General features: G+C 58.1%; 20 protein-coding genes, 1 non-coding gene and 1 pseudogene across 107 annotated transcripts; 8 read left to right on the top strand and 14 right to left on the bottom strand.

The window, feature by feature from the left end:
• Positions 1 to 1,765: 1,765 nt before the first annotated feature.
• On the top strand, positions 1,766 to 16,682 carry ADCK5 (aarF domain containing kinase 5). 14 transcript variants are annotated; one of them, XM_043879663.1, is made up of 15 exons: positions 1,766 to 1,874; positions 8,578 to 8,681; positions 9,084 to 9,233; positions 12,868 to 12,943; positions 13,052 to 13,252; positions 13,333 to 13,473; positions 13,548 to 13,661; positions 13,733 to 13,864; positions 15,260 to 15,343; positions 15,450 to 15,531; positions 15,613 to 15,691; positions 15,782 to 15,873; positions 15,935 to 16,187; positions 16,256 to 16,372; positions 16,456 to 16,682. In XM_043879663.1, the coding sequence occupies exons 1-15, from the start codon at positions 1,863 to 1,865 to the stop codon at positions 16,559 to 16,561; spliced, it is 1,743 nt and encodes a 580-aa protein (XP_043735598.1). In that variant the 5' UTR covers positions 1,766 to 1,862; the 3' UTR covers positions 16,562 to 16,682. The 14 variants fall into 14 exon arrangements, with proteins under 14 accessions (XP_043735598.1, XP_043735601.1, XP_043735600.1 ...); XM_043879666.1 differs by having other exon boundaries at positions 13,536 to 13,661; positions 15,260 to 15,295; positions 15,486 to 15,531; XM_043879665.1 differs by having other exon boundaries at positions 13,536 to 13,661; positions 15,260 to 15,295.
• CPSF1 (cleavage and polyadenylation specific factor 1) lies at positions 16,672 to 30,775 on the bottom strand. Of its 3 annotated transcripts, none has more exons than XM_043879573.1 (38): positions 30,669 to 30,775; positions 30,445 to 30,603; positions 24,376 to 24,403; positions 24,143 to 24,285; positions 23,984 to 24,064; positions 23,755 to 23,906; positions 23,527 to 23,673; positions 23,298 to 23,437; positions 23,117 to 23,227; positions 22,944 to 23,037; positions 22,774 to 22,861; positions 22,575 to 22,697; positions 22,445 to 22,496; positions 22,256 to 22,350; positions 22,112 to 22,186; positions 21,947 to 22,027; positions 21,787 to 21,876; positions 21,508 to 21,618; positions 21,298 to 21,439; positions 21,036 to 21,214; positions 20,817 to 20,953; positions 20,561 to 20,735; positions 20,280 to 20,486; positions 20,119 to 20,208; positions 19,896 to 20,039; positions 19,655 to 19,807; positions 18,815 to 18,931; positions 18,651 to 18,741; positions 18,495 to 18,579; positions 18,283 to 18,424; positions 18,058 to 18,210; positions 17,797 to 17,973; positions 17,636 to 17,702; positions 17,517 to 17,564; positions 17,280 to 17,435; positions 17,080 to 17,209; positions 16,863 to 17,001; positions 16,672 to 16,787 (listed from the first exon to the last, which is right to left on the bottom strand). In XM_043879573.1, exons 2-38 carry the CDS (start codon positions 30,586 to 30,588, stop codon positions 16,740 to 16,742), a joined length of 4,335 nt encoding a protein of 1,444 aa, XP_043735508.1. In that variant the 5' UTR covers positions 30,589 to 30,603; positions 30,669 to 30,775; the 3' UTR covers positions 16,672 to 16,739. The 3 variants fall into 3 exon arrangements, with proteins under 3 accessions (XP_043735508.1, XP_043735509.1, XP_043735510.1); XM_043879574.1 differs by having other exon boundaries at positions 30,698 to 30,718; XM_043879575.1 differs by having other exon boundaries at positions 20,817 to 20,950; positions 30,445 to 30,691.
• Positions 30,587 to 31,661, top strand: LOC122679653 (splicing factor, proline- and glutamine-rich-like). Its single transcript, XM_043880531.1, has 3 exons — positions 30,587 to 30,623; positions 30,727 to 31,477; positions 31,605 to 31,661. The coding sequence occupies exons 1-2, from the start codon at positions 30,587 to 30,589 to the stop codon at positions 31,323 to 31,325; spliced, it is 636 nt and encodes a 211-aa protein (XP_043736466.1). The 3' UTR covers positions 31,326 to 31,477; positions 31,605 to 31,661.
• A 2,434-nt stretch (positions 31,662 to 34,095) lies between these two features.
• Positions 34,096 to 39,106, bottom strand: SLC39A4 (solute carrier family 39 member 4). The gene is made up of 12 exons (XM_043879621.1): positions 38,282 to 39,106; positions 37,567 to 37,851; positions 36,995 to 37,190; positions 36,742 to 36,884; positions 36,478 to 36,649; positions 35,950 to 36,122; positions 35,706 to 35,843; positions 35,499 to 35,627; positions 35,264 to 35,318; positions 34,994 to 35,146; positions 34,449 to 34,636; positions 34,096 to 34,364 (listed from the first exon to the last, which is right to left on the bottom strand). The coding sequence occupies exons 1-12, from the start codon at positions 38,663 to 38,665 to the stop codon at positions 34,236 to 34,238; spliced, it is 2,145 nt and encodes a 714-aa protein (XP_043735556.1). The 5' UTR covers positions 38,666 to 39,106; the 3' UTR covers positions 34,096 to 34,235.
• A 7,381-nt stretch (positions 39,107 to 46,487) lies between these two features.
• On the bottom strand, positions 46,488 to 50,877 carry VPS28 (VPS28 subunit of ESCRT-I). Of its 6 annotated transcripts, none has more exons than XM_043879788.1 (11): positions 50,750 to 50,847; positions 49,784 to 49,958; positions 49,495 to 49,596; positions 48,979 to 49,007; positions 48,823 to 48,860; positions 48,526 to 48,615; positions 47,796 to 47,901; positions 47,592 to 47,693; positions 47,237 to 47,290; positions 47,063 to 47,172; positions 46,488 to 46,736 (listed from the first exon to the last, which is right to left on the bottom strand). In XM_043879788.1, the coding sequence occupies exons 3-11, from the start codon at positions 49,529 to 49,531 to the stop codon at positions 46,619 to 46,621; spliced, it is 684 nt and encodes a 227-aa protein (XP_043735723.1). In that variant the 5' UTR covers positions 49,532 to 49,596; positions 49,784 to 49,958; positions 50,750 to 50,847; the 3' UTR covers positions 46,488 to 46,618. The 6 variants fall into 6 exon arrangements, with proteins under 6 accessions (XP_043735723.1, XP_043735724.1, XP_043735726.1 ...); XM_043879789.1 differs by having other exon boundaries at positions 49,791 to 49,958; XM_043879791.1 differs by having other exon boundaries at positions 47,063 to 47,154; positions 49,791 to 49,958; positions 50,750 to 50,845.
• A 1,051-nt stretch (positions 50,878 to 51,928) lies between these two features.
• On the bottom strand, positions 51,929 to 62,879 carry TONSL (tonsoku like, DNA repair protein). 2 transcript variants are annotated; one of them, XM_043879578.1, is made up of 26 exons: positions 62,797 to 62,879; positions 62,601 to 62,696; positions 62,318 to 62,460; positions 61,602 to 61,785; positions 61,145 to 61,274; positions 60,752 to 60,923; positions 60,565 to 60,679; positions 59,901 to 60,046; positions 59,660 to 59,812; positions 59,376 to 59,501; positions 59,085 to 59,262; positions 58,639 to 58,718; positions 58,452 to 58,541; positions 58,147 to 58,219; positions 57,887 to 58,050; positions 57,682 to 57,805; positions 56,806 to 57,566; positions 56,624 to 56,700; positions 56,156 to 56,306; positions 55,995 to 56,073; positions 55,343 to 55,644; positions 55,026 to 55,197; positions 54,233 to 54,408; positions 53,759 to 53,832; positions 53,355 to 53,488; positions 51,929 to 52,191 (listed from the first exon to the last, which is right to left on the bottom strand). In XM_043879578.1, the coding sequence occupies exons 1-26, from the start codon at positions 62,819 to 62,821 to the stop codon at positions 51,998 to 52,000; spliced, it is 4,119 nt and encodes a 1,372-aa protein (XP_043735513.1). In that variant the 5' UTR covers positions 62,822 to 62,879; the 3' UTR covers positions 51,929 to 51,997. The 2 variants fall into 2 exon arrangements, with proteins under 2 accessions (XP_043735513.1, XP_043735514.1); XM_043879579.1 differs by lacking the exon at positions 51,929 to 52,191 and having other exon boundaries at positions 53,759 to 53,828.
• A 3,477-nt stretch (positions 62,880 to 66,356) lies between these two features.
• Positions 66,357 to 77,883, bottom strand: LOC122679251 (cysteine and histidine-rich protein 1). Its single transcript, XM_043879748.1, has 4 exons — positions 77,283 to 77,883; positions 69,376 to 69,614; positions 68,616 to 68,827; positions 66,357 to 67,109 (listed from the first exon to the last, which is right to left on the bottom strand). Exons 1-4 carry the CDS (start codon positions 77,658 to 77,660, stop codon positions 66,718 to 66,720), a joined length of 1,221 nt encoding a protein of 406 aa, XP_043735683.1. The 5' UTR covers positions 77,661 to 77,883; the 3' UTR covers positions 66,357 to 66,717.
• An 838-nt stretch (positions 77,884 to 78,721) lies between these two features.
• Positions 78,722 to 79,791, bottom strand: LOC122679274 (cysteine and histidine-rich protein 1-like). Its single transcript, XM_043879801.1, has 2 exons — positions 79,625 to 79,791; positions 78,722 to 79,459 (listed from the first exon to the last, which is right to left on the bottom strand). Exons 1-2 carry the CDS (start codon positions 79,715 to 79,717, stop codon positions 78,971 to 78,973), a joined length of 582 nt encoding a protein of 193 aa, XP_043735736.1. The 5' UTR covers positions 79,718 to 79,791; the 3' UTR covers positions 78,722 to 78,970.
• Positions 79,792 to 80,044: 253 nt separating this feature from the next.
• On the top strand, positions 80,045 to 88,072 carry KIFC2 (kinesin family member C2). Of its 15 annotated transcripts, none has more exons than XM_043879600.1 (19): positions 80,045 to 80,271; positions 80,869 to 80,926; positions 81,145 to 81,226; positions 81,354 to 81,505; positions 81,631 to 81,769; positions 81,906 to 82,030; positions 82,137 to 82,202; positions 82,288 to 82,416; positions 82,967 to 83,044; positions 83,160 to 83,274; positions 83,348 to 83,457; positions 83,861 to 83,969; positions 84,080 to 84,237; positions 85,934 to 86,038; positions 86,118 to 86,239; positions 86,354 to 86,460; positions 86,566 to 86,695; positions 86,779 to 87,035; positions 87,119 to 88,072. In XM_043879600.1, the coding sequence occupies exons 1-19, from the start codon at positions 80,045 to 80,047 to the stop codon at positions 87,670 to 87,672; spliced, it is 2,823 nt and encodes a 940-aa protein (XP_043735535.1). In that variant the 3' UTR covers positions 87,673 to 88,072. The 15 variants fall into 15 exon arrangements, with proteins under 15 accessions (XP_043735535.1, XP_043735538.1, XP_043735534.1 ...); XM_043879603.1 differs by having other exon boundaries at positions 86,337 to 86,460; positions 87,119 to 87,941; XM_043879599.1 differs by having other exon boundaries at positions 86,354 to 86,695.
• Positions 87,669 to 92,525, bottom strand: FOXH1 (forkhead box H1). Of its 15 annotated transcripts, none has more exons than XM_043879765.1 (4): positions 92,307 to 92,525; positions 89,476 to 90,170; positions 89,085 to 89,189; positions 87,669 to 88,981 (listed from the first exon to the last, which is right to left on the bottom strand). In XM_043879765.1, exons 2-4 carry the CDS (start codon positions 89,647 to 89,649, stop codon positions 88,178 to 88,180), a joined length of 1,083 nt encoding a protein of 360 aa, XP_043735700.1. In that variant the 5' UTR covers positions 89,650 to 90,170; positions 92,307 to 92,525; the 3' UTR covers positions 87,669 to 88,177. The 15 variants fall into 15 exon arrangements, 12 of the variants coding, with proteins under 12 accessions (XP_043735700.1, XP_043735701.1, XP_043735691.1 ...); XM_043879766.1 differs by having other exon boundaries at positions 89,476 to 90,159; XM_043879756.1 differs by lacking the exon at positions 92,307 to 92,525 and having other exon boundaries at positions 89,476 to 89,876; positions 90,021 to 91,873.
• PPP1R16A (protein phosphatase 1 regulatory subunit 16A) lies at positions 91,948 to 116,136 on the top strand. 11 transcript variants are annotated; one of them, XM_043879725.1, is made up of 15 exons: positions 91,950 to 92,084; positions 103,424 to 103,560; positions 108,141 to 108,261; positions 108,433 to 108,558; positions 109,010 to 109,140; positions 110,948 to 111,961; positions 113,015 to 113,085; positions 113,162 to 113,307; positions 114,194 to 114,297; positions 114,374 to 114,498; positions 114,582 to 114,707; positions 114,786 to 114,861; positions 114,933 to 115,062; positions 115,222 to 115,387; positions 115,570 to 116,136. In XM_043879725.1, exons 6-15 carry the CDS (start codon positions 111,718 to 111,720, stop codon positions 115,942 to 115,944), a joined length of 1,563 nt encoding a protein of 520 aa, XP_043735660.1. In that variant the 5' UTR covers positions 91,950 to 92,084; positions 103,424 to 103,560; positions 108,141 to 108,261; positions 108,433 to 108,558; positions 109,010 to 109,140; positions 110,948 to 111,717; the 3' UTR covers positions 115,945 to 116,136. The 11 variants fall into 11 exon arrangements, with proteins under 11 accessions (XP_043735658.1, XP_043735664.1, XP_043735660.1 ...); XM_043879721.1 differs by lacking the exon at positions 91,950 to 92,084 and adding an exon at positions 92,094 to 92,286; XM_043879723.1 differs by lacking the exon at positions 103,424 to 103,560 and having other exon boundaries at positions 91,948 to 92,084.
• On the bottom strand, positions 106,750 to 106,856 carry LOC122679740. Its single transcript, XR_006336525.1, has one exon. It is a non-coding gene; the product is annotated as a U6 spliceosomal RNA (small nuclear RNA).
• A 151-nt stretch (positions 116,137 to 116,287) lies between the features above and the next one.
• On the top strand, positions 116,288 to 121,058 carry GPT (glutamic--pyruvic transaminase). 4 transcript variants are annotated; one of them, XM_043879641.1, is made up of 13 exons: positions 116,288 to 117,064; positions 117,605 to 117,716; positions 118,179 to 118,344; positions 118,575 to 118,664; positions 118,793 to 118,847; positions 119,034 to 119,167; positions 119,256 to 119,499; positions 119,655 to 119,734; positions 119,824 to 119,960; positions 120,076 to 120,250; positions 120,326 to 120,481; positions 120,576 to 120,688; positions 120,759 to 121,058. In XM_043879641.1, exons 1-13 carry the CDS (start codon positions 116,731 to 116,733, stop codon positions 120,847 to 120,849), a joined length of 1,887 nt encoding a protein of 628 aa, XP_043735576.1. In that variant the 5' UTR covers positions 116,288 to 116,730; the 3' UTR covers positions 120,850 to 121,058. The 4 variants fall into 4 exon arrangements, with proteins under 4 accessions (XP_043735576.1, XP_043735575.1, XP_043735577.1 ...); XM_043879640.1 differs by having other exon boundaries at positions 118,739 to 118,847; XM_043879642.1 differs by lacking the exon at positions 118,575 to 118,664 and having other exon boundaries at positions 118,703 to 118,847.
• A 1,172-nt stretch (positions 121,059 to 122,230) lies between these two features.
• On the top strand, positions 122,231 to 124,476 carry MFSD3 (major facilitator superfamily domain containing 3). 2 transcript variants are annotated; one of them, XM_043879733.1, is made up of 5 exons: positions 122,233 to 123,327; positions 123,644 to 123,791; positions 123,875 to 123,999; positions 124,064 to 124,173; positions 124,258 to 124,476. In XM_043879733.1, the coding sequence occupies exons 1-5, from the start codon at positions 122,352 to 122,354 to the stop codon at positions 124,429 to 124,431; spliced, it is 1,533 nt and encodes a 510-aa protein (XP_043735668.1). In that variant the 5' UTR covers positions 122,233 to 122,351; the 3' UTR covers positions 124,432 to 124,476. The 2 variants fall into 2 exon arrangements, with proteins under 2 accessions (XP_043735669.1, XP_043735668.1); XM_043879734.1 differs by lacking the exon at positions 123,875 to 123,999 and having other exon boundaries at positions 122,231 to 123,327.
• A 57-nt stretch (positions 124,477 to 124,533) lies between these two features.
• RECQL4 (RecQ like helicase 4) lies at positions 124,534 to 131,112 on the bottom strand. Of its 5 annotated transcripts, none has more exons than XM_043879584.1 (23): positions 130,976 to 131,112; positions 130,878 to 130,911; positions 130,656 to 130,777; positions 130,297 to 130,437; positions 129,404 to 130,005; positions 129,212 to 129,311; positions 129,016 to 129,142; positions 128,794 to 128,907; positions 128,564 to 128,695; positions 128,388 to 128,480; positions 128,174 to 128,310; positions 127,699 to 127,782; positions 127,441 to 127,614; positions 127,087 to 127,266; positions 126,874 to 127,015; positions 126,533 to 126,795; positions 126,168 to 126,453; positions 125,965 to 126,094; positions 125,720 to 125,886; positions 125,466 to 125,646; positions 125,231 to 125,384; positions 124,980 to 125,088; positions 124,534 to 124,889 (listed from the first exon to the last, which is right to left on the bottom strand). In XM_043879584.1, the coding sequence occupies exons 1-23, from the start codon at positions 131,057 to 131,059 to the stop codon at positions 124,765 to 124,767; spliced, it is 3,681 nt and encodes a 1,226-aa protein (XP_043735519.1). In that variant the 5' UTR covers positions 131,060 to 131,112; the 3' UTR covers positions 124,534 to 124,764. The 5 variants fall into 5 exon arrangements, with proteins under 5 accessions (XP_043735519.1, XP_043735521.1, XP_043735517.1 ...); XM_043879586.1 differs by having other exon boundaries at positions 130,656 to 130,756; positions 130,976 to 131,111; XM_043879582.1 differs by having other exon boundaries at positions 129,016 to 129,311.
• Positions 131,113 to 131,232: 120 nt separating this feature from the next.
• On the top strand, positions 131,233 to 135,342 carry LRRC14 (leucine rich repeat containing 14). 4 transcript variants are annotated; one of them, XM_043879718.1, is made up of 5 exons: positions 131,233 to 131,309; positions 131,731 to 131,862; positions 133,040 to 133,393; positions 133,577 to 134,161; positions 134,258 to 135,342. In XM_043879718.1, exons 2-5 carry the CDS (start codon positions 131,858 to 131,860, stop codon positions 134,823 to 134,825), a joined length of 1,512 nt encoding a protein of 503 aa, XP_043735653.1. In that variant the 5' UTR covers positions 131,233 to 131,309; positions 131,731 to 131,857; the 3' UTR covers positions 134,826 to 135,342. The 4 variants fall into 4 exon arrangements, with proteins under 4 accessions (XP_043735653.1, XP_043735655.1, XP_043735654.1 ...); XM_043879720.1 differs by having other exon boundaries at positions 131,241 to 131,309; positions 131,731 to 131,761; XM_043879719.1 differs by having other exon boundaries at positions 131,282 to 131,383.
• Positions 135,343 to 135,714: 372 nt separating this feature from the next.
• Positions 135,715 to 140,535, bottom strand: LRRC24 (leucine rich repeat containing 24). 3 transcript variants are annotated; one of them, XM_043879653.1, is made up of 5 exons: positions 140,405 to 140,535; positions 138,166 to 138,416; positions 137,735 to 138,013; positions 137,402 to 137,570; positions 135,715 to 136,727 (listed from the first exon to the last, which is right to left on the bottom strand). In XM_043879653.1, the coding sequence occupies exons 2-5, from the start codon at positions 138,331 to 138,333 to the stop codon at positions 135,811 to 135,813; spliced, it is 1,533 nt and encodes a 510-aa protein (XP_043735588.1). In that variant the 5' UTR covers positions 138,334 to 138,416; positions 140,405 to 140,535; the 3' UTR covers positions 135,715 to 135,810. The 3 variants fall into 3 exon arrangements, with proteins under 3 accessions (XP_043735588.1, XP_043735589.1, XP_043735587.1); XM_043879654.1 differs by having other exon boundaries at positions 138,166 to 138,443; positions 140,405 to 140,531; XM_043879652.1 differs by lacking the exon at positions 140,405 to 140,535 and adding an exon at positions 140,126 to 140,372.
• Positions 139,764 to 142,269, bottom strand: C21H8orf82 (chromosome 21 C8orf82 homolog). Its single transcript, XM_043879797.1, has 3 exons — positions 142,096 to 142,269; positions 141,518 to 141,566; positions 139,764 to 141,238 (listed from the first exon to the last, which is right to left on the bottom strand). The coding sequence occupies exons 1-3, from the start codon at positions 142,255 to 142,257 to the stop codon at positions 140,793 to 140,795; spliced, it is 657 nt and encodes a 218-aa protein (XP_043735732.1). The 5' UTR covers positions 142,258 to 142,269; the 3' UTR covers positions 139,764 to 140,792.
• Positions 142,270 to 143,005: 736 nt separating this feature from the next.
• Positions 143,006 to 198,505, bottom strand: ARHGAP39 (Rho GTPase activating protein 39). 5 transcript variants are annotated; one of them, XM_043879589.1, is made up of 12 exons: positions 198,323 to 198,505; positions 179,388 to 179,551; positions 175,091 to 175,525; positions 169,760 to 169,843; positions 160,690 to 162,046; positions 158,299 to 158,860; positions 149,540 to 149,632; positions 146,492 to 146,565; positions 145,938 to 146,137; positions 145,230 to 145,321; positions 144,657 to 144,826; positions 143,006 to 144,578 (listed from the first exon to the last, which is right to left on the bottom strand). In XM_043879589.1, exons 1-12 carry the CDS (start codon positions 198,350 to 198,352, stop codon positions 144,384 to 144,386), a joined length of 3,456 nt encoding a protein of 1,151 aa, XP_043735524.1. In that variant the 5' UTR covers positions 198,353 to 198,505; the 3' UTR covers positions 143,006 to 144,383. The 5 variants fall into 5 exon arrangements, with proteins under 5 accessions (XP_043735524.1, XP_043735523.1, XP_043735526.1 ...); XM_043879588.1 differs by lacking the exon at positions 198,323 to 198,505 and adding an exon at positions 187,541 to 187,707; XM_043879591.1 differs by lacking the exon at positions 198,323 to 198,505 and adding an exon at positions 184,614 to 184,736.
• On the bottom strand, positions 150,199 to 152,990 carry LOC122679338 (annotated as a pseudogene). Its single transcript, XR_006336368.1, has 2 exons — positions 152,968 to 152,990; positions 150,199 to 152,621 (listed from the first exon to the last, which is right to left on the bottom strand). The product of XR_006336368.1 is annotated as a nascent polypeptide-associated complex subunit alpha-like (transcript).
• Positions 198,506 to 207,161: 8,656 nt separating the features above from the next.
• On the top strand, positions 207,162 to 209,266 carry COMMD5 (COMM domain containing 5). Of its 2 annotated transcripts, none has more exons than XM_043879794.1 (2): positions 207,162 to 207,280; positions 208,336 to 209,266. In XM_043879794.1, exon 2 carries the CDS (start codon positions 208,388 to 208,390, stop codon positions 209,060 to 209,062), a length of 675 nt encoding a protein of 224 aa, XP_043735729.1. In that variant the 5' UTR covers positions 207,162 to 207,280; positions 208,336 to 208,387; the 3' UTR covers positions 209,063 to 209,266. The 2 variants fall into 2 exon arrangements, with proteins under 2 accessions (XP_043735729.1, XP_043735731.1); XM_043879796.1 differs by lacking the exon at positions 207,162 to 207,280 and adding an exon at positions 207,467 to 207,603.
• An 896-nt stretch (positions 209,267 to 210,162) lies between these two features.
• Positions 210,163 to 223,497, bottom strand: ZNF7 (zinc finger protein 7). Of its 9 annotated transcripts, XM_043879626.1 has the most exons (6): positions 223,331 to 223,426; positions 222,804 to 222,856; positions 221,911 to 222,143; positions 221,306 to 221,459; positions 219,898 to 220,014; positions 210,163 to 218,617 (listed from the first exon to the last, which is right to left on the bottom strand). In XM_043879626.1, exons 3-6 carry the CDS (start codon positions 221,911 to 221,913, stop codon positions 216,834 to 216,836), a joined length of 2,058 nt encoding a protein of 685 aa, XP_043735561.1. In that variant the 5' UTR covers positions 221,914 to 222,143; positions 222,804 to 222,856; positions 223,331 to 223,426; the 3' UTR covers positions 210,163 to 216,833. The 9 variants fall into 9 exon arrangements, with proteins under 9 accessions (XP_043735561.1, XP_043735562.1, XP_043735560.1 ...); XM_043879627.1 differs by lacking the exon at positions 222,804 to 222,856 and having other exon boundaries at positions 223,331 to 223,463; XM_043879625.1 differs by lacking the exon at positions 222,804 to 222,856 and having other exon boundaries at positions 221,911 to 222,596; positions 223,331 to 223,451.
• Positions 223,498 to 236,849: the final 13,352 nt, after the last annotated feature.

Genomic DNA, 236,849 nt, shown 5'->3' with positions numbered 1-236,849 from the left:
AAAAGGTAAGTGTTAATACTAGGGATATAATGTATAACATGATTAATTAACTGCTGAATGTTACATATGAAAGTTTGTCAGAGTAAATCCTAAGAGATCTCAACATAAGGAAAAATTTTTTTAATCTTTTATTTTGTGTTTATACAAGATGATGGATGTTCAGTAAATGTATTGTAGTGACCATTTCATGATGCATGTGAGTCTAATCATGCTGCACACCTTAAACTTACACAGTGCAGCATCAGTTACATCTCAATAAAATTGGAAGGAAAAAAAGCATTTATATATATGTGTGTGTGTGTGTGTGTGTGTGTGTGTGTATACATATGGGCTTCCCTGGTGGCTAAGACAGTAAAGAATATGCCTGCAATGCAGGAGACGGGGGCTTGATCCCTTGGTCGGGATTTACAAGATAATGTAAAAATACATAGTCATATATTTCACATAAAATATATATAGATGCAATAAAATTTTAAAAGCACTAAAAAAAAAAAAAAAGGAATAAAGTTGCAGGAATCTCTCACACTTCCCAATTACAAAACTTACTACAAAGTTATACTAGCAGAGCCTTCCTTGATGGCCCAGTGGTTAACACTGTACTTCCAAGCAAGGGGCAGGTTCGACCCCTGGCTGGGGAACTAAGATCCCACATGCCACAGGGCAATGGGAACACTCCGGCTGCAATGAAGACCCGACTTGGCCAAAAAAATGGAATCAATCGATAAATAACACTTGCTTCTCACCAACTCACCTCCCTGATTCTGATACTGAGACTTTTACTGAGTCTCACTCTTCGCAACAGCATAGATATTTGCACAACTTCAGTTAGAGTCAATCTTCCTTTTTACCAAGACAGAATTGGAGAAATTTGCTGTGTGCTGGAAGCCTTGTAAATGGCCACACCGAGAGGGTGGCTCATTAACAGGTGTGAACCACTTCTGGGGAACGTGGGTCGACCTCCTGGAGTGAATGCCTACAGAACACTCCCAGGGTTTCACACTCCATGCCTTACAGGCAGTCGGGAAGGCCTCTTCCTAGCAGGCTCACAAACAGAAATTCCCTCATATGATATACATTATGTTTCTCACCTGGGATAACAAATAACAGAGGCCTTTGAAAGTCCAATCTGAGAGTTTTTATAATAACTTCTAGCAAAGCAAACTTAAGGTGGCCTGCGTGGTATCTTAGCACCCTTAACTTGTGAGCCAGGACCTCATTTTGCAGCAAGAAAAGCGAGACTTGAGCAGTCAGTCACCCTAATCCATCGCATGGAAATGCTGGGCTGGAAAGGCTGCCCCTTCCCCGCCCTGGGTTCCGCTCCAGCTGTCGGCGCTGACCCCCTAGTGGGGTCTCTTCTCCCTCCCGGCTTCTGCCCTTGCTGTGAAGTCCTGGGGGAACAGGTGAGCTGACCTTCCCAAGCCTCAGCTTCCACTGGGGGTGGGAAAAGACCCCAGCAGCAGAGTCTGGGGACGACAGAGGAGGAGATGGTTGATGGCATCACCAACTCGATGGACGTGAGTTTGAGCAAGCTCCGGGAGTTGGAGATGGACAGGGAAGCCTGGCGTGCTGCAGTCCATGCGGTCGTAAAGACTCGGACACGACTGAGCGACGGAACTGAACCCAGCGGTGTCTGACCGCGTGCCTTGACGGAGCGCCGGTCCTGGCCCTAAACCTAGTGGGCCGGGAGCCGCCAGGGGGCGCCGCTCCACTGCGGCAGCGGGACTACTAGGGGCGTGGCCTCCAGTCCCCGCCCGCCCGTCGGGACGGCGCGCGCGTGCGCACTGCACCCCTCCCGCAGGGCCTGCTGGGCTGGCGGCGGGTGTACGGCGTGTGTCGAGCGGGAGCCGAGCGGCGGACAGAAAATGTGGAGACCTGTGAGACCCCGCGCGCTCGCGCCCCTGCCGCGGCTCGGGTTGCCCGGCCGGGACCCGCAGGGCCCGAGACTCTCTCCCCCGGGATCCTCCCGCCTGGCCGGCACCCACAGGGCTCTAGGAGGAGCCCGTCACAGCCCTCAGGCAGCCTGTCCTCGGGTTCCCGCTTCAGCCCCCAGGCCCTGTGGGGGGGACGTCGGGCCTTCCCCGCCGCACGCCGCAGCTCCGCTTCTCAGAGGCTGCTTCTTGGTGCGGGAGTCTTGTCTCAGAGGCGGCTCTCCAAAGCCTCCTTCCCCGCGAGGGACGACCCTCTCGTCCCTTACGGATGCCCCTCCCCAGGGAGACGCCCTTTCCCGAGGCGGCTGTCTGGCGCCCTTCGCCTCCGCCTGCCCCGTGTCTGCCTCAGACCCCTCGCCGCTGCAGGCTCTGCCCTAATCGCAGAGCGGATCCCCCGCCCTTTCTTCACCTGCTCCCTTGGGCACCCTTTTTCCCTTGTCACCAACCCAGCCCGGGTCATCCCGGACTGACCGCTGCCCCCCGCCTCTGGGGAGACAGGACTTGCGGGGGCGGCAGGTGGGCTGACAGCTGCTGCGGCCCGGCTCTGTCTCGGGGTCACCCCTCCTCCCGCCCTGTCTCAGAAAGCCCCTCCTCTCAGGCCTTCCTAGGTTTCTGTTTGGCCGTGGGCTGCCCTCCTAACTCAGCTTCTTTTGATCCTGAACATGGCACCTGCCTTTCCAGTCCCCGCCCCCTCCTCCCCCGACCTCCCGTTTTATTGCCTCTCCTACGTTTGAATTAGTACCTTTCAAACTGGGTGTCATAGTGGTTGACCCTGGTCTTAGCCACTCTCTCTCCAAAAACCTAGCCGTTTTCTTGTGTGGTTGGTTTAGAGGTGAGGAGACTGAGTGGGGCTCATCACCATTTTCAACGGAATATTCTGTAGACCTCGTAGTTTTCTAATAAGCCTAGCCTTGTGGGTTTAGGTGTTAGTACAAATGAATGTCCATTAGCTTCTGTGGCTTGTAGAGCGGCTCCATTACACAGGGGTGTTTTGTGGGTGAGATGATGAAGCAGTGTTAGTCTGAGAGTCAGGCAGAGACAGTGAGTTGGTCTTTTATAGTTTATAAAGCTGCTTCACTCATTCAGGTCACTCAGTCCTCTAGGCAGCCCTCGGGAGTGGGCAGGCAGGCTTTGGCTCTTGAGCAGGAAATGCTCATGACCAGTAAGTAGAGCAAGGCCCAGTAGACTTCTGAGTCCTGACTGGTGCTGAGAGGGTCAGAGACCCTAGAAAAGCAAAGGACAGGGTGTTCAAGGTCATCTCCACTACGTTTCCTGGGCCCAGATGCCCAGTCTCTCTTCCTAACCTTGAGAACAATTCAGGCCCAGTGCTTTGGTTTACTCTCCTGCTATGTGCGCAGGGCTGTTGACCTACCTGCCGTTACATCGCTCAGATTCTTGTCACCTCTTTGTAGTTTCAGGTCTCATGAGATTCAGCAATTGCTTCTTTCTCCTGGGGCCTGGCTTATCTGCAGTGACTTTTCAAATCTGCTGTGTCTAATCTACAGGGTGTTAGGAAAACCAACAGCTCAGCTTGTGCCTAAAATGTGAGTGCAGGTGCTCGTGGTTCTGAGTTGATGTGCACACAGAGTTTGTGAGCTCTGTAGTGTCTGTCTGAGTGACACTGCTTGATAGATTGTTAGCTGAGTTCCAGATGAGCACAGTGCACCCGGGCTGAGAAAAGTCCCCCGTCATCTTGTCCCAAAGCGGGAGGCTTCAGGAGTGAGAGGACCACCCCAGGAGGGCCGCGCGTGTGCTCCTGCTGCCGAGGAGGCAGCCTCTCTGTACCTGTTTGCTGGGTGTGGTGCGGGTCACGTGTGATGCGTAGGTATTGCCCTGGACTGGGTCCTGGAAGGTCTGGCTGCTGGCTCTGCCGCATTTATAGCTCTGTGACCCACGGGTGTCTCCTGGGTGGTGGGGATATTTGGGGAGTTGCTGGCATGAGCCAGCACGCTGGGCCCTGTGAGGGCTTTGGTGTCGTCAGCAGAGGCCTCCTTCTCTCTCCTGACCGTGGCCTTCCACCTGTCGCTCAGCAGCATGATGGCCTGGGCCATGTGGGGTTCTGGCTTTTTCTCCACTTAGCCACCATTTATCTCAGTTCAATAAGTGTTTGTGATAAAGAATTTCTGCTGTATCTTGGAGATGATTAAGAGATGGCCCTGCCCAGCCTGATGGAGAGAAAGCTTGCAGGCTAACCCGGGCTCCTGTGATAAGGACAGTGGGGTGGGGTGGGGTGGGGTGGGGTGGGGTGGGGTGGGGTGGGGTGGGGTGGGGTGGGGTGGGGTGGGGTGGGGTGGGGGAGCAAGGAACCCTGAGAATGGGGGGGGGGGGACAGTTCAGGCAGAACAGCGGCCTGGAGAGTAGGCCTGGGCCAGGCTCCTCGCGGCTGTGCAGGGTCTGCCAGAGGGATGTTCGTCCCAGGCGATTGAGTGAGGGGTCAGGGCTGGGAATGAGGCAGTGCGGCCAGAGCACCTGCTGCGGTGCTGACTCCTCAGAAAACGACAGCTGCTCTGGGGGCCGTGGTCAGGGGCCGTTACTTTTCTGGCCGTGCCCCCTTGGCATCGGCCATGTGTCCGGAGGCTATGGACACTGGTCTTCAGCTTCCCTTCCAGCCCCAGCCAGTGGACAGTGGTCAGGAGGCTGTGGGAGCAGCCAGGGCCCTGAGCTTTAGAGTCAGTGATTCAGGTTCGGCATTCTCCTGTGAAGAGAACTGTGTGTTTAATACGAACATGATGTGTAAACTTACTTGTTAGGTGACTTGCCTTTTTCTCACTGGACTCTCCCACTAATGGCTCCGGGGACAGTGTGCTCCGCCCGATGGCTGGTTTGGGGATAGGAAGGGTGCGGGCTGGGGAAGCGGTTCGGTTTCCCAGCCTCTGGCTTCTCTGCTGTGCTGTGGGCCATGTGAGGAAACAAGCCCCGCCATCAGAAGTGTCTGTCTTTTGTTGAGCACCTGTTAGGTGCCAGGGCCTGAGCAAGGCACTTTATTTCTGCCATCTTTCACCTTTCCAGCTTGGCAGGGGTCAGCAGGGAGTCGCCCCCCAGGCACCGAGTGAGGTCGGTGAGGCAGGTGGACAGGCCCGTGTTGTGGTGCAGGGTTCAGCCCTCAGGGACTCGGCCCCGCTCTGCGGCACCTGTCGACCCAGGGGTGCCGTCCCCCTGGAGAAGGACCGACTAGGGCTGCACATGCTTCTCCTTTGGCAGTGTCCTCGCCGTGTGACCCGCTGAGTCTCCCTGATGGACTCTGGGCCTTCCTCAGGTGCAGGCCTTGATGGCAGTGCCCTCTCGGGGCACCCTCCTCGCTCGCAGTCTCCTGCTGCCCCTGAAACACACCCGGAGCCCATGTGTGGGGTCCCTGGCGGAGGAGGTGTGACGCTGGGCTCAGCTGTGGTCTTGGAGCCGCTGTGCCTGCCCTCTGGTGTGGCAGCCCCTTTGGGCCTCACCTCAGCCTTGGACCTGCAGGTCGTTGGCATGCTGGCTAGAATAACTTGTGGATCTGTCCTTTCCTTCTCTCTGAATGGTAGCGTCTCCGGGTAATCGTTAGCAGTCAGCTTTGGCCGTTTTCCTTCACTGTCTCGGGTGTGTCCCCACTGGGACTTGGCAGTGGCCATCCGCTCCAGAGCTGAGGGTTTCTTTATCTGCGTATGTAATCTGCTCCATGCTTTCTACATGTTGATCCCTGACTCATGATGGTGTGGAAGTGATACATGTTCAGTAGAAAGTCTACATCCAGCTTTGAGTCTGACCTTTTTCTGGACCAGCGGCAGGAGGTGGATGCTCTCTTTGATGTTGGGCTGCGGCTGCAGCAGCTCCCCGTCAGCCTGCAATCGCCAGGGTGCCCTGGCAGTGTCCTATATTCACTGTTAGTGCCATGTGCAGTCAGTTACAGAAGATGGTCCACGCCTCAGTGTAAACAGGCTTTGTGCTAGATTGTTTTGCCCACTTGTGAGTGTTCCGAGCAGGTTTCAGAAAGACCAGGCTAAACTTCGGTAGGTTCAGTGTATTAAATGCATTTTCGACTTCTGACATTCTCAACTTACGATGGGTTTCACCCTAACCCCATCATAAATAAAGAAGATCTGTAGTCTGTTTTCTCAGTTTAGTTCAACCCAGCAAATAAGTCCTTGTTTATGTTAGGGGTGGCCTGCGGAGCTGGGAGGGCAGGGTCGCGGGGAGGAGGGTCCCCAGGAGGGCACTGGGGACCAGCGGGCAGTTTGGTGCAGTGAGGAGCACCTGGAAGGGCCTGCCCGCTCCTTGACCACAGGCTGGCCTTGGCGGTGCTTCACCTGCCCCCACACTGGGCACTGCCCAAGGGCTTTCCAGACGTTAGTTCATTCACCCGCACTGCAGCAATGCTGTGGTCCCAACCCTGCAGACAGGGAAACTGAGGCACAGGGGGAAGGAACTTACCCACACGGCATGGCTGGCAAGTGCTGGAGCCCAGATTCAAAGTCTGCCCCAGCCGGCTGGCTCTGCCCCCGGCCTAGGCCTCAGCTCAGCCTGAGTCTCTGGGGAGCCCATGCGGTGGCTGGTGGCGAGCGGTCCCCTCGATGCCGGGAGCGCCTCCGCCCCGGGTTGTGGCCACTCAGCGTCTCCGGGTGTTTCCAGGTCTGCCTGGACCCACTCCAGCTGCCTCGCCTTCCCGGTAGGGCTGGAGAGTGCGGCAGATGCACTATCCCTGCGACTGCGAAAATGGTCAAGCGTAGGGTCCCCCAGAGTTACTTACCCAGGTGCTACTGCCTCGGTCTACCAGTGTTAGCATCTGGCTCCAACTGATCTGGGTCTGTTTGAAGCCATACGTATTTTGTTGTCGTTGCACCATTTGAAAGTAAGTCACAGACCTTGACGCATAATCTCGACACTTCATGCACCCCTAAAGGAGGAGGGTATCCTCTGACGTAACCACAGAAGCCATCTCACCTCAAAATCCTGACTGTGGCTCTCTGCTGTCTGTGGTCCCACAGGTGTTTCATAGGCGTTTTCTTTCAGACTGAGGTTCAGTCAGGGTTCTTGCTTTGTATGCAGTGCAAGTCCACCCAGGTTTTTTCTTGCGACTCTTTTTAAACTTCTAGTGAAAAACAGGCAGTATTTACAGGAAGGAGAGAGAATTGACAAGGGCCTGTACTGGGTACCTGTAGTTCTCAACGCGTGGACCTGAGCAGCTTTCCGGAGAGGCCGGAGTGCTGTGTGAAGAGTGCCCCATGCTCAGGAATTCTCCGGGTCACAGAAGCCCCAGGGCTGCAGGCTGTCGTCATTTCTTTTTCTGTGGGTTTATAGTCTCTTTGAGAAGACCGAGCCGCAGCAGACCGCTCCCTGGCCGGAGGCGCAGCTGGCTGGTGTGAGGGGAGTGGCGGCCTCTCGACTTGGGCACCGGCCTCGGCCCACATGCTGGCTCCTCATGCCGCCCCCCTGAGCGCCCCCGAGCTCTGCCTTGGGCTGCAGCCGGTCTTGCTGGGCATCTGGCCCTGCCTGCTCCTGCGCCCTCCCTGCACGAAACCCCTGGGTTCCCTTGGGACACCCCACCTGGCTGCAGCTCCAGTGTCCCAGGACTAGGCTTCATGGCCGGGCCAGCACAACACACGTGGGGCACGCGCCTCCTGCTGCGGGACAGCGGTGGTGAGAGGGCCTGGAGGAGCCTGCAGCCAGTGTGTCTCCACTGGACCCGGTGCAGAGGGTACTGCTGGGGAGGACACGGGCTTGTGTTGTCAGCCGGCTGCGGGGAGGGCTAGGAAAGGGTGGGCCCCGTCTGTGGCGGCTGGCCCTCACTGCCCATCTGCCCGAGGCTGCCTCTGTGGCCCCTGCGGGGTTTTCCTTGAGGATCTACACTCACTGCGGGTGGCCTTGGGGAACAGAGCTCTCTGTCAACCCCTGGTCTCCTCTGAGGACAGTGGGTCATGGACCTTTTCCTTTGACTTTGGTGTTGTTTTGTATCCTTGAAATTGTCTCCAGGGCTGTGTGCTTTGGCCAGAAAGTGATTGGAAAGTCAGTTCCTTGTTTGGCTCAGATTTCGTAAGAATAATGTTAACATCTGTGCTCTGGGCTATGATTTAGTTTGCGAAATCTTTTTTTGTCCCCAAAACTGAGACTGTCTACAGTTGAGGAACCTGAGGTTGAGAACCCTTCAGGTCTTACTCCAGTAAGATCGGGAGACCGAGGCTGACCGTGGGCTTGGCAGTGCCGTGGTTTCTTCTGTGCCCCTCAGCCAGGGCAGCTCATGGGGCCTTGACTTCTCTGCCTGCCCCTGGCTGTGCCCCACCCCAGCCCCCCACCCCAGGTCTCACCATGGCGGCTCAGAGACACATGTTCTTGTGTCTGTTTACTTGCCCAGTGCCAGCCCCCGAGGCCCTGCTTCCTTTCTGATCGTGACTCTTCCCTGGGAAGCTGCTGGTCTCAGAAAGGGAAATAGGCAGTGAGGGCGCCCAGGACCCTGCAGGGAGCCGAGGGCAGGGCCTGTGGGGGGCGGCCTCCTGGTGCGGACACGGCCTTGCTTCCCTCATGCGACGCCTGGCCCTCGCCCGCGCTCTGAACCTGGAGCCATCGCTGCTCCCGAGTCAGACGCACGGGCCCAAGAAGCACTGATGCTCTGCAGGGATGGGTCGCAGGGGGCAGGGCGGGTTCCTGCCGCCAGCCCTGTGCCCTCTGCTCTTTGCAGGCACAGCTCTGCCACTTCCACTCGGCCCTGCTGCAGGGCAGGCCCAAGCCCTGGCCGTCCCCTGCCACCTTCTTTAGGAGGAACCTTGCAGCCCCGCCAGCAAGGTAGGGAGCTCGCCACAGGCACCCTCTGGCACGTGCCCCTCACCATACAGGGCGCCCTCCGTTGGGGGTCGTGAGGCTGGACCTTCTCTGTGCGCCTCCCCATGACGGGCTGTGCCGGCCCCCCACCGCCAGGGCCCCGGTCTGGGGCCTGACGGGGGCTGTGGGCTGAGGGTGGTGGGGGGCATGCCTGTTGGAGACCTGGGGGCAGCGAGGGTGCAGGCGGGAGGGTCCAAGACCCGGGTGGACAGTGGGCAGGATGGAGCCCACGTGGGGTCCAGGCGTCTGTGGGGCTCGGTGGGGTGACCTGGACCTGAAGTCGGTGCCGCCTGCCGAGGTCCTAGTGCAGCCGTGGTGCTGGGGATGGGGCCACCCCGTGACTGGACCTCACCCGTGTCCCTGCAGGCCCCGGAGGCCCCAGCCGCTGTGGAGGAAGGTGCTGTCAGCCGCGGCCCTGGGGGCGCCCCTGCTGCTCGGGGCAAGGTACCTGACAGCGGGAGCCCAGGAGAGGAGGCGGATGCGGCTGGTGGTGGACGGCGTCGGGCGCTTCAGCAGGTAGGGCGGGTGCGGCTGCGTCGGGGGCTGGGGCTGCAGGGTTCTGCCGGGAGCTCTGACGCTGCACGGGGTGTGGCCCCCACAGACCCACCTCTGGCCACTGCCTTGTCTCCCTTCTGACCGCCCCTGCGGAGAGCTCGGCGTGCGGGGGGCTTCCTCCTCGCCTCCACTAGCAGTGGCCTGGACCAGCACCACGCCCTGCTGGTCAGTGGAGCCCGGGCTCCTTAAACTGAAGGCTGCCTCACGCTCCTGCATCTCCCAGGCAGGATTCTGGGGGCGGCGCGGGCGGTCTTCCTTCTGAGAGGCCTGGCCAGGCGTCCTGCTCCTGTCAGGTCCAAGACTCCTGCCCACAGAGGCCTGAGAGCCAGCTCCCGTAGTGGGAGACCTCAGCCCACCCATCCCTGCCCAGGGGCTGGGAGGTGATGGCCCAAGGCGGCTCTTGGGCAGCCTGGGTTGGTGCCCAGTGGAGGATTAGGATGCCTAGGAAGTGGGGCGTTTGGTTGCCACTTCGTTGAGATTTACCCCAGCGGCAGCTACAGGTGGGCGGACAGACAAGCACCTCACCTTCTTCCACCTGTGGGTTTGCCTGGAGCTCCTGGTCGCCCTTCTGGGCAGGTTCCAGGCAGCGGCCTCTGTGTCTTCCCATGTTTCCCAGTCTCCACAGCCCAGAGGTGGGTGGGGCCAGCTCTCCCCTGAGTGGCCCGCAGGATGACGGGGGCCGTCCCCGCAGCCTCAGTGGGTCCGGGCCGTTTCTCCTTCCAGTTCCTGTGCTGCTGTCCCCCGCGTTGGCTGTAGGCTTGGCGCACTCACCCACTCCTCCTCCCTCCCTCAGGGGGTTTTCACAGCCAGTTTTCAGAAGCCGAGCTGGGACTGAGTGGCGGGGTGCTAGAGCAGTTACCTTCCCGACCAGCTGCGCGGCCTCCTCAGCCCTGACAGTTGCCAGAACGGGCGGGCCTGGCCGAGCCCTGGTGGGTGCAGGGCAGCCACGGGGCCCCTGGAGAGCTGGGAGCCTGCAGTGTGCTGGCAGGAGCCCAGGATGTCGGGCCCAGCTCGCCCGAGGGTGGTGGGCTTGTCCTGCTGTGGCAGGGAGACTGGGATGCAGCGCACACACCAGGCCTGCTCACGGGGCCGGGATGCCTGAGGGTGGTTTCTGACCCCACCTCTTCCTTGATTTTAACTTCACAAATCCTGTGGGGTTTTGGTTTTGGTTTTTTTGGACACAGTTTTAAAAATCCAAAGAAGTTAGACTAATAATACAACTTTTTTCTTTTTGAAACATGGACAAGTATGTTGTCAGCGTGCTCCATTATTCCTGAAACCTTGAGTATTTCCTAAACAAGGACGTTCTCCTCCACAGCCACAGTCAGGGAGCTGACAGGCACATTGTGACCCTCTAGCCCTCAGACCCTGTTCTGTGTCATCAGGCCTTCCAGTAACAGCCTTTTCCACATGAGAATCTGTCTGGACCCATGTCTAGCCTCCTCCAGCCTGGAACAGCCCTGAGTCTCCACGGCTCTCGTGGCTAAACTCAGGCTCAGGGCACAGTCCCCAGACCCCGCCTTGCCCAGGGCATCTGGCGGCCGCTGAGTCCCAGCGTCCCCATGGGTTCCCTCCCCTCAAACCACAGGCTACACATGGGGCGATCCCCACCCTCGCTCAGTTTTGATAGTTTTCCTAGGATGGCTCAGAAAATGCCATATTGATTTTGGTGTTTTTACTGCAAAAAGGTGAAGTTAGACTCCACAAGAACGAGGTGCCCCGAAGGGGTCTGGGCGGCCCCGCCTCAGAGCTTCCGCACTCTTGCCTCTGGCCCCCGACTGTGGTGTCCAGAGTCTCTGCCGGGGCTGCGTTCCATAGGCCTGACTGAGCGAAGACCCCGAGTTCTATGCCGCGGTTGTCCTTTCTGGCCAGCATCAACTGCCTCACTCAGGAAACCTCTGGGTTTATAGGAACGGGGTCATGTTAATTCTGCATCGTATGATGACCTTGACCTGTCTACGGGCCATCAGGCCTTACGACACCCTGGCCCTGTGCCATATACACGGTCCGAGGTGCTGCCTGCTCTGTAGAGTGAGCTCCTTGGAGGACAGCCCCGCCCCCTCCCCTGCTGAGGCTGCCCTCCGAGGCCCAGTGTTTGCTGTCTGACCTTTCCAAGAAAAGCTTTGCTGAGCCCCGACGTGCGTGTGTCTGATGTGTGCTCATGGTTTGTCTCACATTTGGCCTTTGGCTTCCCTCGTGCTTTGACGCGGGTGCCCTGCCCCCTCCTGTGGCTGCTGCTTTAGGGCCTTCCCTTCTGGTGCTTCTCCAGTGAGCTCGTCCTCCCCGTTCAGCCGTCCCGTCCACCCCCAGGGGCTGTTCTGCCATCAGGGAGCTCTGTCCTCCCGTGTCCCCCCAACCCTGTCACACCAGCCTGGACTGGACGCATGGTGTCACTGCCGGCTCGTTGCTGTGACTCTTCAGGCTTGGTCCCTAGGAGCCCTGCACCTGACTTGTGACCCTCTATTTTAATCTCTACAATTTTATTGTAAATAATTCAAATGTACAGCATTTTATCTCTGACATTTCTGAATCCTTCCGACGTGATCCATCCTTTGAGCATTTTACTCCCGCTGGTGCCACAGTCACTCCAGGCTCAGCCTTGCAACCATCCACCCTCAGGACGGGCAGGGACCCTGGTGTGGCGCCAGTGTGTTTGCTGCTCTGGGCTGCGTGTGCACTCCAGCTGTTTGCTTCTGTAGCCTGTTGTCAGTGGTCAACGTGCTGTTCCATTTTCAACACAAGTCCTCCGGGTTTCTGCTCTTTCTTGTCTGTAACCTCTTCTCTACCTGGGAGACACCCGGCTGCCCTTGTCCCTAAAGTAGTGACTTATTAGGTCACCTCCCTGAGTGTAGACCTCACCCCACCGCCCGCACCACACCATCAGCCCCTGTGCAGACCTTGCGTTAGCTTTTGGACAGAGTACTCAGGAAGGAGGGCAGCTCCCTCAGGTCCCGGGAACTCAGAGAAACCTGTGTCCTTGCTCACCCTGCTGTGTTCAGACAGTCCTTTTTGCTGGAGTGGCTGGGTGGACCTGGTTTGTGGTGCTCAGTGAGGGTCTGGAGCCTGGTTTCGGATCTTCCCCTCTCCAGATCTGGGGCTTCCGTGTCCACAGCCTGGGTTGCAGAAGGGAGCGATGATCCCAGCCTGCACCAGAAGGCTGGGGTCTGTGGGACTGCTTGGGGTGGGCCCGCGGCTCTGGGGCTTGACCCAGGGCTCCAGTCCATAGAGCGCAGCTAAGTGCCGAGGAGTCCGGGCTGTTGTGCAAGGGCTGAGTCAGCGTGTTCACAGATGGAGCGGCTTTGCTCAGCGGTGGGCTTTCCAGTGTAACAAGTGCTATCAAAGAATGAAGGAATGTGCCTGCTCATTAGGGTCCACACCCCCCTGCTGTCCTGGGCCCTCCTCATCTGTGTGCAGGGACCGGGGGGTGGCGTGCGTGCAGGCTGCCCAGTGTCCAGCCCAGGAGCTGAGACAGACCTGCTGGCTACGCAATCCCGAGAACCCCATGGCACCCCCCAGGTGCTCACAGCCGTCCGAGGTGCTGGTGGGGTGCCTGCTACGTGGGCCAGCTGGGGCTGAGGGCATCGTCTGCCTGCAGGTCTCTGCGGGTCGGCCTGCAGATCTCGCTGGACTACTGGTGGTGCACGAACGTCATCCTGCATGGGGTGGAGGAGGTTTGTGCCTGCGTCCTGGCCAGCCCATCCTGTGCCTGCGGGGTGGGCATGCCTGGGGGCAGCAGGGGCCTGCCTGCCCCCATCCCTGCCCTCTCTACCTGTGGTCAGAACAGCCCGAGGTACTTGGAAGTGATGTCTGCGTGTCATCAGCGGGCAGCTGACGCCCTGGTGGCGGGGGCCATCAGCAATGGGGGCCTGTATGTGAAGCTGGGCCAGGGGCTCTGCTCCTTCAACCACCTGCTGCCCCCCGAGTACATCAGGACGCTGCGGGTGCTGGAGGACAGGGCCCTCACGCGGGGCTTCCGGGAGGTGAGCCCACCCCCCTGGGCGCGAGGCGGGCAGTGTGGCCCCATGGCTTCCCACATGCTGCTCAAGGCCCGTGCCTCCAGGTGGACCAGCTGTTCCTCGAAGACTTCCAGGCCCCGCCCCATGAGCTTTTCCAGGAGTTTGACTACCAGCCCATTGCCGCAGCGAGCCTGGCCCAGGTGCACCGTGCCAGGCTGCACGATGGTACTGCGGTGGCCGTGAAGGTACGAGGGGTCCCTGGGGCATGTGGGGGGCGTGGGGTGCCGGCGGCCGGCCCTCCCTGAAGCCTCCCGTGCAGGTGCAGTACATCGATCTGCGGGACCGCTTTGACAGCGACATCCACACCCTGGAGCTCTTGCTGCACCTCGTGGAGCTCATGCACCCCAGCTTCGGCTTCAGCTGGGTCCTCCAGGTACTGTGGGGCAGGGGGCTGGGATGGGCTGGCTCCCAGGCTGGAACCCCAACTGCCCATATGGTCCCCAGGACCTCAAGGGGACCCTGGCCCAGGAGCTGGACTTTGAGAACGAGGGCCGCAACGCTGAGCGCTGTGCACGGGAGCTGCAACACTTTCGCCATGTGGTGGTGCCCCGCGTGCACTGGGGCACGTCCAGCAAGGTGGGCCGGGCCCCGCGTGCACTGGGGCACGTCCAGCAAGGTGGGCCGGGCCCCGCGTGCCCTGGGGCACGTCCAGTAAGGTGGGCCGGGCCCCGCCTGCCCTGGGGCACGTCCAGTAAGGTGGGCCGGGCCCCCACGTGCCCTGGGGCACGTCCAGTAAGGTGGGCCGGGCCCCGCGTGCACTGGGGCACGTCCAGCAAGGTGGGCCGGGCCCCGCGTGCCCTGGGGCACGTCCAGTAAGGTGGGCCGGGCCCCGCGTGCACTGGGGCACGTCCAGTAAGGTGGGCCGGGCCCCGCGTGCACTGGGGCACGTCCAGTAAGGTGGGCCGGGCCCCCGCGTGCACTGGGGCACGTCCAGTAAGGTGGGCCGGGCCCCGCGTGCCCTGGGGCACGTCCAGTAAGGTGGGCCGGGCCCCGCGTGCACTGGGGCACGTCCAGTAAGGTGGGCCGGGCCCCGCGTGCCCTGGGGCACGTCCAGTAAGGTGGGCCGGGCCCCGCGTGCCCTGGGGCACGTCCAGTAAGGTGGGCCGGGCCCCGCGTGCCCTGGGGCACGTCCAGTAAGGTGGGCCGGGCCCCCGCGTGCACTGGGGCACGTCCAGTAAGGTGGGCCGGGCCCCCGCGTGCACTGGGGCACGTCCAGTAAGGTGGGCCGGGCCCCCGCGTGCCCTGGGGCACGTCCAGTAAGGTGGGCCGGGCCCCGCGTGCCCTGGGGCACGTCCAGTAAGGTGGGCCGGGCCCCGCGTGCCCTGGGGCACGTCCAGTAAGGTGGGCTGGGCCCCCGCCTGCCCTGGGGCACGTCCAGTAAGGTGGGCTGGGCCCCGCGTGCCCTGGGGCACGTCCAGTAAGGTGGGCTGGGCCCCCGCCTGCCCTGGGGCACGTCCAGTAAGGTGGGCTGGGCCCCGCCTGCCCTGGGGCACGTCCAGTAAGGTGGGCTGGGCCCCGCCTGCCCTGGGGCACGTCCAGTAAGGTGGGCTGGGCCCCCACGTGCCCTGGGGCACGTCCAGTAAGGTGGGCTGGGCCCCCGCCTGCCCTGGGGCACGTCCAGTAAGGTGGGCTGGGCCCCCGCCTGCCCTGGGGCACGTCCAGTAAGGTGGGCTGGGCCCCCGCCTGCCCTGGGGCACGTCCAGTAAGGTGGGCTGGGCCCCGCCTGCCCTGGGGCACGTCCAGTAAGGTGGGCTGGGCCCCCACGTGCCCTGGGGCACGTCCAGTAAGGTGGGCTGGGCCCCGCCTGCCCTGGGGCACGTCCAGTAAGGTGGGCTGGGCCCCGCCTGCCCTGGGGCACGTCCAGTAAGGTGGGCTGGGCCCCGCGTGCCCTGGGGCACGTCCATAAGGTGGGCTGGGCCCCCCTGGGTAGGGGTGTGGAGGCCCACGGAGCTGACAGCTGATCTCTCCCAGCGCGTGCTGACGGCAGAGTTCTATGAGGGCTGCAAGGTCAGTGACGTGGAGGCCATCAAGAGCATGGGGCTGGCGGTGCAGGACGTGAGTGCTGTGTCCCGGGCTGTGGGGCTGGACTGAGCGTGTGGCCCGAGTCGGGTGATGGCGTGTGGTCTGACCCCATCCCCACCCCGACCTGTCCTCGGCCCAGATTGCAGAGAAGCTGATCAAGGCTTTTGCCGAACAGATCTTTTACACGGGTTTCATCCACTCTGACCCCCACCCCGGCAATGGTAAGGAGAGCCCCAGGGCTGGGGGTGGGGCGCTGGGGGCTGCACCCCAGAAACAGGGAACTAGAGCCCACCCGTCCCCAGTTCTGGTGCGGAAAGGCCCAGACGGGAAGGCTCAGCTGGTGCTGCTGGACCATGGGCTCTACCAGTTCCTGGACGAGAAGTAAGCTGGGTCTGTGGGCTGGGTGGACACCCCCCCCCCCCGACTGCCCCCCCACCCCCACCCCTGCCCCGCTCACTGCTGGGCCCGCAGGGACCGGCTCGCCCTGTGCCAGCTGTGGCGGGCCATCATCCTGAGGGACGAGGCGGCCATGAAGGTGCACGCGGCCAAGCTGGGAGTGCAAGGTGAGGCCGGGGGGTGGGTGTGTGGCCCGGAGGGGGCACAGCCTGGCTCAGGCCCCCCCAGACTACCTCCTGTTCTCCGAGGTGCTCATGCAGCGGCCCGTGCGCCTGGGGCAGCTGTGGCGCTCGCGCCTGCTGAGCCGTGAGGAGGCGGCCTACATGCAGGACATGGCCCGTGAGCACTTCGAGGAGGTCATGGCCGTGCTCAAGGCCCTGCCGCGCTCCATGCTGCTTGTGCTGCGCAACGTCAACACCGTGCGCGCCATCAACAACGCCCTGGGTGCCCCGGTGGACCGCTACTTCCTCATGGCCAAGAGGTAGGGCCGCGCAGCCCGGGGCGGGGGGGCGGGTGGCTGTGCTGACCTCACGCGTGGTCTCCACGCAGCGCGGTCCGGGGCTGGAGCCGCCTGGCGGGTGCCATGTATCAGAGCGTCTACGGCGCCAGCATCCTGCGCCATGTCAGGGTCGTCTGGGAGACGGTCAAGTTTGAAGTGGCCCTGAGGTGAGCTGGCATGTGGGGGCCGGAGGACGGGAGGCCAGGGCCCACTCCACACATACCTGCCCCCCCCGACCCCCCCCCCACAGGCTGGAGACCCTGTCGATGCGGCTCACTGCCCTCCTGGTTCGAGTTCTGGTCTACCTGGGCATCATGCCTGACACCGAGGGGCTGTCAAAGTACCTGGAGACCTAGGGCATCCCGGGCAGGACCACAGAGCTCGTCCCACCATGTGCCCGGCCAGGGCCAAGTGACTGATTTGTTGGAGTACGGGATGCCCTGGGGCCCCGAAATAATCACAACGCTCTTCTGAAAACAAGTGTTATTATTTTGTACAAAAAGGGGGTGGGGGGGAGTGGCGGTATCCAGAGGTCTAGAAATGGGCAGTGACTCGGTCCGTCTCCAACAGGTCGTCCAGGATCTGCAGAGAGAGAACTGGGTGAGGGCGGGAGGCCGGCTGGGGGCAGGCGGGGGCAGGCGGGTGGGGGTGGCTCACGATGTCGGGCGTGGTGCCGATCTTCTTGGCCAGCTCCCCGCGCTCCATGGTGCTCAAGTACAGGTAGCGGTTGAGCAGCTCCCCGTCCAGCACGTTGCGCACGGCATTCTGTAGGACGCGCCTGTCCACGTGCAGCATCCTGGGGGGCGCGGAGGGCACAGGCCATGAGGGGTCTGGGCTGACCCGGGCGGCCTGGTCAGGTTGGGGATGCGCTCACCGGAAGGCGCGGGGGTTGAGGCCAGCATGGTGGGGCAGCATGGTGGTCAGGGCATTCTGCAGCATCAGCAGCCGCCGGTAGGTCTTCTCCTGCATGGGCAGCAGCAGCCCGATGCCACCGTCCAGTGTGGCTGAGGAGACAGGGAATGAGCCCAGTGCCCCCACCACGGCCCACTGCCCCCACCCCGGCCCCACGCTCACCGAACCACGTGATGTGCTTGTTCTCCCACACGACAGACTTTTTGCTGGGTCCCTCAGCGGCCCCCCGGCACGGGGTCCTCCAGAACGTGTTCACGTGGGCACCCACGTGGAAGTCCGCCCGGCGCAGCAGTCGCATGCCCCCAAAGCTCTCCTTGGCTGGGCCACAGGGGACCTCAGGTCACTGCCTGCCTGGCCCCCGCCTGACCCCGCCCGGCAGAGGAGGGAGGGAGCACTCACCTTCCGGCAGGTACATGTAGACCATGAGGTTGCGGTCACGGTCAGACACTGGGGAATCAGAGCCAAGTCAGCCCCTGTGCACACCCAGGGGTCTCAGGCACCCCAGCTCCCAAACTCACCCAGGAAGCCCAGCTGCGCATTGTCCACCATGAAGTCCACACTGTACACTTCCAGGGGCTTGGCATCCTGAGGACAGGAGGGCCGGGGAAGGCGGCCATCAGGACGGCCTGGGCCTGGGCCAGCCCCCAGCCCCTAGGGCGCGCCACGGCCCCCTCCGCACCCGGGAAACGAGGCTCAGCGTCTTGCTCTCCTCCTGGTAGCGAAGCAGCGAGATGCTCTTCATGACATCCGCAGCCAGGATGAAGTTCTTGACGCTGATCATCTGGTGGATGTAGAGCTGTGTGTCGATGAAGGCCATGCCTGTCAGCTCGCTGGCCCGCAGGCTCCACAGGAAGATCTGGGGGGGGGGGCGGGGGGGGAGTGAGTAGCTGGGGGGTGCCTGGGGGGGGCAGCGGCGAGGGGGGTGCTGGGGGGCGCACACCTTCTGACCAATGGCCGACACCAGATGGCCGTTGCAGTGGCACAGGGCGGTCACGGGGCCCTTCTGCTCCTTCTCGTACAGGACCTTAAACTTGTTCTTGGTCAGGGGCTGGCCGGGCTCAGGCACCACCTCGATCACATCCATGATCAGGATCTGCCGGGGAGGTGGGTGGCTGAGTCAGGGTGCCAGGCACTGCCCACCTCAAAAGCCCCGCTGGCCACTTACCCGCCCTCGACACGTGACCTCCTCCCCTTGCATGAGGCAGGTCCCGGCGGCCACGTAGCCCTTGAGGCCCGACACGGTCTCCTCGCTGCGCAAAGACACAGTCTTCATGCAGGTCACGTGCTCCCACTCCTCCAGCTCGATCCTGCAGGCAGAGCCCCGGTCAGGGGCAGCCCCGGCCCGCCCTGCCCCGCCCCTCCCGGGCATAGCCTCACCTGGCGTTGGGGATGGCCTCCCAGCTGACCGGGGAGATGAGCTGGATGCAGAAGGCCTCCTGCTGAGGGTGGACGTACCGCTCGTCTGTGAGGACAGAGGGGGACCATCAGGGAGGAGCGGCCCCCAGGACAGGCCCAGCCTGGGGCCCCACGCACCTCTCTCGATGGTCTCAAACTCCTTCTCCTCGCCCGTCATGCGTGGCACGCGTGTGCAGGGTGTGCTGGTGCTGGTGGCGACGGCGTACACCTTGGGGAGAGCAGGGCGTCAAGAGCCAGGGCCCACCCCAGCCCCAAGGGTCCCTGGCCGAGTGGGGGCAGACCTTGGACTCCACATGGTAAGCCACGTAGTGGGCGGTGCAGCGCAGCGGGATCTTCCGAACAGGCCACGGGGCGTCGTAGGACAAGTAGGCAGGCAGAACACTGATCCTCAGCTCGCCCTGGGTGGGCACACGGGTGAGGGAGGCCTGGCACCCACTGAAGGCCGAGCCGGTGAACCCAGGCCTCCGAGGGCTCCCAGCTCAGCCCGCAGCTCCGCTGGCACAGGGGCGGCGACAGAGGCTACGGCCTGCTGTCCTGTGCTTCATGGGCTTCCTGTGCGTTCACCCAGGTTTGCCCAGGGCTGGCCACGGGTGTGGCTGAGGCTGGGCTAAGGGGGCGCTGGAGGCTGCAGGCACAGGGTGGGACACACGCACGCCACGCCAGCGTCTGCACACAGGGCCCGCCCAGCAGCTCCCCTCCAGCCCGCTCCTAAGTGCACCGGCGCCTGCCAAGTCCTCGGCGGTCCACAAGGGCCACGGCTGTCATCTTTGTGACATGAGGAGGCTCAGGGTACGTGAGCACCCTGGACGGTCACCCGCCGCCTCGGGCAGAGCTGGGTGCCCAGTGGGCAGACCAGTGACTGAGCCCGGCTGCAGCCCTCATGGGCCACACCCTGCACTGCCGACCTCCCTGTCCTCCAAGCTTCTCCAGTGTTCAGCCCCATGTCACCTCCTTGATCTTGGCTCCCACCACCCACTGGACACCCCGACTCTCCATGCCAGGGCGCCCCCATTCCCAGCCATGGGTTGAGGGCCTCTTTCTTGGGCCCCAGCACCTGGTCCTGCCCAGTTGTCCTCAGAGGGGGTTGGCATGCCTGGCCGGGCCTCGTGGGGCCTCCCTACCTGTCTGTTGAAGTACAGGAACCCTCGGGGGCAGTTGACGTTGTGGAACGGGGCAAAGGAGTCGATGGGGCCATCGATGCCCATGGGGTGCAGCCGCAGGGCCCCCCGGCCAGTCACCAGCAGCCAGTGGGGCGAGGGACCGCAGATGAACACCTGGGGGCGGACAGCGTGAGGAAGCCCCTCACGCTGTGGGGGGAGGTGCCATGCTCACCAACCCTGCCCCGCAGTGCAGCCAGCCTACCCCAGAGTAGCCGTAAATGTCCTCAAAGTAGCGGAATCGCGCCACGCGGCCGCGGGGCCCTGTCCCCTCCTCCATGCTACCCCCTTCCACCTTCTTCTTGGACGGCTTTGGCTTCTTCTCCCGGAAGTTGATGTTGTGGGGGACCTGGGGGATGCTGCAGTAAGGGCCGGGGCCCCCAGCCTTGCCTCACCACCCCCACACCCAGCCCTGCCAGTCACTGCACCTTCTTGAAGCGAACTTTGAGGTTTCCCTGGCCGAGCTGTGAGTCGTGGGGGAAGGCCTCGTAAATGAGGAGCTCCTGGTCCACATGCACCTGGGGACAGGGGATGTCAGGAAGCAGGGCCCGTGGGCAGGCCAGGGCCGGGGGGTGGGGGGATGACTCACCAGCAAGTAGGGCCGGCGCTGGCGACTCCCCAGCGCCACCAGCAGCACCTCCTTGACCAGGGGCAGCTCGCCCTGGCGCGTGGCCTCCTCCTTCCGGGCTTCACCCTGGGTGGTGGGCTGGCCAAAGGAGCTGTCCACCAGGACGCGCTGGCCCACAGGGAAGTTCTTCACCAGGAACACGAGCCGCCAGTCGGGGAGCTGGTAGATCTGTGGGGCGGTGCAGTCAGTTGGGGGCAGGCGCCGGGCAGGCCTGGGGGGCATGGGCGCAGGGCACCACCCACCTCCATGGCACCGTTCTCCCGCACCAGCAGGCACCAGTGCGTGGGCTCAGCCCGGAAGGGCGCAGGGTCGCGGTCAGCGGGCGGCTGGCTGCTCCTGCGCGCCTCTTCCTTGCTGGGGCTGAAGAGGGAGCCCGAGTCCCCGTAGAGCATCTCCTCCTCATCGTCCACTGTGGGGCTGTGGTGGTGGGCATCACAGGTCACAGCTCACAGGCGCATGGCCCACCCGCCCCACCCCCGCCCCGCCGCCTTCACACACCTGGTCTCCGCACCCTGGCCCTCAGCCTCAGGGCCACCGCGGCCCCCCAGCTCGTCGCGGACTCCACCCAGGCGGCTCTCGGTGGTAAACATGCCACTGACATCCCGGTACAGGCACAGTGTGATCACCTTGGACTGCTGTGGGGAGGGAGGGCGCTCAGCCGGGGAGGGGGCGCATGGGCAGGGGTCAGCAGGCCCCGGGACAGAGCAGGGCGCCTACATGGTGCAGGGATGGCTTGTGCAGCGCCAGGCGGTGATGCCGGCCCCCGTATGAGTCACTCTTGAGCAGGAACATGGTGACGTGGCCCTCGGCGCTCATGATGACCACGTAGGGGTCGGCCACAGCACACTGCACGATGGGGGAGCCCAGGTCCACCGGGATGAAGTGCAGCTGGTTCACTGCAGACACAGGCCAGTCAGCACAGGGCAGGGAGCACGCATCAGCCCCGGGCCTGGGCCTGCCTGCCCGAGCCCTGGCCCACCTCCTTCCAACAGGCGGATGCCGAGCGGCGACACCTGCACGATGTAGCGATTGTCCCCAATGTTGCCAGCAAAGACTGTGGGGCCCTGCGTGGCGAAGCCACTGGTGTCCAGCTCCATGATCTCCTGCCCCGTCTGGAGGATCTGTGGGCAGCAGTGGGTGAGGGGCACTGCTCACAGCATGGCCCCAGCCCGGGCTCCGGGAGCCTCACCATGGTAGAGTCTTCCCGGCTGAGAATGAGGAACCCGTGTCTCCGCCCGTCATCCTCGGCTTCGGGGGCACCAGGCTCTGGCTCCGTGCCCTCCCCCTTGAGGGTCTCCTCCTGTGAGGGCAGAAGAGGGCAGGGATTCCCAGCCCAGCCCACGACACCTGAGCATCAGGGCTGAGCAGCACAGAGCCGGGTCCCAGGCCCCGCAGCTGTGGGCGCCTGCCATAGGCCAGGTGCAGGCCAGCACCGCCGGCTGGAAGTCGCCAACCTGGGCGCACTCACCTGCTCTTTCCGTACGGGGGCGATGACGGTCCACATGTCATAGCAGCCAGGGAGCTCAAAGGTCGTCACCACCTGGGGCCGGATGCTCTTCTGGAAGGACAGGCAGGGGTCAGCAGCCCGCCCAGGCCCCGCCAGGAGGCACCCCCTGACCGCCCCTCACCTGCAGCACCGACAGGGCCCCGTTCTTGCCGTAGCCGGAGCACACCACGATCTCCAGGTCTGGCTCCGGACTGTTTTGAAACTGCGCGGGGCGGGGGCAGGGGTGAGGGCCGGACCTCTGCCGTGCAGCCCACCCCGCCCGCCCCCTCCCCCGCCCCGTGGGCACCTCTTCAGAGAGGAAGGCGGGCTCGCCCATGGCAGCGTTGGCACAGGGTCCAATGTTCAGAATGCTGTCGCACACCTGTGGGCACGGCAGCGGTCAGGTGGCAGGCTGGCCAGGACCGGGTGACCACTCTAAGCCCCACCTCACCTCGAAGGAGTACGTGGCCAGCTGTGTGCCTGACTGCGCCTCGCTGCCATACACTTCAATCTCGTCCACCTCATCCTGCGGCACTGACTTGCCCCCTGGAGCATGACGAGAGCCCACCTGAGCCCACCTGCTGGCCTGCACCTGATGTTCAGCCCTCACCCGACCAGCCTGCACCTGACCAGCCCGCACCTGACCAGCCCACAGCGGCGTCCACACGCTTCTTCTTGGAGGGAGGCTCTTCCTGTGAAGTAGGAGGGGCAGGGGGTGAGTACCCCGGAGGCTGCCTGCAGGGGCCATGTCCCCACGGGCCCACGCCCACCTTGTCGGCAGCCTCGCGGGCGGTGCCAGCCGGGGGCTCCTGCAGCTTCTCCGTGTACTTGAGGAGCAGCGAGTTGCCGAGACGAGAGCCGAGGAACAGGTACCCGGGCTCCATGGTGACCATCTGGGGGCGGGACAGGTAAGGGTGAGGCCGGCCCAGCCCGGCCCGGGCCCGGGGCCACCCCCGAGACCCCACTCACGCTGCTGGTGAGGACGCTGGCGGCAGCCTTGTCGAAGTGGAAGGCCCGGACACTGCGCATGCCGTCCGTGATGAGCGTCAGCACGTAGCTGTGGGGGGGACACTCAGCTGGGGCGCGGGGACCACCCCCCACCCCCGCCCGGGAGGACGGGGCCCAGAGCGGGGACTCACATCTCACCGCCCTTGAGGGAGATGACCATCTTGTCATAGGAGATGAAGGCCGCCTGAGCACAGTCCAGGGTGATCCGCACACCTTCCTGGGTGCCTGTGGGCAGGGGTGGTCAGCCAGGCCCAGCAGCAGCCCCTGCCACCCCAGGCCCCCTCCCTCCCTCCCCAGCACTCACGCAGGGGGAAGGCAGTGGTGCCGGTGGTGAGGCTGTTGAGAGCCACGCCGTAGGGAGGGACACTCTGGTTCAGGTACAGCAGCGAGTTGACCGCGAAGACCACCACCCCGCCTGGAACAGACATGCTGGTGGCAGGGCCCAGCACACTCCACACCCCACCCCCGGCCCAGGCCCCTCTCACCTATGGGCTTGGGCACCGCCAGGGCCTGGGTGCAGTCGAAGGGCAGGCTGGTGAGGGACCAGATGACGGGGTGCACCTTCTGCGTGATGTTCAGGGAGATGGCCACAATGGAGCACGTGTCCTGCCGCACGGCCACCCGCCTGGGGGCCAACAGGGGTCAGTGTGGGGCTGGCACAGCGGGCCCGCCCCTGGAGACCAGCCGGGCTCCTCCCCCGCGGCGGGCCCTCACCCAGGCCACGTCTGGTTGGGCTCAAACAGGATGAGCAGGGTGGGCTCGTAGTAGCCATGCAAGAACTGCAGGTCGACGATGTTGAGAAGCTTCTCGTCCAGGGCCCGCACATCGATGATGTAGCTGGGCAGGAAGCTGGACCTCTGCCTGGGGGCAGCAGGTGTCAGCGGGGGCAGCGTAGGGCAGACCTGGGCTCCGCAGGGCCCCCTGCCCTGCCCCCACACTCACCCCTCCCCCACGAGCCCCTCGTGCTCCTCGGCCAGGCTCTCCCTGCGGAAGGGCAGGACCACCAGCCGCGTGCCGTAGATGAGCATGGCCGCACAGCGCCCGTCAGGGTCCACACGCACCCGTGGCGTGTGCACATTCTGCACGAAGCCGTCCTGCGGGAGAGGGGCGTCAGGCAGGAGCCCCCCCCAGAGGCATGGGGCTGGGTTGGGGGTGGGGAGGCGAGCCCTACCCGCAGCTCAGGCTCCTCGAAGTAGTGCAGAGACAGGGTCTTGAGGTCGTGGGTGCCCGGGTCGTACTCCACCACCGAGAGCTGGGGGCGGCAGGTCAGAACGCGGCCCTCCCCTCACACCCCCCAGACCCCACCCCTGCCCACCCCTGCCCACCCCACCTTGGCATCCTTGAAGCTCAGGAGCAGGGCATCCCTCTTGGCGCCCGCCAGCTGCACGCTGGCCATGGACATGACGTTGCCGAAGAAGGAGAAGGAAGCCACCAGCTCCAGCTTTTCCCGGTGCTCCCGGTGGGCCTTGCCCTCTGCAGCGAGAAAGTGGACAGGGGTCTGGGGCCCACGCCCAGTCCCCACCCCCCAGGTTCACGCTGGGCAGCCACCCTGTGCTCACTCACCTGTGCTCCTGTCATTTTTGGTCGGCGCCTGGAGGAGGGAGGAAGAAGGAAAAAACTGAAGGGCCCACCTTACCCAGGACCCGCCCTGTGGCCACGAGCCCTCAACGGGGAGCAGGCGACCAGGCACTCCTGGAGATGGCCGGGCCCCCAGACTGCAGGAAGCGCTCCCAGCTCTCCTGACGCTCTCAGGGTCAAAGGCTGGACAGCACTGTATGTGCCCCTCCAAACCACTCAGACTCACCCTGGGCCAGCCAGTGATGACGCGTGCTTGCTGGGAAGAAGGAACCCCAGCTCTGCTGAGCCTAACTGGGTGTGACAGTGGCCCTACAGGGGCCAGGCCTCACCCCATCTGCGTTGTCCAGGTGGGCCTGGGGCCCAGGACCCTGGTGAGGGGAGGTGGCCACACCACCACTGAGCTGCATCCCGGGAACGCCCCCCAGTACAACCCACCACTCTCAAGATAGAGAAAAACCATCTATTGTTTTCACTGACTATGTCAAGCACTTGTAACAGACGAGACCCATTAATGACAGAAATCCTTGCTAACCCCAGAACACAACTTCCTTAATCCAGTCAAAGTCATCCCCAGCAGGTCTCTAGCAGGGACGCAATCGGACTAAGCATGAAAGTCACCCTCGGCGGTGGGTCCAGCCCAGGACACCGTCTCCCTTGGCCAGACACAAGGTCCAGATGCAGACCACCTGCCACTCTGTGCAGTAACAAGACACAGAGGGAAAACAGAACACATTTTAAGACACACGTGGACGTAATTAGTCTAACACACCACTAGCAATTTAGAAGGCAGAGGTAGGAAAAGGACAGAACCTCTAACTGAAGACATAACCAAAATATCCTGATGAGAAGCATCGGCCTACAGATTCAAGGTCAGCAAGTCCCAAAACAGGACAAAAAAACAAAACTACAGCCAAGCACATCGCAGTTGAAAGAAAATCAAAGACAAAGACAAGTATCATAAAAGTAGTCAGAGGAGAACAGAGATGCCACCTTCACATTAAAACTGACTATAGGAGCCAGAGACAGTCTTTATTTATTTTTTTTCAGAGAAGGTCTTTAAAGTGATGAAAGAAAACAGTCAACTTAGAATTGTAAACCCAATGAAAATATCCTTCAAAAAGGAATTTGAAATAAAAAACGTTTTCAGACAGACAAAAGTTGACCAAGATCATCAACATCAGAAACACTCTTCAACAATTACCAAAGGAAGGTCTTCAGGCTGAAGACCCCAGATGACAAAAAAAAGACTACAGCCTCCTGTGCAGAGTGTGAACTGCTGAATGTGTGATAATATATGAAGGAAGGACTAGGAGGAGGGAGGGAGGTGCACCCGCAGGTGGGGAGAGGGTGAGCGAGATGCGCCCCAGCCGCCCCGCCGCCGTCCCACAGACGCCAAGCGCAGAGGAAGGTCTGAGCTCGGACGGCACCTTCCACCTCAGTCCGCGTCACAGTGGGGAGGCTGGCTGGCCACCCACCTCTCCAAGCCACCGACACCGGCGCCCAGGACCACACCAAGGATCTGACCAGGCTTGGACTCGCATGGGCCTGTGGTCCCAGCAGGGACTGTAGTGTTGCCTGGATGCACAGATGTGCTGACCTCTGGGAAAAGCCAAGGGGATCCTCCAGGTCCAGGGAAAAAGACAGAGATACGCCAACACGTTCAGGACTGTAGATGAGGGTATGCAGGAAATTCTGGTGCTTATCAGCTTTTCTGAGAGTCTGAATTTATGTAAAACCAAAATGCTAACAACAGTGTAATGTTCTGCAGGAGCAAGCCTGTGGCAACAGGACGCAGTGAGCGGGGAAAGAGGGTGAAGAGTTACAAGGATTCTAGGCTGTCTGGGGAGGTTCCCTTGAGCCAGAGACTGCTGTGACCTCGAATGTGACTCATTAGAGAGTAAGACAAAATGCACAACCAGAAGTCAACAGAAAAGATGAAATGAGGGACTCCCCTGGTGGCCCTGTAAGTAGCTAAGACCCCATGCCAGAGGGCCAGATTTGATCCTGGTCCCACATGCCACAACTAAGACCCAGCATAGCCAAATAAAATAAAAATAAGTGAACAAATAAAATATTTCTTAAAGAGATAAAATGAAATAAAATAGCTGATCAATCCAAAACAACAAATAAAAGAATAGCAAGATGCCAGACGCTGATTCAAACCCAACTACACAAGAAATTACCTCAAATAACAGACCAAACCAGACCCATTCATGACAGAATAAATAAATAAACCAAACACTCAGGCCAGAAGACAACAAAAACCGTCAGAATAATAAACAACATCCAACTATTTGCTATTGATTCACAGATTTTTAAAAGATATTCTATGCAAGGACTTAAACAAACAAACAAAAAAAACTGCGGTAGCCTACTACTAGACAAAGTAGATCTTAAGGCAAAGAGTATTAAAGAGGGACATTTCACGACAAAACGGTCAATTCATAAGTAACTTTTCTGGCCACATAGCATGTGGAGATCGTTCCCCAACTAGGGGTGGAACCTGCACTCTCTGCAGTGGAACCACCATGGAAGTCCCCAAAAGTGACTTTTAAATTTGTCTTTCTGTACCTAATCATTCAGCTTACACAGTTACACACACACACATACACACGATTCCTGACAATCCTATGGGGCAAGTGCTCCATCTTGTTCATCTTTAAAATTATACATTCCTGATTTTTGGCTCCTCCATGTAAGTCTGAGAATGAAGATGAATAAACCTATTAAGAAACTTTATTGCAACTTTGAGAAAAAGGACACAATTTTGGATTAATTTGGGGGGGGTGACATCTCTACAATATTGAGACTTCCCGTCCATGATACCTTTTCTATTTACTTGGGACTGTCATTAATTTTAGGGAACTGACCTACATTTCCTACATTTCTTTTCCTCTCCAAGGTCACAGCTGCCCCAGGCCAGCACTCACCCGCCTCCAACACACAGCTTACATGCTCCGGCTGCTGTCCGGTGTCTGCCGGCCCAGGACCTGAGCCAGGCGCACACCCAGTGCCAGGCCCACCACCTGCTCGGGACCCTCTCCCCTCCTTGCCGCCACTCTGCAGGCCCTGCCCGTGCACCTGGCCCCCTGGCGGAGACTGAAAACGGCCCCGCAGGGCTCACCATCCTGTCTTCATCCCAGCTGGGGGCTGCTCTGAAGGACAGGAGCCTCAAAAGGGAGGCCATGCCCTGTGGGTGGTCTGGCCCCAGACTGGTCTCAGCGCCCAGGAGGCTCAGCCACCACGAGGCCACTGGTCAGACACCAGGCTAGCCCCGTGGATACAGAAGGAGACAGGCCCTTCCCATCACCCAGACCGGGCCCAGGCCTCACCAAGCAGAGGCTGGGCGTGCGTCCACATGGTCCCTGTGGTGCCATCCTGGCTCCTGGCTGCCCTCAGGGCTGTGCCACCCTGGTGACCGCGTGTCTGGGGCTCCAGGCAGGCTGTCCTGCAGCAGGGACTAGGCTGGTCCCCAACAGGCTCAGCCACTGAGGGCTCCACCCAGGCGCCACGCCACCTCCTGCCACTACACTCTGCGCTCCGCCGGGAGCTGGAAGCCGCCCTGCACTGATAGGCTGTGGAGCAACACCTGCTCAGGCCCAGCAGTGCGTCCGGTCTGCTGAGGGTCTTCTGTGGAGTTCTTCACAGCTCTTGAAAGGTGTGCAAAGCCTCTGAGGGTCTCGGTGGGCACACAGGGGGGCCCAGTGCTCCTTCCTTTCAGAGCATCAATGCGCCCTCACTCACCTCACAAAACCCTGCTTTTCCTACCAGTTCCTGCTCCATCCCTTCCCTTCCCTTCGTGTAGATCTCCCCCACAGAGTTGTTTCTGTCCACTGGTGCTAACTTTCCTGCTCTGGGTTCCTGGCCTCACCAGGCCACATCCCGCCTGATGCCAGGCTTCCTCATCAGGGTCGCCAAGTCCGTCCAGGTCTCAAGACCCATCTGAGGCTCAGAAACACAGGGCCCAGGATCCAGATTAGGTCATGAAAGACTCCACGGCTTCCAGTCTGATGGGTCTCTCAGCCCTTGCCCTGGGGGAGGCCACAACGCAAGGACAGATACTTTCTGCAGTAGCTGCATGCATGCGTCCAGAGATGGCAGAAACCATACCCCAGTGGGGCCTGCAGACGGTGGAGCTCCCGGCTTCCTGACCACAGACAACGAGGCACAGGCAGCTGCTTCAAGCTGCTAACAGCAACACATACTCCAACAACGTCCAAGGTGCACTCCTGCCCCCACGCCCCCCGTCCCGCAACCATCTCCTCCGCAGGTGCCAGCAACTTCACCTGCAGGGTTAGTCTGGCCTGAAACCCAACCCTGGCAAAGCCTCTGCACGGCCCATGGCTCCGCTCCCTTGCCCGCCCCACATCCCATCTATCCTGCCTGCTTGCCCCACCAACGACCACCCAGCCCAATCGCCTTCTACTGTCGCAGCCACAGCGACCCCAGGAGACAAGGGTCAGGGTCAGATCAGCTCACTCCTCTACCCAAACCTTAACTCACCATCGGCCTTGGGTCAACACTCAGCTCCCAAGACTGCCCTCAAGGCTGCCCTGCTGATGCCCCAACCCAGCCTCACGAGCCCCCTGACCAGCCACTCTTCCCTCCCTCCTGCCCTGGCACCTTTGCTCCGCCTCAAAGCTCTTCTCCCCACACCTACAAGGCTCTCCCCATCAGCTCCTCCTCACCCACTCAAATCTCACATTTCCAAGGAGGTGAGCTTTAGACCTTGCCTGGCTCCCCACTCCCCATCCTGTCCTGGTGGTGTGCACCGGCACTCTGGCCTCCGGTGTGTGCTGCACTTGCAGCGTGTGGCCCCCCACACCCAGGAAGGCAGCTCACCAACCCCTCCCAAGATGCCCACACAAAACAGGCTCTTAACAGATGACTCCTAGAAAGACAAGTGAGTGACTGCTAAGGGGCTGTGAACCCATGTGTAAGACATATACAGATGTAAAAACATTCACTTTGTCCCTGAAAGTTGACTGAAAACCAGTGTCAGATATAGTATATACAGCAAAGATGCTCTCATTCAATGTAGAGCCATATGTATTTATTTGCAAAAATCCATTTTCAGTTTTGACTGAAATGTTGACAAAAGCCAAATACTGATCTCAAAACTGCTGTAGCGCAAAAGCTTAAACTAAGATTATTTACTGACACAAACAGTCACTAACCTCTTATACATTCTTCTGTATTTTGCTTGCTTCGTCATGTGTGGATTAGTACAGCAATACACACATTTAACACAAAACAAACACTAGTGTCCTGAAGTAAGTGCCTGGGAAGGCGGCCTCCTCCCTGCTGCCCCAGCCCTTACTCAGAACCCTGCCCTGCGGAGGACAACCCTTCCTGCCCCACTTCCACTCTGCACCCCAGTCCAACCCTGCCTGCCCTCAGATGCTTCTGGCCAGCACACTGGCCTTGCATCTGCCTGGAACCCACCCCTCGCCATCCTTGAATCTGGCTCTTACTCCCCTTTCAAGAACAGATGCGAAGATGTCTCTTGCAAGAAGCCACCCCCCACCAAAACCCTCACACCTCGGGCAATCAGAGCACCCCTGGTGTTTTCCCCACCGAGGGATTCATCACACTTTACTGACCTCCAAACCACAACCTGCCCCCACCCTACACCCAGCCTTGTTCCCTTTGCCAAGAATGTTCTTCCCCCAACGAATTCCTACTCTGCCTAAAGGAGGCTCCTCTGATCCCTCAGCCCTCATCTATTTCCTTCGCTGTCCCTGCAGGGTGTCCACAGGTGTGTGTTCTCACGCGTGTATTTAGTCAGTAGGTGTCCTCCTGCTCCGAGTTTGTGCAGGTTTTGTTCTCTACCGTATCGCTAAAACCGAGCACACAGTACATGTTCACGTGATTTGTTGAAAAAACGAAAGAGCAAATGAGACGCCCAGGGTAGGCCGCCGAGCCCAACAGAGAGTGAGGAGGTTGAGGAACCTGGTTGCTAGACACCACCAAGCGCGGCGCCGTCGGCCCGCTCCTCCTCGGTCCCGGGCACCCCTCGCCGCGGGGCGCGGCGGCCCCAGCGGGCCTGCCTACCTCGGAGTCCCGGTTGAGGCGGTACACGTAGAGCTGCGAGGTCCCGGCCACCACGAGGTTGCGCTCGCTGTTGTTAAAGAAGTTGCAGTACATGGAGAACTCGAGGCCGGTGGGCGGATGCGCCTGCTTGTACACGGCGTACATGGCGCCGCGCTCGGGCTGCACAGGAAAGGGACAGGGTGAGTAGAACTCCCGCGCGCAACCCCCGGGCCGCCCGCACCCACCTGGCAGTTGGAGCCGGCTGACGGGGGACCTGTACGGCGCCGAACACGGTCCGCCCAGACGCGGAAGCCGCGCGCCGAGGTTCCGGGTCCTGCGCCTGCGCAGTTCCACCGAAGCGCGGCGGCGGCGGCGGGGAACTCAGCGGCCCCTGGCGGCCGGGGGCAGCCTCACGGCTCCGCTCCTGGGCTCCGCATACAGCGCCACGAAAACCCCCTCGTGGGAGATCCAGGGTCTCACTGCGGAGGACGCAGAGCCAGCTGGAAGCCGGACAGTGGCTGGGCGGCTCAGGGCTGGCTGGTCAGGACCTGCCCGTCCCCCGGATCCCAGAATGGGGTCACTGCCGAGGGTCTCTCCCGCAAGAAGAGGCGAGGTCTCAGGCGCCCTGCCAGATGCTGGCAGCAGTGTGGAGGCCGGGGGAGCAGAGACCCCCCCAGGCGCAAACACGCCCCGAATTAGGCCCTGGCGGCTGCCGCAAGCGTGGCGGAGCCCGACTAGCACAGGAGTCAGGAGAGCTTCCTGGAGGCGTCTTGTCCTGTCCCTGCTCAGCAATGCCCCCGCAGGACGACCCCCCGCCCCCGCGCCCCGCCCCGACACCAGCACCAGAAGGCGAGCCCACGACGCGGGGCCCTGGCGTGCCCCTCTACGAGCCCCTCCCCTGAGGACACCTTTTCACCCGTCTTGCCCACTGCTCCCTCCCCAGGCTTGGTAGTTGCCCGCTTCAAGGGCCCTGGAGCCAGGACCACTACGGGCAGCTAGGCAGACCTCTCTTCACTTGGCTCTGCAGGGACGCGCCCCAGGTACCCTCCAACAGGTATGGGATTTACTTATTTATTTATTTATTTTTGGTATGGGATTTAGAAAGGGAAAAAAGAACAACTCCCCACCCACCCCCCCTTTTGGCTGCCCCGTGACTTGCAGGATCTTATTTCCCTGCCTAGGGATGGAATAGAGAAAGCTGAGCGTGGAAGAATTGATGCTTCTGAACTGTGGTATTGGAGAAGACTCTTGAGAGTCTCTTGGACTGCAAGATCAAACCAGTCTATCCTAAAGGAAATCAGTCTTAAATATTCATCGGAAGGACTGACTCTGAAGCCAAAACTCCGATACTTTGGCCACCTGATGCGAAGAACTGACTCATTTGAAAAGATCCTGATGCTGGGAAAGATTGAAGGCAGGAGGAGAAGGGAACGACAGAGGATGAGATGGTTGGATGGCATCACCGACTTGAGGGACATGAGTTCGAGCAAGCTCTGGGAGTTAGTGACGGACAGGGAAGCCAGGCGTGCTGCAGTCCACTGGGATGCAAAGAGTGGGACACGACTGACTGACTGAACTGAATGAAGGGATGGAATCTGTGCCCTCTGCAGTGAAGAGGGGAAGCTCGGAGCCCTAACCACTGGACTGTCAGGGAATTTCCAAGAAATGGAATCTTAAGAAATAAAACAAGTAAGAAAATATAGGCAAAGCCAAGAAAATAGCAAAGTATGTGTTTGTTGCATCCAGACCTGCCCACTTAGTCATGTCAGCGACAAGACTTGAGCTGTGGACCAAGGGGTCACTTGGGTGCCTGGGACCACACCAGTGCCTTTAAAAGTCATAACAAAATTGAACCCTGAAGAGAGGTGTGGACAGGGGCAGGGCTTATCATGGGCCTGGGAGAACACAAGCAGCCCTTCCTAGAATTACTGAGGCCTTTAATCGTGTCCACATGTCAGCAGGCCCTCCGTGGGGAGCCTGCCTCCCAGATTCACTATTGTATGTCATGCATTTACAGGTATTTTTTTGTGACAGAAGTCGTGGGGGAGTGGGGAGTAGCTGCTACTCTCCCCACTCAAGCCCCTTCTCTTGTAGGAAAATAAGCCCCCCTCCCCTTCAGCCCTATATGGCCCCCTGGAGGGCTGTATCTGAAGGGGCTGCTTTAAAGTAGTTTGGGTATTGGGGTCAGACAGCAATGAAGAGTCACGACTTATCTTGCTTCCTTGTAAAACAGCATCTGAGTTTCATCCCTGTGTCATTATCCCTCACTTTTTGAGAAACTGGTCCTTTTTGTCATTTGTCATGTTCTCCTCCCTCCAAATCTTGATCTGGGAGTAGCAGAGGTATATCCCCTGCCCCTCACCCAACATAAAAGCGGCACTGGTTTGTCTCCATATGGATCTGGGGCTCCTGCTTCTAGTGCGGTCTTGTCCTCAGAGACTTGCCTTTTTCTGGTGGAAAAGTTTTTAAGTATTTTTAAAAATATTTGTTAAATATTTAAAATAATCTGAATTTGTGTCCAGAGATACTCAGCCAGTCATCTCCCCATTTAAAACTCAGAGGTATTTTCATCCCAGTGAGAGCACATCTCCAACCCAAGGCTTCTCTGTCTTGCTTGTGCTGAACCAGGTGGGCGACTGTCTCAGAGGTTTTCTCTCGCTTTTGCCCAAACTCCACCTAACAAAGTTCTGAGAGCTTGAAAAAAAGGCATTAAAAAAAAAAAAAAAAACAAAACTGGAGCCAGGGCTTCCCTGGTGGCTCAGTGGCAAAGAATCTGCCTGCCAATGCAGGAGACATGGGTTGGATCCCAGATCCAGGAAGATCCTACATGCTGCAGAGCTACTAAGCCTGTGCGCCACAACTATTTAGCCTGGGAGCCACAAAGGCTGAGCCCACGTGCTGCAAATACTGAAGCCCAAGTGTCCTAGAGTCCATACTTCTCAACAAGAGAATCCACCACAATGAGAAGCACACACACAGCAACTGGAGAGCGGCCCATGATCCCCACAACTGGAGAAAAGCCTGAGCAGCAACGAAGGATGGAGCTTCGCTGTGACAAAGACCCAGTACAGCCAAAACTATACAAACCAAAAAAAATCAACTAGCCATAGCCACCCCGAGGATGTGCTAGAGGAGGGAGTGGGCAAAGCTGGGGCCGTGGCCAGGACACTAGCCCTCCTTGTCCGAGTCAGACGGGCAGTCATGGCACTCATGTCACAGGGCAACTGTGACGGCTAAACAGCTCAGCGACCACAGAACCCTCAGACTCAGCCTGGCACATGGTACACGCCCTCACAATGTGCCATGTGTCTGTGGGAGAATGGGGCCCAGGGTGGAGAGAGCCAGAGGCACTGAAGCAGCTCCATCTTGGGAAGAGCTGCAGCAGGCGGGCAGGAAGCGAGGAGGAGGGTCGGGGGCGGGAGGTTGCAGTCCTGAGTGGACACCAGGTCCTACCTGGTGCCCGAGCCCTGGACCCACTTCTCTGGGCTTCACTTCACATACATCACAGACGCGGGTCTGAGGCTGGTTTCTTGGAGGGCCCTGAGCTCAACTGTCCTGACTCCCCCTCAGGCACCAGGCACTGCTGTGGGGAGAGGCCGCCCCCCCTGTCGACCTTTCTTGGTGGGAAACCCTCCTCTCCTGGGGAGGCGAGATGAGGCGAGCAGACTGGGCTCCAAGGACAAGAGCATTTATTGAAGCTGTGAACTGGGGCGCAGGGGAGGGTCTGGGGCGATCCGGAAGATATCCCATCTGAAGGGCTGCTAGAGCCCAGGGTCAGGAGGCAGAGCCAAGGGCCGAGGGGGCAGAAGCTCTCAGAAGGCGATGTTATCCTCATAAAGCGACAGCAGCAGCAGGACGGTCCAGCCGCCCAGCAGGCCAACGTTGTGGAGCAAGAAGAGGAGCCAGGGCCGCTGGTCGCGCAGGTTCAGCATGGCCGGGAGCTAAGGACGGGGCCTGGGTCAGGGCCGGCTCAGAGCGCCCGCCTAGCGCCCGCCCGGGGCAGCCCCAGACCGCCCGGCTCTGACCATGTCGCAGAGCGCCACGTAGAGGAAGAGGCCGGCGGCCACCGCCAGGATCCAGGTCTCGCCGTCTTCGCCTACGCCGGCCGCGAGCGCAACGTAGAGGCCGATGAAGGCCGTGACCGCCGAGGCCAAGTTCAGGAGCAGCGCGCGGCGCACCGACAGCCCCGCGTGCAGCAGGGCTGCGAAGTCCCCTGGGGCGGACGGTGGGGGTGGTTTAGTCTCTCCGTCGTGTCCGATTCTTGAGACCCCATGGACCGTAGCCCCCCAGGCCCCTCTGTTCATGGGATTCTCCAGGCAAGAGTACTGGAGTGGATTGCCATTCCCTTCTCCAGGGGATCTTCCCGACCCAGGGATAGAACCCGGGTATCCTGCACGGCAGGCGGATTCTTTACTGTCTGAGCCAAGAGGCGCGGGCGGGGCTGGGGTCAGGTCGAGGGCCGCGCCCACTCCCCGACAGTCCCGCCCAACTGCGCTGCCGACCTGCCACACCCAGACCCCCGCTGCGGGCAGGCGCCGCCCCCGGCCGGCGGGAACTCCGCAAGGCTCACCCAACTCGTGGGGCACCTCGTGGCAGAACACGGCCAGCGAGGTGGCCAGCCCCGTCTTCCAGGAGGACAGAAAGGCGGCTCCCACTGCCAGCCCGTCGGCGAAGTTGTGCACCGCGTCGCCCAGCGTGATCACGTAGGGCAGCAGTCTCAGCTCTGCGGGCGCGGCGGGCGTGGGTGAGCGTCTACCCTGGTCCGCTCCTCCGCCCCCGTGCCTGCGCCGCGAACCGAGACTCTGACCCCCAACGGTCCGGGGCCTCCCTCAGGGCTCACCTGGGCTCAGTCTCCGGGGCTCCGGGCTCAGCAGCTCGGGGCTCTCCTCCTCCACCTGGAGGGGAGACCGGGTCGGGGGGCGGGCCGTGTAGATTAGGCTCAGGGCGGGAAGGTGGAGGAGGCACGCGCGGAGCCAAGTCCCCAGATCAGGCCAGGGGCGGAAGCCCTGGAGGGGTGACTGGAAGCACAGTCAGGGCTCCGCCGCGGGGGGAGACGCAGGGCAGGGCGGGCTCACCAGGTCTGCGCGAGAGCCCTCGTGGAGCTGCTTCGGCTGCCGGAGGTTGCTGGGCGCCAGCTGCAGGGACATGCCATGGCTGTGGCCGCCGTGACTGTGGCCATGACTGCAGGCCCCATCCTTTGGGTCCTGCGGGGACAGCGGCTCAGGATCCACCGAGCCTCCCTCACCCCTCCCCGCACCACGTCCAGCCCCCAAGCACCTGACCTCAGGGTCCAGGGGCAGCAAGAGGTTGAAGAGGCTCTCGAACAGGAAGAAGGCATAGAGCCCACCCAGCACAGCTAGGAGGTGCCAGGTGGGCTGGAAACCAGGGTCCTCCCCGTCATGGGCGTGCAGCCCCAGCACCTGGTGGGGGGGTGGGCAGAGGACACTGGACCCGGTGCCTTGGGACCTCCTCCTCCCAGAGAGGCGGGTAGAGGGGTCAGGGAGGGCCCTGGCGGGCTGGGGCAACCTTAGGCATCAAGTGCAGGAGGGCGTCACCGGTGAGCGCGCCCACAGCCATGCTCAGGAAGACCTGGATGACGTAGTGGGACGTGGTGCTACATCTGGCACAGCTGAGGAGCACGAGCCCGAAGAGGGAGCACAGGCAGGTCAGCAGCGTGGCCAGGGAGCCGTACAGGTACCCTGGACAGGGAGGACAGTAAGCGCCTCCCTCCCAACCGTGGCCCCTTGCTTTCCTGGGAGGGGCGTCCAGATCGAGTCTGGGAGGAGCAGGAGCCCCCTTCCAAGGTTGCAGCCGGTCGGGTGCAGTCCTGGCCTTGGCTTCCTACTGGCCCCTGGCCTCAAGCCCCCATCCTCTTCCCTTGCAGTACCCCCTTCTCTGTTGCCCCTCCATCCCACTGCCTGGTCTGCCAGCCCTGGCCCCGGCTCGCTGCAGCCCAGCGGCTAATTTCTCCTCCCTTTTTGGTTCCATCTCCATGCTGCCAGCCCCTTGTGCACTGCTGTGCAGGCGCAGCTAGGGAGTAGGGTGAACACTCACTCTCGGCCTGGTTGAGCCGGTCCTGGGTGGGGAGCGTGGGCTGAGGGGCGCAGGCCCCGCTGAGTTGCTGCTGGAGCAGAGCCGGGCTCAGTCGGGCCCAGTCGTCCGGCGTCACCCCGGCCTGCTCAGACATTCCGTACACAGCCATGACGTCTCGAGCACTCAGGCACAGCTAGGGCGGGGGTAACAGATCTGGTGTTCAGGGCCCTGAGTGGTCCATGGGCCCCCACCTCTCTCCAGGACTCGGGCACATGGATGGCTCACCGTGTCCCATGCGCTGGCACTGCTGTTGGGGGCGGCAAGGAGCACAGGGCCCTGGCCCTTTCCCAGAGGACTGTCTTCGCTGTGGCTGTCGTGGGTATCCGTCGCTCCGCCCAGCCCTAGGCGCTCCATCAAGGCCGCCAGCTCTGGTAGGAGGTGAAAATCCGAGTTTGTGGGCTCCAGCCTTGCACTCCCCAGGGGCGCGCATGCTGGGGTTCAGGGTGCTCCCTGGCCTGTAGCCCAGCTCAGGCCTCACCGTCCAGGGTGATGTTGGGGTTCTCGCTGCTGTGCTGCCGGAACACGAAGTCCACGAAGTACTGGGGAGTTGGCAGGGCATGGAAGCAGGCGCCGCTCCTGACATGGTCCAGCAGGGCAGCCAGCACCGGGCCGGGGCTGCCGGGAGCCCCCACCCCTGCCGCCTCCGCCAGCAGCTGAGGCAGGTCCACACAGGCCTGGGGAGGAGCCGGCCTCAGTGTCTCGAGCAGCGCAGCCACACTGGCCTCTCGCTCCGCTGTGCCTCTGGTGCCCCCGGACTCTGCTGAACCCCGGGCACCACAGCCATCCCCTTCCTGGCCCCGCCTCGTCTGGGCTCTTCCTTGGAGCCCCAGGAGCTTTCTCAGCCCCGTCGAGGATCAGGACCCTCTCGGGGTGCCCGCAGCCCTGCCTGGCTCAGTGGTGAGCTTCCACTTGTGACCCCCCAGCCCAGGGTCCCCCGAGCACCCAGAAAGGTGCTGAGGCCCAGCGCCACCCGAGTGGTCCCCCTTCTCTCAGGCCCTCTTGGGGACCCTCTTCCCCCAGTGCCTCTGGGCAGCTGGCCCAGGCGCCCACCTGCTGAGGAGCGGGCTGGCCAGCAGCGTGGGCCTGGATCCGCTGCAGCAGCCTGGTCAGGGCCGGGCTCAGGGCTTGAGGGCTCTCGAGCAGGACCAGGAGCTGATCGGCGCGGGCAGCCAAGCGGCCAGCCTGGACCTCGGTGCAGGTGCCTGCCGGGTCGCTGAGGTAGAGGGTAGCGGCGGCACTGAGGCGGGCGATGTGCCTGGGCTCCAGGGCTGGGCCCGAGGGGGCCCCGGGCTGCTCAGGCCTGCCCAGAGCCAGGGCGTCGTCCACAGACAGGCACTGTTGGCACAGGCGGGAGGGCGGGGGCCACACACGAGGGCTGCCACCTTCCTGTCCACCGTCCGCTCGCTCACAGGCCCCCACACTCCCCCATGACAGGCGGGCATACCCACAGGGGGTCGCCCCATCCCAGGGAGGTTTCTGCCTGGAGCCATTGCCAGTTTTGGGCTGGGGAGAAGGGGGCGCTGACAGGGTGGGGGCAGCCGTGGGATCCCAGAGCTGTACCACCCCTCCCCAGGGAGGGCAAGGGGCTCTGAAAGGGAGAAGAGGAAGGTGGGCTTGGGCCTGGGGGCAGGGCCCGGCGTCAGGCCACTGTGCGGCCCGCCTCCTGGAGTTTGCCCGGGCCCTTTGCAGCCAGCCTCGGCCTCGGGGTGGAGCGGCGGGCTTGGGCTGGGGCCGGACCGGAGGACCCGTTGGTTGGGGGTGTTACCTTTCCACACGGCCCGTCGGCACAGTGCACACGGTCCGCCAGTGTATTTAACAGGCCGCCCAGCGCCACACGGTCCAGAGCGCCCTGGCCCGAGGACAGCAGGGTCAGCAGACGAGCAGGGGGGGTCGCTGTCCCCGACGCCACCAGCGCGGCCAGCACAGCCAGCAGCAGACCCAGCCCGGGCTGGCCCAGGAGTGCCATGCTGCAGCTGCCCGGTGCCCTGAGCTCAGGGTAGGCCGTGCTCGCCTGGGTGGCTGCGGGCCGCAGGAGCTGCCTGATGTGGGACTGGGGCTGGGCCGGGACGGCCCGCCTGGCAAGGCTCTCCAGGCATTTCCTGTGGGGCCCTGTGATTGGCTGGCAGAGGTGTTGCTGTGGGTTAACCATTCCAGTGGCAGGTCCTCCCTGAGCCCAGGGCTATTGCCCAGGGGAGTGAGGTGGGGTCCCTGGGTGGACGGGCCTGGCTCACCCCTCAGCTCCTTCAAGGGTCTTGTTACTGAATGCAAGTCTGTGTGCATGACACATGGTGAGGTTGAAGCTTGCAGCAGAGGAAGGTTTATTGTGGTGCCGAGCAAGAACAGGTGACTCCTGTCCAAAATCCCTTAAATCTCTGGATGGCTTTGGGGGGAGTCTGCAATAGGCAGAATTTGGGGAGAGGGCTTTCTCATAATTGGTTGGTGGAGAGGTAGCGGTATTGCCCTGGGCTCCCTTGTTAGGCTGGGACCTTAGTCCTGGCAGAAAAGCTCCTGAGACCCTGCCCCAAGGCTGTAGTTTCTAAACCACCCTCCTTGGTTTCTGTGTCCCGCCCTTCCCAGATTAGCAGCTATTTGAACCTGACCTTTGGAATTCAGGAGAGGTCTTAGGGGACTGAAGGAAGCCTGTCTTCTGCAAGGAGAAATGGAGGACCTGGAAAGGATTTTACTGGGAAGGGCCCTACAAGGTGGAGTTCAGTTTCCATCCCCGCCCCCCCCTTTTTTAACTTCTCAATCTTGAGAACAGGTGTTGGACAAAAAAGGGAATAACATTTTGGGTAGAGAGCTTAAGCATAGACTTGGCAGAGGAACTTGGTTTTACGGGGACTCGGTTTCTGTCCAGGGTTGCTTCCGGTGGCCCTCTTGCTAGGGGCTGTCCCCAGGCCAAAGGCATCTGGGCCAGAGGTTCCAGGAGACCACTGGGCCTGTCCCCCACCCCACTGGAGAGCTCCTTGTTGGGAACTGATTCCTGTTGGACCCGCTGGCGTAATAAACTGTATTCCACTCTCTTGAGTGACCTCCGAGGTGTGTTTTTGACTCCAGATTCCACAACAGAATCAGAGGGAACTGAGATAAGGTACTGAGTCACTCTCCCTCTGTGGCCTCCAGGGAAAATCCCCAGGAAATGGCCAAAGCCCCACATAAACAGACAGGAACAGGAGCCAGGCCTCTGCCCCAGGCACTGGGCACTCCACCCCAGAAGGGGCTCCGGGGTGGGGAGAAGTGTGGCTCCCAGCCCTGCCCCTCCCTGCGGGCTCCCACTCTGGCCTTTGAACCCCTAGGCCTTATCTCTGCCTAGTTGGCAATCTGGGGAAAGGGGCAGACCCCAGGGAGCCAGTCGCCTCTGCCCAGGCAGGTCTCGGGGCAGCCTTGCCTTCTAGAGGGAGTGTTAGGTGGCCCCTTCCATACCTGATTGGACAGACCCCTGACTGACCCTGTGGGGTGTGGTTGGGGTGGGGGAGGAGAAGCTCCAAGGGAGCTGGGAGCCCAGGCCTCGGGACTCTGTCCCAGCGTTCCATGCCGCCCCGGCCAGGGCACCTGGCCAAGCAGGAGCCATGGGCGCAGTCCTGCCCCTCCAACACCGCAGGGTGACCTTGGTGGGCTCTGAGGGGGTATGGGGAAGTGGTGGGCTTGGGAAGAGCCTGAGGGTTCCTGGACCTCCGGTTCAATGAGGAAGGAAGCTGGAAAGATTCGAGTCCCCCTCACACAGTTGTGAAGTCCATGGGCTCAAAGTATCCCTTTTCCTACCCCACCTTGCCACGGCCATTGGGCCGGCTGGAGCTGAGCCCACCTCATCCTGCACTCTTCAGGCCTGGATAGCTTCAGGGAAAAGGTCTCAGCTCAGACATCTGGTCAGCCCCCCAGGTCCCATGTGCAGGCCTGACCCCACCAGCAGGCCCCCGGACCTCAGCGCCCGTCTGTGCGGGCCCACATTTCTCTGCTTCATGTCTGCCCCAGCCCCTCCTTCCTAGCCCAGGGCTGCCAGAGCTTGTCAGCAGCTTCCCTGCATACCTGCCTATCCCCGCCCCGCCCCCAGTGCTGGGCAGACCCCCAGGTCCCTCCTGCATCAGCCCATCCAGCAAGCACCAGACGCCTTTGTTCACTGCATGATATTCACAGCAGCCCTAGAGCCCATCCCTGGGTGGAGATAAAATGTGCTCTAGACATTTTTTAAATATGGTCTGGATCATCATTCTCCGTCTTTGGCTGCAAAGAATATAATCAATCAGATTTCGGTGTTGACCATCTGGTGATGTCCATGTGTAGTTTTCTCTTGTGTTGTTGGAAGAGGGTGTTTGCTATGACCAGTGTGTTCTCTTGGCAAAAGTCTATTAGCCTTTGCCCTGCTTCTTTCTGTACTCCAAGGCCAAAATGTGCCTGTTACTCCAGGTGTTTCTTGACTTTCTACTGTTGCATTCCAGTCCCCTATAATGAAAAGGATATCTTTTTTTGAGTGTTAGTTCTATAGGGTCTTGTAGGTCTTCATAGAACTGTTCAACTTCAGCTTCTTCAGCATTATTGGTTGGGGCATAGGCTTGAATTACTGTAATATTGAATGGTTTGCCTTGGAAATGAACAGAGAGCATTCTGTCATTTTTGAGATTGCATCCAAGTACTGCATTTTGGACTCTAGTTGACTATGAGGGCTACTCCATTTCTTCTAAGGGATTCTTGCCCACAGTAGTAGATACAATGGTCATCTGAGTTAAATTCACACATTCCAGTCCATTTTAGTTCACTGATTCCTAAAATGTCAACGTTCACTCTTGCCATTTCCTGTTTGACCACTTCCAATTTGCCTTGATTCATGGACCTAACATTCCAGGTTCACAAGACCAGGAGCTGACTGTGGCTCAGATCAAGAACTCCTTATTGCCAAATTCAGACTTAAAAATGAAGAAAGTAGGGAAAACCACTAGACAATTCAGGTATGACCTAAATCAAATCCCTTACGATTATACAGTGGAAGTGAGAAGTAGATTTAAGGGACTAGATCTGATAGAGAAAGTGCCTGATGAACTATGGATGGAGGTTCGTGACATTATACAGGAGACAGGGATCAAGACCATCCCCAAGAAATGGGGGGCAAAATGGTTGTTTGAGGAGGCCTTACAAATAGCTGTGAAAAGAAAAGAAGCAAAAAGCAAAGGAGAAAAGGAAAGATAAACCCATTTGAATGCAGAGTTCCAAAGAACAGCAAGGAGAAATAAGAAAGCCTTCCTCAGTGATCAGTACAAAGAAATAGAGGAAAACAATAGAATGGGAAAGACTAGAGAGCTCTTCAAGAAAATTAGAGATACCAAGGGGACATTTCATGCAAAGATGGACAGAAATGCTATGGACCTAACAGTAGCAGAAGATATTAAGAAGAGGTAGCAAGAATACACAAAAGAAGTACCCCAAAAAATCTTCATGACCCAGAAAGTCATGATGGTGTGATCATTTGCCGGGGTCCAACCTCAGCAGGATCCAGGGGATACCCTCAGGATGAACAGCATCGGGGAGAGAGCGAGCGAGCGAGAGAGAGAGAGAGAGAGAGAGAGAGAGAGAGAGAGAGATAGACGAAACCAGGGTGTTCTCTGCATACTTCTTTGTTTATGAGGGTCTTGTACATTATCGTCTGGCCTTGGGGCCTATTAACATTTTATGCAAGTCAGGTGAATGTAAACCTATTTTCTGTTTCTCTGGTGACCTTAACTGAAAAATAGCAGTCTCATAGGGCAACAGTACAGAGTAGAAGGATAACCTTGTTAACACAAAAATTAATCCTTCTGCAGAAGTTGTCAGTTGCATTTATCTAAGAAGTTTACCCCACACAGACTCTGCGGCTTCAGTGAGGCAGCCTCTGCCTAGCATTCCTGGCTGACAATTAGCAACCATCTCATTGTTACCACACTAGGGCTAAGTTCTTATTTCTCTAGATCTTTAACTATATTAACAATGGTTTCTATAACACAACCATAGCACATTAAAAGCAAAAACACAGCGAGCAAAACACAGCAAGCAAACGTCAACCCAATAACCACCTTTAGAATAATTTTTCTTATGTTTTCTAATAGGACTCCTTCACCCCTCAAAAATGCTCTATGTCTATTAGGGCTTTTATATAATCAGGTTCTTTATGCTATTTTATGATTAGGATATTATAAGCAATCATGTGTATTAGTACCAAGGGCATAAATGCATTTGGCTAACAAACTACCAGCAAAGGAGTTTAAATTAAAACATTCCTTTCACCCTGGATAATCTCATAAAATACCACCACCTGGGAAACTTATTGATTAAAGTTCTAAATTGATTCTTATTTGGGAAGAGATCGGGAAAGGCCTTCTGCCTGTGTCACAGAAATTAGGGAGTATTCTATTGAGGCAGGCATCAGAAAGACAGATATCATCTTTAAGGTGAGCGACGGGGGCAGCTTTTCGAAATCCCTGAAAACCTGATCCGCCTTGCCTGTCAGGCTTTCTCCTCGTGACCTTGTCATGGGTGGGATCTCGTGAGCTGGCCTTTTCGAAACCCCTGAAAACCTGACTCGCCTTGCCCGTCAGGTTTTCTCCCTCATGGCCTTGTCATGGGTAGGGTCTCGTGTGTTGGCTCCCGGCAATCATTCACCTAGAGCCAGACATCCTGGAATGTGAAGTCTAGTGGGAGGCCCACTACGAACAAAGCTAGCGGAGGTGATGGAATTCCAATTCAGCTATTTCAAATCCTAAAAGATGATGCTGTGAAAGTGCTGCACTCAATATGTCAGCAAATTTGGAAAACTCAGCAGTGGCCACAGGGCTGGAAAGGGTCAGTTTTCATTCCAATCCCAAAGAAAGGTAATGCCAAAGAATGCTCAAGTGAGCTAGTGAGTGAAAGTCACTCAGTCGTGTCTGACTCTTTGCAACCCAATGGACTATACAGTCCATGGAATTCTCCAGGCCAGAATACTGGAGTGGGTTGCCTTTTCCTTCTTCAAAGAGTGCTCAAACTACTCAATTGCACTCATCTCACACCCTAGTAAAGTAATGCTCAAAATTCTCCAAGTCAGGCTTCAACAATACGTGACCGTGAACTTCCAGATGTTCAAGCTGGATTTAGAAAAGACAGAGGAACCAGAGATCAGATTGCCAACATCTGTTGAATCATTGAAAAAGCAAGAGAGTTCCAGAAAAACATCTACTTCTGCTTTATTGACTATGCCAAAGCCTTTGACTGTGTGGAGCACAACAAACTGGAAAATTCTGAAAGAGATGGGAATTCCAGACCACCTGTCCTGCCTCTTGAGAAACCTGTATGCAGGTCAGGAAGCAACAGTTAGAACTGGACATGGAACAATAGACTGGTTCCAAATAGGAAAAGGAGTATGCCAAGGCTGTATATTGTCACCCTGCTTATTTAACTTATATGGAGTACATCATGAGAAACGTTGGGCTGGATGAAGCACAAGCTGGAATCACGACTGCCGGGAGAAATATCAATAACCTCAGATATGCAGATGACACCACCCTTATGGCAGAAAGTGGAAGAACTAAAGAGCCTCTTGATGAAAGTGAAACAGGATAGTGAAAAAGTTGGCTTAATGCTCAACATTGAGAAAAGTAAGATCATAGCATCCGTTCCCATCTCTTCATGGCAAATAGATGGGGAAACAGTGACAGATTTTATTTCAGCGGCAGACTTTATTTTTCTGGACTCCAAAATCACTGCAGATGGTGACTGCAGCCATGAAATTAAAAGACACTTACTCCTCGGAAAAGTTATGACCAAACTAGGCAGGATATTAAAAAGCAGAGACATTACTTTGCCAAAAAAGGTCAAGGCCATGGTTTTTCCAGTGGTCATGTATGGATGTCCGAGTTGGGACTACAAAGAAAGCTGAGCGCTGAATTGATGCTTTTGAACTGTGGTGTTGAAGACTCTTGAGTGTCCCTTGGAGTGCAAAGAGATCCAACCGGTCCATCCTAAAGGAGATCAGTCCTGAATATTCATTGGAAGGACTGATGCTGAAATTCCAATACTTTGGCCACCTGATGTGAACTGACTCATTGGAAAAGACCCTGATGCTGGGAAAGATTGAAGGCAGGAGGAGAAGGGGATGACAGAGGATGAGATGGTTAGACGTCATCACCAACTCAATGGACATGGGTTTGAGTAAACTCTGGGAGTTGGTGATAGACAGGGAGGCCTGGAGTGCTGCAGTCTGTTGACTAAAAAAAAAAAAAAGATGTACAACTTGAGAGTTGCGAGTTAAGTTTTATTTGGGGTAAAACGAGGACTGCACCCCAGGAGGCAGCATCTCAGCTCTGAGAAACTGCTCCAAAGTGGCAGTGGGAGAAAGTCAATAAATAAGGTTTTGGTGAAGGGGGAGTTCAATACCATGAAGCACTCACTTTACAAAACGTTTTTTGTTCGTCATGAGGATCTGATGTCACCATGAAGGGGTTTATTTAGTGCTTCTCTAGATGTGAGGAGATGCAAGGATTGAGATCATAAAATCTGTTTCTAAAAACATCTAACTATCTAAAGAGCTGTCCCACCAGATTCCCTGGAGCTCAGAGTGCCTCACTCCACCCTGAATTCCTTCAGGGGTTGTTGAAGGTCAACAGCTATAGCAGCATGGGGTTCAATCTCTGTAGAGGCAGATGGCAAAGGCCTTTGTTGTTCAGTCGTTGGCAAGGCTCTTGGTAAGCACCAATTTGTAGTTAACAAGTCCAGGGGGTCGCAAAGAGTTGGACAAGACTGAGCGACCAAACTGAACTGATTCTTCATACTTAGAGGTCTCTAGAGTTTTCAGAATCCAGAATGGTAGGTGGAGGCGGCGAGAGCAGTGGGGGCCCATGAGAAGGGTTCTGGAGATGGGTGGAGGCAATGAAACCCCAAGGACCCTCCCTGGCCCTCTGCCCCTTGGGCTCCCTGGATAGCAGGGCTTTGGGGCTCAGCCCCACCCACTCTCCCAAGGTCACTGGGAGGAGCCCTGAGGGCCAAAGGAGCCTCGGGCCTCCCTAAGCTCAAGCCTGAATGCAATTCCTGAGTTCTCTGGACCAGCGGCCGAGACTGTGGGCACCACACACAGCACAGTCCACACTCACAAGGTCAGCCACCAGCGGCCACCCTGCTCTCACACACAGACACACGGACACACACGCGTGAGCTCTGCTCCCTCCAACACACACACACACAGCTCTGAGAGCCTCGCTGGCATCCAGGACTGCTGGGTTCAATCCTAAGCCCTCACCAGCCAGTCCCCACCCCCGCCCGTCTTCCTGCACCCCTCTCCTCCTTTTCCAGCAGCCCCGCTCATTCCCCTCATCCTCTGTTCATGCTGAGTCCACAGGTAGCGCACCCCCTCACTGCCCCCTTGAAACACCACACTTTACCTTGTTGCCTTTAGAAGGCAGATATGAAGAACCACTAAGAAAATGTTACAGTGAAACTCTGGCTTGCCCCTCGTCCCAACACCGTAGCTGCTGAGACTAACCCACCTTGGCACCCAGAACCTTGGTCTCTGGTTTGCTGCTGTCTGCCTGAAGGGCACGGATGTGAACAGCACGGGCTTGAGGCCCTGGAACGGGCACAGGAAGCAGGGGGTGCTTCCCCACCAGGCGTTGGGCAAGGCCAGGCCAGGGGTTCCGAGCTGTCCACTGGCTCTGCTGCTGGGTGAGGACCACCCTTGGCGGCTATCAGCTGGGTCTCCAGGGAGGCCTGTGCGAGGACGGGCCCTGCTGCAAAGGCATAAGCCTGCCCCAGCTGCCCGTCTCCAGGGCCGAGAGATGCTGCTGGGGCTGTGGCCACAGTGCCAAGCCCAGGCAGCACAGCCTCCTGCTCTCAACTGGGGGTGGCTGTGGCTGGCAGATTTAGTCACCGCTGCCTGTTTGTCAGACTGTGCCCACCAGGGAGGCCAATGCCTGCTCCCAGGGCCCAGAGGACAGACAGGGAAGGGCTGGAGGGGGAGGAGTGCCCTCAGCAGCAGAGAGATCAGAAAACAGCTTTATTGGGAAGAGGGGACTCCAGACGCATGAACAGACACAGACGGGTGGTCGTGGGCAGCAGGTGTCCGGAGAAGTGGGAACCAAGGTGGAAGGTGGGTCTGGGGGGCCAGGGCTCAGGCGTGCAGGAAGCGGTTGAAGGCGTTATAGGCTGATTCCAGGTCGAAGAGCATCTGGCGCACCTGGGAGTCGTCCAGCTCATCTGAGGCCGACATGCCGCTCAGGGTCTGCAGCCTGCAGGGCACAGGGTGTAGTGTCTGTGTGTGTGTGGTGCTGGAGGGTGCAGGCTATGGGGCTGGGGTGTGTGTGTGTGTAGGGCCTGGGGTGTGTGTGTGTGTAGGGCCTGGAGTGTGTGTGTTTATGTATATATGTGTGTGTGGAGGGCTATAGGCCTCAGGTGTGTGTGTGGGGGGAGGGCCTATGGGGCCAGAGCATGCGTGCATGCGTGTATGTGTGTGTGTGTATAGCTATAGACCCAGGGGGTGTGTGCGCAGGAGAGGGGGCTGGGGCTAGAGTGTGGGGGGGTGGAGCTGGGGGGCTGGCAGGCGACAGGCACTCACCACTGGCTGACCGTCTGGCGGCCCTCAAAGTCAGGGGGCAGGTGGCTCATGCGGTGCATGGTCTCCATCAGCTCCCGCAGGTCAGGCTGGATCTGAAGGAACAGCGCCCACTGGGACCCGCTCCCCTGAGCCTGGCTCCTTGGACCTCCCCCTTCCCCCTGCCCAGGGCCGCACCTCATCCATGGCTCGGATCTCCAGGCGCAGCTTGTCCATCACCGTGATAAAGAGCTGGGAGCAAGTGTGTGTGCGTGTGATGACCTCGACCGCCGGCTGAGACCCCCGACACCCTGGTTCCTCTGCAGAGAGAGGCCTGGGGCCGCCCCACCCCACCCCTTGCCTGCCTCAGCTGAAGGGTCACGTGGCCCTCCCCCCCGCCCCCGCACCCATTCCTGCAGCCAGAGGGCTACTGGGTGGGAATGCAGGACACGTCCCACGTGGGCCTGGGATGGGGTGGGGCCTCGGGGTGGCCCCCCAGCCCCCATGCCGGAGACCCCCGCTGCAGTTCGGCACACGCGCACAGGGCCCGCACCGAGACCACGTCGGCGATGCAGCGGTTCAGGTTGCCTTTGTCATCCTTGATGGTGATGGGCCGGTCCTCCTTGATCCTCTCCATGGCCAGCGGGCAGTCCAGCTGAGGGGGGGATCACGGCTGGGCCTCACAGGGCAGCCCGGCCGCAGCTGTGGGCCCCCATGCCTGCCCTTGTCCCTCGGGGTGAAGGAGTTGCTCACTCACGCGAAACTTGCGGCAGAATTCATCAATGGAGCTGATTTCTGAGCCCTGGACCTGCCGGAAGGCCGCCTTATACTGGACCAGGAGTCGGGAGCAGGCTGCAGTGTACCTGGGGGAAGAGGCCAGGCTGTTGCCCGCAGTGCCAGGCCAGCGCCTCCGGGTCCCTCCTGCTTATCCTCCACCCTTCCAGACATGGGGCAGCTCGCATGGACAAGATGTGAAGGGCCAGAGACCAGCCATCGGGGGGAGGCTTCCTGATGAAGCTTTGAAAAGTGCAGGAGGTGGGGTGGGGGGGGTAATGCCCCAAATATGGCTGCCACAGAGGACCAGCCTGGATTATGCAAGTTGGCACCCAGCGCAGCACCCCGCAGGTCCCAGAGCCTGTTTCCTGGGCTGTATTGGCTGTGCCCCCACATGGACAGGTCACAGTGCTGCTGGGGGGCACAACCGCACTAGACAAAGGCCCCACATACCTCCGAGCTGCCAGGCCTGGCCAGCAGCTCCCCACAGACTGACTGCCTGAGCCCTCAGCTCCCCTTCAAAGCGTTCTCACTGATGAAGCTCCGGGGAGCGGGGTGGGGGCAAAACCCTGGAGAGAGCTGGGCTCAGCCCTGCCCGCACGTGGGCACTGCCCCCGGACTGCCCGGCCTCCCTCCCCACTGAGCACCTGGCCCTAGAGGCCAGAGACGAGCTTCCGAGGGTGGGCCAGTGGTGTGGGGAAGTGGGCTCTCACTCATTAGGGGTGACGCAGTCCTTGATATATGCCTTCTCCAGGGCCTGCATTGTCTTCACAACTGCAAACAGCTCTGCCATGTTGTCGTACCTGAGGGGGCGCAGACTTCAGGCGCGGCTGCCCAGGCAGGAAGCCGAGGGCCCGAGCACACCTGCCAGCCCTGCCTGGGTGCCACTGAGGCAGAACTCCTGGTCTGGCCGCCTCCTCACCCCACCCTGAACAGAGGCTTCTGGGGATCTGTTTCCCTGGGCAGACCCCCAGGATGGGGGAGGCAGGCAGCCTGGGGGCCGGACTCACTTCTCCCGCTCACGGGCATTCTTGTACAGCTTCACTTCCTGTCAGGAGACCAGGAGGAGGATCAGCCAGCAGCACAAAGGAGGCCGCGGGGCCCCAGTGAGGACCACGCAGACGAGAATCACAGCTGATGTGACCAGGAGGGTGCCCACTACTCACCTCATACAGCTCCGGCTTGTTTCCAGGGGCTGTGACAGAACAGGCAGAGTGGAAGGTCACCCCAGCGAGCCTGGCCACCACCCTGGCCCCAGGAACTTCAGTCCCAGCCCCCCTCAGTTTGTGGGGGACCCAAGCAGAGGACAGGCCTCTGGGTCCAGGGGCTGCACGCCAGGCCTGGTGCTCCATTCCACCCCTGTTGCTCAGCTACTGCCCCTACAGCTGAGTGACCACAACTTGCTTATGATGTAGTTGTGGGCACACAATGTCTGTCACATGCTTTGCAACCATCCCCTTGACTTGGGGACTCCGGGATACTTGAGACACCCTGAAGTCCAGCCACACTACAGCTGTCATCTCTACGTCCAGCTGACCCCACTTGGAAGAGGTCTTTGGGCCCCTGGCTACCCCCTCGGACCTTGCCATGTCGGACCTTATAGCCTGCCAGCAACCCCTGGCCTCCGGAGGTTGAAAGCTTTGGCCCTCTGGGTCCCTGGGCCCGGCATGCACCACACTCACCTCCCATGCCAGGAGTGGCTGGGATCCCGTGAAACATCCTACCGGCTCTGAGTCAGGTGACCGGGAGAGAGAGGAAGATGCTGCAGCCACTGGAGGAGTCACCTGGGGAAGAGAACATACAACACAACCTCTTAAAAAACAACCCCGAGCATGTCTTCACACAGGAATAAATTTGGAGGAACAGACCAACGGGCCTTGGGGTGAACTTTCTGAGTGAGGACAGTCCAGGGGATGAGGACAGAGGCAGAGGGGGATGTGTGTGGGGGTGGTGGTTTGTCAAAGGACGCACCACTCACAGGCCAAGAGGAGTCTGGACTTATCCTGGCACAGCGAGCTGAAGTCACTGGAAGATTGGCGACAAGTCCTCGGGGATCCAGATGGGCAGTGAGCTGAGCAGACAGTGGAAGCAGGAGCCCTGCCCACTTGAGAAGCTGATGCAGTGGCTGGGGCCAGTTTGAGACGTGCTTTGGAGATGGACCCACCAGGTGCAATGGAGAATTTAAAAATGGGTAAAAAAACGACACCCTTATTTTCGGACCAAAGGCACCATGACCGTGAGATGAGATGACACGAAGAAGGTGAACAGAGTAGGTGTGGAGAGTAGGTGGGTGTACTACGGCTTGGACGTGTGGGCTTTGGGAGGCTCCTTAGGCTCCAAGGATGCTGCAGAGGCGCGTGGTCAGGGGAGAAGCCCAGACGGGCAGGCTGAGCCAGTGGCACTGAGCGGGTGGGTGGCGCCCCACAGGAAATGGCTGAGGGTGAACCAAGGTAGCGGGAAGGTAGCCCGTGCTGAGCCCCGAGACCGGCGCGGAGGCAGTGCAGCGGAAAGGCGGGATGAGGCCTGCGGGACGAGGCTGTGAGTTCAGCAGGGCGCGGCGGGGGCGGGGTAGGGACACGGAGACCGCTCAGCAACCGTGAGGCCGTGGGACGGCCAGGAGCAATCAGGGACTCGGCTGTGGCCCTACAGCGGGACCCCAAGCAGCCACGAAAGGGGAGGCCCGCGGCCACACGCTGAGCATCGTCACCCTGCACGAGCAGGGCGGCGAGCTCCCAGAGAAAGCCCAGCAAGCGCCGGGCGCGCAGGCCCGGGAGACGGCCCCAGAGCCCCGGGCGGAGCCAGGAGACCCGGGGGCCCGGGACACAGAACTCTAAGACGCGGACCGAGGAGCAGGGGCGCAGAGGACCCTCCGCGGCGTGGCGAAGACCGCGGGTTTTAGTCAGACCGCCTTTTCCGCCCGTCCCTGGCCCGGAGTACCTGGACCGCCTCGCAGGTCCCAGCGACGGCGCGGGGGCGGGGCGCGTCAGACGTCTACTCCCGCGCCTGCGCGCCAGGCCCCGCCGTCTGCGCCTGCGCGCGCTACTCCTACGTCAGGCCCCGCTGTGTGCGCCTGCGCGCTAGCTACGCCCCGCCTCTTGAGAGCTCAGCCGTCGGGTGAGTCTGTCTTTGGGAGAGGGAAGGAAGCTGCAGAGTTGGCTTTGCGTTCCCCTGGAGGACCTCTAAGCGGCCAGCTCTTCCCTTGAAACTGCCCCGCAGGGTTAACAGAAACCTTAGAGCTTGTCTTACCGCTTGTTAAGAACCCCGCGGTAAACAAGGACCTACTGTATAGCGTGGGGAATTATATTCAGTCTCTTGTAATAACCTATAATGGAAAAGAATCTGAAAATGAATGTGCACACACACATATATGAAACTGAAGTAACAATGCAAGTAAACTGTGTGAAGGTTTGCCGCCTCACGGACTATATACAGCCCACGGGATTCTCCAGGCCAGAATACTGGAGTGGGTAGCCCTTCCCTCAGGCCCTCCATTTGTAACCTGTCTTCACGAATCGAGCTTGCTTTAATTGTTGATACAAAAGCTTGCATGTCTGACGCTAAAACTGGCCCTGCTCCTGGGTCCAGTGAATGACCTCTTGCCTTCAGAGCCTCACCCCATCATGTGCCACCATTTTTAATGTGTCCCATGAAGAAGCAAGTAATTCAGATGTGCCTCTGCAGAACAGATGACCTCACCTCTTCCCTGCCTCCAAGGTTCTCTCCCCACACCTAAGACCATCCTGCTTTTTTGGAGTGGGGTGGTGGTGGTGGTTACTGAGGCTTGTAGGATCGAACCTAGGCCATTGGCAGTGAAAGTGCGGAGTCCTAATCACTGGACCACCAGGGAATTCCAACCGGCTTCTTTATACTGTAATGTCACAAGCCCCTCGCCTTTGAGGAAGCAAATATGAAACCTGTCCTCTCATCACCTCACTTGGCTGCCTTGTGAATAAATCCTTCCTCTGCTGCAAACCTTGGTGTCTCTGGGTTTTGGCTCTCTGTTTGCTGGGCAGAGGAACCTGCTCCAGTAACATCGTCAGTTCCAGAGAGCTCTAAGCTTCACAACCCTGCCTTCCACCTCCCACTTGCTTTCCAAGGAGCAGCAGCAGAGATGGGTGGAGGCAGCATTGGCTTTTTTATTAGAGGCCTGGGTGGGTGGGGAGGGCACACCATGGGGCTGGCCAGTCAGAGGCGCCTGAAGAAGAGCTTGGGGCCCTGGTCCAGGGTGCACACTCTGGGGCCCAGCTGGCTGGGCAGCAGCTGATGCAGGGCATCCCGGTCCTCAGCAGAGAGATGTCTGGTGCACAGCTGCAGCTCTTGCAGCTGCGCCACAACCTTGTCCCAGAGGTCCAGGCCCAGGGGGCCCTGGACAGCACAGCCTGCAGAGGGGAGGCAGGAGTCAGCCTTGGGGAGCTGCTCCCGGCAGGATGCAGTTTCTCGGGTCTCAGAGGACTTTTCTCTTTACTAGCCTGGCCCTAGGGACGATACGCACTTCCCCTGAGGCCCCGAGGGCTGCAGTGAGGGGCACGAGCAAAGCCCAGGAGAGGCCAGATCATTCTCGAGGATGGAGGGTGCTCTCCCAGAGGCTGCCTAGGACCGCAGACCCCTCCCACAGCCAGTGGTCAGGCAAGAGGGAGGTCGGCTGTAGGAGACACTGCATTCACATCTGTGCCTCTGACACTGATGATGTCTCGGTCCTTAAGATGGACCCAGCGTGATTTCTTGGGAGTCTCAGGACACTGAATTGCCAATGCTCAATCCTCAGAGACCACAGAGTACCCAGCAGGGGGCTTGGTGAGAACATGCAGGTGCCAGGAAGCCAGATGTGTGAGGAGCAGCCCCACATCTGAGTGACGGTAGATCGCCTACCAGCCTGCCTTCAGGAGGGCCTTCCTGGAGGAGCCAGCCTGGCCCTGTGGGGCAGGGGGCGAGAAGCAGGAAGAACCCAGGGGTCCCCAGTGTGCACACCCACTCCCAGCCCTGGTTCTCCTGGAGGGTCCAGTCTGGCCTGCCCTGCCCGCAGCCCCAGCAGGACGTGCCAGTTCACCAAATGCACCTCCCTGGGGTCGTTCTCAAGACGGGGTCCTGCACCACGTGTGGCCAGAGAACCACCTAAGTCAGGCCACAGGCCTAGACGGTACAGTCAGGGCGCCCTGGCCAGAAGTGGGAGGGGCCCTCAGAGGCAGGTATCCACTCTAGGCTGACCTCCACTCCCTCCCTCCCTCTGGACAACAGGAACGAAAAAGTCCCTGCGGCAGTGGGTCCCCCAGCCATGGTCTTGAGGGTCAGGCTGACCAGGCTGGAGGCAGAGGCCCATGCTCCTCCTGCCCTGTGGTTTGAGGGGTGAGGCTCGCACCTGCATCTGGGCACGCTGGGCACTGTCCTCCACTCGAGCACCCAGGGGCCCAGCTCCACCCTGAAGCCTGGCTAGTGGCAGGACGGCCCCTTCAGAGGAGGCACCTGGGCCTCAGGCAGGTCCCCGAGCAGGGGCTGTGTCACCAGCTCCAGTTGGGCAGGTGTGGCTGCCACACCCAGAGCTCACCTGACAGGCCCAGGAAGCTGAGGCCTTGGGGCCGCTTTTGGAGGGTAGCCAGGAGCTCCTCCAGGCCAGCACCGCTGACCTCAGGGTTGGCAGACAGGTCCAGCGAGACCAGTGAGGGGCAGAGAGGGAGACATCTGAGACAGGGCAGAAGCCTGGGGGTCAGTTTCCGCCATGAGGGGAAGCTGCCCCAAGTGACCCCACGGCTCAGGATACACCAGACACTCCTAAGAGCCACTGAAGCTGGAGGCCATGGAGCAGTGGCCCTGGCATGGGCCGTGGCACACGGGTGACAGGAGAGGACCCAGCAGAGGGACGTGAGAGCCCGAGGGAGGCAGGTCGTGAGGCCCCAGCCTCCCCAGGTGCCCAGGTATGAGACCAGATCCGCAGGGTAGTAGTGGCGTCACCTGCTCAGAGCTCTCACGTCTGTGTCGCCCAGGTGGTTTGCCGACAGGCTCAGGTGCTCCAGGACGCAGCCTTCCTAGACAACGGAGGGGGACACACCTGCCCTCCCTGCCTCCCAGTAGAGGCCCTGCACCCAGGGCACCAGACACCACCCCCATCCCTTGAGAATGATGGAGTGAAGCCTGCCCAGCCCCCGAAGCCAGAGGGGGTGGCATCTCCCCAAGTCTGCAGGTCAGAAGAACATGCTTCTACCCAGAGGAGTGGGTCATACTTGGCACATCACGAAGTGATCTCAGGAGACCCGCCCCACCCAGGTACCTTTCCTGCTGGCCAGGACCTCAGAGCCCCAGGCAAGCAGGTCTATAGAAAGCGTTCCCCACCCCTGTTCTCTGCCAACTTGCACCCTCTCCCAGCTCCCCCACCCCCAGTCCTGGGGGTCGAGGTGCCTCTGGCTCAGTGCCCCCTTGAATGCATACCTGGCTCAGGTAGCGAACCACGGGCTCCGTGAGACCTAGGCCACTCTTGCCGGTGGCCACAGAGCTCAGCTCCAGGCGCAGGAGGCTGTGAGCCGGCAGGCTCCCCAGGACCTGGGCCAGGGCAGTGGGGCCCAGGCCATTGTAGGACAGGGACAGTGTCTTCAGGCGCTTGGTGTCTATATGGAGGCCAGAACCTCCATCAGGTTCCTCCCTGCCCCCAGGCCTGGGCCCAGAGCCCCCGTAACCCTCGGGAGGCCGTCACTGTCCCGAGGGTCTGTGCGCTGGGAGACGGGGGTCTCCGGCCCGGGGCCTCCGCGGGGGAGGGGCAGCACAGGCTCATGAGCTCAGTCTCCTCCCGCCACTCTGGGGACCCAGCCTGTCCCTGATTGTGACAGAGCGGCCCGAAGACTGGGACACTCAGCATGGTAGGGCAGGGGTGGGTGGGGGCACTCCGTCTACCAGCCAAGTCCCAGCCCCTCCTCCCCTCTGCTGCACTCCCAGCTCTGAGCCCCACTTCCTAGCTCAGGCCTCTGTGGAAAACCCCCTGGAGGATGCCCAGTTTCCTGTCTCTCGGTGCTGGGACTATGGGTAGAATCGTCTCCCACAAACAGAATGCTGAGCTGGGGAGCCACAGGGCTGGACCTGCAGTGTAGCTGGGACTGGGTCTGGGTCCTGCCCAGGCCAGGCAAGCCACACCCATGTCCACCCACGTGCTCCCGAGAGCCAAGCTGGTGCCCTGGTTCAAGGCTCTCTGAACCCCTGGGGCCGGGAAGTGGACGTGCCGGCAGCTCACCTTGGAAGGCGCTGCCCACAGCCGCCTGATGGCTCAGGAAGAAGCTGGGGCCAAAGCCACAGGCCCGGAGGTGCAGGGTGCAAAGCACGGGACAAGCCCGCAGGATGGAGGCCAGGGCCTGGCCACAGCCATCCCCGAGGGGGTTCATGCTCAAGTTCAGCTCTTCTAAGTTCTGTGGGAGACACAGGGCCCCCAGAGGATCTCGTGTTCGCCACCTGGACCTGGGTGCCGGCCAATGCTCTCAACCACACCTCCCCACCAGGGATGGGTTGGATGTGGACACTCAGATGCTGCCCGCTGTCCCCCACGCCTCTTACCTGCAAGGTGGTCTGCCCCAGGAGGCCCGCAGCAAGCTGGCGCAGGCCTTCAGGGCCCAGGTGGTTAGAGGACAGGTCAAGGAGGGTCAGGGCGGGCACAGTGTCCAAGGTGGCCAGCAACTCAGCAACACACCCATCCCCCAGCCGGTTCCCGGCCAGGCGAAGCTCCCGGAGCGCTGAATGCAGCTTCAGGGCCCGCAGCAGCGGCGTGAGCTGGGCTTGGCACAGTGCCAGGGAGCAGGCGCTGAATGCGGGGGCTGAGCCCTGGTGCTCCACGGCCTGCAGCACCTGCTGGTGCTCCCCTGGGGAGGAACATGGTGTCACCAGGACAGGTTCCGCCTGTCCCGCCCTGGGAGTCAGCGGTGGCCAGTCAGGCAGCACTCCGCCCCCCCACTCCAGCATGAGCTCCAGGGCAGCTCCTGGGGCCCCGAGGCATGCTGCAGAGCCAGGGTGGGTGGTGCTGACCCCCCTCCAGATGGGGCCACCTCCTGCCCCCACTGCCCACACACTAGGGGGCTGCTAGGTAGGGAAGGAAACCCTGAGGCCAGGTGTGGTGGGGGGACCCTGGTCAATGCCTGGGGTCCTGGGACTGAAGGCTGTGGGCCTGGCCTAGTTCTCTGCCCAGGCCTCGTAGGGCCGTCTGGACCCTTACCTTGCTCCAGGCTCTGGCAGGCCCGGCGGTAACGGTCCCTCAGTGGGGGGAGGTCCCACGAAGTCACCTCAGCCAACACCTGGTGAGCAGCAGCGGTGAGCAGCCCTGACCCCAGTCCTGGAGGACACCCCCAGCTCAGGGCCCTGGCTCTGGTCACTCACCTCCTCGTTGCTCTGCAGCACGTCGGGGATAGGGTCCTGAGGGGCCAGCAGGGCCCCCTCTTTTTGAAGGGAGAGCCGAGGCAGCAGCCCGGAGGCCTGGTAGTGACGCTGGGCGGCCTGCTCAGCCAGCCAGGCCACGGAGTGGGCCTCCCTGTGTGGGCACGGGCACGAGCTGAGTACTGGACCCAGCCAGGTTCCTGCCCTGCCACCTGGGGCTGTGCAGCCTTCCCTGTCCTCCTGCCCGCCTGCAACGTGCACACCGGAGCACCTCCGGGCCACTCCCAGGGACCCCAGGGCCTGCCGGCACCTCCTCACGAGCAGTCCCCCAGGGGCGAGGGATAGGGCCAGGCGGGCTCTCATCACACGTCTCATCGCGACAACGAGGGCCCTCTACTGCCCCCGGGCACCACCCCTAGCACCGAGCCCACAGAGGCACAGCGAGCCAGGCGCCAGGAGGAGACACCTTACCGGTGTGGAACGGGAATGAGGAAGAGGTTATCCTGGACTCGAACTCGGACTCGGATGGGAGGGGGCAGGGCCTGGCCCTAGGGGTGGGGGCAGGGAAGAAGGGGCTGAGCTGGGACAGACAGGCCCTTGCCTGTCCTCTCCCGCAGCCTGGGTGGCACTCTGCCCCAGGCGTGAGCACTCACCGAGAGCTGGCCTGCTGTGGGGTTTTCTCCAGAGGGCGCCACAGCCCTGGGGACGTCGGGGCTCCGTGCGGGCTCTGTGGCCGGGCTGTCGGCTCTGTCTGCTCTGACTGGCGTGCTCCAGCTCTTGAGACAGGGCAGTCGGCTCTGCCAGGCCCGAACCCGGGCCCGGGGCCTGCGTGCCATGTCACTGCCTGGGCCAGAGGCATGGTGTCTGCCGCCATCTCCACCGCTCTGGGGGCGGGCTGGACGGCGGCCCCGGTGACCGGGGCTCATCGGGAAGTCTTCCTCCAGCCAGTCCCCAGCCAAACACTCCTCCTTAGGGATGAGTGCTGCTTGGGGGATGGGGGCCTCGCTGGGCCCTCGCAGTGGACTGGGGCCCAGGCGGCAGGTCTGGGCACTGCCCACTCCGCGGATGGCCGCCCGGTAGGCTGCCCAGCTGGCACTTGTGGCTGCCTCCCTATCGCTGGCGGGCCTGGCCATCGGGGCCTTGGTCTGCGGTGATGGGCCTGTGTGCCGGGCCCTCTTCTGGGTGGGCTGGGACGGGCCGGCGCTGTCCTCGCCTTCTGAGCTGCTACTGCTGGCCAATTTGTGCCTGCTCCTCCGTGGTCTGGCCACAGTGGACACTGCCAGCCCCTGGGACACCCTGGGGCTGGCTTCACAGACCTCTGGGGTTCCTGGGCAAGGACTTGAGGGAGGAGAGGTCTCAGGGTCAAACAGATGGTTACTTGGGAGGGTCTGCGGAGCCCAGGAGCTGTGGGGAGCTGCAGAAAGAGCAATCTCTTGTGAGACAGTGCCTGGCACATGACCGCCACACAGGGCCCAAGACTCTCAGGCTAAGGAGCGGAATCGCCAGGGGCAGAGGAGGCCCCCGCTTACCTTGACCCAAGGAGGCTGCTTGGAGCAGCCTCCCCATGGCAGCCGCCTTTTCCCGCGTCTCACTGTCCAGATCCTTGCCGTACAGCTTCACCCACTGCTGCAGTGTCTCCAGTGGGCTGTGGCCCTGGGGGTACCAGTTGGGCAGGGCTGGCGGCAGCAGCTTCACCCACCGCCGCCCATGCCCACCTGGCTTGCGTACACTCACTTTCCTGGTGCGGAGGGTGACAGATGCTCCTCGCTCGATGAGCAGCTCAGCCACCTCAAAGTGGCCACAGTTGAGGGCATCATGCAGGGGCGTGATGCCGTCACAGCCCTGGCCGCCTGGGTCATCCACCGCAGCCCCGTGGTCCAGCAGGAAACGGACGATGTCTGCGGACAGGCGCATGAGCTGGCTTCCAGGCCCTCTCTCGGGAGGGACCCATCCCCTCTCCCCATCACAGGCCAGAAACCCCGTCCCATGCTCACCCAGATGCCCGTAGTTGCAGGCCTCGTGCAGGGGTGTCCAGCCACAGTAGTCCCGAGGGTTTAGAGGGTGGCCCTATGACCAAGAATGGGAAGGAGCCTGGCCCCGAGTGCCCGCACCAGCCTGGCCTTTCCCTGGCACTGAAGCCTGCGGAGGGCCCCACGGGCGCACCCCTCAGCCTGGCCTGGCCCAGATCACAGCAGTGAGATGCTCCCCACCAGGAGGGACAGGATCCCCAGTTCTGGCTCTGGCCCTCAAACCCTGCCCTCTTCCTTGGGGAGACAGCCCAGCCTGCGGGGACGCCTACCTGCCTCACCAGGTCTTGGACACGGCCCAGCCGGCCCTCGATGCAGGCTCGGTGCAGCGCTGTCTCTCCCACGTCGTTGCGCCGGCTCCACTGTGGGCACAGCCCAGGGTGCGGGCAGGGGCGTGAGGGGCCGGACGGCACTAGTGACCACAGGAGGGCGTCGCCGCTGTCCCTGGCCCATCCTCACCTTGTTCACCCTCTGCTGGCCCAGGCAGCCTCGTAGCTCCTCGTCCTCCTCCAGCGGTGGGCCTGTGTCGGCCTCATCCTCTGCAGCAGAGCCAAGCCCGCCGCCCCACGTGAGCCGGTCCCCGTGCCGAGGCTGCTCTGTGGGTCAGTCTCCCCCAGCCCCAGACCTCCGCTCTTTCCCGGGTCCTGCCCTTGGTGAGAGCAGCTGGCCTGGGGCTCAGGTGTCCTCCACTGCACGACGCACGCCTGCGCCCGCCCAGCCCCATTGCCTCCGGGGCACCCACCCTCCCAGCACCTGCTTCTCCACCGTGGGTTCCTCTCACCCAACTACCTAGTGGACAGTGTCCCTCTTTCCCCTGCCGGGTGCCCAATGTTCCCTCCTCAGGAGTCAGAAGCCTGTGAGCTGGCCCCAGCCACCCCAAACAGGCACCAGGGAGCGAGCCTCACCACTCTCGGAGAGCTCCAGCTCCACAGCCTCCAAAGCATCATCGTCCTCCTCGCCCTCCCCGTCCCCCTCATCCTCGTCTCCAGCCACTCGCAGCTCCTGCAGCCTGGCTTCGGTGCTGGGGGCCTCCTGGGGCTGCAGCCGCAGCTGCACAGCATGGAAGTGCCGCAAGATCTGCCTCTGAGGAGAGGGGGCACCCAGCTCAGGGCCACCGGCAAGACAGGGCCGCGGACAGTCGGGCTCCAGGGAAGCTGTGTGCGGGATCCCAGCGCGGGCGGGCGGGCGCTCCCCACCTGCAGCTGGGGCTGCCCGGCCAGCTGGGCGCAGCCAAGAGCCTCCTGGAAGCACGGCGCCAGCACCTCGTAGGCGTCGCCTGCCTCCTCACGCGACAGCGCAATGTTCAACCAGGTCTTGGCCTCCTGGAGGAGAAGCACGAACTTGATGGCTGCAGCCCCCTCTCCCAAACACGAGATGGAAGGTGGCCCCCCTGGGAGGGGCAAGGCACCCCGGTGCCCCACCCCCGAGAGTGGCGGTCCTGCAATGGAGCCTCGGGCAGGATGGGGCCGTGACCGCTCACCTCCAGGGGGTTGCCCTCCTGCAGCCTCAGTTCTGCTTCGTAGTGGTGCACTGCCTGGCGGTGGTCCTTCATGTCCCCCAGGGTGGCAGCCAGGGACACGTGGATGACAGCCAGCTCGGGCCCCGGCCTGCTGAGCAGCTCCGCAAAGCGCAGCTGCGGGGCAGCCGCCGTGAGGTCACGGCCGTGCCCCCCCCCCGCCCCCCGTAGCCCCCGCCATCTGCCACGCCCGCTTGGCACACACCTGCTTCTGGTAGGCTGCAGCGGCCTTGGGGAAGTCGCCTGCCTTGGAGAACAGGTCCCCCAGCTGCTCACAGATGCCCATGGCGACCTCGGGGTCACTCTCCTCGGACTCCTCCAGCCGCTGCTGCAGCTGGACCACCGCCAGCACTGCCGGAAAGAGCCTTATGCAGGCATGGCCGGCCCGGGCCTGACCCAGCTCCACCACCCACCAGACCCAGCCTCCGCTCACCCCCAATAAGGGGGTGGTAGGAGGGGCTACCTCGTGGGGTCGCAGCAAGAGAACCAACTAAGGTCAGCACAGGGTAGGGACTGGCCTGTGGCACAGACATGGGCAGGGGCCCTGTGACCATTACTTATCAATGGAGAACACCAGGTCATACTCCCGCCATTAAGCAGGATGGCTTTTGTCTCGGGTCTGCCAGTGAAGATGCTGGTTTATGAGCAGACACTAGCCTCCTGACCACCCAGCGTGCCTCCTACACTCCTTGCTGAATGGAAGTTCAGAGAACAGTGAGACCCCTCCCAACAGGAAGTGGGGGGGGATGGGCCCCTCCCGATGGTGCCCCCTCCCCAAGGACGCATGCCCAGGCCTCCTCTGCTGAAGGAAGAAGCCCTCCCTACACTGTCTTGGGGGATCGAGCCCCCGGGGCCCCTCCTAGGCTCACCATACTTCAGGGTCCGGCAGACCGAAGCTTTCTGCAAAGGCTTCTGAGAGCCGAGCCGATAGGCCTTCTTCAAGGCTCTCTTGGCAGCCAGGAAGTCCCCGAGGTCTAGGAGGACCTGGGGGCAAGGAAAGGTAAGCCCGCACGCCCCAGAAGGCCCAAGCCCACCCGAGGGCTGAGCCCAGGGCACCTGCGAGAGCAGCAGGCAGCACTCGCTCTCCAGGAAGCCCTGCTTCAGGACGCGCGCGCACTCCCGTGCCCCCTCCAGACAGCGCATGGCCTGCGAGTGCTGCCCCCGCCGCCAGTGGATGGCCCCCAGGTTGTAGCGGGCTCGAAACAGGTCTTCATACAGGTGGTTCTGCCTGTGGGGGGACAGGGCTGTCGGTGCCCAGGGCTCCTGCGCAGGGACAGCAGAGCAGGCACCCATCGACCCCACCGAAGGCTCCAGCCCACAAAGCCAAGCCAAGCCTCTGCTCCCAGGAGACTGATGGGGCACAGGGGTGAGCCAGCTGGCTACCCTCGCCTTGGCCACTTCCTCCAGGGGCAGGAACCCAGCTCCCTCTGGGGCCTGGTGGGGCCTTACTCAGCCAGGAAGATGCTTTTCTTGAAGTAGGCACTGCACAGGGCCACCTGCTGCAGGCTCTCGCAGGTGAGGCCCAGGTTGAGGTAGATTCGGGTCCTCATCTCACTCAGCTCTCGCTTGGGCAGTGAACCTGGAAGACACCCCTGCAGACACTCAGTGTCCCACCCCCATTCCAGGTCTCTGGCCTCTCCCTGTAGGTGCCAGGGATTCTGCTGCAGATAGAGTGGCGGGAATAGAGCAAAGGCAGCCAGATCTGAGGTCAGGAGTCAGGAGGAGCACGGGCTCTGCAGGGTCACAAAGTGGGGGGGTGTGGGGGGGTTCTGAGAGCCAGGCTCAGCCTCACAAAGAGAGGAAGCTAGACAGGGGACCTGCCACATGGGCAGTGAGGCTGTAGCCTCTTCTCCCTGCAGAGCACAGGAGGCCAAAGTCAGGGAGGGCCAGGCCCAAGGGCAGTCACCCTGCAGCTTCTCATCCAGGATAGCCAAGCTTTTCTCGAAGGCATCCTGTGCCTGCTGCAAGGTGTCCTGGGACTGGTCGTGGTCATAGATGTCCAGGTGGGTGCGGCCAATGGTGGCCCAGGCCCTCTGCTGCTCAACGTGGTTGGAGAGGGCACATGCCAGCTCCAGGTAGCGGTGCTGGTGCTGGGGGCAAAGAAGTATGGCCGCTGTGAGCCAACCCCCACCGCAAGCAAGCCCCCATGTCCCCCAAGCCCCCAGGTGCAGGCCGAAGCCAGGCTGCACACACACTGTTTCCTCTATGCCAAGCGCTGCCTGCGGGGACGGTGGCACCACATGCTAACCAGCCAATCATGCGAGGAGAAACTGACTGGGAGTCATTGGTGCTGCGGGAACACAGAAGCCAGGGCAGCTCTGTGTGGATAAAGGGTCTGGAATCCCACCCAGCCAGCCCCCAGTGATTTCAGCTCCAGTAACATATTCATCAGTGGTTTCTGGAGCCACATTCCCAGGAGAGGCTGTGGTGCGTGCATCCAAGGACCAGGTGACCACTGCTGATGCAGGGCTCTCTGAAGCTGAAGCCTCATCGCACCATTTCCCACTCTTCCCTCCAGCCAGAGGCCTGGACGGCAGAGACCGGGCAGGCTCTGCCCCAAGGAGATGCGAGCCTGGGAGAGTAGACTGTAGCTAGCGTTGGGGTGGGCCGGTCTCCGCCCACCTGCAGGGCAGCCGAGTAGTCCTCCATCTCCGCCAGCCGTTCTCCGATCTTGCGGTGGGCCACGGCGCAGCCCAGGGGGTCGTCGGTGGTCTCCAGGAGCTGCAGCTCGTGCTGGTGCTCTCGCAAGGCCTCCGCGTAGCAGCCTGGGTGGGCGGGACAGGTTTCCGTCCGACTGGGCAGTGGGCCAGGGGCAGCAAGGCCAATGGGGTGGCGGCCGGCCGGTACTCAGGAAGCCCCTGCCCCCGGTCCCATGCCCCTACGGCCCCTACTCCACCCCACGCACCATGGCTGGCCAGGAGCTCCCCTAGCTGGTGGCAGACGGAGGCCTCCTCCCGCAGCCGCCCGCTCCTCTGGGCCTTAGCTTTGGCCTTGCTCAGCTCTGCAGAGAGAGAGACGAGGCCTGAGCGCTGAGCCTCTCCGCCCGGGAGGGCCAGGGCCGTCTCCAGCCCCCGAGCTCGGGCGCTTTTCCCTGGACTCACGGCGAAGCTCGCGCTCCAGGTTCATCCTGCACTCGGGGTTCCGGACTTCGCGCGCTCTATGCTGGCGCGGCGGCCCCACCCTCCCCGGCCCCGCGCGCAGGCCCGGTCCTGCCGCGGAGCATCTCGGGAAGTGTAGTCCAGGTGCCCAAAGCATCCTGGGAGTTGTAGTAGGGCTGCTCTGGGGCCCGAAGCGCGGAGCCCGGGCCCCGCCCCACCAACGCAGCCGCCCTTGGGGTGAGGTCTCCCGGGCTCCCGCCGCTTGCTGCCGCTGTTCTGGACACCCGCGCGACCTGCCCTGAGGAACGCACTGCCCTCGCAGGGGAGGAGAGGAAGGCCTCGGGGACCACGGGCACTTGGGCGCTCGGATCTGTGTCCCCGCAGAACCTGCATCAGCCGCGAACGCGCCGCAGTCCTCACACGCGGGGACTCCGACCCCCAGTCCTGCCGGCGGGAGGGGGGTGTTGAGTTCCAAAATGAATTGAACTTCTCGGTGTGCTCGACGGTTGTATTCCTGGAAAACTCAGCGTGCGCTCGATAAAACTGCAAAACCGTCATGTGCTGAGAGGTAAAGGGGGCAGGATTCGAGCCTGGAGCGCTGTGGCCTCAGAGCCGGGAGATCCGGGGCGTGGGGAGCCCTGGCGGCCTCTACGTGCCCGTCCTCTACCCACGCCTGGAGAACCAAACACCTGCTAGGCCGTGTGGCTCTGTCCCCGCTGCCACTGCGGGCCCCTGGGCCCTAGGTGCCAGGGCTGACGCCCCAAAGGCCCTAGAGGAGGCCTGGAAGGACTGGGAGGCAAATGTAATGAAATGGGGCTTCCCTGAGACCATAAGGAATCTGCCTGCAATGCAGGAGAACTGAGTTTGATCCCTGGGTCAGGAAGATCCCCTGGAGAAGGGAATGCCTATCCACTCCAGTATTCTTGCCTGAAGAATCCCATAGACAGAGGAGCCTGGCGGGCTCCCCAAAGAATCAGAAATGGAATCACACCCAATGGGGTAAAACTCTCAGCCAGTGGATGGGCAGCAAGGCCTGTTGGGGAGGGAGCTGTTTGGAGGGCAGCTGGTCTGCAGGTCCAGGGAAGGTTGCCCAGGGCCAGTGGGTGGCTACAGGGCTGGGTTGAGGCTGAGCTTGAGGAGCTGCAGGAGGGCCTCCTCTCAGCCTCCTCTAAGGGTGTGCTGCTCTTCCCTGCCCCCCACCCTCCCCAACGTGGATCCCAGGGGGGCAGGAAACCAAGGTGGCTGCTTGGCAGGTGGGCTGTGAGGTTCCAGGGGCACAGTGAGATGCAGGATGGGGATGGGGGGAGTCAAGCCGTGGGAACAGACTGTCCCAGCTGAACAGACCCCTCTGTGCCTCCAGCCCTGCAGCACCAGCATCCTCAGGGCAGCTCAGGTTCTGGGCCTGATCCCATTTGAGAGAGGACCCAGCTTCTCTAGCCTTGGCCTTCCCCACCCATCAGACAGGGATGCGCATCCAAGGCACTGCCAGCAAGAGCTGGGGGCCTGGGGTGGGGAGACTGAGGGCTGGGGCCAGCCTCAGCCCCTGGCTGGGAGGCCCATTGGTGAGGCTGTCTTGTAAGGAAATACAAACAAAACTTGGCTTGGAACTTTTTAAAAACTATAGATACAGACAGAAAACATCGAAAGAGATTATAGACCACAAAAGCAACATAGTATGTTGTAAAAACACCTCTTGACTCCTCTTTTTAAAAAATTATTTTTTATTATTTTTGTAAATGTCTTACTTTGGGCTGAGAAATGTAGTGTTTAAAAGGAAGTGGGGTGAGAGGGGGAAGTGGGGCTTGACCTGTGCCCCCAGGCCTGCCCCCACATCTGCTGAGGTTGCACCCCCACTCTCACCAGCTCAGGATACTAAGATGGACTGGGATCCTGGAGACAAGACCGCTGGTGCCTTCTCCTTTCTAACAACATGACTCGGATACCCTCCAGTAAACCAGTGACTCCGGGCGAGATGCCACAAGCAGGCACCAGCCTCTGTCGGTGGCCAAGAACACACTACAGTGTCCCAGGGTGCCCTGCTCCATAGGCTGTAAGGCTCAGCTGCTGAGGTGACTGTCACAGGTTGGGGCCGTGGGGTAGATTAGTAGTCTCGGGCATTCCCAGACACCCCTACAGGGAGGGCCTTGCCTGGGCACCAGCCCCCCACCAGTGCTGGCTCTCAGGCCGCTGGAGCTCCTGGGCTGTGCCCCTCTGTGCACAGCTGACCTGCGGCGGCAGAGTGCCGCTCCTCCCGGCCCTCTCCACATACGCAGCACGGCTCGCCCGGCCCTGGTTTCGCCTCCCAGTCACACACCTTCACCTGCCCACCCAGGAGAGCTGCCAGGCGGCCTGACCCTCTGCTGCCTCAGCTTCACACAGGCACCCAAACACACACGGACCAGGTAAGCCCGCCCTGTCCTCCCCCCACTCCCCATATGGTCACTTTGGAACCCACAGAGAGGGTGTTTGGCCCCAAAAGACCTGATATGGTGTCACGGCACCATTCCACACACAGGAGACGCAGCCTGCATAGACCTGAATGTCCTCGCCTGTGCCCACTGGCAGGTGGGGTCCGGCCCTGGAGGGCAGTGGGACCACAGCAGGGTGTGACTGGGGTGGAGTATTTCTTTGTGGAGGGGAGGCAAGGCTGAGTTGGCCTTGCAGGAGTCGTCTCCTGCCAGCACCATGCCCTGGGTGGGGAACAGGGGAGCCCTGGGTCTGGGAGAGCTGCCTCAGCCACTAGGAACTGGGCTCAAGCTGTATGCCACAGCTCCTTCACCCCTCTGCTCAGCTCCCACCAGAGGGCCAGGAGAGAGCAGCCCCCAGAGACAGGCCAGGGCAGCCCTGCCCACCAAGCCTGCAGCGGGGGCCAGGCCAGCAGGCTCTGCTCCAGGCCCGGGTGGGCTGGCCTGGGGGGAGGGAACCAGCTCTTTGGTACTGAAGCCACGAGTGCGGGGAGCCTGGTCTCAGCAGGGCCCGCACCCCCTTCACAAACAGGTCTCGGGGTCTCAGGCAGGGTTCCTCCCTCCGAGAGGGCCAAAGGCCTGCGCCCCAGGGGACCACCTCCCTGGGGGAGGGACCACCCTGCCCAGCACTGACTTCCACTGGACGCAGGACCAGCGGATGGTCCCTGAGAGCAGCCTGGGGGCAGCTGGACCACTCAGACCTTCAGCCAGCCAGGCTTGCTCGCTGCCAGCACACCCCAAAACTCTCTTCATGGCCTGGAGACACTGAGTCCTTGAGACTGAATACAGAAGATAGATTCTCTTTTGCTAAATTTGTGTAATTTAGACAAGAACCCATAAAGGGTTTATTTTCCTGGGAAGAGACAGAAAATCACCCTGCAATCCGAAGAGCCTGCTGAGCCCTGTGGCTAAGTCTTGCCTCCCTGGAGCAGCTGGGGGTGGGTGTGCTGGGGAAACTGACTGCTCACTCCCCAAGCCTATGACAGAGCAGTCAGTGACTCCAAGTCTCTCCTGGGGGGTGGGCTCTGACCCTGGCCAAACTGAAGACCCCGTCCTGTCCAACTATAGCCACGCCTTCCTCTTGAACAAAACAGAAAGTAGGAAACAAGGGTGCCTTTTTAATTGCAATCAAATACGCTGTCTGTGGTCAGCGCCCCCGAGCCCGGCCCAGGAGCTGTGGGTGGCCTGCCGTGCAGCCCAGAGCAGGCGTGGGGCCCACTGCACGCTGGGGGCTGGGGCCAGGCAGCTGAGCCATGCCACACCCCTTGGGTCCCCGAGCAGTGTCTCCTCTTCAGGGGCCCAGCCTCCGGCGCCCAGGACAGAGGAGGTGGGGCAGAGGGCGAGGGGGCTCCCACCTTCGCACACGCATGCAGACGTCCCAGGGTTCGCTTCCATCCCTTCTCCACTGAGATGGGCAATGGTGCGGTGCAGCCACGGCAGTGGGCGTGGGCAGGGCCGCCTACTTCTGAATCTGGAACAGGAAGAGCCGCAGGTTGATGTTCTTGGCGGCCAGCAGCTTGTTGCACTCCACAGAGTCGACGATGGGCAGCGGTACGTAGTCCGTCTCGTTGCTCTCGTTGGTGAACACGAAGTGGTAGATGACGGGGCTGATCTTCACATCGTCGTATGGGCCCTTGAGCAGCAGAAAGGAGCACTCCAGGGGCGCGGTGACCTTGCTCTTGAGCAGGAGCTGGAAGGAGAGGGTGCGCTTGCACGAAAGGTTGGGGTTGCGCTCCGAATCGTTCACGCGTGCCTTCAGGACCCACGTCTGGTTCAGCACCGTGAACCGAGGCGTCTCATAGTACAGACGCGTGATGAAGTCGTCCGTGCGGTATGGCCGGAACTGGACCTCTGTGGAGACAGACAGGCCGGGGGCCGGCGGTCAGAGGGGGCAGGGCCAGGGTGGCGCCTTCCCGGCCGGCCGAGAAGGGCTCGGCCAGGGAGGAAGGCAACTTACCCAGACACAGCAGCTCTACTTGTCACAAGGCAAATCAAACCCATTAGGGCAAACGAAGGCGCACGCAAGCTTTGGGGGAACAACTACAAACAGAAGTGACACTCGTTAGCGGCAGGGAGCCCAGAGGCTGCGAGGGGAGAGTGGCCGACGTGGCCGGACCCCCACTGGCCCCTCCTTTCCTCCCCGGGGCCCCGCAGGGGGAGCGGCCCCACCCAGGGGGCTGGGGTAAGCAGACACACAGACAAAGGATGCAGTTCTGTGAAAAAGTGTACTTTATTGGTTCCGATACAGAGCTGCCAGAAAAGCCAGCGGCCGGGCTGGCACATGGCCCCCAAGCCCATGCTGGGCCTCCAGGCGCAGCCCCGTGGCGGGCCCAGTCCTGGCTCCGCCAGCTGGCCGCAGGGCACCCGGTCGGCGGTGACCGCCGCCACAGTCCTCATGGCAGAGCCCGCGGCCGGCAAGTCCCTTTGCAGAGGCGGCCAGTCCTCCCTTCCCGGCCACGCCGCAGTCACGCCACCTCGGTCCACAGCGACTCTCCAGGCCTGGCCTGGGTGGTCTGGGACACGGTGCCCACCACGGCAGCCGAGGCTATGACTAACCAGGACCACAGCCTTCTGCTGCTGAGGCCAGGCCCTTGGCTCCCTGGGCCTCCGCAGGCCCGCACAGAGGCAGGCCCGGCCCAGGCAGCGCGGTCTGACTGCTGCCTGACTGCCCTTGACGTGGAGCTGGCCGCCTGGCGTGAGCTCCAGCAAGCACAGGCTTCCTGCCATCCTCTGTCTAGAGCGAGCTCTGGCCTGACTCCTGCTCCCCAGAGTGTCCAAACGCAGTGGTGGTGACCGGGAGAGCCCAGGAAATCCAGCCGGCCTGGGCGCAGTCCAGCCTGCCCATCCCTGGGCGTCCACTCCCGGCTCTGCGGTTTGAGTTGGGCCCCCTCAGCTCGCTCTGGAGCCTTGGCCCTGCCCATCTTCTCACTGGCCTCAGGAAGCCTGCGGCCATTGCAGTAACTGCCTGTCGGCAGGACCCGATGTGACGACTGCTCTTCTTGCCCCTGGCTCCGCAGGGCAGGCCCTTAGCTCCCAGAGCCACCCAGACACACCCACCTTCCAGTGAGACCCCACCTGTCCCAAGGCCGTGCAGCCCCCCTCAGTGAGGACACCACTTTGCCGGGGTCATGGGACCAGGGTGGGGACGCCAGGGAGAGGGACCTCTGCAGAGCCATGCAAGGGCCCCTGGGGTCCTGCCCAGCCCCCCTGCTCGGCCTCCAGCCCTCTTCCCCAAGGCATCCTCCCACGCGCCAGGAGCTCGTCCAGAGCCTGGCCACCGGGTGCATCTGCCCCGGCTCCTGGCTGCCGGCCCTGCCCCAGCCCGTGTGGGGTGCAGCGGGTGGCGGGGCGCCTCACCTGTATAGCCGATCTTTTCGAAGCTGAGCAGGCTGAAGATGCTGTTGTAGAGCTGCATCTCCTTGCGGTGGCTTTGGTCCATCTCATCCAGGATCTCCATCAGCTCGTTGCCTGTCTTGGTTGGGTGGGCACAGGCGGCCTCGTGCACCGTCAGCTCGTGAAAAGGGCCATGCCACGGGCAGCCGATGCGCTTGTACTTGCACTGCGTCACCCTGGGGAGGCGGTGAGCACGGTGGTCACACCCTGCCCACGCAAGGTGGCCATCCCAGGGGGCACCTCCACCCAGCCCTGCTCACGCAAACTGGTCCCTGGACAAATACCCTGTGTGCCGGCCCCGAGAAGGGGTCAGAGCTCAGGAGTGCCTGGGAAGGAGCAGGGCATGTGTGAATTGTGGGTGTGCATACCACCTACACCCACCGGGGTGGGCCCCCCACGGTGGTCCTGAGCCCTGCATTGCTCCGCTCCAGGGAGGCTCAGTGGCCTGGCCCCCTAGGGGACTGGGGAACCAGTGCCCCCTCACGCCAATCCAGAGCCCTTGGGCTGGCCACACTCTACTGGCCCAGGAACACCAAGGACAGGCTCCAAGGAAGAAGTCACCACACGGCCATGAGGAACCCTGGAGGACCAGGGTGACTCCAGAGGCTGCCGGATGCAGATCTAAGCCCCGTCTGTGGGGCCTCCTGCCTGTCCCAGCAGCTTCCCACTGACCCCGCCCTGCCAGGGCCTGGAGGCGGGCAGGCCAGCCCGTCCAGATGCTCACCTGTCCTGGCACTCCTCTTTCTGGTGCCTCTCCAGGATGGAGCGGGGGAACTGGCACAGGCAGAAGCCACACTCAGAGGGCAGCTCGCTCACGGCCTTCTCCACGGCCAGGTTGCGGCAGCAGAGGCTCTTACTGATCTCGCAACGACAGTTGGGGCACGTGGCCTGCTCCTCCTTCAGCCGGGCATCTGCTAGTAGGTGGATAAAACAGCCAGCGCACATCAAGTGACCGTTAGTACACTGCGGAGAAGGAAAGGGAGATGAAGCTCACGGACCTGCGGGACCAGGCAGAGGCACACCCGCCCCACGGCCGGCCCCTCCCGGGGCTGCACCTGCAGGGGCTGCGGGCAGGCAGCGGTTTGACAAGCACAGGGCTGGCCTCTGGAGCCCACGCAGCCCCGTGGGGAGGGCGGGTCTCGAGGTGGCCTTTGCCGCCAGCAGAGCCTGACTTGGGGACGCCTTGAGAGCACGTGCTCTCAGCGAGCTTCCCACCCTCAGCAGGTATGCCGTCACCCAGGCCCCGCCACACTGGCCTCCTGGGCCAGCACAGGTGGCAAGGCAGTTGCCGCCCCCTCGAGGGGCTGGCTCCTGCCAGCGGCTTTCTTGATGGCTGGCAGCACAGCCTGGGCAGATGGGGAGGCCCTCAGTCTGGGCTAGGCACAAGGGCAGCACGTCTGCAGGGGCTTGCTGGCTTTCGGCCTTGGAGCTGGCCCCGCCCTTTCTGAGCCTGTGGATCCAAGGCCCAAACGCTGCGGTTGTCCACCTCCCCTCCAGCCTGGGGGCCTGGTGTGTGGACAGCGGGCTGCGGCTCAGCTCCCTCACTGAGGGAGGGTGCTCCACACATCCCCAGAGCACCCACTTGGTGCCGCTGACACACACAGGCTGTGGGCTCGGGTCTGCAGGGATTCACAGGGTTGGGGTAGAAGAGGCCCACAAGGGAACCAGAGGTGCAGGAGCAGACAAGCCATGTCCTCTGGGGCACACTGGGTGGTCGCTGAGCCTGGGAGGGAGTGTGGTGCCCCCGCCACCGCGCACCCACCTCCCCTGCGAGATGCCCAGGGCAGAGGATGAGCAGGTGGACAGTGTGCCCACCAGCTCCCCTGGGGCCCAGGACCCTTCTCCAAGTGGGATGCAACGCAGTTGAGACAACTGGGGCTACTGCCAGGCCAGGCCCACAAAAGATGGGCCTTCAGTGAACACCAGCCTCCATCCCACCGCTCCAGGGTCCAGGCACGGAGCTGAGGCCTGCAGGAGGCTGAATGAGCTCTCAGCACCCGCAGGCCATGTTTGGGGTCTAGTGGGTGAGGGGACTATGTGCTGAGGGCTGACAGAGGGCCAGGGACAAAGGCCTCAGACACAGAACTCAGGTCCACACAAGTGCCGTAGATCAGCCGCACTCAAATCTCAATTTCTAAGTCAGGTGAAAGGTTAAAGTGTGTGAGATGAGGGGGGAGCCTGGCAGGGTCTGCTCTGGATATGCGGACTGGCTGAGGGTAGGGGTGAGGCTGGTGCCAAGAACAGACAAGGCAGAAAAGGAATCTGTTCCGTCCACCCCCGAGTCGTGGAGAAGCCAGAGAGATCTGAGTGGAGAGGACAGTGGGGTCCGGGCACCATAGGCTGTTGCCGCCAGCCCAGGTCGGGAGTGTTCTCCACGCCCCCGCGCGGGTGGGCCCAAAGGCCTGGCTGCACCGAGCCACATCCACACAGACAGTCGCTGTGGCCTCCAGAGGCAGAGAGGCGAACAGGACCTGCTAACCTGACCACTGACTCACGGGAGGAAGTGCCAGGCAAGGCAGCACACACCTGCCCAGCACCTCAGGGAGGGAGCCAGACCAGCTGCTGAGACCCCAGGGCCTGGGTCCCCACAATCCTTTGTGTGGCCAACGTTAGTTGTAGATGCCCTGAGGCAGAGCCCAAGGGTCTGAGTGGAGAGCAACAGCTGCTGCTAGGCCCGGCCCAGCTGACTTTTCTGGTCTCTGGTGGTCCAGCCAGGGCGTGGGCCTGAGGGCAAGAGACTCGGGATGGGGTCCAGGGATCTCGTGAGGGACGCAAGGCTGCCCAGTGTGTGACCGCTCACTCCCGGCCCTGCCCTGAAAGCCCACTGCTCGGGAGCAGACGGGGTGACCTGCAGGCCTCCCCTTAGAACCCGGGGGTTACAGGAGCAACCCTGTTCCAGGCCAGCTCCCGTCCGGCCCCCAGGAGCCTCCAGACCTAACACAGGCACCAGGCCTCTCCTGGCCTCTGGGGAGACAGGGTGACGGCCCCTCCAGCCCTAAGAGCTCAGCTCTCAGATGGAACACAGCACACCAGCGCTGCTGGCCTGGCTGAGGAAGAAGCACACACCCACAGGTAGTCCCTTACCGGCCACCCGAGGGACACTCTCTGGGGGGACAACGGGTGACCTGCCTGCTGGTCTGTCTGCAGTTACCACACTTGAGCCCTCCCCACATCCAGGACCCCCTGGACCCCCGAGCAAGACCCGACTCTGCACACAGGCCTGGCCGAGGCAGCGGGCCTCTTGCCCAGCCAGAAGCTGGGCTTCAGAGGGCTCAGCCCAGCACTGGCTGTGTGCCAAGCCTCTGATGGACAGCACCAGCCAGGGCAGGCTGGAGTGCCCCACACAACTGCCAGGGCCAAGCCCCGGAGAGCCTGGGCCCGCCACAGAGCAGCTCCTGCCGCACCCAGCCTGGGCTGCTTGCCCACCACCTGCCAGGAAGACTTGAGAGACAGGAAGGGTTGGGGAGGGGGCTCCAGGCTGGCCAGACCCCACAGGCCACCGGCAGGACGACCATAGACTGGTCACCTCCCTTTCTGGGCCTCAATTTTCTCAAGCACATAAGGCAAAGGAACTTCCCTGGAGATCCAGTGGTTAAGACTGTGCTTCCACTGCAGGGGGCACAGGTTTGACCCCCGATCGGGGAACTAGATCCCATAAGCTTGTGCCACCCGCCCCACCGCAAAAAAAAACTGCAATGAGGAACAAGCTGGTCTTACCATGTGCAGCAGAGGTATGACAAGACCACACGAGGGCACAGAACTAACTCTGCCACCACCAGCAGGCCTCTGCACACCCCTGCCCAGGAGCCTCAGGAAGGGCTCCAGGCACAAGCCTGCCTCAACAAAGGCCCTCTCTCCCGCTGGGTTCTCCAGCCAAGTTCCTCTGCAACAGCCCTGAAGGGGGGGCGTTAGCACCTGCCCCCTAGGTCATCACCTGGCCAGTGCACCCAGGCCGTGTAGGGCAGGCCTCTGCTTGAACCACTTTTCCCTGGGGGAGCTGGAGGCAGTGTCTGCACTCCTGAGGAAAAGCCCTGGGCCCTGGGCCTTGGGACAAAAGCAGGTCTTACAAAGTGCCCTCAGTACTTGATCAAGTCCTTGATCAGTAACCCTTATAGCCTGGAATGCACGGTCCCCTCAAACCCTTGGATGCCCCCTAAACGCCACTGCTTACCAGTAAAGGCAGGCTCAGAACCCAGACTCACGAGACCAGCCCACCCTCCAAGCAGTGGAGGCATCAACCATCTAAGTGCCCCTCAGCTCAGCTAGAGCCTCACCACTGCCCCGCCCCCGTCACCTGGCCCAGTAGGGCCTAATGGCACCTCACACCCCTGCATACTCCATCCAAGGTCTCCTCGACCTCTCTCATCAAAAAACACAGAAGGCCCCTTCTCAGGGCAAGCCAGGACTCCAACCTTCCCCCAGGTTTCGGGGCTGAAGCTCTGGGCCAGCAGACCCTGGACCCCCACCCCGAGGCTCGGGGACCTGGGCGGGGACCAGGAGTGCTGCCTGGACCAAATGGTAACTCAAGTGACAGCCAGCTCAAGCAAGCACAACTTCTTGTGTCCACAGACTGGCTCTTCCCCTGGCGTGGACGGCTAAGCAGATAGGTTCTCAAAGTGGGAGCTAGCACAGTTTCGGCACTGGGCAAGAGGACCCCCAGCCACGTGGGTGGGCAGCCCCGTTGGGAGACCCCTTCAACATCACCACGAACAGAGTCTGTGGCACCGGGCAGGTCAACAGGCGCCGAGGCAAGGCACTCACAAGATCCCCAAGGCAGGTACCCATGCTGGCCAGGACCCGGGCAGAGATGGAGCCACCCCTGCCTGACAGGCCTTTCACCCACACAACTGCCCACCAGGTGGCTGAGGCCCTGGGCTGACCTGAGGCCTGCTGGGGACAGAAGGCACAGCAGCACGGCCTCAGCCCTCCCCCGGGGCAGATGGTGCCACTGGCCGGGCAGGTGGGGCGGGAGAGGCATCCCGCAGCAGGGAGAGGATGGCCTCGGCCCGGGGTGCTGCCTCAGCAGGGCCCACAGGAGCAGGAGGGGAAGGACCAGAGAGGGCCCCAGGCAGAAGGGGCGCCAGAGGAAAGGACTGGAGGGAACTCAGGCCGGAGGTAGTGGACTAGGCACCAGGCCAGCTGGCGCCACAGCCCGTGACAGAGGCCCCAACTCCTCCACCCTGACAGGGGCACAGGTGTTCTCCTGGCTGAGAACTGAGTCAGGGTGGCAGAGCCTCTTGGGCCCATCCTCCAGAGGCCGGTCTGTGGCTCAGGGCCTTCGCTGACATCAGTGGGGTCAGGGACAAGTCTGCCTTGCATGAAGGGCTGGGGAGAGCCGGGATGGGGGTCAGGGGTCAGCTGTGGGGGCAGCACCCCAGGCCCACCTGCTGAAGCTATGTTTCCCCTGAAGATGGCAGAGGAGCCGGGTCACAGCGCCCTGGGGTCCCAGAACTGCACGCAGAGCAGGCGCAGCACCGCTGCCCACCGCACCCAGCGCAGAGCTCCTGTCCTGTCCCAGCTGCACCCCAGGCCTCCTACCCCCACCTGGCTGCCCGCTGCTGTGCCTACCCAACAGCCTGGAAAGCGGCTGGCACGCCTTGTCAGGATGCATCTAACACCCACATAAGAACAGCAAAGCCAGCACCTGCCATACCTGCTGTAATCCTGACCTGACGCCACCTAACAAAGGCCATGGTGAGAACAAGTTGCCTGAGCGCCCTGGTCTGACTCCAGAGCAAGATTCCCAAGCCAGGTGGTGTGGCGGGCTGGGTGTGAGCAAGGGGCTCCCATCAGGGACAGGTGACCAGGCCCACGCATGCCACCGTGTCTATTCTCCGCACTACCCAGGCTTCCCCAGAAACACGGAGGTAGGAGCTGGCGGCCAGAGAGCATGCTCTCGAGTTCCTGTTTGCCCAGCCACATCCAGAGGCCTATGGAGACACAGTCACTCCAGCACTGGGCACTGCACGAGGGCTCAGCACGGTCACTGGCTCTTCTCCTCACCCCCAGAACTGGGCACCAACTGCAACAGCCCTCAGATGCATGGCACGGCTGGTGCCGGCCCCAAGGCATGTATCCTGGTGAGGTCAGGCTAAATGTTGCCTGTAGGAACAGAGAGCAAAATATACCACAAGACCAGAGGTGAGCGCACCAGACAGCCCATCAATGTAACTCACCAAGCCAGCCAGCAGAAGTGGAGAGGCTGAGCCCAGGCCAGGAAGACATGGCAAGCAGTGGGCCCCAACCAGGGACACACAGAGAGCTCTGCGTCCACTCATTTCAAGGTAGTACATGCAGGACCCATGCCATCCTTGCCCAGATCCTCCCAGGAGAAAATGGCACAGGGCTCCAGGTCCATTTCAACCTCTCCCCCATCAATGACCCCATCCAGGGTGGCTGTGAAGGTGACCTGGAACACTGCTCGCAGCAAGGAGCGATCAAGAAACCTTATCTTAGGGACCCACTCACCCCAGGCTCCAGTGTGGGCACAGCTGGGCATCCACACCAGGGGCCCCCATCCCACAGCAAGTCTTCGAGGAGCCAAAGTGAGTTCTGATCTGTTGCAGGGCTCTGGTCAACTCTTCCATAGCCAGTGGCTCTCCCACTGACCACATGCTCTAAAGCTTTCTCAAGCCTCTAGAGATGAAAGGAAATTCACTCCCTGCCAAGGCCTGGTGTCACTGGGGAAGGATGGAGGTGGGGCAGAGGGCCAGCGCCGGCACCATCCGTGGCTCTCCTCGCTCAGCAGGCCCATTCCTGGGGAAGCACTGAGCAGAGCCCACGAGGTCATGGGTAAGGCCACCGCCCACAAGGCCGCAGTGCCTTCACCCTGCATCAGAGCTGCTCAGCCGCCTGCCTCCAGCCGGGCCAGGACAGACCTCAGCTCCCGGCACAGTGTGGGCCGGTTTGAACCGGCCAGGCTCAGAGGCCTGGTCACCAGCAGCTCTGGCCAGAGGCAGAAATACAGCTCTCTACACTGAGGGGACCAAGAGCCAGCACCGCATGGTCTGCTCTCACACCAGGTCCAGCTCCAGCCACTCACATGACAAGAGACGATGCACCCCCAAACTCCCCTGGGACTCTGCACCATTGACTTGGCTTCCCAGTGTCTCACTCAAGGCCCAGGGAAGAGTCCTTCTGGAAGAATCAAAAGGTCATGGGCAAACAAAAAGGGTAAGAGAAAGGACAGGTCCTCAGGTGCACCCCGAAGCCTGAGGGGGTTATGAGAAGCACTACCCCCATTTGTACTTAGCCAGGAGGCCTGTGGTACCCGTGAGCTAGGACCTCTGGCCAGGAGCTTCCCAAAGCCCAGGAAGGTGAGTGGAAAACCAGTGTCCTCTCCCAAGGAACTCAATCCACTTCCCCACCAATGCCTCCTCTTTTCTCTCTCCATGATCCGGGCACACTGGGGTCATCCCAAGCAGCCACCTGCCAGAGCAAGAAGGAGCTGGAGATCCAGAGGCTGGGAAATGACAATCCACACTAGCCCTGCACTATTTTAGCACAAAAATGGCCTTCTCACCACAGCCCCCAATTTGAGCGCAAGCAGGGGGCAAGGCCTCATCAGTCATGTCCAGCTCCTGTAAATGCAAACAAAGGTGACAAGAGTTCCTCAAAGCAGTTGTGGGAGGGAAATCAGAGATGGGGGTTGGAGTGTGGAAAAGACAGACAGCGGAGAGAGCAGGACACTGCACAGTGACCCTGGGACCAGAGTGTGACCCTGTTGCTGCGTGTTGCATGAATAGGATCCCCCTGGGACAAGGACCCTCTCTGGTAGGCTTGAGCTGGTTAAGGATTCTGAGTCCAGCCACTAGGCTGCCTCTTCAGATGATATAAAGAAAGTCAACAGACCTCCTGGAGCGCCCGTAGCCTAGGAAGCCAGGCATGTTGTGGGTGAGGAGGGACCGGGCAGGAGCCCAGTCTGAGGCAAAGAAGGTCCAGAAGGCGCTGGGCTGGGCTGGGGAAGAGGCCCAGGCTGTGGGGCTTGAGGTAGGCAGTTCATCCATATCAGGAGTGAGGGTAGGGGTGGGCGAAGGCAAGGACGTGAGCCCTTCCCTTCTCAAAGTTTTTCCAGAAATAAATGACAAGGGGAAGGGGATTTTTCCACTGCAAAGGGTAAAGGGATACAAGGCGAGCATGAGGACAAGTTTGTGGGCGGGCGGGGGGGGGGGGGGGGGGGGCGGTGGTGTCTGCAAAGAAAGTGACAAGAAATCTTGAGGAAGAGCCAAGACCAGGGGCTCCTGGAGCCTACGAAACTCAGGGCTGCGGGGAGCAGGCCGGGAAGTGGGGAGGAGCCCGCATCTGTCGCCAGCTTTCTCTGGGGTCAGTGTGAAGGTGGGCTGGGGAGTGCTGAAGAGAACAGGGGAAGCGGGAAAGAGAAGGGGCGTCTAAGTCGGAGACAGGAGGTTCCCATCAAGGTATAAGGGCAGTCACAGCAAGGAGAAAAAAACGGGTTCTGAGCAGGAAACAAAAAAGTTGCCAGAGGACAAGAAAGGACCTTCCGAACAGGCGCCAGAGTCCCACCTCTGGGCCCCAGGGCTCCAACCTGGCCTCCTAGGAGACGCGGTGCCGGGGGGCCGGCCGCGGCGGGGCTGGAGCCGAGCCGGGTCGGGGTCGGGCCGGCGGCCCTACCTGGTACACGGAGGCCTTGGGCAGGTCCAGGCAGACCGTGCAGCACAGAACCGAGTAGAGCCGCTCCTCCAGCTTCCCGCTGCCCGCCGCCGCCGCCGCCGCCGCCGCCTCGGCTGCCTCGGCCGCCCGTAGCCGCTTCTTGGGCGGCGCGTCGGGGTCGCCCGCCGCCTCCTGCAGCTGCCGGGCGCCGGCTAGGCCCGCCTCGTCTGGGAGCCCGGGCCCCGCCGCCTCACCCAGCGCCGCCGCCGCCGCCGGCCCCGCGGCCGCCCCGGGCCCGGCCCCGACCCCGACCCCGGCCCCGGCCCCGACCCCGGCCGGCACGGAGCCGGCTGGCCCCGCGGCCGGGCCGCCTCCGCCAGCCTCCTCGGCGCCGGACATCGCGGCCGGCCGGCCCGGCGGGCGGGTGCCGGCGCGCTCCCGCGGCTGAAGGTTAGGGGCGCCGCGCGCTCCCTCTGCCCTCTCGCCGCCGCCGCCGCCGCCGAGACCCCGCAGCCCCGCTCCCTGCGCCGCCGCCTCAGTGGGTCTGGCCCGCGCGTAGCACCGCAGCCGCCGCGGCCACCGACCCCGGCGCGGTCGCCATCTTTGTTTTCGCTGCGCTCTCCCCCACCTTCCTCCACCGCCTACGCCCCCTCGTTCTCCCAGTCACGTGAGCTGCGTGAGACCAATGGGAAGGCCTCTCGGGCGAGACAGCGAGTCGTCCAGAGCCAATAGGCGCGCGAGGACCCGCCCCTGCAGAAAGTGGGCGGGGTCTCGGGCGACGAGCGTAGGGGTGCTCACCAGGGCGGGGAAGTCCTGGCGTCAAGTACCGGGTGAACAAGGTACTTCCCGCCACTCCAGGTCTGGACCACACGCCTTGGGTGCCCGGGCACGGAAGGCAACCTTGGACTCCCACGTCTACATGTCTCTGCGCCTTTGTCCCCAGACAGCCAGGCTTGCGTGCGCCGGGCTCTAGCCTAGCTCACCGGAGTGAGAAACTGCCGGCCACCTCTGCCTTTGCCCAATCCTGTCTCCTAACCCGGGGGTTCGGAGGTGCAGAGCGGTCTACTAAGGAAAGCGAGGGTCTTAGGAAATCAGGACTTGACTTGCACAGGCCGAAGGGCAAACGGGTAGAGGTTGAGTCAGCCCTGGGAGGGGATGTACATTTCTGTGAACAGCTATGGACCTTGTTTGCCTTCACCCCAGCCGGCGGCCAGTGAAGGTCACTGCCTCAAAGGACCACCAGCCAGACCTTGTAAGGTCCCAGGAGAGCAAGGGCTGTATCTTCTCAGTCCAGGGGCCCTCCTGACAACAGTGCCGTCAGGCCAAGTTGAGGGAGACCCCCAGAGTTGGTTCCCGCACATTGCCTTCTTTTGCTCAGAAAAACCAGTTGCTGCCCTGGGAGCCTTATGAAGTTCACTGCAGGACTCCTCAACCTGGCTAAAGAAGAGGCAGAGTCCATATTCCTGCTAAATCCCTAAGGTTTATTGGAGACCAAGCCTCTCTCTGGATCCACAACCATGGCCTGCCCAAAATCAAGCCTGAGAACGTGCCTGGGACCCGGTCCCCCTCATTTTTGTTTTGGGCAAGTCCTCACACTGAGCCAGAGAGGGAGACAGTCAATCTGCAGAAAGCTGGCATTAGGAAGGAGAGTTTATCACTCGCAAGAAGGTGGTAGCTGGGCAGAAGCCTCGCCTTGCAGTCTCCAGCCATCACTCCCACTGTAGGCGCTGTGTGTGCAGGGCCCGGTGGTAGGCCCAGCTGCCCCCTGCCAGGGCCCAGCGACAGATGTCCTCCTTTGGCAGCAGCAGCAGCAGTCTGTCCTCCTCCAGCCGGCTCAGAAGACCTGCAGCACCCAGCATCACACCCCCCCACATTCCATAAGAGTTGGTTGTGAAAACGGCCACAATGAGGATAGTCACTGCGACCACCAGCACCACTGCCTGACCAGCCACAGAGCGGCCCTCAGCACCAAGGTGGTCGCCAGCCACTGCCAGCACCATGCCTCCTCCCAGAAGCAGGTTGGCGGAGGAGCAGTCCCCATTCACCCAGTGGAAGTCGAAGGCCAGAAGGGGCAGGCCAATGACAGTGGCCACCCAGGCTCCAGCAAGACAGTCTTCATCTGTGCCCAGCCCTGAAGCCAGCATGGTGGCAGCGGCCAGGGCCTGGAGCAAGAAACCAGCAGCGGCCCCTCGATTTGCCTGTCAACACAGGGAAGGGAAATGTGGGTAAAAGAGGTCAGGACTTCCCTTTAAGCAGGGGAGGGTCTGGGGGTCTCACAGAAGCCTGGCCCACACACTTACCTCCCACCACCCTCTAGGAATTTGGGAATAGGCTACGCCCCTGCCCTGCCCCAATGTACTCACCTGGGCAGTGCTCAGGGCTGCGTGCAGAGACACTGCTCCCAGCGCCAGGTGGGACAGGGCGGAGCTCCACTCGCCCCCTGGCCTGGGGGCCATGACACCTCAGGCGGTAGTGAGTTTAAGGGGACAGGAAAGGGATCCTCAACTTTGGAGAAGAATGTAGAAGCCGGCAACGGGGAGCCCTAAGGGTGTCTCTTCAGGACTCCCAGGTTCCAGAGTCCCATTTCTGAGTTATAAGCTCATCCGAAACTCGAGGGAGCCCTGACGCCACAACCTTGGGGAAGAAGGGCCTAAATCGGCCGGGAAGGGAAAATGCGGTGAGGAGCCGGGGCTGGGTGGGCGTTATCTCTGGCGTCCTGGAACCCAAGCCAGGGTGCAGGGCCCTGCGCTCTGGGAGGCGCCGTCCTCGGAACCCGGTCGGGAATGAGCGACAGCCCAGCCCTCAGGCCGCTGAGCCGCGCGACCAAGACGCAGCGGCGAGCTGGAGGCCCAGACCAGCCCACCGCACCGCCCTCGGGCTGCTGCTCCGCCTCTCGCGCCCGGCCTGCGGCGACCGAGCGCCGACCAACGAGAAGAGCGGCGGCTAGAGCGGTTGGGGGGGGGGCGGGGCCATGGAGTCTGGCCCCGGGGAGAGATGGGGCCAGATGGACGTGAGAGAAGGGCGGGGCTGGGAGGAAGTGGGTCTCAGCTTGGGAAGGGACGCGCAAGTCCATGGTTTGGGGGGAGGGAAGGGGCTCGAGGAAGGAGCAGTGAAGTGAGGGCCGGTAAGGTGGGGTTGAAGGAAGGGGCGGGGAGGGGCGGTGAGAGGAGGGGCTGAGGAAGCGGCGGTGAGGGGAGGGGCTGAAGAAGGGGCGGTGAGGGGAAGGGGCTGAGGAAGGGGCAGGGGCGGGGTGGGACCTTCGGGGGCGGGGCTAAGGAAGGGCGGGGGCGGGGCCTGGACAGGGCAGAGGACGGGCCTTGAGGGGAGGGGCCGAGCAGGGGCTTCGCGGGTAGGGAGGTTGGACGCCTGCGGGTAGCAGCCTCTGAGGGTTGACGCCGCGCGTGGTCCTTCGCGGAGGAGTGGTAGGGATGCTGGAAGAGGGTGCGGGGCTGCGCCGAGGGGGCGGCCGCCGGAGCATGCGCGCGGGCTCTGCGGCGGGCGGGCACGGTGTCGGCGCGGGGACGCGGGGCGGCGTGAAGCCGGGCCCTCTGCCGCCCCGCGCTCCCATGTACGCCTTCTACTCGCTGCTCATCTACATCTTCTACAGCCTCTTCCGTAGGGATGGCGGGGCCGCGGCGGCCGCCGACGCTGAAAACCCGGCCCAGGTGAGCGGGGGAGCGCTCAGCTCGGCCGGCTACCCTCTTCCCGAGAACGGTTCTCAGGTCCCAGGGCGCTGACGCGGGAGAGGGCCCGTGCCGAAGATCCCTTCTCTGGTGTTGGAGGCTGACAGCCCGGCGCCAGCCCCCGGGCTCAGTCCCCAGAGGCAGGGACCCCACGGGCTGCCTGGCCTCTCCTCAGGGCCTCTCCCCTGCTGCCTCCCTAGAGCGCCCGCTGTAAGCCCGGGAGTCGCCGCCGCGCCGACCAGCCAACCGCAGAGCTGTGGACCGAGCTGACCGGCCTGGTCGGTAGGTACTGTTGGTGCATCGGGAACACTACTGAGAGATGCAGGGAGGGACCTGGCAGGCGCCAGCTGGTGGCCTAGCGTCCGACACAAGACCCAGCGCGCCTCCATCCTGCTCCCTGGCTTTGCAGGCTCTTCGGAGGCCGAGGATGGGTCGGGAGGGGGAGCCGAGCGCTGTCCGGCTGAGGTCTCTCTGGAAGAGGCTCTCGTGCGTCTTGCCGAGTTCCTGTCAGTCCAGCTGGGGGCGGAAGAGAGCTTTGGGACTCCTCCCGACCTGAGCAAGGTGAGCAGTTGAAACTCCTCCAGCAACCTGTTCTGTCTCCGCAGGTCCTCTGACCACCATCCATTCCTGTTTTCCCTCCACCCGGCCCCCATTCTTCTCCACTTTGATATCTGTTTCTTTCCTAGCCCGGTGATGTTCCCCCACTGTTGACGGTGACTGGTCAACTCTTGGCTCTCCTGGCATGGATTCGAAGTCCCAGGGGCAGGCAGGCCCTGTCCCAGGGGATGCAGCCTGTCTCAGGGGTGCAGCACCCTCCTCCTGCTGGTGCGTAAGGAGTAGTGAGCTGAAGAGGGACTCTATCCAGGGGTTGATGCCCCCCAGAACCTGTGCGGCCAGATGTGAGGTGCCCCCTTTCAGGCCACAGAGCTCTTCTGTTCTAACTGGGTCCACCCCACCCCAGGATCCCCATTGCAAGAAGAAAGCCCTTCCCTTTCACCAAGGGGCGATGCCCAGGGGCAGCAGCCTCCTCAGCTGGAAGAGGACCAGAGGGCTTGGCAGCGGCTGGAACAGCTCATCCTTGGACAGGTGAGGAGTCCAGAGCAGCTGGGGCCTGGGCGTCTGGGAAGGGCCTGGGAGTCTGGGAGGGGACTGGAAGAAGGTGTTCCACCCGGTGCCCCTCCCTCCTTTCCAGCTGGAAGAGCTGAAGCAGCAGCTGGAACATCAGGAGGAGGAGCTGGGCCAGCTGCGCCTGGGAGTGGTGAGGCTGCTGGATGGGGGCTGGACAAAGGCCCACAGAGGGTCCCAGCCTCCAGGGGAGTCCTGAGGGCTTCCTTCTCTCCCAGGGAGCAACAGACTCAGAGAAAAGGGTTCAGCATCTGACTCTGGAGAACAAAGCCCTGAAACAGAGCTTGAGCCTTACTCGGGACCTCTTGCTGCACTGGGGCCCTGCCCCCCACACCAGGGCCCCCCAGGTATCCTGCTTCTCAGCTGTGACCATCGCTGCAGCCTGGGGCTCCCGCACACCTGGTCTCTAGCACCACTGCCCGTGCTTTCTCAGGACTCCCCCTCTGACCCTTCAGGCCCAGACTGTGGGCAGCAAGTGCATGGTGTTCAGGAGACAGATGCTGGGACCTTCTTGGTGCTCCCAGGGCTGAGCCTCTGCACTCCCCATGCAGGAGGCCCATTTCCATCCCTGGGCAGGGAATTAGATCCCACGTGTCTCACTAAGAGTTTGAATGCTGCAAATGAAGACCCCACACACCCTAATAAATATTTTTTAAAAAGGGGCGGGGGGGGACTTGAGAATCCCCTCACTTCACTCCAAGGCTCCTCCCAGTGGCTGACCCCAGGGGAGCAGAAGGACTTGGGGAATGGACCCTTGCATGGAATTGGGAGGCACGGATGTGTGACCAGCTTTACAACCCTCTCTTAACTTTCTCATCCGTAAAATGGGGCAGCTGGAGTGCACCCCCCAGTTGCCTCCTGCCTCCACAGTTTGACTGGCTCCCACTCCCCTTGCAGGAGAAGGCAGAAGCCCTGCTGGAGCTCCGGGGGCGGCTTCAAGAAGCCCAGGACACCACGGAAGCCCTCCGAGTCCAGGTGGGCACGGGGCCCAGGGGCTGGGAAGTCTGGGGCGCTGGGAAGGGGGTGTCTGAGGCAGAGCCTGGTAAGTGCCTGCTTCCTCAGTGACAGGGGTGGGGTTGGGTGGGGGCAGCTAGGGGTGCAGGAGGTGCAGCTGCAGGGCCTTCAGGGGGCCCTCCGGCAGCTCCAGCAGGAGACTGAGCAGAACTGCAGGAGGGAGCTGCAGCAGATGCGAGGGCAGCTGGCAGGTAAGCTCCGGGGCTGTGGAGCGCATGGCGAGGTGTGGGGTCTGGCCTCCCCTCACCACGGCCTCCCCCACAGGACTTCGTGCTCGCATGGCCAGCTTGCGTCAGGGCTGTGGGGACCTCCGGGGACTCGTCAGCACCTTTACCCAGAGCTGCCAGGGTTCTCTGAGCGAAGCCCAGGGACAGGTCAGGACCGTTTGCTCCCTCCCTCGCGCTTGCTCTCTGGCAGCCTTTTCACTGGCCTTCCCTTGGGGAGCCCCTGTCCCTGCCTCCTTTCCAGTCCCAGGGTGTTATCTGCTCTGATGGAGACTAGGGGCTCTGGAGCCAGAGTGACTGTGTCCTGTGCAGACTGGGGTGACAGTGGATCTCTCACAGGGTTGCCAGGAGCCAGCATTCTCTTCAGGTCCCTGAGCTCCATCCCAGGTCACTGAGAGATCCCTCCCGCCCCCGGGGCCTGAAGCCACAGAAAGCAGTAGATCACTGCAGCTGGGCCTCGTAGTAGATCCTGCCCTCAGCACCGTATCCCCCAGCTGTTTCCACTGCCTCCCCTCTCTGTGCCAGCCCTTCCCTCACGTCTCTGTTCCCCCAGGTTTCCTGGGCTCTGGGGGCACTGTCAGCTGATGGGGCTGGGACTCAACTCGCGGAGGCGCCGCAGGGGCCTCTCCCGGGATGCCCAGGGCGGCTGCTGGAGCTCAAAGGTACAGCAGGTCTGGGGAGCAAAGGGCTGGAGTGGCAGAGGCTGGGGACGTGGAGGCTCTTCACACTTCAGGACCCAGGAGGCAGCGCCTGGACCTGATCTCCACCCCAGGAAACATCCGTGTGCTGTGTCGCCTGAGGCCAGGGACACCCTCCAGCCTGGTGAGCCTAGAGCCCGGCCCAGGTGGCACTGTTACTACCTGCTATCGAGGGCACCAGCGTCGCTTCCGCCTAGACTGGGTCTTCCCTCCACACGCCAGCCAGGAGGAGGTGATGCTCCACCCTTGGATCTGTGTCGACTGTCTCTCAGATCCCCTGGAGTCCTGAGGAGGCTCCTGTCTGTCCGCCCTCCTAGGAGAGAGGGTGGTTGGACTCCAGCAAGGAAGGGAGGGGAGCCAGGGGGCTTGGGAGCAGGGCCGGCATCCTAGCTGGGCACCTGCTTTCCTCCCAGGGTTTTTCCTTTGCATCTGCCCACCAAGCTCTTGCAGGCTGGGGAAGACAGATTATGGCTTAAAGGAAGATTAACATTTTCAAAAGTAACTTTGTGCCAGGAGAGCATGCGTGAGGTGACAGTCCCACGGGGCTGCAGGGCACAGCTGTGGCCCTGCTGCACCCAGGTACCTCCATCCCCCAGGCTTCCCTGGCTGTCCACTTCCCTGGCCCAGCATTCAGCTTGGCCCACTCTGAGGAGGGTACCCCTCCTTGCTTTGTGGTTGGGGGAGTGTGGAGCACAGGTGAGCTTCCAGCACCAGGGTTCTCCCAATGCCCTGCTCAGATCCTGCCCTCCTCCCCTTTCCTGCCAGACCCAGGGAGCTGGAAAGCAGAGGCTAAAGTCCCAGCGCATGCCACCTTGCTCCCCACACACCCTCTCCGATGCACACACCCTGTGCCGCTGGAGCTTCCCAGTAGCTCAGGAACGAGGCTGAGAGCCGGGAGGGCGAGGTGAGAGGCAGAGCTGTCAGACATCAGACTGTGGTGGCCTCACAGGGACAGACGGTGATGAGAGTGCCTGGCAGGTGGCCAGGGCTCCCTCTTCACTATTTGGGGCACCACAGCTGTTTGCCACCTACGTCCATTTACCCCACACCACCCCTACCCTGTCTTCAGCCTCCAAGCCATCTGCAGCCCTCAGGGGCCCCTTCGTGCACTGTCTTCCGGGTGGACAGGGCCCTCAGTTCTGGAGGAGAGTTAAAGGCATCTGGCGCTGAGCCCCCTCACTTGTGTGCCCCGCCTCTGCAGGAGCACCCACAGGGCTCCTTTCTAGCCATGGAGTCTGAGCCACCTCACTGGCTGTTCTGGGTTCTGCTCTAGCGTCTGGCAGTCAACATTTCAGACAGCACTGGCTCCCCACTCAGTTACCAGATGCCTTCTGGGCATGGAAGCTGACCATGTCATTGCTCAGGAGGCTGCTGCTGGTGTCCAGCTGCCAGCAGGATGCCAAGTCCCAGCTCCATGTCCCCTTCACTTGTCTCTCTGCACCCGCCCAGGGCCCGGCTTCAGGATCCTGGCTGCTGCCACCCCCCAGCCATGGGCCCTCTGGGTTCATCTTTCACACGCCACGTGCTGCACTAGCCCTCTTTCCACATTCTCACTTAATCCTCACAACAGGTGCTGCTACAGTCCCCATCTTGCAGAGGAAAAGATGAGTGATTTGCCTCCAATCCCACCTAGGGTTTGAACCTGGCCGTTGAGCCCAGGGTCTGGACCCTTGACTGCTACACCCCCAAGTCTCCCAAGCAGTCAGTCGTCAGGACCGTATTACTCTGTTCCTGCTATTTGTCATGTTCCTTCCCTCTTGGCTGGCAAATTCTTGCAAATGCCACCTTGTCCAGGGAGCCTCCTCTGTTGGTTGGGAGATCCTCGCTTCCCCCACGTTCCCCTAAAGCCAGTCTCCTCCTAGGAGAATCAAGTTATGGTCACATCTTGCCCCAGGCTTAGGGCCCTTCCAAACCCCTTGCACCCCTAGGTCTTCAGGGAACTGGAGTCTGCTGTGCTGTCCTGCCTCGGGGGCTACAGTGTCTGCATTTTCACCTACGGTCAGACAGGGACAGGGAAGACCTACAGCATGGAGGTGGGAAAGGGTGCAGTTGGGGAGCTCTGGAGCCAGGGGCTGGAGTGTGAGCTTGCTGAGGCACCCACGCTATCCCCAGGGCCCGCCTGAGGACCCCGGCATCGCTCCTAGGGCACTGCAGTCACTATTTCGGGAGATGGGCACAGGCGGGCAGCACCGCGTGACCCTCAGCATGGTGGAGATCTACAACGAGGCTGTCAGGTCAGGGGCACCTGGTGCCTCCCGCCTTGCCCCCAGCCCCAACCCCTTCTGTCTCCACCCCCAGGCCCCCCAACGGAGCCCTGCCCTTTCTCACCAGGGACCTCCTTGCCCCAGGGCCTCCCCAGCGCCTGGCAGTGAGGCAGGGCCCAGCAGGCCAGGGGGGAGTCCAGGTGGCTGGCCTCACCCACTGGGACGTGCCCAGCCTGGAGTCTCTGCACCAGGTGAGGCTGCCCAGTGGGGCCCCGCAGCTCTCCAAGCCCCCGCCCTTACCCGCACCGGGGGCGCGGGCCCCGCCGCAGGCCAGCCCTTGTCCGCCCGTCCTGCAGATGCTGAGCCTGGGGAGGAGCAACCGGGCCACCGCCGCCACAGCCATGAACCAGCGCAGCTCTCGCTCGCACGCCCTGGTCACGCTGACACTGCGCACAGCGTCCCCATCGCGCGGTCCTGGCACCGCAGGTACCTCGGCGCCTGAGCCCTGCGGGGGCCTTGCTGCACCCACGCCGGGCCTCCGTCCACGCCCGGCTCGCTCGCCCCTGCAGGCACGCTGCACCTCGTCGACCTGGCGGGGTCCGAGCGCGCCTGGAAGGCGGGGGCGGCCGGCACATCGCAGGAAGACCGGGACGGCGCCCAGCGTCTACGGGAGGCTCGGACCATCAACCGCTCGCTGCTGGCGCTGGGAGGCGTGATGGCCGCGCTGCGGGCCCGCCGGCCCCACGTGCCCTTCCGCGACTCGCAGCTCACACGCCTACTGCAGCCGGCGCTGGGCCCAGGCGCCACGGCGGTGCTGCTGCTGCAGGTGGGCGGGACGGCCTGCGGGGGTGTGATTTGCATGCCAGGCGCCACCCACCAGGGCATGCCTACCAGCGCTGCTACCCGCAGATCTCCACGCGGCCCGAGGATCTCGGCGAGACCGTGTGCTCGCTCAAGTTCGCCGAGCGTGTGAGCCGAGTGGAGTTGGGGCCGGCCAGGCCCCGCAGGGCTCCCCGCTCCGGGACACCCTCCTCCTTGAGCACCGACACACCACTCTCCGGGACCCCCTGCACCCCCACGACGTCGCCCGGCAGCCCTCCAAGCCCCGGCTTAGACAGCGGCTCCAGCTCGGCCCTGGCACCGCCGGAGGACCTGCCTTCCTAGTCCTGCCCAAGGAGCCTGGGTCACATCTCTGCGGGCAGAGGCAGCAAAATCCCTATTCCCTCATGACTTCCTTGATCTCTGGGGACCGATGCCCCCCCCCCCCCCCCCCCCAGAGTCCACCCTCCTCTCCCACCCTGGAGGAGTGCTCTGCCTGGGGTAATGATCACACCTCCCCCGCCCCCTTATCACCATCTGCTGTTATCGCAGCGCACAGCAGGGGATCCCAGGGCCGCAGATGCAGACCGCGGCCAAGTGGTCACCAGAGTCACTATCCCATCACCACATTAGACTTGGATTGAAATGTCTATTCCTTTACTCTTACCTCCCCACCACCATCACCAAAGCCAAGTAGTCTCCATTCTCGATCCCCTTCCCCCCAAAGGTGCTTCCTCTTTCCCAGGCAACAGCTGAGGGAGGACAGGGCTTTAGGCTGGAGCCCCATTAGGTTTTCCCTCCCCCAGCCCAAGCCAGGGAGGGGAGGTGACAGCTGGTGATGGATGGATGGATGGATTGATAGATGGAAGGAGAGTTGGAGAAGGTGGGGCCAGGAAGGGGAAAGGAAGGGCTACTCCAGGTAGAGCCCTGCTCCATCCAGCCTTGCCTCTAGGGGTAGGAGAGGCTCGACTAACCACCAGGGCCGGGTGATGCCCTGCTGGGCCATAGCTCTTCTGGGGCAGCCAATAAACATGTGGACTCTCAGCGTGGCTGGTGCCTCTGTCTCAGGCTGCCAGAGTCACACAGACCTTGGTTTCTCCTCAACAAGCCTAAGGGTGGCAGAGGAAAGCAGCCCCTGCCCTGGGAGCATCACAGGCCATACCAGGAGAGCAGCCAGCCTGGGGTGGGGGTAGCCAGGTCTCGGGGGTGGCTAACCCAAACATCATAGATGCTTTTGTTGGGTGGCACCCCCTGGAAGAGAGCATCTAGATCCCAGAGCAGCCTTGTGGGGCCATGGGTTTCCGGGGCCACTCCCCAATAGCCTGTGCTGGTGGAGGGAGGGCACCGGGGGCAGGAGGTGGGTGGCAGTGGGGCCAAAGGCATCACCACGTTGGGAGTGTAAATGGGCAAGTAGGAGGTGGGCAGCTGCCCCCACAGCGAGGCCCTGTGACCTCCACCAGAGAGAACCCCGGGGTCTGGGGTGCCCTGCAGTAAGTGGAGAGGCCAGGCCCTGGGCTCAGGGGACAGGACGGAGGGCCTGCTGTTTTCCCCCTGGGAAGTCTTCCCCTCTGCCCTGATGGGTCTTGGGCGGGGGCAGACGGGCCACAGAGGCTTCTCAGAGGGCGGGAGTGCAGCAGGTACCTCTCCCTCCCCTGAGCGCTCTGAGCCTGACCGACTGGGGCTGCTCCGCGGCGTCCCCTCCCCGGAGCCCCCTAGCAGAGACTTGATGCTGAAGTCCTCGCAGGGCGGCGACTGGGGACTGGGCGGCTGGTAGGGCCGGCCGTGCAGCACGTAGGGGCCGAGGTCCTTGGCGAAGGCTCCCCTCGCGCCCCTGCTCTGCCAGCGCCGGCACAGGGCCGTGTTCTGCAGCCGCAGCGCCTCGGCCGGGATCAGGCTCACATCGACCGCCCAGAAGTTGCCCTTGGCCTGGGGCTTCGCGGGATCCTTGGGCACCTGGTGGGGGAGGGGAGCAGGCTTGGGTGGGGCCGCACGACCCCGGATATCAGGATTTCCGCCGGCGTCCCGCTCCCAGGCTCTGACCCTCGCCCTGCCCCACCTTGCGGAAGCACCGGTTGGAGGAGAGGTTGTGGCGGATGGAGTCTTTCCAGCCTTCGTAATCGTCCCTGAAGAAGGGGAACGCGGCCTGGACCTGACGGATGATCTGAAACCATCGGGTGGGCGGTGGGCGCCGTGAGCCCGGGCGCGCGGGCGGGGGCAACGCTGCCCTTCCCTTCGCCACAGTGTGTCCTGCCTCGCCAGGAAGGGGTCTGCCCGAGTACCTTAGCTCTCTCCCTGGGTGCCCAGGCCTGGACTGGCCCCCCCTGGTATGGCTGGGGACAGCCAGGTCGGGGTGGAGGCCGGAGCCTGAGCCTCAGGTCATTGGAGGACGCGTAGGGGCACAGGTCCGATCACCGAGTGCGAGGGAGAGCGGGCGGGGGTCCTCTCACCTGGGCCAGCTTCAGCCTGCGGGAGGGTGCAGCCTGGATCACAAGGGCGATCATGGCCAAGTAGGTGTAGGGGGGCTTGTCATGCCGCAGGTATCTCTTCTTCCTCCTTTTGGGGGGCTGGGAGGGCGAATCCCCCTCGGGGAGCCCCAGGCGGGGGTTGCTGCAGGGCCCCATGCAGGGGAAGCAGGAAACGTGGGCAGGGGCCCAGCCGGGCAGTGGGTGCCGGGCACGGGGTAGTGTGGTAGTGTGGGGAGGCAGAGCTGGGACCTGAGGCCAGGCGGGGGCTGGCGGGCCAAGCCCTTTATCATTCGGATGGAAGGGGGAGGGGAGGGGAGGCAGAAATACGCGATGGGGGAGGGGAGCGTGCTGAGGGCAGCCACAATTAGCAGGTTTCGGTTAATCTGGAAGGGAGGGAAAGGGCAGGGAAGATTCCAGTGGGGGCTGCGGCGGCCACCCAGGCCCCATTCCTCACCCCTGGGCTGCCCTGGGCACCCCCCTAGAGCTGGAAAGAAAAGTCCGTGGAAGGGCTTATGACACACACTTACTTTATCCCACCCAGATCTCAGGCTCCCATTTAACAGAGGAGTGATTGGTCCAAGATGAGCTGCCAAGAAGGGGTGGGTCCTGCCCAGGGTTCAAGACCAAGCAGCTAGTAGGACTTTGATGGTGGTCTGGGAGGGCTTCCTGGAGGAAAACTCATAAATAAAAGACAGATACAGTTGACTCAAGGAATTTTCCCACAGGCTGCTGCAGGGCCCTAGCAGGCTCCCCAGGTCCTGGAGGCCATTTTCCTTCCCTCCTTGGTGCTGGTCAACAGTGGGTCCTCATTGTGCACTCAGTCTGCACCTCAGTGGCCCTGGGACAGCTGGACCTCCCTGGCCTGAGAGAACTTCCTGGAAGCACGTTTGTCTTTCTCCCCCTCTTCTGGGCCTCTGGGTCCAGATGCTTTGGAAGTTTTCCAGAGGAGGAGGTCACTTCGTCCCCTGGGGCACTCAGGCAGTGCCCCTGGGTGGGTGTGCATGGAAGGGAAGGCCTTCTGGCCATAGGGGTTTACTGGATACCTCTTGGGGCCACGCCTTGAGAATACATCCCTGTGGATCATGGTTCCTGCCCAGGGGAGCCTGGGAGGACCACTTGGCATCACCCTGGGCAGGAGTGAGGACAGCTGTGTTATGTGTGGGTACACAGGGCTTCCCAGTGCCCTGCAGCTTACGCTAGAAGGAGGGAGATGCTCCCCAGGCTGGTGGGGTCTGGCCTGAGTGGAGAAGGGGCACTCTGGGAGGAGTGGAGGCTGAGCCCCATGAAGCCTGTGGTGCCAGCACCCCCTGCTCAGGCCTGGCTAGAGCCTCTAAGTGCTTTAGCAGGCACAGGGCCTGGCCCAAAGGTGCAGCCCTGGAAAAGTGTGTTTGGCAGCAGCCCTGAGACATGGTTCTTCTGGTCCCAGACCCTTCTGTCCCCTCACCTCCTCCCTGGCCCGATCTGTGGCTCTGCCTCTCAAGTGCTCTGTACCCTGCTCTGTATGCTACCCCAAAGCCTCCCCCTCCCCCACCCCCCCGGAGGACTGGGCAAATTTGCACAAGGGATTTATCAGGCCCAGGACACCAGCAGTGGTGGGATGTTGCTATTAGAACCCCCAGACCCAAGGGAAGCCATGGAAGCACAGGGACACACTTTATATAACTTCACTCAAGAGTTTTCTTGGGCAGCAGCAGCACTCCCCCTGCCCAGTCTGCCCCCAATTATACCCTTAGAGGGCTGAAAATCTGGAGCATACAGTGCGTGCGCAGCTCTCACTGAGGTGCTGAGAGAAGGGATGGGTGATGGGTGCTCTGGAGGAGGAAGCCTGGGGCCGAGATGCTGCTGTTGGGGTGCTACACTGCTACCTCCATTATCAGATTCTTCATATTTCATCTGGCTTCCTCTGGACTCCCATGTCACCTCTTCAAGTCCTGTTCGTTTCCACGGCTCTAGCTGAGAGGTTCTTGTGTCTCCTAGCCCAGTTCAGTCATTGAGAGGTCTTTTTCTCCAACAGGTCTAAGGCACCGCTTTTCCTCCACTGTCCCTTCCTTGTTTGCAGGATAAAGCCCAGCTCTTGGTTTGGCGTTCAAGGCTCCTCACGTCCTGACGACTCATCGCTGACCGCACATACCCCACAGAGCGGGCCCCGCCCTCCTAAACCACCACCTTAACTGTTCCACCTTGGCGCATGCTCTCCCCGCGTAATGCCCCTACTTTGTCGAGTGAACTCGGACCCTTCCTGAAAAGATCAGCGTAATCAGACGACCACCCTCCTGGTAAACTTGTGACTACTTGCGCTTCTCGCCCGGGCAGCCTTTCCCCTTGCCGGCCGGCCATCTCTGTCCCCTGCCCACGCAGCGGTCCGCAGCCGCCCCAGTCACTCTGGGCAAGCCCCGCCCCCGCGCACTTCGACTCCGCCCCCGCGCGGCGACTTCCGGTCCTGGAACGCGCGGGCCGGAAGTTTCGCGTTGCCATGGCAAGGGCCGGGCGCGGGCCCGCCCCCGCGGCGCCAGGAGGAGCGCTGGGCAAAAGGACCCGCGGACTGACTGGCTCGGATCGGCTGCGAGGTGGCTGCTGGCGCGAGGCGGAAGGTAAGGCGCGGACTTCCGGGGCCTGCGGGCGGGCGGGGAGACCGGGAGGCTGGGATCCCGGCGGGAGGCCGCCCAGGCCCCGCTCGGCGCCGGTGCTGAGGGTCGGGAAGGCTCCTGGAGTGGCGGCAGTGAAGGCCAGCCCGGGGCGCTGTTCGCGGCTGAGCCGAATGCGGGGTTTTCAGCCGTGTAACCTGTTGGCCAGGTAGGCAGCACCGGAGTTACCTCCGTTTCAGCCGAGGACATTCGGGCCTGCAGAGAAGGTACTTGCCAGGCTCCGTGTGTGCTTTGGAGCGATGCCAGAGGAAAAACCTAAGCCTTTCTGGGCCAAATTCCTAAACTTCCAGGGGTTCTAGTGACCTCCTTGTGGGGATACTGGGCTCCAGCCCACCGATGGGTGTCCGGGCTGGAATAGCCACCGCTGTTCGGCGAGCGCTGGCCGGCGCGGCTTCGGAGGTGCTCGGGCCTGGGCGGGAAGGTCCGCGCCGGCGGGGCCCCTCCCTGTCCTGCAGTGGAAGCTGCGGCGACTGTGGGGTTAGTTTCTGTGGGTGCGGAGGCGTTCCAGGTGTGGGGGAGCGGGAGCCAGGGCCGAGCTCTGGCTAGCCCTCTCCAGAGCTCTGGGCCTTCCTTCCCCTCCCCCGTCCTTAGCTTGGGGGTGGAGTGGGGGCCCGCACTGCTCTTCTCAGCCCCTCTGCTCCCTGAGATGCAGCTCCCTGGGAGAGCTGTGAAGGGCCTCTGTGCCCCTGGCTGGCCTCCTGGCTTACTTCAGGGGCAGCGAGGGGAACCCTAGGTTGGAGAGAGTCGCCTTATGGGCGGATGGCTCCCTGACGGATCCTGGACCGCGTTGGCCCCGCGAGCAGCCAGCTCCCTGCCGGCCTCCGGTGTGCCGGCGGCTCTTGCTCAGAGCTGGGATGGAGCAGCATCAGCAGGTCTATCCCTCCTTTCCTTGTGGGCTCTCCGCGGACCTGCCCTGGCTTCATCCCTCACCTGCCTGGACTCTGCTCTCCCAGAAGGTTCCTGGGCTGGCAGGAGCCCAGCAAGAGGCCCTTGGTACCTGTGGGCTCCACGTTGGTATCTGTTTTCTAGGGATTTCTGAATCTCACTGGGCGCAGCTTTGGAACCTCAGTCTCAGATGAGCCTGTGGTGACCCAGCACAGCACCTGCGCCCCAAGAGTTCCCCACTCCAGTGCCTCTGCCCCGGTCCACCTGTTAGCCAAAGCAGAATGTCTGGGTGGTAGTGTCTTCTCTCAGACTTTCTGCTCAGTTGCCCAGATCCTGGCTGTCCTGTCCATCTCTTGTACCAGCAGCCTGCACCTCCTTCTGTGGTGGGAGCCTTTGCTCCTGGCCACTCTTCTGGGCTCCGACTCAGCGCTTTGACTCCATTCTTCTCACCATAGGCAGAGTGATGGGTCCGAAATGCAGATCTGATCCTTGTCCCTCCTGAACATCCTTCCTCAGAGACTGCAGGACGACATGCCTGTCTTTGCACACTCGCCCCGTCCTCTGCCCCCACCCCACTCCTAATCACCTTGCCCTGTGTGTCGGGTCTCCACCCTCCTGAACCCCTGCAGTAGTGGTGGAGGAGGCGGGGAGGGGTGAGAGTGAGCTTCCATCTCCCTTCCCAAGCTCTGTGTTCTCAGGAACGGCCCTGCCAGCACATTGGATTGAGAAAAAAGGACAGAGGGACAGTCAAGTCTAATTCCACAGACGTCTGGGACGACGGGTCAGGGAGGAGGAGGCGCTCGGCTGCCGGGCCCTGTACTGGCCATGTGGTGAGGCCCAGCGGCAGACAGCGAGTCTGGGCTGCGTGCTTCCTGGGGGGCTGTGCCAGACACAGATTGCCAGGACTGCCCGAGACTTTGGTCATTCTTTGATCTGACCACTGCTGTTGGGTGGGTTTTGTGTGGGGTGCTTTGTAAGACTCACCCCCACCCACCCCCAGAACCTCCTCCTGTTTTGGAAGGAGGAGCAGGTGAGCCCTGGGAGCCTCCAGGCCTCAGGTGAAGCTCCTGCAGACCGTCCGGTAGGTCTGGATGGCCCTTCTGCGCTGGCGGGGCATGCAGCCAGCCTCGCCGTGGCCGCGGGCCTCCTGCTTTTGCTCCGGGCTGCGCTCAGGGCGCGAGGGCACTGCATGTGTCACCATTGCAGGCTCTGCATCCCAGAGCCCAGCCCTGGCACAGCTGCACTCACAACTGAGTGACAGTTCATCCACCCAGCGGCTCGGTCCTGGGCTGGGCTTCACCTGCGTCCACTTCTGCGCCATCCCTCAGTGTCGGGAACCCATCAGCTCCTGCGGTCGTGTGTACTTCCTCCAGGTCAGGCCCGGGGCTCGGGGAAGAAAACAGTGACTAGTGCCAACAATGGAAGCAGGGTGAAGATACAGCAGAGTGACGGGTTGACCACAGGGGACCTGAGGAGGCAATGTTTAAGCTGGGATCTGAGCTGCAGGAAGGAAGGAGCTATGCTGAGATCTTGTGAAGAGCTTTCCAGACAGCTGACAGAAAGGGGCACGACGATGGGGTGGCAGATCGGGGTCGGCAGAGCTTTTCTGTGAAGAGCCAGAGAGTCAGTGTTTCATGCTTTGCAGGCCACGTGATCCCTGTGGCAGCTATTCTGCTGTTTTGTGGAAGAGAAGCCGCAGACAATATGCAAGTTAATGTGCTCAAAACTTTACATGACAGATGCTGACACTTGAATTTCACATAATACTCATGTGTCACCAAATATTCTTTTTCTTTGTTTGCCAATCATTAAAGTCAGAACCATTTTCACCTCATGGGCCATAACAAAGCAGACAGTGGGTCAGTTTGCCAGCCCCTGGGCCAGACACCGAAAAGTGCTGTGTCGTAGCTCATTGAGCCCTTGTAAGAGCCTTGTAAGGAAGGTGCTCTCACTCCATTTACAGAGGAGGAGACTGATTGCCTCAGAGGCCAACAAACTTGACCAGTGCCCTCAGCTCCTGGCACTTTAAACACAGAGTGTGCTTCCTGAGCTCAACTCCCGGCCTCTGTGGTTTGGAGCCGAGGTCCCCAAGGTGCAGGAAGCAGGAAGCAGGCCAGTGCTGAGTGGGTAGTGGAAAGAGGTGTGGGAGGAGACAAGGCCAGGAGGGGCCAGATCACGTGGAGTTAGAGGCCAGGGGAAGACTTAGGTTGTATGCTTTTATTTTTTTACATCCGACTTTATTGAGGTGTAGTTTACATATAATAAAAGGCACCTATATAAAATAATTTGGTGGATTTTGATAGATGTATGCTCCTTGTAAATGCCACCATAATCCAGACACAGAGCATTTCCCTCATCCCTGAAAGTCCCTTTCCCTGTGCTCTGTCCACTGTCTTCCCTGTCCCAGGCAACCACTGATCTGCTTTTGTTTTTATAGATTCATTGTCCCTGTTATCTTTTCCTAGAATTTCACATAAGTGGATGCATAAAGGATGAAGACTTTTGTGTCTGACTTCCTTTCGCCAGACAGAATGTTTTGGTAATTCAGATTGCTGCATGTCTCCATAGTTCATTGTTTTTCTTGTTGGACGGTTTGGTATTCCATTGTATAGGTACACTGTTTACTCCATACACACACGCGTTGATGGACATTTCGGTTCCCTCCAGTTTTCGGCTATTATGAATAAAACTGCTGTGAATATTCATGTTTACCAGTCTTTGTATGGACATACATTTTATTTCTCTTGGGTTGAGATGACAGAAATGATGGTTGTATTTCACTCTATACAAAAAGTGCCACAACTATTTTCTAAAATGGGAAATCATGTTACATTCCCAGTTGTTCTGTGTCCTTTTGTCATTCTTTGAAAGTTTAACCCTTCTTGTGAGTGTTGATGGCTTGTTGTGCCTTGAGTTGGCATTTCCTAATGATGAATGGTGTTACACATCTTTTCATTTGCCTGCTCGGTCATTTGTATATCTTATTTTGTGACGTGTCCAGATGTTTTACCCATAAAAAATGGGTCATCTCATCAAGCTTTAAGAATTCCTTATATGTTTAGGGTGCAAGTCCTTTGCCAGATACAAGTATTGAAAAAATGTCCTCAGTCTGTGGCTTGACTTTTAATTTTGTCACCAGTGTCTTAAACAGACAAATACTTATAATTTTGATGAAGTTCAATTTGTTATTTTTTTCTTTATGGTTTATGCTTTCTTTAATGGTCAAGAGGTCAGGGGTCATTGTTTTCCTTTGATAACTGGGCATTCCAACACCATTTTGAAAGGCCACCCTCTCCTCATTGTGTTACCTTAACTCCATTGCTGACAGTATGTGTGGGTGGACTTCTGGATTCTCTATTCATTGATCTTTTTGCTCATATCCTGCAGATTTGATTATCTTAGCTTTAAAATAAGTCTTAAGGTCAAGTATAAGTACTTTTCCAACTTGGTTTTTCTTTTTCAAATCATTTTGGCTCTTCAAGATATGATGTAGTTCTATGTAAATGTGAGAATTGGCTTGTCAGTTCCTCAAAAAGAGCTTACTGGCATTTTGACTGGGATTGTACCGAAGCTAGGGATCTGTCAGGGGAAGAATTGACATTGTAAGAATGTAGAGCATGGTACATATTACTCCATTTATGTAGGTCTCTGTATTAATTATCTATTGCTGTATAACAAATTACCCTTAAACATTATGATTTAAAACAATGAATTTTTGTTCTCTCACAGCTGCCATGGAATTGTACAGTGGCTTGGCTGAGTGGTTCTGGTTGCAGGTCTCACGGGCGTTGGGGATGCTCCACTGGGCGGCTCCCTGAGGGCCAGCCAGGCTCTTGGTCCCGCCCTCCCAGACGCTGGGCAGCCTCACCCCCAGGCCCGCGGTCCAGGAGAGAGCCTGCAAGCGAGAGGCTGCACCGCCATCCAGGACCTGGTCCCGAGCTGGCGCCACCTGGCTTCAGGCTTTGTTTCCGTCTGTTCCTTAGAAGTGATTGATTAACTGCGTTCAAGCCGTACTGAGGGGGAAGTAGACCAGGCTCTGCCCTCAGCAGCCAGTGTCAGCGCCCGTTCTGTTTGGAGACACAAATTTTGCAAATGATATATTTAACATTTGACATGTTCCAATCCTTTGTTACTAGTTCAGAGACATAAATTTGATTTTGGTGTACTGTCCTTTGTATCCTGCAACCTTGCTAAATATAGTCATTTGTTCGAGTAGCCCTACTGTAGATTTCTAAGGATTTTCTACAAATCTTTCTACATGCCACCTGCATCTAAGGCGTTATCTTCCTTTCCATCTGTATGCCTTTTATTTCGTGCCTTAGTGCACTGCCTGGGGGTTGCAGTGTTGAGGAGTGGTAGGAGTCGATGCTCTTACCTTGCTCTCAGTCCCGAGGGTTTTACCAGATTGAGGGGTTTTCCTTTTATTCCTAGTTTTCTAAGGTTGTTTTTTTTTTTTTTTTTTTTAAATCATGAATGGAAAAAAATAAGAAAAGCAAAAATCATGAATGGATACTGAATTTTTCCAAGTCTTTTTCTGCTTCTGTTGATTTTCTTGTTTAAATAGCAAACTATGGAGTTTCTTTGTGGGAAAGTTTTTAATTAGAAATTTAATTCCTTTAATAGTTATAGGACTGTTCAGGTTTTCTATTTCTTCTTGACTCCATTTTGATAATTTGTTTCATTCAGATAATTTGCCCATTTATCTAAGTCAAACATGGCAGTTTTTTAAAATATACGTATAAAGGGCCAAATAGTAAATATTTTAGGCTTTTCAGGCCATATGGTCTCTGTTGTGATTGCTCAGTTCTTTGTCTAACACACAACAGCCACAGATAATACGTGAACAATTGAGCATGTTTTTTTCTAATAAAACTTTATTTACAAAAGAGATGGTAAGCTGATTTGGTCCATAGGCTGTAGTTTGTTGATCCCTGACTTAAGTTGTTAAGTTTATGATCATAAATTGTTCAGAACGTTCCCATTTAGTTGTCTGTAGGATCTGTAGTGAGCCTGTATTTCTTTCACGATTTTGGTCATTTTTGTCTTCATTTCTTGATCAGTTTGGTGAGAGTCTTATTGATTTTATTAATATTTTCAAAGGAGCAACTTTTAGTTTTAGTATTCTCTTTTTGTCTGTTTTCTTTCTCTTTTTTTTTTTGGTCCACAAGGCATGTGGGATCTTAGTTCCTCGACCAGGGGTTGAATCTGTGGCCCCTGCAGTGGAAGCATGGTGTCCCAACCACTGGACCACCAGGGAATTCCCCACTTATTCTGTTTCATTATTTTTTGTTCTTATTATTAATTCCCTTCACTTAGTTTGGGTTGAATTTTCTCCTTTTTTTCTAGCTTCTTATTAAGTTGGAAGCTTTGGTGATTGATTTGACCATCCCTGTTATTTATACATTCAAAATTAAGTTTTCTTCTAAACTCTGCTTTGTTTTATTTATTTGTTTTCGGTCGCTCTGGGTCTTTATTGCTGAGCGGGGGCTGTTGTCTAGTTGTGGTGTGTGGGCTTTAGGAGTTGCAGCTTGAGGGTTCCAGAGTACAGGCTCAGTAGTCATGGCTTACAGGCTTACTTGCCCCCTGGCATGTGGGGTCTTCCCGGACTAGAGACCAAACCTGTGTCCTCTGCAGGGGCAGGTGGATTCTTCCAGTAAGGGAGTGCTAAGCCCTGCTTTAAATGCATCTACTGTATTTGATGTGTTTTCATTTTCATTCAGTTCAAAATATCTTCTACTTTCCATTTTGATTCCTTCCTTAGCCTGTAGGTTATTTAGAAGTATGCTTTAAAGTTTCCAAATATTTGGGAATTTTTCCAGATATTTTTATGTTACTGAGTTCTAGATTAATTCTGTTGTGGTCAGTGAACATTCTCTGTATGCTTTCTTTCCATGTAAACTCGCTGAATCTTGTGTTGCATTCCAGCATATGGTCTGTTTACTTGAATAATACATTTGCAGTCTTGTGCAGCTATCATCATTCTTAATTTCCAGAACTTTTGAATGACCTGAAACAGAAACTCTGTCCATTCAACACTATTTCCTTACACCAGCTGCCCCAGCCCCTGCTTTCTATGTCTGAATTTACCTATTATATAAAAGGAAATCATACATGTGTCCTTTTATTTGATACATTTCTGGCATATGTCAGGATTTCATTCCTTTGTATGGCTGAATATTCCATTGTGTATGTATACGTACCACATCTTATTTCTTCATCTGTCCATTGGCATTGGGCCCTGGAGTTGTTTCTGCTTTGTAGCAATTGTGAACAGTTTTTCTGTGAACATGGGTGTTCAAATAGCTGAGTCCCGGCCTCCAGTTCTTCTGTTTATACAGCCGGAAGTGGAGCATGCCTTTGGTGTCACGCTGCATGGCTGGCAGAGTGACATTTACTCTGCACGCGAGTGCACGGCCCCGTGGCACAGAAGCTGGAGACATGTCAGTCTCTCTGTCTGCAGAGCCAGACACTGAGCACCGGCTGTCCCCTCACGGGACGCCTAGGTGAGCACTCAGGCTCACAGGGTCGGCAGCATCGTGTTTCAGGTCTGCTGGAGAGTCTCTGGCCTCAGGCCGCTCCAGACGCCTCTCCCTGCCACGGCCCCCAGCCACGGGGCTCCCACCATTCTTCCCGCTCATGTCAGGCACCTGTAAATGGACCATGAGCTTGCCTTGGTTCGTGGGGACACGTGTGTGCACCCGTGGCCGTGCAGAGCCTGTGCACCCGTTCTTCTCAGGCCGAGCGTCCCAACGGTGCCCTCTCCAAATCCCGCTTCCAGTATTCTGGTTTGGACACTGCTGAATTGACAAGCCTTCGTTTCCAGACCGCACGGGAATCACGAGGCTCGCATGGCTGTGGGCGGCGGGGCGTCGAGCCTGGAACCTGGCCGCTGGGAAGGTGTGGTGCTCAGGCCTCTGGAAGCCGTCCTTTCTCCTCTTAGCTGAGAGAGGGCTGGGCTTTTCCCCCTCTGTTCTGTGTGGCTTGTGGGATCTTAGTTCCCCAACCAAGGATGGAACCCAGGCCCTCGGCAGTGAGAGTGGCCAGGGCTGGCGTCTATCCTTGGTTCTCCAAGACTCTTGACATGCAGATGCCTCCAGTTGCCTAACTTCTTTCATTTGGCCATCTAGACTTCTCATACCTTGCTGTGAGTTGGGCTTTAGATTTCCTTAGGGGTGGGTGGCTGACGGAAAGGCAGTGGAGGAGGGAGCTTTGGGGCTCCCCTGGTTTCTGGTGAGGGACCCTTCCAGATTTTCCAGCCCCCACAACACTGCTGCTGAGCTTGCAGCCCCTTCCTCACATGGTCCAAATGGCCTCCAGTGCGTGCTCTGGCCCTGGGCCAAGGCAGCTGCCAGCATCACGTGTACACGTGTGCCAGCATCCTGGGTTCATCGTCCCTCACAGGATAGAGGCTGGGCAGCTGTAGCTAAGCCAAAGGAAATGTCACATTTATAGGTCACAGCTTTGAAAGGGCTTCACTTTCCTGTGGTTCTACTGTTGAGGGGAGTCTGAGAAAGGACTCAGATCTCACGGGTGGGTCAGAAGGGCAGCTGAGGCCAGAAGGGGAGCAGGACTTAGCGCCCCCAGCAAGAAAGAGGGCTGGGGAGCCAGAGAGGAGACTCATTACAAAGTCACAGCGGGTAGGATGTTGTAGGGACTGGTGGGACGGAGTCAGAAGTCTTGACGGGCTCACATGTATGTTGTCGTTCTGTCATTAAGTCGTGTCCGCCTCTTTGCGACCCTATGAACTGCAGCATGCCAGGCTTCCCTGTCCTTTACTGTCTTCCGGAGTTTGCTCAAACTCATGTCCATTGAATCACATGTACGTATAGGAACTTAATTTATTACCAAAGTGGCACTGCAGAACAACATGGAGAGAAGCAACTTTTAAATGATGGTGCTGGGACAATTGGATATAAATACAGAATAAAAAGGGGCTTCCCTGGTGGCTCAGACGGTAAAGAATCTGCCTGCAATGAAGGAGACCTGGGTTCAGTACCTGAGTCAGGAAGATCCCCTGGAGAAGGGAAGGACAACCCACTCCAGTATTCTTGCTGGAAAACCCCACAGACAGAGGAGCCTGGTGGGCTACAGCCCATGGGGTTGCAAAGAGTTGGACACGATGGAGTGACTAACACTTTATCACTTTTATGGAAAAAACATGAAATTGGAGCCTGTACTAGTTATATACTGATGTCCAACAACTGCCCCCAAACACAGCGCTTCTCTCCCACATCTGCAGGCTTGACTCGGGGGAAGGGTCTGCTTCCGGGTGGCTGGCTTCCCCTGAGTGAGTAGCCTGGAGGAGAGCAGGGGTGCAGTCAGGGCGCCTTTCACACTCTGACCATAGGCATTCAGCAAGTGTGGAAGTGCCACCACCCACACTAAAGGTGGGGGGAGGACTAGGTCTACCTTTTGAAGGGAGGCGTGTCGGTTACTCTGCAGGCATATTTTACAACTCCACAGATTTCCTTCTTCACACCAGACACAAACATTAACTCCAGGTGGACTGCAGAACTAAATGTGATGCAGACTAGCCTCCCTTTAGAAGATAATATAGGAGACTTGTTTTCAGAAAGATGTCTCATCTCATTAATACTCAGACAACTGCAAACTGAGCACTGCGCAAAGAGCGACAAAAAGAATAAAACCAACTGGACTGTTTCCCCTTCGCTGTTGGGAGGAGAAACTGGTATAGCTCTGGGGAGCAGTGGTAGTGTCTGTTGACTCACGTCACAGCCTGTGGCTGGCGGCTGCACACCAGTGTCAGTGGATAGGGTGTTCACAGGCCCACACCCATCAGAGTGTGCCCTGGGCTGTGCAGACAGGCTCCTAGTGGGCTGTTACTCAGCCAAAGGGAGAAAGCCTGGAGTTACACGCTTTGGAGTGGGTGAATCCCACACAGTGGGGGTGAGGCAGCCCAGAGCATGGGGCACGGCTCCATATGGAACTCCGGCCTGTCAGCACCAGGTTGAGCTCAGGAGGGGCGTGGAGGGTGTTGGCATGAAGAAAGGTGAGGTGGTGGTCACTACATGGAGGAGTGTAGGAGGGCTCTGAGCTGCTTGGTGCCATCCTGATGGGGTGGAGCTCACATGGGTTTGCATCTCCATTTTTTGTGCATTGTGATTTTTGCACTTTCAGGACTTGTATTACTGATTTAAAACAACCAGTTATTTTATCAGGGAAATGGATTTATTTCAGAGGAGCAAACAACTGCAAATCAGGACCTGTAGCCCATGGGGAACCACAGGCAAGCACCGAGGACACAGGAGGGGAAACTTAAGGAGGAGAAGGGGGGTGTGAGGAGCTGTTATGAACAGAGAGCCCTTTGGAGGAAACTGAGTGTGGTGCTTCTCACTGGCTGCGCTGTTGCCAGATGGGGAGAAGATCTGCTTTCGTTCTGCCAGGTAGTGTTGTAGTAACCTTGCCCCTGTGGGACCTGCAGTTGAAGTGACAGGGTGTGAGAGTGCTCCCTTCTGGCTGCTGGACTCCCTCTTATTTCATTTGCTTTATTTTTGTTTGTCTTTTTGGCCCCACCCGATGACTTGTGGGATCTTAGTTCCCCAACCAGGGATTGAGCCTGGGCCCCATGCAGTGGAAGTGTGGAGTCCTAACCACTGGGGAGATCCCCTGCCTGGATTTGTAAATGAGGTTTCTGTTTATTCATTTTCATAGTATCACACTTCACAATAAAAAGATTTTAAGAGGGCACCCCGATACCCTGTGGGAGGCTGTGTGCCCATCCCGGGTACAGGCCCGATAGTGGGGCAGTGGGCAGGGCCGCTGAGGGCCGGGCTGGGAGCGGGCCTGGCCCGGGATTCGATGGGCTGGCTGAGCTGCACAGACCTCATGGGGCCAGCAGGGCTTTTGGACCATTTCAGGCGAGGGGTGACTGGGTTGAGGCTTGTGTTTTCAATGCCCCGGGGCTGAGTGTGGAGAGAGCTGGACCCCTGACCAGGGGCAGGGCAGCAGGCAGGGGCCCGTGAGGTGCAGGCCCAGAGGGGCTGGGGCAGGAGCGGGCTGGAGGGAGCAGCCTGGGCTGGTACCCCAGCTTCACCTTCAGTGTGGTCACCGCCCCTCCTGGAGGTGAGGGCTGGCCATGCCCTGCGCCTCCCTACACCTGCCTGCCTGCCCCCCCCCCCCAGACCCGCCAGGAGTCTTTCTCTGGGCCTCTGTGCCCACACTTCACTTGGCCTGGGTGCTCCTTCCTTCCTGGAGGTGGGCAGCGGGTGGCTGTGTGGGTCTCCCCGCCCGTCCCTCAGACGTCCGCCTGGGGGCAGCGGCGGCTGTGGCGCCGTGGGTGGTGGCTGTGGGGTGAAGGGGAAGGGGCAGGCGCAGCGGGAGGCCCCGCCGCGGGGTCCGTCTCCGTTTGCTCCCTGGTCTACAGCCTGTCTCCTCCTCAGGTCCCCTGCAGGACAGAGCACTGCAGTTGTGCTGAGACCTGTCTCATTCATCGAGCAGACTGTGCTTTTGGCGTCAGGTCTTCGTGGTCCCGGCTTCACCAGTCACGTGTGGACGCCCAGCTTGGGCAGGGGTGAAGGTGAGCATCTCCTCGCGCCGTGGGCCGGCCCGCCGCGTTCAGTGAGACGGCCTGCTCTGCCGCGGGGCACTGTCGTAGGCGAGTGTCTGTTTCTGGACTCCCTTCTGTCCCCTGGCTCTGTTCTCTAAGTACTGCCTGTTGTCCTTTTTTTTACGGTTTTACTGACAAGTCTTGCTCTTTGGCATTCCCTGTTAAATGGAGAATTGTTTGAGTTTCAAATAGAACTAGTGGGATTTTAACTGGGATTGCGTTGAGTCTTGGCTAAATTTGGGGAGAAATGGCATCATTATGGTTCATAGTCTTTTGATCCCTACGTGCGGTCTGTCCCTTTTGGTTGTTCTCTTGTGAACTCCTTAAGAAGTTTCAGTGGTCTTCTGTGTGGAGGTCTTGCACATCTTTTATTAGATTTATTCATACACATTGACGCTTTTGGACGTAAATAGCGTCGTTACAATTTTATCTTCTAACTGTTGCTGGCATTTACAAATATAATTTATTTTTGTACGTTAGCCTAGTATCTATCACTATTGCTGTGTTCTCATATTCTCTTAGTTTTTTAGGACTTTGCAGGTTTTTATCGTACACAATATGTCATTTTCATTTTTTTTTTTTTTTAATATGTCATTTTCAAATACTGAGTTTTTTCCTCCCCTTCCTGTTCTTTTATATACATGTGTGTGTGTGTGTCTTTTGGCTGCAGCATCTGGCTTGTGGAATCTTAGTTCTGCAACCAGTGACTGAACCTGGGCCCCATTGGTGAAAGCACCGAGTCCTAACCGCTGGCCTGTCAGGACGTCCCTCACCCTGCCCAGTCTTACTGCTTTTATTGCTTTTTCTTGCCCTGTTGCGTTGGCTAGAACCTTCAATACAGTATGAACAGAGTTAGTGGTAGCAAGCATCCTCGTCTCCTCCAGTGAGATTTGTTGTTTCTTGAATTATGTTGAGATCATCACTCCGCTGATAGGAAGGGGCTGGAGCAGGGAGCTGGTGCTGGGAGCCCGGGTCCTGGGTCCTCCCCAGGGTGCTGGAGGCCCGGGGGTGAGGGGCCTTCGAGGCCCGGGAAGGCCCTGTAGTGGGCTCCATGGTTGCTGGCTTTTTCATGGAGGTGGATGTCCTCTTCTGATGGCTTCTGTCTTGTCAGGAAACATGTCAGCAGCTGAATGTGAGGATGAGGAAGAAGGGAGTGGAAGGCTTTGGGGCTGTCAAGTCTGAGTGTGGTCTTCAGTCAGCAGCTTGGCTGGTACATTCCACCTCGAAGCCATTATGTTGGGCCAGGCAGGACTTTCCCACAAGCTCAGGGCCTGGGAGCCTGTGAGGCTGAGCTCGAAGCTGTTGTTTGAGGACAAGACAGGCTGGGGCTCTGGGGTGCTGCGGTCAGGAGTGAGCTGGGAGAGGGTGGTGGCAGAGAACCCGGCTGTGGAACGGAAATGCCAGGGCGGGTTTGGGGGAGTTCCTGGAGGTGATGGAGTCCAAGGAACCGCTGAGGCCGAGGGTGAGGTCATCACCGAGGAGGGGCAGGGGCTGAAGGGTAGTCCACAGGGATATTGAGACCACCAGGAATTGGACCTGACACAGCGATGGGGCACAATGCCCATGGCAAGGGATGGGGTGGGTGGTTGGCGCAGCCAATGGACGTGTCAGCCAGGACTCAGGGGCTTGCAGGCTGCAGCAGGAACAGGGGGTGGCACTTCCAGGCCTGGGGCGAAGTGGGGAGAGAAAAAGCAGCCCCCAGAGAAGGCTGGCGGGAAGGGGGAGAGCAGACTGAGCTGTACTTGGCTCTGGGGGGTGTCAGGGCGGGGAGCGGGGCCGCTTCTCTCCTGCAGCTTGCATGCTGCCTGCCTCGCGTGCCAGGAGAGGCTCTAGGGTGGCAGGGCCCTGCCTCGGGACTGCAGCCGAGTCACGTGAGGAGACCTCCTGCATGCCAGGCGGGCTGCCTGCAGGGCGGCACCTTGGCTGAGCAGGTCGAAGGCTCTCTACACTTCAGTAGGCACTCAGTAGGTATATCCTCCTGGCTGATGCCCTCAGTCTTTGTGACCCAGCCATGGATGCTGTCCACAAGTGGGCAGGGTCTCCCCGAGCTGGCGTGTCCTGCTTCCCGCTTGCCTGGATTGAGTGTCGGCCAGGTGTTTGCAGTGGAGTCCGTGCTCCATCTGTGTGCAGCTGTCATAACTGATGTAAGGACCACTTCGTCCTGTTTACTGCAGATGTTTTGCCCAGTTGCCCATCTGTCTTTTGATTTTATAGGCTTTGTTTTGTTTTCACAGTGCGGACATTAAAAAAACCTAGCAGGATGGGATTTGTTTGTGTTTTTTTTTGTTTTTTTTTTTTTGCTAACATTTGTTGAACATTTTTGTGTCTATGTTTATAGCAATACTGATTAGTAGTTTTCTTTTTTCTTTTTTTTCAATTATTTTTATTAGTTGGAGGCTAATTACTTCGCAACATTGCAGTGGGTTTTGTCATACATTGACATGAATCAGCCATGGAGTTACATGTATTCCCCATCCCGATCCCCCCTCCCACCCCCACCCCCCACCCAATTCCCCTGGGTCCTCCCAGTGCACCTGGCCCGAGCACCTGTCTCATGCATCCCACCTGGGCCGGTGGTCTGTTTCACCAAAGATAATATACATGGTATTCTCTCGAAACATCCCACCCTCGCCTTCTCCCACAGAGTCCAAAAGTCTGTTCTGTACATCTGTGTCTCTTTTTCTGTTTTGCATATAGGGTTATCATTACCATCTTTCTAAATTCCATATATATGTGTTAGTATGCTATAATGATCTTTATCTTTCTGGCTTACTTCACTCTGTATAATGGGCTCCAGTTTCATCCATCTCATTAGAACTGATTCAAATGAATTCTTTTTAACGGCTGAGTAATATTCCATGGTGTATATGTACCACAGCTTCCTTATCCATTAGTCTGCTGATGGGCATCTAGGTTGCTTCCATGTCCTGGCTATTATAAATAGTGCTGCGATGAACATTGGGGTGCACATGTCTCTTTCAGATCTGGTTTCCTCAGTGTGTATGCCCAGAAGTGGGATTGCTGGGTCATATGGCAGTTCTATTTCCAGTTTTTTAAGAAATCTCCACAGTTTTCCATAGTGGCTGTACTAGTTTGCATTCCCACCAACAGTGTAAGAGGGTTCCCTTTTCTCCACACCCTCTCCAGCATTTATTGCCTAAAAATATGGAACGCTTCACGAATTTGCGTGTCATCCTTGCACAGGGGCCATGCTAATCTTCTCTGTATTGTTCCAGTTTTAGTATATGTGCTGCCGAAGCGAGCACAGGATGGGATTTGTTAATCTCCCTTTTGGTTTCTGGGTTTTGTCAGGCTAGAAAGGCCCACCCCTTACTGGGGTCACACGGATGGTCCGGGCCTCCTGCGGTTGTCCCTCCGCACAGCTGTGTCTGCGATGCGTCCCGCCCCGCGTGCCTCCTGCAGACCCCTCCCCAGCCCTGCATGACTCCTGCGCCTCCGCAGACCCCTCCCTTCCAGACCCTCTTTCAGGGGTGTCTGTGGCCCTGCTCACCTTGGATGCTCCCTGTCCCAGTTCTCAGGGGTCTCCCTCCTCCATCTGCCTCTTGCTGGCCCTCCTCCCGAGGCGCTCCCCCCATCCCCACCGTCAGGTGGGGGTGTGGGTCCCCTCGTGTCTCCTGCCAGGGCCCTCTGCTCCCTGGATCTGATCACACCTCTCATGCATCTGGAAGCCTCTGTGGCTCCCACAGCCTGTTGGGCCTGTTACATCCCCGCCCCCCAGGCCGACCGAATACCTGGCAGCCATGCTCACACCTGCCCTCCCCAGACAGAGCGCTTAACATTGTTTCGAGGAGATCTGCCCTCACGAGGCTCAGAAGCTGAACGGCAGGAGTGGCCCGAGCTCTCAGCCACCTGCCCCACAGCCCCCGGGCCTGCCTGTGCGTCTCAGGTTTACAGGCGTGTTTGCAGCGAAGCCGTGTCTCGTGTTCAGAGTGTGAGTCCCTGGTTCTTCGCTGAACACTGCTTCTTAGTGACCTTTGCATGGTGGCGTATAGGTAGCTCCCTCATACAGCCTTCAGGGCCTCACGTCATGACCCTGAAGTGGATGAGGAGGGCTGAGCGCTGCTGCGGCAGCAGGCCTGACACGTGTGCTGCGGCTCTAGCTCCTGGAGCCTTCCAGAGCAGGCCTGCTGGGGGCTGCCCTGCACGCGTGTTGTGATGATGGTGCCCTTGGCAGCACCCCCAGATCACGGAAGGTGAGCAGGCCTTCCATGCTCGCCACGCCAGCCATCCAGCTGCTCGGCCCGGCCCCTGCCTTCAGCCGCTCACAGCTCCGCAGCCTGTCCCCCCGCGGCCGGCGCCACCCGCGCCCCCTGGGCCTGACAGGTGGACCCATTGCGGGGCCAACACAGGGTCCGGGCACCATGCCCTCTTCCTCGCAGAGCCCAGCCTGTGCCTGCACTAAGGCCTGTGCCCCTCGCCCCACCCAGGGCCCCCCAGAGCTGTACGGCCAGACAAGGGTTAGGAGTCAGGCCCTGTCTTGGGGCCTCGGCCCCGTCCCCGAGCAACACTGACCCGAGGCCTCCCTCCAGGTTCTGGCTCTCGCCCTGGAAACAGACCCGGCGGGTGTGCAGAGGGCGGGGACGAGCGGCACCCCCTGCAGACTCGTGCCCTCGGCAGCTGGCCGTGAGGCGGGGATTGGCGGTGTCCCAGGTGAGCTGAGCAGGGGGCCGGGAGGCCAGAGCCGGGGTGGGATCGGGGGAGTCCTGCCTCCCAGTCCCTGCCTGCAACCGGGAGGGGTCAGCTCTGTCTCAGGGTTTTTTCCATGGAGCCCTGGCCCCACGGCCTCCCCTGCTGAGGGCGTGTCTCTGTGTGACTCTGCAGGTGGTGCCTCACACCTCACCCTTCCCAGAGCCAGGAGCACGCCTGCCCCACCATTCGCTCTTGTCGATAAAGCCACAGGGACCAGCCCCAGCAGCCAGAATGTGAAGCCCCAGAACCTGAGGGAAGGTGGGCACCCTCCCTCCCCAACTTCTCCTTCTCTGCAGGTCACGCACCCCCCGCAGGTCATGCCCCCGCCACCCACTCTGGCACTGGGCTCTTGCTGTGACCCTGATTCTCACACAGATGCTGGGCATGCACGTGAGGCAGCCTGGGGGAGTCTCAGCAGGGCACCAGGGTTCAGGCCTGGCCTCAGTTTCCCAGGTGGAGGGTGGAGACACTGGAGCAGGGTGTCTGTGGGTGTGGAGGGGCCCCTGAGGCACTCAGGCTGGGCGTGGATCTGTCCACGCTGAGGGCCCAGGGCCACTCCCAACAGACTCTGAGGCCTTCCGGTGGTGCTGGCTCAGAGGAGGGGGGCATTCTCCGTGGTCCTTCCGGAAAGCTCCTCCCACCTCGTCCCATACCCCAGGCGTGGAGCTGAGAACTGGAAAAATTGTGCAGATTATCTCTGACATTCCAGGGAGGCTTGGGGCAGGATTTGTGGATGGAGGCTGCAGCTGCCCTGCTCAGCCCCCCTCAGCCTGGGTGTCGTGAGGTGGTCAGTTGCCGGGACTCTGCCGAGCTGTGCTGGCCTCTGTGGCTCAGTCAGGAGTAAGTCTTCGGCTCCAGGGGGCTGTTCCTGGACTATGGCTGGGGGAGGTGGCAGAGAGGGCAGAGGCTGTGTGGGGGAGCGGGCAGAGAGCTCAGACTCAGCCCGGGCGGGGCTGGGCACTGTGCTGCCCTCCTGGAGATGCTCCCAGGATGGACGCCCACTGCCCGGGGTCCCTGGACGCCGATGGGTCACCTTTCTCTCTGGGGAGGCTGCTCAGAGGCCCAAGGTCACACTGAGACTGCCCTCAGGCAGCTTCCTGCAAGGAGCACTGCTGAAGGAACCCAGAGGGGACCTGGGGATTCAGGCAGGTGGGCCCCCAGAGTGGGGTGAGTGCCCGGCTCCACCGCTGCAGCCCAGCAGGCCGACAGCATCTCCAGCACGCACTGCCTGGCGAGGGTGTGGGGCCCACAGAGAGCGGGTCTCTGTCGAGCCCCCGCCCTTCCTGCCCCCCTGGGCAGTAGGGGTAGGGCGGGGGCGAGGCCCAGGCAGAAGGCAGCCAGCCTTGCTCCTTCCTATGGTCTCGTGGGGCAGGCTCTTGAGGCTGGCCTCCCTGGCAGGCCCCGAGGCCGACTCCAGAGAGATGCACGTCCCACAGGTGGGCAGGAGGGGGTGCTCAGTCTCTCCAGGGGAGCATGAGGGACCTGTAAGTGGCCAGCAGGGAGGCAGAAAGCCCTGCCACACCTGGGTCTGGCCGGGGCCTCATGGGTGGGGAGCAGTCAGAGGCAGGACACGGGGCACCAGGAGACCCAGGCAGGCAGTCTGGGCCTGGGCAGCTTCTGTGCCGGCCCTGCAGCCGGCAGAGCTGGCCAGCAGGGGGCGGGCTGCACAGAGCAGGGGTGCTACCTGGAAAGCTCTTTCCTGGCCTCACTGGTCCCCCATCCTGTCCCCAGGAAGCCTCTGAGGCCAGGCTAGCAGAGGGAATGGTGGAGTGCCAGCCAAGTCCAGGGCCAGGTTGACCCAAGAAGTGAGGCTCTGGGTACACTGGGGGTCCCCAGGCTGGAGAGGCCTGACCTGACCTGACCTGGCCCAGGACAGTTTCCTTCCAGAAGGAAGTGGCACTCAATAGTACAAGTCTGGTCAAAGGAAGGCTGGTCAGTCTCCAGATGGCCATGAGGTCTGTCCGAGTGGGAAGGGGGCCTCTTGGTGGGCAGGCTGAGCTGCGGGGGCACCTTCTAGGTGGGGCCTGGCCACGGCCTCCTGAGCAGTGTCCTGAGACCGTGCCCGGTGACCACACCAGGCGTGCTGGGCAAGACAGTCCATGGTGGGGACTGTGGGGCTGTGCCGCAGCCCAGCTGCTTGCCCGGCTATCTGTCCCGACAGCTCCCAGATCAGGCAGGCCACTGTGCTCATGTTCACACAAGCAAGGCTTGCATGTAGCCCAGGACAGCTGAGGGGGGATTGAGTGGCCTGAACTAGAAAGCCTGGCAAGGAAGAGGCCCAGACTCGGGCGGTGAGCAGCTCATGGCCATCACAGGCCATGCCCTCCACCCTCTGCAGCCAAGGAGCAGGGTGGCCTGGGCGCCCTCAGGAGTCTGACAGAGCTGCAGGAGAAAGTGAGCTTGCCTAGCCCAGCCCGAGGGCAGACGGGTCAAGGGCCAACATGGGGACTTGAGGGGCCGCCTGGCCAGAGGCCTGCTGTGAGCGGGTGTGCTGTCTGTCTGCTCTTTTCTCTGAGCTGCAGAGAAACGCTGAGTGTGGGGCCAGAAAGTGGGCTGCACAAGGTTTTCTTGCAGGGCAGGGCTCTGGGTGGGGGGGGGGTGGCCTGTCCCCATCCAGCCCTGATGACTTCCTGCTTCCTCCTCTCAGGCCAGCAGGAGGGAGCACCTGCGTATGCAGCTCGGCCGCTGGCTACTCCAAAGGGGGCCCTTCCTGAAGACAGTTGCCGGGCCCTGGGTGCCCTGCCTGCCTAGAGAGCATCAGCCCCAGGCGCCGGGGACCAGGACACCCGGACTCTGGACACACACCCGCCCAGCCCTCCCTCCTGCCGCACCTCCTCTTAGCACTGACACCCGGAAGGCTGGGGGTGCTGGGGGGCGGCGGGGGAGGAAGGCCCGGCCATGGCTGCCCCTGGACCCCACCTGGTCTCCTAAGACTGGAAGGCAAGGGCTCTCTGGGCTCCCAGGGGTGTGTGCCCTGCCCTGCCCTGCCCTGCCCTGCCCTGCCCCTGCGTGAGGAGCCGGGAGCTGCAGCCTTGTCATCTGGGTGATTAGCTTCAGACCCTGGACTGACGCTGGCCAGGTCCCGCCTGCTTCCTGCAGGGTGTCCTCCTGATCCCACGCGGGTGGAAGGCCCTGCCCATCGAGCGGCCAAGGTGCTCGGGCCCCGGGAGGCGGGCTGTAGGTGCCCTCCCACGCCGCCTTTCTGCCTGGGGCCCGTGGCCCTCATACCTGTCCGGGCCTGGTCACAGCGTGGGGCCTCCTGACCCAGCCTTGCCAGGCACAGAGGCCACGAACCTCGGGAGGGGATGCCCCTGAGGGAGCCAGTCCAGACAGCTGCCCCCCACCTCAGGCCCAGCCTGGCCCCTGTGCTGCCCCGGTTGGTGCCCCCCGCACCCCCCCTGGCAGGCAGCCCCCGCCATGGCCGAGCACCTGGAACTGTTGGCAGAGATGCCCATGGTGGGCAGGATGAGCACGCAGGAGCGGCTGAAGCACGCCCAGAAGCGACGGGCCCAGCAGGTGAAGGCGTGGGCCCAGGCTGAGAAGGAGGCCCAGAGCCGCAGGGGCCCGGGGCAGCCGCCACAGGGCGCGGTGCGAAAGCGCGTGCTCTTCCCGCCCAGCGTCACCCTCCTCGAGGCGGCTGCCCGGAATGACCTGGAAGAAGGTGAGTGTGGCTGAAGTCCGGGCCTGCTTGGCCGGCAGCCCTGTCCCCACTACTCATGCAAGCCTCAGGAGCTGCAGCCTCCGGGTGGGAGCCCAGGGCAGCCTGCAGAGGGCCCTGCTGGGCCGGGGGCCAAGGTGGAGTGGGCTGGGAGCCGCTGTCTTCTCTGCCTCTGGCCAGGGTGCTGGGAGTTGCCCACGACGCCTGCCTGTCTGGGTTCTGAGCCTTCGCCTCCATAAAAGACGTGCCACCGCCCCTGGCAGATTAGACCCAGGGTGCGGGGCTGCCCGGCAGGCCCCCCTCGACGCCCATCCTCAGCTCTGCCTCTGACTTCTTCCTTCCCCCTCGGAGCCTTCCCGGAGGACAGGCTAGGCAGGACCCCCTTCCTGCCGCTGCCGTGTGCCTGCTCTCAGCCCCTCTGCCCTCCCAGGGAGGCTCCCGAGGGCTCCTTCTGTCTCCCTCCAGGGCGGGGCCTCTGCTGTGGCAGCTCGGGTGCAGAGGGCGAGGAGGGGCAGGGTGTGCCCAGAGCAGGGAAGCGGGGCTGGGCACGGTGGCTGTGGGTCAGCCAGCAAACAGGAGCTGTGGGGCAGGGGGTGCAGCTGGGGAGGGCCAGGCCTGGGTACCCTGGGTCTTCAGTCTTGGCCACCGAGGTGCGGGGGGAGCTGCAAGTACCAGGGGAGGGGTGCGTGTGAGTGTGTGTGCGTGTAAGGCTGCGGGAACATGGGACCTGACCGAGGGGTGTCTGAGGGTGCATGCCGGCCCCCAGGCCTGGGGGGCCCTTTCTGGGAGGAGTTGGAAGGCTGGAAGGCCCTAACTGGGGAGGCATTCTGAGGCTGAGGCTGAGGCAGGGGGCTGCGTCTACACCCTGCCTGGGGGCCCAGCCCCGAGCCCTCAGCCTGGGCTCTGGGGTCCCTCTTGCCTTCCGTGTGCTCTTCTGCTGTCCTGGCTACAGCACAGCACGCGACCCAGGTGCCCCGGGCAGGGGCCTAAGCAGGACGCACAGGCCGCGGGCCAACTTCTGCTCCCAAGCCCTGACTGCCTTTGTCCTCCCCGCAGTCCGCCAGTTCCTCGAGAGCGGGGTCAGCCCTGATTTGGCCAATGAGGATGGCCTGACGGCCCTGCATCAGGTCAGCCCCGCTGGCGGTGGGAGGGGAGGCCAGGGCTGCGGCGGGGGCTCGGACACTCAGGCTGCACGCTCCGCAGAGCTGCATCGACGACTTCCGGGAGATGGTGCAGCAGCTCCTGGAGGCTGGGGCCCGGGTCAACGCCCGCGACAGCGAGTGCTGGACACCGTTGCACGCCGCAGCCACCTGTGGCCACCTGCGCCTGGTGGAGCTGCTCATTGCTCGGTAGGGCCCGTTGGGAGCGTGGGTAGTCAGAGTGGGCATCTCTCTTGGGCCGGGGCAGACAAGACCTTCCCCGCAGGGGGCAGCTCATGTGGAGACAGCCCAGGCTTCTCCCCTGGGTCTCCGTCTCCACTTGCACTGGCGTGCCCTGCCTGCACCCCAGTGCGCACAGCTGGGGCCTGGCAGAGGCCAGGGTGCTGCCTCCGCAGGGAACTGGCACGCCTCAGGGCAGTGTGGCCCTCCGCCTGCGGGAGTTCCCTGAGGGCAGGCTTTGACCTCCCGCTTTGGTTGTCTGACCTTCCCAGGTTCTGCACAGAAATGCCACTCTGGTCAGAGTCACAAGGGAGGAATTGGCAAGGGGATACTTGGACACTGGTGGGGCCGTTAATGGGGAGGGCAGAGCAGGGCTGGGCTCCTGAACACCTGCCTTGGTGAATGGAAAAGGTGGTCAGCTTCGCCAGGATCCAGGAGCCCCCCCTCGGCTGGCCTTGGAGGGCATCAGTGGTGGGTGTGCGGGTGAATGACTGTCCCCCCGCTCACACACAGATGCCTGGGCATGGGGAGGTGTGGGTGTGTAGGCCCCAGCCCCACTCCACTCCACTCCACAGAGGACACCCTGCTTCTTGCAGACAGCCCGGGGCATCCAGAATCCTGGCACCCCTTGGGGCAGGTGGACCCACTGGACACATTCATGGGAGCCAGGGGCTGGGAGCTCAGACCGCCTGACAGTCCAGCAGCCCAAGGACAGATGCAGGGGCATCCAGCAGGGCTGCCTCTCAGCAGAGGCCTGGGCCCCTTGGACACAGCCCCACAGTGTGCTGCCCGAGGCGGGGGCATCCCTCCTGGCACAGAGGCCCCGTGACTAGCACCCTGTCCATCCTCTCCACAGCGGTGCCGACCTCCTGGCAGTCAACACGGATGGGAACATGCCCTATGACCTGTGTGAGGATGAGCAGACACTGGACTGCCTGGAGACAGCCATGGCCAGCCGTGGTTAGTGTACCCCCCCCACCCCCCCGGTGGGGGAGGCTGCGTTGGGAGAGTGAGCCCTGAGTGCCCCGCCCCACAGGCATCACCCAGGACAGCATCGAGCAGGCCCGGGCCCTGCCGGAGCTGCACATGCTGGAGGACATCCGGAACCTGCTGCAGGCGGGGGCCGACCTCGACATCCCCCAGGACCACGGGGCCACGCTGGTGAGGACGCAGCACTGGACGGGGCGGGGGAGGGCGCTCCCCCAAGTGGAGCCGGGACTGAGGTGCAGGTGGTGTGCCTGCAGCTACACATCGCTGCGGCCAACGGGTTCAGCGAGGCGGCCGCCCTGCTGCTGGACCACCAGGCCAGCCTGAGCGCCAAGGACCGTGACGGCTGGGAGCCCCTGCATGCGGCAGCCTACTGGGGCCAGGTGAGCGCCTGCGGGTGGTAGGGCTGACGAGCCCGCAGGCTCCGCAGGCCTCAGCAGCCCTGTCGCTCCGGCCCACAGGTGCGCCTGGTGGAGCTGCTTGTGGCACACGGGGCTGACCTGAACAGCAAGTCCTTGATGGACGAGACGCCTCTCGGTGAGCCGGGGGCCACGTCCTCGTGGTGTAGGGGGCGCGTGGCGGGGCCCATGACCCTTGCTCCTCCGCAGACGTGTGCGGGGACGAGGAGGTGCGCGCCAAGCTGCTGGAGCTGAAGCACAAGCATGATGCCCTGCTGCGTGCCCAGGGCCGCCAGCGCTCCCTGCTGCGCCGCCGCACCTCCAGCGCCGGCAGCCGCGGGTGAGTGCCCACCCCTCCCGCCAGGCCCCCGCGGCCCCGCCCCGTGGGCTGGGCCTGGGGCTCTGTCCCCGCTGAGGTCAGCTGGCAGCCCAGGGTGCCAGCCTGGGCAGAGTCCGCAGGGAAGGTGATGTCTCCCCCACCCTCTCCTTGCGCTCCCAGGAAGGTGGTGAGGCGGGTGAGCCTGACCCAGCGCACCAGCCTGTACCGCAGGGAGCACGCCCAGGAGGCCATCGTGTGGCAGCAGCCCCCGCCTGCCAGCCCCGAGCCGTTGGAAGAGGATGAGGACCGCCAGACCGACGCAGAGCTCCAGCCGCCGCCCCTGGAGGTGAGCCCGGCCCGCCCTCACACCCTGGTGGGGCCAGTGACCCTGTCCTCAAGCACAAGAGCCACACGCTCGGGGGTCAGCTCCGCCCCCACCCTTGTTTTGGCTCCTGGACCACCGTGCTGCCTGGGGCCCCAGGCCAGAGGGCGCCTGCTGATGGCCTCCGGGCCGTGCTCCCCCCACAGGAGGAGGACCCTGAGGAGGCCAGGCCGCACAATGGCCGAGTGGGGGGCCCCCCGGGACGGCACCTGTACTCCAAGCGGCTGGACCGGAGCGTCTCCTACCAGCTGAGCCCCCTGGAGAGCGCCTCCCCCGACGCCCTGGTGCGCGCCAAGGCCCACCACACCCTGGCAGAGCTCAAGCGGCAGCGGGCGGCTGCGAAGCTGCAACGACCACCAGCTGAGGGGCCCGAGGCTGCTGAGGCTGGCCTGCCTGTGGATGCTGAGACCCCCCAGCCGGAGAGTGGCTGTGGGGCGAGTGGAGACCCGCCCCTGCTGAAACTCACAGCCCCCTCAGAGGCGGCCCCTGTGGAGAAGAGACCGTGCTGCCTGCTCATGTGAGGGCCTGGCGGCTGGGGCGGCCCCACTGCCCAGCCCCGGGCCCCCGCTCTGCGTGCCCAGTGCGCGTCCCGGGCCAGGCTGCCAGCCTCCCTGAGGAACAGCCCCAAGGCAGAAGCTGTGCCTGGGAGGCGCCTGGCTGCAGAGACCTAGTGTTGTCCTGTGACCCTTGATAAAGGGCTGTTCTGCCACTGCCTTGTGTGTCTCAGCAGGGCCTCTGTTGCCAGCAGGGAGCGGCTGTGTTGCTGGGCCTGGGTGCGCCTGCGCCTGCCCTGGGAGCACCCGAGGCCCATAGTGCATGCTGGGGCTCGCTCGGGGTGCTCAGCCCCGCGTGGGTGTGGGGCCCATGCCCGTCAGGCAAGAAACCTGGCCCTTCAGCACCCCGCCTCCCAGGCTCCTGGAGGCCCCTCTGTAATACTTTGCTTTCTTGAGCAGAAAAAGTAGCTTCGGAAGGACACTCCTTGGGGGCCAGGGCTGAGGGTGTCCTCGTTGGAGGGCAAGGACCCTGGCTTAGAAGAGAAGAGGGTATTTCCTGTAAGGCTCTTGGCCAGAGCCAGCAGGGCAAAGCGGTTCAAGGCTTGTGTCAGAAGCCTCCCTGTCGGGGGTGGGTTCCCCGTTCCTGGCATGCAGCCCCGGGGCCCTGGCTGCCAGCTTCCGCTTGGGCTGGCAAACAGGCTCTGAGCTGGCCAGGCATAATGCGTTGGGGTGACAGGGCCACTTAGGGGCCTCACTTGGGAGGGCTGGGGCCCTGCCAGCTTGTCCGTCCCCAGCAGGTTGCTTGGCCTGGCCATGAGTGCTGGGTGCCATGGGCTGGGGTCACCCTCTCTGCTGGACACTTACTTACCTGGTCAGCCTAGAGTCCGCGGTCCCTTCCCTGAGCATGAGTGGTTGGAGGGGTGTCCCCAGCAGAGTTGGGGGAGGCTGCCGGTTAAATTTAGCGTGTGGGCCGGGGTGGCTGCCCAGGGTCTGCTTGCCACAGCTGCCACTTGGGCCCTGCTGCCAGGGGGCGGGCAGAGGCGGGCTCTGCCTGAGGCTGGGGCCCTATCAGCCTGCGCTTCTGCCTCGGGGCCAGAGAGGCCTGCGCTCTGGGAGGCAGCGGTGGCCGCGGAGCAAGAGGCGCCAGGTGAGAGGCCAGCTGCCTGGGCTCCGGTTTCCTCTCCCGCCCGCGGGAGCCAAGGGGCCGGCGCGCCGCAGGCCTGCCCAGCTCCGCTGAGAAGGGCGCTCCCTAACCCTCAGTGTGGGGTCGGAGCCTGGGGCTGGGCAGGCCACACAGGGCCTATCGCTCCGTGCAGGGCCTGCAGAGGTGGGCCCAGAGGCTTATCACAGCTCCCTTCCCACTCTCTGCACCAATCAGGAGCCTCAGGGAGGGGGCGCTTAGGTCACCCTGCCCCTGGTGCAGCCCCAAGGGCAGCTCCAGGCTGGTACGTGTTTGGCGAAAGGGCAAGACAGCAGCCCGGAACTGCAGAGGTGTCCCAAAGGCCCTGCGAAGGCCCAGAGCTGCCCTGCCCCTGCCCCTCCCAGCACCCCAACCCAGAGACTCCAGCCTTGCAGCACTGATGGGCGACCAAGGTCCAAACACAGGGCTCTTGCTGGCCCAGGCCTGGTCCCCAGCGCAGGAGGGCCAAGTGGAACCCGTGTCTGAAGCCTCGCTCCCCTCCCACAGCCCCAAGATTCCTGAGGCCTGGCTCAGTTACCCGGGAGACAGGCCTGCTCTGCTGGCCGGGAGCAAAGATGGGGGGTCCAAGAGGGCTGGGCCTCGGCCGAGCCCTACTGGGGTAACTATGCTGAGGCCCCGGGCCTCACTCCCGCTCACTCGGGGCCCAGTCCTCCCAGCTCTGTGGACCCCTCAGGGTGCTCAGCCCCTTCCCCACCCCAAGGCCTCATCCCGCGGAGCCGCTGGCATGTTCCGCCTGTCCCTGCCCCATGTGGGTCTCCTGCCCCCTGTCCTGGGGACGCTGGGCGGGCACCGGGCCTCACCCCAAGCCCCGCCTGCCTTCTCACCCACTCCCTGTGGCTCCCAGGGCAGAACTGTGCCCAGGCGGGTGGGGCCTGGCAGCCCGGCTCCTTCTTCAGCCTCTTCTGTACTCTCAGTGGGGCCAGCAGGCTGCAGCCAACGGGGCGCCCCCTTCCCAGGCTTCCCCTTCCCAGCCGTGGCCCACCGAACCTCCACCGGCTGACCTCACCCCCACTTCTGGATCCTGCCGCCTCCTAAGCCTCCTTCCTGCCCATCTGAGCAGAGTCATGGCCCTGAGGGCAGGTGAGCACAGCCAGGAGGCAGCAAATGGGCTGAAGGAGAAAGTGCTGACACTGGACTCCATGAATCCTTGTGTCCGGAGGGTGGAGTACGCGGTGCGAGGCCCCATCGTGCAGCGGGCGCTGGAGCTGGAGCAGGAGCTGCGCCAGGTATGTTCCCACCCCCCGGGTCTGGCGAGAGGACCCCAGTCCCCCGCACCCCCGCCCCCCAGCCCCCCCGGGCCTGGCAAGAGGGGCCCAGGCAGGTCCCCCAACCCCTTCCTGTCCCCTGGGCCTGGTGAGAGGGCCCCGGACGGGTCCCTCCCCACCCCCCACCTTAGGAGACAAGGCCTGTGGGAGTGATAAGCTCCCCCCTCACTGCACTCCCCGCCTTCCTCCAGGGCGTAAAGAAGCCCTTCACTGAGGTCATCCGTGCCAATATCGGGGACGCACAGGCCATGGGGCAGATCCCTATCACCTTCCCGCGCCAGGTGAGGCTCAGTGCTGCCCTGCACCCTCCCCCAATCAGCCTGTGGACCCTGGCCCCAGCACTCGCTCCTCCCAGGTCCTGGCCCTCTGCGTCCACCCTGATCTCCTGAACAGCCCTGATTTCCCCGAGGACGCCAAGAGGAAGGCAGAACGCATCTTGCAGGCCTGTGGGGGCCACAGCCTGGGTGAGCACCAAAACCCACCCAACCCTGGGGGAGTTGGGGGGCGGGGGGTGAGCAGGAGCTGGAGGGGGGCTGTCCCGGGAGAGGGGTGGGCCTGCCGCTGGAAGGGGGTTGGGTTTTCTCACGTGGGCAGTGAGGGGACCTCACTTGTCCCACCCCGGCTGTCCTGCCCTGTCCCCCCCGTCTCAGGGGCCTACAGCATCAGCGCTGGTGTCCAGATGATCCGCGAGGACGTGGCGCGGTACATTGAGCGGCGCGATGGAGGCATTCCCGCTGACCCCAATAACATCTTCCTGTCCACGGGGGCCAGCGATGCCATTGTGGTAGGCCGGGGCCAGTGCGGGAAGCCACCGCGGCTCCTAGTGCGCAGCCGGGAGGGTCTGCCAACCCCACTTCCCATCCCTTCCGCAGACCGTGCTGAAATTGCTGGTAACCGGCGAGGGTCGCACGCGCACGGGCGTGCTCATCCCCATCCCTCAGTATCCACTCTACTCCGCCGCGCTGGCCGAGCTCAACGCGGTGCAGGTGGACTACTACCTGGACGAGGAGCGTGCCTGGTCGCTCGACGTGGCCGAGCTGCGGCGTGCGCTGGGCCAGGCGCGTGACCACTGCCGCCCCCGCGCGCTCTGCGTCATCAACCCCGGGAACCCCACCGGTGCGCGACCCCACCCGTCCCCGCCCCGCCGCCCCGGCCCGAACAGGCATGCCTGTCCGCCGCGCCTGGGTCAGCCTTCCCCTCCGCCCGCCGCCCTGCGCAGAGCAGAGCGCCCCCTCCGCTGACCCCGGACCTGTCGCACCCCCGCGCCCCAGGGCAGGTGCAGACCCGCGAGTGCATCGAGGACGTGATCCGCTTCGCTTTTGAGGAAAGTCTTTTCCTACTGGCCGATGAGGTGCTGGCGGGGCGCCCGCGGGGAGGGGGCGGCGGGCGGCGGCGCGCGCCCCAGTGACGCGGCCCGCCGTCTCCCGGCCGCCCGTCCAGGTGTACCAAGACAACGTGTACGCCGAGGGCTCGCAGTTCCACTCGTTCAAGAAGGTGCTCACGGAGATGGGGCCACCGTACGCGGCGCGACAAGAGCTCGCCTCCTTCCACTCGATCTCCAAGGGCTACATGGGCGAGTGCGTGCGGGTTGGGCGGGCGGGGCCCAGAACTCGGGCGGCGGCTGGGCTCTCGTCGCCGCCAGGCTGGCCCCTCCTTGCCAGCCCTGCCTCGACGCCCGCCTTCGCGTCGCAGGTGCGGCTTCCGCGGCGGCTACGTGGAGGTGGTGAACATGGACGCCGCGGTGAAGCAGCAGATGCAGAAGCTGCGGAGCGTGCGGCTGTGCCCGCCCACCCCGGGCCAGGTCCTGCTCGACGTGGCTGTCAGCCCGCCCGCGCCCTCCGACCCCTCCTTCGTGCAGTTCCAGGCGGTGAGTGGGCGGGGCCACGGGCGTCGGGGCGCCGCGCCCGGCCTGGCTTGACCAACCCTCCCTCCTCGGCCACAGGAGAGGCGGGCGGTGCTGGCCGAGCTAGCGGCCAAGGCCAAGCTCACGGAGCAGGTCTTCAACGAAGCTCCCGGCATCCGCTGCAACCCGGTTCAGGGCGCCATGTATTCCTTCCCGCGCGTGCAGCTGCCCCCGCGTGCGGTGCAGCGCGCTCAGGTCCGACGTGCGGGACGGGCAGGCCGGGCAGGGCCCGTGGGGCCGGGGACGTCCTCCCTGATCGTCCCTTCCCATCCTCCTCCCGAACCCCCAGGAGCTCGGCCTGGCTCCCGACATGTTCTTCTGCCTGCGCCTCCTAGAGGAGACTGGCATCTGCGTGGTGCCTGGGAGTGGCTTCGGACAACGGGAAGGCACCTACCACTTTCGGTGAGGCCCTGCTTGCGCAGCCCCTCCCCTTGACCCCCACCGCATTCGCTTACTTTCTTCCCCCTTTTAGGATGACTATTCTGCCCCCCATGGAGAAGCTGCGGCCCCTGCTGGAGAAGCTGAGCCAGTTCCATGCCAAGTTCACCCGCGAGTACTCCTGAGGACCCGTCAGAAGCCAGGGCCGGCCAGAAGGGACGACCTCCGACTGAGGGCACTTGGCCCTGGGGCCTCTGGAGCCTCTGGACTTGCTGCTGCTGCCTGTGTGGCAGAGCCCCTGCCCCTCCGCAGGCCCTAATAAAGCAATGGGCTGGCCGGGCTGCTTGGAGGCCACGTGTGTGCACCTTCGCAGCCTCGTCCACTCCTGACTGCCTGTCTGTCTGGGTTCTGTGCAGGCCTGGGGGCCAGGGCATGGTCAAGGAGGGCTTCCTGAGGAGCAGACATTCTTACAGGATGGAGTTGGCTGGATGGGAACTGGCGGAGTTGGCAGAGGGAAACCGAGCAGCCCTGAGAGGGCAAGGAGGGCGTCTTGGTTTCCAGACGGGGCAGGTGACAGCGGTTCTGCCGCTTTGACAGCTGGCGGAAGAGCAATGTTGGCTAAGGGGTGGGGGTGGAAGGGCACGTGGGTCACCTTTGTCATGCTCGTGTGGAGTGTGTGACATCCACGTGCAAATGTAGTCCTTGGGCTGGAAAACAGAGAGGAGGGCCCCCAGAGCTGGGGCAGGTTTGGGTGAAGAGAGCTCAGAAAATGGTGAAGAGGTGCCCTTTGGAGCACCAGCCTAAAGGACCCAGGCTGGGGGCTGACCCAGATGGACAGCCAACCGTATGTCCTTGACACTGGCCCTCAAGGACGAGCACCTACTGTCACTGTTGTGGGTCCTCTGTGGTGGGCACTTTAGTCCCCATTTCACAGAAGAGGAGACCTGGGCCCCTGAAATGCCTAGAAATGACAGGAAACTCACTCCATGTGGCCTTGGTAGCTGACCAAGGGTCTTGGCTCAAATGCCTATGAGCTGGTTTAAGGGTTGGCTGGCTTCAGAGACCCACGGGCTTGGGGAAACTACTGGCCAAGGTCCCAGCTCAGCTCGGGAGGGGGTTCTTAACCACAGTGCGGGTTTCACTGGCTCCCCTGGGCCTCAGGTGTCCTCAGGCATCAGCATAGCTCTGGGCCCGAGAGGCTGTGTGAGACCCTTGGGGGGTGGGGACTCCCCCCACCACCACCACCGCTGAGGCCACCTGGAGCCTAGACAGGCTCTCGGGGCCTCCTCCTCAACTGGACACCAGAGCCTGTGGGGCAGCAGCCGGAAGTGTGCGTGGGATGAACGGGGCTCAGGCCTTTCCCACGACCCTCTTCAGCCACCGGCCTCCAGAGGGCGCTGAGACGAGTTCAAGGAGCTGAAGGGTACCGGAGCCAAGGAAGCAGCAGCCGACAGCGGAGGCTTGAGAGGACAGCTGCTCTGTGGAGCCGCTAGGCGACCCAGCGGAACCGGTAGCCACCAGGCCCCAGGTGGGACACCTGCGGCACTTCCGGAGGCTGAGGGGCGTCTGGGAGCCGGTCAGACGGCGGGGGAGGGACCTGGATGGGCCCCGGTTTCCGACGTTCGAAGCCAGTCGGCCACCGGGGGCGCGCGCGGGCTGTCGGCGCTCTAGCCCGCCCACGTCCTCTATGGCCACCGCGTTTCCGGGCTGCGCTGTGGCGCGCGAGGGCTGCCCAGCTCCGCCGCCGAGACGTCCAGCTCCTCGGGTGCTGAGCCCGCGGGACCCGAAGGCGCGGTCGCGGATGCCAGCTTGGCCACCCCTGACCCAGCCCCAGTCGTGCCTCTGTGTGACCCCTAACCCCATCGCAACTGGACGGATCGGACCCCCTGGGAACCGCCCTGCCCCTGCTCTGAGCGGGACCCCTCATCCTGCCCGTCTGGCCCTGAACGCGGCCCCCGCCCCAGGGCCGCGCCCCCTGGCCATGCGCGGGAAGCTGCTGCCCCTGGCCGGCCTCTACCTAGTGCAGGGCCTGCCCTACGGCCTGCAGTCAGGCCTGCTGCCCGTGCTGCTGCGCGCCCGTGGCCTTTCCCTGACGCGCGTGGGGCTGGCCAAGGCGCTGTACGCGCCGTGGCTGCTCAAGCTCTTTTGGGCCCCGCTAGTAGACACGTGGGGCTCCCCAAGGGGCTGGCTGGCACTCAGCACGGCTGCCTTGGGCCTGGTGTGCGGGCTGTTGGCAGCCCTGCCTCCTGCCGGCGCCGGCGGGGCCGCGCTGCCTGTCTCGGTGGCGGCGCTGCTCCTGCTGCTGAATCTGGCTGCGGCCGTGCAGGACGTGGCCCTGGACATGCTGGCCGTGCGGCTCCTGGAGCCGGCTGAGCTGGGGCCCGGCAATACCGTGCAGGTGGTTGCTTACAAGCTGGGGGCCGCCCTGGCCGGCGGTGGGCTGCTGGCCCTCCTGCCCGCGCTCTCCTGGACGCTGCTCTTCCTGCTCTTGGCCGCCACCTACTGGCTGGCTGCAGCCGCGGCCTGGGTGGCGCCCGCCCTGCGACAGCTGCCCACACCCCCGCCCTCAGCGCACCCCCGCCCCAGCCTGCACCTTCAGCAGGACTTGCTGGCAGTGCCTGGGACCCTGTGGACAGCGGGCTTCGTGCTCACCTACAAGCTGGGTGAGTCAGGCAGTAGCACGGGTGGGTCTCCAGGAACTGGCGCAGGACTGCCTTCCCTCTGTGGGGTCTGACCTGAGGCCTGGAGCACCCCCCACCCCCGACTGTGCGGCTGGGCCTTGTTTCCTGTGTGCAGGTCTAGCCCCAGCCACACCCCTGCAGGCCTCTCTGAGCTGCTTCGTGCTGACCCTGAATTTGGCCAAAGCCTAGCCCCACCTGTCTGCTGGTGCCTGTGGCCCAGCAGAAGGGCTGGGGGAGCGTGACTGAGGCCGGGGTGGAGAAGCAGGGCAAGCTGCCCCTACTGACTGTCTCTCCACAGGTGAGCAGGGTGCCAGTGGCCTGTTCCCACTCCTCTTGCTGGACGGCGGCATCTCCACCCCAGAGCTGGGGCTGTGGAACGGTGTGGGTGCTGTGCTCTGCTCCATTGCTGGCTCATCCCTGGGTGGGGTCCTGCTGGCCAGGCGTTGGTGAGCCCCCCCCTTAGCACACCCTACCCACCTGCTCCCCTCTCCTTCCCCGTGCCCTCTGACCTGCCCTGTCTCCCCCTCAGGCAGCCACTGCCCCTCCTGAGGTCAGTGCTTCGGTTCCGTCTTGGGGGCCTGGCCTACCAGACTGCCCTGCTCTTTCAGCTGAACAGCCCCAGAGCCAACCCCGTCCCTGGCACAGTCCTGAGAGGTGAGGGTGGGCCATGGGGGGCAGAGCCTGGGGCCCTGGGCCTTGCTGACCCTCACCCTCCCAGGGGCAGCCCTGCTGAGTCTGTGTCTGCAGCACCTCCTGGGGGGCTTGGTCACAACCACCACCTTCACCATGATGATGCGCTGCAGTCAGCTGGCACCCAGTGCCCTGCAGGTGAAAACCATGGTTGCAACATTGGGGGCCGTGGGCCTGGAGTCCAAGCAGGTCCTGACGTGACATCCTCCATCCACCCCGCAGGCCACACACTACAGTCTCCTGGCCACTCTGGAGCTGCTGGGGAAGCTGCTGGTGGGCACACTGGCGGGAGCCCTGGCTGATAGCCTGGGGCCACGCCTCTGCTTCTCTCTCTTCTTAGCTCTCTCAGCCACCCCCATGCTGTACCTGGGCTTTGCGCCCAACGCCCTGGCCTGAGCTGAAAGGCTGGACTCATCAATAAAGTGGAGTGTGCTTCTGGGACAAGTGTTGTGCAGAGTCACCCCCAGACTATGGGGCTGTTCCCAGTGGAAGGAAGGATCCTGAAAACAACTCGAGCAACTTTTATTCTGCACTTTGGGGCCTCTCTGCCCCCATGCTCCTGGTGGTGGGCTGTGTTTGGGGTGGTGGATCACTGTCCTGATCACTGCATCCCCTTCCATCTGTACCCTGAGGACCCACTATACCTGACACCCCCACGCTGTGGCCTTGCAGCCCCACTTAGGCCCCTGTCTGGGACAAGGGGGCGCTGGGTCCTCTGCAGAAGGGTGGTCAGCGGCCCCACAGCAGGAGCTCCTGCGTGGCCAGGTGCATGAGGGCAGGGAAGCTCAGGTGCAGGTACTTCCTCCAGAAGCGCTGGTCTCGCCCGAACACCTGGGCTGGATAGCAGGGGCTCCCTGGAGGGGGAGGAGATGAGACTGAGAACTCCGGGCCAGGTGTGACCCCAGCCCCCACCTCCCTCAGGGCCAGGCCTCCCAGGTCCTCACCGATGCCATGGAAGACCCGGGCCACAGCCCTGCCCGAGAATCGCTGCTCTGGCCACGAGGACAGGAGCTGGCGGATGTCCCGGCGGATCTGGTCTTCCCAGTCCTGGAGCTGCGGGGGGGGGGACAGTCAGGCCAGCCTGGCGTCCACTGCTGGCTCTTCTGCATGGCCCGCCGCAACGCCAGCAGGAGGCGGTGTGTGCCCGCAGACAGGTGCACCCTCTGCAGCCACTCCTCCGGGCCCTGACACTCACCCTGTCCTGTCCCAGCTTGGGGTCGTCCTCTGGCTCCAGGCCCCCCGGCTGCTCTGACTCTTCCTCAAAATACTGACTGAGCACGGCCTTGAGCCTGCTGCTGTGCTCCCAGGCGGGCTGCTCCAGGCACGGCCCGCAGCTGGGGAATGCCACGCTGCGGAGGGGAGAGCCTGTCAAGAGGGGCCTGCCTGGGGCAGGGTGGGGTGGCCCATGCCCTGCCGACCTCCTCTTGCACCTGTGAAAAGCCCGGAAGGTGTGGTGGAGGCGGGTCAGGGCCTCTTGCTCTCGGGCCTGCACACGGCCGTGCAGGAAGTCGCAGATCTGGTCCATCTCCTGGGCCGTCAGGTCCCCCGGGCTATGCAGGTGGAAGGCCGTCTCCCTGAACTCCACCAGTACCCCCGTGCCCTGGGGCACACCTGCCAGATAGGGTGTCAATAACTGGCAGAGGGGCAGGGAGAGGGGGGCAAGCGGGGCTAGGGGTGGGCGCACCTGTCCCAGGCTCTCGGTCCCACTGCAGCTGGAGGAGAGCCTGCCGCACAGGGCCCAGCTCCCAGCCCGTAGAGTCCACCAGCTCGACCAGATCTAGCTCCACAGAACTGCACCCCCGCCTCATGTTGGGGTGCTGCTGGGCCAAGCACAGAGCCAGTGGGGGGCACCTGTGCCAGGGGGGCGGCATGTGATTGACAGCCCTGTCCTCTGTCCCCGTCGACGGCTCGGGTGGGACGTGTGCTCACCTGAGGGCCAAGGCCTGGAGCTGGGTGGGGCCCCCAGGCCAGCGCAGGTGGCAGCGGGCATGGGTGGGTGCGAGCAGCTTCAGCCAACGCCGTGGGTGCAGCTCCAGGTAGCACAGCAGCGTCTCAATGGCTGCGGGCAGAGCAGAGCTCACTTGGGGCCTGTGGGACCCCCTAGCCCCGCCACGCATGCCCCTGCTCCTCACCCTCCTCCGGCATATCCAGGGCCTGCACAGTTGGCTGCACTGGGAGCACCCGCTCATGGCCTGGGCACCGGGGTGTGTGTGGGATGCTGGGCTGGCCAGGATCCTGGGCGCTCGCAGCTACAGGGGCCCCGGCCAAGCGCCCTTCCCCGCTCCCGCTGCCCTCCTGTTCTGGGGGCTGCCGGGGACAAGTGCAGGGAGAGAACACACGCTGCACCAGCCTCTTCACAGCGAGGAAATCCACGGCGTCGGCGTGCACGTGTCTGCGCAGCTCCCGCAAGTCCTGGCCCTGGGGCAGAGCGGTGTGAACGTGGGGCGCAGCCCCGGGTGGGGCTGGGGGAACTGCTGGGGGCGGGGTGGGCACCCACCTGGGGCCGAAGGAAGAGGTGGCAGTGTGCCGGCTGCCTGTCACGCCCTGCACGGCCCACTGCCTGCACGTAGCTCTCGAAGCTGGGGGGCAGGCCCAGGTGCAGCACAGCCCGCACATCCGGCCGGTCCAGCCCCATCCCGAAGGCCACCGTGGCCACCACCATGCGCAGCCGGCCCTCCATGAAGGCCCGCTGCACCCGCCGCCGCTCTCGGCTGCACAGGCCAGCGTGGTAGGCCTCAGCCACAGCCTCCGGTGCTCGGCCTGCAGAGAAGACCAGGGCGGTCAGGTAGGGCGCGTGCCCGGGGCACGTCCGCGGGGCGCAGGCCTGCCTCGCCTCACCCTGGGGCCCTGGGGCCCGGGCCTCGCGCAGGCAGGTGCGCAGCAGGGCGGCGACACGCTCTGTGTCCTCTCGCCTGTGGCAGTAGATGATGACGGAGTCCAGAGCCCGGAAACGGTCACTCCGCAGCAGCGTCACCAGTGCCTATGGGGACAAGGGTCGCTGCAGAGAGCTAGGAGGCAGGGCCGCCGCCAGGCCCACGCACGCACGCTTACCTGGTCTGGGTCCCTGTCCGAGGACACGGAGAGGTGCAGATTGGCAGGGATGGTAGCTGGCCCTCTGAGCACGGACTCCTCGGTCACGCCCAGGTGCCAGGCCACGTCGAGGGCAGTGCTGCGTGTGGCCGTGGCTGTAAGGCCCAAGAAGCAGTGGACGCCCGTCTGGTCCCGCAGCGTCTGTGAGGGGGCCGTGAGCCAGCACCACCCCCTGCTCTGCGCACTGCCCCACCCGCCCAGGCTCACCTGACAGGCATGCAGCAGACGCCCGGCCGGTCCCGCAGCGTCTGTGAGGGGGCCATGAGCCAGCGCCACCCCCCTGCTCTGCATGCTCCCCCACCCACCCAGGCTCACCTGACAGACACGCAAGTAACAGGGCCGGAAGTTGTGGGACCACTGAGAGAGACAGTGGGCCTCGTCGAGGCAGGCAAAGGCGATCGGCGGCAGCTGAGAGAGGAGGGTGCCAGCACCGGCCCCGACCAGCGCCTCTGGGGACAGCATCAGCACCTGCACTCGGGCCTCGCGAGCCTGAGGAGGCCCGCTGGTCAGCAGCAGCACCTGGCTCCGCCCGCTGCTCCGCTCCGCCCATCTGGCCCTGGGAGGCCCCCTCACCTTCTGCAGGGCAGAGTCCCGCTGCTTCTTGGTCATCCCCGAGTGAATGCAGGCCCCCTTCAAGCCGGGGGGCAGGCCAGAGAGCTGCAGGGACAGGAGCACAGCCTGTTGCATGCCCTGGCCCTTTCCCAAAGGCCTTCCAGCATGGTTTCACCTGACAACTGTTGGCTCCCTTCCAGGCCCTTTAGGGAGAAGAGGCCAGAGCTGCCTGTGGGCCTTGACTGAGGCGCACTGGGGACGGGTCCCAGTGGGGGCGCTCCTACCAAGCTGCTCCTCTGGTGGGTGGGACTGGGTCCAAGCAGCCGTGTCCCTGTGCCTTTGGGCCACTGCCAACTTGTGGACAGAGTGGAAAGGGCCTGATAACTTGCAGCTCTGGGGTGGGGGTGGGGCAAGAAACAGCAGCCCAAGTGGGTCGGCAGAGCCATGGATACCAGTCCTTGCCTTTTGCGTGTGTCCACGGGCCCTGTCCACCTACCTGGTCATCCATGAGTGACATGAGAGGAGAGATGACCAGGGTGAGGCAGGGGCTTCTCCGGAAGTAGAGCAGCGCTGGGAGCTGGTAGCACAGGGACTTACCAGCCCCCGTGGGCAGCACCAGCAGGGTGGACACACCTGAGTGTGATCTACAGTCAAGACAGCCGTCCTGCAGCCTGGCCTCAGCCCCACCACTCTCCTGCCAGCCAACTCACCAGACAGGATCCGCATGACCACACGCTCCTGCCCAGGGTAGAAGGCTTGGTGCCCCAGTTGCTCCAGGGCCTGAAACACCTCAGCCGGTGTGTCTGTGGACACAGGTGTCAGTCAGCTTTGCTCCGAGTCATCCTAACCCTTCCATCCAGGCCTGGGCTGTTAGGCATCTGCTGACCTGCCACCTGACCCGAGGGCCCCAGTGGGTAGAGTGGAGGCACGGAAAGAGGCGGACAGGGCGTCCTGGACACAGACTGCCCCGTGGGCATCAGCAGCTCAGGCGCCCCAGGCTCAGCGTCTTCTTCATCTGCTGAGAACAGATGAACAGAACAGGAGCCCTGGGCTGGTCTGGCGTCATAGTACCAAGAAAGCAACTTGCTACAGCCTCTCCTTCACCTCTTAACTCACCAGAGAGTTGGCAGCAGGCTGGACTGGTCCTCAGGGAATCTTCCTGTAACGTGTGCTGGGTCTGTGCGCCATTCGCAGCCTTGACATCCTCCTTCTGAGGGGCCAGGAGAGGTTCTGGACCAGAAGCAGGAAATTAGTAGGGCCTTTACTTGAGCCAGAATTGCCTCCCCAAAGAGCACGACACCCCTGTAAGCAGGCTGGCATCCAGGGCAGAGGCCTCACCAGGCTGAGGGCATCGGGACGCCCAGTGGCTGAGCTGCCCATGCTGGGAGCAAGAATCCTGGGCTGGGGCTCTGGGCTGACCACCCCCAAAACACTCTCCTTTTTTCTGCCACTTCTGCTTCCATGCCTGGTTGGGGACACAAAGAAGGATCACAGGGCAAGCAGCTGGGGGGAGCACCTGGTACCACCATCTCACCTGCTTGCGAAGGAGCCTGCCCCGCAGGGCCCGGCCCCGCACATAGCATCGCTGCTTCATGTTGAGCCGCACATAGTTCCCCCTGTCCTGGATGGCAGATCTGGAAGAAACGCACAGATCGGCAATGCCCACAGACCTCCCCACACTGGCTCAACTGAGGGCAGCCCTGCTGGGAGATTAGAGCAGTGATACCTGGAGGCTGGGGTCCTGCCTGGGGGCTGTGCCTTCACAGGCTGCTCTGGACAGTCCTCTGCAGGCCCTGCAGCCCCAGCTCCCTCAGGCAGGGGTCCTGCTTGGTCAGTGCCCTGCTGGGTCTGTGCAAGACTTCCCTCCAGCTCCCCACTCCGTCTCCGCTTCTTGCCTTGATGGTCACCAGGCTGACACTTCCCTGCACTGACACCAGCTGCTGGTAAGGCTGGAACCTCTGCGCCCTGCAAAGGCACCTCACGACCAGGACTGGGGCTAAGAACAGATGCAACAGCTGGAGTCAGAAGCTGTGAATCCTCTGCACCCAGGCCAGGCTGGCAGGTCCTGGGAACCTCCAGAAAATCTGGGGTCCTGTTGTGACAGCGCTGCAGCCAATCAGGGTCGAGGGAGCCCAGTCGCAGGCTCAGGGATGCCCTCAGCTGCTGGAGCCGGCCTGGCCTCAGCTGGGGCCTGGGAGGCTGAGGGAGCACCTCATTGACATTTTCTGGAAAGATGGGGGCAGCTGCTGTGCCTGGTGGCTCCGGTGAAGGAATCTTGGCAGAGGATCTTTGTGCAAGCCGGGGTATCTGGCCCAGGGTTGACCTAGCCTGGGAGGGAGACAAGCAAGCAGAAACTCAGGCCCTTGGGGTGCTACAGACTCATACGTGCTGGAGGCCCCACCTGTAACAGCTAGGTAAGGTGAGAAGCAAAAGGCTGGGACATAAAGGAAGCTGAGGACAGAGGCTGACCTTGAGCTCCTCTGTGGAGATGTGCGCACAGGTGAACATGACTACCTCTGAGACACTTGACAGGGATGAGTATCTGGTAATTCTGCCTGGGGCCACCTGCAGCTCTGGACCCACGCTGGATGCACTGTCTGCCCGGCCCTCGCCCCTCACCTGCAGACTGCCCTTTAGGTTGGCCTTAAGCCTCTTCCCATAGTCCTGCGCAGACTCCTGAGAGTTCCACCCTGAGGAAGGACGGGGACTCTGGGTCGCAGCCCGATTCAGGTGGTGCCCCCAGCAACTGGGCTCCAACATCTGCAGGAGAGAGTAGAGACCTAAACCACGGAGAAGCTGGTGTGTGAGGGGGAACCGAGATGTCTACACCCCCGAGAAACCCGAGGAGGGGCTGTCCTTCCTCCACCCTCTCACCCTTCCCCCTCTACCCCCCGCTCCCGCCGAGGTTAGGAAACGACTCCTCCCGGCTCCGGCATACAGGATGTTGACCCAGGGATTGGGATGTCAAGCCCAGGTACCTGCTCGGCCGCCGCGGGAAGCGACTGCTTCGAGCCGTGAGGCTCGACGCTGCCGGCCTGGCCCAGTGCTTCCTTCAGGGAGCGGTACTCTCGGTACAGCGCTGAGAGCGGGGTCGGGGGATCTGAATTGGAGTCAAGATTCCCCTGGGAGGGGGCGTGGAGGCCTCCCGCCCCCGGCCCACTGCCATGGCCACTCCCTCCGCCCCACGCCCGCGGGCTCACCGCGGGTCTCCTCGGGCGCCGCTTCCACGTCTTCCTGTAAAGGGAACGCGTCAGGCGGATGCCGCGCCCTCAGCTCCCCGCCCACGGTCAGCCCGCACCTTGCCCGGCCGCCGTCCGCTCCGCCGCCGAAACGCGAGCTCCCACGCCTGCAGCCGCTCCCGCACGTCCCGCAGCCGATCCATGGTCGCCGGAAGCTTGGCACCCCGCGAATTTCCCGCCTAGAGGGCGATGCCGGTCGCCAGCCAATGGGGACGCTCGGCAGCGTTTGAGGCGTAACACCGCGGCGGCCCCTGGGCTGGGGCAGCCAATCCGCGGGGCCCTGCTGCGGCAACCAATGAGGTGCGTTTACGACATCGCGGCGCGCGACGGCGCAGGCGGAGCGCGACGTACGGCGAGGCGGGGCCGGCGGCGGTGGCGGCGGCTTGGGTCCGGGTGAGCGCGGGCTGCCTGGTGGGGACGGAGCATGGCGGCTTGTTGCTCCTTCTCTGCCTGGCCGCACAAGGAGGGTGCGGGCTCTCGGGGCGGCGCCGCACCGGAGGCGGAGGCGGGGGCGGGGGCGGGGGCGGGAGCCCAGGCGGGGCGGCAGCGGGAAGGGGAAGACCCGCATCGGGTGCCGGGCTGAGCGGCCTCGGGTCCTGGGGGACGACGCTCCGTCTTCGAGAGGCAGGCCCTGCCGGAGAGACGGAGGGCGTCGAATTGACGGGCTCCCGCCGCTGGAGGCCCGGAGGAGCCGTGCGGGGCCGTCTTCAGGGAAACACTGGAGCCGTGGGCCGGTGGGAGCGGGCGGTGGCTACCACGCCGAGACTCCTCCCATAGTGACCACACTGGCTGCTTTCATTTTTTCTCGTGACAGGTGCTCGGTTGGTCTGTCGTCTCACAGCGAGGTATGAATCGTCCTCGCGAGATTTATCCTCAGGCAGAGCGAGACGGAGGGTTGACGTCCCGGGCTTCTCAGGAACCAGCGCCCTTAGGACTTGTGTATGAGGTCCGCAAGAGCTGGGGCTCTGGGGCCAGGCTGCCACCCTTCCCAAGCTCGTTACCTGGGCTGTGACCTTGAAATGGCAACCCACTCCAGTATTCTTGCCTGAAGAATCCCAGGGACAGGAGCCTGGGGGGCTGCCGTCTATGGGGTCACAAACAGTCGGACACGACTGACGTGACTTAGCAGCAGCAGGTCTTAGTTTCCTAACATTTTCAGGGAAGTGGCCCGGAGGCAGCTTTGAGTATGAGGTGCCTGCCACACAGTAAGTCAGAGCTGTCACGCACGTACCTTGTGGTCTCAGGCATCTCTTTTGTGCTCCTTGTCGGCTTGGATATACCTTTGACAGCCGCCTCTAACTATCTCAGAAAAGGCCACTAGTTTGGGGTCTTTGAATCCCATGGGTTTGTTACTTGTTCTCTTATCATGGTTCTCCAGGGAAGAGAGACATTTACACAGGTGGCAAGGACCCTGATGGGTGAGGCATTCTTTATTTGTAAATCTCCAGGGGTCTCCATGCCTGACAGTGCTTCTGGACAATAGTAGTTAGAACACGTTGAGGGCTTGGGATACTCTAGCTCTTCAGACTCAGAGTTTACTGGGTTCTGGTGCTTTCTACTTGTCCTGCTGTTTATTACATTGTATCTATAGTTTTCACTCCTCTTTGCTGTGCTGTGCAGAATCCAAGGGCAGCCTCCAGGAGCTTGTGAGGCGGCTGAGAGAGGGTGCTGTGATGCACCTTCCAGCCCCTGGGATTATCTCATCCTTCTAGTGCTTGGCCACGGGTAGGGGTGGTGGGTGAGGGTTGGCTTTTTTCTATGTTTAAGAAGGGGAGGATCTCTTGATAAGTGGAAGGCCTGAAAAACAGATGGTGTGCCCTGCAGAGCAGCAGCCATCAAAAGCATACCTACACAGGCTGGTCATCTCTGGTGCCATTGCTGTTTATATGCTGCTTGGTGGCTTTGTCTCCCTAGAGAGGCCCCCGTGCTTCTCAGGGGCCGAGACGGGGGTGGCCTTTTTCTCCTTTCTCCTTTTTTCAGCCTGTTGCGAAGTATCTGGCACTTGCTTGTCAGAGCCATGGTTCTCTGCTCTGTGCCAAGCACCAGGCTGAGCTTTCCCACTACCAGCATGGAGGGGGTAGGACTGGAGTCTGTCCTCCCCACTGAAGGGCACCTCCCTGCAGGTGGCCTCCTGCCTGGCCCAGCGCCATGCACACCCTCGTGTTCCTGAGCACACGGCAGGTGCTCCAGTGCCAGCCGGCCGCCTGCCAGGCCCTGCCCCTGCTGCCGCGAGAGCTCTTCCCCTTGCTGTTCAAAGTGGCCTTCATGGACAAGAAGACGGTAGTGCTGCGTGAGCTGGTGCACACTTGGCCTTTCCCGCTGCTCAGCTTCCAGCAGCTGCTGCAGGAGTGTGCCCACTGCAGCCGGGCCCTGCTGCAGGAGCGGCCCAGCACAGAGAGCATGCAAGCTGTGATCCTGGGCCTGACTGCCCGGCTCCACACCCCGGAGACTGAGGCTGGCACACAGCCCCTCTGCAGGTATGGGCTCACTGGAGGGACCTTCACGCCTGGTGGGGGGATGCAGAGCGGGTCCCCCAAGAGGTTCCAGGTGGTGCAAGAGCTCAGTGCAGAAATAGGCATGTTGCTTCTGTCCCAAGGTGGCTGGGTGTGGGTGTGGGCTCTGTCCCCTTGTCTCCTGCCTCAGCCCACCCATGCTCCCAGGAAGCATGCGCTGCGGGTGCTGGATATGACGGGCCTTCTGGATGACGGCGTGGAGCAGGACCCTGGCACCATGAGCATGTGGGATTGCACGGCAGCTGTGGCCCGCACGTGCATCGCACAGCAGCAGGGCAGGACTGCAGAGCCTGGCCTGGCGCCTGTTCCTGTGGAGGTGCGTGTGGACCTGCGCGTGAACCGGGCTTCCTATGCATTCTTGCGGGAGGCACTCCGCAGCAGCGTAGGCAGCCCGCTGCGGCTCTGCTGTCGGGACCTGCGGGCTGAGGACCTGCCCATGCGCAATACCGTGGCCCTGCTGCAGCTTCTGGATGCAGGCTGCTTGCGCCGCGTGGACCTGCGCTTCAACAACTTGGGCCTGCGTGGCCTGTCCGTCATCATCCCACACGTGGCCCGCTTCCAGCACCTGGCCAGCCTGCGGCTGCACTATGTGCATGGGGACTCTCGGCAGCCCTCCGTGGATGGTGAGGATAACTTCCGCTACTTTCTGGCCCAGATGGGCCGCTTCACCTGTCTGCGGGAGCTCAGCATGGGTTCCTCTCTCCTCTCAGGGCGGCTGGACCAGCTGCTCAGGTGAGTGGACTCTGCTATGGCCCTGCCTTTCCCTTCCCCTCCAGCAGACCCTCCCCTGGCTCTGCCTATTTGTGACCCCTTATGTTCTCACCCCAGCACCCTGCAGAGCCCCCTGGAGAGCCTGGAGCTAGCCTTCTGTGCCCTGCTGCCTGAGGACCTGCGTTTTCTGGCACGGAGCTCCCATGCTGTCCACCTCAAGAAGTTGGACCTGAGTGGCAACGACCTGTCTGGGAGCCAGCTGGAGCCCTTCCAGGGTCTATTGCAGGCAGCAGCAGCCACACTGTTGCACCTCGAGCTGACCGAGTGCCAGCTTGCTGATACCCAGCTGCTGGCCACACTCCCTGTGCTGACTCGTTGTGCCAGCCTCCGCTACCTCGGCCTCTACGGCAACCCGCTGTCCGTGGCAGGGCTCAGGGAGCTACTGCGGGACTCAGTGGTGCAGGCTGAGCTGCGCACAGTGGTGCACCCTTTCCCCGTGGACTGCTATGAGGGCCTGCCCTGGCCCCCGCCTGCCTCTGTCCTCCTGGAAGCCTCCATCAATGAGGAGAAGTTTGCCCGTGTGGAGGCCGAGTTGCACCAGTTGCTATTGGCCTCAGGCCGTGCACACGTGCTCTGGACCACAGACATCTACGGGCGCCTGGCTGCAGACTACTTCAGCCTGTGACCTCCAAGCTCTGGGTGAGAGACTGTCCTGGGGTCCAGGGCTGCCAGAGGCCCCGTGCCCCTTGGGTAGGCAGAGCCTATCCTGGAACCCTGCTGCAGGCCTGACACAATGGCAGTGGCCTGATTTCTTTGCTTCAGGGCTCGCCTTGAGCCTCCCCATGCTTTCTGCAGCACCGTGTGCAGTTTGTCCTGCGCCTACTCCCCTGGCTCGCTGACCATCTGTGGGCCCAAGGGCTGGATTCCAGGCCTACATGGCCCTGCTTGGTTTGGCTGCACTTAGCTGCCCTTCAGTGTCCTGGGGTCTTCAAGCTGAGAGATGATCTTTTCCTCTAGGCCCTCCCCAAGAGCAGATTTCTCTGGGTTGGAAGTTGGGACAGGGGCCTACTTCACAGAGCGTTGGGAACCCAGGCACTCTGGGACCTCTTATCTCTTCTGGGTTTTGGTGCCAGAGGGTGTCTTAAAAGGTACAAATGTGCAGTGTGCTTAGAACTTAAATCTGTGACTTTTTTCTGCCCTAATTGGTTAGAGTGACTCGTCTCCTGTTCTGTCATCCCCAGCCTGGTCACTGGGGACCATGTCTTTGGTTTGCTGCCCCTCCGTTTTTTGGGGCATCTCCGCAATCTGTCCCCTCTCCCCCACATCTCAGAGGTCCAGGCCTACAAAAGGCGGTGGGACCAGAGGCAGACCCACAGAGCTGGAGGTCGGGTTAATTTGGGAAGTGGGGGGATCATTTCTGGAGGGTCTCAGTGGGGTGTTGGGAGCCTATCCCCCGCACCCTCCGTTCACGTCCCAGGACTTTAATTTGCAGGGGTCCGCAGGTGCTCCCGTCCCGCCCCGCCCCGCGCCGCGCCCCGCCCCCTAAACCCGCATACACAGCTCGCTACACTGCGCAGCTTCCACCCTTTACTGACCACGCTGGGGCATGTGCTGGGTGAGTCGGACCGCCCAATCCGCGGGACCTACGTCATCAGCCCGCGCCCCACCCCTCAGCAGTGGATCTCGTAGGCGGAGGGGGGCTGCAGCGGGAGGCCCTGCGCGACTCCAGGCGCTTCAGCCGCTTCCGCCGGGCCCTCGGCGAAGAGCGGTTTGGAGCGGTCAATGACGAACATCTCGTGGCCCCGCTCGTCGCGGAGCTCCTCGAGCTGCGCGAAGGTGCAGGGCCCGTCGGAGTAGTCGTTGACGAAGAGCGCTCCCTCCCCGGGAGGCCCCGGCGCCTTCTTACGCCTGCGCCGCCGGCGGCAGATCATGGTCGCCAGTAACAGAGCCGTGAGCGCCAGGAGCGCGATGGCAGCCGCGATGGCCGTCTGTGTGGCCAGGCCCAGGGCACGGAAGGCCATGCTGCCCGCCTCAGGCAGGGGCTCGTGACTGACTGGGCCGCCGGCCGGGGGTGGCGCGGGCGCCAGATGCTGCTGCCGGGACACGTTGACCAAGAGCTGGAAGGGTACGCGGGCAGCGCCGCCGGCGTTGGAGGCCTCACACTCGTACTTTCCAGCGTGGGCTAGGGTGATGTTGGTGAGGAAGAGCATGCCGCTGCCGGTGTCGGAGGCCCCGAGACCTCCTGGGCCCCGCCACCCAACTTCTGGCTGGGCCTCGGCGCGCGGCGCGCCCTCGCGAGGCCGCGCCACCTTTCTCCAGGTCACCAGGGGCTGCGGGTAGCCTGAAGCCTGGCAGGCCACCCGCAGGTCTTCACCCAGGTTGGCTGTCACCTCCAGCGGCTCCACGTGCACAGACGGTGGGATGCAGATGAGGCTACTTCCAGATACTTCCAGGAGACTCTGAAGTGCCAGGCGCGGGGGCTCTGCACACAGGATCTTCTTGTCCCTGGAGCTGAGCAGTCGCTGGCCTCCTTCTTTGATCCAGGCTCCCAGCCAGTGCAGGGCACAGTCACAGCGCCATGGGTTCTCTGTGGGTAGAGCAGCAGCAGGCATGTAGCTCAGGGGTGGCTCTGGAACACAGCCTGTGCGGTTGGGGTTGTTGGCAAGAGCAGGAGCCCCTTTCTTACCTAACACTGTGGGGGACCCCTGCCACCTCTCTCTGACGGGTCTCCTTAGAGTGGGCAGCATTCACCCACCCCACACACACAACCCAAACTCCGTTCTGTGATGCATGTCCAATTCATTTCACCAGTCTCTGAGAAAGCTCCTGTTCCTGGCGTCTCTCCCTGCCACAAGTTTTGCTATTTGAGGGGAGCCTCTGTGTCCACATAGACATCCCACCAGCACTAAGACCTTGCACATCCTGCCAGCTTTGTCGTCAGGCGCTGTCTGGAGGGAATGTCCCCAGTACTGGTCATGTTTCCGTTTTTTTCGTGCAGGCCCTCTCCTGGCTCAAAAATGTGGAGGCTGCTTAGCTCTGTCTGGCTTGTTCATGACCTTGTACATGTTCTGTCTCCCTTAGGCAACTATGACCCTACCCTTGTTCCTAGCAGCTTTCTATCATGGCTGTGGGTAGGTAGTGCTGCCCCGCCCCCTAGAGCTGCCACTGGAGCCCTCTCCAGCTGGCTGGCTCCCTACTGCCACCACTGTGGCCAAGGAAGCTACCTTTGCACGAGAGCCCCTTGCCCCCAGAAAGAGCTACCTGTGAGGCGCAGGACCTGCAGGCTGGCCAGTGGCTGCAGGGCCTCCCGGCTGATGGTGCCCAGCTGGTTCCTGCTGAGGTCCAGCAGCGCCAGTGAGGAGAGCCCAGCCAGGGCCTGGTCCTCCAGCAGCTCAATGCTGTTTTCCTGCAGGTGCAGCTCCTGCAGTCGCTGAAGCAGGGACAGATCATCAGAGAAAGGGGCCCTGGGGGACAGGACCCCTTCTTACCAGACTAGCCTGGGCTGCTTTTTCTCCCCTTCACTACTCCAGCCCAGTAGGGCAGGTGGCAGTTTAGGAGGACCTCTACCCTTCTTGCACACTCCTCCCACCTCACCTGCAAGTGTAGGAAGGTGAAATCCAGCAGCTGTACCAGCTGGTTGCCAGCTAGGTAGAGCACGCGCAGTTGGGCCAGGCCTGCAAAAGCGCCGACGCGCAAGCCGCGCAGCCGGTTGCCAGTGAGCGCCAGTTCCAGCAGGCGCGACTGCGCGCGGAAGGCGCCCGACTCTAGGGCGTGTAGGCTGTTGTTGTGCAGGTAGAGATGGCGCAGGGAGGCGAGGGGCGCCAGGATGCCCGGCTCCAGGCGCGCGATGCTATTGTCCTGCAGGAACAGCGTCTGTGTTGGAGGGAGAGACGGCGCTTACCCCACTGAAGGCGTCTTTCTTTTCCCTAGGGCTCCCCATTCACCCACGGGGAGGCTCACACACCCGTCCCTCCGTTTCGCTGGCACCCCTTGTCCGCAGCCCGGCCGCCCCACGCGGTGCCCACCTGCGTCCCGGGTGGGATTCCAGGCGGGACCACGCGCAGCCGCAGAGCACCGCACTCCACCGTGGCGCTGTAGCAGCGGCAGGCGGCGGGGCAGCCGGCAGCGCGAGGCGAGAGACCCGGCAGTGACAGCAGCGACAATAGCAGCAGTGCAGGCGCCCCTGGGGCCATCTCCCGCGGGACCGGCCGCAGGCCACGAACCTGCAGCCTTTTCAGCAGCCTCCCTACAGTCCGGCCCCGATGGGATGCAACTCCTGAAACACAGGTTGGCAGGCCTGTCCCTAACATTTGAGAGCCAGCGAAAAGCATGAATGGAGGCACACACCGTGTCTGCATTTTGAAGCTTGAAATCGGTTTAAGAAACTGGTAAAATAAAATTTCATTGCCTTCCTTTATAAAAAGCTTAAAAAAAAAAAGTCAAAGATCTGGAGCATCAGGTTTCAATTTAGAATTTTTGTCTTCAGAGTCTTGCCACGTAGGCCACAGGAGAGAAGCCTATGCCACCCCAACACTTTTCTCTCCCCATCCCCCATCTGCCTGGGACTGAAGGGTTTCCTGCTCATGCACGTGGACACATGGACTGAAGTGCCCTCTACAACCCAACATCCAGTCACTCCTTGGATCTTGGGTGCAAGAGGCTGGTATGGGCTTGGGAACACGTGGGTGAAGTTCAGGGTCAGTCACCAAAGCATGGACTAGAAGGGAAAAAATAGGCTCTGAGCAGACACATCCCCTGGTCTGCATGAACTCACTCTTGAGCACTGGCATGAGACCTCAAGAAACACAGCCCAGACCAGGGGTCCTTTGTGTAACCTCAGGACAGGGCCCAAGTCTCCCTGCTGCTAGTGTTTGTCCTTGTCCTCACCTAATTTTGACCCAGAATTTATTCTCGTCATTTTTATCCCTAGAACTCATGCTGTGGCCCCTACGCTCAGATTTTCCTGCTGTGACAAGGACATGGGCACAACTGGTCTCGGGGGGCACCAGCCACAGGAAAATGGAGGCATACTTTGGTCCAGCCTCTGGCCCTGCCCTACTTGGGGTGGGAGTGAGTAGAACAGCTTAGCTATAATTAGAGCTTTTTCTCAGGGAACTTGCCAGGGTATTGGATGAGACAAATAGGAAAGCCAGTTCAGCTGTGGGGTCTATGTTCTCCATGCTGACTCCTAGAAAGATGCATCCATCTTTGGGGGTAGGTGGGTCCTTGGGATGACTGGGCTGTGAAAGAAGGAACCTTGGGTCACCAACTGAGTTTCTAGGGTAGTTTGCCAAGTAGGTTCTGTGCTCAGTGACCTCCTGGACTTTGAAGGAGTGTGTAGTGTTTTGTTTTGGGGGTTATACACATGCAGCTGTGATCCTAGAAAGAGAAGACCTGAGTCTAGTTCAAGGCACGATGAGTCCAGTTGGATGGTGGGGCTGAGGTGTGCCATCAGCTAGCCTCCACTTCAAATGGTCTCTGCTCTGAACACCTGCCTGTTCACCAGGTCTCCTACTAGGAAGAGTGTGTCACGTGGAAAGTTACCAAGTGGCCTTGGTATTTATTTAAATCTTGCTCTAAATTTAACTCACATGGTTATTTAAAATTACTGAAAAGAAGCAGGCACAGTGAAAGTTTTAATGTAATTGCTTTGGTCTAGGCAGAGGCAATTTCCAGATGTCTCAGAATGTGTGTGAACCCCAAGAAGTTGGGGGGCATTCTCAGCCCCTGGGACCCACTTCCCTCAGCAAAAGGGCTGGCCTAGGGTGCCCACCCATCTTTCAGCGGCAGGGCCTCTCAGAGAAGATTCTTGGCCTCCTCTTAAGGACTTAAGAGGATTGCTGCTCACGTGGACACCCCCTAGATGTTGATACGTGTGGAAGAGCTGGCCTGGGCATGAGGACTCAAGTAGGAAGAGGTCAGAAATACTTTAACCCAGCGGAAACCCTCCTAATCTGACTGGGTAGGAGGTGGGGTGTAACATACTGGATTTGGCAACAGCTGTCAGTCTCCAGGGGGCCCATCTGTGCGAGGAGGGCTGAGTGAAGAGATAATGGAGGAAGCCCCGCTTCGCTCTTCCACGCAGTGCGAGGCCCGAACCTTGATCTCCCGAGGCGCCCCCTGCATCCCCTCCGGCGCGGTCTGTCCAGGGCAGGGCGTGGTCCCCGTCAGGTCGCACGCCCTTCTCGGTAGTCGCCAGAGAGAGCCGGGATGGGCCCTGATCCCGCCCCATGCCCGCTGACCTTGGGCCGGGCGCCCCCTCACCTGACGCTCCCGCGGCGCGGCTCCCCCGCCGAACCCCGGCCCAGAGAGCAGCACCCGGCGGGCGAGGGGCGGGCGCCGCTCGGGCTCGCGCACTGGAGCCCCCGCGCCTCCCGCCCGGCCGTCCCGATCCGCCGTCGCGAGCGCCCGGCAGACCAGAGGACGAAAACGCCCCAGGCCGGGGGTGTGTGGAGGGAGTAGGGCCCCCGAGACCCCGCCCCTGCCGGCGTCGGGACACGGTCCGCGGCGCCACCTCGGACAGCGCCGGCGGGGCGGGGCCGCGGCGCACCTTCGCCGCGCACGCGCACTCGGCCAGCGCGCTCTCCGGGTGGCGCGTGCGCAGCGAGGCGGCCCGGGGCGCCGCGGGTGCCAGCGGCTGCTGGCCCGCGGTTCAGGGTGGCGGGGCAGCAAGCAGGAGCGGGGCCAGGTCCATGGTGAGTGCGAAACGGCGGCCCTGCCAGCGCACGTGCGAAGGCAGCTCGGGCGAGCCTGGCGCGTACTCGAAGCAAGCGCTGAGCTCGAAGGCCAGGGCCGATCGCACCAGGCCCACGCCGCCTGCGCGCTCCGGCGCTGGGTGGTAGAGACGCCCATTCGTGGCCAGCGGCAGCAGGCGCGCAGGCTCGAAGGGCACAGCCAGGGCCTCGCCGCCGCCGCAGTAGGAGAGGCGCTGGAGCGCTGGGCCCGCGGCCAGCAGGTGCGTGAAGACCACGGGCCGGTCTTCGCAGCGTAGGAAGTTGCGTTCCCTGCCGCAGAGCGAGAGGAAGGGGAAGGAGGCCTCGTAGCGCCCGCTGCGGTTGGGTGTCAGGCGGGAGAAAAACATGACCAGGAACTGCGGGTCTGTGGGGAGGAGGGGGAAAGGGCGTGACTGCTCAGCACGCCAGACACCGAGTCCCCCGGACCCTACTGCCCCAGGCAGGCGGCTCGCCCTGGGTCACACCAAGGGCTTGCGCTGGCTGTCGGACAGCCGCCTAGTCCTCACTTTAGTTAGCGGGCTTTTAGGCACAGTACAGCCAGCCTCCTAATGCGGGCAGGACGGCTGGCAGGTTGGGCAACGCGAACCCTTAAGAGCCTTTCCCGAAGGAAGAGGGAAGGTGGGGGTGGAAGGAGTATCGGTACCTTTGAAGCAAGTGGTAAAGTTCTTCATTCTGGAGTCGTCCAGGAAAAGCTGCAGAGAAGCAGACCGTGAACCTTGAGTAGCAGCCCGAGAGAGCTGTCACAGGGCGAGAAGGCGCTGGTGGGCCTAAGCCCGGGCTGATGTCAGCTTTCTTTGCTCGTCTGTGCACACCATGTGCAGGGAGGCGCGTGGAAGATAAACCTGGGAGCCCTGCCGACCTCCCCACATCTATCCCTCGCCCCCCGCCTTACTTCCTCAAGCACAGATTCTCTCAGCTGGCAGGCCCTTCCCGCGCCTCTTCCCCCCTCCCTTCTAGTTTCTAATAAGATGTGCCACTTCCTCCGCAGAGCTGAGTTGTTTCCTTGTGTGTATGGTGGATGCCACCGCCAGGGCTTCCAAATCAGGCGCGGCGGCGTGGGACGCAGGACGGGGGGATGCAAAGCCCGCAGGGCGCAGCCACGAGTGGGACGTTGTCCGCTGGGGGCCTAACCCTTTGGGGCCATAGCCGCGCGTCCCAGTGTTTTCCAGCGCGACCCGGGAGGCCGGGATGCCTTACTGTAAAGACCCCGCCCCCGCCCACCTGGCCCTGATGATCCACATAGTAAAAGTACTCGCGCGTCCGAGGCTCTGGGCTCTGGCCCTGAGTGTAGGAGACGCCCCCGCCCCCAGCGTAGGTCCGGGCTCCCGGGGACCGGGCCAAGATTAGAGCCCAGGGCCGCAGCACCCCGCTCTTCGCCCACATCCTCCTCCAGCGCCGGAAACGGCCGGAGGTCATGCGGAGCAGGTGCTGTGGGAACACCGGTCCCCCGGCGGTCATGGCCTGGTGCTTTGGGTTCCGTCGGCGGCCACGGAGCTCGGCCCACGCCCACCCCTACCCCCTTCCTCTCTCCTCCCAACCCCAGGCGTTCCCGACACTCTCCCTTCTCTGTGGCACGCCGCCCAGCGTTCCGGCTGGGGAAAAGGGTGGCGGGCGGGATCGCCCGACGTTGGGCTTCTAGTGTGAGACGCAGGTGCGGTCGGTTTCGGGAACAGGGACATCGGCTGGGCCTGGACTTCGCTGGGCATGCAGGCCCTGTCCCTCCGCCCGCAGAGACTGGCTGTCCTCACGTGAGCCAGGTACGTGCAGTGTACCCCCACCCTCAGGAAGCCGGCCCGGCTAGGCAGCCTGCATGTGAGGGTGGCTGCTAAGACAGGTGGTGAATAAACACCGCCCAGAAAGCCTATGCCAGCTTGGGCCGTAAGATGGGTCAGAACCCCGCCTGCGGTCCCCACCCCACCCTCAGGCAATCAAGCAGAGCTTACGGGCTCAAGTGGAGTATCTCAGGTGCCTCGCCCCATCCCCAGGAGGTAACTTCCTCTCCTCCCCGAACCCCTCCCTGCTCCCCCTATTGTCCCTTGACCTTACGTCCACCCCGGTGCCCACACCGGCAACCGACTGGCTGCTGATAGCTGCCCCTGCCACTGGAAGAAATGGGAGGCGACAGACTCGCAAGTGTCCACACGTACTTTATTCACACAAAGTGTTTTCATCTCTCGAGTCCATGCGTCAGAGCGAGTCTTTGGCCGGGCTGGCGGTACCCAAGCCTCGAGACCACCGGACCGAGGACCTTCTCCCAGGGGGACACCGGGCCTCGGCAGGGCTGGGCTTTTTTGTTTTTAATAATAAATAAAAACTCAACTCTAAAAAATATATATATATATAAACTGGGGGTAAATTAGGTTTTACAACGATTGGAACTCAAAATTCCAAAATGGAAAATGTAGAGTCTAGGTACCTCCGCCTCCCTATCCTCACCCTGCCGGTCGCACGCGCTCTGGCCTCGAGGAAGGACAGTCTCTGGTTCCCCTCTGGTCCCCCGCTCTGGGCTCCTGCCCTCTCATCTGCTGCAGGTCTTGGACGGGGGTAGGGCAGGATTCGCTTTTTGGTCAAAGCCAAGAAGGTGGAGAAGAAAATGAAGGAATGATAGATAGCAACTTGTCTGCAGAGGATGGGGGAGGACGACTCAGAAATAAATAGCATTTGGGTTAAGATTATGTCATTAGCAAATTTAGTTCTTGTATCTTTCGCTCTATTTATATCTCTATACACAGGGGGGTTGGGATGCGGGATAGATTCTGAATTTATAGTTACACGAAGAAAAAATATTCTCGCCCCTCCCCCACCCTGCCCCAAGAATGCCTGCCCAACCCTGCCCCCCACCCCGGAGGACTTTGGCTTGGAGGCTCCTTCCCGCCCAGAGAGCCTACTGGGCCCTGGACCGGCCGGACTCTGCTCTGGTGGTGGACAGCCCAGAGCCCTGGAGACCCCAAATTCCTGTGCAGTCACCACGCTGAAGCCACAGGAGGCGGGGGGTAGGGTAGAGGGGAGGGAAAATTGGGGAGGGTGAAAGTCGCAGACCAGGAGACCCCCAGGTCAGAGGGAGGGCAGAGGAAGGGAGGGGTAGCCGGGCTGGGCCCGGGCCGGGACCAGGCTGAGCGCAGCACCCCAGCGAGACGGCTTGCCCCAGGGAGGGCGGCTTGTGCTCTGGGGCCGGCCGGGAGGGGCAGTGTCACTTGGCTCCAGGAAACAGAAGGCACTTTCTCGCGGCCGACCGGCGGCTGGCGATGGGCGGGGCCGCGCCTAACGAACCAGCCAGAGGCCGGGGGCGGGGCGGAGGCGCCCTTCCCTCTGCCCCTCAGCCCCGGCTGCGCCTTCAGGCCGAGGGCCCAGGTAGGGGCGATGGGGGTTCCAGGGCTGGGGCGGGCATGGGCGGAGCCGGCATGCTACCTCCGCGTCTGGGGCTTCCCCTCCCCCCTCCCCGCGTGACCCCTGCCCAGGCGCACCCGGGCAGGCTCTGTCCCCACCCTCGGTCCCTCGGTGCCCACGCGCTATAGCACGCCCTCCATGAAGCTGGTGTCCAGGTGCTGGATGAGCACGCGCAGGAAGGACATCTCCTTGCGAGTGTTCTCAAAGATGACCCGTGGGTCATCTGAGCGGCAGCGCAGGCAGTTGGGCGCCATCACCATGGCCAGGTTGCTGACGTCCATCTTGGTGATGGCCACATTGGCAGGCTGCACGAACACCTGCGGGGGAGCGGCGGGTGGGCCCGAGCCGGGCACAGAGGGGGCGGGGCGTGGAGGGGGCGGGGCGCCACCGCCTACCTGGAGGAAGCGGATGAGGTAGCACAGCACCAGGCGGTTGATGCGGGGCAGCGCGTGCACCACGGCCACAGCGGCCTCCGGGCTCTCGTAGTGCGCGATGCACTGCTCGTAGAACTCGTGCGGGATCAGGGGCTCCTCCAGCTCCCGGTACCACAGCTTCAGCAGCGACGCTGGGAACACAGTGCGGGGTGTTCAGCCGTGCGGGGCCGTCGGGGACCAGCAGCAGCAAGGGGTGAACGGGGCCGTGGGGGGCAGTGTGTGTGTGTTGGCGCCGAGGGGGCAGGACCAGACTGGAGGTGTCCACACAGAGGTGTGGGCTGCCTGGCCGGAAGCCAGTGGGCTCCTAGTCCTGACTGCCAGGACTGACCCCGAGCGTGGGGACACTGTCCTGAAGGACATGCAAATGTTCTAGAGAGGACTTATCAAGAAAGCTGTGCAGCCACTGTGAGCCACGGAGACTGACCAACGGCAGCGGATCTCTGCACTGGAAATGGATCAGAGGGCTGCCCCTTCTCCATGGCAAGGGCTGAACCATTCCAGCTGCTCCTGCTGCTGAGGGGGCTGGGGGCTCACCTGGGACGTGGGGGTCCTCCAGGCCTGTAGGCACCTTCCACTGGTCCACTTGTAGCTTCAGGGCATTCACTTCATCAATGTCCCCAGGTACTCTGCCAAGCACATGGCAGGTCTCAGGGAGGAGGAGCTGGGCTTGCTCCAGGTCAGGGCTTCATGACCCCTCTCTGCCTGAATGACCTCCTTCCTACCAGAGGGGAGGTGTGGCTGGGGTCCCCTGCCCCAGGCCCTCATCCTGCTGCTGACTACCCCCATGCAGATCCCTTTCTCGGAATGATCCCTGAGGCCCAAACCCACAAGCTTGTTTCCCCACCTGTCCTGGGCAGGTGAGTCATGACGGCAGGTGACTGGCCATGTGCCACCCCCTTGGGGCAGGTATCATCTCCACTCACAGGTGAGGACCCTTTGCTTAGAGTTGCTGCATTTTTCCAGACCCTGCTGTTGTCCAAGTGCCCTCTGGGGCCCTGGTGGCCATTTCTGCAGGATCACTGTCCCAGACCAGCTCCCCTGCCTGGGTTCGGGCATGATGTAGTTCAGGGGGAACAGTCCTGTGCCCAGCCTCTCCATTTGCTCCAAGGTGCCTCTCTCCATCATGCTGGCCTCTCGGAAGTGCTCCTCTGAGGCAGGGACCCAGTGCCCAGTGGCCCTGACTGCCCAAGACTGGTGGAGATACCCAAGGCTCCCACACCCAGGGCCCAGGTTGCAGGGCACCTGAAGATGCCTTCCGTCTGGTCACCGTTGAGTGCGAGCACCTCCTCTGACAGCCGGGTCTGCACCCAGGGCAGCTGCCGATCAGGGTAGCGCTCCTTCTGCATGCTCATGACCTCCTGCAGCGCGCTGCCAAACATGGACGGGCTGAAGACCGCGTTCTTGGCATGTCGGATCTCCTCCACGTTGGGCTTCTTCAGTCCCTGCAAAGGCAGCCCAGCGCTCTGTGCCAGTGTGGCCAAGCACCCAGCCCTCCGTCCCCTGACACCCCAGCAAGGCCTACCCCAGTTCACCCGCCTCTCCTGTGAGCCCCAGGCCTCTGCCTAGCCAGAGCCAGGGTACCCCAACTTCCTGGCCCTCAAGTCAACATGGTGGCTTCCTTCTGGGCCACCTACAGCACCAGAAGCTCCAAGTGGTGCCCTATGCCCTGTGAGCCATTCATTTCACCACCTGCCCCCTTCCCAAGTCTGCAGCCCCACCTCCCACTGGACTCTGTCTGGGCCTCACGAGCACAGGGTGCCCACCCACCTCTGCCCGGCGGTGCAGGGAGTTCATACCTTCTTGGCCCCGGTCAGGGCTGCCTTCTGCAGCTTGTGGTAACAGTACTTGGCATATGTGCTTATTGCCACCCCTAGAAAAGAATGGTACACTTGGCTTGGTGTGGACATGTAAGAGCAGGGGCTGCAGGCCAACCAGTGACTAAGAGAGTAAGCAGCAAGAGGGGCGAGGAAAGGTGGCTCTTGCAAGAACGTGGGCACCCAGGGCCTTACTCTCCTGGGTTGTGCTTTGAAGTAAACCTATGTGGAAGGGAAGGAGGCACCACCCTCCCCTCCGGAGGAGCCAGACTAAAGAAGGAAGCCCTCTGCCAACCCACCCAACCCTCCCCCTAGCAAGTAAGGGCAGTCTGGGGGTGCAGTGTTTCCCCGGAGAAGTGGCAGGCCAGATAGGGCAGGGCCTGGGGAGCCCCCGAGAAGGGGGATTTCTGTGTGCAGCAGGCCTGCAGGCACTCGGCACCCACTGCCCAGGGCCACACAGGATGGAGCTCTGGGTTGGCTGGACTGCAGGCCTTCTTGTAGCCCTGATTCCAGCGGGAGGCCCTGGGCAGCCCAGGCAGAGGCCTTAGCCCGCAGGATCCCATGCCCATGTGGCTGAAGGCTGCCTGGGCGGGAGTCAGGGAGAGGGAGGTGCAGGGCCTGGCCCATGTGGGAGGGGGATAGTGTGGAGCGGATGCCCCAAGTCCTAAACCTGGGTTTCACTGGGAGGGTAATGCTGGGGAAGAACCACTCAGGACTCTGCCTGAGGGCTAAAGGTGATGCGAGGACGGGTCTTTTTTCTCAAGGAGGGAGGCTTTCTAACACCCCATCCCTGGCAGCAGAGAAGCCCTTGCCTAGCTGGTGGTCAAGGAGGGCGGCAGAGCAAGGCCTCAAGCACCTTGGCCAGGGGTCTTTCCAGATTTGAGGGGAGAGGGGCTAGGAAGAGACCTAGTCCAGGGACGGTCTGAAATGTGGGCACATCCTTCCTGGCCTAGGCAGGCAAGGGAAGGAGCAACAGGACAGTGGAGCCACCTGGGCCGGGCTGTCCCGGGCCACAGACAGAGGGGCTGGACCATGTGCCTCCAGGCTCAGGTCAGGCCCCTTCCCTGTAAGACTCTGCCTCTGCTGAGTGCCACCTGCCTAGGGGGCTCCGGACCAAAACCTCAAATCCAAACAGAGTCTTTTCCAAAGGAAGCAGTTTCTTGAGATGTCGGAGGACATGGGGCTCCTTGAACCTCAGTGTGAAGAACACAAACATGTCTCATCCATGAAAACCTTTTCATTTCTAGTTATCACAGAACAGCTGTCATAACTGGTGATGGTGGTCTATTTTAGAGGAACCAAAATGAAAAATGTTTCTTCTAGATGTTTAAACCCTGAAGAATCTGTTTCAGGTCCCTGGGGACTCACAGACCCCTGGCAGAGATCCTAGCTGCTGCCTCCCATTAGTCCACTTGGGACACAGCGCTGGGGAACCTCCTACCCATGACCCATGTGGCCCACGTGGGCAAGCTCTGGGCTCAGGGAGAGGAGATAGTGCTTAAGCAAAAGGAACCTGGGCTGCACCCTGAGCACTGGGAGCACTTGGCAGCAGGCAGCAGCGCTCCCTTCCCCGTCCTGGGTGCAAGCCCCCCCACTCCCTTGGGCGACTGCTTCTGTCCCTGGGCTTGGGGCCCATGGGCAGACTTGCCCTGACCTTCTGCCATAGGGTCTCATGGGGCTTCCTGCACCTCTCACATGGTGGTGGTGGTGCAGCCTTTTCCAGCCTGATTCCCTATCCATAGGACGGGGACGGGTGCCCATTAAGGGCCGACCTCAGAATCTGGCACAGTGAGGACTTAGCTGAGAGCCACCACTGCTGGAGTCCCAGGGCACATCCTCCTGGGCCAGGACTATGGGGTGTTTGCTGAGTGCCCAGCATCCAGCCCAGGGAACCCTCTGGCAGTGTAGGGGACCCTGTTTTGAGCCCAGGGAACCCTCTGAAGTGTGGGGGACCCTGCTCTGAGCCCAGGGAACCCTCTGGCGGTGTGAGGGACCCTGCCCTGAGCCCAGGGAACCCTCTGGCAGTGTGGGGGACCCTGCTCTGAGCCCCGCATCCAGTGTCCAGGCCAGGGAACCCTCTGGAAGCATGGGGAACTCTGCTCTGAGCCCCGCATCCAGAGGCTGACAAAGCAGTTCTCCCAGGGCCTTGCTGCTGTGCCAGAGCCCAGGCCATGAACCTCAAAGACCACTAAGTATGGTCAGAACCTGCTGCCTCTTGGCCCATGCTCTGTGGGGTCCCAAGGGTCTGGCTCCCTTCTCGGACCCACTCAGGGCTCCGATCACCCCCGCCCCCGCTCATGGCTGCATTGCTCTTGCGGACTGGCTCAGGCAGGAACTCAGAACCCCTCCTGCTCCTACCCCCGATGACAGTGGCCCAAGGGTGCCCTGGGATCCCAGAGGGCAGCTGCCCCCTTTCTCCTGGCATGGGCAGCAGACAGCCAGGCACTTCCCAGAGGAAGAAGACTGAGGCAAGTGTGGGTAACTGGGTGTAGGTGGGCTGGAAGCTGGTCCCAGGATCTTGGGGCCAAGAGGAGCAGTTCACGGCACAGCAATGGACCACTGGCTCTCCTGGTGGGGGAGGCACAGCCTTGGGCTAACAGGGCTTCCCTGGAGCTTGGGCAGGGGTGGGGTTCCTGAGCTAGGCCCCAGGAGAAGGGCAGGGATGGGAATGCTGGGGGAGGGAGGCTGGGGAACCCTTGAGTGTGCTGGGGGCCCTGCCAGGGAACTGAGGCCCGGCTTGGCCCCCAGGGCACTCCCGCACCAGGGGATGCCTCCAGCAGGCCCTCTGCACTGCACGCCCAGCATGCACACCGGAGAGTGTACTGAGCACCGCGGAGGCCGGGACAGGGCGGCGCGGCCTCTCCCAGGAAGCCTTGTCGACAAGCAGACTTCAGCCCCCTCTGGAGGAGGCCTGGCAGTTAGTGACCCCCGCGCCCCAGCCCAGAAGTGGTTAGAGAGAGGGGGCCAGGCGGCCGAGCCGGAGAGCAGAGCTGTGCAGCGCAGCACCCGGGGCTGCGGGAGAGGCCCTACCATCCGGCTCCTCAACATAAGGCTTGGGTTTCTTTCTCAACTTGGACTTCTTCTTAGTGTTCCTTTCCAGGAGCGCTTTCATGTGCTGGGTCACTGGGGAGCAAACAGAGGGTGAGGCCACAGAACACAGAGGAACACGAGCCCGCACGGCCCCACGCGGGGCTGACCCCGGGCGGCTGGGGTGACGGCCCAGCCTGCGGGGCTCCTCGAGGGGTGGAGGCGAGTGTCCTGCTCACACTCCTGGGACAGGGGTGGGTGTGAGGCCTGTCCTGGCCATGTGGCTGGGGAGGCGCCAGCAAGATGCCCGCGGGCAGTGGGGAGGGACTGTGGTCAGTTCCTGACCCTCTGGCCGACAGGACGGAAGGGGTGGGGAGAACCCTGAGGAGGCCCCAGGCCAGCCGTGGGGTTCCTGCATGGCTGAGGGGACACTGAGCAGGAGGCGGGGCCGGGCTCCCCTCTCTGGCCGGTCAGGGCGCCTCCCACTTGGCACCGCTGACACAGCCCCTCCTCCCCTGTCCCACACTCCAGAAGGAAGTTGGGGTACACGGTCCACACTGAGGTGGGAGCTCCCTCCTGTCACAGTGGACCCCCTTACCTACATAAATTATTTGTAATTCCCCTGGATGGGGAAGCTGTTATTTACCTAATTACACTTTGGGTTATAATCCAGTATGCTTTATTCTGCTGTTCAGTGCTCCAGCTTTGGCCCTGGGAGCTATGTTCTGTAACACAGCCCTGTGTCAACCCTCATCCCTTCCAGCACTTCCTCCCCCCAGTGGACATCAGTGTGAGCAAACTCCCGGAGATGGTGAAGGGCAGGGAAGCCTGGTGTGCGTGCTGCAGTCCACGGGGTCACAAAGAGTCGGACACGACTTAGCAACCGAACAACAATATGTACATTCCCAACCCCAGCCTTAGAATCAGTTGCTTCTCTAAAGAGCTCTGGTTCCTTCTCATGGAAAATGCTAGAGACCAAGAGCTGTCGGTCAGGTGTGCTCAGTTCTATGGGGTGGCACTGCCCTTGCTGACAGGGCTTGGGCAGATAAACAGGTAGCTAGGTGGGAGAGGCTGCCTTCTCTTCCCAGTTCAGAGTTTTTGTCAGGAATGGAATGCTGGATTTTGTCAAGTGTTTTTTTCTCCACTAATTGATACGCTCATATGATTTTTTTTTATTCTGCTAATATGACGAATCACACTGATTTTTAGAATGTTAAACCAACTTTTCCTTTCTTAGATAAATCCCACTTACTCAAGATGCGTTATTGTTTTACTATATTATTGAATTCAATTAGCTAAAAATACTGTTAAGTTTTTGTACTATGTTCATGAGGGATACTATCCGTGCTTTTTTTTTTTTTTCAAATTTTTGGTAATGTTCCTAATTTTGATACAGAGAGAACTGGGAGACGGTCCCTCCACTTCTGTTTTCTGAGTTGGTAAAGAATTGCTGCACAAGCAAGCATTTGATAATTCTCTAGTGAGGCCATTTGGGCCTGGAATTTTCTTTGTGGGAGAGTTTTAAAGTCCTAATTTAATTTCTTTAGTAGATATATGACTTTTATGGTTATCTATTTCTTACTGAGTGATCTTTGGTAGTCTGTGTTCTTAGAGGAATTTGTCCATTTCCTCTAAATTGTCAAATATACTGACATAAAAGTTGTTCACGGTATTTTCTTATTATCCTTTCAACATCTGTTGAATCTGTAGTGATCTCTCATTCTTGATACTGGTAATTTGTGTCTTTTTGTCCTGATTAGTCCATATGGAGGTTTGTTAATTTTGTTGACCTTCTCAAGGAATCAGGTTTTTGTTTCACTGATTTTCCACATTGTTTTTTCTGTTTTCTCTTTCATTGATTTCTACTCTAATCTTCTCCTTACTTTTGGCATAATTTCCTCTCTCTCTTTTCTGAAGTTTCTCAATGTAGGAGCTACGTGATTTGAGATATTTCCTAGTACAGACATTAGGTGCTGTAAGTTTCCCTCTAAGAACTGCTTTAGCTCCATCACACTAATTTTAACATGTTTTGTTTCTATTTTCTTTCAGTTCAAAATACTTTCTGCATTCTCTTTTCATTTTTATTTGACTCATGAATTGTTCAATATCATGTTTAGTTTCCAAATACTCAAGGATTTTCCAGCTATCTTTGTGCTGCTGATTGTCAGTTTAATTCCATTGTGGTTAGAGGACACACTTTCTTTGACTCATATTCTTTAACTTTTATTGAGACTTGCTTCATGGCTCAGCATATGGATTATTTTTAGTATTATTTTCATCCAACAAGAAGCCATACTTTTATTAATGATAGAAACAGTACAAATTTCAAACCCAGCGGCAGTTACTCTTTTGAAACACCAAAAAAAGGTCCTCTTTTCAGATGGTTACATTGTTAATTCCATAACAGCATTTACAATATCATTACTGTTGTTCTTCAGGACTCGGACTACCTTTGCTCTGGACACATGTGCTTGTGACATGACGAATTCTATGTCCTTAACTTCCACACCTGTTTCATCAACCTCCTCCTTTTCACTCTCCTCTTGTACAGTTGGAGTCTGTGTGTTTTCTTGGATGTTTGAGACAGCTTCACCTTTAACTTTGAATTTCTCAGCAGCTGCTAACTGTGCTTGCTGAGATAAATCCTCAATCCTGGCTTCCCCCAAAACAATGTAGTTATCTAAAGCTGGGCTCTTGTACACATCTGGTTTTGTGATGACAAAAAGGATATTCTTAGATTTCTGGATAGTGACTCTAGTAGCCCCTGTAACCTGTCGATGACCCAGTTTGGACACAGCCTTCCGTGCCTTCTTTTCACTCCGGCTGTTTTGCTTTACTGAGTGGTTCTTCATCGATTTCAGGCGCTGCCGCCAGCTGAGCTTGTTGTGTGGTTGCCTGTGTAGAATCCTGTTCCTCAAGCTCTGGGACTGATTCATCACTATCAGATTCTGTTCCAGACCCTGTCTCAGCCTGCCGCTGTGGCAACCCCTGCTCTGTAGCAGGGACGGTTTCTGGGGCTTCACCCGGCAGTTTGTGCGGGGAACGCGGAACCAAGATGGCGGCAGAAAGAGAGCGAGCGAGCGAGCTGGGTTATTTTTAAAAAAGCGGCTGAGATTTGAGTCCAGATACTCTAGGCTTCTCTGGTGGTTCAGAGAGAACCTCTCTGGTGATTCAAAGAGAACCTCTCCTGCAATGCAGGAGACCTGGGTTTGACCCCTGGGTTGGGAAGATCCCCTGGAGAAGGCAATGGCCACCCATTCTAGTATTCTTGCCTGGAGAATCCCAGGGACAGAGGAGGCTGGCGGGCTTCTGTCCATGGGTCCCAAAGAGTCGGACACGACTGAGCAAATAATACACCTGCTCTGGGGTCCAGAGTCTTTAGCTTTGCCTGCTTGGTTGTAGGTACTTTGTTTCTTAAACAGACCTTCAGCTAGTCCCTCTGTTTTCCTTCCATGGTCACTCCCACTTTCATACCACTGCTGGAGGATGCTTGCCCCTACTGCTGAACTTTTCAGGGTTTACCAACTGCTTCAACTTTTCAGCTTCCCAACCACCTGCTTGGGATCCACGTTTCTTGGTCTGCCAAGTGAGTTTCCAGCCACTTGTCCATTTGCTTTTCAGCTTCCAAAACATGATTGTTTTTCCTCTTCCCTTGTCTTTGTCCTGGTGGGTTTTAGTATTTTTATTATGAATATATATATATATATATATATATATATATATACACATACCATAAAACTTGCCATTCTAACAATTTCAATTGTACAGTTCAGGTTATTAACCACATTCGTGTCACTGTGTCATCACCACCACCCACCTCCAGTACTTCTTCCCCAAGTGGAAACTACAACTCAAACAACCCTCCATTTCTCCTTCCCTATAACCCACGGCACCCCCGTTGTCTCTCTGAATTTGACTGCTCCAGGGACACGTGGTGCTAGTGGTAAAGAATCCGCCTGAAATGCAGGAGAGGCAGATTCGGTCTCTGGGTTGGGAACAGCCCCTGGAGTAGAAAATGGCAACCCACTCCAGGATTCTTGCCTGGAAAATTCCAAGGACAGAGGAGCCTGGTGAGCTAGAGTCCACAGGGTCGCAAAGAGTCAGACATGACTGAGCGACTGAACACATGCAGGGAAGGACCTCATGGGTAGATTCACATAATATTTGTCTTTTGGGGTCTGGCTTATTTCACTCAGCCTAATGTTTTCAAGGTTCATCTATACTGTAACCTGTGCCAGAATTTCCTTCCCTATTTAAGCTGAGGAAGGCTTTCTTATCTCTCCTTGCTATTCTTTGGAACTCTGCATTCAAATGGGTATATCTTTCCTTTTCTCCTTTGCTTTTCGCTTCTCTTCTTTTCACAGCTATTTGTAAGGCCTCCTCAGACAGCCATTTTGCTTTTTTGCATTTCTTTTCCTTGTGGATGGTGTTGATCACAGCCTCCTGTACAATGTCACGAACCTCCGTCCATAGTTCATCACAGACAAGAAAGCCTTCCTCAATGATCAGTGCAAAGAAATAGAGGGAAATAATAGAATGGGAAAAACTAGAGATCTCTGCAAAAAAAGTAGAGATACCAAGGGAACATTTCATGCAAAGATGGGCTCAATAAAGGACAGAAATGGTATGGACCTAGCAGAAGATATTAAGAAGAGGTGGCAAGGCTCAGAGCTTGGAGTGTTAACTCCTCTGGGCCCGCTGGCATAATAAACCTGAGCTCTCCAGCTCTCTGGAAAAAAAAAAGAAGAGGTGGCAAGAATAGAGAAGAACCGTACAAAAAAAGATCTTCACAACCCTGATAATCACAATGGTGTGATCACTCACCTAGAGCCAGACATCCTGGCATGTGAAGTCAAGTGGGCCTTAGGAAGCATCACTACAAACAAAGCTAGTGGAGGTGATGGAATTCCAGTTGAACTATTTCAAATCCTAAAAGATGATGCTGTGAAAGTGCTGCACTCAATATGCCAGCAAATTTGGAAAAATCAGCAGTGGCCACGGGACTGGAAAAGGTCAGTTTTCATTCCAATTCCAAAGAAAGGCAATGCCAAAGAATGCTCAAACTACCACACAATTGTACTCATCTCACACACTAGCAAAGTAATGCTCAAAATTCTCCAGGCCAGGCTTCAGCAATACGTGAACCGGGAACTTCCAGATGTTCAAGCTGGTTTTTAGAAAAGGCAGAGGAACCAGAGATCAAATTGCCAACATCCGCTGGATCATCGAAAAAGCAAGAGAGTTCCAGAGAAACACCTGCTTCTGCTTTATTGACTATGCCAAAGCCTTTGACTGTGTGGATCACAATAAACTGTGGAAAATTCTTCAAGAGATGGGAATACCAGACCACCTGACCCGCCTCCTGAGAAACCTGTATGCAGGTCAAGAAGCAAGAGAACTGGACATGGAACAACAGACTGGTTCCAAATAGGAAAAGGAGTACGTCAAGGCTGTATATTGTCACCCTGCTTATTTAGCTTACATGCAGAGTACATTATGAGAAACGCTGGGCTGGAGGAAGCACAAGCTGGAATCAAGATTGCCAGGAGAAATATCAATAACCTCGGATATGCAGATGACACCACCCTTATGGCAGAAAGTGAAGAGGAACTATAAAGCCTCTTGATGAAAGTGAAAGAGGAGAGTGAAAAAGTTGGCTTAAAGCTCAACATTCAGAAAAGATCATGGCATCTGGTCCCATCACTTCATGGCAAATAGATGGGGAAACAGTGGAAACAGTGGCTGACTTTATTTTTCTGGGTTCCAAAATCACTGCAGATGGTGATTGCAGACATGAAATTAAAAGACACTTACTCCTTGGAGGGAAAGTTATGATCAACCTAGACAGCATATTAAAAGCAGAGACATTACTTTGCCAACAAAGGTCCGTCTAGTCAAGGCTATGGTTTTTCCAGTAGTCATGTATGGATGTGAGAGTTGGACCGTGAAGAAAGCTGAGTGCCGAAGAATTGATGCTTTGGAACTGTGGTGTTGGAGAAGACTCTTGAGAGTCCCTTGGACTGCAAGGAGATCCAACCAGTCCATCCTAAAGGAGATCAGTCCTGGGTGTTCACTGGAAGGACTGATGCTGAAGCTGAAACTCCAATACGTTGGCTATCTGATATGAAGAGCTGACTCATTTGAAAAGACCCTGATGCTGGGAAAGATTGGGGGCAGGAGGAGAAGGGGATGACAGAGGATGAGATGGCTGGATGGCATCACTGACTCAATGGACATGAGTTTGGGTAAACTCTGGGAGTTGGTGATGGACAGGGAGGCCTGGCGTGCTGCAGTTCATGTGGTCACAAAGAGTCGGACACAACTGAGTGACTAAACTGAACTGAACTGATTTAGGCTGAATAATACTCCACCGTATGTACAGATGACATTCTATTTTATCTGTTCATCCATCAATGGATAACTGGCTGCTTTCTACCTCTTGGCTGTTGTGAACATGGTGGTATGAACACAGGTGTGCAAATATCTATTCACGTCTCTGCTTTCAATTATTTGGGGTATATACTCACAAGTGGAATTGTGGGGTCCTATGCTAATTCTATTTTTAATCTTTTGAGGAATTGCCATTCTATTTTCCATAGTGACTGCAGTATTTCACGTTTCCTTGTGAGGTTTCTTTTTTTGTCTTTAAAAGATTCCTTCACTGTTTTTACCATGAACTCAAGGTGGGATGCAAGTAAATGCATGTGTTCAGCCTGCCATCTTTACCCGGAGGATAAATACCTGCTGCAGGCATGAGGCGCTTGCACTGAGCATCCCTCAGGGTGCTCCTGCAGGAGCTGCAGTCAGTGTGCTGTCGCCAAACCCCTGGGACGCCTGTGCTGACAGCATGCTTAGGGGGTTCCAGGGCACACAAGCCGTGAGTCACCTGGGGGTGGTTGGCACAAAGGTGTGACCACGTCAGACAAAGTTAAGCCAGGGGGAGGGAGCTCACATGAACCTGGGTTCACTGCGGGGTACCTTGGTCCCTCGAGGTCGTGACCACACAGCAGATGTCACACACATGCTGGCAGATGAACCTCAGCTTCTGAGGCCAAGGCAGGGTGCGGCTGGGGTGAGTCCCCACGTGTGGGAGCCAGCTCAGCTCTGCCCTCACCACTGCTCCTGGGACAGACTGCATGTCCTTCCAGGCACAGGCTCGTCCCCCCGGGCTGAGGGGGCCTGTCTTCCTGACCAGCAGCCAGCACCCACATTCTCTCGAGGATGCTCTTCTGGGCTGGTGACGAGCAGCAGCTGCTCACCCAGGAGTGGGTCTCACAGCTGGAGACAGGGCTCTGACGGGAGGGCAACCCTGTGCTACTGATGTTAGACCAGACCTCACAGCCCAGACACAGGACCCAGCTGACAGAACCACACAGACCCAGTGTGGTCTGCGGACAGAGACCACCGGGGCTGGGAAGCCATGGCTGCTAGGCTGAGCCTCGATTCCACCCGGCTCCCATAGCACAGACATCAGGACAGAGGCTCACTGACCTCGGAGCCAGCGGCAGTGTCCTGTTGGACACGAGTGCCCCGGCGAGAGAGGGGCCGGCCTGCAGTCTCTGGCCTCCATCCACCGCTCACTCACCTGTCACTCAGCAGCACTGCTGGAGCCCCGCGGGCTGTGTGCTAAGCAGTGGGCACACACTTCCAAACCTCCAGCTCACAGCAGGGACATTTCAAGGCCTTTTTGGAAGAGGCTGAGGTGAACCATGAAGCTACTGAGGGCCCATCTGCTCCTGGGAAGGTCTGAGAGGACAGAGACAGACCCAGGCTGCCTGCCTCACCCCGGGAGCAACCTGGGGAGACCTGTCTGTGGTGTTCAGGGATTCTGCCTCCAAAGGCGCACACCTGAGTGAAAATGTCAAGGCTTCTGAGATCTGCTTCCAAACAGCTGGCATGCTGGACGGTCCCTGTGCTTCACGCGCCTCCCAGGACCCACACTGCCTGCAGCTCTCCCCACTGTGTGCACATGCCTCGGCACCCACACCTCGTCAGGGGCAAGGCCCCAGCCAGACCAGGACAGGTGACCACTCCCAAGCCACCTACAGCACAGAGGACACTCAGGAGCACAGGGTGGCTGACAGCCACTGCATGGGGCTGCTGGCCCAGGCCCAGGACATGCACCACCTGGCTGGCAGGACTGTGGCCCAGCGTCCTCCCCACGCGGGTCAAGTCAGGGCCACACAGACCAGACACATGGCCTCCAGACGCAGCCTGGACTCAGCCCCAGGCAGCCGTCGGCAGGTCACTGTCTGTGACAGTCCCAGCCTCTGACCCCTGACGCAGCTCGGGGCCATCTCAGCTCACAGCACCACAACAGCCTGCTGGTCACCTCAGACCTGGTGCTGGGCCGAGTGCCCGGCTCCTTGCTGCTCTCAGAAGCCCTCCTGAAATGGCCTCAAGTGACAATGTGAGCCTGGCCAGGGTGGATGCCGTAAGTGCCTTCATCAGGCAGGGCAACTGGGATGGGGCCTCAGAGGGAGCGGACGCTGGTTGGTGGGGATGCAGGTGCGACACGCAGCCACACCTGTCAGCTAGCGGCCGGGATGGCGGCACGCCTGCCGCAGCTCTCCTCAGGGCCTCCGTGCCGAGAGGGGCTCCCTGAGGACCCTGCATCCCCGCGGAGGCCAAGGGTGTGCCCTCAAGAGGCGGTGCCTCTGCGCACCTGCTGCCTGTGGGCCCAGCACTGAGCCCAGGCAGGGGCCCCGCCACAGCCGCCCCGAGCTGGCAGCAGAGCCAGTGCCCGCCTGGGCCGTCCTCACCTTTGGTGTCGTTGACAGGGTCCATGTGCCGGTAGATGTAGCCCTCCAGGTAGGAGTGGAATTTGGGCGTGGGTGGGAAGAAGGCCAGGCAGATGGCCATGAGCTCCCAGCCGCGGGCCAGGCTCTCGAGGCGAAAGTTCTCGGTGGTCTGCCGGCACAGCTGGATATAGAGCTCGTCCCGCAGGCCCTGCACGCTCCAGCCTTTGGTGGCGATCTCCAGGGCCACGTGCAGCGGGTCTGCCTTGGCACGCCGGTCACCCATGTACATCTGGATCAACTTGAAGACCTCACAGGCCTCTTTCTTCACATGGCGGTCGCTGGTCACGATCATGGGCTTCTTGATGGACTCGCTGCTCCAGGCCAGCATGTTGGCAATGGACACCTTCCGCCGGAAGAGGCCCTGTGTGTGGGTGTTGAAGTGCTTGGAGGCCCAGTTCTCGATGTCTGTCTCCGAGGATGGCTTGCGGAGCGTAAAGGTGGGGAACACACAGCTGGCGCTGGGCATCACACTCCGGGCCTGCCGGCTGCTCTCGAACTGGGCACAGGTGCCAAGGTCCTCAGACTGGGGGACAGAGGGGCCCACATGAGCCAGCCAGTGGAGAGGTGTGGCCCCCACCCCACACGGGCCCCAACGCTGCTGGAGGAGAGAGGCCTGGGACTCAGCTCTGCCCGCCTCACCCTGTCTGCCCGCCTCACCCTTGTCCACCCTCCTCACCCCCATCTGCCTGCCTCAGTCCATCTCCGCCTTCCTCACCCATCTGCCTGCCTCAGTCCATGTCTGCCTTCCTCACCCGTCTGCCCTCCTCGCCCTTGTCTGCCCACCTCTCCCGTCTGCCTGCCTCAGTCCATGTCTGCCCTCCTCACCCATCCGCCCACCTCACCCCTGTCCACCTGCCTCATCCCTGTCTGCCCACCTTACCCCTGTCCGCCCTCCTCACCCCTGTCCACCCACCTCGCCCGTCTGCCCACCTCGCCTGTCTGCCTGCCTCAGTCCATGTCCGCCCTCCTCACCCCTGTCCACCCGCCTCACCTGTCTGCCTGCTTCAGTCCATGTCTGCCCACCTCGCCTGTCTGCCCTCCTCACCCCTGTCCACCCGCCTCACCCGTCTGCCTGCCTCAGTCCAGGTCCGCCCTCCTCACTCCTGTGTGCCCGCCTCACCCATCTGCCCACGTCAGCCATGTCCGCTGTCCTCACCTGTCTGCCCACCCACCCAGGGTCCGCCCTCCTCACCCTGGTCTAAGCGCCTCACGAGGCTGAGACGGGACCAACCTTTCCTCCAGGAGGCGCCCGCCCTGGTCCAGAGAGACCGAGGGTTGAGGGGCCAGCACAGTCTGGGAGTGGGAGGTGCTCGTGCGGCCCAGTGGGGAGGCCTAGGGGACACTGTGTCCTGGACTCACACGGCCCCCCAGGCAGGGGGCCGACCGTGCATGAGGGTAGGCTGGGGGGAAGGCGCTGTGGCTTCTGCTGGTTCAAGTGGGAAGGGCAGCCCCTCAAGGACAGAGAAAGCCCCAGATGCCAACCATGCTTGACAGGAACACAACCTTCTCTGGGCCGCCACTGCCGCACCCGTCTCCCCAACAAAGACACAACAAGGATTCCCAGGCATCAGAGGCAGGGCCGGGATGCCCATGGCCCCTCCCCGCTCTGCACAGCGCACTCACTCGGTACTCTTGGGGGGGCTCCTGGCAGGTCGTGCCCACACCTGCATAGCCTCCCCAACCCTTGGGGCAGGGAGCCACCTCCCCTGGCAGCACCCGGCATGGACCTCAGTCAGGCCCTCAGAGCCCACGTGTCCTTCCGTCCAGAGCAGGCTGGGGGCTGGGTGCCGCAGGACGCAGCTGCCCACACTCCACCAACCACCCGCCCTTGCCCTGCCCGTCTGTCCTGATGCCCTCCTGTGTTACAAGCCACAGACAGAGACGCGGCTCTGAACTCTCCAGTCTGGAGGGCACTAAGGTGGCCCTGTCCCAGGGGACACTGGCCACCTAAGATGTCCTGGTTCTTGGGCATGGCATGTCTTCCGCATTAGGGCTGGGGGTGCATCTAAGGAGCCGGGCCCCGGGAATCTCTGGCCACCAAGGAGCATCCGGCACTCCACCTGCACAGCTTCTCACTGCGCCTGTTCACAGGTGGCAGGCAGAGGCTCAGAGAGCAGAGGGCAGGTGACTGCCTCTGTGTCCTGGTATCAGGACGTGCCTTAGGCCCCCTGGTGGCCAGGCAGCACCGGCTGGGCCTCACCAGGAGCTGAGGGGAGAGACCTCTGTGCTGGTGGAGACCCCGACAGCCATCTACCATCGGTCCTCAGGCCTGCCAGGAACCGTGAGGCTACACCACATCTCAGGGTGCTGACCTGCCCCACCCCTGCCCAGGACCCACCTGTGAGCGCCTACCTGAGAGGGGTGCAGGTAGGGCTCCGGGGAGGCCAGGCTGGTCTGCACAGAGACGCTCTTCTCGAGCAGGACCTGCGGGAAGGCGAGCCTGTCCAAGGCACCCCTCTGCCAGTGCTTGCTCTCCTGCTGGGCCAGCGCCTCATCCTCACTGAAGGCACGCACCACGGGCCCAGGCATGGGCAGCGGCACGGCCCCGTCACTCTCGTAGCCCGAGCCGTCCTGCTGCGAGTCCCAGCTGCCCCTCTGCTTCATGTGCAAATGGGCTTGCTGTGCCTCCCAGGCCAGCCGGGCCTGCGCCAAGAAGGGCTCAGCCGGGCCCCGGGGGCCCTCCCCGTCCCCCGCCTCCCCCTCCGTGCGCTTCGTGGGCATCAGGCCGGGTCCACACAGAGGCCGCTCCTCCGTCAGGGGCTGCTGGCCTAGCGGGTCGCAGTCCCCGGGGCCCTCGGCAGGCGGGGCGCTGGGAGCATGGCACACAGAGGGGTTCCTGCTCTTCCTCTTGCGCGTGCCGGGGGAGTAGCCCGTCGAAGACATGGTGTCCTGCTGGCTAGACCAGGACATGGCATCATCCTGGGCCTGGGGCAGGGGCGTGGGCGGCAGGGCGGGCCGCAGCTCAGGCCCCTCCATGCTGCTGTAGTCCCCAGACATGACCCCCAGCGAGGACGTGGCCCCCAGGCGCTGGTCGCGCAACAGGCAGGGGCTGGGCTGCAGGGACAGGGAGCCGCCCCCCGGGTGAGGCGTGTACTTGTGCCGCGGACCTGCCCGCAGCTTGGGGCTGGAGCCGGCCTGCTCCACGTACACCAGCTGCCGCACGTACTCCTTGCCAGCAGGGCTGTACTCCAGGCTCAGGTAGCGCTCAGGGCACTTCTGCCTGGTGAGCACCAGCTGCTGGTAGGGCGACGCGGAGGCCGGCTTGGGTGGCTTGCGGCCAGGAGACCGCCGGGGCGAGCCGGCCTCAAACTGCACATCCATAGGGGGTTCGTCGTAGAGCGGGGCCTGGTACTCCACAGGGGGCTCCTCATAGAGGGGAGGCTCGTAGGCGTAGCGGGGTGAGGAAGGCTGCGAGTCTCCAGCTGGCCGGCGGGGCTGGGCCAGGAGCGGGGAGCAGCTCCCTAGCTCAGCCCTCTTCGGGAAAGGCGACGGCCTCCTCTCTGGGAAGAAGACGGGGCTGTCCGCGTCAGGGGTGAAGGTCTGCAGGCTGGGCGAGTGCTGTCCTCCAGAGGGTCTGCGGGAGCGACCCCCAGGCTGGCTGTCCAGGGTGTAGCCGTTGCCCTGGGGGGAGAGGAAGCTGGGCTCCCTGTCGGCAACTTTGATGAGCATGCGCTCCTTGGTGCCCGAGTTCCAGCGGAGAGAGGAAGTCCTGGTAGGGGGTGGGGAGCAGGTTACCTGAGAAGGTCCTGGGGGGGCAGGTGACCTGGAGGGAGCCCTGGGGGGAGCAGGTTACCTGGGGGGGTCCCGGGGGGCAGGTTACCTGAGGGGGGGTCCTGGTGAGAGGTTACCTGGGGGAGCAGGTTACCTGGGGGGGGATCTTGGAGAAGGTTACCTGGGGGGGGTCCTGGGGAGAGGTTATCTGGGGGGATCCTGGGGGGAGCAGGTTACCTGGGGGACAGGGGATCCTGAGGGCAGGTTACCTGGGGAGCTGGCCAGAGGGCAGGTTACCTGGAGGGAGTCCTGGGGGTAGAAGGTTTCCTGGGGGGTACCTGGGGGGGTTCTTGGGGGGAGCAGGTTACCTGGGGGGGGGTCCTGGGGGGAGCAGGTTACCTGGCGGGGGTCCTGAGGGTAGCAGGTTACCTGGGGGGCGGGGGGTCCTGAGGGCAGGTTACCTGGGGAGCTGGCCAGAGGGCAGGTTACCTGGAGGGAGCCCTGGGGGTAGAAGGTTACCTGGGGGATACCTGGGGGGGGTTCTTGGGGGGAGCAGGTTACCTGGGGGGGGTCCTAGGGGGAGCAGGTTATCTGGTGGGGGTCCTGGGGGGAGCAGGTTATGTGGGGGGGCGGTCCAGGGGGTAGCAGGTTATGTGGGGGGGGCCTGGGGGGAGGTTACCTGGGGGGTCCTGGGGGTAGTAGGTTATATGGGGGGGCCCTGGGGGGAAGTTACCTGGGGGGGGTCCTGAAGGGAACAGGTTACCTGAGAAGGTCCTGGGGGGGGCAGGTTACCTGAGGGGAGTCTGGTGGGGGCAGGTTCCTGGGTTGGGGTGGAAATCTGACCCCTTCGCCAGCCTGGACTCATGACCACCCCCCTTGACCTCACAGGTGTGAGGCCAGGGGCTGTAGGCTGTGGGCCCTGGTACTGCCGGGTGCTATAATGAGCTGTTAACCTTTCACTGCTGAGGCCCTGACCCCGGGTCGTGCAGCCTGGAGCAGCTGCCCCCTGGCCTGGGAGCTCCCCTCACACACTTCCCGGGTCTGCCCAGCAGCCCTCCGAGGGCTCTCCTGCTGCTGCCCACGGGGACGCTCCTCCAGGGCCCCTGTGAGAGGCTCTGCTCTGGTCCAGGCCAGAACCGGGCACAGAACTACTCCTGGACAGAAGCGCCGGGGGCCGGGGGAGCTCCCAGAGGCCTCTGTGGCTTTGGAATCCTGGGCTCAGCACCCACCCTGCTCCCGCAGCACAGCCGATCATCCCGCAGCGCAGCACCTCTCAGGGCCTGGACTCCAACCACAGGCCCCTGTGAGTCCAGAAGGGCTGGCTGCCCTGCTGGCACTGCCCACCGCCGGGCTCAGCACTCCGCACCTGGACCAAGATGGTAAAACCGCTCCCCGTTCCTAAGGGCGCCCATGGCCCTGGGGAGCTGTGTGCCCAGATCCCGGCCCCTCCACCTAGCAGGGGGCACTCGGGGCATTCAGGCTCTTCTGAGTCTTACTTGCCTGATGACAACACAGAGACACTGCCCCTGGAGATACAGGGACTTGATCACACACCATGCCCACCAACTAACGGTCAGCCCCATGTCCCATGGCTGTACCAGCCACAACAGGGCAGACCAAGAGGCCCAGAGCAGTGCGTAAGGCGCCCCGCTTCCGCCTGCCCCCTCAAGAAACTCCCCAGATGCTTTAAAGATTTCCTTCTAAGAATCCACCTGCAATGCGGAAGACCTGGGTTTAATCCCTGGGTTGGGAAGATCCCCTGGAGAAGGCAAAGTATTCTGGCCTGGAGAATTCCATGGACTGTATAGTCCACCGGGTCGCAAAGAGTCAGACATGACTGAGCGACTTTCACTTTCTACATTTAGTATCTGGAACATTTGTGTCAGTGTCTCTGCTTCATAGCACTTCTTCAGTCTGTGGTCTGGCCTATTTTATGATTTCTGGAAACTCCTGACCATAAAATATTACTTCCATCCCGTTTCCTCTCTCCTTCTCTGGGAGTCCGGTGCTGTCTCCTGCACTGAGCTCCACAAGGTCTTGGGCTGTGTCCTGTACTTTCCATCCCCTGGCCTCTCCACACTGTTGACTTTTTTCTGATATACCGTCTAATTTACTAACCTTTTAAGAACCCATCTACTGAGTTCTTAGTTTATTATTTTTTTTTCAGTTCTAGAATATCTATTGGTATTTAACTTTTTTTTTAACAGTACTTTGAGGTTCACAGCAAAACCGAGGAGAAAAAAATGTACATTTCCCACGTGCACCTACATTTTCCCTGCACCTACTTACACACAGCTTCCCCGATTATCAGCATTTCGGAAGAGATAGAATATCTGCTGTCAGCTGATGGACCAGCACTGACACATTGTAATCAACCAAAGTTCTTAGTTGATATTAGGGCTCACTCTTACTGTTGTACATTCTGTGGGTTTGCATAAATGTAGAGACATGTATCCACCATTGTAGTGTCATACAGAGCATTTTCTTTGCCCCCACATGCTATGTCTGCTCATCCCCCTCCCCAAATCCCTGGCAACCACTGATCTTTTCACTGTCTCCATAGGAGGCAAATCTGAAGCCAAATCAATGAGCAAATCTTTGGCCTCCAAAGAAGGCAATCTGAAAACCTGCACACTCTTGACTCCAGAATGTCAGGAGTAGAATCACGCAGTGTGCAGGCTCTCAGGCTGGTGTCTTCGCTTTGTGACATGCTTCTCTGTGACTCTTCACGGCTGACAGCTCATTTCTTTTTAGTGTTGTATAAGCCATAGTCTGGATGGACCACAGTTTTCTTCTCTATTCACCTACTGAAGGACATCTTATTTTGGCAACTATGAATAAAGATACTATAAACATCTGTGTGCAGGATTTGATATGAACATAAAATGTCAACTCCTTTTGGTAAATACCAAGGAGCAGTACTGCCAAATCATTTAGACTATATTCAGGTTTAAAAAATATATATTTATTATTTATGGCCGAGTCGGGTCTTAGTTGCAGCACATGAAATCTCCATTGCATCATGCTGGATCTTTCCCTGCAGTGAAAAGGCATCTCTCCAGTCGTGGCACACAGGCTCAAGTATGGGTGCACTTGGGCTGCATGGGCTTAGCTGCTCTGTGGCATGTGGAATCTTAGTTTCCCAACCAGACACTGAACCTGATTCCCCTTGCCTTGGAAGGGGGGATTCTTAGCCACTGAACCCCAAGGAAGTCCCTGTGTTCAGTCTTAGGGGCTGCACCCTCCTGCGCTCCCACCAGCACTGACTGTGGGTTCCCCTACCCCGCACCCTCGCCAGCGCCTGGTGTCAGAGTGTCCGCCTTCTGGCTCCTCTAATAGGCGTGCAGAGGTATCTCACTCTTGTTTTACTTTGCATTTCCTGCTGACAGGTGATGTGGAGCATCTTTCACATGCTTTCTGTGCCAACAGTATAGGTTCTTTGGTGAGGTGTCTGTTCAGCTCTTTTGCCTATTTTAAAAGAAGGTTGTTTTCTTACTGTTCCATTTAAAGAATTCTTTGTATATTTCATATTACAGTCCTTTATCATTTGTGTCTATTGCAAACATTTTCTCCTAGTTCGTCTTTCACAGAGCAGAAATTTTTAATTTTAACACAGTCCAGCTTATCAATTGTTTCTTTCATGACTCGTGCCTTTAATGTTGTACCTAAAAAGTCACTGCCAAACCCAAAGTCAACTGGGTTTTCTCCTCTGCTACCTTCTAGGAGTCAGTTTTGTTTCACATTCAGGTCCGTGACCCATCTTGAGTTAATTCCATGAAGGGTGTAAGGTCCGTGTCCAGATTCACTTTCTTGTGTGTGGACGTCCAGGTGTTCCAGCAGTGTCTCTTAAGAGACCACCTTGGCTCCACTGCATTGATTTTACCCCTTCATCAAAGGTCAGCTGATGATATTTATGGTGGTCCATTGGTTGTCTCTCCATTCTATTCCATTAATTGGTCTATCCTTTACCAATACCACCCTGTGTTGCTTACAACAGAGTTATAGTGAGTCTTGGGACTCAGGTAGTGTTATTCCTCAAACTTTGTCCTCCTTGAGTATTGTGTTGGTTGTCCTGGGTCTTCTGCCTCTCTGGAGAAATCTTATTATCACTTTGTCAGTATCCACAAAACAGCCTGCTGGGATTCTGGCTGAGACTGCATGGAATCTATAGGTCAGGTTGCAAAGAGTGGAGTCCTTCCTCCACTTGTTCAATGCTTCTGTGATATCTTTCATCAGAATTTTAAGTTTTCCTTATACAGATTTTGTACATATTTTGTCACATTTACACCTAAGTATTTCATTCTGGGTGATACTAATGTAAATGCTACTGTTTCTAACTTCATATTCCACTTGTTCATTGCTAGTATATATGAAAGCAATGGACTTTTGCATATTTAGCTTATGTCTTAAGCTTATACCTACCTAGCTATACAACCACTTAGTTCTAGGAGTTTGTCAGTTCTTTAAGATTTTTTACATAGGTGATCAAGTCATCTGCAGGCAAAGACAGCTTTATGTTTTCCTCCCCAACCTGTATACCCTGCATTTCCTTTTCTTCTGTTACTGCATTAGCAAAGAACTCCAATATGATGCTGAGCACCAGAGGTCAGAAGGGAAACCCTTGCCTTGCTTCTGATCTTAGTGGAAAAGCTTTGAGCGTCTCACTACTAAGTGTGATGCTAGCTGTAAATTTTTTGTAGATGTTCTTCATCAATATTCTTTATCAAGTTAAGGGAGTTCCTCTCTTTTTGGGTGGCACTAGTGGTAAAGCACCCACCTGCCAATGCAGGAGATGTAAGAGACACAGATTTGATCCCTGAGTTGGGAAGATCCCCTGGAGGAGGGCATGGCAACCCACTCCAACGTTCTTGCCTGGAGAATCCCATGGACAGAGGAACCTGGTGGGCTACAGTCCATGAGGTTGCAAAGAGTCAGACAGGACTAAAGCGATTTTTTTTTTAGGACTGAAGCGATTAAGCACACACATATTCCTCCTTTACTAAGTTTGTTTGTAAATTATGATTGGCTGTTGGATTTTACCAAATGCTTTTTTTGTAACTGTTGATGCGATCATGTGAAAGTGAAAGTCGCTCAGTTGTGTCCAACTCTTTGCAACCCCATGGACTATACAGTCCATGGAATTCTCCAGGCCAGAGTGGGTAGTCCTTCTCTTCTCCAGGGGATCTTCCCAAGCTAGGGATCAAACCCAGGTCTCCCGCATTGCAGGTGGATTCTTTACCAGCTGAGCCACAAGGGAAGCCTAAGGATACTGGAGTGGGTAGCCTATCCCTTCGCCAGCAGATCTTCCCTACGCAGGAATTGAACTGGGGTCTCCTGCATTGCAGGTGGATTCTTTACCAACTGAGATATGATTTTTCACCTTTGGTCTACTGATGTAATGGATTATATTGACTCTCAAATGCTGAACCAACCTTGCATACCTAGGATAAATCTCACTTGGTCATGATATATAATTCTTTTTATACAGCAGTGATTTCCTAATTTTTTTTTTGAGGATTTTTACATCTATGTTCATGAGAGAGACAGGTCTGTAGTATTCTTTTGTGTTTTTCTGATTTTGGTATTAGGGTAATACTGGCTTCACAGAATGAGAAAGTATTCCCTATGCATCTATCTTCTGAAAGAGATTGCAGAGAACTCATAAATTTCTTCCATGTATGTTTGGTAGAACTCACCAGTGAACCCATTCAGAACTTCTGCTTTCTTTTTTGGAAGATCATTAATTATTGATTCAATCTCTTTTAACAGATACACACCTGTTCAGATTGTGTATTTCTTCTTCTATGAGTTTTGGCATACTATATCTTTTACAGAACTGGTTTATTTTGCCGAGGTTAACAAGCTTGTGTGCACAGCCTTGTTCAGAGCCTTCCTGTCCCCTCTGAGACTCCTGAGGGAGTCTTCTGGACTGCACCGACTGTCAGACCACGGCCACAGGTCTTGGCTCCTCTGCGGATCTCTGATGCCTACAGAAATTTGGTCTATTTTGTTCTTGTACAGGCTGGTCTCAGGTAAGTGAATCCACCATCACAGAAAGTAGAAATCCCAAGCATCCTAAGAAACCAATTGTGCAGTCTGGTCCTGTGCCTCTGTCCTCTGATTGAGCCACGAGTCCTAACTGTTGGCCGTGGGTAAGGCAGGACTGAGAGAACCAGGGTGAGAGTGAGCAGGGCTTGGGAGGCGGGCTCCCTTTGGGAATTCAGCTCCTGGTTGCCCAAGGCTGCTCCTGGCCAGCCTCACAGACCAGCCAAGCAGAGCAGAGGACGGCAGGCAGCATGCCTGCAGACCTGGAGAACCAGCTCTGGAATCTGAGAGATCTGGGACTGAACTGAGAATGTGGTTCCTGGGCTGTGGGGCATCACCTCCCACTTCCACCCTGGTCCTCACGAGTTCTCACGAGGACTAAAAGCAGGACACATGGAAAATCACAGCCTTGGTTCAGAGGGGCACACAGGAGACACTGCACATGGTCCACTGCCCAGCAAATGCAGGCAGGGCTGCAGCAGCCAGATAGGAGGGTGGGGTGGTGTCCCGACCCAGAGCACTCCAGGAGCCGGGGCAGAGGCAGGCACGGGGCAGCAGAAAGGCGGGTGCCGGCCCGTCTCAGGGAAATGCACCCCCAGCAGCACAGAGACGGCCTGGGTCATGGAGAGCCGATGCCCCTCAGCGCCCCCAGGCCCAGCCAGAGTCCTGTCCTTCTCTCCCAGCCCCTGATCACCTCCCCTCCCACAGGACGACCCCCACAGCCCCTCACCACCACCTGCAGACCCAGCAGGAGGTCTAGCCTTCTCTCTCAGCCCCAATTCCTTGTCGGCTCTGCTGGGGAAGAGGCACTCTGGGGAAAGACTCCCTCCCACCGCCTCCTGCCTGTTTCTGGAGGCGCCTCATCAGGGAAGCGTTGCCCCATGCTCAGTGCCCTGGAAGAGCGGCAGGAAAAGGGACGTGGACTAGCTCGGAGGGAAGCCTCTGCCCCCGACGTGGGCCCCGCTCACAGGCCGCAAGACCACATCAGCTCTCTGCCCACAAACCCCAGTCAAACCTGAGTCTCCCAGTGACCAGCGAGGACGCCCGTGAACACAGCCACACTGCTGGCCTAGGCAGGCTTAGATCCCTCCCTGTATCAACAAACCCAGTCTTGATCTCTAAACTGAGCAAACCGCCAAAGGCCCCTTGCGCTCCAAATCCCTCTCCCCAGGGGCCCAGCACCCCGTCCGGCCCCCATCAGCTACAGGACGAGGTGCCTGCTCCAGCCTGGACACACGAGCTGACCCAGGGGACGCCCCTGCTCAGCCTGCTGCTGCTGTGCCCAAGGTCCTGGGCGTCATATCTGGAAACCCCAATGCCCAACGAGGCCAACCCAGGCCCGCCTCCCCGCCCCACTTGGCGGGCACCAGTCTTCCCGACGTGGCCTGGAAAACACTCCGACGCGCCTGGAGCTCCGGGGGGGACCACAGGCTAAGGAACCTCCAAGGGATCCACCAGGGCCAGTACCGTGGATACAACAGTACCTCACACCACACAGCGGCCCGACAGCCTCTCCTTGTGTCCCACGGGCCAGGGCAGGGCCTGGCGCGCTCTGCACATCCAGCTGGTCACTTCCTGCTGGGCCAGACCCTTCTCCAGCTCACCCGAGAACTGCCAGGAAAACCACCCCCGGCCGGGAGAGGGCCAGGCCTGAGGCAGGGCCTACCTGCAGTGGAGAAGGTGGCCGTCCGCGCTGTAGTCCCGGTAAACCTCGTAGTCCTTCTCGAGGAGCGCTCCTGACGGTGAGGAGCTGAAGTGCGGCAGAGTGAGTAGGAGACATGAACAGAAGTACAGCCACTTAGAGACACTCCTCGGAACGAGGTGCGGCCCTCTGGTTCCCACCACAGCTCCTGCCGCGGGTCTGCCTGCACTTGGGCAGGGTTTCTCGCACCCTCACCGCCCCCTCCCACGGTGCCCCGATGGAACCCACTGTCCTCACCTGGGACAGCCCCAGGCCCAGCGAGGAGCTGGAGCTCTGGCCGGTGGCCTCCGGGCTAGGCTCCAGGCTGGGCTGGGACCCAGGGGACACGGAGTGGGGCGCAGAAGGGCTTGGGCCTGGTTGCCAGGTCCCCTGGGCTGGCCTTGGTGGGGAGCCCACACTCCACTTCAGGCTGGAGAGCAGCTGACTACAGCCAGTGGGCCTCATCCAGCTCCAGTGCCTGGTGTTGCACAGCAGGTGGGCAATGAATGGTTTATACACTGAAATTTATTCGTGTATGAAATTTACATGCGATTCAAATTCCAGGGTCTGTCAGCAGCACGTCATGGGAACACAGTCCTGTGTGACCACAACAGAGGCCAGAGACGGTGGCTGCACCACTCAGCACACCGCAGGTCCCAGGTGCGGCCACAACTCAGCGACCTGAGTGCCCCCACACAGCTGATCTGCCAGCCACAGACGGGGGCCTGGATGGCTCTGCCTCTGGCGGTGTGCAGGCTCTGTGCCGCTGGGCCAGGCAGACACACGGCCCTGCTGGAGTGTTGCAAGGTGCACAGCGATCAGAGCCCAAGACGGGAATCCCGTCGCAGCAGAATTACTTCAATGAAAACGGAAGGGGCCTTCACACCACACGTGCTTCCCAGCGGCTCATCTGTGAGCCCGGCAGGGAGAGCAGCCACGCTGTTCACAGGCAACAAGCATTAACCTGTGCCGACAACAGCAGCTGAGGGCGTGTGTCCAAAGGAAGCAAGCCTGCTCGACCAGCAGCCTCGAGGCACAGACAGTGAGAGCCGCTCGGCAGCGGGGCCTGGGGGGTCCCAGGGCTCCTGGCGCTACTCCACGCTGTCACTGAACTAAGGAGTCACAGCTGAGCTTGACAGGACTGGGCAACTGGCCTTCACGAGTCATCTCTGCGGAACGACTACAGGTGAAACTACTACCAAAGAAACTGAGGAAACACCTAATTCAGTCCAGCCCGAGTGCAGCTGAGATGTGTCACAATGGCCTGTGCCTAAAACATGCGCCGGGGACCGGCACAGGGCGCGGGCTGGCGCCGCGGGGGTGCAGCGGGCCCCGGCAGCAGGCCGGTGCTCAGCAGCCGCCCAGGCCACCAGCAGCCTCCGCCCTCCTGGATTCAGCCGTCACTGGTCCCACAGGTCTGTGTCAGAAACAGAAGGGAAGTATCCCAACTTGACCCACTACACAGCAGTTTAAAAGCTTGAAAACAGAAAGCTTTGCTGCAATTTTTTTAAAACTCACAGCCTAGGTGGAAATTTTCTGTTTGAGAAAAGATTCTACTCAACTACTATCATCAAACATTGAATGTGAGGGGTTTTTAGATTTGACAATGTTTCTCAATGAATTCAACCTAAAATTATAAGGCAAACGGTGCTTATATGAGACACTGAGACTGCAACAGTCATTTTGATGACAATGGATGTCTGAGTCACAAGCAGTATCAAGCTGCTTTAGCATCTCCTTTGCGGGCCTCAGAAATTGGAACAAGAAGCAAGATCCCCATTCCCACACAGGAGACACGCTTTATGAGCTACAATACTAGTTCCAGACCAGTGCAATAAAGCCAGTCACATGAATGTTCTGGCGTCTCAGTGCAAACAAACATTACGTTCACACTGAACTATAGTCTATTAAGCATGCAAAGCCACCTGGGTTTTCTGAGGATTTTGAACTCCAGGCCTTGAATGGTAGAAGGAAAGCCCACAACTAGCTAAGATGGCTGTAAATACAAAGGGAGACAGGATTGTTTCCCAGCACTGAGGCTTGAGAGGCAATGGCCCCTGAGAGAGCACACGGACAGCGTGACCGGGGTACAGGGCCGCACGTGGTGTGGGCGGATGCAGGCTACAACGTGCAAGAAACCACAGTTGACACAAGACACGTAAGCAAATACCTTTGGACCAAGGCCAGGAAAGAACTTTTTAAACAAAACATTGAAAACAAACAAGGTGAAAATTACAGTAAACTTGCTTGCATCAAAATCAAGGGCTCCAGGGACCCATCAGCAGGCACGAGGGGGGTCTGTAGGGCAAGGCCACCCACACACTGAACAGGAGCAAGTCTACAGAAGCAGCCACCGCGCACCCGAGGCTCTGCCTGCTCAGCCCGAGGCCCCCCGCGGGCCCCAGGTGCAGAGTGGGGGTGCAGGCTTCCCCAGGCCGCGGGGTGAGTGCAGCGTTCTGGGGGAGCACCCAGGAACACGCTGGGCGGCAACGCACGTGTGGAGCACATGGGAACGCACAGGAGGAAGGGGTGGGAAGGGCCTGGCCTGGAGGAGCCGCGGTGACAGCACATCCTCCACTGAACCAGGGGTCCCCAGGAAGCGCCCCACAACCACCCCACCACACCAAGGCCAAGTGCTAGAAGGGATGAAAGTGACCAGCCCTTAGGAGTCCCTGAGGAGGAACACATCTAACACACGCGAGAAGGCCGGCTGTTCAGGGAAAAATACGAACCACGGGGAAGTGGCTGACCCTGGTTCCAAAGCACAAGTCAAGGCAGAAAGCATTAGCGATATGACACAGGGAAGCATGCTGGGAACACCGACTGCAAACCTCCCTGCAGCCGACCCACAGCTTCCAGGCAGGACAGCAGCAGCGCGAGACAGGAAGAAAGGACAGACCACTCCCACCCCCTGGGGGGACTTCACCTCCCGGAACCCAGGTGTCTCGGCAGATCAAAACTTAGTAAAGAACTCAACTGATACAATTAACAGATCTGACCCAACAAACACCCAGAGAACCCTAGAGCTAACAGAGAAGAGAAATTGTCTGCCTTGGCCGGCAGGGTGTCGTCTTGTGCGTCTCCATATTCTCACAAAGACAACAGTCCTGAGGGATCAGGGCCCTGCCCACTGCAGGAGGGCCCATCTCAACTTAACCAACAGTGTTCACAACAGCCCTGTGTCTCCAGAAGGTCACATTCACAGATGCTGAGAACGGGACGGGGCAAATTCAACCCACAAGACACAGAAACATACTGGATAGGATTCCCCATCCATTCATGCTGAGAAGCCTAATAAGAGAAAGGGACATCCCAGCCCGACACACAGTATCACAGGGCCAGTGGGCCTGCCTGCCTCCCCGGCCCCGTCTCCTCGGGGAAAACCGGCCAGCTTGGGACAGCTGGCGGAGTCACAGGCAACTCTGGAGACAGTGCGCTCGACTGTAATGAGAGCTCAACAAGTGTAAAAACAACTGACGTATAAATATAACATCTGGGGCCTTCCTTGGTGGCTCAGCGCTAAAGAATCTGCCTGCTAACACAGGAAACATGGGTTCGATCCCTGGCCCGAGAAGATCCCACGTACTGCGAGGCAACAAAGCCCTTGTGCCATAACTACTGAGCCTGTGCTCTAGAGCCAGGAAGTGCAACTACTGAGCCCGTACCCATGACTACCAAAGCCCACGCGCTCCAGAGCCTGTGCCCACAAGAGAAGTCGTGCAATGAAAAGCCTGCGCACCACAACCAGACAGTAGTCCCCGCTCACCAGAACGAGAGAAAAAGCCCGAGCAGCAATGTCAAAAATAAATAAAATTAATAAAATTAATTTTTAAAAAGTAGTACCTGAATACCAGTAATGATCGCATAATATGACTTTATATGGTATCTAAAAATCTTTAAAAAGTGCAAGTTCTTTGTGGAAAAACATATAAAATGTACTACCTTCATGAATGGGAGAAGATGACACAAGCAAGGTGGCTAGTCCCCCAACCTGCCCCACAGTTTAAACACAATTCTAATCCTCCTCCAACTAAGCTCCTCATGGGAGGCCGATCCAAAGGCAACACCATGATCCAAGTCACCATACCGGACACCTCTGGGAAGAGGACAACCCTGCCCCCAGGACGTCTGCCAACAGAACCTAAGAAGAGTCCAATCCCTCACTGGCCTGCAGGGAAGAGCCAGCAATCACCACCAGCAATGCCGCCGTGGGGGACCTGGGCCCAGAGGCTGTCACGTCTGCTGGACAGGCAGCGGCACCGGTCTGAGCTCACCAGAACATCAGAGGGATGCAGGGCTATCTTTAAACCTCACTCGCTTGCTTTTTCCTTGGGGACCATCCCAGGCTCTGCTTCATGAGGACGACTCCCAGCAGCCTCTCAGGCCGCTCCAGCCCGCGTGCCCAGGCCCCTGCCCACAGCCCTGCCCTGTGTGTGCCAGGCTCTCGCACACCCTCAGCACAGGTGCTGCACTCCCAGCCTGGCATGTCACCCTCCCAGGAGCAAACAGACCCACAGCCTAAGTCGGCTTTTGATTACTTTGTGACTTCCACTGTCACCAGGCGAAACCCAGCCTACCTGGTCTCCAAGGACCATGTCCCACTCCTGCTCCTCCCTGGCTTCTTTCTGGTAACTTCCAGCCTGTCTGGGTTTATCCAGGTCACATGCCCTCCAGCCATTTCTTCTGGACTGGGACCCTTGAGTGCCAGCCCTGGGGAACAGCTCCCTGGGGTTCAGGGTCTGCCACATGGGCACTTGAGGGGGGGGGGTGCATAAGCAGCGGGGGGTAACATCCAGATGTGAGGCCAGCAGGAGGCGGGAGCCCAGGTGTCCACGGCCTCACTGTCTGCAAGACCAGGAGGGAAAACAGCCACAGTGGCTGCTGGACAAGCCAACACCCTGGGGGCTCCCAGGACAGTGCTCTGCCCCACCACCGACAGCCTCAGTCCTTCCTTTGCAAAACAGGGGTGATGCCCTCACCTCCCTCCCTCGGTGCTGGTGAGGTCAGTTAAGCTCGGGCAGGGAGGCCTGGAGTCAGGTGGGGCCAGCCGAGGGACCCCCATGGATCTGCATCCAGAGAACAGGCCGGCGGGCCTAGGGAGGGCACCCCTCCATCACAGGAGCTCTGGGGGCCAGCTCTGGGGTGCCCCCATCACGGGAGCACTTCCCACAGTGGAGAGAACCAAACAATTTCACGATTAGCCAGAGAAACTCCAGCCCCGGCAGGGCCCGGCAGGCCTCGGCCAGCTCCGCCCAGGTGGGCACAGGGGAGTGCGCAGATCCCCCAGAGGCGGCAGGGTGCAGGGGCCCGCCTCACCTGCCACTCTCGTCCTTCACCACCCCTGGTGCAGCCTGCCGGCTGGCGCGGCCCACCAACTCCTGCGCCCTGTCGCCGGTGTCCAGCTCGGGCTCCAGGGACGAGCTGGTGCTGCCATCGCGGCTGACGCTGCTGCCCCGCCCGGGGCTGTTCTCTGCCGAGGCGCGCGGCGACTCCGTGTTCTGCTTCAGGGTCTGCAGCTTGGCCAGTGGGATGATGTCACAGTCCTGCGGCCGGTGCCACACAGTGCGCTGGGTGCTGGCGTTGTAGTAGTAGAAGCGTGACGTGTTGGGGTCGAAGAGCTCCCACCACTGGTTCTCGCTGGTCCGCTTGATGCGAACGCCGGCAGGCGGGTCCCACACGCACTCGCCGGTGACCAGGTTGGCGTACATGCGCTCGCGTGTGCGCGGCTCGATGATCTCCACCCACTCCAGCCTGGGGGAGGGGGCAGCGTCAGGCGGGGCTGGGGAACCCCACCCACCCCAAGACCAAGGATCCCGCCCGTCAGGCCACCTGCTCTGGGCCGCACGTCCGCGGGCTGGCATATCCAGCACCAGACCTTCCTCGTGTCTGCCAGCCTCAAAAGCAAGAAATCTCTTCACATATAAGAGTAAAACCAAAGCTTACCTAAATTCCATCCACTCCCGATTTTCTAAACGCTCATCAGAGCCCAGCCCTGGGCGGCGGGGTCTTCAGCCCAGCCCCACATCAGGGACGCCCTGGGTTCTGGCTCCCCATCCGCAGGGGGCTGGGCCACGGGCACTGCTCACTGTCCTCCCAGATGGCACCATGTCCCTCCCGGATGCCTGGCTGCTCTTAGTAGCAGCCACCACTGGCTGCCAGCGCCACCCATCACCCGCACTGGGAGGGGACGCCAACATCGCTGCGTTGCCCCAGTCAAAAGCAGAGCTGGTTCCCCCCAGAAGCCCCCAAACACACCCCACCCCAAGGACAAGCCTGTCATCCAGCTAAGATCCTTAAAAAAAAAAAGTGTAAATTAAAACTATTCAAAAAAAAAAAATATTCAGAATAAAGCAATGTGAATGCCAATGTGTTTGACATCCCAGTGTGCTCTAGCTGACAGGTAGGGAGCATATTTCACTCTGCTTCCAAGTTTCTACACAAGTAACAATCCCTTAAATATCACTTCTGTGATGGGCCTGGTCCTCACCAGCACTGGGATGGTCAGAAGCTTCCAGGACCTGCAGAGAAGGGGAGCACCCCGCTCCTTACCCTCTGCTGCAAGCCCAGTTTTCCAGGCAGGAGCACAGGTGGGCTTTACCAGAGGACTGAGGGGACAGTGCTGACAACTCCCTCTGAGAACCTCATCCCGCCCTTTGAGGCCAAGAGAGAAGGCACAACCCTGCAGGGCGATGAGCCCCCAACACACACACACACACACACACACACACACACACACACACACACACACACACACACACACACACACACACCCTGCAGCAGCACACACACACACACACACACACACACACACACACACACACACACACACACACCCTGCAGCAGCACACACACACACACACACACACACACACACACACACACACACACACACACACACACACACACACACACACACACACACACACACACACACACACACACACACACACACACCCTGCAGCAGCCCTGCAGGCTTGGGGGCCTCTTTTGGATGCACAGTGTCTTCTGGAAGCTCTCAGAGCCAAGGGGCAGGCTGGCCAAGTGGGCAGGGTACAGAAGCTCTCAGAGCCAAGGGGCAGGCTGGCCAAGTGGGCAGGGTACAGAAGCTGGAAGATGTGGAGCCAAGAGGGGGCAGGAGGTAAGGGAGCAATAGAGAGGGAGAGCCCTGAGGATGCTGAGGGCTGGAGGAGGGACGCAGGAGGGAGCCACCTCGGGGCTCGGCCACGTCTGAACCGCAACCCCTGCAGCACGGTCACACTAGGCAACCCGGTGGGGGAGGACGCTGGGGCTCTGTGCTTGCAAGCGTGGGACTATCGCCTAACCCGCCATCCTGCAGAAGGTGGGGCAGAGCTGGGGAGGCATCATGGGATCGGACGGCTAGAGGGACAGGGTCATGAGAGGTTGCAGCATCTCTGCACCCCGCAAGCCTTGCGTGGCGTCTGATCTCTAGTGACCCTGCAAGGCCAGTGCCTGCGGAAGGTGGGCAGGGGGCCTCACGTGTGCCCACTGTTACCCGTGTCCCCGGAGGCCCCTCCCGGGCCCAACCTCCACTGCCATCACCCCGCCCAGCGGGGGCGGGGGCGAGGCCCGACTCTTCCTCTCTTGCCTGCTGGCTGGCCATTCTCCGCAGAGGACAGAGCAAAGTTCTAAACTGGGAAGCATTGTGCCCCCTGCCCCCCCAGGATGGAGATCCCCCCCAACACAGCTCAGCGGGCACCGTCTACTCTCAGCCTGAGGACACACCTGCCCCCACCCTTGGCAGCCAGAAGGCACTGCCCGAGGGCAGTCCTCACAGGGACAGAAGGGCCTGGAGACCTCGCTCCTGTGAAGAGGGAAGCTCTCAATTCTGCGGTCACCCTCAGCTGATGGCCTGCGTGCCCCTCGAGCTGCGGCATGGGATCAGCCGGGACAAAGGGCAGAGGTGCCCAAGGAAGGCCTGGCCCAGCAGAGATGCTCAGAAAGTACTGGACTGAACACTGTGAGCCCCGGGGAAGCAGTAACAACTCCTTTTATAGCTCTAAATACACTTTCAAATGAATTTACTGGTGGTAATTCTCTCTGAATAAAGAAAAAAAAAGAAAAGAAGCTGGTTCCTTTTCAGCACACTACTGTGTGCATGTGGGCAGGACCCCGTTTTCTCAGAATGTTCTGGGTGCCCCCCACAGCACTTTTTATGAAGACCCCCAGGGACCCAGGGGGCAGAGAATATGCTGGAATCCGGAGTCTGGTCAGGGTCGGGAGCAAGGTTGGTCGCAGCAGACCCCATGGCTGGGAGGGAAGGCAGGCCCTGTGCAGACCCTGAACCCTGGTCAGCGGGAGCAGCAGGGCACAGGACGCTCAGTCACAGGGCACGTGGCTGAGAAGGGTCAGAGCCTGCGGGTGACGGGCTGACCACCGTGGCCCAGTCACACTGTGGAGGCTGTCGAGTCTGAGGGAGATTCATCTGGCGACAGTGTCTGGCATGAAGTGGGAGAAGACTCAAGATGACGGCGGTTTCTGGGTATGACCGGCTGCGGCCTCTCCCCAGCGCCCAGGGTGCTGCGTGGACAACCGCCCCTCTGTTCTCCAAGTCCTGCAGACTTTCACTTCAGACAGTGACCTGTTCAAAGACTCACTTCCAGAAGAGCCTAATGGGTGCCAAGTGTGTCCCAGGCAATCTACCAGGAGAAAGGGGGGCAAGTGTGAGTAAACATGTGCCCTGTGACACGGGGCCCTGCAATAGGATCCAAAGTGCGGAATAAACGACAAACCACGTAAAACAACAGAACTCGTGATTCCACAAGAAGAGGTTCAAGTGAATGCAAGACGCTGGGCACTGGCCGCCCGGAGTAGGCCGGGTGCCATGGCTAGGAGGCTGGCCGGCTCCACACTCACCCCAGGAAGGCCCAGAAAGGGTGGGAGCCCCAAAGCTGGTGAGGAGCGCAGGGGCAGGAAAAACAGCCACTGTCCCGAGAGCAGGGGTGGCAGGTGGCCGGGACCCTGCAGAGGGACACAGTCCACTCAGAAACCCTCAGACAGACCAAACCAAGGGGCCAGTCTGTCCACTGAAAAGATGTTGATGTCACAAAAGGCAGAGACAGGAAGTGGAAATGTTCCAGGGGATATGCAGCAGCCGCAGGGTGAGTGGTGCTGGAGGGGCCACAAATGCCAAGAAGGAGGCAGGGAACCAGGGGCCAAAGGCAAACAGCGGCGCAGGAGACTGGAGCCTCAAGCCGCATGGTGCCCCCCTGTGCTGGGAGACGGGCCCCATCCCGCCGGTGGCCCAGAGCAGGCTGGGGGGAGCAGTGACCACACAGCCGCCAGAGCGTGAATCCGGGTAAGGATATACACTGCACTCTTCTTCTTTGGGCAACTTGTGGAATTACTCCCATTATGCCATAAATCACACAAACGAAAGTGACCATCTGCGGCTGCCTGCCTCGGCATGGATGTCCAGGGAAGGCCCAAGGGGCAGGGCCCAGCGAGGGCTGGCAGGGTATCCACTGCCCACGGAGAAGCCCTCCCTGGCCTGCAGTGCAGTGGCCGAGGGACAGGGAGTGGGCCAGCCCCACGTGCCTGCTGCCGAGCTGAGCAAGAGGCTCTGGCCCTCTGGCCCCACGGTCAGGCGCCTCACCTCGCGCTGGGCCCGGACGCCCGGGGCTCCAGCAGGCCGGCATGCTGGCTCTCGCACTCGTAGTCCTGTGCCTGGGACATGGCAGCCTCTCCTTCAGGACCCAGGGGGACGGCCGTCAGCCGGTCATCAGGACGCCCTCCAGCATCAGTCAGGAAGGCGTCGTCCTACAAGACAGAAGAAGCCACGCTGCTATGCCTCGGGGTTTGGGGCACCAGGAACGGCCAGCCCAGCCCTTTCCATGGCCCAGGTCGCTGGTGTGGATGGAGCGCCCGACCCTGAACCCAGCCGGGGTCTGGCCCCCAGGGAGGGCATTCAGACCCCTTGCCAGCTGGCTCTGGGTGAGCTGCCTGCCCCTCTGAGAGCAGGGCCCTTGCCTTTGAACAGGGTCAGCACCACCCACTGGTGCTTCCAGGTGGGTATCCATGGTGAGAGGTTGGGCAGCACTTGAGGGTGGTCTATGCACACACAGGGCCCAGATTTACAACCGAGGGGCTGTTCTGAAATGGTGCTGCACTGGCACGGTTTACACATGGGAAACAATGAAGCTCGACCCCTACCTCATCTGATACATCAAACTCAATTCGAGGTAAACCACTGCTCCAAACATTAAAGACAAAACAATAAGGTGACTTCCCTGGTGGTCCAGTGGTTGAGAATCCGCCTTCCAGCACAGGGGACACGAGTTCCATGCCTGGTCAGGGAACTAAGACCGCACACACCTCGGGGCAACTGAGCATGCATGCTGCAACTAGAGAAGCCTGGGCATGGCAATGAAGACCCCCCCAGCCAAAAACAGACAAAGTGAAACAATAAGACTTTTAGAGAAAATGTGGAAGAAAATTTTTGTGGTCTTGGAGTAGGTACACTTAATCAGACACAAAACCACTCACCACAAAAGAAGCATTAAAAATTGGACTACAACATTAAGAACCTCTGTTTATAAATCTTTACCATCATGGATATTACTCAGGCATAAAAAACAGTGCAATAATGCCACTTGCACCAACATGGATGGACCTGGAGATGTCACACTAAGGGAAGGAACTCAGAAAATGACAAATCCCATGTGATATCACTTTTACGTGAAATATAAACTACAACACAAATGACCTTGTCTGTGAAACAGAAACAGACTCACAGACAAAGAGAACAAACTTGTGTTGGCAAAGCAAGGTGTGGGGGAGGGAAGGATAGGGAATTTGAGATTAGTGGATACAAATTATATATAGGATGGATAAACTACTGTATAGCACAGGGAACTGAATTCAAGATCCTGTGATAAACCATAATGGGGAAGAACAGGAAAAAGAACATATATATGTATACTGAATCACTGCACTGTACATCAGAAATTAATACAACATTGTAAATGAGCTATAATTCAACAAAATTTTAAAAAATAAACATTTTTTTTCTATTACATGTAAAAACACAAACCCTGGGTGGGAGATATTTGCTGCACAGAATATGTATAATGTATTACATATGCATGTGTACCTATCTGACCTAACAAAGGACTATTTCCACAACTCATATAAGGGTCCTAGAAATAAATAAGAAAAAACAAATACTCGACAGAATAAAAGACAAAAGACTTGAAAACACACTTAAAAAAATATCCAGTAAAAAAAAAAAAAAAAATATCCAGTAAAGGCAGAGAGAATTGTGCGCCACCTCTTTTGTCACTGGGAAATGCTAACTAAAAGCACCCTAGGACACTGGCGTGCCCACCCGAGTGGCTGCACACGGGGGCTGCGGGCGCGGGGGAGCCCTGCCACCGGGGGCCCGCAGCCCAGCCTCAGCGCAGGAGCCTGCTGTGGCCACCCAGACCTGCTCACCGTCCCCAGTGGTGCATGGGTGTGGCTCCCGGGGGTGAGAGACAGAAGCCTGACCTGGAGTCACCAGCGCGGTGGGCTGCCATCGCACGTGTCTTGGTTTACAAAACCTCTCTGGGTTCCACGCCATTGCTTTCACACCTTTCCGTTCACATGCCTCCCACTTCAGGGAGACATCTGAAGGATTGGGGAGCAGCAGCAGTGGACAGTCAGCAACCAGTGAGGGAGGCACCCAGAACAACCTACGAGGTGATGGACTGGAGGTGGAGTCCTGCGCCCGCCTTTACTGTAATGTGAAGATCTGCACATACGTGCGTGTGTACACAGGTCAGTTCACACAAACACACGAGAGGGCCTAACAGCAGCAACAGGCAGAGCAGCTCCCACACTCATGCCCAGAATCTTCGGAGACTGCAGAAAGCAAACAGACACGATGACCCTGGAGGGAAAGTCCTGCAGAGTCAGAAGGTTAGGAAGACTTAAGACAAAAACGCAGCCCCACAGTGAAGGCGCCTGTCAAAGGGACAGCAGTGTCAAATAAAAGAGCTCCCGGTGACCAAAGCTGCAACATTTTGAGAAAAAATAAGAAAGCCATACTAAATTGTTTAACGCAAAGTATAAAGTTAATGTCCCTAAGTCCATGTTGATATAACGACACAGAGTAAGAAAGATGGGGAGACGAGACAAAGATCTCTTGCAGAGTACCATTGTTGCAGACACTCCAACTCCAGGACCCTCCTCCCAAGGGCACCCCCAGGCCCTGCCCACCACCGCCCACGGCCCCGCCTCTGGAGCAGAGGGCTCTGTCTAGGTACTATGGCCTGGGCCGTGCTGTTCACTTCACACCCAGTTCTTCCCAAACTCGACTCTCAATGTGCAAAGCAGCCCTCCAACCCAGGGCATCTCCTGCCCTCCCTGGATGGCCTTTTCTCCAGACTCCAGCACCAACCACAGCTCCCCGCCCCCTCTGCTGTCTCTGTGCGGCCATTCCCTCCGACCAGAGCAGCTGTCCCGGGGCTGCGGGCCTCTGTGCCGTGGCCGCCCTGTATCTGCGTGGCTCGTGGGCGCTCGTGGCTGCCATGGCCCTGTCCTCCCTTCTCGGCTCTGCTAGCCCCCCGCCCCCACTTCTTCTCCCAAGTGCTCAGTTCCCTCCCCTCCTCCTCCCGGTATCTGCACAAGGCTCCCACTCTGGCCCCTGGTCACTGTTTGTCTGTAAATGAGGACAGGGACAGGCCAGACATGGGGAGCCCCTGCCAGCTGTGCTGCTCCTGAAAGTTTGATCACCAAATTTCTTTACAGGCTCCACTCTGGAAATGAGTTTCTGCTCCTAGGACATTTTTTGGTTCCAAGTGACAGAAACCCAACTCCAACTGAAGACAGCGTTGCACCTGCACCCAGTAAGGCCGTCTGGGTTCCCAGGACGCCCCGCGCGGCTCGGCTTGGCTCTGCGCAGGTTGGCGCACTGCGCGCAGCAGCACCACAAACACAACCAGATGTTTCTTCCTCTGGTCCCAGCAAGAGTCTCCTGGTCTCTGAGGACAGGGTCCCCGGCCTCTGCAGTGCTGCGAGGGGACGGGCTGGAAGCTGGCTCCACGGGCATCTCAAGGCCCTCCTGCCAAAGCTCCTCTGAGGTGACCGCCTGCCCACCTGCAAGGTGACTCACCAGGAGGCCTCTTCTCAGCCCCACCATAAGGGGGATGAGGCCCAAGGCCCTGCCAGCATGTCCCCGGGGAGGGCCATCTCCCTTCCCTCCCCCACCTCACCCCATAAGAATCTGGCTCTTGTAGAAAGTGCACTTGGAACACCTGGGCCTTCCTCCTTCAGCTCATCTCTCACCAGACACCCACCTACATCTGGTTTACCCCAAGGCCCACCCAGACCACAGACCCCTTTCTGCCAAGTAAATGTCATCAACGGTCCCTCCCAAGTGCTCCAGTGGGGAAACTGCACGCTGCTTGAGGCTCTCTCTTTCTCCTCCTCCCTGTCTGGCCGACACCATTCTCCGACTTCGCTTATCCCTGATTCACTGGAGATAAAATCCTGTTACCCAGTTTTCATTCTTTTTGTCCATTTCAGTGAGTTTCAGGGAGGGAAGAAGAATAAACAAGTCTCTGCTCAGCCATCATTTCCAGAAGGCTTACGTTCCATTCTCAATGCTGTTTTTAATAAGTTTTCCAAGTTCTAAACAATGAGCCCAACTCAGTCTCGAGCTCTGAAAGCCTGGCTCTGAGCTGGAGGCACAAGGCCCCATTCTCCCACTCAGAACAGGCCGGGCTGGCATTTCCGCCTCCGCGCCTCCCGCCCAGCTGTTCTCACTGACTCCCCTCCTCCAGCGCCCGGCCACGCTGTTATGCTGAACATTGTGACCTAACCCCTCAGCAAGTTATAGAATCGACCTATAGGTCAGAACCAGCTTTTCAGACCCTTCTGGGAAAGGATGTCTGATGCACCCACACAGAAAGGACACGGCTGTGCGGAGTCAACTGGACATGCACGCAGTTAATCTCGGAGGCTGGTGCTGCCCTTCAAGGTCCCAGAAAGCTGCCGTCGTGGGGCCAGCACCCGGCTCCTGCCTGGCCTCAGGGTCACACACAGGCCATCAGGACACACAGACCCTGCTCTGCTCACCCGCAGGGCGCGTCCCTCACCAACAAAGCAGACACGGGGCCCCTGCAGGACTGTTCAGAGAGAAGGGTCTCTGTAGCTTACTCAGGAGCCAGAGCCTTGTACACAGTCTAGAGATGACGGGAACAGCCCCACACGGCACCCCAGCTCTAGGAGGTCAGTGAGAGACGGCTGTGGTCTGCATGGTCATGGGGGGCCAACGCTGACACTCCTGTCACCCCAGAGACCAGAGGCCAGTCTCCACCCCTCCAGGCTGAGCCCCCAGCTGCCTTGGCCCACAAAACCCCGTGGGGGCTTCAGGGAGGGGTGTGGGGTGGTGCAGTGACCCGAGGCAGCAGAACAGGACAGGATCCCCACAAAGGCAGGGTTGCACGGAGAAGTCACTTCTGACTCCATGCTGAAACTGTTTCTTGGACTTGCTTTTCGTTGCTCTTGTTATTATAATCACACATAGTGGCCTGCCTCAGAGAATCGTGCCCCTCTCCCTGACTGTTAAATTAAAGTGCCTTTGTTCAGAACCCTGTCTACCTGTAGATGGCACAAAGGACAAAAACGACATAACCCCCTGCTGGAGGCTTGCCATCCTAGTAAATGTTCGCAAGATTAATGGCCTTTTTACTTTGTTTCCTCACCTCCCACCTGTCTCTGATGCATAAAAGAACCTGGCATCCAGACCCCGGCAAGATGGTCACTTTGAGACGTTAGTCTGCCATCTTCTTGGTCACCCGGCCCTCTGAATAAAGTATGCCTTGCCTCAGCATCTCACCTCGCGGATTCAGTGGCCTGTTGTGCGGTGAGCAGAGCGAGCTGGGACTCCAGCGGGAGGAGCCAGTGGCACTCCTGTAACAGGACGGCCTCCCCGTGACGTCAGAGCACCGCCCTCCGCCAGTGCTCACTGAGCACGCAGACCTCCGACCTCCGCTCAGCGAGTCCACCGCACTCACTGCAGTGGAAGGACCTGAGTTTCCAGTGAAACTCAGCAAAGCGAGTGTCAGACTCTCTCGTGCTCACTCCCGGACCCGTCTGCCCCACCCAGGAGGGAACAGAGCACCCCTGAGGGAAGGGAGCCCCGGAAACACTGCGGGACAACAGAGCAGGGGAGCGGCAGCGGCGCCCGCACTCGCGGCTCCCTGGGCGCTTCTTGCCTGCCCAGTCCTCTGCCAGGCTTCCCTGGTCCAGACTGGACACAGGACACCCTTGCTGCCCTGCCCTGCGGCTCAGTCTCAGGTCTGGCCTTCTCCAGTTGCAGGTGTGGATGTTCTGTTTCCACGGGTGACTGAACGGAGGCTCACCGCTGGCCACCCTCACTCTGTCCTGGTCAGCTCCCCAAAATGCTCCACATACACCCCACATCTGAAGGAGGTTTCTTACCTCCCTGCCCGCCAAGAACCCTTAGGACGGCCTGCGCACAGGCCCTGGAGCTGCCAACGGGAGCCCTAGGCCGGCTCCACACCTGAGCTCTGCAGCCCCACCTCTTGAAAAGCACCTGACTGGAGGGGAAGTAAAGACACATGAAAAACTCACAAAAAATGCACCGGGACATGCCGACAGTCGCCCTTGGCTGAGCGCCTGTGGTGCAGCTGCGGGTGAACTCACTGGGTTCACTTGCAGGCAGAGCTGCCCCTCCCTGTCCCTCACACCTGCCAGGCCGAGGCTGCAGTGGTGGGGACTGCCGCCCGCTCCTCAGCACCCCGCTGTAGGAGCGCTCCAGTCACCTGTGGCTGAGCAGGTGCTTGAGCCCAGCTCCCTCCAGGGGCTGCAGAACAGACATGCTCAGTGCTGGCTCCTGATGGGCTCCATCTGGAGCACGAGCCCCAGGCGCAGGACCGGCTGGTGCCCAGCAGCACTGCCCCCAGCAGGCTGGGGCTGAGCCGGACCCTGGCCCACAGCCAGGCCTCTCTGCCCCTGCAGCCTGCGTGGCACAGGGTGTGAGACTGCTGAGCGTGTGAACACATGTGACCGCAGCGTGCACCAATAAACCAAGAAGCCAAGTTCCAATAACAGGAGAGACAGTGCCTTCCTGGCAGGGCCAAGCTGGCCAGGCCGCCGGGGAGACCGGGGTCCCCGTGCTGCAGACACGCCCCCCTCCACACACACACACACACACAGAGGGCTAGCCCAGGACCTCCTGGGGGAAGAGACTCTGGAGAACCCTGCCATATCTGTCACAATAATGAAACGTATAGCTCTGACCAACCCTCTTAAGAGAGAACACACACTATTATGACAGTTTTAAACTACGGGAAAAAAAAATTTTGTCTGCTAATGAGACAGGAAGAAAGTTCAGAACCCCGGAGGGCAAAAGCCAAGTAAAACCAGGAATGGGGATCATTCTGCTGTGTGCATCTGAGGAGCATTTGTAGCACTCAGGAGAGGCAGAGGAATGGACAGAAAGCCCTGGACGTGCCTAGGTGATGACCCTTGGAGACACCCCAAGGTTGAGACCCTGAAGGCATCAGGTAGGAAACACAGTCCTCCCACCCAGAGGAAACAGGACTGGGAGGAAGTATCTAAGAGCTCCAGACTGTTTGGAGGGGAGTAAAAATATAAATTAAATTTTGATAAATGAATTCTCTGTGTTAAAATACCCAAGACAGCCACGAGGGAAGTCAAGTGAGTGAATTCCAGTTTAGATAAGAGAAAAAAAAAATTAGTCCAAAAGGAGAAAAGAGGAATCTGTTCTCAATGACAGGACAGAGTATGAGGTAAGATGGTAGAAATAAATTCAAACACAGTAATTTTCATAAACACAAACGGGCAGGTGGTCTAGGTAAGACAAAGACCATCAAACCATATGTTTAAAAATCCAGATACATTCAACATAAGGATGTGAAACTGTGACGGTCAAGAGTGGATAAGACACCCTGGTCTTCGAGAAGGCCGTGCAGCTCCAGGGGTGGGGGCCTCACATCCGTGAGAAAGAAGAGTCAGCACGTGAACCAGGCTTCATCTCAGGGACCACCCCAGGAACATCTGAAAACAGACTCCATCGGGGCATAGAAGTCAAAGGTCCCCACAAAGGCCAAAGGAGCAGCTGCTCAGTCACTGCCCCAGTCCTGGGGCACAGTGGTCAGTGAATGAGAAGACCTGACCCCAGCAGTTGTCTGGGGTCACAGCTCATAGGAAAAAGGAAGATGTAGGCGGTGTTTCCAAAGGCAGCGGCCTGGGCGGGGATGGGCCGAGGGGCGGGCGTCGGGAGGTGCCTCGAGCAGGTGGGGCTGCAGCTACTGCGGGATGTCACCTCTGCGGGAACCTAGAAAGCTAGAACCACAGTCACCCCGATGCACGGGTCTGCACCTGAGCACCGCCCCTGCCCTAGCTGTGGGGGGGGGCACCCGTGCTCCTCGGGCAGCACAGCCAGGACAGCAGGTCAGGACAGAGACAGCCTTCTGGCGGCACAAGAAGACCGCATGCAGTCACCCCGCAAGCAGCTGCAAGGCTGAGACAGGGCAGGAAGTGTGGAACCCACAGCTCAGCAGGTGGCTTGAGTGCAACGTGCCACTGCCCCAACCAGACCTGGAAGATGCACTTCCTCCACAAAACTGCCTCAGTTTCAGCATCTAAACAGGCACAGCCCTCGCCCTGGCTGCATCACTTACTGAGCAACTACTGTATACAGCAAACACTTGGCAAGAGCTCTAAAAGCATGATCACATTTCCCCTTTCACCCAGAACACAGCAGCTGTGTCTCACCTCACAGGATAGAAAATGAGACCCCCGTTTTAAAAAGGCCAGCATCTGTGCTCACGCCCCGCAGCTGGGCCAGGCTGTCCGTCCACACTTCTCTCCCTCCTCTGCTAGCAGACCCGTTCCCTGAGGCCTTCCAGGTGTCTGAGCCCAGGCCCCGCCTGCACCCCGCCCCACATGACGGATGCAGTGAAGTGGCAACGTCCTAGAGGACCACAGGGGAGGACGTGGCCTGCCTACTTAAGTCCCAGCCTGGTTTTGGGGCCTGAAGCTGCTGGGTGCTTTGTCCTCAACAGGAAGAGGCTTCTCAAAAAAAAAACAAAAGGAGGCAGAAATAAACAGTAGGAAAAAGGTAAATGACAACCTGGCACCTGGATCCAGCCACCCCGATGCAGGCAGCTCTGGGAGGAGCCAAATGAGAGGGCGATTTGATGCCTTGTCCCACAGTTGGGTCACACTGGTGATGAACAGAGCCCTCGCGGGGCCATTAACGCCCCTGCCCCGCACCCGCCACACCTGCCGCTGTCACGGGGAGCAGGGAAGGGTGAGCAGGGGAGCAGGAGCTGGGGCACAGCAGAAGGGCATCTCCAGTCTGTTCCAGCCCCAAGGGCCTGGCTTCCGGCAGGCAGGCTGCCCCTCCCAGCTGCAGCACAAAGGAAGTAAGGAGGGCTAACCAAGGCCACAGTAAGAGCTGGCGCTTCAGGAGCAGTGACACGGGTTGGGGACACATAGGCTCCCACCCAGCCTGTGTCACACTGGCCTCAAGGTGGATGTCATCCAGGACGTCATCAGTAACGTCCAGCACGGAGCAACTGTGGGAGCTCGTGAAGGTTGGGACGCATGATGGGGAGATAGCAGAGCTAGACAGCAGGCCTGGAGGGGGCAGCGGCGCCCAGAGGTGGACACCCCCACCACGAAGGGCCAGCACAGGGAAAACACAGGCATGATTGCCGGGGCGGGAAGATCCAAACCCAGCTGTGGCAGAGGAGCAGCCTGAGCAGAGGACACTCTCAGGCCCCCAGCCGGCCCGAGCAGAAGCTGCCTGCAGGCCCGGGCGCCGCCAGCCCTCCCCGGTGTCACCCTGGCTCGGCCACCAGCCCCGCATGCACACTGCCACATCCTGAGCCACCAGCCCCGGTGTCTCAACGGGACCTCGTCTTCCTCAGGGTCACACTGGTGCCCAGACGCCAGAGCTGCTGGCTCGCCCACCACAGGCTCGGAGCCCTGGAGCAGGCTCCCTACGCTCACCCAGAGGGACAGACTGCATGCCCCCACTGTGTGGCGCCCTAGCCAGGGCTCAGGTGACCCCCCACTGGCAGCTCAGGGGTGCACCGTCCCCCAGGCTCAGTCACGTCACGCTTCCCATCCCGTCAACTCTGTGCTGTTCTCATTAAACTCCTTTCATCTAGTTCACAAAGCCTCTCTTCAGCTGCTTATAATCTGACATCTAGCCAGTGGGTTAGGGTTGTTTCTACAGATTCCATGTGGTCTGTCCCAAACGTCCCTGGCCCTTCCTGTCGGCTTCCCGTCTTCTGCTCCTCACTGTGGTCTCTCTTCGCTGCCTTGAGCTCCTGGGAGACTTTGGATGAGCCTGGGGTGCCAACAGGGTTAGTGTCGGCTTTCCTGCCGCAGCACAGAGCCCGGCGTCCTCAGGCCCCCTCCCGGCTCCCAAACCACCCTGTTCTCTCCCCCTTACTCGCCCTGGCCCCGGGAGTTTTTCTATTAAGTGTCACCTTCCTGTGCATTCGGCAGGTGTTTGGGAGCCTGAAACTGTACGCATGGGTTCAACCTGCCATCCTCACCTAAAAGTCAATATGCTTTCTCTAAAATATTATCTTTACAGGAAAAGTAGAAGCTGGATTTTAGAAATTTTAATTAATTAAAATTTAATTTTCACCATAGAAATTATTTCAAAATACAGAAAGAATACTTTCCTAACATCATCATCTATTAACATTAACCACTTTACAAATACAGGCATACCCCCAAGGAAATCATCCCGATTAACATTTTTTGGTAGAATATCTTTCGGGTTTTGATAGGTTAAAAGCTTGTAGAGTATATACTACATATATATATGTATAACTGAACCATTTGACTGTACAACAGAAATTAACACTGTAAATCAACTAAATGTTGACACAATTTTTTAAAGGTCATAAATCATATATTTATTCTAATATGTATTTCAGTTAATGGTTATTAAAGGGGCAAAATTTAACTTATGTCAAAAAACTTAATCAAACATTTCCTCAGAACAACATGCAGGAAAAAAACCTCAAGTTGGATTTGAAATTCAGCTGGGAGAAACATCCCTTAGGGCTCAGTTGGGAAAGAACCCGCCTGCTGTGTGGGAGACCAGGGCTCGACCCCTGTGTCAGGAGGACCCCTGGAGGAGGAAATGGCAGCCCACTCCAGTGTTACTGCCTGGAGAACCCCATGGACAGAGGGGCCTGGCAGGTGACGGTCCCCGGGTCACAAAGAGTCAGACACGGCTGATTGAATAGCACACTTGCTGTGCACGTCTGAAGTGCCCTGGGCCCGTGCTGCTGGGGCACGGGCCACGCAGGCCCTCTTGGCAGGTGGACTGGGCAGTGTCCAGTGTCAGGCAAAGTTCAGCCCTGTAGTCAGAAAACTTGGGCTGGAAACCCATCCCCGCCAGCCTGCTTCTGACCCCACAGGCGCTGCGCCTGTGCTGTGAGGGGAGTATTTCTGCTCCTGCTGCACCCAATCTCGGTAACCTCAGGGCCTTTGCTCATGCCGTCCCTTCCCCCTGAACACGCCCCACCTCCTACTGAGCCTCACCCTGACCCCAGGACTTCCTGGGGGTCATGGCCCCTGCAGACGTGCATCACAGGACTACCGGGCAGGGTGGGGTTGTTCCTCTGCCTCCTCCTCGATGGAGCACAGTTGGGACTGTTTGTTCTGATCCTTCTTATGTGTCAGTGTGGGGAAGAGGGGGGAGACAGTCTGTCCACGTGTTAAACCCCCATAACTGCCACTGTCCTCATTCTCACTGCTACAGACACCCATGGATGTTGTCCCCATCCCCCAGTGCCTGAGCCCCTGCTCACCATCCCCAAGCAACCTCCGACACTGGCTCTCAGCAGCCTGGTCTCCCACCCACGGGCCACTGCTGCCTGTGCATCATGTATCTGAAAGCAGACTATGGTTATTCCTCATAAACAAAACAGCAACCTGAAAGCAACTTTAAATTGTGTCAGGTTAGAAGTGCTGGTGCACAAGGCAAAGAATTACCTACTCAAAAGCTAAGTGAACTAGAGGACAGGACTGAAATTCATGCTGAATGCCTGAGAAACAAGCAGGGAAGCACTGTGCCAGGGAGAACAGACTGGAGTCCCCGTTATGTTCAAGAGAACCCCTGAAGAAGACACAGCGAGAGCGGCGCCAGACAATGATTTCTGGAGCAACAGTACTACCTGGTGCGTGTGTGTACATTTTTGTTGTTGTAAATAAAACAAACTCACAGCCAGGCTCACCGCGTGAAGGACTGAATGACCTAATAGCTACTACCGAAGAGAGCAAGATCAGTGGTCTGAAAGGACACCAGCAGGTTCCTGGACCCCAGGCTTAGACAAAAGGGCAGAGTCTAAGCCACCTTCCTGGACCACAGCTGGCCAACCTGACTCCCTCCTAGTGGGCGTGGTGGGGAGAAGTGGCACTGACCGCGGAGACCGGGCCTCGAGAGGGGCCGACGCGGTGACCGCGGAGACTGGGCTGCCAAAGGGCCTGCAGCTCCACGGCCAGCTCTTGGGAGGCACGCTCTGGCCACCAGCGAGGCGTCAGCTGCAAGGTGCTGTGCTGGGGAGCCCTCCAAGTGGGTCCTGGCTCCTCCTCAGTCAGACTCCGGTGCACGTGAGGGAGCTCGGAGATGACCCCTCCCTAGCCCCGTCTGAAATGCAGTCACACAATATCCCCATGCTGAGTGTCTCCTGAATTCCTAAGACACAGAAACCATGAGAGGTGATAATACAAGACTGTTTCAGGCCCCTAAGCTGTGGGGTGATTTGTTAACGAGAATAAAATAACTAGAGCTATCATCTACAAAGGAACACCAATCAGGGACTTCCCCAGTGGTCCAGTGGCAAAGATTCTGTGCTCCCAATGCAGGGGACCCAGGTTCAACCTCTCTCTGGTCAGGGAACTAAAGATCAGGGCAGCCAAATCAACGCATACCAGAGAAAGGTGACAGACAACATGAAGTCCATGGGCTGGGATATTTGTATTTTACGTGTTTCACACAATCCCAGTGGCTAGGAACACATGCTGGCCACCAGAGAAGTCACAGCAAGTGGCTGAAGGGGCTGTCACGGAACCACCAGCAGTATCTCGGGATGACAATCCTGTGAAGTTCAACCCATGAAGGAAGCCCCCATGCCTCTGGTTCATGCCAGGCCTGCAGGAACATTAGGAAAGGACTGACAGAGACAGCAGAACAAAGAAGAGCAGCCAAAGAAGCACACAGGCCCCAGCGGTGGAGGCCAGAGGAGGCGTGCCAGGCCTGGGGCAGCACCCTGCGGCCACACGCGGGGTCCACCAGCCTGCAAGAGGACAGGAAACATGCTCTGCTGACTTGGCCTCCTGGCGTTGAAACTAACTTCTTAGAACCTTACCCATGTGTAACACTCAGTAGTGTACAGCATCCTCTGAAATTCAGTCATGCTCCAGCCCAACACCCCTGGAGGCCAGATGGAGAAGATGCAACCCAACCCTCAGACACGAGCCAAGGCTTGGCTGCGAAGTGATGTGACCGATTCACCTGTGATGGACCGCGCCCCTCAGGGCGGCGGCAAGGCCGGACTCAAGGCTTCCGCGCAGCAAACAGTGCTGCGTCCCCTTGGCCAGCCCCTCAGGGACTGACTTGGGGTTATCGTGCCACCCACCAGACTCCTCGCCACGACTCTGGGATGGAGTCAACACTAAGGCCTTGGCCTCCACCTTGGAAAGTTCCCTCCTGAAAAATCCTAGTCACTCTTATTTTTAACAGCTTTATTGAGATACAATTTACATACCCTAAAATTTACCCACTTAAAGCATAGATTTCTGGAATATTTTAGCACAATCTCTGACATGCACAACCTTCAGCAACGTCAATTTTAGAATACCTTCACTGCTCCAAAAGAAACCCCATACACCTCAGCTGTCATCCCCCAGGCCTGGCACCTCGAACCCACTTCCTGTCTCTATGGATTTGCCTATTTCATAGCGATGGAACCATACAAAGCCAGATCTTTGTCTGGCTTCTTTCACTCAGCATAATATTTAAGATTCATCCATGTTGTAGCATGAATCAGTACTTCATGTCTTCTTATTGCCAATCAATATTCCACTGTATGGATGGAACACACTTTGTCTGTTCACCTGTTGATGGACTTTTGGGTTGTTTCCCCCTTTCCCCCTTTTTTCCCCTTTTTGACGGACTTTTGGGCTGTGAATGATACTTCCATGAACAAGTTTCTGTATGGATATGTTTTCCGAGTCTCTCTTATCAATAAGAGCACATGAAAGGTGAGCCAATTTCCAACTGAGAAGCTCATTTAGGCTGACCATACTATATTATTTAAACATAAGACGGATAACTGGGAGAAACAAATGACCAAAGAAAGTACAGAGTTAAAGACATAAAGAAACAAAAGCAAGACCTGATCTAACAGAATAAACAGCGATTAAAGACAGAGGTGTTACTTCTAGGGATGGGCCCTACAGCCACATCCACACGTTTGCACCGTGCTGTACCTGTAGCCTTATTTTAACTGCACAAAATACAATATTCACCAGCAGTGGCTGGTTAAGTTACAGTCACAATGAAAATATTATATTTACAGTAAATATACAGTGAAAATACGATATCCACCAGCAGTGGCTGGTTAAATTACAGCACCGCCACACAGCCAGTCATGAAAAGGAATGAACTGGAAAAAAGAAAAAGAATAAACTGAAAAATGTACTGATATGGAGTGACTTCCCAAACACATTTGGTTAAAAAGGCAAAGTTGAGGAACTTTTAAAAGAAAAGAGCAGGAAATAATACATATGCATGTTTGCTTGCATAGCTACAAAGCATCTAAGAGGAGATGTAGGGGGTGCCTCCACCAGACCAGGCCAGTAGGGCAGAAAGCAGAAGCAACAGCCAGCTTAACTACACACCCTCTGTATCTTCACACCCTGAATACACTATCGAGCCGAAAAAGTGTTTAACCCTTCGGGGAGCGAAAATAAAGAGAATCTAAGAGAATTAAAACATTCATACTCAGGAAAGCAAGAAATGAGAGATCTTGGGTATCTGGAAGGAGCCAAAAAGGGCAAACCAATAAAGGCATCTTGCCTATGGCTGTGTCAACCTCAAGAGCACCTGGGTGACCCCCACCCAAAGCCACTCACCCCTGCTGATGCCAAGACACAACGGAACTGTCACGTGAAGCCCTGAGACATAGGAGTGAGGATGCCCTCGAGGACTCCCTGTGCAGAGGGGGATGGCTGTGTAGAGACTGTCTGGCGCGGGCCAGAGGAGCTCCCCGTGCTTCAGGGGAGGAGGGGATGCAGAGCGGGGCTGGGCCTGGTGGCACTCAGCAGGGTCGCCGGAGAACAGGATGCTAGTGGGGTCATACCGGGCCATAGAGGGTGGTCTCGGGCACCAGACTCTGAGGAGACCCGAGCAGCGGTGTGACTGGCAGACGCCCTCAGCCTGTTCCTTGCCCTGGAGCATCCAGGGTGTCACAGCCTGGTGACCTCCGCATGTACACTACCAGCTGCACCCCCTCCCAGCTGCAACAACCAAAAATGTCTCCGGAGGCAAACCACCCCTGGATGAGAAATCACCGTCCTGACGCATCCCCTGAAGACCTGCAGGAAGACAGAGGGAGGTAGCCCACCCAGGAGGCACAGTCACAGTGCCCACGGGACAGCACACAGGCCCGCTTGGCAGGTGGACCGGACAGAGGAAGTGTGAATTCATTAACTACCTGGGAGGTACAATGAGCAGGACGTGGAGGGCAGGAGATGGTGGCTGGGGGAAGACCCAGAGCACCAAGCTTCCAGGCAGGAACCTGGAGATGACAGTCCTGGGGCCCCCATGGCCAAGGCCAGAAGTGAAGCAGGAGGCAGGGAGGCCAAGAGAGGAAGTGAGGCTGGCCCTGCCACCCAGACGGGGCACTGAGCAGGCTCACTTCCTCCCCAGGGGGTCCTAATCCTGTCTCCAGGTGTGAGCCCACCCTCGTCCTGGAAGAGGGCTGTCCATCCTGCAGCCTCCCACTCCCTCCTTGGGAAGAGCATCTGACCCCTCTCCAAAGCTCGGCCAGGTGACCTGCTCTGGCCACAGAACCTGAGTTGCCAGTTCTCCACTGAAGCTCAACAAGACACAGTTTCCACCACTCTCTTGTCATAAGAACAGCATGTCCCAAACAAGGGCATGCCCCTGAGTCCACAAATGAAGACTTGAGAGAAAAGTGCCACAAGCAAACGTAATGTGAGCTAGAAATAAACCTCTATTGAGTTGTTACCACAATCCTTCTAGAGAAAACTGGCCAATAAAGTCTCTGATTTCTTCCTTCTCCAATCCATCCTATGTGTCACTTGCCAGTCACACGTCCTGAACCATTTTACCAGGACTTCCCCTACTCACAGATCTGAAGTGGGTCCTATAGCCAGAGAACTAAATTCTACAGTCCTTCAGCTGAGTTCAGACATCTTCACATTATTCTTATTTCCTCTTATTTCTCATATAACCTTCTACCCCCCAAACCACACATAACTCACCTTCTTGCCTTTGCTCGAAAACCTGACACGACCTCTGTCTGTGCTGCTGCAAAGTCCTCACTCCTGGCCCCCACGCACCTGCTGTGAGGGAGGTGCAGCTCAAAGACCACCTTCTTCCTTGAAGCCTTCCCTCACACTGCAGCCCCTGCAAGCCTTTTCCCTCTGAACTTCTAGAGCAAACTTTCTGGAAATGGGCCAGAAAGTAAACGTTTAGTTCAGGCATTGTGGGCCATAAAGTCTCTGTTCCAACTAGTCAATTCTGCCAAAGAAGCCATAGATGATATAAAAATAAATCAGTGTGGCTGTGCTGCAATAAAACTTTATTTACAAAGACAGGCAGCAGGCTGTCAGTGACTGCAGCTTACAGACCCTCGTCGGGAGCAGAGTGGGAAGGTGCAGACAGGAGCACAGCAGAAGCAGAAGTGAACCAGGGCTGCAGGAGGAGGTTCTTCTCCACAGGGTGGAATGGTGTGGCTGCAGGATGGCAGGGAGCAGGCCAGAGCTGCCCGATAACATCAAGGGCAGTCCCAGGGGCTGGCAGAAGGCACAGAGAGGCAGGTGCAGGAGGCAGGAGGCAGAGCCAACAGCTGCAGGTGCAGAGTCGCCAGAGGAGCAAGGAAGAATGAGAAGAGGGCTGGGGGCAGGCCCGTCCAGTTCAGCTCTGCCAGGTGTCGCCAGGCCTAGGGCTCTGCACCCCCGGGCTGTGCTTCTCAGACAGGACACCCACAGAGCTGACTTTAAGAGGGAACGTCTAAGAGCCACAACAAATGGCCACATGGGTCAGTCAACAAGCAGAGCAAAGGCACTTACTACTAAAACTAGGTATTTCACTGAGAACATATTAAATGGACATTTTTCTCAAAAGCACCAAAGAACCAGGTAGAAGCTTCATAAGACACCATGTTCACTGTTACTAGTGCTGGAGGGCAGCCCATTCAGCACACACGCGGGAGAGAAGGCAGAATGGATGTTCTTAAATCTATCTTTAGATATTTTGAAATTTGCTCACAGAAGCTGTTTCATTACCGTTTGTTCTGAAAATCAAATGTTCTCAACCTTAAACTCCACAAATGCCAAAAGACTCCATTTAAAGTGGGGGTTCCCCCTTGTCTCAGTGTGATAGAGACAAAGGGGACGAGATGAAGTGATCAGAGTTAGTCTAGGATCTGGGAAGGAGAACCATCTCCTTGGGGAACATGACAAATTTTTCCACTCTGTTCTGAAGCAAGTTAGGTTATTCCTCCCAACACTGAGCAAGACAGAACATCACAGCACTGGCAGTGCCAAGTCTTTGCTTTCTGGTGCCTATGCCCTCACTGTTACTTAGAGCTGGTTAATAAAGTATCTTTTCTGTCACAAGTGTAACACTGAAAAGTATAACAATGGCTCTGGTAGTTTAACTCAAGAAGAGAACTACCCAAGAACTGCTCGGCATCTCATTTCTGTCAGCAACAATCCTACCTAACCCCTAGGACAATAAGTACTGCAGGATTCTAGACTAGTTCATTAGAAGCTTTTCTCTTCTAAAAAGATTTTTTTTAACAGTTCTATATGATAATCTAAGCACGTGAGATTTGTTCCTTATTTACCTTTATGAAGACTTGCTTCTCCAAATATGCTTCTCCCCAGCTTGTGTAGGAAAAAAGAGCCAAAGACCTCAAGTTAGTGTTAAACTAAGACAAAACAACTGACCCAGCAAGTGCGTCCTGAAAATCAGACCTTGGCAGCCATAATAAATAGCTCCTGACTTTTCTCAAGAGGGACACAGTACCAGGCACGATGAATTCAGGGAGTCCCACAACCACCCATTTTACAGATGAGTAAGCAGAGGGGAAGTACAAAGCCAGGAAACAGAAGAGTTGCCACTCAAAGGCAGGCAGTCTGGCTCCAGAACCCGCCCTCTTCTCCCCTCTGTTCTCCAGCCTCTGGGCAAGACAGCTGACTAGACAAAGTGTGGGCAGGGAGACCCGGGCCCTGCTCATTCCCCAGCTAGGGCTCAGGTCACAGAGTCCACGCCAAGCTGCTTTACGGAATGAGTCTCCTTGCTTTACAGACACAGCTATCAAATCTCCTTCCCCTCCCCCAGCGAGGAAAAACACACCTTGCTCACTGTGAAAGGGGAGCCGCTGACCGGGAACCACCTGCTGTTTACAGAGGCACCCAGGATGTACAGGGTTCAATTCCCCTCGCTGGCCTCAAAGACAAATCTCCTATTGTCTGCAGCAGGGGAGGAAAACGAAGCCTTGCAACTGTAGGTTTCTGCAAAGGTCACAGGAGGCTTGCTTGAACCCTACGACACCGAAGCGGGTGGAGGGGCGCCGCATTTCAGCTGCTGAAGGCTGCGCAGCGCCCACAGCAGCTGCTGGTGGGAGCAGCATGTAACACACCCACAGTTGCCAAGGCCTCGCAGCCAGCTGCACGTTTTAAAATAAAAGACGTCCTGACCCCCAAGATGCGCGCAGCCTGCCTCGATCTCGGCCCTCGCACGGAACACCGCCTCCACCCACACCAATCCCGCAACCCGCGGGCAATCGAGCAAATTCCAGTTCCGGGAGGGCGACCAGGGGGGAAGGCGGGGACACCCCTGCTCGCTCCGCTCCAGAGGCCCGATCGGCGGCGCCGGCGGCCACGACCGGCACCCGGCCACGCGCGTCCAGACTCCCTGGCCCCGCAGCGCCCCGACTGCGCCCCGGAACCGCACCCACGCCCCGCGCTCAGTCTCCGCACTCCACTCACGCCCACCCTCGGCCGGGCAAGCTCACAGCCCCGGGCCGGGCACCCTCACCCGCCCGCACCCCCAGGCCTGACCCCACACCCACTCGCACCCTGGCCCCGGCCCCCGCCCGGCCCTGGGACCCCCCCCCCCCGGCCGCAGCCCGCCCGCCCCTCGGGCGGCTCGGACTCAAATCCCCACGGGCTGGGCCGGGGGCCTCCGAGAGGCGGGGCGGGGGCCGCAGCGCCGGCCTCTCCGCCATCTTCCCGGCCCGCGCCGCCCACCGCCCGCGCTCTCACCCGCAGGCTGCGCGCGGGCCGCGCCGCCATAACCCCTCATCCCGGCTCGCCCGCCGCGCGGGAGCTGCTCGCAACACTGCAGCCGCCGCCGCCGCCCGCTCAGCGCGCGCCTCCTCCGCCGCCGCTGGCCGGGTCCGCCGCCCCGTCCGCCGCGGCCGCGCGTCCTCCCGTCACCAGCGCAACCCCCCGCCTCCGGCCCCGCCCCCGCCCCCACGCCGCGCGGCCCTGCCCGCCAGGGGGCGCCGCCGCGGGGCTCTGGCGCGTGCGCCGCGCGCGGCACCTCGGGAGCCGGGGTTCGGCGGGGGCGCGCACGGCCTGCCGGGAGGTGGGCGTACACTCGCGCTGGCCCCGCCCCCAAGGCGGGGGTGCGGTCCGCTGGAATCCTGGGCTGTGGCCGGCGGACGAGTGCGTCCCCGGCGCGGGTACCCCAGGGTGCAGCGGGTGCAGAGGGGCGGCAGCTGGCCAGGTGACGCCGAAGCGCCCTCTCCGCCCTGCCGTCTGCACCGCCGCCGACCTTGCCTGTGCGTTCGCCCATGAGATTCTTCCGATCCCCTTCTGTACGGTGCGGTTGACATTTCCTACGTGTCAGTGTGGATTTGGTGTAATTTTCCCTCCCAGGAAAGATTTCACTTTTCCTCGATTCTGAGAAGTTACCGACCATTGTCTCTAAAATATCGGCTCTTCCATCCTATGGGACCTCCCTATGTGTCTGTCAGATAAACTGGACGGCCTGTGTCCTCCATGTCTCTAAGATTTTCTCTGTTTGCTCTGTCATCTTAACCTCGTTCGGTTTCACCACTGTTCTCTTTAGCGTTTTCTAACCTGCGTTTAGCCTGTTCTTCAGGCTTTTAAAAAATGGTTATTACATAGGCAATATTCATTTCCAGAAGTTGTAGTATTTGACTTCCATGTTGGTACGGATAGATTCTAACCAGCCTGAAACTCTCACAACAAAACACAGAAGCCCACACCACTCTGTGGCCACAGCCCAGATCCTTCAACACCAGGAACTACAAAGGCTGAAAGCTCAAGCTCAGGAGCTCTCAGCTCACTCCCACCCACCTCCCGCCCGCAGTTCACTCCCTCAGTGCTCTGCTGCAGCAGTTCTCTGCCTCCTGGCCCCCTGATCCCGACTCTGTCACCACTCTGGCTTCCCTTTTGGCCCATCCTCATGCTGAACTCCCATGGACAGGACAGTGGTCTCTACTCCCCTGTCTCTAGTTCCTCTCCATTGTGTACACCTGAGAGCCCAGTCTGGATGAACCCCGCGTTCTCCATGACAAGTACTGCAGAAACCACATAACTAACCTGGCTGGCTTCACTTTAAACTCAGGTGGAGCACTATACCTCCTTGGCAATTCTGTGATTTTCCTCCAGAGGGTAAGTCTCCCACCCTCCAAAGTGAACATAGGTATTTCTTAGGCCTCTCTAGTAGAGCCTCCTTGCTGGCTCAGATGGTAAAGAATTCACCTGCAATGCAGGAGACTCAGGTTCCATCCCTAAGTCAGGAAAAACCCCTGAAGAAGGAAATGGCAACACACTCCAGCATTCTTGCCTGGAGAATCCCATGGACAGTGGAGCGTGGTGGGCTATGGCCCGTGGGGTCATAAAGCGTTGGCTCTGACTGAGGAACTCAGCACAGCTGAGCCTCCCGGACACGAGAAAAGCCTTTTCACCAAACCCAAAGGCCTGCCCACATCCATCCCTGCCCTCACCTTCCCTCCTGAAAATGGGCAGGCAGTGTTTCCCTGCTCCCATCCAAGGCAGGCACTCCTCTGATGAACTGGAATCTACTCCCTCTTCCATTCTCAAAGATTTTGTTCAGCTGTCTCCTCTCCTGCCTTATCTGTTTGTCTCTCTGTGTTTTATTAATATTATTTGGATGTGCATACAAAGACACTCTGATATTTTTCATTATAAACACAGAACCCGTAACTTCCCTGATGGTTCAGTGACTAAGACTGCACTACCAAAGCAGGGGGTCCAGGTTTGATCCCTGGTTGGGGAACTAGACCCCTCATGCTGCCACCATGATTTCCCATTCTGTAAGTAAGAGGTCACAAGATGAAATCAAAGATTCCACATACAGCAATGAAAATAAAAGACTCTGCGTGTTGCAGCTAAGACCCGGCGCAGCCAAATAAATAAAAATAAATATTTAAAAACAAAGCCCCTCCTTTGACTCCACTTCTTCCTGCCAGGTCCTCAGGCCCCCAGACAACCGCTCTCCACAGAGACTTGCCTAAACCTCAGCATCATATCAGGCTGCCCTGGTGGCTCAGATGGTAAAGCATCTGCCTGCAATGTGGGAGACCCAGGTTTGATCCCTGGGTTGGGAAGATCTCTTGGAAAAGGGCATGGCAACCCGCTCCAGTATTCTTGCCTAGAGAATTCCATGGACAAAGGAGCCTGGTGGACTACAGTCCAAGGAGTCACAAAGAGTCTCACACAACTGAGCAACTAACACTTTCACTTTCATCATTATATTGTTTTATTTTATTGAAGTATAGTTAATTTACAATGTAATGTTAGTTTCAATTGTATAGCAAAATGATTCTGTTATACAAATTTTTGCAGATTTTTTTCCATTATAGGTTATTAAAAGATATTGAGTATAGTTCCTTATGCTATACAGTAGGTCGTTGTTGTTTACCTATTTTATATATAATAGTTTACCTATTTTATATATAGTAGTATCGGTTAATCCCACACTATTAATTTGGGATGAATGGATAAAGAAGATGTGGTATACACACACACACACACACACACACACACACAGTGGAATATTGGTGCTGTGCTAAGTCATGTCTGACTCTGTGTGACCCTATGGACTATAGCCTGCCAGGCTCCTCTGTTCATAAGAGTCTCCAGGCAAGAATACTGGAGTAGGTTGCCATTTCCTATTCCAGGGAATAGAATATTATTCAGTCATAAAAAAGAATAAAATGATGCCATTTGCAGCAACATGGATGGACCTAGAGATTACCATATTATGTTAAGTAAGTCAGAGAAAGATACAAATACCATATGGTATCACTTATTTGTGGGTCTAAAAAACTGATATGGGAAAATTAAATAAATATATAAATGATACAGGGAATTCCTTGGTGGTCCAGTGGTTTCAACTTGGTGCTTTCATTGCAGTGACCCAGGTTCAATCCCTGGTAAGAGAACTAAGATCCTACAAGCCACAAGGTACAGCCAATAAATAAGCAAATAAATATTTTTTAAAAATATATAAATGAACTTATTTACAAAACAGAAACAGAGTCACAGACATAGAAACAATATTATGGTTACCAAAGGGGAAGTGAGGGAGGAATGCATTAGTAGGGATTTGGGGATAAATTAGGCTCATTTTATTTGTAATCATATATGTGAAATTCCTACATAAAAACTGTTAACTGAATGTCAAAATACAAAAATACAGAAGTATATGCAAGAATATAAGAATAATATAACATCAGAAAAATCTATCAGTGTAATTTATCATATGCTCAGACTAAGGATAAAATCACCTCCTCTTTATTGTTGATAAAAGTCAGTATCTCTGTATGATTAAAAATTCCTAGCTGAGAATAAAAAAGAAACTATGAACTGGATAAAGGCTACCAAAATACCACACAAATTATTTTCAATGAAGAATATTTGGATATAAACCCTTTAAGATCAGGAGCAAGAGAGGATGCTAACTGGGGCTTCCATGGTGGTCCAGTGGTCAAGACTTTGTGATCCCAATGCAGGGGGCCCAGTTTCAGTCCCTTGTCAGGAAACTACATCCCACATGCTGTGGCTAATAAGAGTTCACATTCCCCAACTAAAAGTTAGCATGCTGCCACTAAAGATCCTGCATGCCACAACAAAAACTGAAGATCCCAGGCACCACAAGTAAGACCTGGAACAGCCAAATAAATAAATGGTAAAAAAAGAAAAGCTGCTAACTAACAGTTGAGGGTTTGGGGGGTAGGTGGGTGTGCTCAGCCAATGCAACAATGAAAGTAAAAAAAAGAGCCTAAAGATTAGAGAATAACCTGAAGTATCAAAAACTGAAGATACTTTGAAATTCTACACAGAAAATATACAGACAACAAAGTATCAGAATCAGTAAGTTCAATAAGATCTGCTCACAAAACCCAACATGGTTCTCTACAGTTGAGAAACCACCAACTGGAAAATATGATGGAAAGTGAAATGCCCTTCACTTCACCAACAGAAGCTATAAACCATGTGGAAATTAAGCAAATTAAAAATATATAAAACCTTTACAGATGACACTTAAAAACTATATCAAAGTATCTTAAGAGAAAGCCTAAATAAATGGAGAAACATACTATGTTCATGGACCAGATGGCATAAAACTGTAAAGATGTCAATCCTCACTAAAGTGGTCTAAAAAAACAAAATGTTAAAAATCCAAATTCTACTAAGATTATTTTCAGGACTATGAAAAACATATTTTAAAAATACACATGGAAGAATAAAGGTCTACAAATAGCTAGTTCAGTTTTTTATTTTTTTACACTATTTATTTAGTTGCAGCAGGTGGAATCTAGTTCCCTGACCAGGGATCAAACCCAAGCCCTCTGCATTGGGACCAAACAGTCTTAGCAACTGGACGACTAGGGAAGTTCCTGCTAGTTCAGTCTTGAAGGAGGACATTCAGCAGGCAGGTACTCTACCAGATGTTACGAGCTACTCCAAAGCAGTGGTACTTGATAGGCCCAGGAACACAAATAGACAAATGGGACAGAAAAAAAGAATCAGAATCTCACTAATGTATAAAAACTAATGGGGAAAGATTGATTATTTAACATATTATTATTATGATTTTAATATGTGACTGTTTATTGCAGCACTAATTTTAAATGGAAAAGAGACAATCTGAAATATCACAACTGGGGAAATACTGTAGTTGAACAGGTATCAGTACAAACAGAGTGTGGAATATACTCCAACCATTAAAACAACTAAGTTCAGTCATCGTTTACTGACTCAGAAGAATATCCAAAATGTACAGTTGAATGTAAAAAAGAAAATTACAGAGAAATGTATAAACTATCATCCACTTTTGGGGCAAAAAATATACTAAAATAATTTGTGTTAATGTTTAAACATGAAGAAATATATGGGGGAGATACACGAGGTGCAGACATTACTCAAAAGGAAATGGACACAGAAAGAGGGAGTGAGGAATGGAGAGAAGTAGAGACACTAAGTTTTTTTGTTCTGGAACTCTCTTGCTTTTTCGATGATCCAGCGGATGTTGGCAATTTGATCTCTGGTTCCTCTGCCTTTTCTAAATCCAGCTTGAACATCTGGAAGTTCTCGGTTCACGTACTGTTGAAGCCTCGCTTGGAGAATTTTGAGCATTACTTTGCGAGCGTGTGAGATGAGTGCAATGATGCAGTAGTTTGAACATTCTTAGGCTTTGCCTTTCTTTGGGATTGGAATGAAAATTGACCTTTTCCAGTCCTGTGGCCACTGCTGAGTTTTCCAAATTTGCTGGCATATTTAGTGTAGCACTTTCACAGCATCATCTTTTAGGATTTAAAATAGCTCAGCCAGAATTCCATCAATCTCCACTAGCTTTGTTCCTACTGATGCTTCCTAAGGCCTACTTGACTTCGCATGCCAAGATGTCCGGCTCTAGGTCACTCCATTGTGGTTATCGGGATCATTAAAACATTTTTTGTATAGTTCTGTGTATTCTTGCCACCTCTTCTTAATATCTTTTGCTTCTGTTAGGTCCATATCATTTCTGTCCTTTATTGTGCCCACCTTTGCATGAAATGTTCCCTTGGTATCTCTAATTTTCTTGAATATTCCATCACACAAAATGCGCCTCTGCATACTAGGCTTGGCTTAATTTTTCCTTTTCTGTAGGCACTGTCATCATTCTGTCTTCCAGGTGGAGCTGGGCACAGAATTGAGAAGCTTGGCCCAAGTTACCCTGCAGTCCTCCGACAGGGCCAGGGGCTCAGCTCCATTGGTCCTAGGAAGTTTAGAGGTGACTGGTGGCACCCACACCCACTCTTATTCCTCCCCTGCAGAAGGCTGGCTGCTGAGATGTTAAACAGCCTTCAGACATCCTTTTATTTTTGTGCCTGGAAAATAAGACAGCCTGACTTAAAAAAAAATTTTTTTAACAGCATTATTGAGATACAATTTATTTATTTGTTTGTTTCTCCTGACTCCATGGAATTTGCTTCATAAGTATGGGAACAGCAGCAGGTGTTGTGGTGTTTGTATAGCTATCTTCTGCACGTCCATATTTCTTGCTTTTGGATCACATAGATTTAGTTGTGTTTTTTTGGTGTGTTTTTGGCTGCACTGGGTATTCATTGCTGTACGTGGGCTTTCTTTAGTTGCAATGAGTGGTAGCTTCTTGTTGCAGTGGCTTCTCTTTTTTCCAAGTGTGGGCTCCAGAGCACAGGCTCCGTAGTTGTGGTACACTGGCTTAGCTGCTCCAAGGCATGTGGCATCTTCTCTGACTAGGGATTCAACCTGTGTCCCCTGCATTGGCAGAGAGATTCCTTTTTATTTTGAAATAATTTAAAATTTACAGATAAGTTGCAATAATGCAGATAACTCCCAGATAACCTTAATTCAGGTTAATCAATTTTTAACTTTTTCCACATTTATATTTCTTGTTTTTTTCCTGAACCATCTGGAAGTAGGTTGGATATATGGCTTGAAAATAACTTTTTAAAAAGTTCCCTTCCTTCATTTGATCACTCATTGCATTTCTTCCTTTTTTTTCTCTTTTTTTTTTTGAGGGGGTTCATTTTCATTTTTAGTTTTGAAAGATATGATTTTAAGTTTTTGTTATCTCCAAATGCTTGTTTGTGAATGCTTGCTTCAGCTTGCAGTATTAGTAGTTTCTTCTGCCCTCTTTGAACTCTAGTTACCTTGGCCTGCCTGCACTCCCAGCTCCATCTCCTTTGTTCATGGAGATGCCCAGCATCTCTGTGCAAGGAAATGGAATGTTTTCTCATTCATCTTTACACAGAGGATAAGGGCCCTCTGGAGTTCCAGCGCTGGAAGAGCCTCAGTTCCCACCACTATCCTGGAGTCACTTGGGCCTAATCTGTCGTTTCCATGTTGGCCAAGGCCCCAGAGCTGCCACAGCATCATTTCCAAGTTTGAAGCTTTGGTTTCTATTTCTCTCCTCTTTTTTAGCCCTGGGGGTGCTTAACTATGAATTTTCCTACTGACATTCTTGTCCCAGTAAACCTGACATCATTAATTTCAATTTTCAAAACTAGGACCACTTGAAAGCTCCTGACTTGCTAGCTCCTGAGGTACCCTCCTTGGCTGAACTCTAGAGCTCTTTGAGATTAAAATAAATAAATAAATAAACTTTCATTTTACAAATGCAAACACTAGGGCTCCAACCAAGACCATAACTCCCATCTGCAGACTCTTTACCTGTGATTTGGTAGGGAAGGTGAGCCAGACCATGGTGGAGAATAAGGCTTGAACATGCCCCATTCAGGACTACCGAGGTGGCGCTAATGGTAAAGTAGCCACCTGTCAATGCAGAAGATGCAGGAGACGTGGGTTTGATCCCTGACTCAGGAAGATCCTCTGGAAGAGGGCAGCTTTTGGTTGTATCCTCAGAGTCGACAGGGCTAGTCACCACTCTGTCTCTTCTTAAAGGGTTGTCAACTACAAATTGGCACTTGTCATCTACCTCTTCAAGGATTAAATCATGTGCTGCTGGAGCTGCTGATTTTCAACACCCTCTGAAAAGAGCTGAGAGTGGAGAGCAGAAATGACACTCTGCGCTCTGGGAAAAACTGGCAGAACATGTCTTCAAGTAGATATTTTCAGAAGATGATTTCATGAGCCCAATTCTTGTATCTCCTCATATCTAGAAAAGCATTAAAATCCTTCATGGTTCACAAGTCACTACTGCTCCTTGTGACTAGCAGAAACCTTCTGCAACAAATATGTGCTTTGTCACATATACTCCCCCTTCACCAAAATCACATGTATATATTGACCTCCTCTCTTCCTCTTTGGAGCAATTTCTCAGAGCTATCTGAGATGCTGTCTCCCAGGCTGTACTCCTCATTTTGCCCCTAATAAAATTTAACTCACAACTCTCACATTGTGTAATTTTTTTTTTTTAAGTCTGCAGGACACTAATCCCATCCTAACCTAAATACTTCCCAAAAGGTTCAATTTCCAAATAGGGTCACACTGGGTTTCTACATAAGAGTTGAGGGGTGGGGCACATTCAACACATAATTTGTCTGACTGTATCCACACTGATGGTATGAAATGGCAACTCTGTGTGGCTTCCACTTGCATTTCCTTAATGGCCAGCAAAGCCCAACATCTCTTCAGGTGCTCATCAGCATTTTATATTGTTCTTCTCTAAGATGTCTATTCAACCCCCTTGCTCATTTTGCGGACTTGTCTGCCTTGTTTTCATTGACTTTTGGGGGGCCCCACCCCGCGGCTTGCAGAGTCTTGAACCTGAGCCGAGGCAGTGAAAGCGCCGAGGTCCAACCACCAGAACGCCAAGGAACGTCCCTCATTGACTTCTAAAATATCACTCCATGGAGATAAATGCACACTCCGTCATTCAAAGAGAACAACTGAGAGGCGAAGCTCGCTCACATTTTGTGCAGGCGAGCCTCGCGACCCAGAGTCTACACTCACCCCCTCCCGCGCCCCCACACCCCAGAGCCGACAGCGTCTCTTCGGTCCACAGCCGGCCGCGGAAACCTCAGAGCTGGCCGCGGAAACCGCAGAGCTTCCCGCGGACGCGGCGCCTGGGCCTCGCCCCTCCGACCGCGGAGCACCAAGAACAGTCCTCCAGCAGCCCTAGAGCGGCCCGTGGAGAGGGGTAGGGCGTGGCGAGCGTCGCCTCCCAGTCTGTTCCGGGAACCAGGCCCTGCTTCTGGCTATTCGCGGTGCTGCACCGGGCTCGGGATCGGGCGTAAGGTGCGGAGGCGGCGCGGGGAGCGGGCTGCGGGGTGGGAGAGGGCTGCTCTGCCCGCGGAACGGCGAGCGCCCGGGAGGCAGGAAGCCGATACGGCAGTTCGGGGCGGGGCCGAAGGTCGCTGACCGCTGGTGGGGCGGTGGCTCCGGCGAAGCTTGGAGGCCGCCTCGGGGGTTCCTTCCTCCGAACCTGGAGGCAGTGCACTGGCCTCCCGGGAGTGGAGCCCGAGCGGCCGGCGGCGGGGCAGTGGAAGGTTGTCCCGGCACAGACCAGGCCCTGAAGGAAAACCCGGAGTTCAGGCAGTGGCTTGTCGCTGACGGCCAGGGTGAGGGGCGCTCGGCCTTCCCGGGAGAGTGGGGTGCGAGGGAGCCTGGAGAGCCCCCCTTTCCCCCGGGCCGCCTTACTGAGGACGGCTCTGCTCGGCACTCGGTGCGGCTGCGGTGCGCGGGGTGCTCCTGCAGGACGAGGGGTGGGGCGTCTTGCCGGCCTTCAGGTAACCTCTCAGATACTGCCCCCACCTCTGCTGCCGCGTGCGCCTTAGCCCCTTCTGCCTGAGAGGCGCCATCTGGTCCCCCAGTGCTGTGCGAAAACCGAAGGGACTTCTGAGTGAACGAGCCTGAGTTCTGATCCTCGACCTGAGTGATTGTTTGCGCCTGATTTCTTTGTTGGTGGCAGAGCCGCGCGAGGCGCGGAGGCAGAGTAGATGAATGGCTTCAATCGGCAGTGACAGTGGCTGTTGTGTCCTTGCGCTCTCTGGACCTCGCTTCTTTCATTCTTTAATCCGATGTTTATTTGAAGAACTAATGTGTGCTCTCCTTTTCCTGGTTCTCTTCCTTTTCTTATCCTCACCTCATTTCCATTTTCAGCTGCTTTCTGCCTCCCCTCTTTCAGGGACTAGAGAGGGCCTTCTGCCACGTGTTTCCAGGGCACCTCCGGTCACACTGACTGTCCTCAGTGGTTCATACCATCAGCGTCTGGGAGGTGGAGACCCTGTCAGTCCTCATTCACTGGCCCAAAGGGTGTGGGGGTCACTGGGCTTCTCTCGCACCCCTTCCAGGCCGGCTCGGCTGAGACCTACTAGGCTGCCTGTCAAAGAGCAGGAAGCATCGATGTCTGCTGTGGGTCCTGCCGCTGCACACCTGCATCGCCCTGGTGACAGTCACAGTGACTGCGTGAGTTTCCTGGGGGCCCAATTGCCCCCAGAGGTGGCAGCAATGCCCCGGCTCCTGGGGGACTTGGACAGGGCTACGTTCAGAAAATTGCTGAAGCTGGTGGTCAGCAGCCTGCAGGGAGAAGACTGCCGGGAGGCTGTGCGGCACCTCAGGGCTGGCGCTGACCTGCCTGAGGAGCAGCTGGGTGCCCTGATAGCTGGCACACACACCTTGCTCCAGCAGGCCCTCCGGCTGCCCCCAGCCAGCCTGAAGCCCGACACCTTCAAGAACCAGCTCCAGGAGCTTTGCATCCCCCAAGACCTGGTTGTGGACTTGGCCAGTGTGGTGTTTGGTAGCCAGCGGCCTCTCCTTGACTCTGTGGCCAGGCAGCAGGGGGCCCGGCTGCCCCACGTCGCTGACTTTCGGTGGAGGGTGGACGTGGCCATCTCCACCAGCGCCCTGGCCCGCTCCCTGCAGCCCAGTGTCCTGATGCACCTGAAGCTCTCGGATGGGTCTGCCCTCCACTTTGAGGTTCCCACGGCCAAATTCCAGGAGCTGCGGTTTGCTGTGGCCCTGGTCCTGAAGGAGATGGCCGAGCTGGAGAAGAGGTGTGAGCGCAAGCTGCAGGACTGAGCCTCCCGCCAGTGCCTTCTGGTGGCTGAGGCGGCTGTCTCAGATGGGCTTTCCAGAGCGAAGCCTGCCCTTCTGACAAGGCACTCCAGTGAAGGAGTGTAACTATGTCTTTCTCTAAATGAAGTAGACAGCTGTGTCTTTCCCTTTTTTTTGAAAGTAAAGCAACTGTAAATAAAAAATAGGTCCTCCTGGGTAGGCATCAAACCACATGCGCCCTCTCCACAGCGGTCGGTCGGTCTTGCTGCCAGGTAAGGGCACCCACTGCGCTGGTGGGCCCACACGTGGTCTGAGGTTCAGGCCAAGGCCCTTGTGAGGACACAGGCTGTTCAGCCTGCCCCGCGCAGCATCCAAACTGTTGCTCCTTTGCTCTTGGGAACCCTGTGTTTCAGGGTGCACATTTCATTCCCCATCTTAAATCCCTGACCTTAAAGCGCATTCTAGTGGAGGGGGTGCGGGGAGGAATGTATAATAAAAACAAGCAGTGTAGCCCAGGAGAGGGTGGGTGCTGCAGGAGGTGCAGCAGCCTCCGGAGATGGGAGGCAGGACAGTGGGAGAGCTGGGCTGCACTTTAAATTGGGTCTTGGGGCGGGTCTCCTGAGGATGTGGTTCCAGAGCCAAGAGGAGGCAGGGATGCTGCACGGAGGGAAAGCCTGTGGGCGCGGGGCTGCGGCCAAGTGGGAGGAAGTGAGTGGACGCACAGGGGCAGGCCCAGGGCCTCTCTGGGAACTCGGCTCAACTCTGAGTGAAATGCGTGTGATGGATAGTCGTGTTAGAGGATCACACCGGATACTGTGTTGACTGAAGAGGGCAGGCCGCAGAATGGGGGTGAGGAGTCTGGAGTTGGTGGTGGCGGCAGAGAGGGGAGTGGGGGCCTCGCCCAGGTGTCTTGTGGCTGGGTGGCTCAGGCAGCTCAGACCGCCATAGACCAAGTGGCTTGAACCACAGAAATGACTTGCTCACAGTTCTGGAGGCTGGGGTTAGCGTGCCAGCACGGTCAGGTCCTGGTGAGGCCTCTCCGCCGACCTTTGGACTTCGCTCTGTGCATGTGTGTGCATGTGTGTGTGAGTATGTGACAGAGTGTATGAGTGTGTGAGAGAGAGAGAGAGAGTGCTCTTCTCCTGTTAAGAGGGCACCAGTCCCCTCCAACTAATAAAAATAAATGGGAAAAAAAAAAAAGAGGGCACCAGTCCTGTGGGATCAGGGCCCTATGTTTATGACTTCATCCAACCTTAATCACCTCCCTGGAGGCCACATATTTAAAAATTTTATTTATTTATTATTATTTTTTTGAGGCCGCATTTTAAAATACAGGCTCAGCAGGGGTTTGGGCTTCAGCAATTGAAGAGTGCTGGGGAGGGGGGTGCACAGGCCTCTCCTGAGTGCCTGTCGGGCAGCAGTGTGCAGAGCTCTTGACCAGCCCTGTCCCCTCGGCATAACTGCGCCCCTGGTAGGGGGCCTGGCAGTGTCCCTGCCTCTCTGGTTTGCTCTACCAGGAAACCAGGTCACAGCTTGGTAGGATTAATAGGCCCAAGCATCAGGCAGGAGCTTCCTCTGAAAAATAGCAATTGGGTTTGGGTGCCCACCTGGCATCCTGCCATGTCTGTGTTGGAAGCCCCTGGCCTTCCCAGCACCCTCTTTCTGTCCCCACTCTGCGCCAGAACCCATTAAAAGCAGCAGTGTTTCCTCTGTGCTGTTTCCAGAATGCTACCATGATCTTGATTAATTAGGCCTTTCCCTGAGTGAGGGTCCCAGCAAGTTGGGCCAAAGGGACAGAGAAGAGGAGGTGCCCTGGGGGCTGCACTCAGAGCTGGGGTTTCCCTAGCCAGGCCCCACATGGGGCTCAGTCCTAGCTCAGCCGAGGGCTGCGGACTCCCCGTGTCTCCAGCAGCCTGGGCCCTTCTTCCCTGAGGACAGGAGCTGGGCTGGGCCATCCTCGCTGCTGCCTAGGCCTGCCCACAAGGACCTGCACAGTAAGCTGAGCACCACATCTCCCTCAACCAGTGATGGAGGCTCGCTTTGCTGTGACTTCTTCCTTAACCATCAGGCATGTGTCAGAAATATGTACTTGTTATGATATGTTTGGAAAATCCTAAAAAAATAAAAACAAACAAAACTAAAAAGAATCAAAAAGCTCCTTTGCCCATAGACAGCCATGGAGAAACCCTCTTGACCAGATTTGAACTTAGCCTTTAGTGTTGGCGTTTTACTTAGCATAATGTTGTTTAAAAAAAAAAAATAGCGACCATTTTAAAGCCCTAGGGGCTTCCCTGGTGGCTCAGATGGTAAAGAATTCGCCTGCAATGCAGAAGACAGGAGTTCGATCCCTGAGTTGGGAAGATCCCCTGCAGAAGGGAATGGCTACCCATTACAGTATTCTTGCCTGGAAGAATGCCACAGTAGACAGAAGAGCCTGGCAGGCTGCAATCCTGAGTCCCCAAAATTCGGACATCACCTCCGTAACTTCCCAAAGCACGTCCTTGCGCGCCCCCTATAGGCCAGGCCCTGACGACGCAGCCGAGTGGGGAGAAGGCATAGATGGAAGGAACCACCAGGTGCAGGCACTCCGCCAGGCTCGTGTTAACCCGTTAACTCAAAGGCATCGACATGGTGACGAAGTGCAGAGAGGTTTGAGTCTTGCCGAAGGACACACAGCTTATGGGGGAGCTGGTGGTCGGTTCTCCGCCAGCCTTCCCTTCCTACCTGTCCATCCACTGACTTCTCTGGGCATGTGAACCTGGTGGTGAGAGAGGCGCTCCATGCTGGCTCCCATCCCTTGAGGCTGCTGGCTCCAGAGTGAGGACACGCGTTCAGGACAGAAGTCCACAGGCTGGGGAGTGTCTGTTTTGCTGGTTAGCATAGCAAAGTTCACTGGTGCAACCAGGAACAAGGCCTGTAGTCCAAGCCTGGCCCAGGTGCCCCAGCTGTGAGCTCCACTGCCACAGAAGGACCCTGTGGCTACGATTCCATGATTTTAAGGCACGTGTTTGGCAGGAACACACACAGGGTCCCTTCCCGAGGGACCCTGGAGGAGGACAAGAGCTCTCAACTGAAGCCCACCTCATCCTCTCGGCTGATCTGGCAGGCAGGGGTGCTTTTCTAACCGAGGCTCGGAGCCCTGCGCATCAGGACTACGGTTTGCACACCCTTTTGCCTGCCAGGCTACAGAGACCTCTTTGTCCCTGTGCTCCTGGCCAGGGAAGTCCAGCTGTCTCCCCAGTCAGCTGTGTGCGTGTGTCCATCCACCTTGCAAGTCCCCTCCCCAGGCCCTGGAGGATCAGCAGACTCAGTGGGTATGGGGCCCCTCTGCGGCTCTGTGTCTATACACGCTGTCATCTCCACCCTTGAGGGGTCCAGGCCGCTAACTGGGGGTGCAGAGCTCTGCTTGCTCACCTGCTTCTCTCCCCCATCCCCAGAAGGCACCATCTGTGCCTTTTAAGTCACTGGTCAGGAATGCCTGGACCAGAACATCGACCTCCATCCTCGGGAGGCTGGATGTGGTGGGCCCTGACTACGCCGACCCCTTGCCTTGGTCTCCGATGAGCTCTTGACAGCTCTAATGCTGCCAACCCCAGGTTGTCCATCTGTGAGCCCTCGTGCTTGTCTCAAGGAGGCGCACACGGGCAAACAGTGACACAGGCATCACTGTACAGAGAGAGAGGTTTTCGTGAGAAGCAGAGGACGGGCAGCTGGCTGTTCCGGGACTGCTGGCTCCTGGTGCTCAACGAAGCCAGGTAATGAGGGCCACCACCCTCGAGACCGTGCACAGCCTCTGGCCTTACTGTGTGCGGGGAGGTGGATGTGATCCAGCTGGAGAAGGTCCCTCCAGCTGTGGGGCACAGGCTTGCAGGCCAGCAGAGGTGGTCCTCCTCACCTGCACTGGGTGTGGTGACCTTTTCTCTAAAGGGCTAGAGAATATTTTAGCCTTTCAGGTCATGATTCTGTCAGCTCTGCCACTGTAGCTCAAAATCAGCCAGAGAAAACAATGTGCATGATTGTATCCCAATAAAATGTCCTGTGGACACTGAAATTTTGATTTCACGTCACAAAACTTGTTCCAACCATTTAAAACCCATTCTTAGGACTTCCCTGGTTGTCCAGTGTCTAGGACTCTACACTCCCAGTGCAGGGGCCCCGGGTTCAATTCCTGGTTGGGGATCTAGATCCTGCATGCCGCAACTAAAAGATCCTGTGTGCCCCAGCTGTGACCCAGCACAGCCAAACCCAAAAAAACCACTCTTAGCTCCAGGGCCATGGAAAACCAGGTGGGGTGAGGGTGGCTCTAAATGCCCGCCTCCCTGGCACGCCTGCAGGGCTCCCCCAGGCTGCAGAGCGCTGGCCCGCTGCACCTGTGCTCAGTCTCCACTTGGAGGCAGGGCTGGCCCTGCCCCCTTGTCCCCAGATAAGAACAAGACCTGGCAGAGAGCAGATGTTTGACCTCATGTAGACCTCTGTGGAAACTCTTGGCGCTGGAGCATTTTCTCTCATCTGTGGGCCTGTAAAGCTTCACCTCAAACCCTGGATGTACCTCAAACACAGCATTCATTCAACAAACTTTTCCTGGGCTTTGAGTGCAAGCCACATCCACCAGGGGACACACGGATGTGAAAACCCACTGGGCTCTGCACAGACACCCCACTTTATTAGTGAAGCTTCCAGAATGCTCAAAGTATCATAAAGCTTATCTGATAATTAAGACAAATTTCAGGTTAAAATTATGAGTTTAATTTATTGTCTCCAAAAGAGAAATCCAAAGTATTTTATAATCTATTCTGTAAGTGTTCTGGAGATTTTCTTTGGCCATGCTGGGCATCTTGTGGGATCTAGGGGAAAGCTGAGTCCTGACCACTGGAGTGCCAAGAAATTCCCAGAAATTCTTAAAATGAGTTTACTGTTCCTGAAGCCCCAACTGGGAAATACAGCTTGGAAGTAGAATAGTCCAGAACTCCCACACCTGGCAGGCAGCCCTCTCCTCTCCTCCCAGCACACCCACACGTGTTCTGGGATCTGAAACCCATGCAGCAGCAGTTTGAACGCAACGTCATCAGGCGACACACTAATACCACAAACCTTTTTCATGCAGCTAAGGAGAGGCCTCACCCAATACTTCCGCAGCCAGTATTCCCGGCTGGAATGTAGGGCTTGAGATTTACTTCTATTGAATTTTTGCTTTTCCTGGGACACTTAAGTGAACGAAACACACTAAGAACAGAGGGAAAATAACCCCTCAAAGGCTGGAGGCAGGACTGCCAGGCGGTCAGAGGCGCCCTGCAAGCAAAGGGCCAGCTGTGTTCCAAGAACCTTTACTTGGTCAGACTGAAATCTGATTTCAATATAATTTTCAAATGTCACAAAATAGTCTTTCCCCACGCCACCCCCAACCACTGAAAAATGTAAAAACCATTCTTAGTCCTTACGCCTGTCACAAGGTAAACGGGGACATGAACACTCTGAAGGCGATTCAAGCACACATGGCTTGTGAGCAGCACCAAGCCCACGCGGTCAGCAGCCCTGCCGACCGGCCTGGAAGCAAAACCAGGAGGCTGTCTGATCGGAACCAACTGCCGTATTGGCGAAGCCTCCTTGGCTGTCTGTGATTAATTTCTCAGACATGCGTGCATTTACAGGACTGACTCCAGCTCAGGTTTTGTGGAGGTCCCAGGCCACTGTCCTCAGGCTGATCACCAGGCTTCACAGACGTGGGCACAGGCCTGCATTTGGCCCGCAGGGCACACAGTGGGCCAGCCCCCAACAGGATCATGTTGATTCCAAGTCTAGGTGCTAGAGTGCGTTTAAGGCTGCGTCCTCTGGCCCTTTTTGGCTGGCCTGCAAGTGCTGTCAGGAAAGACAAGCATCCTGTGGTGCAGACCCTGGAGTCCAGAGGCCCTACACCTCTGGATACACTTTGTGCATCACTACCAGGAGTGGCCAGCAGGACTCCCTTATGGACCCCTCCCTTATGGGACACTTTCCTAGCACCAGCAGAGGGTGGGGGTGTGGCATGGCCACCCAGGACCTTGATCTTGTCCCACTGTTAGGTGGCTCGCAAGGCCTAAGATATCGCCCACTTAGAGGTGCCCACCTTGCCCGGCTCTGAAAGCACTGACCACCTGGCTGAGCACAGCAGCTGAGGTGGAGACGTAACCTCTGGTGTCTGGAGAGGTCCCTGCCCTCTTGCACAGACTTTCAGACACAAGTTGCGGGTGGAGCGGGGGGTTACAGCTGCCGCAGAGCACACTGTCTGCATGGTGCACCCCACCCAGGGGAGGAGCATACCGAAGCTGCAGGCGGGGCAGTCCTTGTCCCGAGACAGCGCTGCGACCTCCACACCTTGTGCCAGGGAAGCAGCCAATCAGGCTGAGCTGCTGGGGAGTTGAGTCCCTTCTACTTGCTCAGAACATCTGGACTCTGCTGTCCCAACCTCTCTAGGCACCTGGAGCGGCTGGCACTTGTTCTCGAGAGAAACCCACAGGCTGCTACTGGGCTATGGCATACAAGGCGAACCTGGGCTTAACCCAACCTGTGTGACGTAACCCAAGTCCTGTTGCAATAAAAGTCCTCAAGTGACCTCAGGGTCACGTGTCGGACACGGGAGAAGTGGCCCCTCCATGGGGCCTCCTGTGATGATCAGCAATGGTGCCAAAGATCGGCCGGTCTCATGGGGAGGTCCTGGGTAGCAGCTGGTGACACTCCTCATCCCGAGTCCCCCTGCAGAGCCCAGGGCCCTAGGCTGTGCAGGCGCCACTGCTGCACCTCATCCTGCGGCTCGCAGGCCTTGAGGAGCTGTTCCAGGAGCCGCTCTGCAGCCCAGCCTGTCAGTCAACCAGAGCAGTGATGTTCCCTGCACGTTCCTCCTGCCGGTGACAAGGTGGCCACGTGCTCTGACCACTCGACCCAAACCAGGCCATGCTGGCAGAGAAAACCTGAGCAGGAGGCGATGCCAGGAGAGCGGGCTTGCTCACTGGCACCCAGTGCTCGGCACCCACAGGCCCTCTGCCCTGGGACCTGTGGGGCCCGTGAGGCCACATCCCAATGCTGATCCTGGTGATCAGGCGTCTCCACCACCCATCAGCCTGGGCAAAGGCACCGGCTCACGCGTCTTCTTGCAGACCTTCCAGTTCTGGTGGTCCATGTGGCTGGTGTTTTGAGGATATGCCTCTGGTGGCGTCCTCAGGGCTGCTCTTTCATTCTTGTAACCACTGTAAGACAACGCTCGGGGAGGACACTGGGTTCTGGACTTATAGCAGGCCAGGGACACTGTCCCCTGGCCTGGGTGCTGCTCCTGGCGTGCCTGCATGCACCCAGCGCCTCCCTGAAGAGAAGGGCTGCTCTGCGAGGCGTATCCGGTGGGGAGAGCAAAAGGGGAGCCCGGGTCCCCCTCCAGCAGCCCTGCACAAACACATCCCTGCTGCAGAAGCCAGTCTTGAGTACCTGTGGCCTAAGGAAGACGTCCCGGGAAACTTCTTTCATCCCACTCCTCTGGTGGGGCTGCTGGGGCTCTTCTCATGCCTCTTCTGCAAGGCCCAGGGTCATCCCTTTGAGAACTCAAATACTACACGTGTCACCCTGATGTGAGAGACACGAGCTTTATTGAAGGGGATAAGGTCAAACGTGCCAGCAAAAACATACACCACGTATGAATCTCAACACTCCCTAAGAGAGCAATTCTGAATATTCCCCAGTGTTCTAAATCTTCAGTGTAAAAGATCCCATGTCAAATAAGTTAAGGCTGTAGGTTTATTCACATTTATACACATTTGTAAAGGTAAGTGGTCTAGCCCATGTGAATTTTCTGATGCTGAGTAAGCCTTGAGCTCCTATTAAAAGCTTTGCCACATTCATTACATTTGTAAGGTTTCTCTCCAGTGTGAATTCTCTGGTGGATAATGAGATGCGACCGCCATCTGAATATTTTCTCACATTCATTACATTTGTGAAGTTTCTTTACAGTATTAACTCTCCTCCGACTCGTGTGGGTGGAAGCCTCCAGGGTGCCCCCGTACTCACGGTACCACTGGGCACGAGTGTGGATCCTCTGGTGCTCGATCAGGTATGAACTCCGGCTGAAGGCCTTCCCACACTCGCTGCACCCGTAGGGCTTCACCCCAGCATGAATAATCTGGTGCTGGAAAAGGGTGGAATTCTGGCTGAAGGCCTTCCCACACTCGCTGCACTTATACGGCCTCTCACCCGTGTGCACCCTCTGGTGTATCGTGAGCTGTGTGCTCATGCTGAAGGCTTTTCCACATTCGAGGCACTCATAGGGCTTCTCCCCCTTATGGATCCTCTGATGGTAAATGAGGCTTGAGCTCTGGCTGAAGGCCTTCCCGCAGTCACTGCACTCGTATGGCTTCTCCCCGGTGTGAATTCTCTGATGCTGAATGAGGTGTGAGCCCTGGACAAAGCCTTTCCCACACTCATCACACTTAAACGGTTTTTCTCCAGTGTGAGTTCTCTGGTGGCGAATAAGTCGTGAGCTGCAACCAAAGGCTTTCGAACACTTGTTGCATTTATAAGGTTTCTCTCCAGTGTGTGTCAGCTGATGCTGACTCAGGCGGGAGACCCACCGGAAAGCCTTCCCACACTCGTCACACTTAAACGGCTTCTCGGGAGCATGCATCCTCTGACGTGCACCCAGGCTGGGACTCTCCGGGGTTCTCGGGAGCTCAACCTTCTCCCCAGCGTGCATCCGCTGGTGCTGAGCTAGGGTTGAGCTCTGGCTGAAGGCCTTGCCGCACTCTGGGCACGGGTAGGGCCGCTCTCCCGTGTGGGTCCTCTGGTGCCTGGCCAGCTGAGACTGCTGGCTGAAGGCCTTCCCGCACTCCCGGCAGCCATAGGGCCTCTCTCCCGTGTGGACCCTCTGATGATGGATGAGGCTGGAGCTCTGCCCAAAGGCTTTTCCACATTCTTCGCACCTGTAGGGCTTCTCCCCAGTGTGAATCCTTTGATGCTGAATAAGTTTTGAGCTCAGGCGAAAGGCCTTCCCACAGTCGGTGCACTTAAACGGCTTCTCTCCAGTGTGGATTCTCTGATGCTGAGTAAGCTGTGAGCACAACCTGAAGACCTTCCCACACTCCCTACATTCATACGGTTTCTCTCCAGACAAGGTACTCGGATGTCTCCCCTGAAAGCAATCAGATAACTTTTTTTGGCACTCTTGGCATCTGTTGGGTTTCTGCTGGGTATTCATTTCCTGGTGCAGAGCAACATCTGAAGGAGATCTCAAGCTCCTGCCACATACATCACACCTTCGGAAGGACCCCTGACTTTGATCAGGCTGACAACCCAGGCGGCCACTGCTCCCCCGCTCACCATGACCCTGGAACTCGTCCTCAGCAAAGGCCTTCCTGGGAGCCGTGGTCCCCATGTTCAAGAAGTTTTTATGGAAGAGGGAGCTTGGCTGTCTCTGTGAACAGACTTCAGGATCTGAGGTGTCTCCAAAGCCAGGACTCTGGGGAAAGTCCTGGGGCAAGGTTTTGACCATGACCCCCCCGGATTCTGATTTAAGACTGTCCATGTCCTCACAGGCCTGCTCACCATCAGTCCCAACTGTAGAATCTGAAATGAACAGGAAGCAAATTGCTGCTAATCCCCCGTCAGAGAAAGGAGACTGGGGTGTGGGGGTGCATACCACCCTTGGGACTGAGCCCCCTCCCAGGACAGGCTGTACTGAGCATTTGTAAAGATGTGATGAGAAGTCAATGCCTTTTGACAGTGGTCAAAATCTGGTTCTGTTCATGCTTAATGCATTCATTCAGTTACTATATACCTGGAAGACTGCAAAGAGCCACTCTCCTACATGGAGGAAAGGTCATCTCACAGGGAATGAGTACAAGGAAAACCCACAAAAGAGCAAAGTGAGCCCAAAAGGGTGGAGGGTAAGAGGCAGGGTTAGGGTGCCTGTGAGAGTAGAGTGAGGAGGAAAGAGGGACTGAAAACTGAACAGAGGGGTGTTATGCACTGAGAAAAATGAGGCACCACAGCTGCTAAGGGGCACACAGGGGTGAGTCCAAGAGAGGTGGGCCTCAGCTGTCCACTGGGTGGGGTTCTGAGCAGGGCCCAGAGCCTGACCTCCACACCCTCCAGCCGCTGCCAGTCATGCCCGCTGACTCACACTGCTGTGTCCATCCCTTGCCGCCCTGCCCCTCAGCTCCCAGGTGGCCACAGTGACTACACTGATGCCTCCTTCCTGGGGGTTTCCAGAGGGCCCACCTCCCTGCTTGCCCTCCACATGGAGGTATGGAGGGATGTGGCCACCAGCCAAGGAATACCTGGGGCCACCAGAAGCTGGAATAGGCAGGTAGGATCCTCCCCTCTAGGTTTCAGAGGGGACACGACACCGCCTGTGACTTGATCTTGGACATGTGGTCCCCACAGTGAAGGAACAATGAGTCTCAGCTGTGGTAAGCCTCTAGTCTGCGTGCTTTGTTACAGCAGCTTCAGGACACCAGCACAGCCCCGGAACTTCATCCGAGAGGCTGGGCTCACCCAGACCCCATGAAACTCTGGAGGGAGCGTGGCAGTGGCAGGTGAACAGCTGCTCAGAGTCACACGTGTGCCTTTGCTCAATAAGAATGTTAGTAAAATTCAAACTGAACAAAACGTGGTTCAAAAACAAATTGTCTTGCCATAATGCACAGGAATGCTATGCCCTTGCTTTTCTGTAGTTTAGTCTTTCCTGAGGCTGCCCCATGACTGGCCGCCTATGTGCAACCCACAGCATCCCCAGGCAGCTCAGCAAAGCTGCATGGATGGCCTCTGGGGTCCCCCTCCAGCTTCCCACCTGAGCCCTCGCCGGGCATGGAGATCCTGAACCCCTCCGTGCCCAGAAGCCTCACCTGTCCGGGTGGTCCTGGCTGCCTCTCTCCCCTCTGCTCCTTGCAGGTCGAGGACCCATGGCTCCTGCCCCTGTTCTAGCCGGGAGATCAGCTCAGGCTTGAAGACCAGGAATCCTGCTGTGGGGGCAGCAGAGGAGGACACGGCATCACTGTGGCTAGGAGTGCTGCTCGGGGCTCAGTTCTCCCTGGTCCCCAGGAGTGAAGGGTTGGGGCTACTGGAGCACAGGGGCCTCCTGTCCAGACCTGCTGCCTCCTGAGGCTGGACAGAGAGCAATGCGTGGACTCCCAGTCTGGCCCTGCTGCAAATGGAGACAGGGCCAGGATCGCCAGGGAGTCCTGTCACCCAAGTCTGCAGAACACAGGCCAGCTCTCCCCCATGGGGAGAGGCGCAGGCACAGCCAGCACTTCCCTCAGTCCCCTCAGGGATGCTCCAAGAGGTAGGGTTGCTTAAGAAACAATACAACAACAAATCAACCAACAAAATGGATTTTAAATCAGAAGGTGTGAAGCCCAATCATCAGCCAGCAGCCCCAGCCTCAAGTCCTCACACAGAGGGCTGGAGACCAGCAGGCACCCCCCAGCACCTGCCTTCTGGGGCCAGTAGCCCCCATGCTGTGGGAAAGCTGTGTGAAGTGCTCCCAGCCCACCCAAGGGCTGGTCAAGCCCTCGGGCTAGAGCACTCCTCAGGTTTTCAGCCATGGGGTGGAGAAGGCAGCAGGCAGAGAAGGTCAAAGGCTCAGGTGACAGCAGGACCTCACACTCAAGAGGAAATAAGTTCCTGCCAAGCACACGTGTGCTGCTCACAGAGAAACGTCCCTGGGCAGCCAGCAAGGGGGTCGGGCAAAGGCCATGAAACAATACCACAGACTGCACCTGATCTAAGTGCAGCTGGACACAACAGCGATCACAGTGGGTGGCTCAAAACTATTACTATCCAGAAACTATGTGATGAATTAGTAAGTGGCAACTGTATTTACTATGAGTCAAAATCTGTAGGATGCAGCTGAAGTGATGTTTATGCATAAAATTTCATGTTTTTAAATACACCAACTAGAAACAAAAATGGTAAACACAGAACAGGTAAATACTAAACTCAAGAAACAACAAGAAATCTGACTGAGTAGCTATTTAAGCTATTTCAAGTTTGGATTCTATTTCTATTCACTCAGGCAGAAAGTCCACCTACCCTGTGAGCACTGAATCACATGATGTATGCAAACCTGGGAGCCTGCTTGGCTCACCAAGACTCCTTCTGGGGTCAGCTTCTGACCCACAAGGACTCACAGTCCTGAGCCCCTGCCTAGCCTTTGACCACATGGCCTCCAGATCTGCAGCCTCTAACACAGACCAAAATAGGTGGGTGCTGACCAATGATGGAAGGGGTAGGGATGTCCAAATAAAGCCTCACCTAGTCCAGCCACACTGCTGTGGTTCTCAAGCATCACCTCCTTGTAGAGAGCCCTCTGGCCGGGGTCCAGACACTGCCATTCCTCCCGCGAGAAGTGCACGGCCACATCACCAAATGTCACAGCCTCCTGAAAGGACACACACCAGTCTCCTGGCTGTTTCAAGCACACAGACCACAAGGTTGAGTGAGACAGTCACCAGGCCCCTTTGGTTTTAAAATCGAGGGGAGGAAGGAATTCCCTGGCTGTCTTGCGGTCAGGACTCTGCTTCCACTGTAGGGGGGCACAGGCTCAATCCCTGGTCAGGGAAGTAAAATCCTGCAAGCTGTGCAGTGTGGCCAAAAAATAAAATAAAATCAAGGGGAGGGACAGTATGCAGGACAGGGAGGGACCCAGACCATGGGGATCTACAACCCTCCCCCAAGAGCCTCAGGCAGGCCCAATCTGAGCAGGATTTGCTCACTACCTTGGAGACACCCGAGACTGGCAAGGGGTCGGCAAGAGGCTGAGGGTCTAGGTCCAGGCCCATTGGGCACAGTAGGTGCCCAGAGGAGCAGGTAGGGGCCTCACAAGACGAGGGAGGGAACAGGGGAAGTCAGACTCCTACCATGAGACTTGGTGGGTGGGAATCCACGTGTCCTGGCTGAGAGCCCTGTTGGCAGTTACCAGAGTCAGAGGTCACGATCCTGGAGGCCCCAACGTCTCACTTCCAGACTAATCGAGGGGGTACCGTATCCTCCAATCTTTTACTTCCAACTCCAAGTGTTTTCTGGCAGGGACTTGCAATGGGGCCAAAATGGCGGTAGCACTACAGTATCTGCCCTCCGAAGCTTCATTCATCTTTCAGAGAGTGTGACATGGAAGAATTACTCCACAAACATGTAACGGGTAGTTGCCAGGCACTCGGCTACGCAATAGGGATGTGGTACTGAACAACACACAAGGACTCTACCTTCTTGGAGCAGCCTAGTGGGGGAAAGTTAACTGACCATGGAAACAAACCAAAATTACAACTGGGATGACAGCACAAGTACAAGGGACTCAGAAAGCATTTAACTAGGAAACCCTGACTTAGTCTGATGGGTCACTTCCCCTAGGTGTTAACTCGGTGCCAATGGGGGTGGGGAGGGAACTCCTGGCAGCAGGAACAGAGTGTGCAAGGGCCAGAGGCAGGAAGGACCCTCAGAGGCAGGAAGTACTAGGGCTGAATGAGCCAGTGGGGCAAGATCTCAGGCAGCAAGATAAGTCATGATGTGACTGGCAGCTGGAGTAGACAGGAACCAGCAAGATGGACTGTAGGGAAAAGAGGAGGGGACACCTGACCACACCCCAACCCTCGTACAAAAACCTGACCCCTCCCCTAGCATCCTCCTGGGAGGTCAGAAAGGGAAAAAATGGACTTCCTAGGGGAGATTTTGACTCCAAAAGCGGCTTGAGGGAAGAAGCTTTAGGCCATGAGCTGATTCAGACAGCAGCGACCACTGTCAAGAGGTTCCCCACCTCGGCCTGGCCAGAAGCAAGCATGTGCCTCCCAGTGCTGGATCCTGGGTCCCCTGTAGAGAAGTACAGACCCTAAGTGGCAGCCAGAATTAAGAGAAAATACATAGCCTACGACCCCAAGACATAGCCCTTTTGGCCACCTTCACGAAGTCTAGGTCTTGGAGGAGCAGTGAAAGAGGGTAAAAGAGTGCCCCCGAGGGAGATGATGGGTATGCAGGCTGGAGCATGCCTAGAACCGGAGGGGAGGCTACGAGGCTGCTGCGAGGCCGGATCTGCGGGATGACCCCTCCCGCTTCTTCCCGGCCAAGACGGCCAAGGCTCGACCACGACCACCGCCCTACCCGGCGCCAACGGGCTCGCAGAGCCGCCCGCTCCACTAGCGCTTCCCCGCGGAGAGGCCGGGGGAGCGCGAGACCCGCCGAATCGGAAGCGGGAGGACACGGGGGCCGGTGGGAGACCTCTAAGCCCAAGGGGGAGGAGCACGTGGGCAGCCCCGAACCTAACCGACGCCCTCATCACCGACTCACCCTCCCGGGGCCAGCGAGAGACTCTAGCAGCGCGACGACGCCGGAAACGGGCCTCGGCCGCTCGCGGCCGCTCGCCCCACAGACTTCCGGTTGCTCTGGGCGGTTCGGAGGCCCAGCCGACTCTGTGGTTCCCAGCCGGCCCCCCAACCCGGGGAGCCGGAGAAGGGGCGGGGCCAGATAGCTTGGGAACCGACAGCGCCCGGAGCGGGCGGGGGTCACAGTTCAAGGAGGGCGGGGCCACAGGTCAAGGAGGGAGGGGTCACAGATCAAGGAGGGCGGGGCTGGGGCCGAGGGAAAGTGAGGGCCAGGGCCCGCTGCTGTGTGGCCTGGGGCCAGGGAGCAGACCCGGACGAAGCCGGAAGAGAGCGGCCTGAGGGTCGCCCGGGCCGCCCCGCGCACCTCTGGTCACACTCCGGGCCGCTGGTCCCCGCATTGGGTCTGTGTGCGGGCTGCTGCCGGGCAGAACGCGCCTGCTGGGCCTGTTCCAGGCTCCAGGACTACAGAGACGCCGCTGCCCCAGCTGTGCCCAGTGTAGTACGGGGGCGAGCGGCCAGGTGGGGCGCAGAGGAGCACTGTGGAGAGAGTAGATGTTCCTGTCCTTGGTGTGGAGATGTCTCGAGCCACGGGCACCGCAGAATGTGGAGGGGCACCGACAGCCCAGAGATAAGGCTGGGAGGGCTGCAGAAAGGGTGAGGACCACCGGGAGGAGAGGCCTAGGGCAGACGTCAACCGGGACGTCTGGCTGAGGTCATTGACTGCGTCGCGGGGCTCGAGGCAGCGGGACAACCTAGGACCGGCCGAGAGACCTGCGGCGGTGGGCCCTCAGGCGAAGGGCGGCGCGCCCGGGTGTCAGGTCAAGACTGCTCCACACTGTGCTCTCTCCCATCCCAGCTTCGTCTGGCTCCTGGGGCAGCCCGTTCTGGGTGTTCTCCCAGACCCACGCGGTCCTGTGTGTAGGGGAAGGGAACCCCAACTTCTTTGGGACTCGGCAGAAGCCTCCCCTTCGGCGGCCCAGCTCAGCTTTGGGGAGGTCGCTGCGCGCGTCTTCGGAGGCCACAGCTTCCCCTGAGGTCTGGGCCCCTGGAACTTTTCACACTGGACAGCCCTGGAGTGGCAAGTTCGGGGGGAGGGCCCTGACACCAGCCTCATTGATGATCCAAACCCTGGGGTCCCTGGCAAAGCCATGGTGAATGGGTGCAAGCCCAAGGAAGGTGGACAGAGTCAGTTCCTGGACAGGTGGACAGAGTCAGTTCCTGGACAGACTCCTAGGGGAGGTGGAAGGGGAAACTTAATATGCTCAGAGGAACCAGCTCTTTTCTGTGGGCGCCTGCGTGATGTGGTCTGGCTCCCCCACCCCATGCCTCCATATGTCGAACAATTCTCAGCTCTCCCGTCTCCACATCCTCCATGATAACTCTGAGAGCATCTGTGCAAAGGATGAATGGATGAAGAAATGGAGAATGGGAAAGGACTGGGTGTACACCTGCTTCTTAACCCTAACCCCTAGCCAAGTACTCAGGTACCCTGAGCTCACTGGTGTCCTGACCTACTGGGTCCCCCTTCTGCTGGAGTGTCATTACACTGCACCATCTTGAGCTAGGAGGTCCTGGCAAACTTGGGCCCCAGCCTAGCCCCTCAAGGTGAGGGGAGAACTCCTACTCAAGGTGAGGCTGATCCAGGGAGCAAGAGGGGGAGCCAGGGCTGACAGTGGGATCTTCAGGCTGATGACAGAACCACCTCAGCTGCCACAAGAGTCTGGCCCAGAGTGTCCACCCGGCAGACACCTGGCAGTGTGGGAGGTGTGGGGACCAGGGTGCTGAGGGTGCTACCTGGGTGAGGGGTGAAGGAGAGTGTGTCTGTCCACTGCAGGCCATTCCAGGGCCTCCACACCTGAGTTCCATACTCCTCACTGAGCCTTGGGCCCACTGAGCAAACAGACTGCATGGTCCCCTAAGTTAACAGGCTGCATGGTCCCCTAAATGGTCACAGTGCCTCTTCTCTGGGCAAACCCAAATCACTTTCCAGCTATTTCCAGCCTGGGATTAGGATTCTGAGCTGTAAGTGTTCCCAGGGGAAAAGCCAAGCTTGAAAGTTGTTTTTGAGGACTTCCCTGGTGGTGCAGTGGATGGGAATTCACCTGCCACGCTGGGGACACGGGTTTGATCCCTGGTCCGGGAGGATTCCACATGCCTCGGAACAACTAAGCCACAATCACTGAACTGGGGTACAAGAACTATTGAAGCCCATGTGCCTAGAGATTGTACTCCGCAACAAGAAAAGCCACCAGAATGAGAAGCCCACATTGCCCATGGCAATGAAGAGTAGACCTCCTTTCTGCAACTAAAGAAAGCCCACGCAAAAGCAAGAAAGACCCAGCACAGCCAAAAATCAATCAATAATTAATTCCCTGGCAATCCGGTCATTAGTTCTCCACACTGTCACTGCCGAGCACACAGATTCACTTGCTGGTTGGGGAATTAAGATCCCACAAGATGTGTGGCCAAAATATGTACATATATTTTTAAAGAGATGTGTTTCCAAGGCCACTTTCTGTAGTTTAGTAGATGGCACAGGGAAATAACATTTTCAGTGAAGTGGGACAGAGCCGCTGAAGGCTGTCACTATCCCCGAACACTCAGGAATCTCCTGATGAGTTAAAATGTATGTGGATTTTGTTTTAATCAGGGATGGTAAGACGTCAGAAAAAGCAAAAGAGTTCCAGAAAAACATGTATTTCTGCTTTATTGACTATGCCACAAGTTTTGACTGTGTGGATCTCAATAAACTGTGGAAAATTCTGAAAGAAATGGGAATACCAGACCACCTGACCTGCCTCTTGAGAAACCTGTATGCAGGTCAGGAAGCAACAGTTAGAACTGGACATGGAACAACAGACTGATTCCAAATAGGAAAAGGAGTACGTCAAGGCTGTATATTGTCATCCTGCTTATTTAACTTACATGCAGAGTACATCATGAGAAACACTGGGCTGGAGGAAGCACAAGCTGGAATCAAGATTGCTGGGAGAAATATCAATTACCTCAGATATGCAGATGATACCACCCTATGGCAGAAAGTGAAGAAGAACTAAAGGCCTCTTGATGAAAGTGAAACAGGATAGTGAAAAAGTTGGCTGAAAGCTCAACATTCAGAAAACTAAGATCATGGCATCTGGTCCCATCACTTCATGGCAAATAGATGGGGAAACAGTAGAAACAGTGGCTGACTTTATTTTTCTGGGCTCCAAAATCACTGCAGATGGTGCTTGCAGCCATGAAATTAAAAGACACTTACTCCTTGGAAGGAAAGTTATGACCAACCTAGACAGTATATTGAAAAGCAGAGACATCGCTTTGTCAACAAAGGTCTGTCTAGTCAAGGCTATGGTTTTTCCAGTGGTCATGTATGGGTGTGAGAGTTGGACTATAAAGAAAGCTGAGTGCCAAAGAATTGACGGTTTTGAACTGTGGTGTTGGAGAAAACTCTTGAGAATCTCTTGGACTGCAAGGAGATCCAACCAGTCCATCCTAAAGGAGATCAATCCTGGGTGTTCATTGGAAGGACTGATGTTGAAGCTGAAACTCCAATATCTTGGCCAACTGATGCGAAGAGCTGAGTCATTTGAAAAGACCCTGATGCTGGGAAAGATTGAGGGCAGGAGGAGAAGGGGGCGACAGAGGAGAAGATGGTTGGATGGCATCACCAACTCAATGGACATGGGTTTGGGTGAACTCCAGGAGTTGGCAATGGACAGGGAGGCCTGGCGTGCTGTGGTTCATGGGGTCGCAAGGAGTTGGACACGACTGAGCAACTGAACTGAACTGAAGATGTCAGAAATGTGGGTGGACTTTTATATTCACAGGTGTCTAGAAATGGGAGGAGGCAGGGCACACCATGCGGGGCCACACAGGGAAGCACTGCGTTGGTCAGGAAGAGAAAGAGGAGGGAAGGGTTGGCCCAGAGCCTTTACTGGGATTTCTGCAAGGAATGGGCAAGGCAGGGCAATGACACTGAGGAGGATTAGGGCCGTGTGCTTGAATAATTTCAGCAGGCTACTGGGTCATCTCCAGTGGTCTGATACCTGCCCCCGCTGTGACTTAGGGCAGGGAAGCACTGGTGTGATGTGAGTCTTGTAAAGGAGATAGTCGGGAGTGTGGGCTCTGGATTGGTTGGTTTGTGTCAACGCCTAGCTCTAAGGGTTCCTTTGCTATCTCTAGGAATGCCTTTTGGACTTAGCCTTGCTTGGCTTGAAAGCTGGCAGGAGGAACCAGGAGACCCTAGAACCCTAAACAGAAGCAGAATTTCCCCGAGTCTCCCAGGAAAGTATATCTGAGGTCAGGGTGCCGGGAGCCAGCACACGAGACCCCACCCATGACAAGGTCGTGAGAAGACCTGACGGGCAAGGCAGATCAGGACTTCAGGGATTTCGAAAAGCTGCCCCGGCGCTCACCTTAAAGATGATCTCTGTCTTTCTGATGCTTGCTATATTAGACTACTCCCTAATTTCTGTGACACGGGTAGAAGGCCTTCCCCGATCTCTCTCCAAACAGAATCAACTTAGAACTTTAATTAATATGTCCGCTGGACGGCGGTATCCTATAAGATTATCCAGGATGAAAGGAGTGTTTCAATTTAGACCCCTTTGCTGGCATTCTAGCCTGCTTGGCAAATGCATACTAATGTACATGACTGCTCACAACACCTTAATCATAAACAGCATAAAGAACCTGATCACACAAAAGGCCCTAATAGGCACAGAGACCTTTGGGGGGTGGAGAAGCCCTATTAGAGAACACAAAAATATTATTCTAAAAGTGGTTATAGTTAAAGATTTAGAAAAATAAGCGTTCAGAATTGTTAATTTTAACCAGGAATGCTAAACAGGGGCTGCCTCACCGGAGCTGCAGAGTCTTTGTGTTGTAAACCTTTTAGATAAATTTAACTAATAACTTCTGCAAAAGGACTGACCTTTGTGTTCATTAAAGAATAGATTACAGGAAAACAGCTTTGCATTCACCTAGGTCATAAAATGTCAATAGGCCCCAAGACCAGAAGATAATGTTCAAGACTCTCACAAAGAAGTATGCAGAAAACACCCTGGTTTCATGAAGGATAAGCTGATGTAATATTAAACTATCTTCCGCTTAAAAAATGTACTAACTTAGAATATAAAAGCTACGGTAAAAAATAAAGATTTGCCAGACTCTGCTGCACCCCCTGTCTGGTTACACTCTCTCTCTCTCTTTCTCTCTCTCTCTCTCCCTCGGAGACTTGGCTCCATCAAGGCTGGTCTCACGTGTCTTCTCTCGCCAACGCCGTTCATCCTGAGGATACCCCCTGGATCCTGCCGAGGCTGGGTCCTAAGAGCAAAATGAACGAGGTGCTGGAGGTGGCCTGAGGAGGTGGGCCGCAGGCCCAGGTGACAGGTGTGTGCCCGGCATGCAGAGGCCTTCTCACCACCCATTCCTGTCTGGCCCAGCCCCTGTACTCAACCTTTTTTCCCACTCAGAACTGAATCCCTGAAGGCAGGGCCCATGAGGTTTCCATTCTGCCTCACTCTCCTGGGCTCGACAACAACCTCACATGCTCAGTAGAAACTTGTTTGAAAGACCAACTAACCTGTGGATCAGCAATCTTACTTTTCTTTAAATGAAGATAAAAGCTGAGAAACAGAATTTCCAGAAATGAAACACGTCCTTTGCTCAGGACAGGGATTCATGCTTAATCAAGATGGAGCCGATAAATGGAAAAATATGGCTGAAGTGGGACTCAGAAAGGCACTTTTCAAAAAATTTATTCACCAGATTGTCACTAGTGCTTTTGGGTTCTTTTCCCGGAGGAAAGCTGCTTCCTTTCAGTGTCCTGCAAATTAAAAAAGCCAGGGCTCATACCCATTAGGACAGCTACTGTGAAAAAAAAAAAACAACAGAGAAGAAAAGGTGATGGCAAGGATGTGGACAAACTGCAACACTTTTATGCAGCTGGTGGGGATGTAAATTGGTGCAGCCACTATGGAGAATAGTATGGGGGTTTGTAAAAAGATTAGGCATAGAATTACCATATGACCGCCCAAGTTTTGCAACATAAATTGTTCTGGAGATGGATGGTGGTGATGGTTGCACAACAGTATGCATATACTTAACACTGATCTTGGAAACAGCAGTGAGCCATTCTGAAGAGACATCTTAGTTCTTTGCCTCAGAATTGGATCTGGGTAGCCTGGATGAAAACCAGGAATCCTAGCCACAAGACCACCAGGGGCTAGAGGCTAGAACTAAAGAGACCCTGGCTCTTTCCTCCTTTTGAAAATAAGAATGTTTCAAGGAGGTGAAAACTGTAAAAACAAGTACAAAGTTTATTAGAGACACAGCAAAATGGAAAGCACACAGAGAAACAATGTTTATTCAAGACAAAAGCAGAGCAGAAATACACACTTGGAGAGAAAAGGTATGAATATGCTCTCTAATGAGGAGGAGCGCAGTAAGTCAGAAGCTAGGCAGAGACACACACCTAGAGAGGAGTGTGGGCATCCTGAGTGAGGAGGAGCACAGTAAGGAGTGATGTAACTCCCTTATATAGGCCAGTCCTTCTGGGTCTTTGTTTCTGTTCAGTTCAGTTCAGTCACTTGGTCGTGTCCGACTCTTTGCGACTCCATGGTCTGCAGCACGCCAGGCTTCCCTGTCCATCATCAACTCTTGGAGCTTGCTCAAACTCACGTCCATCTAGTCGGTGATGGCATCTAACCATCTCATCCTCTGTCGTCCCCTTCTCCTCCTTCTTTCAATCTTTCCCAGCATCAGGGGCTTTTCTAATGAGTCAGTTGTTCACATCAGGTGGCCAAAGTATTGGAGTTTCAGCTTCAGCATCAGCCCTTCTAATGATTATTCAGGACTGATTTCCTTTAGGATTGACTGGTTGGATCTCCTTGCTGTCCAAGGGACTCTCAAGAGTTTTCTCCAACACCACAGTTCAAAAGCATCAATTCTTCGGTGCTCAGTCTTCTTTATGGTCCAATTCTCACATCAGTACATGACTACTGGAAAACCATAGCTTTGACTATACGGACCTTTGTCGGTAAAGTAATGTCTCTGCTTTTTAATATGCTGTTGAGGTTGATCATAGCTTTTCTTCCAAGGAGCAAGTGTCTCTTAATTTCATGGCTGCACTCATCATCTGCAGTGATTTTGGAGCCCAGGAAAATAAAGTCTGTCACTGTTTCCATTATTTCCCCATCTATTTGCCATGAAGTGATGGGACCAGATGCCATGATCTTTGTTTTTTGAATGTTGAGTTTTAACCCAGCTTTTTCACTCTCCTCTTTCAGTTTCATCAAGAGATTCTTTAGTTCTTTGCTTTCTGCCGTTAAGGGTGGTGTCATCTGCGTATCTGAAGCTATTAATATTTCTCCCTGCAATCTTTTTTTTCCCACCATTATGTCGAGTTTATTATTTCAATGGCACTAATACAGCTGGAGGTACTCAGTGATGCTGCGCAGGCAGGATTTCCTTCCCTGCAATCTTGATTCCAGCTTGTGTATCTGCCAGCCCAGCATTTCGCATGATGTACCCTGCATCATCAGTTGAAGACTCTTGAGAGTCCCTTGGACTGCAAGGAGATCCAACCAGTTCATTCTAAAGGAGATCAGTCCTGGGTGTTCACTGGAAGGACTGAGGTTGAATCTGAAACTCCAATACTTTGGCCACCTGATGCGAAGAGCTGACTCATTTGAAAAGACCCTGATGCTGGGGAAGACCCTGATGCCGGGTCCAGCCTCAGTAGGATCCAGGGGTACCCTCAGGATGAACGGCGTCGGCGAGAGAGAGACGTGAGACCAGCCTTGATAGGGCCAAGTCTGCGAGGGAAAGAGAGAGAAAGAGAAAGAGAGAGAGAGAGAGACAGAGAGAATGACCAGACGGGGGTGTTTGCAGGGTCTGGCAGAGTCTGGCAATGGTTTATTTTTCACCGTGGCTTTTATACCCTCAATTAGTACATTTCTAAGGGGAAGATAGTTTAACATTACATCAGCTTGTTCTTCAGGAAACCAGGGTGTTTTCTGCATACTTCTTTGTTTATGTCTTATACATCATCTTCTGGCCTCAGGGCCTATTGACATTTTATGACCTAGGTGAATGCAAAGCTATTTTCCTGTAATCTATTCTTTAATGAACACAAAAGTTAGTCCTTTTGCAGAAGTTATTAGTTGAATTTATCTAAAAGGTTTACAACACAAAGACTCTGCAGCTCTGGTGAGGCAGCCCCTGTTTAACATTCCTGGTTAAAATGAACAAGTCTAACCACTTTTAAAATAATATTTTTGTGTTACATTAATACGCATTTGCCAAGCAGGCTAGAATGCCAGCAAAGGGGTCTAAATTGAAACACTCCTTTCATCCTGGATAATCTTATAGGATACCGCCGTCCAGGGGACATGTTGATTAAAGTTCTAAGTTGATTCTGTTTGGAGAGAAATCGGGGAAGGCCTTCTACCTGTGTCACAGAAATTAGGGAGTAGTCTAATATAGCAAGGATCAGAAAGACAGAGATCATCTTTAAGGTGAGCGCCGGGGCAGCTTTTCGAAATCCCTGAAGTCCTGATCTGCCTTGCTTGTCAGGCCTTCTCCTCATGACCTTGTCATGGGTGGGATCTCATGTGCTGGCTCCCGGCATCTCCCCCTTTTTTATTTTTTAAGACAGCCAGATGGATCTCAGTCGCGAGCTTTTGAGTGCTCTGCTGGAGAGTTCTGACAATGCAAGGAAGGATTATAATGAGAAGTAAAACTAGGGCTGCTACAGCAGCATAACTGAAGATAGTTGATAGGATATTTTTTCCAGTAATAAAGTTGGAAAAGGTATGGAAAAAAATCATTAGCAGCCCCTGCAGCAGTAACCAAACGGGAACGTTCTAAGGTTTTTATCTGACCGTGAAGTTTTCCAAGATCTAAACTAATGCTGGAGCTATTCCATACACCTGAAATATGATTTTTAATCTTTTCCCAATTATAATCTGTATCATTTACTTTTAGAGGTGTTACACAAATCCACCAATAGTCGGCGTGACAGGATAATGCTAACTTTACTTTTAAGGCTTGTAATTCAGTTCCAATATGCATGACTGCTTCTTCTAGGGCGTCTACTCTTAATTCTAATTTCCTATCTATAATCTCCTGCGTAGCTAGAGCTAAAGAAACACTTTTTGACATATCATTGACATATTGAGCAGTATGTACCTGTTGAGTCAATGATATCGCTGCCATAGTGACAGAGGTAATTGCGGCTATTAGAGCTGAAATCCCAGAATAAGTAGTCCTACAAACCTTCGGGAACGCATTAAATCTTGTAGTTGTTGCAGAACGGCTAAACCGTAATTGTCATACCAGTAGGTACTCACTGTGACGAGCACCATAAGGTAAGGTGGACGTTGCAGCACCACAAAAGAACAAATATTATATTGAGGGGTTTTTAAACAGGATGAAAGCATGCATTGTTCACAGTAGACTATATTTGGTCCACCTGAATAATTCATTTGTATGTGAAGCCTTTTTGAATCATTAGTAAACAACAACAAAAAAAAAGTAAGGGGAGGGTAAACAAGCCAGCACAGAATAGGTGGAATCATTTTCTGGCCGAGTTAAAGTAACAATGGAGGTGGCAGCAAGGGCTCTCCAAATTTCTGGTTGCCAAAAGGTTTTGCCCTTAGTCGTATAGGACAACATGGGGGGAACAAATTGATTATAATGCCATCTGCTGGGCACCAATGGCCAAGGGAGGGAATCATTTTTCCAGTTGCTAAACCTGCTGACATGGTCAGAAACAGATCCTGGATTCTGACTTGGATTTGGATTGCTCCAGTCTTGTACCGAATAGTTTCCGCCTCCCGGTATTCTATAATCTATTTTTGAATTATAAGTACAAGATTTCCATACTGGATATCCAAGGTGGTTGTCTATAGTTTTTCACATGACATCTGATGGAGCAACATCAATACAATTTGGATATTTTGGTGGAGCATTAAGGAAAAAAGATTTATGGGGGTCAAGGACCCCGGGTATATGGGCCTGTAATATCCAAACCAGCCGATCTCCTGTTTTGTCTGAAAATTTTGATGCTGGAGAATCTGTCAGAATTGCTTTCTTGGAGGCTCCAACACACCCCTCCTTAGAGGGAGTGATAAGATCACTTGTATGACGATGGGGGAAGTTAAAGCAAAGGGGAAGGTCATCCGTTAATCCCCTAAAAGTATAGTTAAAATTGATGGGGTAGTGATCTTTATCATAAGAAGTATAGGATCCTCCCAAGAGATGAGGCTGGTCTGTGTTGACCCGTATAGGGTCATTGTTCCAAATAACTACTTGGAAGGTCAGGGGATCAGGGAAATATGCCCAGTATTTTTCTGATGTAGAAGAGGTAGCACTTGCCTGGCAAGACAGTAAAGCAAGCATAGCAATAAAAACCCTTTCAGGAGAGGCTAAAGATCCCTGTAGAGAAGCTATTCCCTGTGCTAGATGGCAAAGTGACTTAATTTGCCCCCATGTGGGTATAGAGGCTTGTTGAGTTGCCCACGCAGGACGTCCTGGTGGTTTCCATTTGTTCTTCTGGGATCTCCATTGCCGGTTGTTTCAGAGTCTGCTGGACCTTCTAGGTGGGCGGTGGAGGCAGGGGCAGAGGAGTGTCCTTCTTCTCGAGAAGCAGTGGGGGAACCGGATGTCTGGGGGACTGCGACATGGCGAATCAGTCTGTCCAGGACCCAAATTGGCGACTCAGCACCCTGGGGGAAAATATAAGCACACCCTCGGCCGCTGTGGGTCAGGACCCCTCCATTGTCCTGAAAGAAGGTTTTTCCATTTAACCAGAGGTTTTGTACTCTGCTGCTCTGGACTCCAATGTCGGAGCATTGCTGTAATCCCAAATGAATCAGTGTTTAGATTGTATATCACAAAAAGAGCATGTTGTAGAATCTGGTGAGGGGAACTATACTTAAATCCACCTTTCTGTAGTTTTAAAATTTGAGTTTTTAGGGTCTGATGTGCTCTTTTTATGATGGCTTGTCCCTGTGGGTTATAAGGGATACCTGTGCTATGTTTTATATGAAACCTTGTACAAAAGTCTTGAAAAGATTTAGAAGTGTAAGCAGGGGCGTTGTCAGTTTTAAGACATTAGGATAGCACAAGTCTAACAGTGAGGGGTTATTTTTGGTAGAAGCAGAATGAGCTTTTATATGTACCATAATCTTAAATAACACTTATTTACTTTACTAAAGTATCAAAAGATTTTAAAAACAAATATAAATCACTTAAAGGCAAAGAAATTCATAATTTGTTATTGAAAGATTCATTCTAAGAAAACTTTGTTCTCTTAACATAGAGAGTAGACTAAATTCCAGTCTGTTACCAACTTACCTGATAGCAAACAAAATTTTTCAGTTAATCTTAGAAAAGTCTTTTTATAAATCTTGAAGAGACTAGCAGTATTTTTTTTTAAGGCATGAGAGTGAAACCATACAAGGCATGTTTAAAATCTAATTAAATTGTAATTGACAAAGTAGCCTGGTCATTGTTGTGACTTGTAACACTTTAACATGATAACTAAAATTATAACTGACAACATTTTACCAGGACATATCAGATTTTCATGAATTTCACATAATTTCTAGGGTATCTGTATAAGTAACATCAACCATACAATATAACCTGAGAATATTTATCACTCCTCCAACAATAATTCCCATGCAATTTAACATGTCAAATGAACTCAGGTAGTTTAATAGCTCTTTGGGATGTCTCAGGGGCCCTCTGAAGCATCCCAAAGTCAGCTAGAAGTCAAGCAGTTTTTAGGCAGTTTTGTCAATAAATATCAAAAGGGTTTATGGTACTCTGTCAGGTAGAATCATATAGATCACTGTGAAATAATATATTTGCACTTTCCATCAAACCTTTTTAACACTTTCTGTACCCATTACTTTGTTCTCCCATCCTGAAACAGCCACCTGTAAGTCAGACTTACTCCCCCCCCCCCTTTTTTTTTATAAAATGTAACTTCATTTTTCATACCTTCTTTACTGAAGGCACACATCTTACTTTCCTTAAGCAGCCAAGAATTTACCTTTATATTAGCATTCTATAGATTGGTGAACATAAATACCAGTGATAATTTCTAAAAAAATTCTAGCAAACATCTCAGGATGGCATCAAACATTATTCATTTGTAGTCCCAAATCTCTTTAATTTTTCTGTAAAGGGAAATCAGTGTTTAGTAGTAAATGTTTCAGAATCTTATTATTATTATTTTAAATGATCTAGCTATTCAATAAATCAGTCACTTAATTTAGCACAACCCTAGAAATTCAGGTTACCAAAATCTAAAGGGACTGTTTTAGAGAGACATTTCTAAAGTATGATGATTTTTAATAGCTTATCTAAAAACTCCTATCTCATTTACATTTTTTTTTGAAGTTTCTTTACTTGAGGTACTTTCCTTGTTGACAAACTTGTAACAGATATTACAATATAACAATATTTAACTTATAATAAACCTAGGCATAATGAAAATATTTTACTTGATGTTAATTACTCTAAGACATGTCTGTATTAGATAGGTCAACAAACAAACATTAATATCAGGTATTTAATACTGAATATTTTCCAGTTTACCTGAACCTGGAATTTATTGTTTAATTTAGAACTATTTGATTTGTAAGTGCTTACCTTTTTTTTAAAGCCAATAAAATAGAGCTCATTTACCAATTAACCTAAAAAACATCACCCAGAGACAAAGACATACCAAGACATATTTAGACAGAACCAGTGCAAGATCTAGCTTCATTTTTTAAATTTGGTCATGAATTAGATATTACAATATAAAATTTACTAGTTTATACAAAAGTTGAAATAAAAATTTTAAAGGCTTTTTCCCTTTTTCCCTCAGTCTCAGGATTTAGAGATGGTCTAGGTAAGTGTTCCTGAGAGCCCTGGTCTCAAGGCACAGGGAAAGAAAATCAAGTTCTAACAAAAAGCAAAATGGCCATCAAAAATCACAACACAGAACACAGAGTTAAAACACACACATATAAACCTGGCAGTCCTCATCAGACACTCCCTTAAATACAAGAATACAGTCTCTCAGAAAACTTTCTATAGAGACACAGAACTTCAGATGTCTTCAAAGATTTTAAGAGGAGGAAAGGAAAAGAAGGAGGAGGCGGGAAAGGGGGGCAAAAGGGGTGGCCTTACAGACGTCTCTTGCCACCTGCAGACACCCAGGCGTTACGGGACTTTTCCCTGGGCTTCCAGAGAAGGGAGGACTGGAACTCGGCCCTACCGGAATTTGAGTTCTCTGCCAAGAGGAGGTGATTAGTCTCCAATCCTCAGCTCAAGCTGAGGCCCTTCAACCAAATTCCTGCATCCAGGACCGGGGGATTAGAAAAACGGGAAGGATAGGAAGGGCTAAGGAGAGGACAGAGAGAGGGAAGGGGAGAGAGGTCAATAAAGTCTCTTGTTCCTTACTAGTCGGGGCACTCTGGCCA

This window comes from Cervus elaphus, chromosome 21 (genome assembly GCF_910594005.1).
Source record: "Cervus elaphus chromosome 21, mCerEla1.1, whole genome shotgun sequence".
NCBI classification, from domain to species: Eukaryota; Metazoa; Chordata; class Mammalia; order Artiodactyla; family Cervidae; genus Cervus; species Cervus elaphus.
This window is presented reverse-complemented; position numbering and strand designations above follow the sequence as displayed.

Bases quoted from the DNA above. Each gene is read 5' to 3' on its own strand.
- ADCK5 (XM_043879655.1), top strand. The intron at 13,474-13,535 runs GTACGAGGGGTC...CCCTCCCTGAAG, and splicing joins GTACTGCGGTGGCCGTGAAG to CCTCCCGTGCAGGTGCAGTA. The intron at 15,692-15,781 runs GTAAGCTGGGTC...CTGGGCCCGCAG, and splicing joins TACCAGTTCCTGGACGAGAA to GGACCGGCTCGCCCTGTGCC.
- LOC122679653 (XM_043880531.1), top strand. From the start codon at position 30,587: ATGGCGCCGCGCTCGGGCTGCACAGGAAAGGGACAGG. The intron at 30,624-30,726 runs GTGAGTAGAACT...CGGTCCGCCCAG, and splicing joins CTGCACAGGAAAGGGACAGG to ACGCGGAAGCCGCGCGCCGA.
- CPSF1 (XM_043879573.1), bottom strand. From the start codon at position 30,588: ATGTACGCCGTGTACAAGCAGGCGCATCCGCCCACCGGCCTCGAGTTC. The intron at 23,907-23,983 runs GTAGGGCTCGCC...CCTCTCCCGCAG, and splicing joins TCGAGGAGCCTGAGCTGCGG to GACGGCTTCGTGCAGAATGT. The intron at 18,580-18,650 runs GTGCGTGGGGCC...CTGTCCTCACAG, and splicing joins GTTTGAGACCATCGAGAGAG to ACGAGCGGTACGTCCACCCT.
- SLC39A4 (XM_043879621.1), bottom strand. From the start codon at position 38,665: ATGGTTAACCCACAGCAACACCTCTGCCAGCCAATCACAGGGCCCCAC. The intron at 37,852-38,281 runs GTAACACCCCCA...CTGTGCCAACAG, and splicing joins CCGACGGGCCGTGTGGAAAG to TGCCTGTCTGTGGACGACGC. The intron at 36,650-36,741 runs GTGAGCCATCCA...CCCCCGCCCTAG, and splicing joins GTGCCAGCGCATGGGACACG to CTGTGCCTGAGTGCTCGAGA.
- VPS28 (XM_043879790.1), bottom strand. From the start codon at position 49,531: ATGTTTCACGGGATCCCAGCCACTCCTGGCATGGGAG. The intron at 48,861-48,978 runs GTGAGTAGTGGG...GTCTCCTGACAG, and splicing joins ACAAGCCGGAGCTGTATGAG to GAAGTGAAGCTGTACAAGAA. The intron at 48,616-48,822 runs GTGAGTCCGGCC...GCGCCCCCTCAG, and splicing joins AATGCCCGTGAGCGGGAGAA to GTACGACAACATGGCAGAGC.
- TONSL (XM_043879578.1), bottom strand. From the start codon at position 62,821: ATGAACCTGGAGCGCGAGCTTCGCC. The intron at 62,697-62,796 runs GTGAGTCCAGGG...CTCTCTCTGCAG, and splicing joins CCTGGAGCGCGAGCTTCGCC to AGCTGAGCAAGGCCAAAGCT. The intron at 58,542-58,638 runs GTGAGGATGGGC...CTGTGCCCACAG, and splicing joins GCCAGCAGAGGGTGAACAAG to TGGAGCCGGCGCAACGACGT.
- LOC122679251 (XM_043879748.1), bottom strand. From the start codon at position 77,660: ATGTCCGGCGCCGAGGAGGCTGGCGGAGGCGGCCCGGCCGCGGGGCCA. The intron at 68,828-69,375 runs GTGAGCATCTGG...CCGCCTCCCCAG, and splicing joins AAAGAGGAGTGCCAGGACAG to GGTGACGCAGTGCAAGTACA. The intron at 67,110-68,615 runs GTGAGGCGCCCC...CTGTCTCCACAG, and splicing joins CGAAAAGATCGGCTATACAG to AGGTCCAGTTCCGGCCATAC.
- LOC122679274 (XM_043879801.1), bottom strand. From the start codon at position 79,717: ATGGCCCCCAGGCCAGGGGGCGAGTGGAGCTCCGCCCTGTCCCACCTG. The intron at 79,460-79,624 runs GTGAGTACATTG...CTGTGTTGACAG, and splicing joins CAGCCCTGAGCACTGCCCAG to GCAAATCGAGGGGCCGCTGC.
- KIFC2 (XM_043879593.1), top strand. From the start codon at position 80,045: ATGAGCGACAGCCCAGCCCTCAGGCCGCTGAGCCGCGCGACCAAGACG. The intron at 86,039-86,117 runs GTGGGAAAGGGT...CGCTATCCCCAG, and splicing joins GGAAGACCTACAGCATGGAG to GGCCCGCCTGAGGACCCCGG. The intron at 86,696-86,778 runs GTACCTCGGCGC...TCGCCCCTGCAG, and splicing joins GCGCGGTCCTGGCACCGCAG to GCACGCTGCACCTCGTCGAC.
- FOXH1 (XM_043879765.1), bottom strand. From the start codon at position 89,649: ATGGGGCCCTGCAGCAACCCCCGCCTGGGGCTCCCCGAGGGGGATTCG. The intron at 89,190-89,475 runs GTGAGAGGACCC...CGATGGTTTCAG, and splicing joins GCAGGCTGAAGCTGGCCCAG to ATCATCCGTCAGGTCCAGGC. The intron at 88,982-89,084 runs GTGGGGCAGGGC...CTCCCCCACCAG, and splicing joins CCAACCGGTGCTTCCGCAAG to GTGCCCAAGGATCCCGCGAA.
- PPP1R16A (XM_043879729.1), top strand. From the start codon at position 111,718: ATGGCCGAGCACCTGGAACTGTTGGCAGAGATGCCCATGGTGGGCAGG. The intron at 114,298-114,373 runs GTTAGTGTACCC...CCCGCCCCACAG, and splicing joins GACAGCCATGGCCAGCCGTG to GCATCACCCAGGACAGCATC. The intron at 115,063-115,221 runs GTGAGTGCCCAC...TTGCGCTCCCAG, and splicing joins TCCAGCGCCGGCAGCCGCGG to GAAGGTGGTGAGGCGGGTGA.
- GPT (XM_043879640.1), top strand. From the start codon at position 116,731: ATGAGTGCTGGGTGCCATGGGCTGGGGTCACCCTCTCTGCTGGACACT. The intron at 119,961-120,075 runs GTGCGTGCGGGT...TTCGCGTCGCAG, and splicing joins TCCAAGGGCTACATGGGCGA to GTGCGGCTTCCGCGGCGGCT. The intron at 120,482-120,575 runs GTCCGACGTGCG...CCGAACCCCCAG, and splicing joins GTGCGGTGCAGCGCGCTCAG to GAGCTCGGCCTGGCTCCCGA.
- MFSD3 (XM_043879733.1), top strand. From the start codon at position 122,352: ATGGCCACCGCGTTTCCGGGCTGCGCTGTGGCGCGCGAGGGCTGCCCA. The intron at 123,328-123,643 runs GTGAGTCAGGCA...GTCTCTCCACAG, and splicing joins CGTGCTCACCTACAAGCTGG to GTGAGCAGGGTGCCAGTGGC. The intron at 124,000-124,063 runs GTGAGGGTGGGC...TCACCCTCCCAG, and splicing joins CCCTGGCACAGTCCTGAGAG to GGGCAGCCCTGCTGAGTCTG.
- RECQL4 (XM_043879582.1), bottom strand. From the start codon at position 131,059: ATGGATCGGCTGCGGGACGTGCGGGAGCGGCTGCAGGCGTGGGAGCTC. The intron at 128,311-128,387 runs GTGAGTTGGCTG...GATCACACTCAG, and splicing joins GGTCATGCGGATCCTGTCTG to GTGTGTCCACCCTGCTGGTG. The intron at 124,890-124,979 runs GTGAGGACCTGG...CTCCCCCTCCAG, and splicing joins CCGGGTCTTCCATGGCATCG to GGAGCCCCTGCTATCCAGCC.
- LRRC14 (XM_043879716.1), top strand. From the start codon at position 131,341: ATGGCGGCTTGTTGCTCCTTCTCTGCCTGGCCGCACAAGGAGG. The intron at 131,384-131,730 runs GTGCGGGCTCTC...TTCTCGTGACAG, and splicing joins TGCCTGGCCGCACAAGGAGG to GTGCTCGGTTGGTCTGTCGT. The intron at 133,394-133,576 runs GTATGGGCTCAC...CCATGCTCCCAG, and splicing joins GGCACACAGCCCCTCTGCAG to GAAGCATGCGCTGCGGGTGC.
- LRRC24 (XM_043879652.1), bottom strand. From the start codon at position 140,372: ATGGGGCGGGATCAGGGCCCATCCCGGCTCTCTCTGGCGACTACCGAG. The intron at 138,417-140,125 runs GTATGTTACACC...CCTGTGTTTCAG, and splicing joins GACAGCTGTTGCCAAATCCA to GAGTTGCATCCCATCGGGGC. The intron at 138,014-138,165 runs GTGGGCACCGCG...CCTCCAACACAG, and splicing joins GAATCCCACCCGGGACGCAG to ACGCTGTTCCTGCAGGACAA.
- C21H8orf82 (XM_043879797.1), bottom strand. From the start codon at position 142,257: ATGTGGGCGAAGAGCGGGGTGCTGCGGCCCTGGGCTCTAATCTTGGCC. The intron at 141,567-142,095 runs GTGGGCGGGGGC...GCTTCTCTGCAG, and splicing joins ATGTGGATCATCAGGGCCAG to CTTTTCCTGGACGACTCCAG. The intron at 141,239-141,517 runs GTACCGATACTC...TCCTCCCCACAG, and splicing joins CTTTACCACTTGCTTCAAAG to ACCCGCAGTTCCTGGTCATG.
- ARHGAP39 (XM_043879588.1), bottom strand. From the start codon at position 187,585: ATGCTGGCCTTTTTAAAACGGGGGTCTCATTTTCTATCCTGTGAG. The intron at 145,322-145,937 runs GTGCCCTGCAAC...TGTGCTTGGCAG, and splicing joins CAGACGGAAGGCATCTTCAG to AGTACCTGGGGACATTGATG. The intron at 144,579-144,656 runs GTAGGCGGTGGC...GCTCCCCCGCAG, and splicing joins ACCTCATCCGCTTCCTCCAG to GTGTTCGTGCAGCCTGCCAA.
- COMMD5 (XM_043879794.1), top strand. From the start codon at position 208,388: ATGTCTGCTGTGGGTCCTGCCGCTGCACACCTGCATCGCCCTGGTGAC.
- ZNF7 (XM_043879622.1), bottom strand. From the start codon at position 222,827: ATGCTTGCTTCTGGCCAGGCCGAG. The intron at 220,015-221,305 runs GTGAGGCTTTAT...CTGCCCCCACAG, and splicing joins CAGCAGTGTGGCTGGACTAG to CAGGATTCCTGGTCTTCAAG. The intron at 218,618-219,897 runs GTGAGGCTTCTG...TGTTCATTTCAG, and splicing joins AGCCAGGACCACCCGGACAG to ATTCTACAGTTGGGACTGAT.